The 266,913-nt window shown below is 43.4% G+C and overlaps 9 protein-coding genes and 1 non-coding gene across 25 annotated transcripts in view; 6 read left to right on the forward strand and 4 right to left on the reverse strand.

Annotated features, from left to right (window-relative positions):
* Positions 1-695: 695 nt before the first annotated feature.
* LOC138199646 (CD109 antigen-like) lies at positions 696-11,738 on the reverse strand. The gene is made up of 32 exons (XM_069151784.1): positions 11,662-11,738; positions 11,403-11,557; positions 11,285-11,313; positions 10,933-11,166; positions 10,701-10,823; positions 10,546-10,585; positions 9,830-9,911; positions 9,638-9,743; positions 9,426-9,552; positions 9,225-9,334; positions 8,933-9,124; positions 8,595-8,699; positions 8,416-8,478; positions 8,126-8,296; positions 7,868-8,020; positions 7,057-7,126; positions 6,843-6,921; positions 6,613-6,730; positions 6,324-6,437; positions 5,887-6,105; positions 5,583-5,724; positions 4,741-4,917; positions 4,474-4,555; positions 4,145-4,376; positions 3,798-3,969; positions 3,273-3,463; positions 2,836-2,991; positions 2,599-2,664; positions 2,140-2,306; positions 1,860-2,016; positions 1,293-1,395; positions 696-1,125 (listed from the first exon to the last, which is right to left on the reverse strand). The coding sequence occupies exons 1-32, from the start codon at positions 11,736-11,738 to the stop codon at positions 923-925; spliced, it is 4,215 nt and encodes a 1,404-aa protein (XP_069007885.1). The 3' UTR covers positions 696-922.
* A 1,112-nt stretch (positions 11,739-12,850) lies between these two features.
* On the reverse strand, positions 12,851-25,147 carry LOC138199745 (cytospin-A). 3 transcript variants are annotated; one of them, XM_069151911.1, is made up of 12 exons: positions 24,780-25,147; positions 24,096-24,219; positions 21,827-22,426; positions 21,511-21,563; positions 16,051-16,586; positions 15,575-15,671; positions 15,387-15,453; positions 15,135-15,195; positions 14,745-14,841; positions 14,436-14,552; positions 14,291-14,350; positions 12,851-14,193 (listed from the first exon to the last, which is right to left on the reverse strand). In XM_069151911.1, the coding sequence occupies exons 2-12, from the start codon at positions 24,133-24,135 to the stop codon at positions 14,104-14,106; spliced, it is 1,818 nt and encodes a 605-aa protein (XP_069008012.1). In that variant the 5' UTR covers positions 24,136-24,219; positions 24,780-25,147; the 3' UTR covers positions 12,851-14,103. The 3 variants fall into 3 exon arrangements, with proteins under 3 accessions (XP_069008012.1, XP_069008014.1, XP_069008013.1); XM_069151913.1 differs by having other exon boundaries at positions 12,851-14,215; XM_069151912.1 differs by having other exon boundaries at positions 24,712-25,147.
* Positions 25,148-26,028: 881 nt separating this feature from the next.
* Positions 26,029-30,008, reverse strand: LOC138199647 (uncharacterized). Its single transcript, XM_069151785.1, has 2 exons — positions 29,751-30,008; positions 26,029-28,787 (listed from the first exon to the last, which is right to left on the reverse strand). The coding sequence occupies exons 1-2, from the start codon at positions 29,799-29,801 to the stop codon at positions 28,497-28,499; spliced, it is 342 nt and encodes a 113-aa protein (XP_069007886.1). The 5' UTR covers positions 29,802-30,008; the 3' UTR covers positions 26,029-28,496.
* Positions 30,009-30,836: 828 nt separating this feature from the next.
* On the reverse strand, positions 30,837-39,718 carry erich1 (glutamate rich 1). Its single transcript, XM_069151921.1, has 6 exons — positions 39,429-39,718; positions 38,002-38,142; positions 37,765-37,911; positions 35,194-35,547; positions 34,004-34,195; positions 30,837-32,655 (listed from the first exon to the last, which is right to left on the reverse strand). Exons 1-6 carry the CDS (start codon positions 39,445-39,447, stop codon positions 32,561-32,563), a joined length of 948 nt encoding a protein of 315 aa, XP_069008022.1. The 5' UTR covers positions 39,448-39,718; the 3' UTR covers positions 30,837-32,560.
* A 340-nt stretch (positions 39,719-40,058) lies between these two features.
* dlgap2a (discs, large (Drosophila) homolog-associated protein 2a) lies at positions 40,059-177,105 on the forward strand. Of its 6 annotated transcripts, XM_069151914.1 has the most exons (16): positions 40,059-40,382; positions 48,801-48,855; positions 49,251-49,298; positions 104,694-104,726; positions 126,676-127,820; positions 137,126-137,340; positions 146,155-146,223; positions 147,371-147,530; positions 148,406-148,622; positions 156,666-156,725; positions 161,232-161,617; positions 167,530-167,618; positions 167,768-168,207; positions 168,337-168,428; positions 171,538-171,690; positions 171,855-177,105. In XM_069151914.1, the coding sequence occupies exons 1-16, from the start codon at positions 40,365-40,367 to the stop codon at positions 172,059-172,061; spliced, it is 3,387 nt and encodes a 1,128-aa protein (XP_069008015.1). In that variant the 5' UTR covers positions 40,059-40,364; the 3' UTR covers positions 172,062-177,105. The 6 variants fall into 6 exon arrangements, with proteins under 6 accessions (XP_069008015.1, XP_069008016.1, XP_069008017.1 ...); XM_069151915.1 differs by lacking the exon at positions 156,666-156,725; XM_069151916.1 differs by lacking the exon at positions 146,155-146,223.
* Positions 177,106-178,540: 1,435 nt separating this feature from the next.
* Positions 178,541-182,480, forward strand: cln8 (CLN8 transmembrane ER and ERGIC protein). Of its 3 annotated transcripts, none has more exons than XM_069151924.1 (3): positions 178,541-178,621; positions 179,061-179,738; positions 180,042-182,480. In XM_069151924.1, the coding sequence occupies exons 2-3, from the start codon at positions 179,199-179,201 to the stop codon at positions 180,366-180,368; spliced, it is 867 nt and encodes a 288-aa protein (XP_069008025.1). In that variant the 5' UTR covers positions 178,541-178,621; positions 179,061-179,198; the 3' UTR covers positions 180,369-182,480. The 3 variants fall into 3 exon arrangements, with proteins under 3 accessions (XP_069008025.1, XP_069008024.1, XP_069008023.1); XM_069151923.1 differs by having other exon boundaries at positions 179,064-179,738; XM_069151922.1 differs by having other exon boundaries at positions 178,544-178,621; positions 179,082-179,738.
* Positions 182,481-183,225: 745 nt separating this feature from the next.
* arhgef10 (Rho guanine nucleotide exchange factor (GEF) 10) lies at positions 183,226-226,474 on the forward strand. Of its 4 annotated transcripts, none has more exons than XM_069151925.1 (30): positions 183,226-183,379; positions 189,193-189,302; positions 192,573-192,980; positions 194,101-194,418; positions 195,396-195,432; positions 195,663-195,751; positions 196,057-196,113; positions 196,403-196,590; positions 197,154-197,270; positions 197,999-198,110; positions 198,329-198,441; positions 198,547-198,624; positions 198,703-198,882; positions 200,086-200,202; positions 200,330-200,422; positions 200,993-201,163; positions 201,727-201,872; positions 202,416-202,600; positions 206,532-206,647; positions 208,032-208,159; positions 209,256-209,359; positions 209,685-209,806; positions 210,987-211,073; positions 212,153-212,379; positions 212,863-213,020; positions 216,030-216,172; positions 217,925-218,099; positions 224,279-224,401; positions 224,944-225,472; positions 225,570-226,474. In XM_069151925.1, exons 2-29 carry the CDS (start codon positions 189,266-189,268, stop codon positions 225,450-225,452), a joined length of 4,338 nt encoding a protein of 1,445 aa, XP_069008026.1. In that variant the 5' UTR covers positions 183,226-183,379; positions 189,193-189,265; the 3' UTR covers positions 225,453-225,472; positions 225,570-226,474. The 4 variants fall into 4 exon arrangements, with proteins under 4 accessions (XP_069008026.1, XP_069008027.1, XP_069008028.1 ...); XM_069151926.1 differs by having other exon boundaries at positions 209,259-209,359; XM_069151927.1 differs by lacking the exon at positions 197,154-197,270.
* Positions 210,546-210,619, forward strand: trnai-aau (transfer RNA isoleucine (anticodon AAU)). The gene has a single exon. It is a non-coding gene; the product is annotated as a tRNA-Ile (tRNA).
* Positions 226,475-227,876: 1,402 nt separating the features above from the next.
* LOC138199752 (kelch repeat and BTB domain-containing protein 11) lies at positions 227,877-233,398 on the forward strand. Its single transcript, XM_069151929.1, has 2 exons — positions 227,877-228,421; positions 229,028-233,398. Exon 2 carries the CDS (start codon positions 229,110-229,112, stop codon positions 231,024-231,026), a length of 1,917 nt encoding a protein of 638 aa, XP_069008030.1. The 5' UTR covers positions 227,877-228,421; positions 229,028-229,109; the 3' UTR covers positions 231,027-233,398.
* A 27,875-nt stretch (positions 233,399-261,273) lies between these two features.
* Positions 261,274-266,913, forward strand: part of LOC138199753 (AT-rich interactive domain-containing protein 1B-like) — a 156,160-nt gene continuing 150,520 nt past the window's right edge. For all 4 annotated transcript variants that reach the window (XM_069151930.1, XM_069151932.1, XM_069151934.1 and 1 more), the window contains exon 1: positions 261,274-263,210. In XM_069151930.1, coding sequence (XP_069008031.1) covers positions 261,975-263,210 — 1,236 coding nt within the window. In that variant the 5' untranslated portion in view covers positions 261,274-261,974. The remainder of the gene's footprint in view (positions 263,211-266,913) is intronic.

Consider the following 266,913-nt stretch of genomic DNA (forward strand, 5'->3'; position numbering starts at 1 on the left):
TGGTTCAAAGGGAAATTCTGCCTGTATGAAATTATTGATTAGTGGAAGAAACAAAATGGAATAACGTTCTGGTGAACATGATGTAAAACACTTACGTTGTACTCCAATAAATTCGCCACACAATGAGCAAAGTCTTGTACAATAACATTCATATTTCATGAGAACCTCTGTGATGTCAAACATTATTCCTCTCTGGGGAGGACTTTCATGTGTGCGTATTCTGCATACTTCTGCAGGTCAGTCTGCATTCCTCTGACGGGGCAACGCAGGCTTGATCTCACTCCAAACTATCTGCAAGGGCCGATTCCCCCTTCATGTTATATTACCACAATAACTCTGGTTCACTCATGCAGGATTATTGTATATCAACAGGAGTGAAAACATATCAAACGCAAGTCATTTTTCACAAAGTGCAGAACTGGATTAATCCTTTATTTAGCCTTTATATAACTATAGGCAACTTCACAGGCAACTGTTTGTGTTTTCTGCCAAAATTCTCACGTGGAACTGACTATATTTCTCTCTGGAGTTCTTTATTTCATACTTTATCCTGGTCAACACATGGAGTCTTATGAACAATGGCAGCTTTAAAGAATTAAGAGGAAATATATATTTATTTGTTTTATAATGAATCAAACCAAAGAAAATAGGCCGGTTGCATGAATGAAATTTAACAGAAACAATATTTGCAAAGAAGACAGTCATTTTAGACTCTTGTCAAAAACAATACAAAACTAAATTTGAAACAGTAGATGGCAAAAGTGTACAGCATGAAAACAGTCCACTAAATATTTCAATCATTTCTCAAGAAATATTGACCTGTGAAAAAAATGAAACATGTGTCCAGTGCACATTAATGTGTGTTTATAGTTACTAAAACAATGTCTCTCAATATATATGCATTGCTTTAAATTCCATCTAATCACAGTATAATAAGAAGAGCAGCGACTCCAAGAAATAGGCAACTTAAGCTGCAGGTGGCGCTGCTAATGGAGTGAGATCTGAAAGGGGAGGGCATTGTGATGGTGATTCCTGGCCAACAGTCATCACAGTCGACACCACAGAAGAAGCACGAGTCCAAGTTGTGAAGAACATCCGAGTTGTATGTGCTCGTTGCTTTTCTCGCTGAAAATGATCAAATGAAATTATGACCACTGGTTTCTGTCACTCTGTGTTTATCACTGTGAAATTAGCAGCATCACAGCCGTAACAGCAAACTGCAGGTTCAGGTTTTTAACCAGATGCAGACGTTACAATGAAGCTACAGCAAAATTGTTTGCAATTGTACTCACTCGGTTCATAGTAGTCGTAAACCTGCACCACAGCATCCTGTACATGGGCCACTCTGTAAACTCTCATCAGGGGAAGTGTGATGCAAACCTCTGACTTCGTAAGCTGCAAAGAATCCCAGAAAAATAGTAAGTGATGAAAAACTGCTGTTTGTGTACACAACATACAGTTTAACAGTTATCTATTGTTTAGTATATGGTGAGCATGGTGTATATGAATCTATTGAAGTCACTGTTACTGTTAACTTAAGGCCTTCAAATGTAGACTGAAGATGTAGTACCTGTAGAAGATGAGTGAAGGTCAATAACATGACATGTTTTTGAACCTGGACTGTGAATTATACTCGAGGTTTGCAGCTTGCAGGTGGTTTGGTTGTTCTTTTTTTTTTTTTTTTTTTTTAAACTATCATAGTGAACACACATATTTAGTCCATAGGGTTTCTGTGGGATTCCAATGACCTGACTACTGTTAAAATTACACACAAACTACACATTGTGGGTTTAGGGAGCTGATGCCGACCATTTTCAAACGGCTGTAACTGTTTTACAACCTGACCAGGAAACACTCACTGCATCCAGGTACAGGATGATTTTCTCGGGCGTTGTGTCCATCTTCCTGATGAAGTCTGGTGGAGCAGCAGCTCCGAGGGAGAGAGAGAAACCGCTGAGCATGCCCACATCCACTATGACCATACCTGTTTGAGGTATCACCTGATTGTCCTTTAATCTTAAGCGGAAAAAGGAACAGGTCAAAGGATTTCACAGCATAACCTAAAAAATATATATATTTCTTTTTATATAAATACTTAAAATGATATTAACTTCACATGCACTTGGTTTCAGTACTTACCTGGTGCATATCGACAACATCATGTGATTGTGGTCGTCCTCATCAGTCGTCTTGACATTCAATGAGAAGGCCTCCTCCTCCTCCTCCTCCTCCTCCTCCTCCTCCTCCTCATCCAACTGGAGGTTCGGTGGAAACGTTTTGCTCTCCAGGTTGTAAAACACATTCAACTGGATGATTCATGGAAGTGGTCAAAAATTTAAAAAACCTTACGTTTTAGAGATAAAAGGCATTTTCTTCAGGCTTGAGAAATCTCTCTATTCCATCAAGCCAAAAACAAACTCAATATTTGCATTTATTTATTTGTCACATAAGATAATCAAATTACACAAATGAAAACATTCCTGCTGAGTCAGGTGTAGTTATGGTTTTGCAAATCCCACGCAAGTAATTGATGCAATGTCATATAATCACAGAAATACAGATTAAACACAGCAAAGAAGGGACTTCGTTAAACTGTACCTGAAATGTGGCGAATCCTTTTCCTTCTATGTATATATTTAGATGTAGATCTTTGTTAGCATTAATCTGAGAAACAAGAATGTAAAAGTAGGAAATAAAGACATTTCAGCTTTGCAGGTTTTAACTTTGTGGGCAAGGTCATACAGTAAGTACAACACCTATAATTGGTCTAATTTAATCATTAATAAATGCATTACAACAAGTGTGAGATTGCAGCTAAGTTTATCCTCATACTACCTCTTGGCTTTGATACATCTGATAGTTGGTGGAGTTGATTTGAAACTGTGACTCAAACGAGGACGTTGGGGAAGATATATTCATTCGGAGGTTGATGGCTTTGGCACCGCTGAATGCAGAAAAGAAAGACAGAACCTGGAGGGCGAGTATTGTGTCCTGAGGAAGAAATATGTCAAATATGTGCATTTGGATGATATCTCCATATTCAGTGTTCAGGATTTGGATTAGAACTACAGCATCTTTTTGCATGAAGGTACCACAGCTGGTTTGAGGTAAGATAGTTAGCTAATTTACAGTGAATTAACATCCTTCTCACATTTTTTCAGTGTCTTTAGGACTGAACCAAACAGTTGTAACTTTATTTCTAGCTGCATAGTTACGAATCAGTTTCTCAAGTAACAAAATGTAAAAAAAAAAAGAAGGTATTTTAGCGTCACCTGTGTCGTCCCATAGCCCCCCAGATGGTTCCTCTGCATGCTTAACCACTTCATAAGCTCAAAGGCATTAATGAAGTCGCCACGCCTGATTAGAACCAGCAGCACATAAGAGGCCATCTCGATCTGTGCTGAGTGTGGCTGCCGGTCATGTGACCTCAGGCCAGCAGAGGATCTCCACATCATGACTCCATCTTAGGAAACAAATGACAATGTGAACAATCAGTAAGCATGTGCAGATATTGCTGGTTCAGCAGCATTATGATGCACTGAAACAACTCGACACCGAACGGGCCTCGGAGTAACTGAGATTTGACAAAAGGATATTAATTTGAAGCATGACATGTGACCATCAAACCTCAGCATATTGAATATCTATTAAATTATAAAATAATAATCCAATTCTTATGGCTATAACAACATAATAATTTCAAAAAATCCACCCAAACTTGCTCAGGATGTTACCACAATTGCAGTTACATGTCTCCTTTGTTTAAAAACCCCCCAGCATAAAGCCTTTGAAATCACCTCTGTAGTCAGCTCTCCTCCTGAGCTCAGCGAGGGCTGTGCCGGCCACGGGACTGTTGGCCAGAGTCAAAGCATAAGCCACCAGACACAGGCTGTAGTTACTGATCACACTGCTGGACACTCTGTTCTCCAGGTACGTCTGGGCCAGAGACACATTGTCTGGGTACATTCCCTTCACACAAGAACAGGACAAAAGATCATTACTGTTTTATAGGACAGCGATTAAGATATAATGTTCTGAAAAGCTAAAGGTTCATTTTCAGTGTTGACACAACCACTAAATGGTATTTAGGTCTGTTGTAAAAAATAATCAAAGCTTCTGAAATACATACGTTCCACCAATTCACCGCAAGGTCCCTGTCCTCCAGGAGTGCCACCAGTACGTAAGCAGTGAGTGCCACCGGGCCGTCATCCAGCCCCCCCTGCATCTCTGTGTGGATCACCCTGCCCACCTCAGGGAACTCCCCACGGGGCCCCTGCTGCTTCAAGAGCCAAGTCATGGCTCTGACCAGGACGCTGCGGTCTATCTGCATGAAGGTCCGAGCCTGGAGGAAGGAACGCAGCACAAAGGCTGTCAGCCTAAAGATCACAGAGAGAGAGAGAAAGGGAGAGTGGCCGTCAGAGAAATTCAATTCACACTGAAGATTTATGGACGTGTGTCACATTGGTGACCTACCATGTGCTACCAGAGTGGTCGCTGTCTCCAAACGCACTGAAGGAACCATCCTCTCGTTGGTAGGACAGCTGTTTATGATATCCTTACAGCAGAAAATACATCACAAAGCCACAATAACAATGCAGCAACACAGAATTTATATCGATCCACACATTCCTAAATAGGATGGGTGTTTTTTTTTTTACAAAAACTTACATACAAAATAGCACTCAGAATAATCCTGATATAATGAACATGTGACTCGGGGGTGTTGTAAAGGCAGCTTACCTTCCATCATGTAGCCCAGAGCCCTGCTACTGATCTCTTTGTTGTCCTGGTCTGAGATTTCCAGGTACTGGAGAACATAAACACTTGGAACAAAGTGGATCATGTTCTGCTCCCCACATCCAAGAGGCAACTGAACCAGTGAATCCAAGTTGTTGATGGACAAAGCCAAGCTGTCACCTGCGTAAAACAATACATGAGGGAAGCAGGAAAGATTTAAGTGTTGCGCAACATAATTACATAATAAAGCCCTCAAATGTATGCTTCATCAAACAGCAGTTCAATTGTGGAAACTTTTGACCTTTACATGAAAGAGAAGAACCTTTTTCACAATGGCCACTTGCGAAAACTAGCGGTTTAAATTACAAGGAATGGAAGAATGCTGAAGAAACTATAAACAAACACAAAGCTACAGCACTGCAGACACAAAGCCTTTATCCTGCAATATTTCCTTAATGTTTAATAAAGCTGACTATCACAACAAGCACAGAAACCACAATCTTGGCTCCAACCGAGGACAATCTTCAAGCTTGCCTCTCTAGCATGACCATCGCCAAACATCCTTCAACCTGAATGGAGCAAAGCCAAACAGCTTGACAGCTGTTCAAAATCTGCTCGCCATAAACATTCCTGTTTGATGTCCATCCTTTTCATTTCACAACTTTTTGTACCTTAAATGCTTTCAAGAGTTTGATACGCATATATCTGAGCTCACAAAGGAAAAACACAAAGGAAAATGAATGCAAAGGCATATTAACACATGCCTAATTGACTAAAAGTAAACAAAAACTCCATGAAGATGGAACTGCCAATGGCACAACAGGGAAGATGAATAGTAGACGTACCAACCAATGCCACCTGGGCCCTCTGGCTGCCTGGTACCACATCTGGTGGGAAGGAGAAGGACACGGATCTGGAATAGTTGTACATCTCTGGTTCCAGCTCCAGGAACAGAGTCTGTGAGGAGGACTGTTCAACTCCCTCGGGCTTCATGAACATGGAGGTAATTCACTGTTATGGGATTAACTGTACACCACGAAGCAAGCTGTATTTTGTTTATTGCATCCTTATGTATAAATGCACATTAAGATCTTCCTAACAAGCCTGCTAAGTCCAACAAGTTAGAGTTCATATTCTGTCGTTCCTTACCTTCACCATTATGCTCCGAACAAGGTTATCTGAGGCGTCTGCAGACACGGCGTCCACAGCTATTTCCATCTCACCCAGAGTCAGAGGCCTTATAGGAAACAGGGCTGAAGCAGACGCATGACTCCCTAAAAAGAGTTTTTGGCCGTTTAGAACCAACGCATCCCTTCGACCGGTCAAAACAAACTCAAAGGCCTCACTCTGTGCTAGCAGCACGATGACCTTCAGAGAGAAACACGTTGGAAAGAAGAACAATCCTTTAAAACAATGAATGTAACATATTCTGTGACAGATGTTTATTATTGGAGGACATCAGTGAATCATCTGTCAGACCTCTGAGATCTGAATCTAAAGAGGGAAGGTAAGACTTCTCCAACAGGTCAGTTTATTTAAAGGACCCATTTTAGGAAAAGTACACCACAAAACTGTGTCCCACATACGTCTACGTCCTGCCCTAAATGGCTGACGATGTTCACTTCCAGCACGATCTCCTCCCCTCTGATGAGATACGGTGGGACGGCCAGAGACAAGGAGAAACCTTTGGATACAGTCAGCTGTCAATGAGAGGACGTGGATATTAGGGAAGAGAACTTATCGGTGTCTACTTTTCATGACTGTAAAACAAGCACAACATCCTCTTTGCAAAAGGAAGACAACAACATTTTTGGGAAATATCTGAAATTTAAGAAACATCGCTGGCTTACAGAGGAACATCAAGTGTTTTGTTACCTCGCTCGGTACAGGCGTGAAGCCCAAACCCGAGTTCTCTGACATCACCACCGCTAAGGCGCCCAAAGAAGTGACACCATTAGGCACTGTTATTTTCCCGCTGGTCCACGTCATATTACTGACAGAAAAGGAAGAAAAAAACCAAAAAAAGCAGGTTTTGCATTAAATATTCAGTGAACTGATATTGATATTTGAATCTCCAATCCACTCCCAGTACGTTTCGCCCTCACCTGACGTTGGCATCGAGCCACAGTAAGGGTTCAGAGGTATCCATCCAGTGGCTCCAGTACTTCTGCACAGGTAGGATATCTTCTTCTGGAAGATTTCCCAAAAGAGAAGAGATCAGATTGTTGATCTGAAGAATGTATTAGTACTGAAATTGGGAGATCAAGTCAATATGTTAATGGCCATAAGATGGACTCTCGATTAGAGAACCAGTTTTACCATTTTTAGGTCCACCAAGCTTCTTTTTCTCATATGATCCCACATTTGTCAGCATCCTCAGATTACATTCCTGTAGTATGAAAGAAACAAAAAACCAGAATAATGGTGAATCTCTTATTGTAGCAGTACATGAGGCCCATTATCAGATGATGTGTTGTTAGAGGGATCGGTGATTAAATAGAGGTCAGGTCTATCGCTGGTGACGCAAGGTGGAAAACAGTCTCAGCTCTGCCGATGCCTTAGGTGATCTCCGATTTTAAATGATCTGCTCTACCACACACACAATACAATAAAGGCTTCCAGAGCGTCGGAGGAGACAAAAGGTGGTGAAGCTTTGTTTCCTCCATCTTATGGTGCCGGTCCGACACCAAACACACGGGAGTTACCAGAAAAAGGAGACACCTCCTAACAAAACAGACAGATATGTTACATCCAGACGAGCCGGTTTACTGGTCGCACTGTGAATCCATGTACGGTATCTAACTGGGAAATAGTGCTAACAGATACTTTACAGCAGATTGAGATGACCTCTTTGTACTGAAACTGTGAAATGGACAATGGGGAAATGAAGCAAATCTGACCGTGTATGAACAGGTGACTTTCCGATAAAGGTTCACAGAAGTTTAAATTTCACGGATTCATTTCTGCTCTTTTGTCCTCACTCAATATTTACTCAAGGCCTTGAAGAGTAGTGTAGCTTCTGGGTGCAGCTTAAATCCGAAATCCCAATTACAGCACTTCAGCTAATGACAGTGTTTTAAACTAAAAAGAAAGCGTTGACCTTTCGGATTTTGTTAATCAGTCATCATACCCGCTCCACTTTAAATTCTGGCTCAGCCTGCGGAGCATCATCATGTATCCCAAAAACCACGATCCCAACCGGGTAGCTGGATTCAGCAGAAACCACAGTGAGCGATACCTGCTCACCTGGTGGTGCCCTGGTACTGCTCCAGTTCAGAAGTACCTGAAGAGAGCAAGCACACAGACTATCACAGTCATGGCCGGGAGGATTACTGTACGTTAGAATAATCTGATCAAATATGTAGAATAAAACAACAAATTAAAGCACTTGGTTGTATTGATGGATGCGTATGTGTGCTGTGTCGCTGGTGACTTCTCCGTCAGAGAGGATGCAGTAGACAGTGATGCAGGCTTCAGGGTACCAGGACGGCGCTGGGGTCAGAGAGAAAGAGGAGGAGCTTCTGGTCCCAGCTGCCACCACCTGACCGTTAGAACTCACCTGCAAGCAAAAAAAACATAGAAAGAAGCTTTAGTTATTTGCATTTAACCACAAACCTCCCTGTATATGTTGTTTAAAAAAGTTTGCATGCATTACTTGAAATATTTAACCAAACGTACCACGAAGTGAAGTTGTGTTGGTTGGAAGGTGCTCTCCACATTTAGTTGAAGAGGCCATCTAACCTGAAAGTTCAAATATATCATGTAAATTATGTCCAGGCTGCATAATTAACAACATAATTGAGGTATGTTTCCTGTGTACTTCTGATTTTAGTGGTATAAAATATATGTTTGGTTACCCGTGCAGGTAAAGTGCTGACTGGGAGGATCTGAATATACGAGCCACTAGGAGAGGAGTAGTTGGTGTAAACCACCAGAGTCTCCTCACTGGATCTGAATCGGGCCTGAACGTAAACACAAGTTGAAGAAATTGGTGAATCTGTGATAGCAGTCATGTGCAGATATCCTCAGTCTTTGTGTTCTTTCCAAAGATGTTTTGTTACACTTCAGTTTCCAGAACATGTGACTGACTGGTTAAATTCTCTGGGGCCATTTTTCACAACAGTAAATGGATGTATTTTTATTGCACTGAAACTACTCCTCCAACTTCCCAGGTACCGAGAATCAAAATACTCACCCGGATAAAAAGCATCTCTACTTGATCCTGTAATTTAAACTGAATGTGGACGTTCCCGTCCTCGGGCACAGAAAGCGCCAGAGTTGTAGGTTCTTCATTCATCACAGACGTTCTCTGAGTGACTTCCACCACAGCAGGGTGCATTAGATCCAACATGCTGAGTCGCTTTCTGTCATTTTGAGAGATAGTGAGCTGTGGAACACAAGCAGAGGAGTTCGTTCTCTCAGGGAAATAATAGTCTAAAATAGCCATGAAAGAAAAATAATAATAATAATAATAATAATTCACTCACGTTTGTAGAGAAGTGTAACGATGGCTTTAATGTGGGTGGAAAATGGTGGAATGTAATCTGGAATTTGTTCTGCATGAGGTGGACTTCCACAGTTTTGTTCACTTTAAGTCCTCAAAAAACAAAATAATATTTTGCGGTTTGATGTTGAAAAATTCTACATATTTTAGACATGAACCAAAAAAGGTTTAAAACATTTCGTACCTGTGGAACTGTCATTTACACAGACAGCAACGTGTACGACGACGTGGTCACCGCTGCTGTTTGCTGACAAAGTGTGTAAGGCCTGAAGTTGGTCCGCGCTGAAGAAAAACTGTGTTGACCCATAAGTCTGGAAGAGGAGGTTAAGATGAGGTTAAAAACAGCATTTCTGCTTCAGTTTATGTCTAAAAGTGAAGAGATGAGTAAAACCTCACCTGGTTAGTTTGCGTTAGCAGCAATGGAGAGGGTGGATTGTTTATAGCATGCTGCAGAACGACTGAAACAGTCAGTGTCCCGTGTACAGGTTGTCCACTGAGGTAACTGGAGGGAGAAACATACGAATGTGTACATGCTTAACATATAATTAGTTATGATGTCGTTGATTTAAATGACTTTAACGAACTCACAGTGCCCTCACTGATCCTGAGATATCGTCTCCAATGAGGACCTGCGATGGCGTCTTGACCAGCACTTCAAAATAAGGATGCTCTGCAACAACAGTCATTAAAATTATAGCAAGATACTTTTACCATGTTCGCTATATTAATTTAATGTGGTAGCGTTTACCTTTGTGAATTAGTAGTAAACACAAAGCGTTAAAAATAGCAGACAAATTAGTTTGACCTGATGGTAGGGTTAGATGAAATGTCAGGAGATTCCCAAAGTTCCTACAGTTCATTGGGACTATGAATGTTTGTACCTAATTTGTTAGACATCCATCTGAATTAATGACAACCAAAAATAATAACCAGCGGTGGTAAGGAAAGAGTCTGTCCTCTGGTAACCGTGTGTCTGTACAACATTTTATGCCACAATGGATCCAGTTGTGTTAAATTATCAAGAAGGATCAGCAGAGTATTTAAAATCTATCATCTGGAGACCTTGAAAGTCTTGGTACAAAATTAAATGGCAATCCATCAAGTGGTTTTCAAGATATTTCACTCTGAACCACTGATATCAGTCTCATGGTGGTGGGATAGAATATTTATAGCGACTCCAAAATCAGCAGGATTCATCCTCTGGGTACCACGAACGTCTGTCGAAAATGTCATCCATCCAAAGAGGTGGCCTGACTGAGCGACAATGGCTCCCCTAAAGCCATGTGTAACACATAATATATTACCATAATGCTCCACAATGAAGGCTTTCTCATCAGTCACACCCTGTATGGAGAGGATGGGAGATTAAATGGGAAGATGTTTCTTGTTCCATGTGAATAGCATTCTTTGAATCAGCATGTTAAACAAAGGTAAATATGTTTAGGTTTTTCAAGCCTACATTCACTGTGGTTGCGACCGTCCACCGTCCAAGAGGAGGCTTCTGGGATAAACTGAATTCTTGCAACACAATCCCCGGATTCCCGGTGGACTCCCACCTGTCAACGACGTTCCCACTGGGATCCTGCACGTGACAAAGAAACGTCAATCAAACTTCCAACCAGACAATGCCGGACTAAAAATCTGTTGAGCTCCTCTGGCTTTGTTCTTTCACACAGAAAACAGAAACCTACCCGAACAGAGATTTCCACTCTTCCTGTGTATGGATAGTTGTCCAGCTGAACAGACACGACTCTGATTTTGACGGTGTCCTCCGGTTTGTAGCGTGATCTGCCGGTTTGGATGAAGGAGGAGACGTTCCTGAGGTTGAACTTGAGGGTGGTGGTGTTGGTGAAAATGAGACTGTCCCCCCTGTAGCCGCTCACCGTCAAGTTAAAGAGGGAATTGTGGAGTATGGAGCCAGAAATCTGGAGCAAAAATGGGATCAGAAACATACAGTGCAGAGGTGGTGTTAGACTTACATTTCATTATTCTCTCTATTTCAGCAAGCGTCTGAACGGGGAAAGAAAAGGAAAGTTCACTCACAGGAGGAAGTGTGAGGACACTGGTCAAACCTTAAAAAAACAGAATGATGTTTTAGTGCAAAGTCAAAATGTCATTCAACAAATGAAGCCTAAATCTCTTGTTTAATTCGCAGTCTCACCTCCTTGAAAGTTCTCTGTTTGGGATACTTTGGTTTCACCATGTGCCACTTCAGCCATCAGCCTGCCAGGGAAGTCAGAGAAGACGGTGACGGCCAGCGGAGTCGGTGTGCCGGCACGCAGCTCCTCTGGACCCGAGATCAGAAACAAGGTCGTACTGGTATGGAGGGAAGAAAAGGGTGTTATTGATTAGTACATAAATCAATTCTGGTGTTCTTTGTAGTCTAAAAAAATTGTTGACTGCGGTCACGACAAACTTACTGGGATGGATCCTGCGTCAAACCAGAAACGGCGAAACACACAACTTCCAAACACACGAGGGTCCAGATCCTGTTCATGTTCTCGGCGGTCGGGTTCAGATCCCAACCTGACAGCACCTGCTGCAGGTAACGAGACTGATCTGGACCTGCATGTGACAAAACTCTACACCCCACCCCCCCCAACCCCCACACACACACCCATTCCCAACGGGCCACACTCACCTGCTCATACACACACTGATACACACATCAGTATGCATACCCATATTATGACACATGGCATCTTTGTCACACACAATGGATAAAGTGGAGGAGGGGGTGTTCACACTCTTAACGCCTTTGCCCAGAGGGACACAGCTCCTCTGTCTTTTCAAAGTCAGACAGTTCCCAGTTGTGTCCAAAGCCCAGAGAGAGAAACTGCTGTTATCGAATCCACACGGAGAAGAAAACACAACGCAGCATCTGTGACACGAGGTCACGTGGGAGCTTCATTCTGGGAATGTTATCTGAAAATAAAGGCTGCTATTCAAACCATTTCCTATATTATAAGACTCTCCTCAGACTACTACCTGAATACAAGATCCATATTAGCACAAATCAGTAAAGCAGTAAACAGACTTGACATTTTCATTATCCAGAGACAACACAGGGTGACAGGCCAGCTGTGGGAGTTGTGTCTCAGGAACATATTATGGGATTGATCAGGCACCAAAATGCAGTCGTCCAAAAACACTCTCTATCCTAAAACAGCTTCTGCTGCTGAACTCGAGTGATTTTAAACTGAACGAGAGATGGCTTGTTTGAATTGTTTTGCACCGTATGTCAATGTGAAACCGAGGAGGTGCCACGAGGAGGTGGAAGCAAAAATAGCAGCGTGGAGGATATGAGGCGACATCATGTGAGGAACACCGACAATGCTTTGACCACTAAGAAATAATTACAATTTCCAGTGATGAGACAGGCACAATGACAGCATGTATGACCTCTTTCTTACCAGCAGGTGGCAGTAGAGTCATAGCTAACCCAGCACTTCAAATCTAAGCTCCTCCCCCTTCAACAAACTAGAGATGAGAAGACTTTACTTGGTAAAAGCCCATAAATGGATGTTCATGTCCATGATTTCACTCAGCAGCTGTTAAATGTAAGAGCTCCTCCTCCTTACACAATAGTCACACAGCATTATTTGATCCATATTAACAGTTTATTGCTTTGGCATAATTTTTTCACACTAGTTACATATAAACATATTTTACAATGTAATATGTATTTATCCAATATTTGGCCTGTGCAACTTTGGCAACAATCTCAGGTATAAACATGTCCTAACAACACCGGTTGTGCATCAGTGAGGATGCAGCTGTGAGGTGCGATAATGTTGAAACTGGATGTCCAAGCTTGTGTAGGCTTGTATTGGCTTTTTCTTGTCACAAAGCACATCCCTGAGCACCAACTCAGGCACACGATAACATGGAGGCACTTTTATCATTTGATCAGGACACACAGGCGCTGTTATGCAAAAACAGAAACATGATCTTGGACAAATCACCAGACATTTCAGACTGGACTGCAGCCTTGTTATTGAATGACTACCGAGCCCTTACTAGACTATAGCAGTTCTGTAACTTCTGCACTGAACACTATCACATTCTAACAAAGTGCTGACCAAAGTTCATATTTACAGAGTGCTATAAGGTCCACAAAAATGTAGAATCTTTGCATGTAATAGCAAAAGGCAAAACATATTGGCAGATAAAACAGTTTGCAGTTTAAGGACTGCTCCCAGATTTCATAAAGGACATGATGTAATACTTTCTGCCTGTGAAGTACCAGTGTGGAGACATTTCCAGCAACTCTCCTTGCACATACACTTTCCCCAAAAGGATGCAAAAAAAAAAAGATCCAGGTATTCTGAATTTCTAAAAGGTAGTCAATGATAATCCTCATTTTGAAAGCTACCAAATGTAACTTTTTGTATGTAAGGAATGTTAGTCCCGCCCCCCTCTCTTCCTCTTCCTCTTCCTCCTCGACAGTTTGTCACATTCTCAACCTGCACTACCCACGACTAGTTAATCAGTTAATACTCCAAATATGTGCAGTGCACTAATACCATTTAATTGCATGAGCCAGCATCCCTAATTTCACAATAAAAAAAAAATCAGAGATACCAGAGTATGCACAGCTGATCTTCCTCTGTGCTCAGATCTTTTGTTTGGTCAGGCTTTTTGCCATTGCTATTGTTATTTGTAAGAGATCCTGCACTTAAACGTCAAGCAAAAGATTATTATAATGTCAAAAATGTTACAAACTATGGCTTTGAATGTCATTTCTTTCCAGACACTCATCAAAGGCAGCATTCAGGGATGCATCAATATAAACATTTGTGGTTTCCTTGGAGGAGTCCTTAAGTGTCCTCTGAGGGATCGCTGGTCTGTACCTCCATCAGTCACATCTCAAAATGGCGGTACATGCTCTCCACGTAGCTCAGGACCCTTTGCCAGTCAGGACCGCCTGCTCTCAGCATCTCCTCGATGGTCTGTTGAACAAAGATTTACAAGCTTAACGCAAACAAAAGGTACTTTGTGAGTGTTAAAGGGAAGTGAGCTGATATGTTTAAAGACACCAAGTCTTACCAGAGATTGCGCAACCCCAACAGCCTTTCCTGTTTTGAATGCCAGACTTAGATTGTCCCTCTAACCAAGACAAAAGTGAATGGAGAAGTTGAGCATCATAAATCACTTGGTCCTGTGCATTAGAGTCGCCGGGCACAGCTCCTACCTTGTTCTCTAGACTGAGGGTGCTGTAAGGGATGTGCGAGGGGAGGTAGGTGTGGTAGACAGCACAGAACGCCAGGCCATCGGCCCAGCTGCTGCTGAAGTTGGTAATGTCAATATTCTGCATGAAAATAAAAGACGTGCAAATATAGTGAGTTCCAATCTCATGATGGACTCGTGCTGTTGTTTTGGAAAAGAACTGGTCTATTACAGTTATTACTCGTGTGTTTAAGTCCTCTGTAAACTGTACTAGCTGTAGGTGACATGCAGTTGAGCTTTAAGAGAGACACGTGTTAATTACAACCAGGACCACCTTGTAGCCTTGTGTTCGGCTCTGACACCAGCGGAGCAGCGAGTTTCTCTTGGAGCCTCCATGGCGACGCAGCAGCAGGTTGAAACCATCCTGGGACCTGACAGCAAGATGCAAACACAGCAAGACGTGAAGTCAGTTATGAATCAAGCTTTTGTAAAGAGAGATTTAAAAAAAACTCTGGTCACAGTTGATTCAGCTACTGAACAGAAAACTTAATTTACACATCGACTGAAGTAAAAGAGGTGTTTTGGCTCCAATAGTGAGCTTTATAATTTCACAAGACAAATGTGCTTTTGTCAAAACAAGTAATTAGATTTAAAACGGATGCTTCAATTAGGTTGGTCTTAATGATAGAGTGGTATGTCAGTGTGTGAGTGTGTGTGGACTCACTTTGTGGGTGGTAACTCAGTGAGGGCTGAGTTGTACTTGTTTAGAGACTCTTCACGTTTTCCTGCAAACAAAAGCAACAATACTGCATAATCTCAGTGAGCTGTCATTACGACCTCTCAGAGCGGTAGAGTTGTGAAAGTGAACCTATAGTACAGTGAAATGGACGACTCTAAAACCAAAACAATGAGACGATGATAGTTTATATTTAAAACAACCGAGTAGGTGAAGCTTTAAAGGTACACACACACTCACCGGTGTCATTGCTCGACCTGCCGTCTTGCCAATCGAGACTTCTTCGATCTCTTTGGTTCCCCAAGTTCTTGAAAACAAAATTCATTCAAATTAGGTTGGACAGCAAACCGTACTAATAAAACACATAAACATTTCCAGATCAACAGTCAAATTCTAATAACAGTCTTCTGTAAGATCCAGTATCTCACCTTGTTTGTAGGTGCCGCTGTGGTGGCGGTGTTGGACTGGGAGACACCATTCTGCATGGTAGGGGACTCTGAGGACGCCGGTAATCTGGACAGGCTTCTGCAGAACAGTAATAAGAACAGACCTGATAAACCAGACCAACTGTTGTTGATGGCATCGTGTCTACCACAGCTGTTTCATGAGTTCCAGCGGTACATTGAACTGTTCAAAATGTCCTTGAGTGTCCCAGTGATGCTCTGCGGATTGAGTGTCACACATTCAGAAGAAACCACAACCACAGTCCAGACCGAAGTTGGTGACTGCTGTTTGTTTTTGCAGGCTATGCCAGAGACAAGAATGTGGAAGACAGAGAGGCTTTGTTTTGAAATATCTATCTGAACCCACTCAAGTGCCACGTACACAAAAAAAAGCTTTATTAGTGTGCTGCAGAAATACTATTTGTTTTTTTTGTATTTCGAGATCAACTTGTTTATCTCACCTTGACCTCTCAGTAGTCAGCGCCCTCCGTGTCTCACTGGATCGTACCTCCTCGCCACTCATGGCCTCATTGGTCACATTTCTCAGGTAACGCTGAGTCACTGCTTTACAGTCTTTCCTCACCTCCCCGCTGACAACGTTCTTCATCACTTCATTCTGACTCCTACTTTCCACCCCTTCTCGTCCCAGCCTGAACACCCCGCTCTCCCTGCCCCTCTGGGCTCCTTCTTTGCTTTCAGAGTTGCTGGGTTCACTGTTGGGCCTCTCTGGTTCCGGACATGGAGCCCGGGTTTTGTCTTGAGGCTGGCTGAGAGTCGCCAGTCTCTGCCTGCTCTCCCTCAACTCTCCTCTCAGGGTGATCAATTGCATATCAGCCTCCTTCTGCCTCTGCTGGGCAGCAGCCAGCTCCCTTCCAACATCTTTGTGGGCCGTCCGGAGAGCCGTCAGCTCTTCTTCGGCCTCAGCTCTTAGGCGGTCTGCCACCGCCACTGCCACCTGGAGGTCAGCCTGGAACTGCAGCCATTCCCCACGCTCTGTCTGGAACGGGAAAAAAAAAATGGTGTTTTTATTCAAAGAACGGTGATAGCCCATCTAGTTGAGGACACTTTGCAGTTTATATTACCAGTCATCTTAGACATGTCAGATTATTACTGTTAAACATCATTCATTTCAAAGTATTTGTACGTTTGGTAAATTATTTATAATTTGACTTAAGTGCTATGAGGCTGCACATCACAGCTGAGCTCTCAGCTATACAACTGTCAGCATTCAAGCATGCTCCCATCAGAAATGATAACATACAGCAAGTATATTGTTCACAAACTTAGTTAGCAACAGACTTTGAAGGAAATGTCATTAGTTTTGCAGATAATTCGGCATAAAATAAAGCACAAATTTAGCTGCGATAACTCTTTTTGAAGAATCAAGATCATTTTTACTTCCACAAGATTAAAACTGGCATATTCAAACCCAAACTGGATCTGATTGCCAAAAGCAGATATAGCTGAAAGCTTTGCAAACAATGACTATAATCAAATGAACAATCAAACATCCATTTGGTCCTCATTAGTACACAACAAGTTGAACTGAGCTGAGCGGCAAGACTCAGCAAGCCGAGAGAATCAGAGCTGGCAAGACAAATTCTAATGAGGCATAAATGAATCACAAGCCAAAAATGTTTTAATGAAGTTTTTAAAGAAAACATAACTCTAACAAGTTTGGACACAGAAAAAAAAAACATTTTGGGAGCCAGATTGCATTGTGAAACTGTCCTTAGTGTCACAATCACTGTGTGTGCAACCCTTTAGAAAAAAGCAGCGTCGTTAAATATTAAATAAACCAATTCAGTTTCATATCTGTGAGGGTGAGTGATGTAGAAAAAGTTTTCAGTTTTCATTGTCGTCTCAGACGTGCACAAACACAAGTCCAGACATTAAAAGAGGCACTTAAACCAATGAAGCCAAGAGGTAAATGATACCAGACTATTAAAAAATGTTAAGCAACCATCATCATAAAAAGAGAGGCGGAGGGGGTGTTTAAAAAAAAAAAAGGAAAAAGAAGTAAGGAAGGACAATAAAAGAGGTTGAAATCGCACACAGACTGTGAAGCAATGCGAGCCAGAGAACTGTGATAGAGTGCTGAAAGCAAAGAGGTTGAGAAGGTTGGTAATTAGATGAAGAATGGATGGAGATGTGGAGGAGGAGGCGAAGTTGGAGCCAAGTCGCTCCCTCATCTGACCAGTGACTCAAGACCACAGCTGGACCCCATTACACACACACACACACACACACACACACACACACACACACACACACACATATCTCCCTTATTCTTTTACCTCAACACTAAACCACATCGCCAAGTTTTCACACACACGTCGTCCACATATTCAGGAGAAGCTGAAGCACACCGGCAACATGAGGAGCAGGATAGTGATTCCGGTTTGGAGTTCAAGAACTTCTATATTAAGTAATACCAAAACACCCACTGGGACGTGGAGGATCTCACCTTCAGAGTCTTTGTTATCTGGATGTGGACACTCCAACTGGAGCATGTCTGTTTAAAGAAACAGGAAGGGGCTCTGCTCCGTTCACGCTGAGATAAGGGTGTGGGTTGTCAGACTTTGAACGCACACACTGCCTCGGCCCCTCCAGACCTGACCTAGTGCCCCACTGCGTGACCAGATGTGCTATCCAGACTTCACACACACACACACACACACACACACACACACACACACACACACACACACACACACACACACACACACACACACACACACACACTTGTCTATACTCTTGATGCACATCTGATTTCCTGTTCATTCCTGGAAGAGGGCCGGGACACTTGGAGATTGTACACTAGTGCATGTGTGTGCTCTGTCCCAAGTTCACCTCCACGCCCAGTATTTACAGCACATCCTTGGAGAATCATCTCATATCTGTAACGGCTTCTCTCTCCAGCTTTCCACAGCATGTGGTGTGTATCCAAAAAGTGGTTTAACACACTTTTACAGGACAGTCAGCGCAGTCACACACATCTACAGAATAAAAATGTCAAAAATCCCCACAAATCACACACATAAAAAATAAGAGTCTCATAATTACATATCTAAAACTATGAAAACAAAAAGTCACTGCCGTTCACTTTGCATTACAAATTCAACAGAGCCAACACAGTAGACGCCCTCCTCCGATCCGCCCTCTAAACCTCCACATTCAGGCTCTTTTATATCCTGGTTTGCTGAAGCAACCTAGCGAGGAGAAAGAACCTGGAGATCATTCCAGGAAATCTCCGGCAGCGTTCACCTGGAATTGATTCTACAGCAGGGCTTTGAGATCAACTAAATCTCCTGAAGGGGAACACAAACTGGACCAACCACCCACACACACACACACTACATAACCATGAATGGAGTGTTTTCAATTTTGATGGTTAAGACAAATGAAGACTGGTCGTACACATAAGCACAGACAGATGGTACATTGGATAACATCCTTAGTAGTTCGTTGCACATTGTGTCGTCATGTGTCTTTTTAGAATTCAGTTAAACAGCACATAGGAAATAGATTACGGCTGCTGGACAGACAGATAAAGACCGAGTGATGAGGACAGATGAAGGAGAGGCTTAGCGTTCAAAATAATACTCTAAGAAAAGTGGCTCCTTAAATACTTACAGAATTGGGTGGGATCAAATAAAAAAAAAAAAAAGGGCTTAAGCCAGCTGGGGTCAGATGAAAAGATGTATGGAAGTGAAGGACGGAGTCGGACGGGACGAAGCGAGATAGCAGAGAGGTGAGGAGAAGACGTGAAGGAAGGGAGGGATGAGATAGAGGAGAGGTGAGGAGAAGAGATGAAGGAAGGGAGGGATGAGATAGAGGAGAGGTGAGGAGAAGACGTGAAGGAAGGGAGGGATGAGATAGAGGAGAGGTGAGGAGAAGAGATGAAGGAAGGGAGGGATGAGATAGAGGAGAGGTGAGGAGAAGACGTGAAGGAAGGGAGGGATGAGATAGAGGAGAGGTGAGGAGAAGACGTGAAGGAAGGGAGGGATGAGATAGAGGAGAGGTGAGGAGAAGACGTGAAGGAAGGGAGGGATGAGATAGAGGAGAGGTGAGGAGAAGAGATGAAGGAAGGGAGGGATGAGATAGAGGAGAGGTGAGGAGAAGACGTGAAGGAAGGGAGGGATGAGGTAGAGGAGAGGTGAGGAGAAGACGTGAAGGAAGGGAGGGATGAGAAAAAGACCACCAGTGCAGTAGAAGTTTGAATTGTTTGAGTTGTAGAGCTCAGGGTGGAGCGGTCAGCTGTCTGATGGAGAAAGAAAAGGCAAAGAGGCACAGTGAGGGAGGGGTGGGGGGGTGAGGGTGGGGGCGTCCTCTGAAGCTAAAACCTGCTGCACTCGCCAAGACTTTCAAAGCACCCGTACGTGTTTGTGAGTCTTCTGTCTCACGTGCAGCGCACACACAAAAACACATGGCCGCCGGCCGGCCAGCCACTTCACTGCACCCCCCACCGCCCCCCCCCCCCGCCCCCCACCGCCCAGCACAAAACAAAACAAGTTCTGTCTTCTGAACAGCCGATTGTGAACCCCCTCCTCCGCACTCCACAAAAAGGATCCCAGGACGGCAGCGCAGACGGTGAGGGTTCATAAAGTCGGGCTTTGCGAGCTTATATCACCCGTAAACACGGGGTTGGATTGCTCCATTTCCATAACACGGCTACTTCTCAGTGCTATACCACAGTCTCTCTGAGGTTTAGCTGGCCTGTGTGAGGTTTATATTTCTATGTCCATGATAGGGATGTGGGAAAGTCAAAGAAAGAGGAGGGAGGGACTGCTGAGATTGGATATCAAGTAGAAAAGAGTTGACATCACCGGTACTGTCATGTGATTCAGATTTACACTTGCAAATATAATGCAATTAAAACAAGTCTAATACATGCAAAAAAATAAATTCAAAAGAATAATAGAAGTGAGTACAGCAGTGACACAAAGGGAAGAAGAGAAGAGGAAAAGCGTCCGGGACGAGGGAGGCACACCGTGGGTCGTATTCCAGCTGCTGTAATCTGTGGCAGATCTGGAGGAAGCCGAGAGCCTCTGGCTACAATCCTCATAAGGGAGGGTCAGGAACTGGAACGAACGACTAACAGGAAATTACCAAAGAATATCACCATCCTCATAAGAGCAGGGAACGCCTGAGCAGATGGTCTGAACAATCCTTGCAGAATTTTATTTTATTCTCATCAGACTTGGGTTATTCAACTTTGGAGTTAGGACCTATTAATGGGTCAATCCAAAATAGCTGCTGGACAGCCGCTTTCTGCCGAAGCTCCAAGGGAGACATTCAAGCTTCCTTCTTCCTTCTTTCTTATAACAATGAAAGCAACAGGTGTCCTGCTGACATACAGGATTCATGATGCCCCTTTAGAAGGAGCCACAATCATACTGTGGGCATCCGTCTTTGATCCACTCTATCTTCTCGGACAGCAGATGATCGCAATGATTTTCCTCTTTTGGGCCTCTCAGGAGAATCGGAGGACAGGAAGATCTTCATTAGAGGAGCTGCAGCTCCCAACGGGCCGAGTGGGGCCGAAGCCAAGGCCTATTGTGATGGGGGGAGGGCATGTGGATGGGGGTGTTATCTCCCGGCTGAAAGGTCACTACACTACACTGACTTGTGCTCAACTTCCTGTTTACATACGTATTTATCACGCTTAACTGTTGCAACAAAAAGTCGGGTTTTTTTTTGCTCATGTATGAAAAATAGGACTAATGAGAGGAAATGTGTTCATTTGATGAGAAAAACGAAACACAAAAACTATAATCTTTGGACGACGCATGTGTTTTATGTTAGTGTGGTCCCACATTAAGTGTTCACTAAACTCGGGGAGGATTCGGTGACCCGTCACTTATTATAATAAGTGCACGGCTAAAAATTGGAAGAGTAAACTTTCAAACACCTCTCACCTGCAAAGTACTCTTCAGACTCTTTACTTCTGTCAGCAGATGCTTCAGTATCTCTGGGGGACGGAGACATAAATGTCAGAAGACATCACACGCATAACAAACACAAAAATGACAAGGAAATAGAGTTGCCCTTCTTAAAACAGGGAAATGTGAGGCACACAATCAAATGAAAAGTTGTAGTACTCTAATAAAAACTTTGTATGACTGAAAATTATTATTATTATTATTATTATTATTATTATTATTATTATCACTTGCGGGGAAATATATTAAAAACTGTAATGCTATCGCTGCGACAGATTCATTTCCGTCTTGCCTGTTGTGTTCAGGGTCCCGTGCTGACCGTCAGGAAGACCCAGCGTCGTCCTGCACTCCTCCAGCAGCTTCTCCACTTCCTCGTCCTGGATGTCCTTCGCTTCGTGACCCGGCAGCAGAGACTGACTCAAACCACTGTCCCGTTCCCTCCAGCTCTGGCCCATTGAGCCCGCGACCACAGGGGAGGAACTACACTTAGAGGAGGGAATCTTTATGGGGCTGACAGCGACACTCTTCCCTTGGGAGACTGGAGTCCTCGGGGTGGAGGTAGGAGGACCCCCATTCCTCCCCACAGCAGCTTGCCTTCGGGGTGCCACGGTACTTCCTGGTTTGCTGTGCACCGGGCTAACTGCAGGAATTGTGGAGCTGTTTGAGCTGACCGGTGGATGAGGCCTCCAATCAGGAGGAGGGACGGGAGCGCCGGTACTTGTCGGGGTGCTGGGCTGCGATTTCTTCCCACTGGATGTGAAGATCGCTAGCGGAGGTGGAGATGAAACTGGGGCCGCAGGGGAAAGTTGAAATTGGGCGACGCCGGGCATGAAAGCAGCCTCATCGCTCTGTGGAGTAGTAGGTGGTGTGTGGAAACTGTCCACATGGGGTCCTAGAAACAAAATAAGAATCATTTCAGATTGATTAGAAAGAAAAATATATATTTCAATAAACAAGTGAGTTTATTTATATTGGACATTCATACCCAATTTAGTTTGAGCAAAGAATTAAGACACAGAATGAACATAAATCACATCGACTTCCTAAGGAAGCAATAAGTAAATAAATAAGTAAAAGAGCTTTTGGATTGCAGGGGAACTTGAAAGAGACACAACAAAAACACTTTAAAAAAAGGCAGAATGAAGCCAGCGGTCTGGCATCTTGACACTGAAAACATCATTCAGTGATGAGAGCAGAACAACACTGGCCTCAGTGAGCAGCTGAACACCCGGCCGGGCCCCTGAAGATGAATGCTGTAATACACATTCCGCTCGGACTGCTCATCCACAACGTTGGTGAGACGCTCATTCTCCGAATTCAGGAACACACACGTACACAGAGGGACAAACGTTCCCCTTGTGGAGACGGATTCACGGCAGTGGGCCACCAGCACATTTCCACACTTGACACAATAACATTTCCACTTTTTGGGCTCAGCATTCCTCGTCCATCCCAGCATGCCACCAACAACAACCAATGGGCAAAGTGTCTCCTGCTTTTCTTTCCTCTCTGTCCTTGTTTGGACAAAATCCTCACTGCTTTTTCTCAAGTGATGTAAGAGCAGAAGTTGAACATTTGAACATTTGAAAGTTATGCACCACCTGCTGCAAGGCCAAATCACCGAGGAAGAATGACAGAGTTGTCTAATAACGCTCTCATGCCACTCCTGCTTTTTATTTCTTCATTCCAGACCTTAATGTGCTCGTCCAACCATGGGCATGGGTGGCAGGTTGACTGAATGAGAGAGAGAGAGAGTGTGTGTGTGTGTGTGTGTGTGTGTGTGTGTGTGTGTGTGTGTGTCAGATAGCATTAGGCTTCCTATGATTAATCCGCTGCCCTTGTGCTGAGCTGGGGAATTCTGCCGATTCATCACAGCTGGCCCGGCGGGGCCAGAACGAATCACAGGGGGACGCGAGGAGAATGACCACTCACTGAGCAACACACAGGAGGGCTGCCAAAATTCCTGCTGCTGCGCACACACACACACACACACACACACACACACACACACACACACACACACACACACACACACACACACACTTCCCGCGTGTTTCTCCTTTTGTTGCTTTCAGTTTCCTGATTACTCCTCATCCACGCTGCTTTTTGGGGATTCTAGTGTGCTGCTCTTCCTGCATCTCCTTCTCCCATCACATCCTCCTCCTCCTCCTCCTCCCTCTCCTCCGACTACATGAACCAAAGCTTTGAGATGTGTTGCCATTATTCTCAAAAAGCCTTACAATGTGAGACCTGTACGTACGCACACACACACACACACACACACACACACACACACACACACACACACCACGTTATCAGCCACCTGTGCAAAGTGCCAAATGTTTGAAATCCATTTTCGAATACAGAGACACAGCAAAGAAGGTTCAAAGGGGCGATTTGAACAGTCGAAAAGGAATGTATGTGCGTGTGTGTGTGTGTGTGTGTGTGCGTGTGTGTGTGTGCGTGTGTGTGTGTGTGTGTGCGTGTGTGTGTGTGTGTGTGTGTGTGTGTGTGTGTGTGTGTGTGTGTGTGTGTGCGTGTGTGTGTTAGTGGTGACCTACCTGTGGGTCCATGGCCGTCCTTGCTGGAAAAGTTCCCCATACTGCAGTAACAGTGTTTGGGCCGGTGATGCAGCCCTGCAGCTTGTTGCTCTCTCACTCAGATCAGTGGCACTGTGGAGGTGACCTACACACACACACACACACACACACACACACACACACACACACAGTAAGACGTCATGCACTTGTGCACTGTTAACCAACAAAAATAATTCAGTGACAACAGGACTGGACACAACCGACATTGATTTCTGGTAAACTGCTGGTGGATTGAGAGTTTACAAGATCTCAAGCTGCTCGTTTCAGTGGAAAGAAAAGCAGCGTCTTCATACAGGAGACTAAATCACCAGGACACAGTACGAAGAGTCCAACAAAGCTGTTGGCATGTCGGGTTTAAATGCATCATGAATGAGTATCAAGAGCAATGCTCCAAAATCAACCGAGAAGCAGCAAATCCGCGCCAGAGAACTTCTAAATAAACCAAACTGGTAATAAAACAGATGGATTTGATCAAACGGAACATCGTTGTTCTGGACACGAAGAGACGAAGCAACAAAAACATTCAGCCACAAGTCCGAGTAAAGTCGAAGTGAACAGAGAAGTAACAACTACTAACCTTTCGTCCACCACGTGAACACGCAGCCTATAAATTTGTTTCAAAAAGTCAGAAAAGTGGATACAAACCGCGGGAAGAGGATGAATAAATCCGAAATCTTTCTGCGTTTGGTGAACTCTTCTTCTTCTTCTTCTTCTTCTTCTTCTTCTTCTTCTTCTTCTCCTCCTCCTCCTCCTCCACGCTGTTGTTTCTCCAGCAGCTGCTCAACCGAGCGCACCGCCGCGCTGCGTCTTGGCCGAGGAGAGGCGACGGCACAGAGAAATGCAAATGCAGCTCCTACAGAGCAACATTTAATCCAAGCAACATTTTGCTCTCGATAAAAAGACAAAACCAGCTTTTAATCCGCACAACAAAGCAAAGACAGAAACCAAGTCCGGCCATGGATGACGGATGGCACCGATATCCGCTGGATGTGTCCACTGGAGGGCACAGTTAGTCTGTGTTCGGATAACCTGTTGCCTCTGGGATGTACTGGCCATCTCCATTTATTTCCGGATTTATTGTGAGGCAGGTGACCCACTGACCCACTGTAGACGGCTCCGGGCTGAACAATTCCACATTTGTACATTTGTATAGTTTAAATTCGTTCAAACTTTCCCATTTGTTTGGATTCACCAGTGAATGTTTGAGAAGAGTACTGTTAGAGGCAGATCAATTATATTCCTTTTTTTGTACACATATTTGATCGTTTTTAATTGTTATGTAATGTTATGTAATCTAACAAGACGTTGGAAGTTCAGTGATATTTTTGGGTCTAGTAAACTGCTGAGAAATCTTCTGATGCTTTTTTGGTTTAATTTATTCGGCCCCTGATGGTGCCAAAGCCCTATTGTTCTTCAAGGAATTATTATTCCGCGTTATTATTATTCTCCGTAAACAACTGCATTTTTGGAGGCTTTATCATGTTCAAAACAAATGAAAGTTGGTACACTAGCGCCCCCTAAACAGACGCACCGGCGGCCACATTCACCTACATGCACGAAATCCGGTGGACACGTGTATCACACCGAGATGTAAAAAAAAAAGTGACCCAAACTTCACTTTTGATAGTATAATTTGGACAAAATGCTACAGTAGGATTTTTTTTTTTTTGGAAAGTGATGACAAAGGGTGGAACCGAACCCTTGACCTCCTGACTGAGAGGCAGCAGTGCGACCAAAATTGCCACAGACATTCTTTGGATAGTAGATATAGGTGTTTTCAAAGGGGTCTGCAGTCATATATAAGGGTAAGTCACAAGTGTTCGAGTTTCACACTAATACCAAACCAAAGGTCAACAACAATACTAAACTTTAAATCATGTTTTAATAATTAAGTTTGAATTTATTTTACTTCAGTCACAATTACAATTGTGCTTTTCTTTAATCCTTGTTACGTCAAAACAACATGAATTACAATTTAACTAAAAACATTTATTTCTTGGTACAAAAAGAAACAATCTGAGCAGCAGCTGTGACTAAAGTGCAACAGAGCAGAGTGTTTGCCAAATGCTTTTATTTCATAAATGTACTCCAACATCTTTTCATTAAATAATAATGATCCTACTAACAAAGTGAATCTCTCCCTCAATGGGCTCAACTCAAGTTTGGAGACCTTCACCAACTGTAATGGAGGAGCACTGATGCGTGACACATGCAGCTCGCTGACAGATGAACACTTTGCTTTCAAACATTTCCCTGCATTTTGTTTTATTCCAAACAGCAAATATGTTTTCAGATACTCCTTTTCTTCAGCGAGCTGTCCCCATCATAAACTGTACAACGCTGGCTGAAACACTGAGGAGGAGACAAGCTCTCCTTCCCTCACTTTCTGATTGAGATCAATAGGTTTCCACAGTGCTCTGTCCTCACTGTGCACCGCTGCAGTAAAAAGAGAATCCATCAAAACCAGCCAGGTGCATACGCAGCCTCCAGCCCATACCCACATCGATTTCACAACTCCTGGGAGCGCAGCTCGAACACAACTGGAGAAGGAAGTTTGTTGCAGGCGTGATAGATTCTTTCAGGTTCGGACTATAGACCCGGTAAAGACCATCCGTGTTGACTACGTATGTGAATGTCGTATATTTCGTCCTGTTCGACGTACCATTTTCCCCTGCATGTATCTGTTGTTCTGAGTCCATTACTGCCCCATTAGTAAATTGTTTATAGGTGCCAGTCTGTGTCCAGAACAAGGTGAACAATTGCTCAGCGTCTGATGCCAGTTGGAGCCATTATCTCCCCTCTGCTGAGCGGATTACGACCACTTTGTTGGTGACCTGCTGCGCTGGCGTTCTGGAGAGACCGCTATCAGGGCTGTAAAAACTCCCAATACGACATAACTATCCGCATGTCCAATTTGGCAGACAGACAGAGATGGCTCTTCAGCTATATGAAAAAAATGGATGACAGGGTCTGACTGACCTCTAACTGATAAAACACTCCACCTTTCTCACCATCCTCCCTTTTCACAACTTTGCAGAATTCTGTAAACGTCCTCCACCGTATGTCCACTGCTCGCGGAGACATAAAACTCTCCCCTTAATGACTTATGTGGCAACATCCAACATAAGAGATGGTAAATAAAGACAGCGTAATCCTGTGCAACCCATAAGGCACAGCACGCATTCTCAACCACACTCAGTGTCTCGCCAAAGTCCTCGTTCGCTGCAACATTTTTGGGTGTAGACACAAATGAAAACACCGACTCTATAATCTCTAAATTCACGTGTGACAGCGGGACAAAAGGTGGACACCGCAGGGGGAATGCGACAACGGTGGGATGCACACGACCTGCTTGCCTCTCACGTTTGCCTGTTTGTCTCTTTAATACCAGATTAGGTTAATGAGTGCGTGCCAGGAGTGATTTTCCTCCAGGGATAATCCCCGCTGAGGACACAGGGTTGACCCGGAGGAATCACCAGTGTAGCCTGTCCACCTGCCTCCTGCAGTGGATCAACAATGCGAATTAGAAATCCAACGCGGTGTATTTGTGTTTACATGACTCATGTTTTGGTATCATATGTACTTAACTGTGTTTCTAAACCACAAAAGTGCCTTTCTGTTCTTCACCACTTTGACCAGATCCTCGGAGAATTCAACTTCCTGCGAACAGGAGGCACCCGCCACTGATTCAGCCACAAAGCTAACCCGTGTCTTCCACCGCTGTCTCTTGATTGACAGCCAACGTAGACCGCGCCAGAAAACGCCACGGCTTGCTGATGGAGAGCACCTGCTCCTCCTCAGAGGAAATCAGTAGAAGCTATGGGCGAGGATGGGCTGCTCAAGCACTTCCACGTGGCTCTCTGCCTGGGAAATGATGGACGGAGATGGTCACAGAGACGGGGTTGCCAACCATCTGTGTACAGAGCGGCGATGCCAAGCGTCGGTCTCTTTTCACGCCAGGACTCAAAAAAAAGACACACAATGTCTCCAAATTAAACATGTTAGCTCGTTCGAGCCGCATTCAGCGAGTCTCTGGGAAGTTCCAGCATCAGTTACGTACTCATCCAACCATACTCACTGCTTCGTGCCCTCTTTATGCATTAAACACTCTAACGTTCGTGAATAAGTGATACAATCCAGTACAATGTAGACTACATGTATTGCAGTTGTTACATAATCCAATTTACTACAAGATATAATTTAGAATTTCCTGCCAACACACAGGTTCAGTCAGATATCCACACTCGCATGTCTTCAGAGAGCACATGGGCCGCGTCGTGCGCAACGGGCCGGCATAGCTACGATCTGAAGTGTGTAAGTGTAGTCACCGGAACTCAACCTGCGATGCTGACCGGTCTCCGTCTAATCTATCATCACGGGAACTTTCTGGCCCACAAATGACAGAGGTGGAATGTCCTGGTAGGCGCCGGCCCGGCGAGTCACATCCAGGACCGGGGTCCTATGTGCCACCGCGCTGGCGTCCGTGTGCGTGCCGACCCACTGCAGCACGCGGCCGGAGGGCCGGTGGTACAGAGCCAACTGCCTGGAGCTGTAGCCGCACATCCCGATGCCCACGGCCCCCAGCAGCACAGCCACACCAGGCATGGTCTTCTCAGCCGCAGGCGCCACAGGCATATTATGGTAGGCCTGGGTCTGAAAGGAGAGAAAAGTGTCCGTGATGAGTGAGGCACAATATACTCACCTCCACCCCCGCCCCATCCCACCCTCCAACCACTGCCGGGGAGATTAAAAACCCATCTTTTCTCATTTACTAAATTGTGGTGTGTCTCTTTAGACAAACAAAAAGCTCATCTATTTTGCGACATGGACAATTTCCCCTGTGGACCCTTGACAATTATAAAGCGCATAGAGTGGCAAATAATAGAAACTTCATAGTTTCTAATGAAGCTGTGTCACAGGCAGTTAAGAAGCCATTTATGTAGCTCACTCACCCGGTTCCCATTTCCACTTACAATGCAATGGACTGTCACGAGCTTGGATTTCTCCTTTGTTTGTGATAAACACGACCACTACTGAGCTAAAGTATAAACTATCCAACAATTATTGGAACAGTAGCCTGGAAATGTCTCCAAATTGTGGTTAGTGTGTATATAATAAGATAGCACTGTCTTTCATCATCTTGTCAAAACTGAATCTGTTGAGACAATAGGACTGAACAAAAATGGCAGCATGAGGCTTAGTGAGACAAATGTGCTGTATGAGCCGTCTCTGTCAATAAAACTCTGTGTGCCCATAAAACCGATGCCCTGCAAACACATTATAAAATATATAACATGTTTGGCTCTCAGAACTGCCAAACTTCTGCCACTTATTTGTCTTCTTAAGATGCAATAGAGACAAACTACACATCAAATTCCAGACACTTTGTGCCTTTTGTTTTTTTCATCCTGAAGGTATTAAATTAAAGACGAGTTTCCTGGTGCAGAGACAATGCAATAAAGGGCAAGCCACTGCAGGCAACTTCGAATGACTCAGCACTTTCGACCCCCACTACTCAGTAGTGCAGGCAGTGTTGGTGTCACTGTGCACCTGACGGGAAAAATCAGCTCGATTTGACAAAATAACTGAACTCCTCAGAGGAAGGCTCACACTCACCTGCAGCAGCCTGATGTAGCTGGGAGTCAGTCTCGGGAGTCTGGAAAACATTTTGGAGCCTTCCACGACGCTCTTCAGTGGTCTTATTCTCCTTCTCGCTCGGTCAAGCTCCCCCCTGGACGGGAAACCCACGGTCTGAATGTGAACTCTTCAACCTGTGCTCGGCTGTCTGATGCAGGGCAGTCTGCTTAGCGCTTATAACGTCTCTGTCTTGTCTTTGCATAATTGGAAGGCTGCGGGTGGTGAGACTAAGGGGATTACAGGAGCTGGCAAACAGGGAGACTGAAGTCCGTCTGAACAGAGGGCAGGCTGGACGTACAGGGGTTGGTGAGCCTTTGAGGTCAAAGACCTTTTAGTGGATTCATATTGAAATGACATATGCCGTTTTATAAAATTCAGTACATTAAGTAAACGGTAAATAAAACTAATAAAATCATCATGATGGTTTTTGGATTTATTGTATGCAGAATTCTACGGGATGTACAACAACACAGTTTGTTGTATTTTCTTGCATACGTTTGGCACATTGTGCCTCCTGCAGCACAATAATCTCTTCAGTCATCACACGTTGGGAGCCGGTGACGGTGTGTCTACATGATTTCAGGACATCTTTTCTGTCTGTTTGAAGGCACTTTGATGCCAAAACAAAGTGAAAAATGATGAATGGGAACTTGATTACTAATTCAGTTGCAGTACTTTAGCATCAAGTGTATGTGATGTCTGACCTCAGCAGCTCTTCCAATAGTCTCACACAGAAGAGACGAAGTCGTTTGAAGTCGGAAGCACCAAAGTCCATTTGAATCTGACAAGTTAGTTGATTTGGAGGTTTTTTTTGTCTGTTGATGTAGAGAATAGCCTCTCCTGCCATGTCAGCAAATTTCTTTAAGCTTTAATATCCCTCCTGGCCTCGGGGTCCTCGGCTCACAGTGAGGTCTTATAATGAGGTGGCTGTGCTGATAAGGTCTCTCTCGCTGGACGGGAGGAATTCTCTCCAGCGAGAGCAGCCAACAATGACCTTCTTCTCATCTCCGGTAATAGGACCCAATTCTGCCTCCCGACTCGTGCACCCATGTATAATTCTGGCAATAATGCTGCAAAGAGTTTTATGCATTTGGAGAAAATCATATGACAAATTATTGCAATACTTTAAAACATAAAAAAGGCAAATTAAATTCATTACATATTTATAGCTGAGCACGATTGATATATTGGCTGATATTAAGGTATCGCAGATACACTGGTTTTGGCAAACATAGAACTTTTTTTTTAACAGAACATCACGCAGAAAAAGTTACTTGGGGTAAATAAGAATCAAATATTATCAAAAATGTTTCATAACCATATTTGAGGGATACTTTCCCTACATACTTTCAACAAACATGCGCTTCACGATGGGGTCACATGAATATTTAGATGAATGGTCTGGGAACAGAGAACGTTTGTGACAAAGTCTGAGCTCATCCATTTAGAAAAAGTTGAGACATTTCACTGGATATGTGAAAATGTAATCAGCTTTTAACACTTCTGAAAATGCCAGGGGATCAGAAATTTGTCGAGATTCATGCCGTGGCATCTTGGATCTAAATTTCATCCATCTTACAGTTACTGAGATATTTCAGTCTGGACCAAAGACCAAAACCCTTTTGTTAAGTGCATTAATCCATGAATGACCACTTTTATATGATCTTATATAAGCATGTCAGACAATATGTGCCCTTATTCTCTCCTCTGGTTAATGTCTGCATAATGAACCCATGAGCCTCCGTCAGACAGCACCTGGTGCGTCCATCCGTGAACGGAGGCCACAGATGGCAGCACTCTTGCTAATTCTTCAATACTACACCCGCACACACAGTCAGAGGTGCGTGTTACAGCATATAGTATGAGCTGCTGGTATCTACCGGTGCAGCCCAGTTTTGGAACAATAGTTCCTCTGAAGCTGGTATGTGGCCGATCGCTCACTCAGGTCATGAAAATGTGCCCGTCAAGCTGAGATAATTCGGTGCCCTTTTCCTGAACTCATCCTTTGGCATTGAACTACGGGTAAATGTACTAAAATAGATCACCTGAGCTGTAGACAGGTATGGTGATGGGGAAGGTTAAGCTACTGACTCCCCAGGTGGTACTGGTTTAAAAAGGTCCATCAACAACAGACGGTGGATTAAGTGTGCAGTTAAATAAAGATGATGTAAAGGGAATAATTAATGTTCCTTATCATTCAGCCACATAATGAATATGTGCAGAGACACCCTCCCTGAAGACTTTCAATCCAGTGCAGTTAGTTGAAACAGCAAATACAGTAAGAAAAGGAGGAGGGGGGGTATAATGTAGATAATTGAGGAGCAATTAGGTTAACCAGCCCAGTTTAAATGTCAGAACATCTGATAACAAGACTGGAGCTCGAGATGGAGCTGACATTTGCTTTTCTGGCAACTAGAAGGTGAGATGAGGAGAATGAGTCTGATGCTACAACCAATTAAATGTTTGATTCATGTGAACTACGTAAAATACAACTATGAAACGGGAGGGTGAGTAACAGCTTGGTCGATAATGACAACTTCAAGCATAGTAATGGTGGGTGGAAAGATTTGCCAATCTCCTTTGTTCTCTTTTCATAAAGGAGTGGAAAAGTTGTAAAAAAATGATTAGACATAGATCAAAATCTAAAAGATTTAAAAGTAAAAAAAAAAAAAAGACATATTAACATTTAAAGTCAAACATTTTAAAATGCAGTATATGACAGGAACATTTCCAGAAGAAGTGGTAGAAATTCTCCTTCAACAGTGTCTCTGTTTGTGTGACTGACGGTCTCATGGGGGAGTTGCAGTCGTCTTCTCGTCTCCCTGCATGGGAAGAATATCTGTGATCCAGTATTGGAACAGCGAAACAACTGCAGTGGTTTCCTCTAAAACACAAAGACACAGAGCGAAACATTTCAGTTACAGATGACAACACAATACCACAGGAACACTCAGTGTTTTCACCAAAGACACATACTTTGCTGTTGTACTTTCAGCATGAAATATCCAAAAATCTCCAGCGGGTGTTCAAATCTACTTCCTCCCCGTCTCCGTGTACACATTCATCCAAACACGTCTTTCTCCCACCCGAGATGGAAGATTTATTTTTATTTTTTCTTGAAAGTTAGAATTCAATTTAGTCTGAGCAGAAGGTAAAATGGACAATATAAAGGGGAGCAGTGAAGCCGATGTCATCCTTGAGAGGAACTCCAGGGTGCAGTAAAATGTGCTTAAAGGAAATCTGCTTCAGACCTGCAGTCAATTGATTGCCAATGTGCGGGTAGACAGAGTGGAGAGCTTTAGTGATTTCATTTGAGGGGTTTTAAAGCACACACACACACGGATTAGCTCCTGCATGGCAGTGAATATGAGTTACATTAAAATACAAAATGCTGCTTGAACAAGGTGGATGTTATAATCGGAAATATCAAATAATTAAACTTTTTTTTTTATACTGCAGCGATTCAAAAATGTGAAGTCAGACGCTTCAAAGCCTTCGCCTGAACTGCCAACATAGCAAAGACGAGTTAAGTGGAATAAAGCTTTACAAACCGCAGAGATTCATTCACAATTACTTCTGCTGTTCAGCTGAAGTTGGACGGATTCTCTTCTGCTCCTATTTAATCTGATGACACACTTCCATTAAAGAAGAGCAGCATTTTAAAACAGTGGGAGGGTGGTTGGGGTGTGTGTGTGTGTGGGGGGGGGGGGGGGGGGTACAACCAAGGCTGCCTCTGTTGTTGTTCCTGCTCATGACATAACAAACCAGTGTTTACACGGTGTCGTCTTGGTGACAGCGAGATGCTGATTCGGTCCTGCTCTGAATCCCCTGCTGCTTTCTCTTAACTCTCACACGCACGTATTTGTGCAGCAAAGTCTCTGCTGATCTTATTACGCAACCAGATAACCAAAAAATGCACAAACACACACTCGATAGGTGAGAAAGCGTCTGGCGACCCGAGGCGTGTTTCGGCCGAGTTAAGACGAGATGAACAAGTTGAAACATGTTAGTTAACTTATGATGGGGGTCACCTGGGCGTGAGGTGGACAAGACCAGCTCTAGTATGTACAGGTAAAGGCCGATGAAGGAAAGTAAGGGCAGGTATACTCGGGGAAGAATCCAGCAGGACGAGGCGAGGAAAAAAAAAACAACCTCTCCTGCATTTCTCCTTCTATAACAAACTCAGAACTAACTTAGAAAATAGGATTTTAACTGTCGATGTTTTGACTGACCTGCAGACATGGAGGTATTGTCGTTGAGTTCCTTCAGTGCCTTTTCTAATTTCTGTGTGTCCTTGTGTTGAACAAAGGCTTTGAGGCTGTGCAGCTGCTTCAGGACAGAGTTTGGCTTGGATCCGCTGGCTATGCTGCCCAGAAGGTCATCCACTGCAGCAGACAGGCGAGGGACCTTCACATGCACTGAGGCTGGAGGAGCACAGGAAGTGAGAGGTGTTGGACAAATAAAGGCATCGACATCAAATTTCATATTTTGTACCATATTAAAAAAGACTGTAAAATGCTTATTTAAAATCATTACTTGAATAAGTTTTGCCAACAATACACTTCATTTTCCTCACTCAACCTCACAGACCTGCTCCAGCACCCCCACCACTCAGAACCAAGCCCCGGACCCAGAGGGGGGGGGGGGGGGGGGGGGGCAGAGCAGTCTGCGGAGCTGCCCGCTGCCTCTGGAACTCTCCACCCAAACACATCCGAGACGGCACGAATCCGTCCACATTCAAATCTCCACCGAAAACTATGACTACCGAATTAAATGTCTTACTATTGTTATTAAACAATTTGAAAACTGTGACCCGTCTCTACACCAGAGACTTCCAGTTGAAACCTGTCCTAACTTAAATAGTGATCAAATAATTCAATCGTTCTTCGAGATTTTCCAAATGTTATTAAACCGAATGGATTAAATTCTGATTGTCAAACAAGTCAATTCATGATGTTGTTTAAAAAAAAAAGATATCCACTGTTTTACAGCTGCAACGGTGTCGGCTACAGAAAACCTGATGACGAGCACATGTCAACACCGTGTTACTCTCACCGGTAACCAGGGGAAACCAAAACTCTGCAATGCAGGTTTTGGTCTTTTTATCTGTTACTGTTTCACTGATGCTGTTTTCTTCTACTTCTGTTCAGTTAACGCTTCCACTGACTCATCGTATCTCAAAAACAGCACAGATGTTCTGTGGCATAATAAATTCAGGTTTTCAGTTTTTATGAACACACTATCAGCGTTTGGCAGAATTTAATGATGTGCTTGTAAACTTCATCTGTAAAACAGATAAGAAAATGAATAAATATCAAAACATGTTTACGGCAGGGTTGCTGAATTTCAAAACACAACAGTGAGCATTAATAATAACTACAGTGCAGTGTTTGTCCAGAAAGATCGAAGGGTTCATACTTACAATCTGACATATAGATTTCCATTGTTGTCTTCAAGAAGTCGGACACTTGAGCAGCTCCTTCCTCCTCCTCCTCCTCCTCCTCCTCTTTTCGGTAGGTGAACTCCAGCGCGGCGGCCCGTGTGATCAGTCCCATGGAGAGCAGCTTCTCTTTGTGTCGTTTCTTCTTCAGCTTCCTCTTCTTGTTCTTGCTAATGCGTTCCCCTCCCTCATCCACAGGAGTCCGGCTCTGACCTGCGCCGGGCTCCCCATCTTTCTCAGAGACTTGATGAAGGGCTGGCTTCCTCTTCCTCCTCCTCCTCCTCCTCTTTTGTTCTTCCGCCTCTTCGTCTTGATCCGGTTCCTCACTGCTTTCCTCTACGAACAACAACAGGGGAAACATTTGATTAGTTTGCAGACATTGTTAAACTTAATAAAAAATACTTTGCAACACCTTGTTTTACATCGATATGACGACACCCGCCGAGGCTCCGTAGGAGGAAACTGATGAGAGGACGTCCGTGTTGGAGGTGTAAGACGGAGGTGGGAACGTTCCCGTATTTGGGAATGTGCGTTAGCGTCATCGTTCTGGATTCAAGTTGTCGACGACTGGATCTTTTACTTCCACTGTTTCTACACTTCCTCTCTGAGTCCTTCAGGCAGGCTGCAACCGTAGGAGGTTTGAAACCCGGTAGTGTCCAACATTGTGATCACTGCAATCACTGCACTGGCTGATTCTCCAAATTAGATCCTCCCTCTTTTCTGCTGATTGCATGCTCATCAGCCGAATCAGCTGGTGTGGTCTGATTGAAACGAGACAATAAAATCTGAGACGTCCGTGCTGCTGGTTACAGTTTCCCTCATTTTGAATCCAGCAGTGTGGATGACTAAAGATGAAGTCAAAGATCGAAGAGAAGTCGTTGCTAATTTTGATCACAACCAACGAGGTGATGGTTTTGGTGCAGTTTGTTTGTTTGTTAGCAGAATTACAGAAAAACTACCGTCCCGATTTTCATGAAACTTGGTAGACGGGTGTAGGACGGGCCGAGGAAGAGCCCGCTAACGTTTGGAGTGAATCTGAATCAGCAGGCACATCCACACATTATCTAACACCGTTATTAACATTGCGAGCATTTGGTCAACTATATGCATTACATCTTAAAATCCAGTCAATGCCACTGCAGTTCAACAGTGAAAACAAATTCTAGAAATACGATGACTCGATATCACAACCCACCTTCACAGGTGTACTGGGAAAAAGAAAAAAAGAAAATCATCCCCGGACTTGTCCGCTCGGACTCACGCTCCCATGCACACACAGAGAAGACGAATACAACTGGATGGATTTGATGATAATCAACGGGATCTATTCCAGTATTCCCAATGGTCCCACTGTGGAATACTCGGGGACAGTGGTTTCATATGGGAACTGTATTTATTCATAACTGCAGCATCGGCACACTTATATAGACATATATCGTGGATGTGATTGTAAATTGGCATATTATAGATGTGTGGACTGTTGGCTTTGCAAGTATTTTAACATGTTGTTGACAGTCTTGCTCAAATCTCGGTAGTCCTGTGAGAGCAAGGAGATCTTTCCAAGAACACGTACAAATACGCAATATTTACACAAATTTTCATGCTCTCTTGGAGTACATTAAAATGAACCGGAGTACTTCGCATCAATATGTTGCTCCTTGAAGAAAGGTGAAATTTCTCAAGCTTAAATGCACTTCTTAACTAGCCACATCTTCCACACAGTAGATATCAAGTTATTGATAAAACAATGAATAAATATCACACCTCAGTCTGCTAACTTTAGAGACTGTAGTTGCTGTCGTGCTTCCATAATATCATATTGACAGCTTTATTAACCGATATGAAACCCGAATCCAAGCTGACCTTAAACGGCACTCTGGATTGCAATTCCCTTGAAGGCTCACTACCCATTAAATCAAAATGTGTTCAATTAGGAACTGTTACACTGACGGATACCATTAATCAAACTTAACCTTGTCATCCCTTCCAGCAGCTACCCTCAAAAGAAAAGCCAACAAATCTCTTTCACTTCACTTAGGGAAAGCAGAAGTTTGTCAGGTGGAGGAAGGTCTGCATTTAGGAAGCTGATGAGTGCAGAGGCATGTGTAATGAGCTGGGGCTTTTATTACAGCCTGATGGCAAAATAAACAGTCTTTAAACGATGCATATCAACTGCAAGGCGTGCGACTTAACCCTGAATTACACTGCCTGACATCTCGATTGGTCAGGAGGTCACGACCATTTTTAACTCCCAACTTGCAGCAATAAGAGGTCATTATCTCCGAGAGAAGTTACACAAGTTTATCCTGAGAAACACATTCAATAGACAGATCTGTGTGGAAACAGAGTCACTCATCTGCACTGTGTTTAAGTCCTCCTCAGTTAGAAGACAATTGATTTTCACTGCCTGTTTCTCATAACTAGAGAGGTGGAGGCACAAAGAGTCACTTCTCCACTAAAGAGAGCCGAGCTGGTGAAACTTCATTCATAAATCTCCCCTCGCTTTATGGTGCACAGCGCGAGCCCGTAAATGCCAGATTATGGTTGTCTTACCAGCTGGGTCCTCGGCACTATTTATGCTTTCTAGCTGGGGGGGCCCGACAGATTCCTCTGGATGTATTCTGTAGTCTGCGGGAGGAGGAAGAGCCGTGTACATCCGCCGGCCCGGGTTGGCCGCACTCTCCGTCTTCCCTGCGTCTCCTAAAACAAACATGGAAGGAAATGAAATCCAAATAAAGAGCACGAGTGTGGCAACGACTGCGCGTGTTTGCCGTGTGAACGTGATCTTACCGAACGCTGTGTCCTCTCCAGGAGATTCTCTTTTCACACCTGTTTTTGTGGCTCGGGCCTCCACCATGCGCGCTGGGCCGTCTTCTGTCACCAATGTGGGAGCAGCAGGGTAAAGTTTCTGGAGTACTTTTGATTGAAACACTAAATAAAAGAAAAAAAAACAACAATGACATCATCATCTATTAATCTTATACAATAGACTCTATTGCAGGTTAATATCTGTCAATTTAAAGCAAATCAACAGTAGACTTTATGGATGTGAGCCACTCCAAATGTATTTCTGACATATTCTGTATACGAGTGGCAAAATGTCCTCGAAATTTGAGTTAATTTTGTGATATAAATTCAGAGAAGGAGGATCTAGTTTGGAAGAAGAACCTATTTCACTGTAAACAGCAATTTAAGTGGAAATAAAAGTGCCAGTTCTCCTCTCATTCACATGTTGGTGTGTTTATCAGCTGCTACAGAAAATCACTGAATTAAGTGTTATATTCTAAAAAAAAAAGGTATGCACACAATAAGACAAAATTACAAAGTATGCATACAAAACAAAATAAGATAGATAAAAAAAATGTTTTTGAAAATGTATAAAAAAAAAGACCAATGAATAAATAAACACACCAATTATATACACATAAATAAATAAATAAATGCGAAGTGTTGTCCACGATCGATGTCCAACATTATTGTGCAGTTAACTTTAATGAAGAATTCCCCTGGCTTAATCAATAATATCAATCAATCAATCAATCAATCAATCAATCAATCAATCAATCAATCGAATAGAGAAAAGCAGCAGGAACCAGGTGAGCCTCCCGAAGTGCACCCTGGGTAATGCAGGTGAGAGTACCGGTGAGTGAGTACAGGTGAGAGTACCGGTGAGAGTACCGGTGAGTGAGTACAGGTGAGAGTACCGGTGAGTGAGTACCGGTGAGAGTACCGGTGAGAGTACGGGTGAGAGTACCGGTGAGAGTACGGGTGAGAGTACAGGTGAGAGTACCGGTGAGTGAGTACCGGTGAGAGTACGGGTGAGAGTACAGGTGAGAGTAGCGGTGAGAGTAGCGGTGAGAGTACCGGTGAGAGTACCGGTGAGTGAGTACAGGTGAGAGTACAGGTGAGTGAGTACCGGTGAGTGAGTACCGGTGAGTGAGTAGCGGTGAGAGTACCGGTGAGAGTACCGGGCCGGCCTCCTCCTCGCATTGGATGTACACATCATCCCGCCTTAAACAGTCCAACATCTGTCTGAAGACTAAACGATGAAAACTTGAACGTCCCCGTGTTGCGCACGTGCGTTTGTTTACGTCGCCAGAAAACTACTTAACGCGAGACTTGGTCGGCTCGCGAGCTAACGAGCTAACGAGTCGCACGCAGCACGTGTCTTGGTGCGAGAGATCAAATGTTCGCGGACGAGACTTGGTGGAGCTCACCTGCTTTCCTCTGCGTCATGTCGACACATCCAGCTGAGCCGAAGCGAGGAGGACACAAGCTTCAATGCTGCAGACGGCTAGGCATTATTAAGCTATCAAGCTAGCCGAGTTAAGTAGCTGTTGAAAGTGAGGTCGCGTCTTCACGTCGATCACCGGAGATTTAACACACTAGTAGTGACTTAAAGGACGTTTAACTGCGCCTGACAGACCAGAATAACCCTCGGACCTCCAGCTGCACTCTCCAACCGCTACGACCGAAACACATTATGGTTCCGCCTCTGGCCAACGGAGAGCCAGACCTCGCTTCCGCTGCCAAAGTCCATTCAAACTCGCGCCAAATTAAATTGGACTTGCTTTTCAAAAGCGATAAGTGCCCCACAAATCGCATATCAATATATTCCCTGGATCAGGCAAATCCACTTTTTTAATTCGGCATATGTATCACCCTTGTTTAATACAATATTAAGAATATAACAGGCCGCAATCTTTGACACCGACTACAGTGTGTATCGATGGGATGGACTGAGGGAATAATAAGTGCAGATTTGCATCACAGACAGTTTTATAAAGGTTGGACGAATTAAACTATGACTGCGGCTTCTTATTAAAATGCCCCCAGGTCACCTGAGCCGGACAGTCTCACCGCCAAACAATCAAAGTTCATGTAATTTGAAGCTCGATTTCAGTTACTAACTTTCTGAAGTGTGATGCATCGAGCTGCAGCGCCCCGTGTGGTTGGATCCGGTAATAACAGCTGTTTCGGGCGTGCGCACACCGTGCCAGCTGTAGGACGGGGTGGAGGCGAGATGAGAATACTGAGCAGGCACCTCATGGCTCAGCATCAGCACCGGGCTGAGTTAACATTTGCGCACCCATCAAACTTGGCTTGGGACCTCAGCATGTGAACGGGCTTTGCAGGAGGAGGATCCACCTAGAATGTCAGCTCTGAAGAAGGTAATTCCTCCTCTTTCTTTTCTTAATCTTTCAGCACACCTTAAACTCCTAAAATATGACATGCAGGAAATATATATGTATGTGTATATATATATATATTTATATATTTATATAGTGAATGAGAAGATGCATGCAGTAATGAGATATGGGTGTGTGTTTAAGCAGTTTGGTTGCAGGATGTTCTTAGTTATGTAAGTGAATCAGACTTTTAGGCTATTGGCTTTTTCAGTGTAAAATCTTCCATCATTATTAAAACTATATTAAGTGAACAAATTTATTTTGTCACGATCAGCAATCACAATTTCTTCATCACTTTTGGATAACATTTATTCACCATTTATCTGCTGTAGCTCATGCATGTCATCCCACTTACGTTTATCCCCACGGAGGAGGTTAAAATAAGGAGCATTTCAGGCAGAACAAAGCCCTCTTGGCTTCGTCTAACTTCTCAGATGCATGTTATGTCAGGTTTGATCTCCCCCAGACTCCTCCTTTTGTGCACTGTCACGTAATACTGTATGTGCCATGCGGACTGGAGTCTCTGTGGGTGGATGAGCTTCACTGACTGTGTCTGACAAAAGCCCAAGCCCAGCGCTGGCAACCCTGAATGAGACTGGAGCTCCATACAGCTTAACAAAAGAAGGCATTGGAGGAGTTGTAGGTTTTGTAGGAATCAAGAAAACTACACAGATTTGTATAAACATGTTACATAATACCTTGCAGTGAACAAGGCGTTGAGCAGCGTTTGCACAATTCTCACAATCCCTCAGATTAATCAAAGACTGGGACATGTACTCCTGTGAATGATGCAGAAATCAGCCTCTTTTGCTGTTGGGGAAATTGCAAGATAAGAACGAGTCACCTGCCTCTTTGTGTAGAAACCTTGTCATCACTGTTAGTTGTACACGGACAAATTGTGTTGTTTGGGATTCAGTGCGGTTGCAAGTATTGATGTCTCAGCGCCAATAGATTCCCACGATTGAGCGACACAAATAAGAAAGGAAGTTGTAAAGAAAGCCTGCTTCACCAAATCCACAGCAAAGTATGCGGTACTCAGCACATACTGTGAGTGACAAAGTGCTGGCTGCCAGCTCCCATAGTCAGACATCATAATCACAGAGGTGCTAAAAATAGGGGAATATATTCATTGACATGCTTTAGAAGCTCTACGGAGTTATTACTGTTCAACCCTGTGGTTAGAAGTTTTACCAAGATGCTCCTCTGCTGTACTTGTACCGTGTTCAATAATACAAAAACCCTTTATTTTTAGACAGTAGTGGTCAGCCAGCCTTACGTCAATGACACAGCTGTTTGGGTGAGATCTGGATGTATAAAATATGGACTTGAAAGGTTGTGCATTGCATAGTTGTCCATATATAGAAAATGCATCTCTGAATGTTTTATTTGGGGTTTTAGAAAAGTGTCCCATGTTCAATATGCATATGTAGCCTGTCTATACCCAGAAGAAGGACAACCAGTGGGTGGACAGGTGGCAGGTGGCAGGTGAGAAATGCATGTCACCGCTATAAGTCCTTATGTGACTGGAAAATAAATGACCTGTCACTTACCAGCTTCAGGGGGCCCCACCTTTTACCTCATCTGCATCACCACCTCTGTGTAACCAGGCGACTGCACACTCTTTCAATGAAAGCCTGATGATTCAGAGGAGATGGAGAAATCTTTACTCGTACTACCAGGCAATTTCTGTGCTTAAAAAGAAGAGAGCTTAATTCAAAGCTACCGCATGCGTTAAACGAATAAAGGACAAGAAAAGAAATAATTGGAAAAGTGACATTATTTTCCCTTAGAAGCACTTGAAGAAATTGAATAGCTTTTTTCAGGAGATTTCTAAGGCTGCCGTCAAACTGCTCGCAGGGAGAAGCACACGCCCACGCAGACTGAAGAGTCGTCAACGGGAGGCATGTGTGGACTTTGGCTTCTCGGCAGTGACACAATCGGGCTCTCGTAATCGATTTGAAGATGCACAGCAAACCCGAAACACTGCATTTATGTGAGCGGTGATGTCATCCCGATGCAGAGGAGCAGCGGTGAATGTAGACAGCCTGACTAAAAGTAAATGTTGAAACCTTCAGCCGGCTCTTTTCTTATTCATGTAGTCACCGGTACAGATGTGTTTCTGCCTTCTCCCTCCATGTCCTGTTCTTCTTGTCCTTCATCTCTCTCACTTTAATACTTTCTCCTGCTGCCATACTCTCTCTCCTTCTGTTTGTGTCTTCCTCTCTTTTTAGGCCTCTATTCATTCTGCTATAAATGTCCCCCTGCATCCGTAACTGTTTGGCTTCGGTGGTGGGATGCAGGCGAAGTCGGGGGTGGAGGGGGGGATAGGACACTACTTTCTGAATCTAATAATGCATGAGATCCAAGTGTATGTGTGTGTGTGAGTGGTTATCGGTGCAACTTGTGTACAAAGCAGTTTATCATGTTTGCGCTGTGGAGGGAACAGATGTGGCGGGTTGGTGTCGCTGCATCCTGCTGGTGTTGCTGTAATGCAATAGCTGCAGGCTGCATTAGGAAGGCATCTGGAACCTTTCTCTCTTATACAGACACTTTCATACCACCCTGTAATATCAATAGTGATGATGAGTTTACCAAGTGACCTGTGTCGGCCAGATCGGTTCATCTTCCTCCGTTTGCTGTCCTTGTGTCACGTCAGCTGCATGTCTTTAAAACCCTTTGACGAGGCACAAAAGGAAATCATCTCGTGGTCTAAGTGGGATCATACATTTGTTCCTGAAGGCTGTGCACTTTAATGCTCTATCAAAATGTCAAATCTGATCTTCATGCAAGTGGAAGAGCCCGTACAATTTGAAGTGTGCTTGACCTTGAAGAACCGTCGTCCTAATATCAATAATGTCGGCGAAAGGCCTTTTTATAACTTTAAATTGAGCCATGAACTTGCATTTATCCGCTAAATAAAACAGCCCAAATTAATGAAGGACCATGAAGGGAGGATTTGTGACTGGAGTAAGTGTGAGAGATTTGATTAAGCTCCAGAGAATAGTTAAGAGCTTTTATTGCCCTAATGTCTTCAGGCTGTTTAATGTACATCTTTACCACACCACATGATTTTGCAGTAAAAGCCTGAAATCAGAGGCCTTTGATGCAGTATGCTGCTCCTGCCATGTTTTCACCTTTGGAGAGTTAGAGTCCAAGAGCTCAGTGGTGAAATTATAAATGAAGCATGAGAAAGCTTCCCTCATCCCTGCTGTGAGAAGGACATTTCTGATATTGATGATGAAATTTGGAGCTACAGGAGGGAATTGTATGAGCAAACATCGCAGATTCAAGGAAACCGAGTACACCCGGGAGAGTTGAGAAATTTGAGGTGAATTAAAATAAGCAGAAGTAAATCTTTCTTTTCTAAGCGCTTTCATGATAATCTTCAGGAGCGGCACATTGTTTGCTCTGATCTGTTCATTGTAGAATATTATTTCTGCTGGTCTTTCTGACATCTTACTGGCTGACTCACTCACCCTGTTTTTTCCTGAAATCCCAGATCTTTGGTGTGTTCATTACCAGACTGCTCCTGCAGACTGATCTCTACGTGCTCTCGCCCTGTATTTCATGTAAAGGTGTCAAAACATCCATATCAGGCTTTGACCTTCATCCAACCCTGCAAACACATCGCTGCACTTTGCACCCGTTGTCTTTGCACGAGTGTCTGGAGGGCGTTTCAGCTTCATTTACATGCCTTGCCATTTCCCTGCTGGTGCGTATTCAAAAGAGGTGAAGGTCACATGAACTTTGCTGTACTGTGTCCTCCATCAATGTTAATTTATTAACTGAAAAAAATAAGACTTTCTTGAGGGATATCTGTCAGCTTGAGATTGTAGGAAAATTATTTTGCATGTTTTTCATTTGACAGTGAAAGTTGCTCATAAAGCTTCTAAAGTAGTAAAATTATGGAAAATGTACTGTTGAATTTTAGTTTTGTTCATTTGGAAGTTACAAAGTGGATAAGTGAATCAAAATAAATGTCTTAAAATGTAAACGATTTGTGATGATATCACAGAGCCCCGATCTCATTCTATTCATTTATGTTATTATTATCATGATTATTTGTTACTAAAGCTTGACAAAAGCAAAATGAGATGTAAATTGAACTGCCTATTTATATTGAAAAATTAGGGATCCTACAATTATACAAATGATCAATAGAACAAAGTGCCGTTCATCACAGTCTCATATTAAATACTGTCATTGTGAAACCAATTATTTGTTCCTGACATTGTGGAGTTATTTCAACTCGTCTCTATAGCCGGCCTTCGTTTGTTGTGTAGTTCACGTCAACTTCATTACATTGGAAGGCGTTTCGAATAATTTGTCTGTTCGCGTGTCATAGCTGCTGTAACTTTACACCACAGCGTTTCATGGCTCGACTGGAAGGCAGCAGACAGAACTCAGGCGGACTAGAGGAGCTTTGAAATGCACTGAAGTCGCTCCGCTTCCTGTCCGTCCGCTCAGATCTCCATCAGCCCACCAAGAGTTCCACTCTACCCTCCGCAGCAGGCACCAAGATATCCTATTATACACTGCCACTTCTGATAATTGCTTGTACCCAGCAGCAGCAGCAGTAGTGTGTGGAGAGAGTGTGTGTGTGTGTGTGTGTGTGTGTGTGTCTCTGCTGTGGTGAAACCGGGCCGTGCCGCTCCGAGACTCAGATCACGTGCAGAACCGTTAAATGAACCCGGCACACCGGAGCTTCACTTGTTTGGAGACATTTGCTCCAAAGTGGCGGACGGATAGGTCGACGGGGTTTGTGCCCCTCGTAGAAGTTCAACAACGACTCTGACTTGTGTCGTTGACCTTTTTGAATTTTTGCTTTTATGAGCATCAGTTTATGCACGAGTTCAATTATGAAGTCTGTCTCTCATCATCATTCTCCTCGGTCTCATGAGGCAGGCTCCATCAAACAGTAGACAAAACGATCTCCCAGACAAATGGATTTCCAGGGTAAAAGTAATCAGTGCTTTCATGTCGGGGGTCATTTTCAGAGAGCTGATATCAGAGAGGAAAGTTTCTTCCCGGACTCAAATGGTGTGTGACTCACCTGAGTTGGCCTGTCTGATTGTGCATCTCCGTTAATGAGCATGCATTTGGTTGTTTCTTTCCTCTGCTGCAAATGCCTCAACAGCCTTTGTGTGTCTCTGTGAAAGCAGATTTGTAGCTCCTGCTTTGTCAGAGACGTGAAACTATATTTAATCCAACGACCATAAAAACTGCAAAAAGCCTTTTTTTTTCTGAGCACACCAAAACCTTCTGAAAATCCTAAATTAATGCCGTAGTGAGCTTCTAAGTGCTTCTTGCTATTTTAGCCTAAAAGCTCAACAATCCCATGTTTATTATTTGAGTGCTACTGTACGAGTTTCTACTATAAGGTAATGTCATATAACACACGCTTATCATGTGTCTTCAGTGTTCTCCTCACATTCCTCTCTGAAGTACACAAAACAAAAGATTCCTCAATCAGCACTTTTCTACCTAACCTGCTTTACAATCAGATATCTGGACTGTGTTTCACCCCATCCTGCATGTCGTGTGAAATATCGATGTAGCCTGGTGATAAATGTTCAGAGTTGACAATTGTTGGAAACATCTCCTGCTTTTGAAGTCTTTAATGGTCTCCACTGCATATTTATTCTTGCAGCCTCAGACCACATGAGAAAGGCAAGTCGTCCTATTGGACGAGCACGACAGCCGATGGAGCTTCTTATTAACTCGCTGCCTCGGTGGGGTTTGAAGACTCATTCACAAGATTAGACTCTGCTTGTCTTTGAAGATGTGTTTTTCTTTTCATGCTTCTCCAATGACTGCAACAGAAACCTAAATTTGTTTTTCAAATTAAATGACTGATTTACTGGGTTATTATAGTTAATTAGGCTTTGATAGGATGGAGGTTACTTATTTCGTGTGTGGCAGGTTTTAGTGTGAAATCAGACTATTTGATGGAAACCAGCTATTCAAATCTGAGTAATCTTCGACGACCAGTCTGTAAAAATACCCGAAACATCAAACCGGATTCTGCTCTGTTTTTGTATCTCCAGTTGTCCCAGCTATATGTGTCCATGGGATTGTCCTGGTGTGTTGTAAGTCTGTCTTGTTGAAACATGGTGACATAAATCCTCCCTTGTGCTCATCCCAACACGAGCTTAAAAAGACAAAACGGCTGCCTAACGCATTTTCGTATGCAGAATTAGACACCTTGCTTTCAGACTCCAATCCTTTTAAAGCGTAAATGAGAGGCGGCGACGAGAGCGTCGCCGACAGCTCGTTTTCCAGACGCCTCCAGCACACGTCTCTGCCAGCCAGCAGCAGCCGTTATATCTGTACATCATGCAGCTGTTTGAGTTATTACAAACCAATTATTGTGTCATCAACTCTGAAGAGCTATCAGTCGGTGTCTACCACATAACTTTCATATCCACTTGTTTACCGAGTAGGAGTCTGCAGAACCTTGATTACACCGCATGCACCGCAGTAATATAATGTAAAACAGTTGAAATGAGAAGAGCCTGAATCGCACATGAAAATCACTACAGCAACAAATGCAGTTTCTCAGTCCTGTAATCAGGATCTGCAGTGTAGTTTTCACACAGAAAATAACAGGTTTATTCTCTACAATAACTTTTCAAGAAACATCTAAATAAGTTTAATCAAAATGCTTTTTTTTGGTACTTGATATTAACTTTAATGTTTGGTGAACTTTTAGCATTTCAGCAGCTCTGTTTAAAACCTTTTTGTTGCCAATCTACGTGCCTGTATTTTCTTTAACCTTTGTAACAATGCAATTTCAATGCAAATTCAAAATCACAAGTAGAGATACACACAAATGGAAATCCATAGTTTACACTTATATGAACTATACTCTACTTAACCAGAAGCTACTCTACAAACTACAGACCATTGTTTGGCATCAAGTTCTGTCGGGTCCAGAAAGTTACTGAGTGTTTCTCATTTAACTGTTTTTTAGGGTCACGTAACAAAACTTTTAAAAAGAAAAATCTGCAATTCATTAACACCTGCCTGCATGGATTTTATTTTAATTCTAGGATTACCTTTCATCTTCTGGTAAAGTAGAAAATGAGTCTGGATGACGAGTGTATGTGCGTGAGGGCCTCTTCTCGTACTGTATGAATGATGTAGAGGCTTGATAGCTCATTGAATGTCCCCCAGATACGAGCCATTAGTGTTCATCTCTATTTCATGTTTGCCCTTCTCTCTCTCTTCAAGAGGTACCTTTATATATGCTCCACACTTTAATTAGTCCTCTTTAAACGGGACACTTATGCGATCTCTCTTGTTCAGTCCCAGAGAGTGAAATCACTGACAGACAGGAGCCCACGATAACCAGCAAGTGCAAAAGTAGAACAATGTTAACGCTATCAGAAGACAAAAATGGAGAATAAAGAGGAGGTCTGTCTGTTATTAAAGTCATTTTGGACCACAATGAGCCTGTCACTCAAATGTAAGGACACGGAGGCAGTGATAGCACCTACTGAACCACCTCCACATCTCCGTCTTTGTCTTCTTCTCTGGGAGAAATCTGACATATTTCTTACTTATTGATATTCGGTGCCAAAGAAAAGCTTAAGAAACCTTTTGTCATATAAAGAAATTAAAACAGTACACTCTGTTTTGATTTTCAGGTCTTCAATAATTCTGCAGTGTTTCCCCAAGAATAAGACCAAACGCTTTACTGAGGCTCAGATATTACTTTGGATCAATTAATGATTTAGTGAACTCCTCACAGAATACTCGAGAATAATAGCGACTGTAAGCATGCATTATTGATGAGTGACGACCACCTGAGGCTTGTGAGTAGTGTAATAATTGACTTGTCTTCCCCGCTACAACTTTCTGGCACCGCAAAGCTGCTTATGAAGAAGAGACAGTTTCTAAAACTGGCCTGTTGACATGAAAACCAAATTTACTCACAACGCTTCCCTCCGAGTGAATTCAACGATATTTGAACTCCCCGTCCCGGCGGATTGCCAGCGGACCATATTTGTCTTCACACGCAATTTAACTCACCTTTCAGTGTTTGTAGATAGAATCAGAGATACACAGTTTAAAATGAACCTCTCACACACACACATACACACCGCCACCATTATGTAGTGCTCCGCTGCTCACATCACCGTGCAGAAGAAAGGTCTGAGATAAATGTGGGAGCAGCTCTGATGCAAATGTTGAGAAGCGGGTATCTGTGGTTACTCTGTAATTGTGGGTCTCAGCATGGCTCGGTGCGTTTCCCCTGAGCTCCAGCTTGTTTATCTGCTTTGAGCTGCTGTGATATTAACGTCTTTCCCTTCCTCTGCCCCCCCCCCCCCTCTCTCTCTCTGCCCCCCCCACCACCACCACCACCATCACCTCTTCCTTGTTGTTATTTCCTGGAAGGTGTTGCCAGGCATACTGCAGAAGCATTGCTGTATCTTACCAGGCAGGAACACAGGTAAGGACCAAACAGATGTCGCCCCTCTCCACTGAACACACCCACAGTAGAGCCGGTCAGGGAGAGGAGGAGGAGGAGGAGGGGGGGTGCTCCCCTTTCAGTGGGCGGGTCACATTTGTCTGTCTACCTGTTTTTGTCTGCGCTCTGTACTTCGTCCGCTGCCTGATGTTTTCTCACAGCTTTGATCCGTTCTGACTTACAGATGATCGTTTTATCATTTGCCATTCTTACTGTAGAGTTGTTCATGTTTTATCGGTGAATCAATGCCACCGCTAACATTTTTCTAAATTGACATGGGGTTCTCTGTGCATTTATTAAATGCCACATGGAGGGAAACATTTGGGGGCCGTTGTTGCGAACTTGTGATGATGACGGGCTTCTTCACATCGTTGCAGGTGTGAAGAGGTTGCTGATGAAATTGAAGAGCAGGGAGATATACTCAGGTACCTGGCCGCAGTCCGTACAATAATTACTTCTTTTTTGTTTTGTTCCTACCTCTCTCTGTGCGTTTTATTTTGGCGACTCAACCTCTCGACTGCACTGAGACTGCATGCACATGGGCCCCCCCCCCACCCCCACCCCCATCCCACTAACTAAACCTCACTAATGCTGCTCTGATGCAAATCTATCATTCTCATAACTTTTTTAAATTTTTTTATTGTGATGACAACTCCTGCTGTGAACGTCGTCCTTGATGCACTTTGTTCTGTCTCAGACACATGGATAGAAAGCTAACTGCTCACCCAGGTGTGATGCACATGCTGAAGAGTCGAGGAAGGACGGCGCAACCTTGTGGTTAAAAAAAAAAAAGAAGAAATTTATGAGTTTGAGGTGTTGGTTTTGGAATTACGAGTAAAACTGATAACTGTGAGGCATCTCGCAGCGTGAAATTAATATTTGATGGGGCATATAGGTGAGATTATCAGCCCTGAAGCAGATGAGGAACTTGATGAACCTGTGAATCATCAGTTTTACTGTTATTCTGAGCATAGACGCTCTCGTCCAATCCGCTCTCTTCGTCTCAGAGGATACAGGATGGGCGGGGCTTGATGCGACGGAGCAGTCCTCTCTTTTATGCCAGGCAAGTTCAGTCAATCGTAGAAAAGTGTGAAGAGATTTACAAATATTATAATATTTTACAGGACTTAACTTTCCCAGCTGGATGAGATGCTGTGTGTTTAGTTGAAGTGGCTGGCAATCACTGCATGAATATGGAGGACCCCAGGGGCGCACCACTCCACTGGTCTTAGAACAAGGTGTTCTGACAGACTGAACACATTAAAATAACCTTATAATAACCTTATGAATATGGATGTCCGAATCTCTGAAACTTTTCCACAGAGATTTTGGCAGATGCTGGTCTGGGATGGAGAGTTAGCCCTGGTTTTCCTTCGTGATGTCTGTGCCTGTGTAGGCAGGTTACAAAGTATGCATGAAAGTTAACATGGCAGCAACATTAGTTTGACTGCACTTGCGTAAAAATTCCATTTTACTTTGTAAAAACGTTGCTCCTCTCTGAAAATGTTTTCTTTCTGATCGATTTTACTGTCGTGTCCTGAACACTCAATGGTGGTGCAACAAACCTCTTATTTTGTCAAAAGCTTTCACGACTCTTCACCGATCAGCAGTCAGCCATAAATTTCATCTCAAACACAGCAAGTCAGGTCTTTTGGCATCCTGTTTCCACGGCAACACAGATTGTGGGGCCTGCAGATGCTGTGATTGACTGTTTTTGTCCATATATCATAAGCTGCGTTCCGATTGGATGACGTTGTGCCGTCGTATTTGCATATGCTAAACTGATGGCATAAATATCCTTGGACAGCGGGAGAGGATGCTCGTTAGTGGGTACAGTAGAGCTGAGTGAGGTCCGGGTGGGACTGAGGAGAGACGGGACATCAAACGTTGGTGTCGAGCTTGAAGAAGGAGAGATTACAGCGAGAAGGGGGAATGATTGGAGGAGAATTAGAAAGTAATGGCCTCGAAAAGATTTGTATCTTCTGGTTATTTATGATTAAGACACAGCTTTGTATGGTGTATATGTGTGTGTTCATGTCTCTGCTGTACATTGAGTGAAGAGCGCCCCCTTCTGGCCTGTTTCCCAGTTCTCACAAATCTATCTCCTCCTCAGAACCACTTTTCTAATCTGTCCCCTTCTTCTGCTCTGTGATTCGAAAGCCGGAGCACAGAAACCGAAGGGAGGTTTATCGTCGTCGTGCACTCCAGCTGTTATCAGTTTGTCCCTCTGCTCTTATTGTCCTCCACAAGTACAACCCCTCCTGCTGATGAGCACTCAGCATTTCTATGACACAGATATTTTCTATTTATAGATATTAATTAGCGTGTGAATATTTTACCATTCAGTTGCCATTTTTCATGTCCATGTTCTCCCACATGTTATTATCATCTCTTCCTTTACCTGCCTCAAATCCAACTCCAAAATATTGAACGAGTAATTTCCACATACTGTATATGATGTGCTGGAACCCCATATTTGACTTCAGCTATGACACCGAGTACATGTTCACAATCACATCACGGTGGTTTTGTTTCAGGGAGAAAGTCCATTTAGATTTGCTGTGTCTTCCACTGCCTGTTTTAGAATCAGTGTAAGGACACTGTAAGAAGACATGCTCACTGTTGCATTCTGGGAAGGCCTTCTGTCATCCTTTGCAGTATTTGGACACTTCTGTTTTGCATTCAAGACCTCATATCCTCATTGATTTTAATTTCCCCAGAGTCTCACAAGCTCCTTTCCATTACCCATTCCCTCCATTTCCAATTCCCATAAAAACAAACATAAACAAATATGTTTGAATAACGACGTAAAAGAAAACACATCTTAATAAGGAGCTTGAATGTTTAATCCACTTATTTAAACAGAGCTGAATAGGTGGGACAAAAATTAGAACAGTTATTGTTCTTCAGCTTGAAATTTGGTTCTTGACCTTCAAAATTGTAGTTTGACATTTGCAATTTGACAGGTACATTTATTTATATATATGTATAAATATATATATCTATATAATTAAATGAATGTAATAATGTGGACATCGTGAAACTGTGGAATGTAAAAATGGAGAACTTTTAATATTGAGACTTCTGAGAATATAGTGTTAGCATTATATATTTGTGACGTTTGGATAACATAAAGTCCAACAGTAAATATTGTGTTTGCTAAATGTGTTCAAACAGATAAACAGTGAAATCCATCGTTCTGAGTCTCCGTCATCAACATGTAGCTTTTTAACTCAAACACTAATTCAGTAGATGTTCGGTTACACTCTTGAAAATTAACTTTAATTAGTAAACGTACCACTCCCACTGTGTATTCTGTGTCAACTTTAAGCGGAGGGGTTGGCCTGAGGACACGTTGCCATAGAAACAAGTTGGCGAGGACAACTCGTGGGGATATGGAGTTGATGCTAGTTAGAGGGCAAGAGAAGTTTCTAAAAAAATATATAAATTATAGCGAAATATGAGGGAATTGTGCTTTAAGGTCCTCGTAGGAACCTCATAGCATTTCAAGTCAGAGACCTTTTACAGACTAAAAAGTTTCTGATGTGTCCTCGTCCACTGACAGCTAAAGTCCCTGAACTACATCGGTGTAATGGCTCTTGTCCTCGCCTTATGTAGCCTCTGTCTGGAGTCACAGCGTGTCCGTCTTAATGCTTCGCGTGTCCTGGCCGAGCCTCCCCGTCCCGCTGTGAGTCTCTCCGACACCGGAGTGAATCAGCAGCTGCTCCATTAGCTTGCGTAATTAACAGGCGGGCTGTCGCTTTCCCTCCGAGTGTGTCCGGCCTGCTTTTGTAAATGCAGACACGCACGTTGTACGCAGGCCGTGCACAGCGGCGTCCTCCAGCACACTTGATATCAACACGTAGCGAAGACGACCACGGAGAGACGGTGTCCTCCTGATGTCCCTCGGACGCCTGGATGGAAACTCTGCTCACTCTTCATACCGTCTCATCAGAAGAGAGACGCAGGGAGGAAGAATAAATACCACGAAAAAAACCAAGACAGAGGGATGAGTGAGAGCACAGGTGTGTGTGTGTGTGTGTGTGTGTGTGTGTGTGTGTGTGTGTTTGCTGGAGGCCCTCTTGTCTGCTAAACCCTCAACTGCTGTAGATGATAATGAGTCCTGCACTATCTCCTCTCCTCAGCCTTCCCTACTTTCTACTGCTATACTGTGCTGCCCCCCCCCCCCCCCCACTCCCCCCCACTCCCCTCCAGCCATCCAAGGCACTGAACTGTTACCGGAGTCAGTAGCTCTGAAACATGGCCTCTTCCTCCAGGCTTCTGTCTCCATGCATCCGTGCTGCTGCAGCATCAAATTGATTGTGAACCACTATGACACAGAAGAATAATGTAAACTCAGCGATACCTTTTGAACGTGATCTCTAAAGTAGGACACGCTGGTCAAGGTGCAGATAAGCTGAATATTAAAGATGTGCCTGTGGACATTTTGAGGTGAAAGTGAACAGTTGAACGTGTCAGTATGAAAGTTAAATTCAAAATTGATTTGGAGTATTCAAGTAGATTTAGGTTTTTATCGAAGATTTGAACATAGGCCTTCTAAAAGTGTGTGAATACATGTAGGTCAGTAGAACAAACTGAAGCACTAACCCAGTGTTTAAACACACAATAGTGTATTAATAACATGTATACAAGTTCATAAAAGTGCATTACGCAACTGCCCAAACAATTGCATAAAATAGTGCATAAACAACTTTAGTGACACGAAATAATAAAAAACAATAATAAAAAACAACACATACAGTCAGTCCCAAAACAACATTCGATATTTGGTACATTAATAACAAAATCAATATTTCTGTAAATCTCCACATCTATGTATAATCACAATAATAACCCCATAATACTGTCGCGTTACACAGCAAAAATAAACACTACATACCACTCTTACACATTAAGTGTTTTGAAGCATAAATAATGACAAAAAAACATTTCTATAACATCAGTTTGATGCTTTTAGAAAGTAACTTCACAGGTTACATGAACAGAATCTGTAGACATCAGATCAACTCACCACGAGCAGTAAACAACACGCTTTGTTCTTTTGCACAACCATGTCAATATTCAATTTTTGTTTTATATTTTTGTACAGAAATAACTATATACGCATATTTTGAAACGAGCAAATGCCACCGTGGTGCCGAGATGAAACCTGGATGTTGTTTGATTGTCTCATGAAGCAGAAGTCTGGTGAGGAAAGACACAACTAAAGAAGAGCGATGCGTCATCACGTCACATCAAATCAACCTGAAAAATAAGAGGCATCAACTTTAGTAGTCTACAGCTTTTATTTCACGTGTCACATATCAATCTTTCACTCACGATGAGTATTGGATCGGACCTGGAAATACCTCATTAAAGATCACGTCGAGTCTTGATCAGAGCCACAAAACAGAACTTGATGGAGACTTTGCTAATTGAAACCATTTGTTTTGGAGGGCCGTGATCCTGCTCACTCATCTGAGAGTTGTCCTGTAGCCGGGGGTTTGTGAGTGTGCCGCCCAATTACCTGGACACACCGAGTGTGTGTTTAATCTCTCTGTAGGGACTCCTGTCATTGAACTACACAGCGTCTGACTGGAGGACAGCTGGTCTCTGTGGACTGTCTGTCTCAGCTTGTCCCTGACATAATGAGCAAACTGGGGGTAAGCTTTGATTTAACGCCGAGTCATTTTGTTCCAGCTTGCTCATTAATGGATGAATGACGGTGGCAGGAAGTGAAAGAAATGGGAGGTTCTCCTGTTTCTGTTGTTGTGCTGACAAACCTTTAATTCCTTTTAATTCTCTCATCCTCTACTTACTTCATCAGCGGTCACACACACACACAAACATAATCACCCTTTAAGACGGTGCACTCATCAGCAGACAATCAGTTCACAGCCTTTACGTCTCTACTAAAGGCAGACGTCGATGGTCCATTTTGCTCTCTCGCTGAAGAGCTATGGACGCCATCCAGACACTCAGAGCTGTAGCTTCACTCCTGCATGACGACTGATTGCTGTGTAGCAGCGAGTATCTCCGTCTCGTGCTGCAACAGAAAGACAGTGAAGGAACGCGAGACAATGACGGAGCATAAAATAGATCATAATTGGGATCTTGAAAAGACATCGTCTTGGTTGGTTACCATCATGTTTATCAGTATTTATTGATGCTACATTGGTATCCTATTTAGCACATTTAATGTTGAATTTAATGTATGTAAGTGACTGCATGCTCACTGCAGGAGACGTGACAGAAAGAGGCAGAGGCATTTTTTCTTTGAGGAAATTGAGGGAAGAGCTGCAGCCTTATAGCTGCATGTTAATACTCGTTGCCTCCATGGAGTAGCTGGATAAAATTGGGGTTGCAAGGTGATAGAGAGGGGTGATTGTAAAAGCTCATCGGAAATCTGTAGAGTGGCCGAGCAGCCAGATCAGACAGTCCAGACGAAGTCTGGGTGAGGTGAGAGTGAGAAAGAGTGAGATGTCTGAGAGGCTCAAGTTTCAGAAACTCTGTTCAAACCCGCAGCAGACTTTGCTTCAGTTTGTGAAATCTAAAACTATTGTGCCGGTCCGTTATGGATTCTGTCAACGTGAAGAAGTTGGAGTCTTTGCTTTTGATTAAAATAAAATGGCCTGTCATTGATTCCTGAAGCTTTGGTTGTTAACGTGCCTCAGTAAACACATGTCGACTGCACCTGGAAACGTGGGCTAGATTTTGTTTTTCTCTTTATATACGTGTGTGTGTGTGTTTGTGTGTGACTGAAAGCATACTTCACATTATTAAGGTCAGATAATGAGAATAGATAATGCATCATACCCTTTTCTTTCTAATTACACCACTCTGTCTGTGTATCATGAAAGCACTTTATCTTGTTACGCTCTCAGTGGAGGTCTGTTGTCGCTGTGTATTGATTTCCCATAGTTTGGCATATTGGAATTTTAAAGCACTGAGTGCATTAACTGCTCACTCTTCCTGTCTGTCTGGAACAATTTCCACTTTGGATGAGTTTAAAGGTTCAGTGTTGACAGTGGAAAAGGTCATTTATCAACATAAATTACTTAAATATTCAGTTAGTGCATTATAATGCAGACATTTCTTTAACTTTCCTTACTTGCATTGCCATGGAAGCATTTAATCTGAATGTATTATTTACTACATGATAACCAGTAGATTTGCTGCCTGTCCTCCACCTCTCCCTGTCCTCCCTCTGGATCCCCTGTTGCCCATCTTGTTGTTGTGCCCAATGTTCTGAACACGTTTCTCCCACTGCTGCAATTATACTAAAGCAACACCATTCATTTCAGTCCTCATTATCAGCACAGCAGCGATGCTGAATAGATGGCAGTCCTTCGGCAGCCTGGAGCTCCCGGACACCTGACGAGGAGACTCTCACCGAGCTCCACCTGTTTGTCTGAACAAGCTGCAGGCCAAAAGTTGTATTTCACTCTTTAATTCACAGTTCTTTTTATGAGTCTTCTCTCCCCACATTTATCATTGTATGTCGCTCTCCAGTGACTTGTACTCACGCTGTATAAGAACAAGTTGATTATAAATCCTGCGGAGGTCAATGCAAACATTTTTCTTACTGTTTACATTGTACTCTTTATTTTTTTTTTTTTGAAAGAAACATTTTCTCCACCTGTCAGCCAGCATTGTTGTCTTTGTGGTATTTACCACAGTTCAATTTGAGTGTTTGTGTTTTTGTTGGCTTTGACAAATAACAGTGACCGTGTCTGGTTGAAACATCCGTTTGTTTTCGGAGGAAGGAGCATTATCTGTGGAGCAGCTGTAGCCGGCGGCCAGTAAACGGCTGTCTGGAGAAGCTAGCTGTGATTTGATTATCCAGAATCAAAGCCACAACAAATACAAGACAGGAAGTCAAATACCAACAACTTGTTTTGCTCTGACTTTGAATCTTTGATGTTTATTGAAGAAAGCTTCAGTGTTCAATTTATCATGAGGGAAACATCAACAATAATTGCTCCTCGGTTTATAACTCTAACTTAGTTCTGAACTGTAACTAACCATCATACAGCAGTTCGTAAAGACTTGATAAATGATTCTGAATCCTCAAATATTCTGCGGGAATGTTAAGAAGTTATAGAAGAGGCAAAAAACAGAATATAGTTGGACCATGTATGAAAAGTTGGACGGCTTTTAGTTAAAAAAAACAGGCCTTCAATTTGATATGAATGCAGGAATTTGCATCATTCGATCTCAATAATGTGACTTCATCTGTCAGACAAAGTACATTAAGAATTTGAGCCTTCTCGTAGCAAAAAACAAGCACTTAGTAGACGTGCACTGAAGTATTTTGCAGCTAATGGCTGAACCGCTCGCTCAACACCAGACTTTCATTTAGACCGAGACAACGGCACCCTCAACACTTAATGCAAATCAAACAATCAGACTGCTTCAATAATCTTTCCACCAACGTTCAGATCAAGTTCCAGCCTCCATGTTGTACAGAAGGAGGCGCTCATTGACTGAAGCATGTGTCCGGCTCCTTTCACCAGTTTTGTGAAGAAATAGTTGATCGCAGAAGTGAAATTTGGTTTTGAGTTTGGCGTCACTGCTTCAATTTAAGTTCAGTTTGCTTGGGAAGACTTGTGTGAGTTTAGATTGGCAGAAAGATGTCCGCTTTTGATTCATTGAAAGGGTAAAATCATTGCAGTGTTTGTCACTAATAATGCCAGACGGAAAGCTTTGCTGTCATACTTCAGACTTCTTCTTTTATGCAGGTCAAACCTTTCCCGGCTCCTCTCGTATCCGTCGGTGACCTTTCAGAGCGGTGAAAACCATATTCTCCTTTTGAAGCTGCCATCTGTAGTTGCCGCTCTCCATCGCTTCCTTTGTCTGTCTGATCTCTCTGACCATAAGGATTTCTTTGGGTTTGTGCATCAGGGCACCTTTTTGCAGCATGCAGCCAAACCACATGGCCTTCTAAGTCCTCCATCCAGCCAAACACCATTTGTCAAATATAATTGAATGTGTTTATGCCCAGAGGGACTGGCAGATCAAGGCCATTCCTTCACTGCTCACCCTTTAAAAGGAAAATCAGAAAAACAGCATGGAAATCATCCCTCACACTGTTCACATTCCTTTGGCTGATGGTGAGAGCTCTCTAATAAGAAACATGCAGAGCCTCCTTCTTTTCAAGGACACAGACAGTGAGACATCAGCTGAAGCCCCTTTTGAAGTTCTGACTGACTCAGGTTTTTATTGGACTGAAGGTATTTCAAAGAATTCCTCACATTTTTCTTCATGTGTCATCACTTGCTCTTCTTTGTCAGGGGGAATTGTTATTTCTGCTTTCTCTCTTCTTTTTTTTCTTCTTCTCATTTCCACACACAAACAGGTATTCTAGCCTCTTTTGTGAAATCCTCTGCAAATCCCCCTCTTCAAGGTTGCAGGGAAAGTGGTGTGTCGATGGCTCTGTTTATTTGAGATTAGAAATGAAATGATGAAAAATGAAATGCTCAGACGCACCAGAATGCTGACTCTTAGTGATGGACATTAAACAGGAGAGGGGAAGACGAGCGTGACGCGTCTGAGATTGTGTGTGACATTGTGAACCATTTCTATCCTAAAAAAAGACTTCGGATTTATTCTGTCTCAATCGACTAATCGTTTCATCTCTGAAGCAGAGCAGTGTAGGGAATAACTGGCCAGTATCCCCCTCAGTGCTTCTGTAATGATGTCCTGTCTGGCTGAATGCACCTCTTACGGCCAGAGTCAGACCTCCAACTGGGCAGATGATAAAAGACGACCAGTGTCAAGCTCATTCCACAGCTCATCAGGATGATTCACTGCTCGAGGTTAAAGCGTGTGTGTGTGTGTGTGTGTGTGTGTGTGTGTGTGTGTGTGTGTGTGTGTGTGTGTGTGTGTGTGTGTGTGAGAGAGAGGGAGAGAGAAGTGACAAGAGCAGCAAGTAGAGAGGCATGTGAAGCTAAAAGATTCAAAGAGTGCAAACAACTAAATCTATGTTTTGTGGGATTGTCTTAAAAGCTTGGACGTGCTTATTTAGTCATGCAAATTATAAAGAGCTTTAGTTTATGTCAAACGGCAGCATTATCCTGAAGCTAAGGAAGTAATCTTGACATTTTCCATTCACAGTGATAATCTTTTCCACGATGAAAGAACTAAATTTGACTTTGAGGAGGTAGAATAAATCTAAATGTTTTGAAGCCAGATAAATCTGAAGGTAGCGCAAAGGGCCTTATTTACTAATATCTCAAATAAAGGGTACTAAATTGCATGTTTATTCCAAAAGTTTGCACATTTATTTTGCGGGTGATTTACTGAGTAATTGCTTCTTTGATATCAGGTGCAAATCGCTGTATTTAAATGAGGTGTTTGCGTGTGTTAAAGTGATTCCAGCCGTTCAAACAGAACGACTGCAAAAACAAAAGGAAATCTGATCCCACTGAAATTAATAAATATGAATATAACAAGAACAAAACGCCATACGGGAGATGATCAGCGAGGAAATGAATGCCGTGGGAATTACAAAAAGATCAATAGATGAAATTATGAGAAGATGTCAAGATATTAAGCAGGAAAAAAAACAAACAGCTTATTAAAATGTGGTCAAATAAAAGAGGAGTGACGGTGGATGAGATCCTCTAACTGACGCTGAGCAGCAGGTCCAGATCTTTGTGTGATGAGCAGGTGAATTAGTTCCATTCAGGACCTTGCACAGCACACCTGAATAACAGGACCGGGTGGGAAACAGTTTATAATCTTTAATTTAGAATACCAGAGTAAACATTAAAACTGGACGGCCTAAATGTCACAATTATGACTGAGCTCCTTTTAATAGGTCCGTTGAGGACAGACATGACTGTCAGTAGTTGCTCTGAGTCGTTCAAAGGCCACATTGAACTTTATCACGTTGCAGTAGATAGTAAATCTGCTTGAGTGCTGGCTTGATGGTTTATTCGTGCACTCGGAGACGTTACTGGGAGAAACTCAGTTCCTTTACTGCTGTTATATGACAGATGTTTAAAAACGGGTTTTCATTCTCTCCATTCAAAGTTGACTCGCCGTGACGGACCACCGCTGAGACAAAAACATTTTTGAAATCATGACTGAGTGTGAAACAGACAGTAAGAAGAGGAGCCTTTTTAGTTCGCATTACGTAAAATTGGATGTTCAGAATAATTCATGACAAGAATAATACCAGGAAGTGAAGGACAAGGAGGGAGATTGTGATTACTTTGAAGGTTATGTGGACGAGATAATGTTAAAACTTCCAGTCACTCAAACACACTCAGTGAAAATACTAAGACAATGCTTAATGCTTAATGATTAATTTCTCAATTGAATAATTCTCAAACAACAAGCTGTTGTCGATGGATTAATACACTTATTAATTAATACACTTATTAATTAATACACGGATGTGAGATTCAGCCCGTCAATCCAAATGATCCTTTTAGTGTCAATACGTCCCCTTTTTCTGTTTCAACTTTCATCCAATCATTGAAAATGACCTTGACTCTACTCAGTTTTATTGCTTCGAGGTCAACGGCGCGGAAACAGAAGAACAACATAAATGAAAGAAAGCCTGATGTTTTCATTTAATCTGGATGGAAAATTTCAGGGCTGTTAGCGACAAATTAATTCTGGGAAGTGAAAGTATATTAAGTTCAGCTCTTCGTAGTTTCAAAAATAATTGAATTACAGCCTGTTGAGTCATTTCATTACAAAATGTCGGGGTGTCAGCGGTGTTAACAATGAAGACGTGTCTTCCTCCAGATTCATCAACACACCAACAAGCAGCTTTGTAACACCGTTTCAAACGGCCTGTTTCAGAGCTGTTAGCCAGCTGCAAGAAGAAAACTGGAACAAATCCGTTACGTAGCAACAAAAACTATTTGGAAACCAATATGAGAAGTGATTAGTTAGAACTTTGTTATTGATCCTCTTTTTTTTTTTTCTTTTTTTTTTTTAATTTGACTGACAGGAACCAATAGACCAATGAGCTTCTGCTCAGGTGTTTCAGGTGAAACACATGTGAGGCCTGAATCTGGATCCTTCAGCTGCCTGCAGATCTGTTGTGCTTTAATTTACTTTGAAATTTACAAAAGATGCCAGACCAAATCAAAGACATGATATATATCACGTCTGTGCGTCAGTGTCGTACCTGGTTCTTCATTATTGCAGATTCCTTTTCTGAATCGTGGCTTTCATCAAGATAAACACGTTATGTGTACCTTGGCAGACTCCGAAACGTAAAGCCACCCTGTTACAGATCCGGCAGCCTCAGATGCAAACACAAATATTGTTTTTTCCTGGCCGAGCAGAGGAAGAGCTTGTAGCAGCACTTCTCCTAAAGCAATAAAGGCCAGACGGCCATGAAGACAGATGGAGGTTATCTCGCCCATCTAAGGCGTCCGACGGCGGGGGCCCAGATAAGGTCCTGCTGGGACCACCGTGGGGACACGCACACACGGGGCTCTCATTAGGACGGCTGTAATGGTGTTTCACCAGCACACACCTGCCTCAGCAAAATGTACTGTGGATTAAAGAGGCAGAGACGTTTTCCATTAACGTTGATCCACAGCTTTTGTTTGCCTGCTGCGCTGCATCACAGCTAATCAGTGTGTCTCACTCATCGGCTCTATACGCTGCCGTATGTTCCAGATTATCACCAGATGAAGCTCATACGTCACTGTGTCACTTTTTGCATAAAGAATGCAAATAATACTTCCCAGGTATTGGTCGCAGGTAAATGGCTCATGCATCATACTGTATGGGAAGACAGACTGTATTTACAGCCGACAGGTATCTCATCCATTTCAGGGGATTGATGGCTCTCTGTTTGGACTGCGGAGGGAGCAGCCAGCCTGGCAGATGCTTGTCATCATAATCAAAAGTTTAGGTGTGAGAGAGGACAACGGGGAGTTTGGGGAGAAATGTAGATGAGTATTACATGCTGAGCACGTCACAAAATGATCACCTACTGCTAGTGTAGTGCAGCTTTATAATTACACTTTGTTTTTGTTTTACTTGACATAAATATTCCATTCCTGCAGCCCATGCATTACCCTCCACTCCAGAAGCTGCATCAACATATATTTAATTTTCTGCACCACCAACCCACACATTATTACGCTATTATAAATTTAACTCGAGCCTGCTTTCATCAGAAGGTGACATCTTATCTCCGCCTCTATTTCCAGCCTGCATCAGGCAGATTATGTAATTCCACAGCCTGCCACATCCTCGGCTCGGAGACGGTTTCAACGCGCTGCTGTTAAAGGACTTTGCTGCCTCACTTTAAGCAGGAGTGAAAAAGGTGAATAATTCAGCCAGTTGTGTGTCTTCGCTGCATGTACCTGGCAGCTGTCTCACGCCGGTGCACGGTCAGCTTTGATAGTGCTTCAAAGTGTTTAGGATGGTAGTGGAATATATAACAGTATGTTAAATATTGATGGGCTTGTTTGAAGATGTTGCCCGGTTCCAGTGTTGGAATCGATATGTGAAATCCTGCTCAGCTGTTCTACAATTCAGATGAAAAAGGTGCACAGGGAGCAACGGCACCCCGAGTGCAGCTGAATTAACCAGTAACACAGGATGCCTCTGGAGGTGCACATGTATAGTTTAGGACATGTCACCTCTTGACTTTGTTCTGGAAAGAACCAACTTTTACTGGATTTTGTTCTTCTCACTCTGGAGTTCTTGGCAGGAAAGTAAAGTTCGAGCCATTTTTGTGTTGGATTTATGTTTTACAGTCGCAGATCATGCTGGGAAACATTTTTTTTGTAAATGTATAAATAGATCCTGTCTCCACAAGTGATTTTGCTTCACTCCTCGATGATTGGAGATGAATTTCTGAGTCAGACCATGAGATGGTGCTGTGTGTCTGAACTGGGCTCTTTGGAAAACAAAACTCAAAATACAATGTGCACATAATGTCACTGATCTCCAGCTCATGTTAAGTAATGCTGATTGATGTTGTGACTTTTAAAAAAAATTTTTTTTAATGAATTTTGTTCATGTTTTTAGTTCATGTGATGGAGCTAGAGAGGCTCACTGCAGGTGAAGGACTCTGCAAGGACATAAGGAACCGCAGCCCTGAAAAAAAACCTCCTCTTTTTCCCACTTCTTCCCTCTTCAGGACCATAATAAGATTCACTCGTACTACTTTGCATTCACCTGCCGTGCACTGTGAGTCAGCTTATCTTTAGTCGGCACAACTGAGAGGGTGAATCTCCGGCTGCAGCGAACAGGCCTTTGCAACAGATTTACATCACTTTCTCACGGCACGGAGCGCCGGGGAGGAACCGGCGCCGGGCTTCGGGCTAGCGGAGCGGACCGGGGTCCAGTGAAGCTTTCTATCTGCGTGCCATCGCGACGCATCAGCTCCGTACCTCGGCCCGACTACCAGCTGCACACACAGGCAACTGTTTGAAGAGGTTTTAGCAGCCTGCCTAAACACTGCAAGGTCAACATTATCTGAATGTAAACACGCTGCCCGGTCAGGTGGAGGGTTTTGGAGGAATGACCGACACAAAGCAGGAAAGGTGGGCAGGTTTGTTTTTGCTGGATTTTGGATGTCACAGGATCCTTTAGCAGGTTGTAATCTTTTCCCCGATGTCCTGTGATGATCAGTAATCTTATATAATATTATTATTCATGGTGGTTTGACCACACATTAGAATTTTCACTGGTGGTGTAGATGTACCACTTGCAAAATTGAGGCCATTAATCATTGTGGGGACACCCTTTATTACCACCACGCTGTGCCAAGAAGTGACCTGAGTCAGCATATATCGATGGAAGGCCATTTAAATACTTTAATTATTAATAAGCTGTTTTACGGCTGAGGGGCAAAGGTGGGGATTTCCTCATGAAAGAGAAAAAAAAGGCCAGAGTGTAACCGTGTAGGAGCTCCAGGTAATCACAGGATGGCGACTTAGAAACACCTTTTAGCATCCTCGGTGACTGCAGCCGTTGCAGATTTCTTTCCTCAGATTTACCCGAAGCAGAAAAATAATATTTTGTTTTTCTCACCGATAAGAGAAAACACGGATGCTCTCCGCTTTAATCCCGGAGGCTCATCTCGCTATAGCAATCAGGTGTTGTGTTGTCTGCCCCCGGTGTAGGAATTTGGGAAATTGCTGAGGTGTGGAGAGTTATTCTAGGAAGAGTAGTTTGCAGACACACACTCACACATCATCTCCAGCCAGTTTTTGTAATGGAACAAGCCTGCATGCAGTGGGAACATGAGGATGCTAGAGACTTCTGTAGCTGCCATTCATCCATGCTGGCCAAAGGCCCGGAGAGAAGGGGGGGACAAGGGAGGAAAAATGCTGGCTTGGCTGCGCAGCTGTTTTTTCGGGGGTTTTGTGAGGGAAAAGAATAGGAACTGTCTGGTTTGGTGCTATAGATCTGTTTCTTCTAGGTGAAATGATAAAAAAAGAAAAACACTTTCACAGTGTGCTACACCTCAGTTATGTGCCAGGACCACGGCCCATTTTCAAAGTTATTTCTTTTTTTTCTGAGACCACTCCTGCTCTTCATCTTATCTACCACTTCCTCTGCCTCACTCATTCGAGTCTTTTCCTTCCCTGAATGGTTTGAACACCGGCTCCCACTCAACTGTCCCTTTTCCTCATTTAGATGGTTCTGCTGTGTTTCGATAGTCACACTGAAAGGGCCCCTGAGATGGATCCCAAATTTGAGCACACTTTTGACAGTGTTTGTAAAATTCATCCGTAACACATGAGCAGGCTTCCAGATGTGTGATCTTCCTTCTTTCTCTCTCTAAACTTTCTTTTACTTTCATGTCGTTTTATGGCAACTTCTTTTCTCGTGGGGGAGTTGTGATCTCTTAGTCAGAATAAAGCTGCTAAATTCGTACCTTACAGTGTGCCACACACACACTCACTCACATATATTACATTTGACCCCTGAAGGAAAATCCTAATTGCAGGAGAGTGATCTTTTGACCGGCTGTCTTTGTTTTTTTGACAGTGCCAGCAGTGTGTGGCAGATAGAGCGGCCCCGTTATCACACCCAGCTAAAATCTGAAATTGAAGGATTATATTAAGTCCTGCAGAATGGTTGTCCTCTCCACTGCTGTTTTAAGGTTTTTTCAGCGTCCCTCTGACTTTGGCCGGGCTGAGAGAAATGTGCCTTTTTGGGGATAGAAATTGCTGGTATTGTAAATTTTGTGTGAACAAACAGTCCACCCGTATTTGTACAGCAGGTCTGGTTTAGGTTTGTATTCCTCCCACGAGATTACAGCTTTACCATTTGCCCTCAGCGCTGAAGACCTTCTGAAACATTAATCCTTCGCTTAAAATAAGACTCAGCCAGAAGTCTGATGAAAATGGCCCGTTGTGTCGTAATATTGTTGGAGTTATGCAGTCTGGTTTGCCTGTTGCCATTTGGTCTGTGAGATGAACAGGCCGGTGGGCATGAGAGAACAGGATGGGGGAGAGACTGGAAGAAGGAGAGAACAAGCCAGGCTGTGTGGAGGAAGGCAGGTCTGCTGGGCAGCGTGTTGGACGGGAGCTGAACGAGCAGCAGTTAAGGGACACACTTGATATTGTACGTAAGAACCTGTGTGAACGCAGATTATCCCAAATAGTAGGAGAGTGAAGCCAACCATACTGGGAAACGGTGATATTGATCATATATGTGAGCATTTAACTTAACATATTTAACTTATTCCAAAAAGAAACACGTGCATTGCTGCAGTTTGAAGATTTGAGCCAGTTGCTCGACCTCGTTGGCTCTCTGGAACACTTAATGAATCTGAGGCATTGATAAATAAAGTTTTTTTTTTTTTCCCCTGCGCTCAAAATGTCTAGATGTCTGCAGTGAAAAAGGCCTGTAGACATCCACAATAATACAGACTTAATAGTTTCCTCCAGTGAACTCAGCTGAGTCTTTTGAGTCGGTCAGGAATAAAATTACATAAAATCTTCATGTCTATAAAAACCAAACTCATTGAACTGTAAGCGATTGTTACAGGATAAAGTAGTGTACATTCACGGAGAATATTTTAAGGGACTAAATAATGATTAGACTGGTTTAGGATCAGTTGGGCTGATGATCACATACACTTCGCCTTCATAGGAGAGCTGCTGCCTTTATTCTTAATTTAAATTATTGCTTATAAAAAGTTATTTTATCTTTTCTTAACTTCAAAAGTTCAAGTGCCCAAAAGGTCACAGTGGGTGCATTTTCTTCTGCATTACTTTGGCATTGCCTCGCAGTCAGTGCTGTATTCCTTTTGATCCATGGAGAGTGTGTTGGTCCAGTCCAATTATAATACACTGACAGTTAAAGGAAACACTCTGCAGCTACTACGGAAAGGAGAGATTATTGTCCTCTGAATGTGTTGCTGGTTTTGCTTTCTTCACAAGGTCGATATCTGACCATGTCCAGCTGCAGCTGCTCTCTGAGGCTGTGAAGGTGAAGCTGTGGAGCGACACACAGTTATTGCTCAGACTTTGGCTGCTGCTGTGGTTGAACATGTCCGCCTGTTACTGTAAACCTGCGGTGCTTCTATGGCCGATATGAGTTCAGGAATGCAGTCGCTTCAGCACAAAGCTCAGCCAGCCCGCTGCACACACAAGGACCACAGCATGCAGTCTGTGTTAACAGCCAGTAAAAAAAACTAATTGTCACAGCCATAATCGTAACAACCAAAGCACAGCCATGGCTGCAGCAGAGTGACGGCGATGTCATCCTCAGGCTGCAGCCATAATCTGAGCTGCGGTCCGTCTCGGTGAGGTCTGATGATGCAACAGTACAGACGTGTGCCTGACAGCTGAAGCTGAGGGCCACTGACTCTCACTGTAGTCAGGACTACATGATGCAGCGGACTGTATCATACACAGCTCAACTCTGTGGCTCAGCGGATATTAAAACGTTACTGTGAGACGATGCTAATTTATTGCAGAAGTAGTCCACAAACAAAATCCAACTGTGACCTTTCAGGGGCTCCTCCCCCAATGTCCATTTATTGTTTCTAATATTTCAGTTAATTATGTCAGTGTATCATCACTGCTCTAAGTTTTAATTCACTTACTAAATTGTTGAGACAAAGATGCATTAGATATACAGTGGTACATTTTATAGTTAAAAATATACTAATAGAAAACGAGCAAAAAAAAAAGAATTTTGAAAAGAGAGATCAAAGAAATTAAATTGACATATCTGTTGAAATGAATCAGTCAGTTCTCCTGTGGAGGCAGAATATTCAGCGTGACCTCTGCCTCCACTCAGATGTTTGTAATTTACTGCATGTTCCTTTTGGAAAATGCACAAGATGATTTCCTGTTTGAGTCAGAAAGCAGTGGAACTATTTCTTGAATTAGAACGTATTCCTCCTCCTGATCAAAGTGAAGATACGAGCTGAGGGAACATTCATGACAGCCTGCATTCTTCTTCTCCATCTCACAAAACTCTGTTATTGATAAAAGTTATTTCAAAGGATTTCCCCTTTCCCAAAGCCGACTGTTCTCACTGCTCGCTGGGAAAATGATCAACTCGAGGCAACGCGTGATATCTGGAGGATATCAGGAAGCAGGTTTACAACCGCGGAGCAGAAAGATATAATAAATAAAAATAATGTCGTAGACAGATTTACTTTCCTGTCTTGTGGTGTAGAAGATGGATATTAAAGGTAATTTATCTACAGTGGAGAGTTATGATGTGTATATAGACCATTTTTATCTTTGTCTGCAAAATATATCTGTATCGAAGAACTTATTTCAATTATTCACATTCAGAAAAATTCACACATTACCTGCCCTGCTTCTCTCTTCCTCTGTCCACGTAACATTCAGTCTTTCTCTGTCCTCCTTCCAACAGATATGAGAGAACAGTCTTTTCTTGCATAAAGTCTGCCCATATTTGAGTTATTAAAAAAAATAAATAAATATATATATATATATATATATATATTTTTTTTTTTTAATTCCTCAAATATGGGCAGACTTTATATATATATATATCTATAGAGAGAGAGAGAGAGAGAGAGAGAGAGAGATATCATGTGAGCTTGGAAATCAATCACAAACAGACTCTGTCTTAGAAAGTCTGGGATGTTTGCTGTGGGAAATTAAATGTCAATTCCAACCAGCAGGTCCATTTGTACGAGTCTGGTTGCAGCGAGGACATTCCTGTTCATACACACCCCATCAACACACTAACACCTTCACCGTCATATCGGCTTAAAACAAAACATTTCTGTTCTGGTCTTGTTTGCTTCTCTGCACACTCTCCTCAGTCTTCCTGTCTTCCTCACATACGAAGAAAGCAGAGCCGGGTTTGAAACGCTGTTTACGTTCCTCTCACTTTTGGAAATTTCCTTACAAAATGTATGATTCAGTAGAGGTGCACTAGTCCATCACTGTCACAGACATAATCATAGTAAATAGTGAAAACCATGTTATTGCTCCTTTTCAGCGGTTACGCACTACTTAGCTTGCTCCAATAAAGTACACAGCATCTCATCTCTATCTCAGTCTGAGCTCTGGCACTGAGTGACATCACACGTCCAGCTGTTTCCTGGTGACCAGTCAGATCCTCGTTTGTGTTGTGCTGCTGGTAATAACCAGTAAGCTGTATGTTGATAGTGGGAGGGATGTTTTTGCATGTTATAGCACATGATTATGTTGCTCAGTCAAGAAATATTCGAGGGATATTCAGCTTGCTCGGGATGTGGTTCCCAGCAGTGACTTCAGCTGATAGTGGAGATCCTCGTTTCTTCTAAAATATGCTGCTATCAGCAGGGAGGGAGGTGATATTTTGTATTTGAAGAGATAAATGGATCAGTGTTATACTTCCCACTCAGCAGAATTAATTCCCCTTGTCACAAGCTGAAAAGAAGCTTAATTCTATGAGCAACACAAACACAGAGATACACATCATATTAACGGAAACCCAGCTCATGGGAGAACACGCGTGTTTGTGTATTCCTGTGCTGCTGTCGAGCCAGCTGCTGCGTTTCTGCTGTTTTTTGTTTTTGTCTTTCGAACCGCTCTGAGTGCCGCTGACTGTAGAGAAGCCACATGTGCTCGGTCCTGCCGCACCAGGTCGAGCTAATTCATTACCAGCGCACTTTGTTTTAATTTTTCTCAGCACACATCAGTAGATGAACCCTAATCTATCTTTCCTCTGCGGCACCAGATGCATGTGGAGGGGGAGGGGGGGGGGGCACGTGGAGGCAGAATTTTCTGCAAGAGGGCCTGTGAAATGAGTCGCATGCTAATTAGTATAAGTTAATTGATGCTTTGAAAGAGGTGAGAACAAATCCTAATAGGTTTCCATTTGTTCAGTGTGAATCATGAAGGTTTGATCAGTTGTTTTTGGGCTCTAATTTTTCTTGTTACCATATGCAGATTTTGAATATAGATCTGTATGCTCTTGTAGCTGATGATGATTTTGAAACATACTTCCATTTGTCACGATCACTTTCAGCTGCCTCAAGATAACGAGGCAGTAAAAATGCACCGGACCACAACTCATTTTAAGACCAACTAAGGGCACTGAGATATGTGATTTAATATTTAAACAACATGGGACCTTGGTGGGAAAATGACAGACACAGACAACTGCATTTATGCATGATTTAAAATAAGCTCGTTATTAGTTGGACCACAGCTTTTTTCTCATGTATGAAATATAGATTTCTGCTGCTTACATTGATAAATCCGTTCCTTCTGGTTTTCCTCTTCGTGTTTTGCCTTTGAAAAAGGAAAAAGTCTAACCACCATCCAAACATCCACTTTTGTACACTTGACCAACATTAGCTGAGACATCACAAGTTTGTCTACCGGATCTGGTCAGGACTCTCGGCTGCAGTAGGACAGTCTCCATTCGAGGGGACGGTTCCTCAAATGGTCAGTTCCTGAGTTTTGTTATTTATTTGATGAACATTAGAGCCGATCACTTTCTGACTTTCACTCAGTTCATTTGATCTCATGTTATAGACTCAGATCAGTGTGGGAATTATTAGAACCTGTAATAGCAGGACGCCGGTTGTATAATCATCCTGATCTGGTCTGTATGGAGCTCCGTCGTCCTCTTTCCATCTGAATGAGATAATTCACACTCCTTACAATCTATGCAGAAAAACACACAAAGCTTGTGAACACAAAGCTCTATTGAAATTCAGTGCAAGCACTATTCTTCTCCAACCTTTGGCTTCTTCTCATTAAGTCCAACATTAGTTCCACAAAAGCTACCCCATCCTGGCAGTGCAGTAACCATCTTTGCACACTCTCCACTGCATCTCATTTCCCTTTTGTCTTTCTACTTTGTGCCATGTGGAATTATTTGTCTCTGTCATCCTTTTCCAGGAACAGAACAACATCCTCCTGACAGAATTTTTGTCACCATTACGGCCGTCCTTTCCCAAGGTTTGTGTCAGATTAGTGAGAAGTAATCGGTGACGCCGTGTCATTGAGGACACACACTTTCAACTTCCGAACGCACGGATGACAAAGTGGCCTTTTGAGAGTTTGGAGGAGCTTTGAATGGAGCTGGCAGGTCTGTATGTGTGTTTCACACCATTGTGTCATGGCGCAGATGCCTTTTGCCCTGTCACATACACATTGTACATTTTGGGAGTGCACAGAAACAGGAAGTGGGCGAGAGCATGTGAGGAAGGTCTCCAATCGGACTCGGCAGCTCTTTAGATCACATTGTTTGTAATGTTCTCTTTTGGATTGTTTGGCATTCACCAAATATTTCAGAATTTCTTTTTACAGTATTTTAGAGAAGGAAAACGTCTTTCTCTTTATCTGGTAATGAAAAAACATCACGTCGATGAAATTGAATGCATTTTTAACAGACTGCCCATTTTTGTTCCAGAACCCAAATAGCAAATGTGTGTTTCAAAATCAATGAAACATTGACGATAGTTTGAGATACATGACATGACATCGTTATCTCACCCTGCAGCCTACGGGGCAAGAGGGGTTGTTCCTCAGACTGGGCATAATGTTTGTTGTGCAGAAAACTGTTGTCCATTGAAATTTGAGAAAGAGGAAACGCAGCTAATGAAACTATAGCTGTGCATCAGTAATGGGAAAACAAAAAAAAAACAAGGCCTTGCAGGCCACGTTATTTCATTTTCTGTCATCATTTACACACAGAAGATGAAAGGGTGTGACCTCGGTGTTAAAATGGCTGTCGAATGAGAAACTTTTCCTGAAAGTGCTGACCGTTCATCATATTCTTGATGATGCCACATCGGAGGAGCCGGCACCACCTCTGATTTACACCTCTGATGTCTCCTGGCCGTAAACATTCACCCTCCACCACAGTGTTTTAAAGAACTAATGATTTAGATGAATCAGAGACAAACTGCTGAAGTTCTCCTTTCTACTGGGCCACTGCCACATCGTGACCTGCTGAGTCAGCACTCTGAATAGGCAAACACATCATTTACGGAGCTCATCGCAAACTGCACGAGACGCAGGCCTTGAGATGGATGTCCGGCTCTGATCAAGCAGTCCGGTGTGAGATGGACATCGTGTTGTTCATCATTCACGTTTAGCACAAACTGACCTCACAGAAAGAACACGTGAATTTCACATGTGGAAAAACTCATTTTTTTTCATTGTGCACATGTGAAACGTGGATTCCCATGTGGAAACTTGTCCACATATTTTCCCAATGTTTTCTTGTATTGAAACATGTGGTAAACGTGTCTTGTATGTGATCACGTGTCCCGTGTGAAAAAAAACTGGGGAAACTCGTGTTTTTTTCTGTGAGGGTGTATTTGGAAGAATCCTTCAGAAAAGTATAACCACAGCAACAAAATGAGGTTTTCTTCTGCTTCTGTTTAGTTTTCCTCAAACGAAGTAGAATTGCAGCTTCAAGAAATCAAAAGCGACGTTTACCAGGTGAGAAAAATGTCAAACATTTCTGTTTTTTTACAATACAAAACCAAACAGGGCCAACTGTAATTTATCAGAAGTGGGGAAAAAACACATTGTGGACACAATCTGAAAAGATTAAAAGGAAAACTTTGCCATTGCAGTAATCACACTGTGAACAGTTACGGAGAGAGCAGCGTCTGAAAGGCTCAAACAGCATAAAGGAAACATGAAAACAGTTTGATCAAACTGCTCAGACGTTGTAGTTTCCACCACACGTTTCTCCACTACATCAACTGTCTACATCTGTGTTTGCACGTGTGTTTTACTTCTTTATTATGCGCTTGCAGTCGGAGGACTTTTGCTCAAGCATTTGTCTTAGTTGGGTGTGTTATTAACTTCGGGGAAATCCATCTCACGGCTTAATTCGGCCGAGTAATCACCCGCTCAGAGTCATTCCTCATTCTTTCCGCAAACAGAACAACTCGGCATATTCAGCACGTTGTTTTTCTTCGAGCCGAACCGGGCTTCATTCATCAAGCCCTGCGTTGACCCAGTCTGTGTGCAGGTGGCTGCGGATATGAATTAGGGAGTGACATGAACAATACATGAGCTTCATGCCACTCTTTTTCATTCACTCTTCTCCCAACTGGAGGATGGTGTGAATGTGACAGACCCCTCCAGGAAGCATCAGCCCCCTGGACCTTTTACAGCGGCTGTAAATGAGTCAAACCCTGCGTAGCTGCTTTATTCCCCGGTGTGGTTCAACTCGCTGCGATGCGGATCGATGCGCCGCACTCTAATGTAGACGTATTAGCGGTTTGTGAGGTTTGTCTTTGTGACAAACCCTTTTGAACAGTGTGGGCGAAATCACCTTGAAAAAGTACAGCAGTGTTTAGCGATGGGCACTATTGTTGTGTAACCAACACACACACACACACACACACACACACACACACCATTTACACAAACCACAAACAAAACACAACAGCAAATGAGATCTGAGAAAGCAGATAGACGAGGAGAGACATTATTCCAGCTGCAAGCAGAGCCAGATATTCCAGGAATACAGACACAATATTAAATTAACTCTGGATTTGATTTGTCTGATAGATTTTGATACTTCCTCTTGGATATATTTAATGTCACAGTAGTTGACATTGTGCAGGTAACACACACTCTGCCGCTGACACAGTGCAGTGTGTCTGTGAGGACTTTGTTAATTATGGATGTTGGACATCACTGCAAACAATATCTACTGTTTTTTTTGTGCCAGCTTGCAGGTAAACGGGTCATTGTTAAGATCTGAAGACGAGACGCACTCGGTGGAGGAACAATTAAAAAGATGTGGTTTTGAGAAAAATTACGAGTTAAAAAAAAAAGAGGATCCAGAGTTTTCAGATTTTGCTGCGTCCCTCCATGCTTAATTCTCCCAACAGTCTTCGTGGGGTTTGTAAAGTGTTATCGCTGAACATTGGCAAACTACCAGGAGCACATCAGTCCAGTACAACGAGACAGGTGAGACGCGTCTCCTTTGCACGTCATTTAGCCAAAGTCATTCGTGAGCAATGATAAGGCCGGCTGGTGAATGACTGCAATGAATAGTTAGCTGTGGCTGCAACCTCATTACAAGGACAAACCGCGTACAGCAGGAGGCTGATATCTCTGGCACAGCCCTACTTCGCCGTTTCCAATTTGAATAGAGAAGGGAATAATGCTTAATGCCTTTCCCTGTGTGGATATTGGCTTGTATGGGACAGCCACCCGTGAAATGAATATTTTTGTGAGATGAGATTTGTTATAAAGAGGACGGCCTGCTTTTCCAGCCGACCGAGAAACACCCGACCCGGGAGAGTAGAGGTATTGTACTTTCAGGATGTGCAGAAAAAGGAAGAAGAGAAAAGAGATAAAGAAGAAGGAAAGGATGAGGAAGAAGATGAAGAGAAGAAAGGAAAAGTAAAAGGGAGAAAATAAGAAGAATGAATAAAATGAGTACTCATGAGAAACAACAAGATAACTGAGACTTATAGAAGATTACATAGAAAATCTGTCTTTTGAAGTGATGGAACATGTTAGACTGCATTGAGCAGCTGCGCTATGATTCAAGTGTCCATCAAGTGTCAGGGAGTTTCTTGGGTCGTTTTCTTTTGCAAGCAATTTGTTATTAATATGATGACGCTTGAATATCTAAGGATTTCACTTTGATGTCTTCCTTTAAATATTTTGTGGATTAAATATTTTCTCAAAGTTCAGATCTTTTTCCAAAATGGCCACCACATTCAATCCTCATAAAGTTTACTAAACATTGCTGAATATTTTTTTATTTAGGCTCACTGGTTTACATGTTTTCAGTAAAGACACTTCCCGATGAATCACATAGAACAGATGGAAATTTCCTGAAAACATTTAACAACTTATTTAATTCACTTTGGGTGTGATACTTAGAAAATATATATATTATATATTCTCACAGACCAGTGTTGTGTTTTGGATGTGGCATGTTTCACTGACTGTTTCCTAAACCCTGCGTCCTGTAGCTAGTTGTACTGTAACTACTTTCTATTCCAGCTTGCCATGTATTAAGTTTTTACACCTGCAAAACCTGCGATTTTAGTTCTTAAATTCTGCTCTCATTCTAAGTGGTAGTATACAGTAGTATACTGAGTATACTGTATACACTCAGTAGTAGTATACAATAGTATACTGTATACACACAGTAGTATACAGTAGTATACAATCAGAAGGAGGTTTCTAATTTTCTAGCTGGCAATCATGGATTTTTTTTTTGCAAACAGATTCTTTCAGCTTTAGATTGCAAGTGGAAGTTAATTCTAAGACTTTGTGAGCTGGTTTGAAAACTCTTCTCCAGCTGATTTTTTTGATGCTTGAAAAGGTTTTAAATATGGACGTTATGGTCATAGCGTCCATCCATCCATTTCCTTTTGCATCAGGTCGAGCAACTTCCTTCTCCTCGGCAACATGCCAGCTCATCCTGGGGGATCCCACGGTGTTCTCAGGCTAGATGAGATAGATAATCCCTCCAGCGTCTTCTGGGTCTTTCCTGGGGTCTCCTCCCATTCGGTCGTGTCTGGAAAGCTTCCAGTGGGAGGCGGCCAGGAGGCATCCTGGACAGACTCCTGAGCCACTTCAATGGCCTCAGGCTTGGAGGTGCTAACCTTCATCCCCACTGCTTCACAGTTGGCTGCAAACCGCCCCAGAGCTTGTTGAAGGTGACGGTCTGATGAGGCCAAACGTAACATATCATCTGCAAACAGCAGAGAAGCCGTCCTGAGACCCCTAAACCTGACATGCTCCTCCCCCTGGCTGCACCTGGAAATCCTGTCCGTGAAGGTCACGAAAAGGATCACTGACGAAGGACAGTCCTGGTGGAGGCCAACACCAACGGTGAATAGGAATACAACTCTTACTGTGGTTGTTTAGAGACCGAATGCCCCGTTGCGATGGCCCCGGAAACCCGGTACTCCTGCAGCACCCCTCTCAAAATCACCCAAAAGACCCGGTCAATGGCCTTCTCCAAGTCCACAAAGCACCTGTAGACTGGATGGGCAAACTCCCATGACACCTCGATTAACCTTGCGAGGGTAAAGAGTCGGTCCACTGTTCTGCAGCCAGGACAGAATCCGCAGCGCTAATCCTGAATCTGAGGATCTACAATCGGTCGGAGCCTCTTTTCCTGAACCCTGGAAGGCTGAGTCGGGTTTTACCCCGATAGTTGGAGCACACTCTCCAGTCCCCCTTTTTGAAATTGGGAACCGCTGTCCCGCTTTGCCAGTCCACGGGCAATGATCCCGACCTTCATGCAACATTGAAGAGGCATGCAAGCCAAGACAGCCCAGCAATGTCCAGAGCTTTCAGCCTCAGTGTGAGCGAGGAGTCGAGGAGCTGATCGACTGCCTCGGAGATCTCCGCCAGAAATATGAATGAGACCCCTCCAAGTCTTCAGGCTCTGCCTTCTTCCCAGGTTATATGTTGGTCGGGTTCAGGAGTTCCTCAAGGTGCTCTTTGCACCGCACAACGTTATCTAAGTCAGCAGTTCTCCTCTTCTGAGAATCAGCCTGAGGAAAGGTTAATGTTAAGGTGTTGATTCTTGGAGGGTCCTACATAGTGTCCATAATGTCCATGTCCTTACCAGCTTCCAATCCCCTATATATGAAATTAATAAGCAGCGTTCTTTATGTATTGAGCAGAGTGGAGCTAGTTTACCAAGTCAAGTAATGTAATGCTGTCTAACAAAACTCTGAGGTTTTGACAGATGGAGAAATCTAAAGCTTGATAGTCATGACGGTGGTTGCTCTGATTACTTAATTTCAGTTCCAGTGCAAAGTTTAGCAAAAATAATATTGATGCCTAAAACAATTTGTGTGGAGCATCTAAAAGTACCAACTCTAAGCATGATATAGACGAGATGAAATATAGACAAAGTAGGATAAGATTGGATGGAAATGATTTCATAAAAACTGTAGGTGCTTCATATTTTGACAAGTGATTTACAACGGAAAATAAAAATACTGCAATGAAAATGTTAATCCAACAGATATCAACCTATCTGATTTCAAATCTGAGCTACAGCCTCATTATAAACCCAGACAGCCCATTCCCTCCTTTGCCCTGTCCCCGGTTCTCTTTAATTTTGTCACCTGATTGAGACGGGACGATATCAGCGTTATGCATGCGTCCACCTTTCCGGTGAAGGGGGAATGAATTTTTTCAATGGCTTCATAAATCCGGCGCTCTACCTGGCTGAGCACTGTTGAGAATGCGTGGTTGGCTGACCGTCTCTCTTGGCCGAGACTATAGATCTGGATTGACAGCTGCTCCATCCTGTCTGCCACTGTTAATCATTGAAGGATTTGGGCTGCCGGCAAGCAGCTCTGCCAAGCGACCTTGAGCCCTGCTGGGGCCGAAGGACTCCAACTAAAAGCCTGTTCCCCTGTTATAGCAAGCAAGAGACACTTCAGCCAGGCGGCCCGGTGGCTCCATAAGAGAGATTGATAGATGGATAAATGTGCCACATTGTTGGGAGAGGATTCCCTTTAAATTTAGAAAGCTTTCAATATACATATCCACTCACTCCGAGCATTCACACTCCTCGTGCTTTATTTGACCACTTGTTTAACTCCAGTGACCCATAATTTCCTTCCCATCTTCCATCTTACTGCACTGTTACATGTTGTTGGTGACTGAGCTCAAGAAAGAGTGACAGAGGAAACAGAAGAATAATCATTGGTGATGATGATGACATCACAGCGGTGGCAAGCTGTTCAGAAGGAGTTCTTGATATGATGTCAGTGTAATAGTGAATCCACAACAACACTGTAGAAGCTGGCAAATGATGACGAGCGTGCGGTGACGGGGAGGAAGGGACTTTTTTGTTTTAGACGTCATATGCGAGAGAGAAATGACTGAGAGTTAAAGAGTGTTTGGTGTCATGAAAAGAAGAAAGCCTCTTTCCATCTCCCGCTCTGTTCCTCTCCTCCGTCTTTCCCCCATTCTCTCCGTAACTCTCCATCTATTTGGGTAAGAGACCAGGATCCAGACTCCAGTCCCAGGTTTTTGCTCTAGCCATGCTGTTGGAACCAGCAGCAGTAAACGCCTGCTCTGCCTGCCTCTCTCCTCTCTCCCCTCTCCCCTCTCCTCTCTCCCATCTCCCCTCTCCTCTCCCTCTCCCTGTTTTGCTGTGCGCTACTCTGCTCTGCTGCAGTGGATGGTCCTCGCGTTGCGCTCGCAACTCGTCTCAGCGAAGGAGACCTGAGCATCTCGCTGTCATTTTCCCACCCTTCTTTTCCTTTCAGCCATCGGTCTTCCGCCACCCTTACCCACACCTATCGTCAGAGGCTCTGGATAAGTGTGAGGGAAAAGTCATAGGATAGATGAGAGAGAAGGGAAGAGCTCAGGAAGTCTTTTAGCCAAACATCTCTTCCACGTATGACTGGATGATCTGCTGTCTCCGGATGACAGAGAAGCTTGTGCTCTTAGATGCTTCCTGCTTTTAGACTCTCTGCCAGGTAAGTTCTCTCTTCGGCTTCATGTTTTCATTCTGCGTTTGATGTAGTGGATGACAGACGAGTGCCTTTTTGCATATTTCTCCCTGAAGGGGGTTGACATGTTCGAGTGAAGAGATGATATTTTGGCAGAAGTTGTGTGCAAACAAGTCCAACATGGGCTATTGGTAACATATGGCATGTAATAACGTGTGTGTGTGTGTGTGTCTGTCTGCAATTGTGTGCTTTGTAATAGAGCACATGAGCTTCCATCATATTTGCTCCGCAATAAATCCTCTCCTACTGCAGCAACTTGAAATTGTTTGCTCGTTTTAAATATTGAAGCAGCTGTGTTTATCCTGCAACACGGTTTGTATGATTAGTGATGCCATTTGAATTTAGGTGTCCAGGAGTGACGGCGGCTCTTTCGTTGTGTATTTTGACCCTCCATGTGTGTTTTTGGGGAGAGGGGCAGGGAAATAAAAAAATTTAAAAAAAGAAGTGTGCAGCATTATAAACCCTGTTGAGGTACTGTATACATGCAGGGTAGTGCAGCAGAGATGATAACTGAGATTCTGTGACATCACTGTGGAGAGAGAGGACACTACGCTGCGTGTGTGAGTGTTTGAGTGTGTGTGTGTGAGTGCTTGAGTGTGTGTGTGAGTGCTTGAGTGTGTGTTTGAGTGTGTACATGCTGGTGTGTGGCGGCTGGATGCGTCTAATGTAAAGCGTTGAGCTCTGCGTGGGCGGCTCGTGGGTTGTTTTGTGAATGAAGTGCTTTTAGCACTGTGTTCACAGAGAAAGAGTTCATGCATGTTTGTGGTGTCGTGTGTGTGTGTGTGTGTGTGTGTGTGTGTGTGTGTGTGTGTGTGTGTGTGTGTGTGTGTGTGTGTGTGTGTTTCCCTTTCAGCACTATCAACTGTCGCTCGTCCGTTACTGTGGCTGAGAGCTCACACGTCAGCAGCACACACCCTCTTCTGGGAAACACTGGTCTTCGGCACGGTGCCGTCTCTTCATCAGGTATTGGGTGGCGTTTCACTGTGGGTGGCGACTTGGTGACGATTTACAACCTGGGTTCCCAGGTTCTCACCTCCTGGTGTAAATCAGCCTGCTTGGTGAAGCACTGAGCCACTGCAGCCAGTCGGAGGAGTTGCTTTGGATGTTCATGGTCACTGCTGCACTGCAGACAGACTCTCTCCCTCCAAAGCTGCAAACAGACAGAGTGTTACTCGGCCACAGACGGCGTAGGTTTGGTTCGAGAGGCTCTCCATCTATCAGTTCACCGTGTTTGAACAGATGCTTGTAATACAAAGTCGCTCCCAGCAGGTTGTGTTGTGTTTTAGCAGATGCAGGTGGACCTCTGTATTATCTTGGAATTATCACCATGAATGGCAATATTATTGTCATGCATGCAACACCTGTGTGACTAATGTAAATATTCTGAGGAATCAGGGCTCTCTTGGTATTAACTGAACAACTGATCTCCAGTTTTCAGCAACAGATTATTTGGACGTCCTGTTATTGAACCCTGAGCAGTTCCTGTGGTTTGTGTTCCTCCCAAGTGGTGTTCACTAATTAGAAGGGTCGATTCAATGGGGTTTCCCCCTACATGCTTCCCACATCATGTACCACACTGTGTGTAATACCGCAGGCTGGAAGTCAGCGAAAGAGAAGCCGTGATCCATGTTTCAGTGACCACAAATGTCTGACCTGCTGAAGTGTCATTGAGCAAAAACAGTGAATAACCACAACCTCAAAGGATTCTTTCTCACAGACTGTATCTGTCTGCATCTCCACTTAATTCAAGTGGAGTTTTCTTTCAGCCTTCATGTTCACATGCAGTTGAAAATCATACATATTGCATTACTGAAAAACAATCCAGGTGCCTCCATGGACCACTCTAAGTGGCACAGCTTTAAGTGTGCTGAATTTCGATCCATGTTTCACACTCGGGAAGCAGAATCTGGATATGATTCAATTTGTACGTGGATCTGTCGAGCTGCATGAGCAGGCTTGTAACTTTTGAACCACTGGGCCAAGATGCTACGAGATTTTAAAGCTGCTCTGAATTTCTTTTAGCCTGAACAATTTTCTTTCAGTAAAACATTTGGACTTAATGGGTTCCGTCTACTACATTTATTATTATAAAATAAGATGCAACAGCAGACATTTAAATGCATTTTATGATATAATTAATATGCAAATTACACTGCCATTAATAACTAAAACTATAAATGTATTTTTATTTTTCCATTATACTGTTAGTGAATCATATGAATGTGACCACATAGGTGGCATTTGAATACAATAAAATAACTTAACAACAAAAATCTTCTGCAGCTGACTAGATATTATTACTTTGTGGTATTATTTTAAACCAGGTTTATACAGAAATTCAACTTCTCTAAAGCAGAACTGTACTTTCAAGGCTGCCATCATTTCACATAAAACCTCGAGGAACACAATTAAGGCTTTGATTTTTAAACATACCAAAAACCATTTAAGCTTCTTAGAGGACACGATCTGCACTTTCCTCTCACTTAGTGGAGCCATTTTCTTAATGTGCTTCTGTGATTGTCACATCTGTTTAAAAGGTATTAAACAAGCAGTGCAACAGAGATTCATCACAACACTTGTCAAGCTCTACTCAACCTCACAAACTGTTTTGCACACATATATGTTGTGGTTACTGTTTGATGCTGACAAACAGCTTCTTGAATTAGCCGAGTGTTTTCCCAGAAGTAGCCAACGAAGACTGAGAAATAGACAAATGGGTATTAACGTACACAGAAAAGGATCAGCGCTTTAAATAATACACAGATGGAGGAGTCATTCTGAGCTCACAACGGATATCTGGGACAACGGAATCACAGCCGCTCTCGACAACAGTCACGGACGCTGAAACACTGAAGCTCACAAACAACCAAAAACAGCCGTCAGCCATAAACAAATCAGAGGGAGCGAAAAAACCAGCAGTGAAGTAATCCTGCAGCCTCTCATCTCTCTGTCTTGACATGGAGCTGAATCTGAGACCACAGATGGAACATTGCCGTCAGCACTGTCATACAAACCTGGATCCCACATATCAACCATGTATGTGGACTGGAACAATCCTAAATAATGGCTTGCAGTTCCACATCTTAAATTAAGTAATGGACAGAAAGAGGTTCCTAAAATGGTTGTGCAGCTGCGAAGGTTTGCAGATATGTTTCTTTTTTTTTTTGAAAACGTTGATTCAGGTCTGTTTGCATCGCTGCAGTCACATATCATGTTTGCAGCGCTCAGATTTCACAGTTTGCGGGCCGCTCGTGTTGACTCGCACAGCTCAAGGAAACATATTGTCAGTCCAATGGTGAGCAGCTGCTGGAACCACAGAGAAGGAGAGAAGTGCCTCTGAGAAGCGGTTACATAAAGAGGCACATCTTTATTCCAGATCTGAAGCAGCGCAGCCTCAGGAACTTCGCTGCAAAGGAATGTGTTCGACCGAAGATTTAATTCGTCACGGATCGTCATCTCGGCAGCGGACACGGAGGAAGGCGTCGTTTCTGGAGAGTGGACGTGAGGATAATGTTCCACAGCTCTGGATGAACACATGAACCTTCCTCGCACTCAGCCGGTGGCCTGGCTCGTTAATTTAAGCCACGAGTCGATGTGATGCTCCACCGTGGGCTGAGCCGTGGACGATCAGCCGCCGGTGGCAGATGAGTCCGTTTTGTACTGCGTGCTTGTGTTTCTGTTGGATGTGAAGGCGTGAGCGACTGTCAGTACAGTCTGTCAGCCGGGGTAAAGGTTTAGACTCCAATCAGGGTCGGACTGACTCCGTCAACCTCCTCTCTTTTCGGGCAGCTAACACACACACACACACACACACACACACACACACACACACACACACACACACACACACACACACACACAAGCAAACACGCGGGACGTCGTTGAGGTTCTGAGCAGCTGCCTCTTCAGAGGAGGCTGCTCTCCTGACGGGGAATCTTGAACTGAACCCAAAAGTAAAAAAGCAAGAGAAGAAAGCCTTCCTTTCTTCTCTTGCCTCGGTGTGCCCCTCCCCTCCCCCCCCCCCTCTCTGTGTGTCTGTCACTCATCAGCACTCCCCCCCCCCCCCGTGTGTCCCTGGGCAGTCAATAGGTTGCACCGCACCCTGAACCGGTGCCAGAGCTCAGCCTCTGAGCCACAGGTAAAGCATTAAAGCCAAATGACGCATGCACTGAAACAGAACAACCTCTTTGCTACTTGAAAGCACTGCTTGGACCCGCTTCTTAAAAGTTACACCCGAATAAGCTGCTCCGACTGCGATGCTTTTCCCCCTTTACCTCCGCCAGCAGTTTGCTGACACACCTTTTGCCTCCGGTAGACACAAAGGATGATAAAATGTTGGGTGCTCTGGCACATTGCCTTCCCCACCTCTAGTGTCCCTGCACACTTCACACAGCAGGAAGAGAACATGTAGGAGGTGGAGGTTGTTTTTAAGGGATTAGAAAACAAACAAAAGGAATGTCAATATTGTTTTTACTATTAACTATAGTTTTGACTGTTTACAAGAACAACACAACAGACATTCAAAAACGGTTAACAATATTTAAAAATTCGTTGTTTTTAAATGCGCTAGATAAATAAATTGACCTTACTGATCTGGGCTGTATTATTTCTTTATGGGAATTACCATACAATAGAGTCAGAACAGGAAGGGTTGATATATAGAGAATCCAGGCCAATCATTAGAATACGCCATCACCGTTTCACAATTATAGCTTTTCTCTGATCTCACACCGTTAACGGTTGGTTAGATTGAGACGCGCTGGTTATAATGAGAGAAAGATCTGTATTTGGATTAGAGTAACTAGGTTAGGTTAGAAAAACATGTTGAGTTTCATAGCATTTACTATTTTTTTTCAGGTTAGGGGAGCTTCATCGTCTGGGCTACAGAGATAACCGCTGGGTTTGACTGCAGGTATAGAGGACAACAACAATTTAGGAAAATCAACAACAAGCTGAGCTTTTGTTGACTCATCCGTCCACCTGGACGTTCTGCCTGCACAGACCGAGTGTCTTTCTTTGCTCCGGTCAGATCCGTCACTATCCCTTCAGGTGAATGTAAAAACATGTTGTTTGAAGTCATTTCTCCTCTTGTTCATGTTCAAGTAGTCGTGAGATTTCAATAAGTCAGTTCAGCTTCGGCCTCTTGAACCCCACCGGTGTATCGCTGACTGCAAAAACCTTCAAACTTGACTTTTAAAAGGGGAGTGGCCAAAGTTTCCGTAAAACACATCAACTATGTCAGACCGATATTTGGGAAATTTGTATTGTGGCGTGCAGAAAACATGAAACCATACAGCCAGAATAATCCTCGAGTTAGAATATACATATGAAATCCTCTCTGGTAGAGTTGGAAAAGCTGCTTTTAGCAACGTCATAGCTACTTAAGGATTAATCACAAGAGGAAAACTGCATGTAAATCAGTGAAGGATTAAGTATTACTGTATTTAGCACAAGCTGCATTCTCCATCCTAAACTTGTGCATTGATGAGTATGCAATATCCAGTACCAGAAGTCTGATGAACACAGTGACGATGCACGACCACAACATGCAGCTCATTCCTCTTCTGTGGTTTAAAATCCTGTGTTTGTTTGACACCGCGTCACAGGGCCTTGCTCCCTTAGTTGCCATGGAGACACCATTAGACGGTGGTGCCGCAACGATTTTTGTATTTCTTTGCATAACCCCACGCCAAGCCGTGCAGCTTTTTGGGGACTCGCCCGTGCCGACGGCGTGCGTGGGTGGAGAGATGGGTGCATGTGCATGTTATTGTGACTGAGAGCGAGTGGGAGAGAAAAGAAGAAAGAGATCAAGACCGGGTGGGAGGGATCGAGAAAGAGGAGCAGAGAAGGAGGGAAACAAGTGACTAGGAGAGGAATGAATGGTGGAGACACCGAGTGGGAAACACACACATTTAAAGGCCGAACGGAGACGTATTAACTGTACACACACGTCCTCCGGCAGAGATGAGCAGGCTGAGTGTGTGGGTGGAGGGATGCCGCAGCAGTGCAGCTTACTTTGCCTTCAATTTGATCCCTGCAACCCTCTCAGGGGCTTTTCGCTGCATTACTTCAAGACAATTCACAGCATGATGCCAAATCCAAACCGACTCTCATTATTGCCACACATGATCCTCTGATAATGACTCTGATAATGATGAGATCCCTGTAAAGTGTATTGACTGGTTTTCTGAGAGCAACAGACATATATTGATGTATAACATAGTGCAGCTTAATTAAGATGGGGCTAATTTAATGACTCGGCAATAGAGAGTGTACTTCTTTACACCAACCTGAACTAGTCACTGTAATTCATTTTGAACTGACCCTATTTATGTTAATCTACATTATCTTTTCATCACTGCAAAAATGATCAATTTCCCGAAAGTCTGATTTCCTTCAGCATGAGGTGAAGAGTGACTGGAGATGTACGAATACATATAACGCTCCATTTGAAATGATTATAAAAGGGTAACTAACTCTAATTCACCACAATGAAAAGCTCTGTGTTTCTCATTGGTTGCATGCTTTGTTGCTTTTGGTCAGCAGATGTCACAGTTGGACAGATTCAATGAAAATACTGTACATGATTTAACGGTGAGTTGGATCTGAGGCGAGGAAGAGAAAGTGTTGAGTGAGAAGTTCTGTAAATCAAGTGAATATTCAACGAAAGTGATGCTTTCATCCTCTGTACACTTCTCTGTTTGTGTTTCAGTCAGCGATGGACATTTTTAGATGACATTAAAAACAACTGGCAAAGATGTGGATGTAGATTTTCTTAGTTCGTTTCTTTTGTAGAGCTCTTAAAAATCATCGTATTTTGGGCTCCGGAGTCCTTATTGAAACTTATTGAACCCTGCGCTGCTTCTGCCGCAGACTGAAAAGAGATGCTCAGATCTGTGACATGATCGTATGAACTGGGACACACACGATGCTCTCTGGAGACAGGCAGCCAGAGGAGATGGGTCAAAGGTCACGGGGAGAAATAGAGTCATCGCTGCTCGGATTTGAGAATTAAAGAGACAGAGACAATGGGAGAGCAGAGCGGGCCGGTGAATGACTGAGTGTCGGTGGAGATAACCGAGGACCTGGTCAGCCTGATGCGGTTAACGTTTCCCATGAACACATTTTGGATAAATAAGAGCGAAGTGGCAGCGATAGCAGGAAAAACAGAGCAGAGCAGTTTTACAATAATACAAAATGAGAAACCAAAATCAAGCAGCTAGTTCAGGTCCTTCATCTTTCATCATGCACTACAACTAGGTTAAATTTGCAAAGTAATCAGGCAAGAATCTGTAGCTATCCAAAATACCGGGTACGTATGAATCCACTGATCTGGACTGAAGCTCGTCCTGCAGAACACTCGTTGTCTTTCTCCATCGGGCTCATCCACCCACGCCCACGAAGGTATGCACACATTCTCTCCTTTGAGTCCTGAGTCTCTCTTTCTCTTGTTCACTCGGTGTGTTTTTCTGCAGTCTAAGCACAAGCAAAGTTTAATATTGCTCTGGACATCTTGAAGGAATCCAGTGTGGATTTACTGCTGTAAATTCTCTCCGAACGTCTCTGTGCAGACACGAGTCCATGTACAGCAAGTGTGCAGTTTTGACAGCACCAGAAACTAAAATCACATAAACAAACCATCCAGATCCCTTCAAAGGTTTTAATATATTCTCTTACAAGTGTTGCTGGGGCCTCTCGCTACCCGTGCCTTCACAAACACTACATTAAAAACAGAACAAATATGCAGGCGGATTCGACGGCTCTTTACAATAGATTGCGTGCGCAGGCCGGTGCAGCAGAAAGTACCGTTGTATTCCCAAAACCAGCAGGAGCAGGCGGATGTGATCTTACGAGACGCAGCACGAGCTTACGTCCCCGGGACTGTCAAGTGTGTCTCCGAGAAAGTTGTTTGAGATCCAATAAGCAAGAGATTGATGTTGAATATTGCGTCTCTAAAGTGACCGGAGGCCGTTCCATGAGCTACAGTGTCCTGAAGTATGACTCACTTTTCTGCCATCTACTTTTGTTGCTTACAACATTACGCAGTCAGTCATCACGAGAATATAATTACACCCCCCCCCACACACACACAGCTTCTATTAATAGCCTCAGATAAATCATCAATATGACATGTCCATGACACTGTGCCAAATTTTAATCAAGTGACGATGGCGTGAGCGTGACTCCAGACGAGACGTGTCGACCAATTCAAACTGGGACTAACTCACCAACAACTAAAGATAATCCCAAACGAAGCTGTTAGTTAGAAACGTTCGGAGCGCCGAGCCGTCCAACACACGATTCTCACATTTACACCTTCTGCGTGTGGGCTGGCGAGTAATGTGACACCTCTGAGATGATGTGATGGCGATCTAACGCCTTTGTTTCCAGGTCTTTGTGTGCTGTGGCAAAACACAATCCATAACCTCCCCCCCTTCCTCCTCCTCCTCCTCCTCACAGCTGATCTGCTGCAGGTCGAGCCAGAGACCTGCTGACTAGTAAGAGGCAGGGTCATTAGGCCAGGTGGTGCCGCTGTGATGCCCACTGTGCAGCACATGTCTGGCATTAACACCTACAGACACGAGTATAGATTAACACACTCGGATCATTAATCATTGTTCCAGTAAAGTGTAATCACGACTGTTCACAGTATCCCTACACTTAGATACGGAGATGGTCTCTAGTCGGAGGCCACTGTTGGCCAAAAGCTTGGAGACACACTGATTTTTAGTTTGCGTCTCACTCTTTGTTGCTGTGGCATTGAAGAAAAAACACTTGTCCCAGACAGCCTGCTCAGTAGGAACCAGCTGAGCAGTTCTTCGGTGTGAAGATCCAACACCGTTGTTAGAAAGTGAAGCAGGTTAGTGGTGTCGAGCCCCCAACGTATGTTTCTCCCGTTTAAGTCCCGAATGAAAACCCAGAAGTTGGTTCAAAACCCAGAAGATCATTTTAGCAACACGTACTGCTGTTTACAGGATGTTTCTACATTTCTCAAACACTCTTTTAACCATCTGGAGGAAAAATATTTTGAATTTGGCGCACATTAAAAATATATTTATCAAGTTGACGCTGCAGTAGTCATTCATGAGTATAAACTGGGATTAGACCCAATGACAGTTAACTCATTTCATTCAGTCAGATTTAATTTATTAAAGACATACGTTATTGTTTGAAACAATGACTGCTAGAGTGACGCTGTAGAAACAGTCTGAGCGTGACGCAGACCATTCCTGAGATCACAAACCCCCAGCAGAGATGGAAATTCACAACTTCTCAATGAATGGACACAATATAAAGAGAGCGGAAAAGAAAGCAGCTGATGATTTGGACGCCAAAGAGCAAACCAGCTCTGTGAATAACAATGGGGATCTCGGTGTCAGCTTCCTGAACTGCCTGTGAGTGATTTCAGGGAACAGATGCACTGTACAGATGGACATTGGACTTTCTTTTCATTCGCAGGCATATGAACAAACTCCATGTGTCCACCGGGCCTTCAGGAAGCTTTCATTTATAACTCCATTCAGGCTGGCAACTACAACACTTATGGCCTGTCTCACCTCCTCTTTAATACGCAGGCTTTGTTTTGGAACCTATTTTGAATCATTTCAATTGATAATGTTCACTGCTGCTTACCAGAAATTGTCCATGGAGACGTGGAGAGTTCAGGTGCCTATAATAACGTACCTATAATCATAATAAATAATAAAACATCTATTTATCTATCTACAGGTGAATCTTTCACTGACTCCGGTTCTGATTTTCTTAATGAATCGAAGGGAAACAAGATTGAATTTCATTACGCTCTGCTAATCTGAATAATTTGGGTATCTGTGAGGTTATGATCTCATCAGCAGGAAGTCCTTTTATGTCATTGAACTGTTCCTCAGCTGTGCTGGTTATGGCCAGAGGGTATTAAAGTGCATTCTTTATCCTTGCAGTTGTTCTGCAGTGTCTTGTGTGACGCTGTGACTAATTTCAGTGTGAACCTCACAGATCTTACACATCAGTGTCTCAACAGATCTTGAGGAGGTGATTCATGCGTGAAAAAGTTCATAAAGCATTTTTTTTTTTTTTTAAATCTCCAGCAGGAGATCCATGAAATGTGATCAAATGCAGAGGCATCGTCTCAAGACTGGAAGATGAAAGAAATGTAGGGGCGTACATTTAGAAAGAAGTGAGTTTACGGGACATTTGCTGTCGATCTCAGTTTGAGGGAAGTGACTTAAAGTTAGAAAAACCCACTGTGGTCGAGTTGCATTGTGGGTAATGCAGTGTCCAGGTTCTGATAACATATATCTGGTTTGGCTGCTTTGTTTTGGACCCTTTTCTTTAGATTCTTTAATCTGGCAGTCGTGAATTGAGGAATAATCTTTTAAAAGCAGGCCAAAATGCAAGCACCCCCCCTACCTCCACCCCTCCCTCCTGCTCTATGGATTCCAATCTATTATTTACACTTACAACGAAGGCGTTTTTATTATTAATGTGTGAGCCGTCTCATTCAACGCATTAGCAAACAGCATTCAATTCATGTGATTGAAACACCCTTGATCAGATTACAGGGTTGGTTTAGATTATTTCCCGTCACTACACACACACACACACACACACACACACACACACACACACCATAACACACACAACTTGTTCCATCATTCCTGCCTTTCTGTTGTGTCCCCCGCCGGGCTGATTAGGTCCACGGCCTGTAGGCCATTACAGCATTGATTGGAATCATATTTTGTTGCAGTGGTGGCAGATGCTGATCGACAAGCAAACTCCCAGGCATGTTCCACATATGGGGGTTGATGTGCCTGCAATTAATGAAATCACTGTGGGCCAAAGACTGCCGGTGGATGATGGCTTTTATTTAAGGAGCGTAAATCAGCAGCATTGTGGGGAAAATGAAAATGACATCTGAGCGTAGTGCTCTTGTCCCGAAGTGTTCTCTGATCGGATGGGGTTCCTCTGTACAGCTCTGTCACTATAATTTAGACTTGATAGGGCCACAGAACAACATGTACATATCTGTACCTCCTGACTCAGACGACGGTCTAATCCCATCTATATTAGGTTTTAGGACTCAAACACCTCGTTTCACGTAATTAAACTCCATTACACGAATATCTGCCTTTGCGGTTATCCTGAAGTTAATATTCTATTCCAGATCATATACTCACGTATCACTGCATTGTTTTTGGGCCTTAACCCACCAAGTCGTGACTCCACTTCTATCCTTGGGAATTGAAGGCTGGTCCTGACACAGACAGACCGCTCCCATAAGTTCCAGCTGTTTATTCTCGCCGGGCCATCAATCTCTTTCTGCTGTCTGCAAAGAGACAAATGACTAATGGAGATGAGACTCAACATTTTTTTTATGTCTTTCTCTGTGAAATTGATGCGTGAGCCACTAAACATGAACCCAAAAGGAAACCATCTGTGAGACGCTGATGCAAATCCTTTTTTTTTTTTTTTTTTTACCCCAGATTTGTTATTAAGGGTCCTAAATCATGAGAGAAGCTGTGTATGTAGGTCTGCTGGTGCATCTTATCTAAGATCCTGTCCTGTTTCACTTTCATCCGTTTCTATCTTTATTGTGCAAATGTTTTCTATCTTCAATAATCTCCGTCAATACTTCCAAGTCCATTGTGCTATTTTTAGATTTTCTGACATTTTAAAGATTGGTATATATTTTGGCACGTATTTTTGGGGTTCATATGATTATTTCCATTCTCAAACAGTCAATTGTTTTGATCATTAATTGTTTAATACATTAAAATTGTAAGAAAACGTGACAAATGGTTATCACAGTTTCTCAGTGACCAAAGTGACATCTTCAATTTGCAGTTCTGTCTCACTAAAAGTATAAAATGTAACTTAGTCGTTTGCTAATTTACAATAACGTCAGGCAGAGAAATGCATCATATTCTTACATGAGTAACTTAAAGCAGCCGATTTGTTTTTTCTTGATAAAACATGCCTTTTTTAACGAAACAGTCAATAGTCCAAATTATTGGAGATTATTTCTGATATTTGACTGAGCACAAGTTGAGTGATTGACTGACTGACAGGTTAGTGAGTCCCGTCCTGGTCGAACCCATCAGTCGTACTGTGAAACCCGGAGTCCACTTTGCTTCAGTTAAGTCACTCACTTAGAGCTCAGATGCCGTTTCAAAGGTTTACATTTGCTGTAATTTAGGAAGTGCTCTAAAAACAAAGCACAACTCCTTGTTTTATAAACCAGCTTTTCTCCGATCACCCGGCCGCATCTCACTGTCGAAAACACGGCCGTGGTATTTTCAAATAAAGCAGAACAGTGTGAACACTCCCTCAGGTGGTCGCAGCTGCCAACCTGTCCACCTACAGAAGCTGGAAGAGCCCAGCTGGTGATGCCACACTGACTGCAGCCAATTTGGATTAACTAAATACAAGTACAGCATGGCAGCTGACTGTTAGTCGTTGCGTGGCAGGAACACCAAAACTCAACACAACTTGAGCAAATCTGTGTGCTACATACTTCATCTCAAATAGCAGGGTATCACACTTTATTTAAATACAATCATTCACTGTTTCCAACTCATGGAAATCACACCATCAATAACTAAGATTTTGACATGCCTGTGCGTTTGAGAGCTTTATTCACTGAGTTGTCGGCAGTTCTCCGTCGAGTAGAAAATGCAAAGTCCTCCTAAAACCTGAGTTGGGTCCCGTTCAGAGCCAGCTACCACTTAGTCATGGCTACTTAAAGACAGCTCTGATGGACTCCCGTGCTGTCGGTCTGCTAGTCAGAGCTTGTTAACCCAGGCACTTTGAATACAAGGTCAGGGTTAATATACCCCACAAGTCATTTCAGAGTGCTATCAGCTTATTAAGGAGCAGAGCTGAAACAATAGATTGTCACTATTCAAATGTATGCGTTAAATAAGTGTCTGTGTGGAGGGTATCAGGCATGTGTGGGATAAAGATCCTGAATGATTACATGATTGGACATAGTAGCATGTGGATGGACACCATTTTATATATGTGTGTGTGTGTGTGTGTGTGTGTGTGTGTGTGTGTGTGTGTGTGTGTGTGTGTGTTAGTGTGGATGGGGGTCATCTGGGACTCCATGCCTGGCTGCACACTACTACCCATTCATCCACAGGGCCTACTGATCAATGCTCAGAGGCAACAGTGGGAATTTATATAGAGCAGACTGCACATCAGCAGGCTCTTCCCACATTCATCACTCCCCCTACCGCTCCTCCGGATGAGCTCACACTTTGTTCAAATCAAAGAGATTAAACCAAATAAATGGCTGCATGAATAAGTGAATGATTTAATCTCTGCGGTTCTCTCGCCATCAGACTATGAATGAAATAACACGCTGTGATAGATGGCCGGGGCTGTGAAGTCGTAAAGCGGACATAAAAGAGGCCATCGATGTAACATTTATCGCATTTGCAAATACAGTTCTGTTACAACTCCATGACTTATAACCATATCTATTTAGGATGACCTCGCATCATGTAGTATTCATCTTTCTGTCAGAGATAAACCGGGCCTCACGCTTAAACCCCTGACTTCAAGCATAATGAGCAGATCCTCGAGAGGGCCACGGGTTGAGCACCGAGTGCAGAGCCTCCTCCCTCCGTGGGCATCTTCCTCTCTGGAGTGGAAGTGGGCCACATTAAATCAGTCTTGGTGGACATGGCGGATTATCTTTATGCATCTGTGAGGCACAGAGTGAGGAAAACACTTTGCACACAGGAAGGAGACTCCGCAAACACCTCGCCTCCTCTGCTTCCTCCTTGCCCATTGCTATGGAAACGGGATGTCTTCACGGGAAGGTTAGGGTGCGCGTGTGTCTCCTTATTCATGCAAAACTGCATCGACTTTCTTTGTGTTTGATAAAAGCCCGTTTGAGAGAACGTTTTTCATAGATTTGTGTTTCGAGACTTTTTATTCCTCTTTTGTCTGACTTTCTGTTACATGTATGAAACATACATGTTGTTTGTTTTCCTCTTCTCACATGTCGTTGCTCAGCGTGCTGCCGTTTCCTTCTGCCTCCTCATCCCAGGAGGTGTGCTAGCGTTGCCTTCCCTCACACACAACACTGCAGAGCAGAAGAGAGCTGTGCTGTTGGTTGCTAGGCTACAGAAGGAGGCTCTCTGAAGAATTTCCTCTTTTATGAATTGTCACACCGGATGGCCTTTAGCATTAAGGCGCCTTTTCAAGTCATCATATTGTGATGCACATCGAGAAAAAAAATCCCTCCTCTGCTGCAGGCTGTGCTGCGGTTGCCAGGTATTCCCCGATACGCCTCCGATTTCACGGCGGATGCAGATGAGCGGGGCCGAGCCTGTGTCAGCTTTCTTGTAGCCCTTTGGCTTTTGCATTGTAAGCATTTGTCCCCGTGAGCCAGCCCCTTCAGCAAGCCATGCGTATATCTGTTGGAAAAACAGGAGTTTTATTGTCTGTCCATCAAGCTGACACATTCAAACTCGACTGACAGCGGAGGGACATAAAGAGGGAGGTGGTTACAAGCAGTGTAACAATAACAGATCAGTGAAGACGGCCGCGTGCTTCAGGGAAATCCCAGCGAACAGCGCGACGTGGTTTACATTCATTCTCCAGGCGTAAATGAGTGGAAACACATCGTATGCATTCAATATGGTCGAAGCAAACACCTCTCTGGACCACCAAGCATGAAGTATGTGTGGGTGTAAGGCTTCCTGATACTTCCTTATTCCCTCTTCAACACCTGTCTGAGTCCATCAGCGAGTTGATATTGATCTTATGCACCTTGGTACACCCCGACTAGATAGACACTTTATTTTATTTAATGTTAAGGCCCATTTATCATCTTTAAGTTCACAGTATTGTACTTTGAATTACTTTACTTGAGAGCCTTTGTTATCATCTGAATGGCACTTCTCTCAGAAATTGCTTTGACCACAGGGTCAAGTGAAGTTGTTATATTTGTGTTGATAATGGATCAAGTTACGAGTGTACCACAGTTCCCCTCAGCTCTACGGAGAGACTCAGCATTCGTCAAATCTCTATTTTGGTTTTGTGGCCCAAACCTGAACTGTTCAGATTCACCCTCTCCACTCTTAACAATGTTGTTTCCAGCAGCAGGAAGTTGACAAAAAAAACAACCGTAAACAGCTGAAACACAGTGGAGTCAGAAATACCGCTCAAGGGTTGGTGGAAAACAGCTGAGCTCCATCAAATGGACAGAGGAGGAAAATAAACAACAACAAACAGTGTATAACATATTGAAATGTTATGTTGAGCACGTCTTATACTACGCAAACGAACAGGTTTTATATCTTAAAAGGGAACTTACACATCATCAGTCTAAGTTGTATTGTCTTCTATGCCTCCAGAGAGAGATGTGCAAACCCTGATAAACAGCCTGAAGGGATGCGACTTGCGTCGTCACCATTTATGTCTGAATACTGAGTCTGAAAATGAAAAAAATAAAAAACTGTGGCTGCAGAGTTGAAAAGAAGTAAGTTTATCAGACCTCTGCTGCTCATCCCTGCGTCAGCCACTCAGGGCTAAAGCAGCTGATACTAGCATAGGACACCAGAATCTCTGAGCTGTCGGCAGTTGAGTTGCATTGTGGGTAATGGTCATACCGCTCAATGATAGTTTTTAAGACAATTATAAGTGATTATCACCTAATCTTTTCATACACCTGGTTGTCTTACACACCTGTTTGCTTGTCTGCATGCACTTGTTTTGGATAATTTGCTAAGCAAACACACACACACACACACACACACACACACACACACACACACACACACACACACACACCTATTTCCCAAAATGCATTTGCTGTTTAACAAAGAGACAGAAGGACCCGGCACGACTCCAACATGGCCACCCAGTGACATGGCTGACCAGGTGTTAGACACATCCCACGCTGCCTCTGGGCTTGCTTCGTCTGCTTTCTCCTCATGGCCCATTAGGTCCATTCCAGGAGATGGAGCATAATGCAATACCCTGGACAGTACTTGTAAAGCGCACACACACACACACACACACACACACACACACACACACACTGCTACATCTTTACCGTGTACATTTCCTGGCGGAGCCAACGGCAGCAGGTGTGCAGCTGCTGAAGTCTGATGTGTGGAGATGGCGAGTGCCAATCCGTCATCGTTACATGGACACCCAATCACATGGAACAACGCTGTGACATTATGGTGACATGGAGGGGGGTTGGGGGGGGATAGATGAGGATGAAGATGAAGATGAGGAAGCTGTTTCTCAGCCGTGCCAAGTTATCGGTCACATCTGCATCCAACAAATGGAGAGTTTGTCTGTTTGAAGTTTCTATTGATTAGATTTTTTTGAGGGAGATTTAGTGTTCATTAGTGAGTGAACAGATGATGAGCGCCGTTTTTCTTTTGGTTGTTGTTTCCCAAACGGGATGAACTCGTAATTTAACCGCGCTGGTGGTGACATCTGTTGGTTGCGTGTGAGGAAGACAGAAACACATCCAGTGGTTCATCTTTACCTCACGTCTCCAATTCGTGACACAAAGTAAAATTATGTTCCTGTTTGTGGTGACAGCTACGACGTCTAAGGAGGAACACACACACACACACACACACACACACACACACACACACACACACACACGCTTTGATATCGGATGCTGCTGAGAGTGCTGATAGCCAGAAGAGTTTTCTTTAAAGAGTGAATAGTCAGGCGGTGTGATTTATTAGTAAATGCTCTCAGTCAGTCCCACTCGCTCCATCTCTCCATCTCCACCCCCCTCCCCCTTCCCCCTCTCTTACTCCACACCCTCCACCCCCCCCCCCCCTGCCCCTGTGTCCCTCAGTGTAAAATATGAGCACAGCAGCCCCATAAATCTGGACGGGAGATAATGAGAGTTGGTCCCGTCGGTCCGGTGGGCCACCAGCCAGGCTCGCTGCCAGTGACGTCATCCTCAGGGAGAGCGAGTGGATTGATGAGTGTGGTGACACTGTGCCGTTGCTGCTGAGGCGGAGCGACACTCATTCATACATGTGCACAGAGTTCAGCCCCGTCATACACCGCTTTTGTTAACTGACGTTTGGAAGACTCTCGTCTGGGATCTTGTCAGTCGTATCTTGTAATTTGGGAGCCAAAAGTGATAATATTTGGGCGAGCTAGGTACAACCGAGGTTTAGCTCTGACTGAGAACCAGAGGACACTCTGCCCACCCACCGATACTGGAAACCTTACCGCACTGCAGGCACGTCAGTCACACCGAGCAAAGGCATAAGCACACCTCTGTTGGAGGCCTGTATGGCCTATTATTCTATAATCTGTAATCTATTATGTTCAGAAGGACACTGATCAGAAGGAGTGAACTTACATGACACCGTGATGACTTGTGGAAAAAATGGATTGACTTTTGATTTCATGAGAGAAGTTTTTGTAATAAGAGTCTATTGGAACCAGAGGGTTTTTTTGGAGTCAGCACTTAGTGGTCCTCAGTGGTACTGTACTTTAAGGCACTTTTGCATTGACTATATCCATTATTACATCCAGTTCGGGGCCTAAAAGAAACCCTGTGGGTCATATTTGATGGTAGGAAAAGACACTATAAAACCTTTATGGTTGTATATTTTGGAGGACTGGTTGCTGATTGCAGAATTTGATTATCCAGTCCAAATATGGTCTGAAAAAAACATGCATTTTAATGAGTTAACTTTGCGTCGTGTTTGGTCTCAGTTTTCTAAAAAACAATTGTCAAATACTGCCTGTGCTAAGAATTTCCATTTCAAACCAAATTACTTACTTCAATCAAGACTCACTTTCTGGATGCAAATGGAGCGATTTGTTTGACTGTCTGGTTCCATAATTGAACATCGCTGAAATAAGGAAAACAAAGAGATGCATTTTTCACTATTTTCAAGGGGCATAAAAAAAATGCCTGCATATAAGTCCATGAACACCACACACTGTACTTCCCTGCCCCCCCCCCTCCGTCCCACCCGTACTTTGTCCTTTCTGTGTCTTGTTTACTTTGAATCTGAAATGTCTGAATGAATAAGAATAATAGACAGTAGCCCCAGTACAACTGTCACTGACCTTGCTGATTGCTTTCATGCTTGACAGAGTCTCTTTTCTGCTTCTTCGTCTCGTGCACACAATGCTGTAAACATGTTTGGGGCATTCGGCTGGATCAGAGCTTGACAATAATTCTATTTATTGATTCATAGCAGGAACAGTTATGATACATCTGCCACTGATTTTCCATTCATAGCATTTGTGGTTGAAAGTAGTTCTTAATGCTGTGGAAGGAGGATTTGTAGAAAAATGCCTGTCATGTTTGGAGGGATTTTAAAATGATGAGTCACTGAATCACATAAACAAACACTAATGCCGTTTACTTTTGGCATCAATTCAGTCTCATTTCACTCAATTGAGGAAGGTGATCTTCTTGAGTATTTACATTTCCAGTCTTTATTCTGTTGAGTTGTTGATTGATCATTATAGTTGTCTGTTAAAATGCCTTTTTTAACTTTAGAAATTATTGTTTTTTCTTCACTTCTACTATTATTGTAAAACTCTGAAAGGTTTATCTCTGCTGCTGCTCCATATTTTGTGTCATAAAGTGACATGAGTCTTGTAAAAGATGTTCCTGGTTGTAATGTTTTATGCGCTGAAAAATAGCCGCAGGTGCCCGACACGTTCTCTGAGATTGATGTCGAGATGCCACACATGCTGAAGTTTTTTGGGGGTAAAATTGAATGTGAATTGAGCGACTCCCATTTGTCAAGACTGTCATACAACATATTACGTAGACATGCAAGTTCTGATCTGGACGTGATTTAAGAGCAGAGAGGGAAGACGACGAGTGAGATTGGAGGATGAAGTGAGCGAAGACAACGGGCCGGTGGAGGGAAAGGAGAAGTGAGGGACGTGTCGTTGATGGCGACACCCCTCTCCATCAGCAGGTGCCAATACGGTCATCTGCGAGGCCGAGCGCTGCTGATAGATGCCCCGGTGAGACAGAGGGCTGCTGGGGCGTGAAGGAGGCCATCAATATCCTCTCTGCACAACTCTCCCTGTCTGCTTCTGTCTGTCCTCCTCTCTCTCTTTCTCTTTGGTGCTTCATCATGTTCTGTCTGTCCAACCTCACTTGTCCTTCTCTTTTACACAGATCCACCTCATCATATACACTTCAACACAGTTTAGTAACAGCAAATCACTCAAATTCATTCTCACCCTTATACTTACATCCTCTCCTCCACCCTAAAATATGTATCTCCCTCTTCCTTTTGACTCCCGTCGCCTCCTGGGAGTCGAGAGAAACCACTTATGGATCTGACTCGGGGCTCTTGGGGTTGATTGAAAAACGATGGGATGTTTTTCCTGCTGCTCTTTTTGCTACCCTGCTCTTGGCTTCACCCGCCAAATCCACCCCCCACCCCCACCCCCACCCCCAGCCAACCCCATGTCTGCTTTTTGCCTCTTATCACCACAGTCAGGCTGCTACTGTATAAGAGGCTCAGAGACTAACATGGGGAACAAACTGCTGAATGAAATGTTACTTCACATGTGCAAACACCCACAGTGTGAACACAGCGTGTCACAGCACACAGCCTGCATGCTCACACATACCTGCAGGCACCATCACTAGAGGCCTGCATACTGACAAATACTCCACAGTACATAGAATTATAGCAGATAAATTGCAGCACATGTACAGTAATGATGTAACACACTGCATAACAGCTCAAGATGGTAATGATGCTCACAGAGAGCTAAATCAGTGGTGCTGAACATGGGGGTCTGCTGAGATCATCTTTAGGCATCTTCAGATTTTTATGTAGAAAACTAGGTCAAAATCTAGTTTAAGGCTGGACTGTGTATACAACGCTATGAGGCTTTTAATTTGAAACAGCGTGCATGAATTTGCTGGTGCTACAGTACAGTTTAACCAAGCGGCTGTAGCCAGTTTTGCATCTGCGTAGTTCAAACATTGACCGAATCACCACACAGGTAATGTAATCCTGAGTGACAGTCAGCAGCTCAAACTGCTGGAAACAAGCCCAGCAAGTCTAAGAGTGAAGTCAAACTGTAGGTCTGTTAAAAACACTTAAAAGGCATTAAAAACCAGCGTTCATCTCCAATAGTCAGCGAGGAAACTTCTTAACAATCTGATTGAAGTGTTTCGGGATATCAAAAAGAGACGATACGCACGACATCACCATGAAGTCCAAATGATGTCACCATTTCTGTCTAATCCCGCCATCGTTGTGTGACCGCCGACTTTACCATGAACTCATGACTCAAGAGGTCAACTCCTGCAATGGTTGTCAATGGGGCTCACTTGTAAGTCGTTTGTAACAAATATATTAATTTGATTAAAAACTAACCTCAGTCAAGAAATCCTCCAAAACTGCAATAATCCAAAGAGTATTGTGATGAAACTTTCATTGCAATAAGACGCTTTCCTTTCAGGATCAGCGGCCTGCCAGCTGCACATGTACCCACACAAAGAGACAGCATGTTGACATTTGATGGCTTTTTATTCTCCACAGAATGACAGCGTTTGTAACTGAAGGTCGAGCTTAGATCGCTGCTCTCGCGTCACACCGAACCGCCCACTGCTTCTCTGCTTCTCCAGCGCACCGCAGCCGACGAAGAGGCTTTCTTTTTGTTTTTTGTCCAGTTGTTCTGGCGCACCTTGAATTGGAACTCGCGCACCAGTAAAGCTGTTTGTAGTGTTGTCACAGCGTCTTCATCCACAAACACTGACGGCTGGCCTGATTTCAAGCTCCTGCTGTTTGATGTCAGACACCTGCTGTTTCCCTTCTAAGGAGGGAATATTAAGAATGTTTTCGACAATGAGCTCCTCATTATTGCACTGTATTGAGGCTCTGATTCCCTCTGTACTCTGATGAAGTGATATTTGTAGATTCATACTTTGCTCTTGACATACATTTGACTGATTTTATTTTGCTTTTATTACAATGATTAAAAGTTTTGCTTCTGTGTATGAAGGTGAGTTTTACCGTGTGATAAACTGAAGCTTGACTGAAAAAACAATCATCAACAGTCAAATTACCATTTCGGTTCATGTTATTTGACATAATGCAATAAATGTAGTAACTCTATCACTGACTACCTGACAGGCAGACCACAGTTTGTCCGTCTGGGCAGTGTGCTGTCTGATACGGTGGTCAGTGGTACTGGAGCTCCACAGGGAACTGTTCTGTCCCCCTTCCTGTTCACCTTCTACACCACTGACTTCCAGTACAACTCAGAGTCAAGACATCTGCAGAAGTTCTCTGATGACTCTGCAGTGGTAGGATGTATAAGGGATGGACGGGAGGATGAGTACAGGGCAGTAGTGGAGGACTTTGTGGAGTGGGCTGGTAGAAATCACCTCCTCCTGAACGTGGCCAAGACCAGAGAGATGGTGGTCGACTTCAGGAGGAAGACGACGGCTCCACAACCGCTGAGAGTTCTGGGAGAGGAGGTGGACATGGTTGAGGAGTACAAGTACCTGGGTGTCTCCATGACAACAGACTGAACTGGAAGACCAACATCAACGTTGTCTACAAGAAGGTGATGAGTCGACTCTTTTTCTTGAGGAAACTTCGATCCTTCAATGTGTGCAGCGAGATGTTGGAGATGTTCTACCATCTGTTGTGGCCAGTGAACTGTACTTCGCTGTGGTCTGCTGGGGGAGCAACATTGGAGCCAGTGACACCAACAGACTTAACAAACTGGTTAAGAAGGCCGGCTCCATCATCGGCTACAAACTGGATAGTCTGAAAAAGGTGGTGGAGAGGAGGACGCTGAACAAACTATTATCCATATTGGATAATCCTGACCACCCTCTCCACCTGCTGCAGGGACAGAGGAGGACGTTCTCCTAAAGATTCCTCCAGCTCCGCTGTCACAAGGACAGAGACAGGAGATCATTCCTGATACAGGAGATCATTCCAGATACAGCAGATCATTCCAGATACAGCAGATCATTCCTGATACGGGAGATCATTCCTGACACAGGAGATCATTCCTGATACGGGAGATCATTCCAGATACAGGAGATCATTCCTGATACGGGAGATCATTCCAGATACGGGAGATCATTCCTGATACAGGAGATCATTCCTGATACGGGAGATCATTCCAGATACAGGAGATCATTCCTGATACGGGAGATCATTCCAGATACAGGAGATCATTCCTGATACGGGAGATCATTCCTGATACGGGAGATCATTCCTGATACAGGAGATCATTCCAGATACAGGAGATCATTCCAAATACAGGAGATCATTCCAGATACAGGAGATCATTCCTGATACAGGAGATCATTCCTGATACAGGAGATCATTCCTGATACGGGAGATCATTCCTGATACAGGAGATCATTCCAGATACAGCAGATCATTCCAGATACAGGAGATCATTCCTGATACGGGAGATCATTCCTGATACGGGAGATCATTCCTGATACGGGAGATCATTCCTGATACGGGAGATCATTCCTGATACAGGAGATCATTCCAGATACGGCAGATCATTCCAGATACGGGAGATCATTCCTGATACGGGAGATCATTCCTGATACAGGAGATCATTCCTGATACAGGAGATCATTCCTGATACAGGAGATCATTCCAGATACGGGAGATCATTCCTGATACGGGAGATCATTCCTGATACGGGAGATCATTCCTGATACGGGAGATCATTCCTGATACGGGAGATCATTCCTGATACGGGAGATCATTCCTGATACAGGAGATCATTCCTGATACAGGAGATCATTCCTGATACAGGAGATCATTCCTGCTAACCGCAATTAGACTGTACAATAACTCACCTCTGGCAAAATCCACCACATAACAATAACACTGTTGACTGTGTTTCTTGGTTGTTTGTATAGAATATATATAGATATATACTGTACTGTATATACTGTGCATTTTATATTTATATTTTTTATTGCTATTTTTACTGCTATTTTATTGCTTTTCTATTATTCTATTATTATCTTATTGCTTCTGTATGCTGCTGTAGCGAAAAAAAAATTCCCCTCGGGGATTAATAAAGTAATGACCTAACCTAACCTAACCTAACCCAACCCAACCTAACCTAACCTAACCTAACACGAGAGCTGGTCACATGTCGTTCATAATCTGAATATGCTCATTTTCAGCTTGATATCATGGTGTCACGGATAAACTTCACAAAGCAGCTGGTGACATCACGGCCGGCTGCTCAGGATCCTCGTGATTCAGAAACATTGACCCCGTAAAGTGTTATCAGTGTTGTGTACATTACAACCGGGCCGGTTAATGTACAGTGCGTAATTTGTGTTTCTGCAGCATAGCGTGTGAACATGTGTGACAGTGCGCTGTAATTAGCCCGTGAAGAGGCAGGCGGAGCTGATACTGTGAGGCTGATGAGTTCTCCTCCAGCCACAGCGCCTCCTCTGAGAAAGTGCTTGCTCAGCTCCGGGGGGAGGCCGGCTGGACGCAGCGGGCGCAGCTGAAGATGGATTGTGCCAGTCAAGGGGAAGGTAAACTGAAATCGGTGACCGTCCACATAGATAAGTTGAGGGCGAGTGTGATGTTCTTGTGGTATAAACGTGTGAGTCGGTTGATCTTTTGCGTGTGCGGTCACGAGCGCACAGCGGTGTCGGTTTATCCGTGTCACATCTGTATGAGCTGTACGTTACTGTGTACTTCCCTTTATTGACTACCTATTGACCCTGCTCCAATAAACAAGCCTTTATTTGGCTTGTGTCTCGCAATCTGTGAGCAGCTCAACTCAGAGCAAACAAACAGAGCTTCTAGTCTGTTCCTTCCAGTGAATCCCAAGTCGTCTAAAAAACACACCAACTCCTTGAACAAAGTTCGTCTGCCCCTCACACCTGTGGTATCACGCTGCACAGTGTTCATGCCCCATCTCACCTCGCTTTATATAACCTCGCGTGTTTTCTCGGAGACGCGACATTCTCGTGGAAAAAAACCTGAACAGTCTTAGCACTAGCTAATTAGCACCTTTATCTCTCACAAATCATGTGACTGGAAGAAAGGGAGTGAGACAGAAAGAGTGAGAGTAAAAGAGAGATCAGCCGCTGGGGAAGGTGTGAGCAAGCTGCGCCGATATGGAAATGGAGGCTTTAATTATGGATGAATACATTATTGGATCACAGCTGAGGATTTGCTGTCTCTGTATATTGTGTTTGGAGCTTGGCTGATACCAGGGGACACCACAGACCCCCGCAAATATCTGTGTTCGTTTACTGACACCCGACAACGGGGCGGCATCCACTTTGGACTTGTCTTTTAATCAGAATGCATAGATAGGTTTTGGACTACATATGCAGTTATCTCATTTTAAATGTGATGAAAGCTGCACTGAAACGACTATTCACAAAAACACAGCACTTCCATCATGTGTACGTTTCTTCCTCCCAAAGTCTCTTTGTTTTCCAACCTGTTTTTTGTTGTTGTCATTGTGTCTATGTTATTTACTATTGTGTTGTTATATCTGGATTGTTGTTGCCCTTTTTTCTGAGCACATCAGTGATGCTGGCTGTGGTCAGAAGTGAAACCGTGTTGAAAGTGGAGAGGGTTGGAAACACGAGTCTGGCTCCGCCCACTTATTGTTCACATCTTTGGTGTGATTATAGTCTGGAAAACCGGTTTGCAGGAAGGTTCACCCTGAAGGTCAGACCAATCAGGAAGCCATCGCTGGCTAAGGAGTCACTTTCTAAATACTCCAGCTAACAGAAGTTTCTCTCTGACACCATAAGCAGACAACACGATGAACATGAAACATGTCTAAACTTCAGACTCATATATTGTCAAGTTCTGATTTGTAAGTGAAGATATGTGGAATCAGCTTTTTCCAATAAAGCTCCAACCAGCCAGCCTTGTCAGATCGGAGAAACAGATTTAAAGATACCAAAACTCGTCCGTACTAACCTAAATTAGCTTTAAATTTCTCTTTCTTTACCTCAAAAGCAGAAGAGTAATAGGTTAATGGCTGGCAGCCACTTTACACCTCCAATTGGAAAGCAAATGAGTATTATCCAAGAACAGTTCCCGTACTGTCAAACCTGCCTGACCAGGATCGATATGGACTCCACACAGGGAAATTCAAGAGCGCTTTAAATTTAAACAGGCAGGACAAACTAATAGAGCCAATTGCTTTTACACTGTAGGGAGTAAAAAAAAACAGTAAATTCTCTGAAGGCCTCTGCTGTCGGTCCTGTACTGAGTGTGATTGGTTCAAGCCCGCGGACCTGAACCACTACCGGAACAAAAAGGTCTTGACAATGCAATGACTTTTGTAAGGTAAGAAAAAACAGCTAAATTTCGGTATCACCGCTGTCTGTCTGTCTGTCTGTCTGTCTGTCTGTGGTGTGAGCGTGCAGCACAGTCTGAAAGCAAAAGAAACTGAATGATGGCGCTTGTTTTTTTTTTATCTACACTCGTGCATTTAAGTTTATATAGAAAGAGGCCTTCTGAAGGAGCAATGACATTTTTAGCTGGGAAACTTTCAAGCTAAATGCAGCAAAGATGCCCGGGCAAAAATCAGCAGGCAGTGCTTGTAATGAGATTGTGGCGGCGTTGTGGCACTTTACAACCTGCCCAGACTGACGGTAACAACAAACCTTTTCTAAAAGTGCACTTTCATTCATTCACTAGTCTGCACAGGCTGACTCGACCCACTGGCAAGGTCATACGGGGAGAGGGAGGTGGAAGTGGCAGCACTGTAGTGCATTTAAGGACATGTTTCGTGGTGCCTGAATCACTATGAATGTAGGAATTTGAACCATGATGCCTCATTGTTTTCACCAACATAAGTCAAGCCATGAATCTCTGGTCGCTGCTGGTCTAATTAAACCCCTAATTAGTGGTGATTAGATGAAGGAGAGCCTCGACACGAGAAGCAACATGGCCTCTTTGGGCCACTGCTATGTCGGGGAACGGAGACGAACGCTGACACACCACAGCTGTTTTGGGGCCATCTGCAGAAATTCAAGGCCTGAAGACATAATGCTTATTTTCATCTTCATTCTTGCTCATTATGCCCCTTTTCCGTCTCTGCAAAACAAACCCTTTTAATAATCGTGTTTAAAATCATCTTGGCACACTTCTTGGAGGCAGCCTACACTTCTTGGCTCTTGGGAAAGACTGAAACCTAATTAACTGTGTTGCCCATTTATTGATTTTGAGTTTCAGAGGTTTACAGTACAGTGTGTGTGCGGTTCTATTTACATGGGAATAGTATGGCTGATTATCAAAAGGAAAAAAAGCCATTTAAAGTATCATTCATGTTTAGCTTATGCATGATGCATGTAAATCCTGGTGTGGCCTTAAATTTAAGGACCATTCCCAAAGCAAATAATAGAAATGATGGATAGTTTACCGTCATAAATACATTTTTGGCTTTAATTCAAATTTTGAATGTCAGTGAGGTTTGTGTGCTCATAGTTTTTGCCGCTATGCATCTATGACACATGACAGTGATGAATTAAAGCAATACAAATTCTCATTCCTTTTATTTCTCCCCTTTGATGGCTGTCTCTGCATCACGTTGTCTTTTTATGCAGCCGTATGTGGCTGATGGTCGTATTATGCATGGTGGCTGAGTTTCTATTATGTTGCACATGGGTACGGCGCCGCCAGGACATTAGTAGCACCAGAAAAATAGTTTTCTGGTCTCTGTTGTTTGTTCAGTTTTATAGTTTTTATTTGTTTTTCACAGAGAAGGAGAGAGCGAGAGATGCTGAATCTTGAATAACAGTTGTAAATGTTTTAACATAAAGGGCGGTGACGCTGAATGTTTGTCCGCACACACACATGCTGAAACACACACGCTCCATACGTGTTGCCTCTATTAATCTCCTGTTGTCTCTCCTTTGGTCCTTGTTTAGAATCACAGTGCACACTGTGTGGTGAACCAGAAGGTGAGTGGGCCTCGCCATTCTCTTGTCATCGTCATCTCCTGGCTGGTTGTTTGCTGTTGGGGGGAGGAAGGGGGAGGAGGGGAGGGGGGGGTGTAGCGGGGGCGACGTTTTGCTGCTGATTCACTGTTCTTCAGTCTTCATCTCCAGCAAAGCAACGGTGCTGGATTCAGATTCCATGTCAAACAAACCAAATCAAATACACTGCACATGGCAGGTCCTCCTGGTTTTGGTTTCATTTATTGTAACATTTCAAAAGATCACGTGTCGGACGGAGCAGGTAAACAATTCCAGGAGGCAGCCATCTTTGTGCATGTACTCTGACTGACATGATTGATTGACAGCATGAAGGCTGAAGGCACATCTTCAGACCGCTGACTGATCACAAGCGCTTCTGCTTCGCATCTCATTGAATGTCAGGATGTCTGCACACATTCTCGTGCGCTCGTATATTTGTGTGCACGTGTGTGTGCAACATGCTCATGATGTACTTGAACGGCTGAAAGCTGCTTAGCTCTTGAGCCCGCCGCTAGATGAAGAGCTCCTCTCATGCTTCTGGCACCTCCTCATTCTCCATCTCCAACGGTATGTCTCTGTCCATGTCCCTCCAACGCCAGAGTCCTTCCCTCTGCATGGATTACATTTTGAGGGGTGCTCGTCCCTCCGCTGAGCTGTTTCATGTGTTTTGTGTTCTCAGGTTTCATCTGATAGCCGGCTGTCGCTCAATCTTTCAAAACAAAAGGGAGCAGAAATGACCTGTGAATACAGCAGCTTTGTTTGCACTTTTATAGCGAGAGTAAATCTAGAACCTACAAAACCATGAACATGTGATGGGCTCAGTGACAGATATGATATTTCCCATCTGGACTTAACCTTGTCCAGGAATCAGCCTCTAAGTCCAATAAGCATCATCCTGTGTCTCAAAAATCAATGGTGCTCTCTCTGTTTTCCTTCATTGGATTAAGACGTAATCAAATCGAGCATGATAACTGTGTTCTTGTGACCTTCCCACTGAGATGGGCAGAGAGAGGAGGCGGGGCCAGAGGGAAGGACGTGTGTGTGTGTGTGTGTGTGTGTGTGTGTGTGTGTGTGTGTGTGTGTGTGTCTGTGTGTGTGTGTGTGTGTGTGTCTGTGTGTGTGTGTGTGTGTGTGTGTGTGTGTGTGTGTGTGTGTGTGTGTCTGTGTGTGTGTGTGTGTGTGTGTGTGTGTGTGTGTGGTGCTTTACGAGTGAAAACCTGTGTGGCAGACGGGAGCTCTGAGGCTCCGCCGGGCCGTTGCTCCATGTTTCACAGGCCATCAGGCCAACCTGAACCTCCGGGGGGAGACCGCCTGGAGCCCTCCGTGGCTGGTTGTGTTGAGAGAGACAAACAGAAAGATAGATTATAAGATGAACGTGTGCAAATCAAACCTCAGTTCCTCTTAAATACTGACTTGAATACAAAAACGTCCTTTTCTGAGACACTAACCATTCTGTAAACTTTAGTGCTCTGTATGTCCCCGATGTTGTCAAATGACATATAATGGCTGCATTGTTTTGTCATCGAGTACAAAATCTGCATAAGAGCTTTAAATACTGAGTTCATAGCTGTTGAGTGAACATCGTGGAAAACTTAAAATATTTGAGTTTTGATCATCATGTAGTAAAACCAAGGTGTTGTTCTCTTTGTTCTGCACCAATTACAGCGTTTCCTTGGGTTGTTGGGTGAAATGGACCAATCACGTAAATAGAGGAAGACGTAGCTCCAAACAGTGGATAGAAAAGGCAACCAAATGAGAAAGTGCTCTGACATAAATAACGTGCAGAAAAAAAAACGAGAGGACTCATGAGAGCACTCTGTGTCTCTGAACTATTCTTGCTGCACATGTGAAAATCTGATGTCTGAATAATAGCTATTATAGATTAAGGACAGAGAGGATACTTTCATAGACAGGTTGGCCTTAGACATAAACATTATTGAAAAGCCTGGACTCACCTTGACAGGCACTCCATGACTCCAAACTCCAAAACTGGAATTACTAGGAGGAGTCTGACCCAGAGAATAGCTCTAATGACAATTCAAATAAGTCTAGTCAAGGTCTGACATACGGTGTCCGTCTCATTTTCACGGTGGTTTCTGAGTCTAAATTAGAGTCCTGTCCTTCAGCCGATGCACTGCTGATGCATGACAGTTTACTCACTGACAGCCGTGTGAGAGGGAGCATCTCGTCATCAACCGGACCGTCACGGAGACCCTGAACTTTGCAGTAAGAGAGAGAAAGAAAGAAATGGTTGAGTTACAATAAAAAGGGCCAGAGGGAGGTGAAGGGTGTGAGATTCATCAGTGGAAGAAACAGGAAAAAGTCAAGGGCAAGTTTGTTCCGTAGAAATTTTGTTCAATCGCTGCTAATTTGTTGAGTTGTTTTGAATATAATTACCGGCTGGATTATGTTTACTGGCAACGTCTTTAAAGGATATGAATTCTTGTATGGAGGCGGTCGGGTAAATGTGGTACCTCACAGAACTAGTCAGCATTTTGTGACCTGCATTGCATGTTGTTTGGCTCAGAAATCCAGGCGGCATTACATTTCTACCAAAATGTATTTTCTGCTTCAGATTCTAAGTAAACGTAATTTCCAACAGTGATAGGATATGAAAAAAAAAAAAAAAAAAAAACAGGTCAGATGCTCAAAAAAAAAGAAAGCAAAGAGGTGTGTGAACTGAAAAGGCAGGAAGAGAAACCGTGGACACGGATGATCAGGAATACAGCTGAACACTGAACATGTGCCGAGCTCACGTCTTCAAACACTGTGAGTTTGAGTGGCGTTATATTATTGTTGGTGCCTCTTGTCTAACGTTACTGAATTCATGAGTTTCTACACATTGCATAAGTCACTGCACCAAGCTCTCTGTTATTTCATAATTATAACAACAAACTGCACTTTGTCAACACTGTGAATGTCTTTCAGTAATGTGGTGTCGTAGAGCTGCTCCATATTTAAGCGTGGATGCTCTGGTTTCCTCAGGAGAGGGCGGAGTTAAAGGTGATGTCATTAGGCTCTAATGCATATTCCCCCTGCACCCAGAAACTCTGTCCTGTATTGATTTGGGCAGCATGGATTTTAAATTTTCAGAAAACCATTTACATTGTATGTTCAGCTAGACGAATAGGATGTGTCATGTGCAGACCGCTGGCCAAGGTCAGTGTCCAATATAGAAGAGGCTTGTTGGTAGGTGTGAGGTGAGTACTGATGCTGTGCATTACACAACACAGAAGCTCAGGAGCCATCTCTTCTCTGTAAGCACTGTGTTTCTGGTTATCTGATTCAAAAAGAAAAGGGAACTAAGTCCAATTAAATTAATCTTTTGCTCGGAAATGACATGTTTTTCTAAAAATAATTATGTAAGCGATAGACTTGTGCAGCAAGGCGAGAACATCGGGACACCTCATAGAAGACGTTTTTTTTTTCTGGCAGATGTGCGACTGAGCAGCTGTTATTTAAATGAATGAAGCTCCATCTTGTTATCCAATGTTCTGCTTTATGCATTGTGTTGGACACTATTTCTCTCAACAGGGCTAAATATAATTTTATTGTCTTAAGGCAATTGCCATATCATGTAATATCTATACTCTGAAGAAAAAGTGAAGAAATTCAAATTATTCAAACAGTCAATTTGTCAGTTCCAGTGCTGTAAAAAGAAGCTGAAGGAGTTTTAATAAGCTCGAGCCCTTGAGTCATGTTAGGACTATTAAAACCAGAAAAATCAGCATTTTCTGTTTTAAATGTTGGAACTGCAATATTCAGAGACCTTTGGCCTTCAGCTTGACAAGTCATGTCTCCCATCTTAAATCTTGGACTGCAGCTTCACTGGCCTCTGCCAGCAGATCTGGCTGTGCTCCATGCACCAATACTGTACACAGTCAGGAAGCCAAGCAGTCCGACGGCCAGCACGTTTGATTGCAGCTCCGTTCCCAAGCCCGAGAGGCCGGCACAACGTTTTAGCAGCTTAGTGTTTGAGAAGATGGCAAATCTTTACGTCGCCGACATCCATCTGAGCAGCGAGCCGGGAGAGCGAGAGTGAAATACTGTATAACAACGGAAGATTGCCTGCAGCTGACCAGCGAAGTGGGATTTAGAAAACATGCTATTTAAACTGCAGGCAATTCTTTTTTCCTTCACCAGGCACCAAAGAAAAGTGCAGCAGGCAGTCAATCCTCTGAGCTTATCACAGGGAACCAAAGTTGCTCTCTCTGCTTTCTCCCCCACTTTTGAGTCCCAGACACACAGACGACTACTAATCCACCACTTTATGTCTCAGCACACCTTTCTGACGCTGTCCTCCCCTGCTTTGATATTCTTACACACAATATTACCCTTCGATACCTTTTAAAGGAATTCTTAATGGCGCCTTCCATTTGGGTACGTGACATAAAATCTTATCAGGCGAACATAATGAAGGAGGCCGCGAGGAGAAAGTCGTGGCAGATTGCTGGCTCTGCCTCAGATGTTACATGCCATGTAATCAAGCTTCAGTTTGAGCACAGGCATGACAAATGTCTGGGGGATGTATCTATTCTGGAGATTGAAATGGAAACCCTCTTTCTCTCACACACTGCGCTGCCATCGATCCGTCTGCCTCTTAGTCACGACCGATGCCAAAATCAGTGGCTGGAATAATGAGAAGGCAAAAATACAGACGCCTCGCCGGAGAGCGAGAGGCCTTCAGCGGCGCTCGCACGGGTTGAAATCAGAGGTGCTTTCTGTCTTCCTCCCTCCACTACTATCAGTGTTGTGTTTCTGCAATCAGGCTGGCTGCAGGAGAGAATAAGAGCCTCGAGTGTGTGTGTGTGTGTGTGTGTGTGTGTGTGTGTGTGTGTGTGTGTGTGTGTGTGTGTGTGAGCAGCTGTTCAGGTATTGGCTGCAGGGGAGTAGCTTTGCTCAGACAATCCTGAGATAGCGAGGCGAAAGCTTGACATCACTCCAGGCGAGAGACTGATGAGCAGCAGAGACATCGGGGAGAGTTTGAACCAACTCGGAGGGGAACGTGTGAGATGAGCTTTTTGTGAGCGCTTCCAAATTTATGACTCATTTAAAAAACACAGCGAGAGCTTGTTGGCAAAAATTCACTCGCTTTTTTCAGTGAGATGACTCACAAATGAAGATGTAACCAAATATTTGTATCGTTATCACCCATAAGCATCATGTGCTGATGCAGAGTACAGTCGATAAAGTGAGAGTGAAACTCGTCTCACTGTCGCTCACGTGTTTTTGTTCTGGAGGCGATAACAAGAGAAACTGACCGTCAGCAAAACGAGGAAAAGCTCCCCGGAGCTGTGGTTTAAACTCAGAGAAGTGTCATCACGCTGCTGCCGCACACCTCCGCTCACAGCGCCAGCTTTCGTATGATTGGTCGAAGAGCCGACCGACCGGCGACGAGTGTCGGTCGGTTTCGGCGTGAGCTGATTGTTTGAGATGAACTGGAGGTCCACGCCCAGAATGATGGACGGACCCGCGGCGGAGCAGTGAACTCGGTGCTGCTTCTGGTTCACGACGTTATTCAGCTCCACGTTTCAACTCAGTTGATGAGTGCCGACCTTCACTGGACGTCTTCAAATGTTAACGAATGTTTCCTAGCATAGCAAACAAATGCTGCACGCTCAGCAGTTCTTCTCCCTCCCCTCTGTCCTCAGAGACCAGGCCATGTTTACCAAGTCTTGACCTCTTGAAAATTAACAACCAATCAAAAATGACAATCAATAACCTGTGACAATAACAATAGTTACCTCACAAATCAGTAATGAGATACTACAAGCGCTTATGTTGTTGGGTATGTTCAGTCTGTTATCTCAATAGCAGCAGATGAAGGATTCACACGTTGAAAGGACGATGACTCTGATTCAGGTATTATGATCCATATGAAAACATTTAGTCCAAACACAGTAAACGTGGAGCACAAGTTCAAACATTTAGATTCAGGAAGGAAACTGATCTTTAATGAGACGCTGTGAGCCGTCTGACTCCTTCTCTCCTTCCTCTCGTTTGTCTTCCTGTCTTACTTCTCTCACAGTTCGCTGACTTTAACGCTGCATTATTTAACCACAGATAGCAATTTATGACTGTTTGAGTTGAACGTAAATATCAAAACCAAGAAAACACGCCACCTCTTCTTCGCTCTGTTTCGCTTTCATCTGTCCTGCCTTTGTCCTCTTCTTCATACGAGCGTGTCCACCGCTTCACGCTGCCGTGGTCATCAGCGCTGAGGTCTTCTCCCTCCGGGCGCTGCCTTTTTCTTCACAGCTCCTTATTAAAAACCCAAACCCGGCCTCTGGGAGCTTCGCTATCTTTCTCCTTCACCACCTCTTTCTCCCTGTTCCCCTTCGTCTTTAAACACACTCACACCGGGGCAAAGGTGGCAATTTCTCTCCGGTTTGTTCCGCCCATTCAGGCATGACCTCGTCACACTTTTTCAGCAACAAGAACCAATTACTGTAATAAGACTCGTAAAATTCCCTCGCTGAACCGCAATGTCATCATTGCACATCATTTCTCTGCTGGCGTTTTCTGTTTAGTCATCCGCGGCCTTCGTGAACGTTCGGGCGCCTCGTGTGTGCGGCGCCCCGAAGACATTCATCATCGCTCTCTGAAATGATGGTACCTTAGAGATGCTGGTGATTACAGAACACCGCAAACTCACCGTATTTAAGCCCCACATGGGTATTATTTTTTTGGGATTATAATCAAAGTTTATTGCCGCACTTTTATTCATGAAGTCTCCGCAGATGCACCGCTTGGCTAGCCAAGCGTCAGACAGGGCCAGAGATATCGGATGATGCACTGGGCTGCTACTGAATTGCAAGCACCCTGTTGCTATGTATAGTCTCAGAGTCCTCTGAAGAATGGATTGGGGAGAGTAAAAGACTGATGGCTACTGTCAGGCAGCAGCATGGGTGAATCATGAACACTCCTATTTCCACCATCTGAATTTCCACATAACGTTTCCCCTCTTGAACATTTCCCACCGGAGCAGTTGTCTACTTTTCACCAGTGTTTTATTTCCGTGTCATTTTGCCAGGTGAAGAATGAAGGCTTGAGTTTTTTTTAGTTTTTTCTTTCATTGTAACCGAATTGACGTCATTGACATTTGACATTGTGCTGCCGGAGCAGCTCATAAAACAAGGAGGGCTGCGGCTCCACGACGTCGCGCTCATCAGCTTATTGTTGGTGCATTGTTTACAACTCGATAAGCTCAAACAGCTTGAGGTCACAGAGAAGCACAATCTCTTTACGTAACAGTGAGACTCACTCCTCTGTGCCCTATGACAGACAGTAAGTCTCTCGCTGACACTGAATCACTGCGACGTGGGAGATGATAAATACAACACACATCCGACAGTGGAACATTGAGGCTATTTTTTACTCAAATCCAAGATGTGCTTGTTTCGTGGCCGAACATAACCTCTAACTTTGTGTTGTTCCTGTCTAGTTCATGCACCAAAATCACATTAAGATGCTCTGCAGTTCTTCCTTTCACCAGATACCTGGCTCAGCAGTGCTGCGAAAGGACATTGGACTCTTGAAAACATGTCACTCAGCAGGAAATAGGCCGTCTTTCTCTATCTGGTCTTCTCTTTTCTTCCCTAATGACAGAGGGCATGTTTTTAATAATGATTGTGTTTGGGTACATCCGCCGGGGTATAGTACTTCAGTGACCACTCTATCTGCAGCTATATTAGCTATTAACCTCAGTGCAACTCGGGTGAACTCCAAATGAGTTGAGCAAGTCGGACAGATTTCCCACCTGCCCAAAACTCATTGCCGCCAGTCGGGCTGAGAGTCGGTAGCAACACAACACACGTGCTCACAGGGCCCAAAGTTTGGCTCGGAAAATCACACTTATCTGGATCTTGCATTATTAAACCTTACATAATAATTCAGGCCAATAACCGACTGCAGTCTCTAATGAACTCCTTATTATTTCACTCTGAGTCTGATGAACTTTCCTCTCAAGAAACTTGTAACAAGCAGTATTTTCCTTTTTGCGTCGTTAAAGACGGACGCTCATTTAAACTCACGGAGCACGTTAAAACAAAAACCTTTCATGCTGCCTGTCGTTCCATGACAGGCATGTCTCTGTGCCTCGAGGTGCCGTCCTGGAGCCGGAGACACACTTTCTCATTGCTAAAAATAGACTTATCTCATGCTCCCCCATCCTGGTTTTCAAGAAGGAACACACGCGGAGGAGGACTGTCATTGTTTTTAACAACAATTATGACAAAAACTGCACTTCTAGGAGTTTGAGCTGTTCCCATACGCTGCTCCTCGTTCACCCCCCCGTCAGGGAACTTTAAGATCATCCATTAGTGAGGCTGATTGCTCACAAATGATTTCTCCTCCCACACAAGGATTGTAATGTGGAAATCAAAATGTAGAAATGATTTATTGACGGTGCAGTGGTCACAGCGAGACGGTTCCGGGTTCAACCCTTCCTGTGCCTGCGTCTCTCCTGGTACTTCGGCTTCCTCCCACCATCCAAACATTTGCATCTCAGGTTAATTGTTGATTCTACAAATTGCCCTCAGGATCAAGCGGGTATAGATGATGGATGGATGGATAATACAGTTTAGAAATCCTGCGTTGTAACTGCGGTTTTAGGACTGAATATATCAGAGATGTGAGTCATGTAAAAAAAAGTGTTGTTGCTGTGTGATTGACTCAAATTTGGTTTCTTTGTCCAGGAAATGTACCCGGTGCTACGATTGCATCTTTTTGTTGTCGCTGACTGTGTTCAATCACAGTACCTCCTGTGGCAAACTCACCTCGGGACACAATAGCCGACCCCGTTCACTCAGGCCTGTGTGTGATAACTAGCATCAGTCTGACGTGGCAATAATCCAAGATGGGGGGGTTAATAGTGTGTACCGTGCCCTCACCCTAAAGGACCCTGGAGAGTCTTTATAACAGCTCCATGCCTGGATCCAATGTGGACCTCAGGAAACATTAATTCCTCACTCAGTCTCAGAAGAGGTCACTCTGGGTTAATGTTCATGGCAGGAGGCTGGGCTGATGATGGATGGATGCCACGGCTCATGGCCCTCCATCAGATGTGTTCAACTGAAATATAATACCCCGTTTCTTTTCTTACGCATGTGACTGAGAGGTCTGAATCATGTGGTGAAGGAATTTAGGCTGTTTTTATAATTTAAAATATTCCAGTCAGCAGCTACATTCTTTTATTGTGCAGCTGAGTCTCTCCTGTTGAGCTGGAGTGCTTTAAAGGAGCATTTAAAATACTTCATAGCAGTTCTCAACCTTTTCAAGTCCCCACTAGAATAATCAAAGTTAGTTTTTGCAGTAATGGAACCACTGGGGCCTTGTACTGTATTTCTCTGTTGATAGTACTGCTGTCGAGCTTTCAGGTGATCCACCTGGAGACACCTTCGAGAAGCCTTCGCTCCATCTTTATTCCATGCGGTTGCGAGCATGCTGCTACCTGCTTGGTTACTGAAGCACAAACTAATGCTGTTTCAAATTAAAAGCCTTTATTTCTATTTTTTTTTTTTAAACCCTCTCGTGTTTCATACACAGTCCAGCTTTAAGCTAGATTTTTGAGCTATTTTTCTCAATAACTGTGTGGTGACCCCGAAGGGATGTCGTGACCCCCAGGTCGGGAACCACCTCTCTAAAATACCGAGCACTCTGACAGCCGGCCCCACTTAACGTTCATTTTAAAAACCAAACAATCCATCACTGTCGGTCTGCACCGACACTTCTGTTCAGATGATACAACCTGTGGTATTTCCTCCCGGCACCCAGACGACCTCCAGAACTGTTAAAATCTCGCTCACATGACCAGTTATCTGCCCGGCGTCTGAGGGCAGCAGCTGAACACCAGCCGACGGCTGAGCTCTTCTAACGAACACGCTGACGGCTAAACAAGACCTTCTGTCGGGGCACTTTCTCCATCTGCCCTTCTGGTTGCTGTCTATTTAAGGATTAATGTTTGTTAGGTGTGTGATGAAACAAGCTGTGAGGCTGCAGTGACATCGGCTCACTGATTTCAAAAAAATATCTCCCACACTAAGAAAAACAGCTCCACTCTTTGATGTAATACTTATTCAAAATGTCATTGTGTGAATTGGAGGAAAAGAAAGCAGCAGACGTTGAGGTCAAGACACTCTGACCTTTACGGCTGACTTATCTGGTGACAATTGATTTATCTGGTGACCTTAAAATGATTCTCCAATCTTATGGGAAAACTAATAAACACTTGAATTAGTCCCAATACCATTTAACTTTATATCTTCATACAGTGCAGCTCGGTGCGACTTCTCTTCGCTTGTGTAAATGCAGCAGAGTCACAGTTTCCAAATCCATGCCCTCATCTCTTTTAATCCGTTTGTGATACAGTTCTGCACTAAGCAGCCCAATGGAAGTTAGTGAGTGATGCTCTGCTGTCTTTGAGAGTACATAACATTAATAACTCAAGGTAATGAGTCATTATCTGTTGTCTTTATCAAATTGACAAAACCCATGGCATTAGCAGAACTCTGAAGAGCGTACCAGCGTCAATTAAATCACCACCTCTCATTGTTCATATTCAGATGGCATTAAGGTACGACAAGTGAAACATAATTGGGTATTAAATTGTATTAAATTGACCATTGAGTGAAACAGATTCGCAGCATGTTTCATATATCCCCCATTAATTCATGCAAAACAGCATTAATCCATCATTAGCATGGATGGCTGCATGCTTCGCCTTGTCTCACCTTGTCCTGCGTTAATTTATCCTCGTCTTTTGCTCCCTTTTCTCTTTGCCTGTCGACCACGTCTGCCTCCACCAACACAAAATGGTGTGAGACAGTACGGCACTTGTTCTCATTCGCAGTGGGATCACATACTCACGCGCAGACTTCACTGAGCGCAGCAGTTTGTTGATTCTGAATCACACCTGCAAATATTGAGCACTCGGTAATTTATGTTTTCCCAGACGCGTGTAATCTCTGACAAAGAACAGGAGGCAGAAAAAAACGCCAACAAAGATGAACCAGCTATGTTACTGAACTGTTTTGTTCCTCTTTGGATTGCGATCCTCGGTGCTCGTGGAGTAATTGTTGTGGGTTTATTCATGCGGCGTGCGTACACATAACATACTGGAGTTTTTCAAAGCTCAGGCCTCAAGGACGAGCGTTAGACGCCAATCAGGAAGCGGCGGCATGCAACGGTGCGGCCGCTCCTCTCTGGGGCTTTCCTTGTTGAGTGTAGAGATGACAGTGGGCGTAACATCACAGCGCTTTAATTGATTTTAGTCGAGGAACAAACCGCATTGTGCAGCTTCACAATTTTAAACAGTCGGCACGTCTCAAAGGATTTATGGTTTACAAAGGATTTGCCCAAATTTGGGCAAAAGGAAAGAGTGCAGAAGAGGCTGTGAAATGTGGCTAGATTTCACGTCAGCTTATTATCGTGTATTTTGTGAGAGTGCAGACTTCTGAGTAAGCCGCTAAAGTGGGAGACAGCTCGTGGCTGCTGTGGCTGTCACATCTCCCCATGAACTGTAAAAGGCCCCAGGCAGAGGCTACCGCTCTGGTCCTGGCTGGGATGTGCTTTGTTTCTAAGCAACCTCCAGGAGAAAAGGAACGAGGAGAGTTGCTGCTAGGGTCTTGATTGGGTGTGGATGAGTGGATGAAATGGGTGTTTGTTGTGTTTGTCGTTCTACATAAAGGCTTTGCTGTAGAAGCGGTTCGTAAGGCGCGTTTCCAAGATACACAGGACCGATCAAAAAGTACAGAGTCGGTTCTTGTAGCACGTAATTGGATAATTGTTAGACAGGTTGGTTTTTTTTTACCATGGGTATGTGTGCATTTGTGATTTCGCCATGAGCTTGAGCAGAGAACGTACATCAAATTTTGAGATCATGGGGTCAGGAGTGCAACCAGATGGCTTTTTAAATGACGTGTACGGGCTTGTTCACCGTGAGTCCGTCACACCGCCGACACCGAGTTCTGCTGTGACCTCTGATGTGTCTGAGAGAAAACATTCGCTGCAAATGACCTGAACTGAGGTGCGATGGCGACTGGGTCCTCTCACATGACAACACACCCACTCAGGCTGAGGTTTCTCCCCCACAGCAACTCAGTCGTAGCTCCCCACCTCTCCTGGCCTCTGGATTTGACTCCCTGCACCTTCAACACAGGTGTTGATGTGATGTAATGTAACTTGAAATACTTTCCCACAAACGATATCGCTTGCCTCTGCTCCATGAACATCACAGTCTCTGAATTGTTTGATTGCACCTCGTATTGTACCTCGAAGTCAAATTATATTGGCGCCACCATTTATTTAAAGAGTGAGTGTTCCTGGCAAAACATGACTGCTGGAACTGCACGGTGACCTGTCCCTCACCCGCTGTCTTTCGCCTACGCTTGACACTCTTCTTCACACACTCTTGATCCGACAGCACACAGGTTCCCACACTCAAATACATGTTTAAAGCAGTTTGACATCATGAATCGCTCCTGCTCGCCTCACGGAGAAACAAAAAGGGCTCGGCGACGACATTCAGTGGGAGAAGCTGCGGCAAAACTCTGGGGGATGAAAATTAAAAAAATTGTGGAACAAATTGTGTTCGCGGGGATATCAACTTAAAATAGGCAACAAGTTTGGCCTGTCAACAATCAGTCTCAACACTGCCGATGTGTTTTCTCTGTCCCTGCATGTATTTCTCAGTCTTCTACACTTCAGCGTCAAACAACAGGTGACAGCTGCCTTCCCTTAATCCGATCCAGTCTGGCCGCTCCAGAAGCCCGTGTTTTTCATATCTCCTTTTATCCCATTACAGCTACTTGTGTTGGAGCTGGAGGGGAGGACTCAATCAGCCTGCTCACTCCATTGAATTATTGCTAGAATCATGCAGTTTCAGTGACTGCCTGGGGAAGCGAATGAAAGCCTGGCTGGCTCCATAAGAAGGCTTTTTCACGGATGTTGACTATTAAGGCGGCGTGAGTGTACGTATCTGATATACATTCAGCTTTAAAACCGGATGTGTTACAGCATCACATTACATGTCCCGAAAAGGTGAAGAGCATCAACTCTGCTGATTCAACACTTTAACCTGAAAAAGGGGAAATGAACAGAAGTCAAATCATGTTTGTTTGTACACTCTTTGCCTTTAAAACAAGGTACACTTGCACATTGTTTGCACACAGCAGGTAGTCTGTTCCCAGCATCTTAGAGGACCACATTTTACTGTGGATGGAGGCTGTCTTCTGTCTCCTGATTTAATCGTACCCTGACCCCATGGAGTTCAGATCAGGGCTGTGTGGTGGTCACACCATGCCGTACCATATCGCCCCTGTTCCCACGCTGGTATGTTTTTTGGGGTTCTCCGTTGGGCAAAGGTTGTGAATACAAAAACACCGTCGTCCCCGGTAGGTCTGACAGAGTCGGCACAATTACTGTGTCACTGCATGTGCAGCAGAGGACATCCTGCACGCCGCCGGTGTTAAATAGTTCAACTTTGATAGCAGCCAACTTGTACTTTGAGGAACCTTCAGTGAAACCTGCCAGACAGGATCCATCAAGGCAAATGCACAGGGACGCAATTCATTTTACAAAATTCTCATCATTCATGTGCATCAATGTCTTCATACAGTTTTTACAAGTTCCATAAGTACTTGCAAAATACAACTCTAATGGATTTAAATTACTTGAGAAACGTATTCGATTTTAGTAGATTGAGAGAAATGTGATGTGCAACAGATGATGAAGAGACATGTAGACTAAACACTGGTACATAAATCACTGCAAGACTATCTTAATTTATTAACATGAAGCACTATCAATACGACTGAGGTAAATTATGCAACAGCAATAACAACACTGTACAGTCAATCAGTGATAATGGTGGCAGATGTTTGCAGCACATCACTAACCAAGGTTATTAGTACAGCACGGAGTGGCTGTATCTGTTGTTTGGCTGCTCCACCATTTGCTGGTAAATAGTTTTGGTATAATGCGTTTAGAGTGCACCCAGGGCGTCGTCAAGAGCTCTTCTTTCATTTCGCTGCTGTGAAATTAGGCCAGTAAAACACTGGGACGGGCACTTACACTAATTACATTTTACTGTCAGATGTGTCCAGGTTCACCTTCAGTCCCCTGAGCGACACGCCGTGCTCCGAATCAACACGAAGGCGTTCAGTGTCTGTGAGTGAATTGAATTTCTTTAACTGACATACAGTTCGTCCGTGTGGTAATTAATTACTCTCACGGTTGCCCCCTTTAAACGTTGTCAGTATAGCTCATTTTCATTAATCTGATTTGGTCCAGATTAAGATCACAGCAAATGATTCAACACGTTGATTGAGTTTGTGCCTCTAATGTTCCGGTTGACTTTGGAGAGAAAAGGCGACTCAGAGATAAAGGATCTGAACTGGACTGCCGGTATCACTTCCATCTTCAAAAAGTCATTATGGCCGGCCTCCACCTCCACTCACTGGTCCGCTGTGGTCTGCAGAGAGGAATATTACATTAAAGGGGAAAGGATTTCAAGTGTCGTTGTCAGGTTGAGGGGTGCGGTTGCCTGCAGTGCCCAGGAGACCTGGAGTGTTTTTAAAATCACTTCCATTACAGGCTTGTCTCCAAGGACTCACCGCCTGTTTGGACATTCTCGTCTGTCGGTAAAGTTGACACAGTGATGAACTGGCTGCCGACTTGAGCATTAAAACCATTTAATAGTTTTGGATTTTAAATTGGCTGCCCTCGATGTGTTTTTTTCACGTCATATTTGCAAATAAACAATGTGACAATATCAAATTATCTCTGTTTTTCTCCTGAACTCCTCAGTGGCTGCAAAGACAGCAAAGGATGGGAGCTTCGGAGCGTGTTGCTACAGCAACGGCGGTTCTGAGGCTTCCTCTAACACGTTGCCTGGGAATGCAGTCCTGGCTGTTACATAAGATGTGACTTACTCTCCCTCTCGTTCTCCCTCTCACACACTCGCAGGGCTTTTCCTGTGGCAGAATTTCACATTCAGCATGATTTATTCATAGCTGGATAGCTGCGCTGGATTTATGATTCCACCATGTAAATGCAAACTCATGCAATCAACCACACTTGGCGAGAGTTTGCGTGGGGGCATTGTTGGACTCCAAATCCATTTCTGCGGCTGTTATACATGAAAATGGGGTCTTTGAAGAGGAGATCATTGCAAGACAATATGGCACTTTTGCCGCCGTTGTGGCAGCAAAATATGAGGTGCACTTTACATTTGCAACGTAAGCGTTAATTGTGTTGAATTCCAAACACACCAAAAAAAACTAAAAAAAAAAGCACCTCAAATATTTTCATTCTGGAGGAAACAAAGAACGCTGATCTGACACTTTGTTAAATTTCTTTCTGTCACCTATCGAACCGTCTCCACTTTGACTGGCAGAGAGAAAGGAGAGCCGAGGAGGAGCGCTGAGCGCAGCACAGATAACACACTTCATCATTAGCGGGCTCATGATAAGTATTCAGAAATTCAGCAGCTTCTCCTTATCTGGCCGCCATAATCTCTGTGCAGCTAAATACTATGGCTGCATTCAGCTCGCCACTCCGTAGGTGAAATTGGATGTTAGAGAAGAGAAATTGCCATTTTACGTTTGTTGGGACAGCCTGCCAATGGCCTAATCATTTTTTGAAGAGATTAGTGCCGAGGCTGATGGACTTGTACGCCGAGCTCTTTTGGGAGGTTACAGGAATATGCATATCTGCTGTTAGAGCTCCTGTTCACTCTCAGGATCATTTTACAGCCTGCTGTACCTGTTATCTCCCCCGACTCTCCCAAAACACGTAACAACACGCAAACTGTCTTCTCTTAATCGTTACTGTTGTTTATGGAGGCTCAGTAGACTACAACCACTCACCTCCACTAGCTTCTCTTTGCTCTAATCTATCCCTCAGGCAAACCTCCACCCTGCTGGGAGAAAGATAGTGATAGTGGGGTGTGGGCTTTCAAGGCTATGGAGGGGTGTGTGTGTGGGAGGTGGGAGGGGGGGGTTTAAGCGTAACCACCGTTATGAAGTCTCAAGTTCGGATATTGGCCGGCACCAGAAGTGACCATATTTGGATGAGTTGGGGGAGGAGCGGTCGATCTGACTCGATCTGATTGGAAACCCAACGGTACTACGTCCCGCCCACCGATAGCCGCAACCTCACTGCACCAACCTGTCAATCAAACAGAAACACCCCCAAAACCACAACTTTTTGAGGCTTAGTTTTTAATTAACGACGGATTATTTCCAGATGGACCGCCAGAAAACTGTTTAGCTGTCAAAATTTAAATAACTCAAAGAAAGAATTTATTGACTTTGAATTTGATATATGTGCTGCATGCTCCCACACTGGCTTGAAATGTAGTTGTTAAATCGCTGTGTTGTTACTTCGTACTGTTTCTACTTTGTGCTCCACCGGTTCAATCGTGCTCCATGGGATACTCTGATTTGAGGATGGAGGCTTCCCATTTCTTACATTTATGTGTTTCACCATTACCTTAAAAAACAATTTTGTAACACAGGTTTTACAGCTTTAAAATTAATTGGAAGATTATTATTTCAAGGTTGGACAGTTCTGTGGTTTTATTAATGGCATTTGGAGAAGAGCTCTTTATTTCAGTGAGATGGTTCTGTGGAAATATGCAGGTGCCACACAGAAGCAGAAGCAGCCTACTAATCCGTGATTCCTGCAGGAGGTTCTCTCAGGAAATGGTTGTGGATTTTAGCCAAAGTTGCCAGAAAATAATTGGTTCTCAGTTCCTTGTATGCGACTGCAGTGTGTGTTCTTAGAGGCTGAGTCCTCCCTCACTGTGGGAATTTGTGAGCAGCCGTACGAGCCGACGGCACATTTCCAGGTGACGCATGCAGCGCTGAGTCAATCAGCACACAATAATACAACAGACTTTGAGTTTGATCTCCTGTCTCGGCATCAGGTATCAGTCACAGCAGCAGTCATGTAAGGAACAGTTTCTTTCTGGCATTTTGGTCGTCACGCTCGGCCAGAGACAGATGGATGATGAGGAAAAATATCAGTGACAAGTGATTGGCTCCAAATTGCTGTGTCAGTTTAAAGCGGCTCCGTTAGCTGATAGTTGCATTAGTAACTACTGTGTTTATTTCAGCTCACACGCCACACTTGAAATGCATGTCTGAATTGTCGGGCACGGTCACTTGACAAGTGAGCAGCCGAAGACGTAATCCAGGACCTCATTTTGATCGGAGCTGTTATGGCAGATATAATTGCCACTGTCCTCGTCGTCCATTGGTTCCTTCTCAAATCTAATAGCTCACGCCGCTGCTGATTTGTCCCGAGGGTTGAGCACACAATTCTCCTTCCTTTGCTTTTCTAACGAAAGGCCAGAATTCTTGGGAGACTGCATTTAACCTTTGGGAGACGGATAAGAAAGCCACTCCATCGATTTGGTTTGCTCAGTAAATAAGGGGCGTGACTCTCCTCGGCCCACTTTGATAGGATTTGGCTGGACAAACAACTTTTTATTACTGTGAATGAAATGCAATGCAAAAGGTTTTTTCCTCTTTGACATTTGTTGTTCATGAGTGAATTTTTATTTCTAAATGTGAAAGCATGTACGATTGAAATGAGCTTGGGAGATGTTTTGAAGTTGTTTGTCTCTCATACTGTTTCAAAGTTGGTGTAAAAGATTCTGTACAAGTAAAAATACAATATTCAAATGACTTTTTAATCCACTATATCTCTGAGAAAGTCTCCATCCTTAGTGAAATCATCTTCTTTCTTGTGGCGCTGATCCGTTTTTAATGATAAACCAGCGAGAACTAAAGCAGTTTTGATGCAGGACAACTTAGAAATGACAGATTCTTCCGCTGATGCAAAACATTAAAGACCATCTCTGATGTGTTGCCTCAACATCGGGACTCTTCTTCACAGTTCCCTTTATCCTAATCCTCTGTTAAAAAGCATCGTGGCTAACCACAATGCTAACCACTGCCAAGTCTGAAGGTCGCATGCCTTTGAACCCTCGGTCTAGTGCAGCGCTTTATTATCTTTTAACTTTGTTTTCAACTCCAGTTAGTGTCTGAGCTGGTGGAAGAGTGGGAGCTGTCAGTGATACTCAGGGCAGATATAATACTATTTAAATGCTAATGTGTTAAGAGGAGCAAAACGACCTTTACTCACAGTGTGCACACGGGCGGAGCGGCAGCACAAAACAGAAGCTTTAATAAATGAGCCTCTTCCTCTGACTCAGTCTCTCAGTCCTGCACACCTTGTGTCAGGTAGGAGGTGTGTTGACTGCACGGAGCTTTGACAGCATTATAGAGCAGGCTGTTGGTTCAAGTGTTAAGTCAAAGATGTTGGGATGACTGCAGATTGTGTAGAGTTGAATGTGATTGGTTTATTCTTTTTCTGGACGAGTATCTGTTTATCAGGGGGAAGAAGTCATGTGCTGTGTTCCAGATGACATATTTCCCTTAGTACGCTGACAAATAGCGCTCTTACATGTTAGGACAGGGAAGTGTTGTTTCAAATCGCACACTGCTGTTCTGCACTTACGGGAAATAACCGAAGCATGTGAACACATCACTTGCCAAAATATCTGCAGCTGTAATTATTTTACCCAGAAATGAACGGTGTTTTTTTTTTTACCTTTTTTTTTTTAACAAACTCAATAAACACACTGATGGCTTCTGTCCAGCAGCAGCAGTGAACAAGAAACACTTTTGTTTGGGCTTCAGGAACAGCTGCAGCTTCCTCAGACGCCTCAATTTGAAAAATCTTTACGTCGATGGCCCCGCCCCTTCCTCTACAGAGCCAAGATGGCGACCGTTTAGGGTGGAAAGCGTCCAGCGTTTCACTCTTCTTTTTGGAGCGTTTTGAGAGCATCATCCTGGTACTTGTAGCGCGCTGCATGTTTCTGTATTTTAGTGCGTGTACACACTGATGCACTCAAAATAGTGAGTGTCAGAAAACGAGTCCGTCATTTGGATCACAACACCGCTGTGTTGAATCGGATTGATCTTTAATCTAAAGGGGAAAAAAATTAAGATCCCCGTCTTTTCTTGACTTAATTTTCTCGTCCATCTTTATCTGCACAATCCTTATTTTCATCACCACATCTACATGTAAGAGCGGGATAGTCTGACATTCAGAGAAGATTCGGTATGTTGTACTATTACGTTTCTAAATTCACCTTCCACCACCGCAGTCCTTCTAAGCAGTTGGCACCCTTGCCAGGAAGCCGATAATGTGATGGCAGGTGCTGGTATCAGTGTAAGAACAACAAGCCCTCTCGCTGTCCACAGATGTCACTGATACTCATCTCCCTGTTTTCAGAGTACTTGCCAGAAGGATGCACTCACTGAGAGCTGCTTTTGCCCTCAATCCACCTCGTGTAAATATGAATTAACCTTCAAAATGTTTTGTCTGACTTAAATATGATCTTACTTTTTTTTTTTTTCTTTTCTTTCCTGTGCTTCATGTTAAATTCTGTATCAGCGGTGAAAAAGAAGAAAAAGAGAAATGATGGATGAGTCTGTCATGTGTCGTATAATCCCTGGAAGTGCCGTAACTGTGCGGGTAGATACTTTATTCAGTGCAGCTCCCTGAGGTACCTCAAGGAATAGTCAGCCGTCAAAGAAAGGCCTTGGATTAAGACAGCGACATAACTTCAGACAGAAATGTAGCATCACATCAATCAATAACGCACCGTCATCTTTCTTGCTGCAATTATTAGCCAGCGGTGAACTGGACTGACTCCGACCAACCAAGTTCACCGGATTTGGTCTGTGAAAATAAATTCTGTTGTAGTATTTTGATCAGCTTAGTTATGCGCAGCCTTTCAAAAACAGCTCCCCCTGAGGGAAATGTCTTATCTTTTTCCGCTCATGCACGCTTAGGGTAGCCTGGATTAATTTTACATCAAGCTGCCAAGAAGGCATCCTCACGTAAGACCGGTAAACAACGAGAATTTGTTTTCATCTTGACAGATGGAGGACGACAGCAACAGAAGAGCACGGCTGCACCTCAGGGGTTGAGATCTTAGACCTCATTAAAAATTAATATGAAAGGAATAAATTTTATCCAATTTGAAAGATGAAAAGGAACATCCACCGTTAGTCACTATTCACTAACCGGACTGCAAGTCTTTCTCGTGAACTTACATAGCTTCTTTTTTTTTTTTTTATCTGTTAAAATTAGACTTTTTCAGAGCTATTGATATAATAATCAAGAGGAAAATCCTCCGTATACCCGGAGTCTACCTCTGGATGTAGTCAGAGTGCTTACGGTGCCAGGTTGTTTCCTCACTAACGGTTTCACGCTGGAGGTCAAAACTCCAGCAACTTTACTGTCGGATGAAAATGTCTCGGCTCATGACTTTTAATCAGGGTCGTCATAAAACATTACAAAAAACTTTTCAATAAAATGGGTACAAATGAGTTGTCCTTTACCTGCCGTAGGTGCAGTCTCTGAACTTTTTTCGATCCACTCTCGTCAGCAGCAAAAAGACATGAACTCGTATTGATATGAGCCAAACAGCTATATTTCACCTGCATGGACAACAGCAGCACTTATATGACAGATATGTCTCTGATTCAACATCATTGTAGTGTAAAAAACACAGTTTACAAAAAAGTAATTGCTCAACAGGTCGATCCTTGTTCATAGTTTTTGGATTGTCGTTTCAGACTGGGAGCAGTTGTGTTATGGGACAGAGAGTAACAGCAGCAATACCTACATGAGATCATCAAATGTCATTTAGTCAGCTAGAGTTGGCCACAAGGAAGTGATCTCCTGCTGCTCTTTTTACTGACACTGACAGCTTTGGTCATTGCAGTGCCTGAATAATAATGGTTAAGGTGGTTAGGGTCCTTCTTATTTATAATATTCATATCAAGGTGTCAGAATCAGGTTTATGATAATATAGAGAATTCATTGACTTGTTAAAACACTGATATACTTCAAAAGTGCTATAGTTGTGTGTCAAACCCCGTCCTTCTCCTCTCACCTCCCACAAAAGCGCATTAAAACTAAAAAATAATGCATGTGATGTTTTTTGTGAAGATTTTACACATTTAAAAAATATTTACCTTGACTTGATAAGCATTCATTAGTTGAAACCTCTTAAAGTAAAAACGATATGGAGCTCTTCATATTGCCTTCAAGATCTATTCCAATTTTTGATTGTTTCCTGGATAAAGTCACAGAAATATTGATGACGTCATCCATAATATACCACTAACGTGTCATTTTAACCTATGTCGCCCGGGCATAATACAAAAGAAGGACATTGTAATAACATTGGGAGGAGACAGCGGTGAGGCATAAAGATAAAGTAAACCTTTCCTCTGATTAAGTTAAATACATCAAACTGGAACGTTTGCCCTTGGTGACCGATCACACAGAATTGGTTTTTAATCTAAAACAACCTGGCCAACAGAAAGAGAGAGGGAGGGTGCGTTTGGTGATGGCCTCCCAAGGACTCCCACCCGGCCGTACGCCTCTCAGCGCACTCCTCCGGGCTTTGACGGATGACACCAGCACCGCGGAGTGATAGGCTATTATTTCACTTTGCATTGGATAAATGGCAATGCGGACCTCCGCCTGTCGCCTTCCCTTCTCTTTCTTTGGTTCTCTTGTTTTTTTCCTCACCTCCACAGACGCATACCATCACAGACTTTAATAGAAGGGGAGAAATAGGAGAGGTGAGATTTTGTCTGTTGATTTTCCTTTCACATTTCAGACGTGCTAGTTTTTGAGGTTTCTTCTTACCTGTGGTTGAGGTGGATGAAGGGAGTGACAGTATGTCTGGATAAGGACTGACCTGTATGTGATTTGGTGTTAGGCTTTTTTTTTCTTTTTTCCTTCCCCATCATTAAGTGTGAATGCATAACTTTTTGGGGAAAATGTATTTTTAGCTTGAGTTTGATGTTATATTGTCTTTCTCTTTGTTTCTTGCTTTCAGACCAACAGTATTCATGGTCTCCCTCGCAGTACTTCGATGAGGACAGCTACTCCCCTCCACCCAGGAACATGAAGGGTCTCTCCGGTGGCCGCCCTGCCCATCTCCAGCTCACCTCCCCCTCAGCCCACACCTGCGGCCTGGTTGACTGTGACCATTCCCTGGACCACCACCACCTCCACCATGGTGACTCACGGTCCCCCTCCTACCTCCTCAGCCCCACCGAGAGCTGCCCCCTTGAGGGTCACCACCGCTGCTCCCCACGGAGCTCCATCCACTCTGAGTGCATGGTGATGCCGGTGTCCATGTCAGCCCCCGACCACTCCATCTCCAGTAGCACTTTCCCCCGTATGCACTACGGTAGCGCTTCGCGGGACACCGGTGGAAACACGTCAGGCAGGGAATCCCGAGACGACGGTGGCTCATCGTCGCACGGTGGCAGCGGCAAAATGAACCGAATCCCCGCAAACCTCCTGGACCAATTTGAAAAACAGATGCCGCTTCACCGGGATGGCTTCCACACATTGCAGTACCAACGCACCTCCACCACAACCACAACTACAGAGCAGCGCCATGAAAGCCCGGGGCGAATACGCCACTTAGTCCACTCGGTACAGAAGCTCTTCACAAAGTCGCACTCCCTGGAAGGTTCCTCCAAGATGAACGGTACTAAAGGTGACTCGCACAGGGACAACTCACATCACCACCACCACCACCACCAAGGCCACCACAAACACAGCAAACGCAGCAAGAGCAAAGAACGTAAGTCTGACGGCAGCGGCAAGCAGCGCTCGGGAGGCTGGTGGAGTTCAGATGACAACCTCGACAGCGACAGCACCTACAGAACGCCGAGCGTCATGTCACGACATCCGGTAGACCACATCAGCCACTGTTACCCCGACTCCATGCACGGCCATCTGGCGGGAGACCTGTCGCTGAAGACCTCCAAGAGCAACAACGACGTCAAGTGTTCGGCCTGTGAGAGCATGAGCATGGCACCGGAGGGCAAGTTCATGAAGAGGAGCTCTTGGTCAACGCTAACGGTCAGCCAAGCCAAAGAGGCCTACAGGAAGTCCTCCCTCAACCTGGAGAAGCCCATGACGCCCACCGACCTCAAGCCCAACATCAGGCCCTGTCACTATCTACAGGTACGTTGGCCTTATTTCACTGTGAGTCGGCTTGTTCCTCTCAAGCAGCAGGAGAAGAAGTAGTATAAAAAGAAACAATATGGATGCTGCTTTAAAAAAAACAACTGCATGCTCGACATTTGATGAGCAAGTCAGTGATACAATAATTTAGTTTATTTTAATACTACTGATCTGTGGATCGGTTGATGAATATTGGATGGATGGATGGATGATGATGATGAAGGGAGGGAGGGAGGGAGGGAGGGAGGGCGGGATGGATGGATGGATGATGATGATGGATGGATGGATGGATGGATGGATGAATGATGATGGATGGATGGCTGGATGGATGGATGAATGATGATGGATGGATGGCTGGATGGATGGCTGGATGGACGGACGGATGGAGGATGGATAGATGATGGATGGATGATGATGGATGGATGATGGATGATGGATGATGATGGATGGATGGCTGGATGGATGGCTGGATGGATGGACGGACGGATGGACGGATGGAGGATGGATAGATGATGGATGGATGGATGGATGGATGGATGGATGATGGATGGATGATGATGGATGGATGGATGGATGATGATGGATGGATGGATGGATGGATGGATGGATGGATGGATGGATGGATGATGAGGGAGGGAGGGAGGGAGGGATGATGATGGATGGATGATGATGGATGGATGGATGGATGGACGGATGGATGGAGGATGGATGGATGATGATGGACAGTGATCTGGCATTCATTCCCAATAATATCAAATTCAGAAGAACCACAATCTCTGAAGCACAAAGACAAACTTCAGTCCCAAAACGTGCTCCGTAAAAGACAAAATATTCTTTTTTGAGAAATATTGTTTGTCAATCAAAAAGGAAGAAAAGCTGCTCATCTCAGTTGGATTCCTGACTGATGTAGAAGACTGTTTTGTTCGTCACTGCTCTGAATGTTACAATGCGAGCCTGTCCTATGGCTCAGCATGTGGCTGGCACTAAAAAAGACGAGCACAGCAGGACAAATCAATTAACTCTGTAAATGATCTGCGCCGGAGGGGAAAGGATGGCAGCATGAGAATAATGTTTGCTCTGCTTTCGCATAGGTTTCAGTTTGGAAAAAAGGTTAGCATTTAGCTCAGGCCCGTGATCGGCTCTGCGGGAGACCCCATAGCACCGTGGGCATCAATTTAGAGTGAGTCAGCACTTTTCACAGGCGTGTTTCACGGGTTTTATATGCATGCTGAAGGGTGGATGAAATAGGAAAGCACATTTCTAAAATCCCAAATTGCAAATCCAAGCAGGGGAATATAGATATCTATAACAATGTCATATCTGATAGCACCATGTCAGTAAAGCCTGCAGCCAAAATAAAGTCAGGACTTCAGCGCACTGGGAAAGAGGACTTGTAGACTCACCGCTCTCGGCAAAGAGTGTGTCGTGTGGATTACAGACTCTTTTAAATGGAAAGCCAGTACATCACTCAAATCAGCCAACGGTGCCAAAGAAATCACTCAGTGTAACTTTACATCAACAGAAAGTTTCTAATTTGGACAGGCATATTTCTAAACATAACTGATCCTCTTTTTTAATAGGCCCTGATCCACTCCATTATTTATTTATTTATTTTACAATCCCAGTAAGTGCAGTAATCTCTCAATGAGAGAGTCGCAGTGTTTCGTGCCCCCCCCCCCCTCCCTTCTTCTGTTTGGTCATTCAGCTGAGGTAGTGTCCGAGTCAAAGCACTATAAACACATCTAAAAATATCCTCCTCTCCTCCTTCCTGCCGCAGGGCTATTTTTAGACCAACGTTATCAATCCAATCCGTACGGGGTGTGACACATCATCCCTCCCCGAAGGAGAATCAATGCCCTCTCGGAGAAGATGCATCGAGGTAGAGGGGGAGAGAAAGCTCGAGATGCATCCTGGTCAGGGGAAGAAACAAAGCAAAGGACACGGCTGTTTTTTCTCCCCGTGGCTGCTGCTCGTCACAGCGAGATAGACCCGACAGTCAGGAGTGATACTCTGCTCACACACCGAGGGGTCACATTGACAAGTATTCACTTCCCACAACTGTCTGCGCTGTAATGACATAAACTGCGTCCAGGGGGAGTGAATGTCTGTCCATGTGAGAGTGAGAGTGGATGTGGGGAGGTGTTTGTTTTTTTCTGTTTATTGCACACCAGATGGTTTGATGATGTGCTAGTCACCTTGTTTGTGTCCTTGGTTGATGACAGAGGGAACGAAAAACTTTGGAAGTCCTACAAAACCACGAGGCTACAAACAGAAAGACTTGTCTGCATTTTCAGTGTGTGTGAAACGCAGCGTGGGAGTGTGTGTGTGTGTGTGTGTGTGTAAGTGAGTGAGTGAGTGATCAATGAACTGGGCGATGGGGGAGACAGTTAGATTAATATTGGCTGGTCTTTCTTTGAAATGACAGATATTGGAGAATCAGACCTGTTGTTTTTACAAATTATCCCCAATTACCCCCCCCCCCCCAAAAAAAAAAAAAAAAAAAAAAAAAGACGTGCACACACGAGTTGTCATTGTTTCATAAGTATGACTGTGAGCTTTGATTAATGTGATTCTGGTGTTGTTCCACTGATGGCGACAGACTCACCTGATGTGCATCGACCGTAGGCTGCTCTCTCAGAGGCCTCTCGCCTGCAGGAAGCTGTGATCTTTGCATCCTCCGGCTTCCAAGCGCCAACTTTAAAACACAATAACTTTGTCTTACTGACATCTCTCAGCCCTGATTAAGTCAGCTGCTGTAGACAACGCAAGTCTGTTCTCTCTCTGCATACAGTAGTCGTACAATGGGAGGATTAGTCTTTGATAGTTTTGCTGATAGGGCATTGCAGAGGGATTTAATAAGCCAATTAATTGGCATGTTGGCTTGCCAAAGGTGGAGCTTGAGAGGCAGAAAGGATGCTGATTAAAATCCAAAAGGGAAGTGCAAAGAAGCAGGAACAAAACTGGCACTGTCATGGAAAGCTACAGTAACACACACACACACACACACACACACACACACACACACACACACACACACACACACACACACACACACACACACACAGGGGTTCCCTAACATTTCCATTAAGGAGATCCCAGATAGTAATCAGGCCATGAACTCCTACTTAGTAAGATTTGGTCCCAGGAACTGGAGGATCCGACAGCCGTTTGCAGCTAAACGCTCCTCATCTCTGTTGCCTGAGGCGACGATGTGGCTTTGTGGTTTCCACCGTGTCAGGAAGCATCTGCTCGTGTTTGTGTTTTATTCCCTCAAATGTCGAGTTTCCTTTGGTTCAACAGCGAGGTTAAGTCAGGATATAACCATTTCATTGTCAATTGCTAAGCACATTATACAACTTCCTTTGTGTCTTGTGTGCAACTGCTCTTCCAAGCCAAATCAAAAATAATGGCCACCTATGATAGCGTCCTAATTCTTGACGGCTTTAAAAGGAATATTTGCTGCTTTAATAGAATTTTATTGCCAATAATTCTTCAGTGATTTAGTGTCTTTTAACATAATAGTTCAAGCCATTTTGTGTGACACAGATCAGGAATTAACAATTTAAACGTGGAGAGTCTCACAAGCTGAGTTTGGAGAACGTGGAGGTTTTAAATAGAGTAATCACAGGTATTCATTGTGTTTGGTTTGATTTGCTATATCTTCTATTGGAATTGGTTCTAGCTGTGCTCCATCTATTATATTTGTTTTAACAGCTCTTGTTGGTCAGATCTTTCCAGAAAAGAATCTCTGATAAACCCCTTGTATGGTTTTGTTTCAGGAACACATGGCATACTGGCAAAGCAGATCAATAAAGGACCAAATTAGCAAGCTAAGAAGCTAGATATTTTTTCAGGAGTTGGCAGAGACCAGAACAGAGAAAGGAAGAGCCAATACACACACACACACACACACACACACACACACACACACACACACACACACACACACACACAGACAAATAATGGGGTTTTTAAACCACCAATAATGTTCTCTGTCTGTTGGATGTGAAAGTAGTTAATTGTTTGCTATCATATTATCCGTGTTACACGGTGGTGGTCGTGTTTGTGTGTAGGAGTAATGCAGATGAGGATCCGAGGCCGATTGGCCAATTAGTCCTCCGTTAACACCACACATTTTGGGTCTAGCAGCTGATGTGGATTGTCACAAACAGAAGGGAGTTTGCATAAGAGATTTACTTCAAATAATTATCATTTATCAACACTAAGATTAACAAACAAACACAATGCGGCAGCGATCATCAACAGTAAGAGCTAACCATGAACGTGAGACGATGTGTTGTGGAGGTCTTAAAGATGCAAAATAAAATAATGCAGGGCTGAGTGGAGAGGTGGAGCTGGCTGCTGAAATAAAGAGCAGAAAACCCTCCATTTCTTGCAGACATGGACAATAATAGTTCTTGATGGCTTCAACTTTAACTTGTGGGCCAATACTAAGATCTTCTTAAAGTCTGGAGCCTCTCGCTGTTTCCCAAACAGAGGAACTTTATCTTCACTACTGAAGTGTTTAAAAAAAAAGTTGTTTTGAAGTAGACATTAAGATATATATTTGGCAGTGAATTGAGTGCTTTACATTAAATCTGAGTTCTCTCTGGAGCCACTATGGCGACATGTGTTATTGCCATTTCACTGGAGTTAAACGAATGCATTTCAGATGCGGGTGTTTCCACCTCGGAGCCAAAGCTGCCCACAACAGTGGAGGCTGCTTCGAGACATCTGAAAAGTCAAACATTGAGTTGTGTAAGTAGGACAGAGGATAAAGTATTCATAATATTTGAATGGTTAACAATGCGGTTTTGTGAGTTTTGACGCAGCAAGTCAAGGAAAATATGGCCTTTTGTGTTCAGCACTTTCCTTTATGGTTTCTTCCTTTTTTTCCTCCAGAAGTTTTTCCTCCCGTCGGCCCTTCGAGACAGCTCTCTGCCACGTACGACGGTGAAGGCTTTGATGAGATTTGACTGCATTTTTTTCTCTTGTCCCGTCCTTTTAGTATTATGTGAAAATGTTAGACAGTTTAAATAATGTTATTCAAATCAAGTTGACATCACAAAAAGTCCCTCAGAGAAAATCAACATTTTGAACCGTGGTCGTAGCAGAGATCGAGGGATGGTAATACAGGTGAACCACTCTGATCCGTGCTGAGGAATGTACACAGGGATGGGTCAAAACTTTCCATTTTCATATGAAACATCTCAGTTTCTACCCGATGGATTGGTGCCCAGTTGTTCATGCTGCAAAGAAGATGAACTCTAAAGATCCCTGGACTTTCCATCCCGTCATCTTCAGCTACGCTTTATTAGGTGTGAAATTATATCACGCTTAAAAGCTGAACTAAGATGGCAAACACGCTAAACAATATATCTGCTAAATATCAGCATGTCAACGTCTTCATTTGAAGCATGTCAATATGCTAAAATGAGCATTCAGCCCCAGCAGTGCTGTCAGGGCAGACTCTAGCATGGTCCTATTAAAAGCTGTTAGAGAACTAGTATTAATATTGAGGAAGACGAGAGAGGAAGAGTTGTGGGTGATGTGCGGCTGGTGCTCAGACAGAGGAAGAAAAGGAAAAATCCTGTTCCAACATACTCGGTGTGTTCGTGCAATGTTGTGAGAGGAAATGATGGTCTGGGGTCTGGGAGGTGGGATTACCGATGATTGAGCCTTTTAGAGCTCTTTAACTCTCTCTGCCTTCCTTTCTGTCTGTCTCAACATTTCCTCCCTCCTTCTACACTGTGTCCCTCCCGTACCGACTCCCTCTCTCTCTCCCTCTCCCTGTCTATCTCACTCTATTGCTTTACTTAATAGCAGTGACTTATGTTTCTTAGTGGGTGTATAGATAGATCCACAGAGTTAATCAATGAAATGCACTGCTGCACTGCAGAAGCACTTGCTGAGGCCTGCCTAGCCCCACCACACACACACACACACACACACACACACACACACACACACACACACACACACACACACACAGTGCATTCCCTCTGGCCTCCTATAGAGCCACAGATCAAAGCACCTAAAGTAAAGGTGGAAACACAAAGCTACAGTAATATGCCAACGTCTGCAAAATTCCACTATAAGATGCTGGTGAACCATTTCACCAGTTATTTATGGGCAAAGTACCAAAACAACACACACCAAAGGTTGCGGTCACACCCTGGTGGGCATCAAGAAAACTCTCATCATAGCATGCGAGAAAATCATTTTTCCAAAGACACGTCTCTTATTTGTTGAGCAAAATCCAGTCAATTTAAGGCGGTAAAAGTTCTGTCGTTGTGAAAATGTAACTTTACTGTGAATTTCCGTGTCATCACCACTAAATGCGACGCTGAACAGATGACGCCGTGTCTCGTGCTTATTTAGGAACAACAGAACCATCAAAGCTTTCCTTGACAGTTGAGGCTTCTCACCTGTGAATCCTGCTTCTTCTCTCAGGTCAAAGTGCGCAGCAGAGACAATGTGTTGACATGCGTCCACGTTTGAGTTGCACTAACGATGCTTAGACGTCGTATGTGTTTTCACAGCATCGGTAAAGCGGACTGCTTCCCGCTGGTTTTTCTGGGTTTTTTTTCAGTGGGAGACTCCCCACAATCTATCCAGTTTATCAGCGAATTCAAATTAAACAAATCTCACCACAGCTTGCGTCCGTCCTCTGGCGCTCCGTTCATTAATTAGACGTCTAAAAATATCAAACCCCTCCAAGACTTAATTAACCCATCGACTCCGTGTGGAAGATGGCGTGCGCCTGTCTTTGGAGGGGAGATGAATGACTTTTAGCAGTGTGTGTTTGAGGCTACGTGCCTGTCCGTGTTGAGCTTGTGTTTTCAGATAGAAGGCATCACAGTGAGTTCAGGTATTCCTAAAATCATCTTTTACAGCTTTGTCCTTTTGTTCATGAGTATATCTTCGTGTTTGACTTCTGTAGTGGAAGTTTGTCATTTTGTGTTGCCAAATTTCATGTAACACCGCAGCCTTGCCGTGAAATATGTTAAAAAGAAGAGCAACAGAATCCATCATGCTCCTCATCAATCACGCCTCCCTCCATGTTAACTTCACAACATTAATGTAACATAAAAGTCAAAGGCTGCTTTGATTCAGCATTCTCTCTGATTGAGATTGGGTCACGATGAAGCCATAACTCATTAATTATTTAGACAGTTTGATTTGATTTGGCACTTGATGCTGATGAATTTGTGTCATGAGGAAATCTTTTTATATATATATAAACTGTCCTCAGATATCTTTAGTGTCATTAATGGATTTTATGTCTCAAAAATAGTTTGATGTTAAAACAATTTTCTGTTGAGGAAGAAACGAGGTTGTTTTATTTTTAACAGTATGTTTTGTAAACGAGAATTTCTTTTTTTTATTTCCTTTTGAAGAATAATCACATTTCAGTTTTCCAATAGATGACATTTGCATTAGAAACTCAATGGTCTGACACATTAGTGACATTTGGACAGCCTATCTCCTCCTGACATTTGCCACAGACAGTCAGCTGCCACCCAGTTCATTATGGATCTGTGAATAGTGAGTTAGTCACTGATTCAATTCAATTCAGTTTTATTAATATAGCGTCAAATCACAGCACAGATTATTTCAGGTCACTTAATATAGTCGAGTCCTGAACTGTACAACATTTTAAAAAGAAACCGGCAATTCCCACAATTTTGAGTATAACAACACATTTATCCAACTTTCTTTTTTTTTTTTTATCATAATAGTGGTTTCGGGGCAATTTGAAAACCATTCTTGACTTCAACTCTGCTCCGGAGTGACTGTAAATTCAAAAAGATATGACCATGAGTCAAATATGACTTAATCAAGTCTAGACAGTGGTGGATTTCTGCTGTTGTGCGGCTGATCTGACTGCCAGCATGTTAAAGTGACAGACGTAGCATCAGAGAAGTCTTCAATTCCTCAGAGAATTTAATCATTTCTGATAATATAATATTTTCTGAGTGTATGAGCCGAGCTTCTGGCTGTCGCAGACACTCAGCAGCTTTGAGCAGGTGAAACTAAAAATCTAAAAAGAAAACACGCAAAATGAAGCAAGGTGAAGTGCTTTCATATTTTACTGTCACGCCTTTGGTGTGAGAACAATCACCATTGGTTCAATACCACAGTGGTTGACGTTTGCCCAGCTGATTTTAATAAGCTGCACCACCATCTTTAAAACAGAGATCTATTCGAGACGAATAAGAAATAACCTTTTGTAATGACATAATGACATGTACCATAATGGAGTCCCATTTTTTCTTGCAGTATGAGCATGATTCAGGAAATAATTGTGCTCCTCATGATCTCCATTCATATTACAGTTATATGTGCTTTGCTTGAAATTAATTAGCATAACAGAATTGGCAATAATATGCATTAACATCCACTTTGTACTGTGCTGCAAGATGTTTGACTGCTTGCTCCACATTCAACATTTAAGACCGCCCAGATGTTGCAGTAAAGACGGGCAGCGAGTGCAAGTGAGATAATGATGATGCTGACGTTTGGATTCTTAATTATCTGGTGTAACGAGTTGAAGAACATGTACGCCGCATGGATTGTTCTGATGGCAGCTTGTCACACTTGTCAATGCAAGTGTCCATCAAACGGCATATCGCTTCACCTCTGGAAAATATCATAACACTGTTTTTCGTGGGTTTAATGTTTTAATATCGCGTCATTTGGATTTACACGGTCCTCTAAGAGTTAAGAGAAAGTCTAAACTGCTCGGTCGCAGTGCTGCAGCGGTGGGAACATAACGTGCTTTGTTGCAGATATACTGTCGTAGCCTTTTACTCATGCTTATTTGTTGATTGGAAGACACAGACACCCTGCTGCATAAATGAAAAGAATAAATGCTTCACATCACAAACTTTTACAGGACTAAAATATCTCGGGAGATGCTAGAATTCTCCATCAAATATTTAAAAAGGCATCTCTTAGCTACCAGCTTTTCCATAAAAGTTGCTCATATATCGATGTGGCGTTTACAGCATGTTGCTCGGCTCCCATAACCTGACGTGACAGATGGTTCGTTACAAAGAACCATCTGAGAAGGTATCCTTGAAAACCGTTTGGAAAATGTCATCACACACCAAGCACATAGCTGCCAGGAGCTGTGCCCGAGGAAATCAGTTATTACAGTTTTAATTTAGTGTTGAATGTGTGAGCATTATATCTCATGGATGCGTTCCCTGTCAGGATAAGTGCACTGTCACAACTGCTACATGTTTACCTCTATAAAACCAACCAGTATGTGTGTCGTCGTCCCTCCATCCACCAACCAGGTGCCCCAGGATGAGTGGGCGGGTTATCCGGGCGGTGGGAAGGATGACGAGATCCCTTGTCGCCGGATGCGGAGCAGCAGTTACGTTAAAGCCATGGGGGACGAGGAGAGCGGAGAGTCCGACTCCAGCCCCAAGACATCGCCTCAGAAGTTGGTGCGGCCGGACACCCTGGTCAAGGCCATCATCAGACCCAGGGACCTGCTGGACTCCCAGAGGTATGACTCTTTCTCAAAACAGCTTTCAGAAGTTCATGGTGATTTGCTTTTTATTGTTTACTTGTTTTTTTGGGGGTTTTTTTTGTGCATGTCCTTGTTTGTGTATTTGGTTTGGCTCTGGTTTTGGCGCAGAGCGAGCAGTGTCCATCTTAAAAACGCTCATGCTCACCTCATGTATTGAAAGTAAGCATGCATAGCATATTAATGTGATTATATCATTTTTCAGTTGTAAAAAGAAATATAACAATCCCATTAAAAAATCTATGTACTGTTTTAAGCTGATTCCTCTCTGACCCCACAGGGATTCCCCTGGGATCCCACATAGGGACACTGACACTTTTTGATCCGACCACTAGGGGGCTTTCAGTATTTAATTATACTTTTATTTAGTTTAAGGTATCGTTAAAATCTATGTCAGTCATTTCTCAAACCCCTAAAAATGAAGTAATTTCTGTGGTAAAACTTGTGTTTTTTTTGTATCATTTTCATGATGTACTTATACGAGGGTGGAAATGAAAAAGCTCCGAGACTGCTCCTGTTGCAGGGGAGCGGCTTGCAGCACCTTCACATGCATGGAGAGAAGCTTTAACCTTTGTGAATAAATGTTTCAAGTTACGCACATTTTTGTATTTTTAACAGTGCGTTCCATCTCAGCTCGCGATGTGAACAACATCATACTTGTTATTTTTTCATGCGCGTTCTCTTTAGCAGCGTTGGATAGTTTCCATGTTTTTATGTACAACTGCACCACTATGTCAGCGTCAAGCCCTTCGTAGCTGAACTCTGCATTCTGTGGTACTCGTGTCAGCAGGAAGAAACTGTTCAGCACGTTCTTCTGGGATTTGTCCCATCAAACAGGGAGGAAATCGAGGGCTTTTGTTTTGGTGGCGCAATAAAACACTCATAAGAGGATTACATGATGAGACGAGCTGAGGAATGTAATAGGACAAACGAGCACAAGCAACTGTTGTGGAGATATACAAGAAGAGTTACTATGATTTTGGATTCATAAATCCATTCGACAAGAATAAAGTTAGATAATAGAGAAGTCAGATCAACAAAATAAGGAGTGAAATAGCCTTTAGCCAATGTTTTTCACATGAAGGTGCATTTCTTGGGCTGTTATCAGTAACGTGAATATTGAAATGATCTACCTTTCTTAATATTTATGTGTGCAAGGCCAATTATATTAAAATTAGATACACCGATGACAGTGCAGAGATTACTCCAAAGCTGTTTAGAGTCAGAAGCAGATTTCCTTGCAGCTGCTTTGTGTGTTGTTTGTCATGATATTTATAATTTTTAGCACTTTTTGCACTTGTTTCACCTTTTGTGGTAACTCGCATCTTTATCTCATTCATTTCCTCCCCACGTAAACATTGTCCTGGGAAAACACCAGCCACAGATACAAAAGATATTCATCACATGTCCTACACATTGTTAAAATGATTATTTTGTCCATTGTTTGCAACAGTTTTTCGATGCTCACTTTTTAGTTTGGAATCCATAAATAAAACTATTTCAATGTTGTTTATTATCTTACTATACCAGCTATTGGGATTTTAAATCGGATTCTTATAGTACTTCAAATACCAAATCATTACATTGTCTGGCAGCTTTGCATTTTCCAGGGTAATTTTCTAAAGGTAACAATCCGACAAAGCAAATTCACTTTCGTTCTCTCTTCGAGGGACCCGTTCCTCTTTGTTCACAGCTGAAAGTGAAAATAGTAATTACAGCCAAGATTCAAAAGTCTATTTTAATAATATGACAATTTAAGAGATATCCTAGACCTGCTCTTTCAAAACACAAGTTATTTTTTATCTGCTTCTCTTCTTGTAAATTGAGTGCATTTGTGAGCAAAGCTTGGAGCTGATTGGTTGGGGGGGTCTCCATTAAAGGCCTGGAGCCTCAACTTAAATAGCTGTAAGCCTGATTGAATGTTCTTTTTTTTTGGACAGTCAAATGTTGTCCTTCCTTTAATCTGAGTTGTACGGAAAAAAGTAGAGTCAAGATAAAAGAAAAAGGCTTCTTGGTAATTCTGTGACTTGCAGAGGTTTTGTGTCACATTCATTAAAATCCGTGTGCCACAGACACTCGTATGCTTTGGTGAAAAAAGAAAGCGAGACAGAAACATGCCATGCAACATGCCTTGCATGCAGATGGGCAGCAATTTTCTTTTTGGAGAGAAGTAGCTTTCTGCTTGTAACCCTGCTGTTCACTCATGGACATTAACATTAGCCAATGCGCGAGAGGACTTTAGTTGCTGAGAAGTTGCCGTGGGTTCGTGACCTTTGCTGGTTGACCACTTCTGAAAAGCATAACAATGGTTTTCATTTTCATCCATTTGCACACAATCTGTCTGTCTTTGATTGAATGGAGTCCCAGCTCTTTCTTTTTCAGATATCTCCTCTGTTTGAGAACTTACTCAAACATCAGACTTTGATAGATCCCCGTTCTTTAGGTAAAACAGGGCGTCATCTCACTCCTGATTATCATCTATTGATTTAAAACACCTGACTCTAATGCCACCTTCAAATTACTTGCTAATCCTAGAGGTTCACATACTTTTGCCTTTCACATGTAATATTGGATCACTTTCCTGAGTATAATTATTTTATGTAATTTGTTTAATTGAGTGTGAAAATTATGATAAATGATGTTTTCAGTCACATTTATGCTTAATAAATTTCTAGCACCACCGTAAACTACTTCAAGCAGATGGTGCTGAAAGCAAGTAAGGTTTGAACAACCTTGCCCGACCCCAATTACATTGGTATTAAATGGATCCACGTAGTGGTGCAAATATTGAACAACTTTAAGTTTATGATAAATTCATGGGAAAGCTGATCTCATGAGGTCTCATGATAGAAAAGGAATTGTGGCTTTACAAATCAAGAAGTCCTGACACGACATGCTTTGGACAACTGACATGACTTGGTTAAGCTTAAAGTGGCTAAAAATAGAAAGAAGCATTACTCCATCCGCATCGGATACTGAATTATAGATAGATAGATACTTTATTAATCCCCAAGGGGAAATTTTTTTTGCTACCGCAGCATTATAGATACAGGAAAGCAATAAAACAACAGTAAAAAGTATTACATTTAAAAATGCACAGTATATACAATAAATAGAATAAAATAAAATAAAATAGAATAATTAAATTAAATTAAAACTAACTAAACAATAGTGCAAAGTTGTTTTTTTTTAACATTTAAACAAACAAGAAAATCAGACAACAGTGTTATTGTTGTGTGATGGATTTTGCCAGAGGTGAGTTATTGTACAGTCTTATTGCAATTATATTGTCTCAATTAAAAGAGATTAAATGTCAAATAAATATTTGTGCTTCAGTTGACAAAGGGAAAGACAGATGAATGACTTTTAAATATATAGTATTGCAAAAATAAACACTATAATAACAAAGGAGATAGTACAGTTACGGAGGAGTATGACTAAAGCTTAGGTCTGTTGTTGCTTTTGCTGTTGAAGCATGTGAATATATCTTATTTTGTTTCTCCTCCCTGCAGCATCTTTTACTCCTCACAGGGATATCGCAACTTCTGCATGAATCTCTGTCTGCTCAGCCTCTGGTCCGCACAAGCCCAAAGACAAATAACGTGACATAAATTGCAGACATTATGCAAAGACGACCTTGTGTCTGACCTCACTGTGGCGTGTGGCCTGTGACAGACGCATCGCTGCTGTATGTAATGTCAGACAGCCACAGTAAGAGACCAGATGAACATAGTGACTGACACTGATGGGTGTCTCGCTCTCATTGTCATCGCGTCTCACTTCTCAGGCTGCTGACCTCACGCTCATTTACATTCAGCAGAGGTTTTTAAATTCCTGCTGTCACACAGAATGCCATCTTTTCGTGAAAGCATGGAAATCAGAGTGGGAACACCCGCAGAATCCACAAATACTCATTGCCACTGTTAACCCGACCCTCCCAAAACATGAACACGCATGCACACAAACAGGACTAATGGCGAGCGCTGCTGTTGTTCCCGTTAAGCCTTTGTGACGTCTCTGCAGGATGACGGGAGAAGGAAGCAGAGCAGTAGAGATCCAGAAACCAGCTTTTACTGTCAAGTTGTTTCCTGTTTATGCCTTGATAATAAGCCCAGTGGATATATAATGATAAATCGAATGTTATGGATTGTGATCAGGGAGGATCATAATGATATCTGTCATAGCTCTTTCAGATTATGATGTAACGTATGAGGCAGCCACAGTGAAGTACGGTGCTTTTTTCACATCTTGCAAAGCTTCCCTTCTCCGATCCATTCTGAATAGCTGTAAACAGTGAATGATTTATGAGCATGCAATAGCAGGAAGGGCTATCAGTTGCAGTTATTGTCCTCCGAGGCCCCTCTGAATAATGGTTGTCTCAGTGGTTAGACCCAGAGTCTGCTGGGCTCTGCTCAAAGATATTGACCAGCATGGATCAGGCTGTGGGGCCTGCATCCGAGTCCATTGACAGCAACGGCAGCGTTATCGAGTCTGCAGGAGAAGGTTTGTTGGTGCAATCATTTCAAACGCCAGGAGTGTCCCCAAGGGTGTCATTACTGAGGAGCCACGATACTTCCCTGAACCCACTCTAATAATGACATAATGTGGTATCCTCTGAAATTGTTCTGATGGCAACAATTTGAGATTGATTTGGTGCAGCGTTCGACCGTGAAATCGTCCGGGTATCATATCATCCGATATCAAACGCATACAGGATATTGGTATTCAAACCGCCGTACAGAAACAATGAAGATGTGTGAGGTACTTTACAAACAGAGTCTCCATTACATATCATGTCCAAAAGAGAAAATATCCCTCTCAGCACATTTGCTCTTTACTTTATTTTTTTCTTTATAAAAAAACAAAAAATAAAAAACAACCGAGTCAGATCAGACCTGCACAATGTTCAAGAGAAATTTCGCACCATTTTTATTTACAGAATTGCTTCAGTCCAGCGATATTATTGAACGTCTGGTGGGAGCAGCTCTCCTGAGGTCGCTGCACTGCATCTTCAACTGGACCGCCGCAGTTTCTTTGAAGTCATTCTGCACAGAATTCACAAGCACTCTGTCAGAAGAGCTCTTAATTTAGTCTAAAAAGTTCAAGCAAGGACTCTCTGGAGTGATTTAAGAGCAACTCTGAGCAAGAAAAGGACAGAACTTAGTGAGGAGGAGTGGTCGACCACGTTGCATCCTTTTAAAAGATGTGACTAGCTGATCACAAATTGCCCTCTTTGTGATAATGTGCACAGAATGGACAGTGACATCCAGAGGAAATGAAATTAACGGCGTCCCAATATGAAGCTGTGAGAGTGCAGCTTTTGTTTGTGTGATTACTGCTGACGGCTGCAGTCCTCACTGCTCATTAGATCATTATTGCGTTGAGCGGGTGATGTGAGCTTGACTCGAATGAGATCGAACCACAAACATCATCCCTGCATGATATTATAATCATGATAATAATATGTAGCATTCTATTAACATGCTCTCAAGCGTTTAAAGAACGTTTTTCATACTTTGTTGTGCAACGTACTTCTGCAATTTTCTCTTCTGCTTACGGAAGTTGTAACGCTCTTAAAGGTCCTCCTCTCTGCTCCTAACAATGTTTCTCCTGAGGAACTCTCTTTTTGTAAATAACTTTTATATTTACAAGGATCTTCTCTTAACTTTAAGGTGAAATTCTCAGAAAGCATCAGAATTCTAAGAATCTTCTTTTTTTTAGCGGTAGGAATGTCTCTGATTATGGTCCCAGACTGAGTTTCAGCTGATCGACATTATCCTGTAAGATTTCTTGATAATGGCCAGCCTCCCCGGTCCAGAGTCATGATACTGCCTTCACCGTTGGGACGATGGCTTTTGTTGGCGTCCTGTTTCGGCTATATGTGGTGCTGCGTGTTCTTCTCAGACTTTTCAACCTTCATTTTTCAGCCCTCAGCTTTAAACAAATGATCTCTTTTTCACGAGGTATTCTTCACATCAGATATTTCTTGTGAATAGCCAACTCAAAATGTTTGAGTGTTTTTTCTTTTAAGTCAAAGTAAGTCTTAATCATACCTGCGGTCCTGTTTTTTTATGATTGGACAACAAGTTTGATAACTACAAACATGTTTTTGTTAACCGGCAATCAGCTGTGTCTGTAGGTTTGTTCCATGACATCAACATAATATTTCAAACCTTCATACATTGTGAATACTTCAATGATTTATTACTCCAGAAGGATATAGTGAATATTATGTCATTAATTAAAACAGATTGTGTTTGCTCATCCAGGTATTTGTAACTGAGATCACTTTTCTCACCTATTTAAGTAGAGAATTAGAAAATACTCCAAAACCTCTGGCTGTAGTTCAGTGTTTCAGTAGACGGAGCTTTATTAGGAAACAGCTGAAAACATGAGCAGTTTCACACCAGCTTATATAAAAAGGGCACACTTCTGTTTCCCAACCCGAGTGGTCTGTGATTGTTTTACACCAAAGAGCACTAAAAAGACAAAAAAACCTTATTGATCAGACTTTCTCTGACAAAGCATGCTGTAGTGACAATAACTGTTTTTAACTCAGACATTTCAAATCATTTGAAAATGACAGTTTACATAAATAACTGTTAGTTTCAATGTGTGTTATCACTTGATTGTCTTCGATGAACCTGAACATATGATTTGCTCACAACAGTGGTTATTTTCAACTTTTATTCTGAGCACCACAGTGCTGTGGTCCATATCTGTTACTGTTTTCAGCCCACACAAAAGAGGCATCAGAGGTACAAGTGCCACCTGACATGAGAGCTCTGATGTTACTACGGTTCATTGGGCTTGTTGGGACGGGATTAAATTGCATTCGAGACAGAAACGGTGTAGGTTGGATTTCTTCGGCACTTGTAGCAATTTGATGTCCCTCCGGGGCGTTCAGATGGGCCGAACACAAATTTGACAGCAGCGGCTCCCTGAAGCAAATCATGTTAAAGTGAGAACAGACTGTCAAGTTGTGTCACCTCGCTCCATCTTTCCCTCTTTCAAGCTTTCTGTCTGTTTTGTGGTTGACGGCGTCGCCTCTTTGTTCATCTCAACAATAAAGAATACATCACAGTCAAAGTGCACTGAGCTGCAACAGGCCTGAGCACTCGAAGTAAAGATAGATGTCATTGATTGATTTAATAAATAATCCTTTATCCAGCCTCACCCCACACCCAGGGTCCTTTAAGCTGCTGAGCCAACAGCTATGATAAACTGAATACGAATCAGCTGTTTGTGTCACGATTGGCGCTGCCAAAGATGTTTAAAGAATGCATTAATGATGATAAACTGAATGACATGTGGCACATTTCACCATTAGTCATTAGCAAAATGAGTCAATCAGTAACGATATGTCACAACTGATAATTGACACACATGCACAGAAGAACACCATCAATTGACGTTGATCTCCGACAGTTTCCCTTTAAATGACTGTGACCCGGCGTCTGATCCCACCAGCCAATAAATCTGACCCATTTTTGGCAGTTTCCAAAATAATTATTTGTCCCCACCATCCATGATTAGCTTCTTCAGTTGCCATAATTAATCAAAGTTAACACTGGCAAAGCATTCAATATTCCTGATTTAACATAATGTAATTACTCATTTAGATCGCAGCGTGTACGAGCGTTTCTCCCTCAGATCTCAAGGTCAGAGCAGAATTTCGATCCATTGATTTGTGACTGCGGCAGACGTGTCATGAATATTAGGCTGCTTCTCTGCAGGGATTTTTCTCAACAGTTTTTCTGCCGTTATTTTGAATGTAGCACAAAACACAACATCTAAATGTTTCATTTTCATCTTCCACTAGTGAGAGTCTCGTTCCAGAAGATTGCAACCCTCTTGATGTTTCGGTGCAGAGCTTGAACAGAATATACGATGCTGTGGATTCACTTCACTGCAAAGGATGGTTTCATTATCAGAATTCACTTTCCCTCGTATTATTATTATTATTATTATTATTATTATTATTATTCATTTTCCACCTTTATGCTCAGGATTTAGGACACAACAGCTTCTGTTGAAACTGCACCTTTGTCTGGAAGAGTTATTTCACTGGCAGCATGAAAGACAGGAAGTGTGAGATTCCCATCATCCCTTGCCTTGATATTGGCCGACAATGGAAGTACATTAGTACCAATCAGAAACATTAGAGGAAATTTTCTGTGGCATGATTTGATAAAGGGCCAACGCATTCTCAAAACAGCCTCTCCTGATGATTACAGACGTCTCTGCAGGCAGGAACGGGTGCAGGAAGACACATTTTAAGCCTCAGCCAGTGTGCTGCTCTGTGATCTTGTCAGCTAAAAGCTTTACTAAGTTTCATTGCTCAGGGAATGGCAGAAGTTTTGGCTCAATTAACTAAATCTAATTTGCCACACAGGGAAAGAGTGTGTGGCTTAGGATGTTATTTTGTTGTAATTTCTCCAGTTGTGGAGGATATTATATGCACCGACTCTGTGACACAACTCATAACACACTCCTCATTTGTCCTTTCTAAATGTTTCATTTAGAGGACATTGCCTCAACCAGGCAATTCTTCTGCCAACTAAATGAGATTGTACCATTCTCCCACTTGTATCATCACACAAGGGTCATGTTGGTCATATTCTTTCACCCTAATGTTTGCAGCACTTTGGTGAAGAGTCCCAAGCAAACATTCAGCAGCGTACCACAAATTCCATACAGAGCTCGTGCCATTGGACTTGTTCCCCGTGACGTCACATCCATCCGAATCCCACTTGTGGGACCCAGTAACTCTGTTTTCTTCTCTACCCACAGTTCTTACCGCCTGGATAAAATCAACAGTGACATGCGTAACTACATCACCAATTTTGCTGCAGACTTAAGGTGAATACAGGCTCCGCGTGTCTCCTTACCGCTCTCACGCTGCCATGTTGCAGTGGTCAGATGTCGGAGCCAGCTGGCTCGCTGCCCTGCTGACATACTCAATATGGACGCCTCGCAGAGCAAACACTCAAGACCAGTCAAAGAGAGGTCACCTGGGGCAATCTGCTCATACTGCCAAAGCATAAGTCAATGTTAAACACAATGTAGATATGATGTGATTCACTACTATACATCTATCAGCGTGATGGGACGTTATTTTCTTATACAGTGCTAAAAATAAAGTATCTTCTTCTTCCCCTGAACAGCTTCTTCACTTTTATAACTTCATTCACACTTAATCTATGGGTGTTTCTGCTGTGCGATGCCTTTGAATGTTTAGAAGGTTGATATTACTTTGCAAATACACCCGGCCTTGCTACAGCATCACAAGATGGATTGGGGAGACTTTTAATCACACTGGCATTTTCTCGCTGCCAAACAGCAGCGTTTATCTCTATAAAAAGCCCAGAAACTGCTTACTCATCCCTGCCTGCCATTACAAATAGATCTGGCGGAGGAAACCTAACCTCACTCTGGTATCGCTAAAGTGACTCACATAGTATTCTTTAGTTTACTTAAAGCACATTTCTTCCACTGCATCTTTCTGTTCATTTTCTCTCCAGCAGATTCCTTACCCAACATGGTTTTCTGAGCTTCTCGCTCGCCCTGCTGGGATAGCACATTTAATTGACCTGGCTGACACCGGGGGGCTCTTCGAACTGCTTGCTCACTAACTAGCTCCTGATTTGCATTTCATTCATTTCCAAGCATCGATTGGATGTTTCAGCACAACAGAAATCGAACTGCCTTTTTTTTCTTAAGGACAGCGATGATCACATCACTGTAGTGGAGGGAGAGACACAGAGAGAGCGAGCCTCCCCTCTTGAGAGACACAATGTCATAACAAGTCTCTCTCTCAAGTTCAGGTTGCCCAGATGAAACAAGCTGCCCTTAATGGCACTTAATTGTTTTTGTTATCATGTTATACCTGGAGCTACCAGTCAACTGGCTTTTTTATCAAGTTATATTTAATTGACTTGCTTCAGACAACATGTCCCTTTCTGTAATCCCATTTCCTGTCTGCTTCTTTCGTTCTCTCTGTGTTCAGTCAGAGCTACCACTTGCAAGCCACCAGGGACATGCATCCAAGCATTGCCCTGGATCCCTCTGCCAACTACAACTCGCCCAAGTTTCGCTCCAGGAACCAGAGCTATATGCGGGCCGTCAGCACCCTCAGTCAGGCTAGCTGTGTTAGCCAAGTGAGCCAGGTGAGTCTGCACCGTTCAGTTTGGAAAGATTTTTCCAATCTTACCTCGTACCCGGACAGAGTTTCTTACACTGGGGACTGCTGAGGAACCTGGAGGAGTTTCCAGCTTTCACCACCGAGTTCTTATTTTAAAACACCATTTAAAGAGCCTGTCCTAACTCATTTTACTGTCAATGCCGTTCTTTTCTTTTAATATTGTCTTTAAAACCCAGGCATCCTTTTTTCTGACTTAATTTTAGTCACACTTATTTTATAAGGCAGTTGACTGCACATTGTTTATCGGGATAAATAAAAGGACTTCAACAGCGGTTGTTGAGATATTCATCTCCTTCTTGAAAGCGAGGTGTATTGATTTGTTGGGAGTCTTAAAAGCTCAACTAAACTGACTAATTCCAAATCCCAGTGGAACAAGATGTTTATCTCTGATTCTTGATATTGCCGAATGGGAGTGGAAATAAAACTGTCAAACAATTTTTACTCAGTAAACAACGATTGGGAACAAGTCAGTATCAAAGACTTTAAAAGATATGACTTACAACTGAATAGCTCTTGTCAACAACAACAAATATGTTCCACAACACTCTCTGATACAGTATGGCCTCGAGATCATGAAAATGTACATCGTGCTGTTTGGTCCTGCAGTAAAAGGAACCAACCCACAGGTTATCATCTGGTGGGGAAATAGCTAGCAGGCAATATTCAAACACAAAAATATTTATCTTGTTGATTTCAGCAACAAGATTTGTTTTTATTCGTAGTGAAAATGACAAACACACTGTCAGCTTTTATAACCAACCAGTTAATTTTCCAGTAAAAAATATATCTCCACTGGCTTGACAATGTGCAAAGTCTACTGATGGCATTTGTTTCTGGCAGATGAGTGAAACGGAAATAAATGGCCAGTTTGAGTCTGTGTGCGAGTCGGTGTTCAGCGAGGTGGAGTCTCAGGCCATGGAGGCTCTGGACCTGCCCGGCTGCTTCAGAACCCGGAGCCACAGCTACCTGCGAGCCATCCAGGCCGGCTACTCCCAAGACGATGACTGCATCCCCCCCTTGGCCTCCACAGTCACCTCCACCATCAGGGCTACCACAGGTAAGGACGATCAGACTTCAAATTAAGTTGCATAATACAATACGTGACATCCTGGATGTTGGTATTATTGTTTGTTTAAGTTGTGACAAATTGTCACCAAAAGGTCACATGTGATGTTGATATGTGGTAATGGATGAATATGGTGAATCAACTGGTTGTACTGTCAGACAGCTACGTATCTTTGCATGAATCACCCTTGTTTGTTTCCATTTTTTATGGAGGAATGAGTACCGTAGTTAACACTTGTGAGCTGCGCCAGTTCATCCTACTGTATTTTGTATACAGTGCTTCATCTGCTCATCCCCTGGATGCATCAGAGAGTAAAGCAATGAACCCTATTGAAAATCACAAATGTCTGAAATAAAAAAATCAGGTCAGAATAAGGACATGACTGCTTTTTCCACAACATTTTGGAAACCTAACTTTCTTTATGGTGCCACATGGTGACAGTGAGTGTACAGCTCTGTTGGGGAAAGAAATGGTACGTTTACCATATGCAGACTATACATTCTCTAAGCCCAGTTTACGCTGTGCTGCAAACACTTAAAAGTCTTTGCTCAAACACACAAGTTATTTTCTCCTGTTTTCCATGCGAGGAGATGCTATTACAGAGACTGGATAATGAATAATGTAAAGCTGACAATGACTATACTGGTAACTGAACTGTCACACTGGTCAGTCATATATAACCCATATGTGAGCTTGTTATATAAATCTAAACCTTCTCCGCTGACACGTGCATTTATTACTGATACTTGAGCCTTGATTATAAATTGTAAGCTGCTGGTTTCAACAATTCCCGTGATTGCTGGATTCACAGAGGAAGGGATGCGTCCTTGTACAGATGAAGAATGTGGCAAGAAAAGAAGAAAGAGTGGCTGGACAAGAAGTCTGAGTGGATTCCACTTCCTCCCACAGTAGATTCATGTGTTAGCATCAGTTGGACTACAATAGAGAGAATTAGAGGTGTGGACATCTGGAGATGTGCTCATGATCAATTATTCATACCCATAAATGTTTGCTTACACTGCTTTCTCAGTAGACTTAAATATCTTAGCATTTTTAGGATGCAGAGTTTGGTGTGTGATGGATTTTGCCACTATTATGGAGCTATTAGTGCTTCGATTCAATTGGTCAAACTGGACCTCACATTTTCAATAGGGTTCATACTGTACTTCCTGACTGATGGGAAAAGGTTTGAAAGCTGTGCTCATCTTTGCCTCTTTTCACTGCACAAAGTTCACATTTCTTTACCTCAACTGAGAGCAGGAGAGCATGCAAGATTTATTCTAACCTCATTTATTAGAAGTATTGTCCATTCTCTGTGATGTGTGCCGGGAGCTAGAAGTTTCAGCTTTGTGCATTGAAAAGATGTGAAGAATGCATGCTACAAATTGAGGTTGAGAAGGCAGTGTAAACCATTAACGGAAATGAGTCAAAATGGGAGTGCTTTATCAATATCAGAGAGGTCTTCTCTGCTGTATTGTAAAATGATACTACATAGTTTTAAAATCTAGTATAAACAGTATTATACATCTGCGGTATACAGATGAACAAATTGGTGCAGTAATCATTAAGGTTAGCACCTTTCAGATATTATCTTATTTTGACTCATGGCATTCAGTGCATGACTTGATGTGAATGCTTTGTGGCAATAAAAAGCACATTTTCTCCAGCTGCTCACACCTGTGGCCGTATTACAGAAACATATTTACATTTGTCTTCCAGACAGAAATTATGTGCAGGAAGATACTTGTTTACCTGACCAGGCCAGTATACATGAGGAGTTGGCAGACACAGCCCCTTTGACTCATGATGATCTAGGCTGCCCCATCAGAAGAGACATGTTTTACCATGAAGATAACATGGGGGCTACAGCCAAACCTCTGTCTGGACCACCTGTTTCGCCAAGCCTCTTCAGATCTCCCAGATCTAGTGCCCCAGAACGGCCATCACCAAAAGCCATCCAGGCCAGCATCAAAGAGTCGGCTACCTTGGCTGCAGCTATCAGCATGCAGTGGAAGGAAGAGGTCACGGCCATGCGTCGAGAGTTAGCCGAACTCAGGAGGGACCTCTGTACGGAGCTACGTGCTTTCAACAGTAATTTCAACACGTTCACGCAGCATTACAACACTTGGTCTCCCCAGGGAGGCAGCACAGCGGCTGGAGCGGGGGCAGGTTTCGGCGGAGGGGTTGGGGCTGGGACAGGAACGAGGGCAGGGGCAGGGGCAGGGCTGGGGGCAGGACGGCCTGGAACCTCTACGACAGATAGAGGCACTGGAGGAGTCAGAGAGAAGAAACCCCAGGTGTCTAAAGTGTCTGTGGGCACCCAGGCCAGAAGCAAAGTCCTGGTCAGGCAAAGCACAGCCGATGCAGCTGTCAACTGTCCAGAAGAGAAGGACGAAAAGAAAGGGTCCCGCCGAAGTCTACCAAAACAGCTCTCAATGGACCCCAGCATTCTCGCCTGTCCACAGTCAATGTATGTGGAAAGTGCCATACCACTTACTTTGGATCCAATACTTCCTGCGTCTGTTAGAGCAGTTCAACCTGAGCTGTTCGACTTGACTGCTGTGCCCTCCACAGCTCAACCAGAACCAGAAATGCCAGACCATGCAATTGTGAGTTCATCTGAAATGGTCACGAATGAGCCAGTCAGCACTCATGGTGCAACGCCAATGTCACCAGAAACAGCTCTCGAAAGACCTCAGGATTCATTTACAGTAGAACAAGTAATGCCAGTCACTTCACAGCTCGTAAATATCAGCCCAGCTGATGAATCCCTTTCACATACTGAACCTTCTCACCCTGATAACATGAAATCCTCAAATTCAGAACCCATTGAAAGAGATAAGATACAGCTACCATATCCAGTCCCCGTCGTTACTGTGTCTCCACCAGAGGAACATGATTATGACATCATGTCAGATTCAGAGTTTCCAGATCCTGATACTGTAGACAAGCCAGATCCAGTCTGTCAAGGCTCTACTACAGTGTCTTCACCCTATTCGGGATTAGAAGATGCAGGTTCATCAGACCCAACAGAAGTACAAGAAAAAGCATCAAACTTACCCACAGTGTCTTCATCTACGCCTGTTAATCAAGGCCCACTCCCAGTCTGGGATTCTTCCACATTTGAGCCTGATACTGTTACACCATGTATGTTAGAGACTGACATCATATATCCATCTATTGTGGTGTCAGAATACCTTGACACGGACTCCTCTGCCAGCCCAACGGACAGCGACAGTCCCGAGCCCATTATCACTCTTCCTGATTGTCCCTGTGACTTTCCACCAGAGCAAATGACATCAGTCTCGACCTTTGCTTCCAGTTTAGAAGACATTTTACCAAACATTGATCCAGAGTCCCAAGACTCAGAGTGGCCACCCCTTCCAGAACCAGTGGATACCACCCCTATATATCATGCAGATCTGGTCCACTTTGACTTAGTCATGCTGACTTCCCTAGATCAAGATGACCTTGATTCAGTGTTTATGGACCCTGAACCAGAACCTTTAGATCTGAGTGTTGACTCTTCATCTAATGCTGAGGATCTAGAACCACCCATGTATGAATCAGATTGTCAAAGTTCACCCCTACCATCTGTTGACCCAGCCACAACATGCTCCCCAGATGCTTCACAATCAGAGTTAACCTGTTTGGATCCAGCTATGGAGTATCACTTAGCTCACATGCCTCAGGATGTAGCCCGATTACATGAAGTCCCTCTACCACAGGTAACCGTCACGATATCCCCCCCGAGTTCAATATCACCTGATACATCTCTGGAAATGGACTTTGGACCAACAAGTCCAGCCGCAGATCTTCCTCCACCTGTGACAGCTCCATCACTACCAGATCTCCAAGACTCACCCTCAGTGGACCTGGCACTCCCGGAGTCAGATGATATTCGAGCAGAGACCCTGGAGTCAGATGATGTTCAAGTAGAGACCCTGGAGTCAGATGATGTTCAAGTAGAAACCCTGGAGTCAGATGATATTCGAGCAGAGACCCTGGAGTCAGATGATGTTCAAGTAGAAACCCTGGAGTCAGATGATATTCGAGCAGAGACCCTGGAGTCAGATGATGTTCAAGTAGAGACCCTGGAGTCAGATGATGTTCAAGTAGAGACCCTGGAGTCAGATGATGTTCAAGTAGAAACCCTGGAGTCAGATGATGTTCAAGAAGAAACCCTGGAGTCAGATGATGTTCAAGTAGAGACCCTGGAGTCAGATGATGTTCAAGTAGAAACCCTGGAGTATAATGCTGTATGTCAGGAGACTGTGGGACTTGTGGAGGAGGAGGTCCCAGGTAGTTTGGAGAGATCCACAAGCGAGCAGGCCTTTTTGTGGTACAGGTGGCAGAAAAGAGGCCAAGGACGAGACTCCATGCACCGGAGTGCCAGTGTGGAACTATGGAGCGGTAGATACGAGTACAATAGTGCAGAAATCACGTACGTGTCTCTCACTCTGTGAGCTCATACCTCATTCTCAGCAGACAAAATGTAGCTCAAAGTATATTTATAGCTTATGGTTGGTAGCTGCCAGTGCAATGCAGAGCCACGTGCCGATCTAAATGTCATGTGATCATTGGTATTCCAGCAAGGACTTCCTTTGACGCAAACCTGCAGTGATATACCACGAAGAAAGACTGCATTGGTAGCAGCACAAGCATATTTCATGGATCGCAACATACTGCAAGAATGTAATAAACCCTCTGTGGTGACAAATGTACTGAACTTCAAAAACATTCACTGGAAGCAGTATGAACTTGTCTGAAGCAGCTGTCACCACTGATGTGAATTATCATCCAGTGTACCGGTTTCACTCATTGGATACACAAGTCATGACTGTCATTACATCAAAAATGTTGTACACATCTATTTTAAGAGACTCCTTTAAGAGCTCTGGTGTAGACTATGGACAAGATGGCCTCATAAGAGGCCTCGACAATCCTTGCAGTGATGACAGAAACTTCCCTTTTCTTGACTTATTTTAAGCTCTTTGTGTGTCACTCTAAAGTGGAGTGAAGTAAAACCTAGCAGTTATCATATAACTATAAAGACATATTGTTTACTATGTGAGCTGTTGGATGGACTCTGTTATAAAAAAAAAAGACTTGATACTGTGGAATAATGTTTGCACAATCATAGATGAAGCAGGAATACTGTACTGCCACTGCTGTATGCAAAAGTTATGGCAAATTATATATTTTATTGGTAAGTGAAAAGAAGTAAATAGAACCCCTTCAGCAAACACATAAAAAATAAAAAATAAAGTTGTAAATTTGGGAAGTGCTAAAGTTTGGACGCCCTTTGACTTGTAAGCTTTTCGAACATTATTAAGTATGTTTCATGCGCACTAGTATCCTGGTTATGATTAGAGTTTTGGAGTAACGTTTGCCTACGTAAGGTTATGGCAATATAAGCAGTGCAGCTTTTGCCCTTTAGTTAATGATTAGAAAGTAAATTAGGCACACTCAAAGGCACCGATGCATTTCATTTATTAACACCATAATATCAGTGATGTTTGGAGCACATTGCCCTTCATCAGTTTTCTTAATAAATAAATTGTATTTGGGGTTGTAAGTGTGCTGAATTTACTTGTGCTCACTCCTCAACATTGTTCCAGTACCTGATTTCACTATATTGGATGAGTGTTCTTTGTTCATTTTGACATTTAATTAATGCCCGTGTTTTTGTTTGGCCCTTCGTCTTATATCATCGAACCGCTTCCAACCCGGGGCAGCTGTTCTCGAAATCCTAGGGGAAGAGATATTTATAATATTAATTACCTCTTCCCAAACCAATTTAACATCATGAGCTCATGGAGGCCAACTCGTAGTACCACGAATTCAGTGATTACGAGGCTGAACCTTTTAGACGAGCGGGTCAGTTTCCTCCTGTGTAAAGTTTAGATGGCCACAGCACTTTTAAAAGGAATGAGAGTGGCTGATTTGATTGGCCATGATTAAAGTCGACCTGCGCTTGCATTGCACCTAGATTCATGAAAATACAGCCCCGAGGGACAAGTATGGCAGGTCAAGAACTGTCATCAGGGAAAGTATGGAACAGGGGTGTCCAAACTTTTGCATATAAATGTAATTTGTTGAAAAATAACTGTCATCATTTACACTCTAAAATATAATTACAAACCAGTACAGTTACAGTATGTAGCCTTTTTATTGACACAATCTCATCTTACCTACATGCACATGGACTTTGCTGTCAAACACACAGCAAATATCTCTGTGTATATCGACTGTAATTTATTAAAAAAAACAACACTATAAAACATTCAATTTGTCTGATAATCTGATTATAGAAATAATAGGCTTTGTTGAGAGATAGCTATTTTTTAATATATGTGACACTGAATGATGTGAAAATAATGTTGTAATGATGCATGACAGATGGCCTCCATGTTTTGTGCATTTCATATACTGTGCCTCACTGTAAATAGTTAGTTCTACTCATAGTTTCATTTTGATATTCAGTGCCGTGAAAGGAGCCCACGTACCACCGAAGATGCAGAATACTGTTACCAGCAGCTAAAAAGCCAGAAAAATCACAAGATGTATCTGCGCTATCTGTCCAATTAATGGGCTCTATATGGAATCGCCCACTGTGGAAGTCTGTGCTCTAATAAAGTGCACTGGAACAAAAAGAATCTTTCAGCAGAGCATCAGTGAGCTGGCACAAAATGATTTTCCTGAGTGTTGTTTTGAATTGAATATGCACTTTATGAAAGTTTGCTAAATTGGCTGAATCCGAGAGGTTTTCAAAGAGGTGGGAAGTTAATTAGGTTCTATTGTTGTATTCAGATTTTCCCATTTCGCTGACATAAAACGCTGCACAGTTTTTTTTCTCTCTGGGCGTCTCACATGGTCAACTCTTCCTTTGCAAAAATGGGATCCTAAAATAGTACACAATTTAAGCTGCACTGCAGTGACTTTATGTTTATTCGTTATGTGTTATCTGAAAATAAAGTGCTTCGGGATTCAGTAATGAAATGAAAGATAATGGCATGAAATAACAGGCCTTTTTTGGACTATAAGCTGTGGAGCAGAGGCAGGTCTGAGTTATGCGCTGGGAGGGAGCACATGTAGGTGTGGCCAACTTGTTGGGTAATTTGGTGAAAACTAACACAGCTGAAGGAGGAAGCAAAAAGTTATGCACTGCAGATGTTGGTGTTTTTTATTAGTTAAGAAAACTGACAAACTATAGAGGGAAATAGTGTCCTTCTAAATAAATTATTAAATGATTAAACATTAGAAAATGAATCAGTTGATGTACACAGTTTTCGCCGGGTTAAAAAGTGCCAAAGAATTTTACTTTTAATATCCCTAAACTCAAACACGTATTCAGTATGACAGAAAAATGAGCATGTACTCAGTCACCATTCAGACTATATTATTATTATATTATTATTATATATTACTCATATATATATACTCATTGGTGAATAGTTAGTTCACACACTATTGCAGATGCAGATCAACTGCAACTATTTTAATGAGGAGCAGTTCCAGGTCAATATTAAAACCATGGTGGGACCAGGTTATGAGCATGTCAGATGATTCATGATGGCCACTTGACATAAACTTGGTTGCACAAAAAGAACCACTGAAGATGCTTGATTGTACTAACATGAAAACATGAAAAAAAGCAAAATTGCAGCAGGAAATGAACAGTATTGTACAAATGTTGGTTGTTCCTGTGTTGTATGATCTCTGCACCAAAACTGACTTCATCCCTCTCTGATCGAGGTGCTCTGCTGAATCACAGGATTTTTTATTTTAGACCCACATGGCGATGTTCCAATCAAGTGAAGGTATTTTTTTTTATGGCCATGGTGTTTTGTTTTGTTTTTGTTATTTTGCCCAAAAAGTACACAGATTCCACTGTGCAAGCTGATCCTTGTAGCCTGCAGTCTCTCCCTGGATCCAATCTGAGTATGTCTTTTGTAATGTTATTAGATTGTACTGTGTGTTTGGGCAAATATGCAGAGTCTTCTGAATATACCCCGACTCCCTTGTTTTCAGGTATCCAGTTCTGCCTCCCCTCCACCTGCAGCATTGATTGGACTCCTCAGCAAACCCCAGGTAAACCTCCTACCTGGGGCCTTCGCTGTTGCTCCATTTCAAAGTGCCAGATATTATTTCAACAAAACATGATCTGTCCTGTGGCCAGTTTCTGTTTGTGGATCAAGTAGAGCGAAACGTGTTTTTTTTTTATCTGAAAATCCTCTCTGAATAACGTTAAGATTCACATTCACAGCCAAAGAAAGCAAACTTGAACTTTATTAAAGCCAACTGTAGGAATAATGAAGTATTAATTACCATGGAGTAAACAGGCTATTTTATATTATATAAAATAGAAAGTGATTCATTCACACTTAAAGACTAATCTCTTGGTGATGATACAACGTGACCATTTGTCAGCGTCTTATTTGAGTTATTCGAGTTCACCTGCATTTTATTCATTGATGTACTGAAGCACTTGTTCCTGTTATTGCTAGATTGACTAGAAGATGCATTTGCTCTCCAACACTCTGCACCAGCCTGCTTTTGTGATTGAGAGCGACGGTAGTCCTGACAGACCTAATTGTTGAGAGTGCTTTCTCCGCTGACATATTTACGATTGCGTCACTTTCTGAAAACCTGCTTTCCAACATATTGTTAGCTTCCATTGGGTATTTTAGTGAGAAGCCAATTTGTTTTCATGAAAGGTGACGTTAAAAACAGTGACATGCATCTAACTGGTTGACGTGGTGTCTACATTACCGACTGCAGCAGCCATTATTTAAATACAAACTTGACCGTGTGACTTTCATAAGCAGTAGAGCAACATCAGAGACGTGGTAGACAAGTGGAAAGAATGCCTTGATGCTCCTATCGAGAGGAGACCGTGAGAGGACTTTATTTGGAGGAGTTTTATTTCTTGCAAACAGCGTTTTTGTCCTCAGTGATCCATCACAGTGCTCTGAACACTCAAACGTTCACAAACCATCCAGGGATGGTTAAGTATAACTTTGAGTGATGACTCACCCAGTCTACTTTTTGGTATCTGTTGTTGGCTATTTTTATATAGATTTCTTTATTGTTTCTGTCTGCGACTGTGATAGCGCCAATAATGGAGCCCACCATCCATCTTGCTCCCCCTCCTTCCTCTCCCTCCCTCTAGATCATTTGCATATCCTTAAAAGCCTGCTGCAAAACAAACTGCTGCGTTTCCTTTGCAGTGATACATCCAATCGAGGAGAAAGACTCTTAATGATGTGTCACTCAACCCCCCCACCCTACCCCCACCCCCCACCATCCACCCCCTCCCTCCAAAGCCCCACGCCCATGTTAGCATACAAGCCAGGTCTGATAGATAGAGAGGTCCTAACAGAGATGGAGTGGTTGAATCACTGCCTTTGTGTCTCACGTTAATCAGCCGGCTCCCACAGTGCTAGTTGTGTGTGTGTGTGTGTGTGTGTGTGTGTGTGTGTGCGTGTGTGTGTGTGTGTGTGTGTGTGTGTGTGTGTGTGCGTGTGCGTGTGCGTGTGCATTTAAGAGAGAGAGAAAGAGATTAAATGCTATTGACACTGAATATATTTCGCTGTCTCTGAAGCTACTTTCATCGATGACATGCTTCTTTTAAATTGTGCTCCTGTTGAAACATCCTCCATTCAAGGACATCTTTTACTTCATCTTGCCGTCATGTTCAGCACATTGACATCTATATAGATGCCGAATGGCTTTATATCCAAATGATTATTCTCGTTATGTTCTCGGATGCTACAGGATATGCTGTTCTGTTGTTTGCTTGTATCACACAAAGACCCAGAAACCAGAAACTCCTGCATGTTGAATTACTGCCCCGTCCTAGTAGTAGTTTGTACAGTTGTATATATACCGCATCCATGTTTTTACTCTCTGTCATGTGTGCTCTGCTTGGAGAGTTTTAAAACTTGATTTTAACATAACACAAGATTCGGTTTTAATGCAGGATCCATTTTGATTTCATACTGAACTGTAGTGGTATGAATATGTAACTAGATTAATTACATTAGATAGAAGCATTGTTAGCCTGTGGCCTCTGGGGCTCTTGGAGTTTTGGGTCCAGGGTGGTGATCCAGCCTCAGTTGGTTATCTCACTGGTTTGCTAATTGTCCATAAAGGTCTGTTAAACACGAGGACGGTGTAAAAAAATGCATGTAATATAAGTGATGAAGTTCATTCATGGCCCGCCCACTTGTCCTGGTTATGAGTTCAGTCCGAGGCTTGAACACGCTGCGTTGTGAGGGAGTGAGCAAGTGAGGGAGTGAGGGAGTGAGCGAGTGAGGGAGTGAGGGAGTGAGGGAGTGAGTGGACTTGCTGCGTTCACTTCATCTAAATGCTGAGTAATACTGCCGCTGCCAAGATGGGAGCAAGAATTATGACTCCCCTCTCTACGACTGGCTGGCTGATAATGGCTCTATTTTGGTCCTCCTGCTGAATCATGCCCCGTTGAATGGGTCATCTCTTCTCTCCCTCGATCTCACTACACTCCCTGATTTATCTCTCTCTCTCTCTCTCTCTCTCTCTCTCTCTCTCTCTCTCTCTCTCTCTCTCTCTCTCTCTCTCTCTCAGACACACACACACACACACACACACACACACACTCACTCTCTCTTTCACCCTGTCTGTCTGCAGAGATTCACTCTCGCTCCTGTTTCCTCTCTTACGTCTACATTTCTGTTTTCTCTCTCCCCATCTTTCTCCTTCCTCTGACATGCATGTCTTCATGGGCGAGTAGTTCATTTTGTGAATGGACAGCTGTGTGAATCATTAAGTCCTCAGAGCAGAAGGCTCTTCATAGAGCTGACATCTCTTTCTATTTATGAACACAGACAAAATATGGGTGAAAAAGAGGCCAAAAGGTGTTGCGGGTTTGAGGTTAAGCACGGGGTTATTATTTTTATTTGTCATAAATTAAGCTCTTTCTAGAAAAAAAAAATATATATATATTTCTCTTGTTTCACACAAGAATGTGTTTGTTCTGTAATTGTGTTGTTCATGCTGCGGTGTAATTAGGGTGAGATGCTATTAATTCTACGCCACAGTTTTTGTTGGTCTGCGTGAAGGGTGCAGCTCATTAGAACCCAAAATAGATCCGATTTTGTTCTCACAAGGACTCCTTTAATTGCTTTGTGTGATATAAGTGTTTGTAAGACAGACAAAGAAACACAGAGTTCAGCAGACTTCGCCTCTTCGTCAAGGAAAACGATGACCCATAACTTAACCTGCTGCATGACTCAGTCTTCTTCCTCTTTGCCTTCTTTCTCTGTTCTCGTCTTGGCTCTGAGGTACCTGGCACTCTGAAGCTTTGATCAGAACATATGAAACATGGCTCGGGCTCCACAATCAGAGAGCTTTTCTCTCAAAGCCTCGTTCATGACCCATTCCTCAGTCCATCTCCCTCTCTGGATTAAATCCATATTCTCATTTGCACTTGAAAGAAAGTAATCCCCGTTCTTTCTGTCATGAAATGGACAGAATAAGAAGATGAGAGTTGTCAGCCTTCCTGGAGCAGGATCCTCCACACATGAGTACTGTTGAATAAATGTCTGGTTTTCTACTATCATCCACGAGCGCCTCACGTCACCAAGGCTTTGATGTTTTCTCTTACTCGCTCAACGTACTTAAAAACATACATTCACAAGCTTTGAGTGTTGCCCACAGTCCCAACCATCCCCCTCCCTATCGGATCATAAGAGGTTTCTGCACTCAGAGAGGTGAAACACTTCTTTAACTCAAAGTAGGTCCTCAGCCACGAGCTTTTAATCAATAAGATGATCGGCAACAACAGAAAAGTACAAATATAGAACTGACCTCAAAAGGTTTGCTGTAAGTTATGTTTACGCTGTTGTGAGACAAATGGTGCAGCTGCCTAAATGTCCCATAATAATCTACATGATATATTAGCTCAACATGCGCAAACGAGGTCCTTAAGTAATAAAAGTAAGTTAATTAGGCAATAATATTAATTGCTAATATATCATCTCTTCGTAGTCATTTTGTCATGTAAAAAATGTGTAGAAATTTATGATGTGCATGATGTCTCCATACAGGCACCGTGTAAATCCCAGCAGCTTTATCAGCTGATTGAATGTTAGCTGGGTAGTTAGTTCGTAACTGAACAATGAAAAAACTATTACGAGGAAAATAGTCTTCAGTAATCTGCTGGTTCAGATAGAAGTTTCAAGGATGGTTCTCGTGATGGCCCATATTTTTCTTATTGTCAATGTTTCTCTGTGTTGCTTAAATCCTGTATAGATTATTCCTTCAGTTTATTATTGCAATCATTTTAAAGGAGATATTGTGGCTTTGTTAACAAGGTTGGGAATTGAATGAAGATTTACTTTTCATCTTTTACAGGATGTAGTCTGGTTTTTGGTGAATAAATAAATAAATAAATAAATAGGTGATTCATTGTTGACCATTCCTATTGGCTGAACTCAGAACTTACAGAGGAAAAACTATGTGAACACCGGCAGTGACATTAAGACAATAATACAACTGTAACATGTCAATATTTTGAAAAGTACTTTTTAAATGATAACATCTTTCCACCTTTTCCAGCCATCACCTACACACCGAACTATAAGAAAACCCCTCCTCCCGTCCCGCCCCGCACCACCTCCAAACCGCTCATCTCCATCACGGCCCAGAGCAGCACCGAGTCCACCCAGGACGCCTACCACGAGGGACGGCACCCTCACGGTGGGATGTGGGCGCCTGATGGCCTGAGCCTGGGGCTGAGCCCAGGCAGGGTCCTCTATAACTCCACCGACAGCCTGGACAGCACCAAGGCTGTGACTATAGCGATGGAGGCGGCCGGAGTCATGGCTGGAAAAAGACACCCGTCCACAGACTCCCACAGCTCGGTGCTCACCTGCGACAAGGCCGTCCTGGTGTCTAAGGCTGAGGAGTACTTGAAAACGCCTCGGTCGTCCATTGGGATACAGGTTAGTCTTCAGATGACTGTGATGAACAGATCTCTCATAGAATCTAAACAGTACTGAAATTCTTACAACTCACACCCATGTGTTGTTATAAGCCTACGATTGAACTGAGAAACAGTGCTTTCTTTTCTGCAGCTAAAAATAGCAAAAGTGAGTCATCTTACTGCAATCCATTAATTAAGATTCAACTCATGCTGGAGCAGGTTTTAGTGAATGGTAGTTCACGCCATGGTTCATTCACTCCATTTCCGCTCACTACCTTTCTTTCTTCCTTTCCAATCCCACTGACTCTCCCTCCCTCTCCCTCCAGTTTCATTCTCCCTCTCCCTCTGTTTTTTTTGTCTCTCTCCACTGCCCGCTCCGTGTGATCTTACTTCACCTCATTTTCTGATTCTAGCTGAGGTTCTGGTGTTGTATTAGAACGGGTGTCGGTCTGTTGCAGATCAAAGGGTGGGGAATGTGTGGCAGCTCACACCGTCACCTCAGGGCCATTCATAGCATTTAATCAAAGCAGAATATACAGTTTGGGTAGAGTAGAAATTGTATTCTCTTCTTTATTTTCTCAACCGCTCTTTATCATCATTATTCACTCTTGTCCACATTCCTCTGTGTTTTGTGTATTTAAAAAATGTGTATTCTCTTTCTTGCACATAAATGTACCCCGTTGCATGCTCAGTCTGTCTGCTGACTATTCAAATTGCTTAAACAGATGTCAAATTCAACATCTTTTAAATATTTGAAAGAAAAAACCTGAACATTTCATTAATCTCATTATGAATGTGCTTGAATTATCATCGGGTCCGATTCAAGTTTCTTGCTAAATAAATAAAGCACACCTTAAAGGATATTTTTTACTCAGATGATATTAAGAAATACATTAGTTTAACACACCAATTGGCATTAAAACCAGTAAATCCTTTGGGGACTCAGCACCTAAAAATAGTTTTCTTCAAAGTCAACGGGTTCTGCTCCGTCTACTGTGTCGTATCACATCCAAACTGAGAGTAAATCCAGCAGAACGGCATGCCCAGAAATGTTTTTATCTGTAATGTCCAACCAGCCTTCCTCATGTACTTGGACCCCATTTAAATGAAATAGTGATAATGATTGTTTAAGCTTGAACTCAAGTGATTATATTTATAACAGGGTTATTTCACACATGTACTTTCATTTTGCCTGAACAATGCTGTGAAATAAAATGAGACATAATAACATGTTACTGCACGACAAGGACACTCAAATCCATACCGAGATTGTTCAACTTTTACTGGCATCTACTAATGTGAAAGTTTTACATTTTCCACGTCAGGCAGCATAAAAGGCGTAACTGGACCTGGAAAGTTTTTTATATTATTTTTTATTTTCAATCATTGGGCAAACAAGGTTACATTAGTCTTCAGCTCAGAGAAAGTACCCCACACACTAAACAGGATTTAAATCCACAGTTTTGGAGTATGGCACTTAATATTGCAATAATGGAACAAGCTAGACAGGCTGGAAGCACGACTTCACATTTCTAAATATACTACAGAAGTATTTCTATTGGCTGACAGTACACATGTGAACGAAGGGGACCTCTGTCTGCTGGTGTGGGCCGGTATAGTTCACACTGAAAATGCTGGAATTTGTCATTCTGACTTCAACTAAAGTAAATGGGAGGCAGAGTAATTAGATGCAGGACTGGAGTGTAATTTGTAAACCTGTAGTGAGGTTTTAATGGACCTTCCTGTGCATCATTATCGCACTAAAACCTTGATTTGTGACATAAACTATGACTCTTTGTGTTTGCTTATTTTGCCATCATATTTCCTTTTCCAGAGAGGCTTTGATTAGCTGCGCTCACACTTAGCCATTCCCAAAATCATTATTCAAATGAAATAAAAAAAGAAATCAAAAAAGAATCCAATGTCTAATGTAAATTGACAGTTAAACACCACTAAATATGTTTAAATAAGCTGGAAGTCTCAGCTAAGCAGCAGGCTGTGCAAAAATGCAGATATTTCTCAAATCAAAGCTTGTGTCAGTAATTTCCATCTGAACCATCTGCGGTGAGCTCTGATGCGTGTAAGATGCCAGCCTCGTATCAGAAATATCGTTGGGTTCAGGAGAGAAATCAGTAGAATTTAAATGAAGGTTTCACAGTAACCAATCTAGATTTATTACCTGGTTCAAAAAACTGAACCTGGTTTTGTATTCATTCATCTGCTCGCTCTGTAAGTGACTGATTTACCCAATTATCTACTTAAACGTAAGACATCCTCGTTCTCACTCGTTTCTTCTTACCTCCTTCTCTGTGAGGGCAGAGCGCTTTCTCTCTCTCTAGTAACTCCACACCGCATACAGTTTCTGTTTCCTGTTCGTCGGAGTCAGTCAACCGGGGGATGATCAGACCACCTAACCACACTGACGAGTGCTAGTTTTAAAAAGCGGAACTGCAACATCAAATCCTCATCGTCATGCTTCACCAAACTTCACACACGTGTCACTGATGCAACTCACTCATTACCAGCTCAGGTGTTGAAGGATCGAATGCAGTCCAGTCTGTCTGAGTGGGTGAGAGGAAGTAAGCGTGACTTTAATGAAGGTATAGAAAAAGAGTCCTTATTTGTGTTTGTGTCTACACTTTGTTTGTGTGAGAAGAATAGATGAATATATTGGATTTGAATTCGGCTTCAGCGATGTGTGTAAAGACTTCAGATTACCAATGCAGGTGTTGTAAAAGGCTGCAGAAACATCTGGGAGCGACGATAATGCGGGGAAGGCAGCTTTTGCTTGGCAACGAGGTTTCTTTAAAAAGTGTCTGAGGGAGTTCTTCAAGATGCAAACTAACCCCTCAACTTTAGTCCACTTTGAAATATTTCTGAAATTGTCTGAACATCACAGACTGAACGAGGTGCTGCCGGCTGTCGCTGAAATGATGACAACAGTAGAGCTGTAGATGTGGTGGAAGCCATTCATTTATTATTCTCCACCAGGATGTTTTCCGCTGCTCTGATGGAGCAGCGTGGGGGTTTAGTGGCATCTAGCAGTGATGCACATTTCAACCAAATGAAACCTCCATCATCCTCATCTTCCATGCGTGGAAGAGAATCTCGGATGACTTCATTTCTGCCTTTAGATCCCCTTAAATCCTAAACACTGAACCCTTACAAGTGAATGGAGACCTTCATTTTGGACAATAAAACATGAATGCTATATTTGACACAACCATCATTTCCTACAGTACATCACCTGATTAGAGGTTTTAACTGAGACCTCAGAACGGGAGGTGTGATGCTCTTTGCTTTCCATTCATAGGACGCTCCACGCTATATAACTACATTGATTTATTGATGTTTATTTTTTAAAAGCTACCATTTGATTAGCGACTGTAGATGCGATGACTATAATCTGTTGCAGCAGGCAACTCTCTGTACTTTGCAAATATTGATTTATCATTGAGAGATTCAGTTGAACCCGTCTTCCTATCATATGGACGATCATTCTTCTTCACCCGCTGCCAGGAGTAGAATTAACCTGCATTAGCCTTCGGCTGTATTGATTTGGCATTTTTTGACCCTTCGATCTTCGAAGAGGTCAACATAGGTTGTTCTAAATGTTCGATCTCTGACCTTGTGAACTTGGTCGTTCTGTTGTCGCTCCCATTGGGACCACTTTACAGCTGTATTTGCTGCTACTCTTGTTTTCCAGCTGATACATGCTGCACGCTGATTGATTCATTCCCAACAACAGTTTTAATTGGAGCTGTAACAAGGTTGTAAGAAAAGAAAAGTCAAAGCTTTTAACCTTAAATACAGTCATTGGCTGGGAAAAGTCACCAGGTGGTGTTTGTGTGATTCAGATGAAAGCCAAAGTGGCTCTGTTCAACTTTTTGCTGACGCTTACAGTTTCCACATCTGTGCTGACGCTCCGGTCGTGATTACTGATGCAGTGTGTGTTATGTATATATTATTATATATTATGTGTGTGTATGCTTGCCTGCGTATTTCTGCGTACATAGAGAGACGCGTCTTCAGGGTAGGTAAGCCTGGTGGACGTAAATCGCTCCGCCTCCTGGAGGTTTTGTCTTCCTTCAGTCCTCATCCATCACAGACGTGAAACTCATTCTCTTTTCATGAGGTGGACTTTGGTCTGCTTCTAACACAAAGTAATGGAGGTCACCTCGGCAAGCTGCTCCACACACATTTCCTCGCTGCTAACAGCCTCCCAAACACGCTGACAGCATACAAAATGGATCTCCACAAACGTCCTCCCCGAACCGAAGGGCTGACATCTCCCCACCACAGAAGCACACCCTGTTTTGAACCAGCGACTTTGACTCACTGTCATAATCTTAGTCATAGTCAAAGTCTTTCTGTAACAGCACAATGAGTTTATTTATTGAATGTCAGATGCTTTAAAGGCCTCATATTTTGGATGCTTTTGCAGCTCTCTGAATCTTTTCCTCCAAAAAGTGCTTCTTTGAGCTCAGTGCTAACATCGGCACACTGACATCAGGTTAACGGTGATGTCATTAGTCGTGCAGGCATTTAGTCAGAAATGAAATACTACTATACTAAACTATTTGACCTGTTAATAGCACATACTAAAACAGTTAAGGGATTGTTTGGGAGTCACGAATGTAATGTGCCAATGTACATTCAGCTTTTCACACTATTAGCAATATCTTCACCACTTCATGAGCGCTTCACCGGGAAGGATGTTTCACTGAACAGTTGAGACTCGTCAAAAGTTATAAGGAATTTACTGCTTTCTACTTGAGACCATCAGTTGTGTTGTGCTGAGGTCGTGTTGGTCTGCAGCTAAAGGTTCTATTCAACCACTGTAGAAATCCAGATGATGACCAGATCGGCTCAACTAAATAAAGAGGAACAACATTTCATTATTACTTGAAGACATGAAACTTAGTCCATCCGGAACATTTCAAGGGTGTCTTCATGTGTCTTCAACTTCCGTTGCAAAACCTTGAAACGCCGTGATGACGCTGGTTCTTACCTCAGGAAAGGATGAGCAAGAGTTCCCTCTGCTGCCGAGGAGACGGTTACGAAACATACCAGCTTCAGGAAGCAACAATTAAGGTGGAAAACACATCTCCACATCAACTGATGGGAAGATACGGTGTGAATCTGGCCTTCAAGTCCCAACCGTCATGTCTTCGTCAGAGACAGGAAGTGAACAGATGGTTCCTACACGGATGGTTCCCACCATGAAGCAGGGAGGAGCAGCGCGATGGTGTGGAGGAGGCCGTCGATGACGACCCGGAGCAACACGTCCGGGCTCCGTGAGTGAGAGTTATGAAGCGCTGCATTAGATAACCGGTGAACTCACCTGAGACGGTTTCAGGTTGAGCGCTGAGCTTCTGCAGGACTGAAGGAAAAACTCCAGGTGACAACTTCAAGAAGCCGGAATGAAGAAAATAAGTGTGCGAAGGTGTTATCAAAGCTGAAGTCGTTACATTGAAGAATCAACACTTTAATTTTTGTTGTGCTTTCTATGTTTCCGTTTGTGTTTTTTTTGTTTCTTCAGGATTTGTCTACACAGAATGAGGAAGTGTTTTCACATGTTCTGACTGGTACAAAGAAAAATCAGAAAACCATGAAATGTCCTACATGTTATATTTCAGTTTTAGTATTTTGTTGAACTAATGCAATATTACATAGCACTCTCCATTCAGTCCTCCACAACGCCCTGCTTCATTCTTTGTACTAATTTCCACACAAAGCTGAAATCTTCTGCAGGAAACCTTTTCAGTCCCGTTACCTTTACAGCCTCCATAAATCATACAGGGTTTACTTTCTTATTTGCCGTGTACAGTTAAGTTGCTCTGTCCGGTCCCAACCCAATAAACCTGGAAGCGCTGAGGAATGGCGGCTCACATAATGAGAAGCACTGTTTGTATCATTTCATCACATTAGGTGGAAGCAGCCACTGACTCTGAATCTGAAAGCAAAGGCTTGCGGGAGTACCATTCTGTTGGGATCCAAGTCGAGGACAACAAGAAAGGGTGAGCTAATGGCTTACGGATTCTAACCTCATTACTCAAATTCAATGTTTCATCTCACTATTATGAACAATAGGCTCATTGTCACTGCTATTATTTGTCATTTTGGCACGTGTGCACTCATCCGTGCCTTTTGTTTCTCGGCCCCTCAGACAGGGGAGGTTCAAACGCTCCAACAGCGTCACTGCCGCTGTGCAGGCTGACTTGGAGCTGGAGGGCTTCCCCACCATGGAGGACAAGGGCCTGCAGTTCGGCGGGGGCTTCCAGCGACACTCGGAGCCCAGCACGCCCACCCAGTATGGGGCAGTTCGGACCGTACGCACCCAGGGCCTCTTTAGCTACCGCGAGGATTACCGTACCCCTGCTGAGCCCCCCAGCCCGAGGGAGACCACCAGCGAAGCCACATGGCAGCTAGAACCGCCCTCCCCACGGGAGAGCGCAGCCTCGACGGGGGAGTCGGGGAGGATGTCGCCCTCCCTGCGGAGGGATGGGAGCTGGTTCATGCAACTGCTCCACAACGAGACCAAGAGGATGGAGGGCTGGTGTAAGGAGATGGAGGCGGAGGCTGAAGAGAATGACCTTTCAGAGGACAGTGAGTGTTCTGCTGGACGTCTCATGAATGTCTGATCTGAGTCTGCTTTGTGCGGGCAGAAATAAAAGTAGGGTTTTTAATGTACTGGATACTGCGTGTGTTGTACTTGATATGCTGTGTGTGTTTCAGTTCTCGGTAAAATCCGAAGTGCAGTGGGAAGCGCTCAGCTGCTCATGTCTCAGAAATTCCAGCAATTCTACTGGCTGTGTCAGCAAAACCTGGTAAGTGATGATTATGAATTAAGGACGCTGAGTGTTTTTTCTCAGCTCTTTGTACATTCTGTGTGTTTCCCCATGACTGGTAAAGCATAAAACAAAAAAAACAAAAAAATAGTTGGAAAGCAGTTTAAGGGGAATACACGAGGGGCAGATATATCATCCATTTTGTCCCTCTTGCAATGTAAATACTTGTAATTTCTCAGGAGAAAAACAGGATTGTTTTTATTTCCATGGCGACATTTGAAGCCTCTATTTGTTATAGCCAGATCAAATTTTATACAATGTGACTCTTCACATCTGTACTTTAAGTGCTGAAAGAGAAACTGGTGCGACCCAGCTGCAGCTGCAGCGAACGAAGCGGTACATTAACTCGGCTGTGAGCTAAACTTTTGTCATTAAAAGCAATTCCACGCTCCTCCATGTGTTCTCACAACCTCTGTTCTCCAACCTTCAAGACACATTTAATTGCTTTATCTGGCACTAACAAACTGAATCAGAACTCTGTGAATACGTCATTGATTGTGGAAAGGTGCAACATTGAGAATCAATGGCTGTCCAGCACATTTATATGAAACCTGAACATTTTTAAATGGACAATGAGCGAGTGTGGAGAGATGTGTTTTCATTGATGCAGCTGGTGAAGAGAAGAAGGGGAAGGCTGAACAACACTTGGAATTGAATAGCGCTGAATATCCAGATACAGCCGCTCTCACTGCTCAGTGCAGGAACTCACACGGGGTCAAGGATCTGAGCCACCTGGTTTTTATTCTTGCACTGTTCACAACTCGTTTTATTGATCCGAGCCAACTGCTCAATATTTCAGATGAAGCCGGTGTGGGGTTATGAGAGATAGTCTTGCTGTTTTTACGATGTGCTGCAGAAACTGCTCATTCATGGGGAGTGGCAAATGCACACGGATTAGATAGAGTCAAAAGTACTTCTTCCCTCGGAAGGAGACAGTAAGTTTACTTTTTCATTATATAAAAATGCAGCCCTGACAGCATTATGGGACAATAGTCGCTTCATATTGTTTTTAGCTTTTTTTTGAAAATATACACAATTATCAGCCTGATTCTCTTCAACTTGTGCATGAACTTTCAGAAAGGCTGTCTTAAAATGCTCCAAAGAGAGACAAACTGTGTGCATGCAGCGCTTCTCTGGGAGGAGCTCTGTGGATTTAAAGCACATACTGACACAGCCGGAGCTTAAAACTCAGACTTCTGCTAAATCTGCCTCTTCTGGATATCTGAAGCCTTAAGACTCTCGAGACAGTTTGCAGAACATCACAAGTTCAGGGGTCGGAATAAAGCTGATGAAGAGCTGGTAATTAGAGATAACTGGAGTGAATTCTGTTCCCGGCATACCTGACATGATGGACACTGATATTTTGAATTTTCTGTAATTTTGAGGAATTTCTTGGCTGTACAAAAGAGAATTGTACTAATCTCATAAGACTGTACAAATATCAAAGCAAAAAATAGACTCTCTGTAGGAGTATTGTGAACATTCAGACTATTTGAGTCATGCAATATGAGATTAGTCAAATTAGGTTTACTGTAAACTTGAATCTCAAACTTTAATGTCAATATCTAAACCATTAATTTGCAATATTTTGCTGAGCTGAATAAAAATTGTCTGCTTTTCATTCAAACAACAAAAGTTATGTAACAACTCCTCCACGACTGAAGAATAGAAAATGCCAAGCAATGCTATCATACTGTAAATCTGTTGGACCATCAGACAGCAGAAACCTTCACCGGCCACAAAGTCTAAATGTCACGAGGTTTAGAGCATCTCTGGGGTAACGGAGCTGACGTGGCCCATCACAGATGTTTTGAGGAAGTGGGTGCGCACTTTATAAAGTCAGGGATCTGACGAAGTAAAGATTCTGCTGACTTGGTACCGACAGGAGGAAATCAGAGCCGAAATGATTTATTACTAACACCATGTTCTGAACAGGAATAAATTGTATAGTACATTGCTTCAAACATGAAGAGACCTTTGTTGAGATGTTCTCTATCACGCCAGTAGTTATACCATCAAGTGCCGGGGGGGCCAAGAAGTTCAGGGAACCCCTTTCTCTTTGAAGTTTTGCACTGAATTTTTTATAAATAAAATTTCTATCAAAAATTTAAATCTGGTGAATGAACAAAGATAAACAATATGTACAAATTTGGTTCAAGACAATTTCCCCAAATCAGCAGTATTTTATCATACTGCTGCCACACACATTAAAAAGAAAGCAGAGATTACACAGTTTGAATATTTAATGTTGAGATATTAATGGGTGTTGCGCTTTTGTCTCAGAACAAAACTTAAATCACAGACCTTGTTTTCTGCATGAATCTAGAATCCCTTGGTAAAAATGCATTAACAATGTGGCGTGGGAGTCACAGATCCGATGCAAATGTTCACTCCATATTAGAGTTTTCTCAACATTGAAACCCTGAAACAGTCCTTTTAAAGCATAACGCTTTCTGCCTGTTCAGATTATAGTGTCAAAACAGCTCTCTCATTTTTTTACCCAGCATTTCTGTTCATATGCACACAAATCAGATGGTCCTCAGTATTGTTTTCATGACTATAGGTACACATGAACATAATAAGGGGCCGACGTAACGGAAGAAAATCTCCAACACAAAGTGGGGAATTTACACATCAGATAGGATCTCATGGCTATAAAAACCTGCAGCAACAGTTTCTGAGACTGGAAGACGCCTCTCAGTCTGATGTTCCTTTCATTTCAGGAATCGAGTGATGAATAGGACTGAACAGGCAAAGGCCGTTTATTATTTCAGACCTCATTATGAAAGTATGACAGGGTTGGTCTCCATCACAAGTTGTTCTCCATCATCTCAACCAAAAGCCCTGAACTGGTGTTGATGCCTGGTTTAATGAGTCTGATAAGGACATCTAGTGGATCGAGGCTGAACTGCAATAACCAGTGTTGTCTGCATGCTCATACAGAGCACACGCATATTGTATGTTTCCTTGTGCGTATCACACGTGTTTGTCTTTATTATCCAACTGTCTGGATCACTAGTTAAACTCACGATAGTGATCAAGTCGATATGTTCTTTGTTGTGATTGCTTTCGGCTGTCCGTCCCGTAGGACCCCAGTGCCATGCCACGACCCACCTCTCAGGACCTGGCTGGGTTCTGGGACCTGCTGCAGCTCTCCATCGACGACGTCACCGTAAAGTTTGACCAACTGCAGCACATCAAGAACAACAACTGGCGGCCCGTTGATAGCCCAGAGAAAAAGGTGAGGAGACCTCTGAGTACTCTCAGAGAGCCTCAAGATGTTTTCTATCAGAAAACCTGAAATACCGAAACTGTTTAAGTGCTTGAAACGGGCAAAAAAAAAAAAAAAAAGCTTCCCTGAAGGACTGTACTCTCTCTCTTAATGAATCTCTCTTCTTCCTGAAGCCACCAGCTCCCGTACCAAAGAAGACAGTTCGACAGAGGAGTGCAGTGACGAGGGAGAAATCCCTGGACCTCCCGGACCGGCACCGTCTGGAGGCCCGTCGACGGCTCATGGCAGCCAAGCGAGCAGCCTCCTTCCGGCAGAACTCAGCCTCAGAGCGAGCGGACAGCATCGAGATCTATATTCCAGAGGCTCAGACGAGACTTTGAGAAGATCGGGTCAGGGGCCGACACGTCTCCCTGCTCCAGCGTTCAAACTTTAAAACTAGCCTTTTTTCTAGACTGCTACTCTCTACTCTTCCTTTATCCATCTGTTGTCTGATCTCGATAGCCATCCTCAGTGCGCATCGCCAACACCATTGGACTGCAGGATGTGCCTAGGCTCTTCTCCCATTGCCAGATTAAGTGTTAGCAAAAGTGTGTCTGACATGGGTTGGTTGGGATTTTCCTTGGTTCGCTGGGGATCGTGGTACCTTCGTGGTACCTTCGTGGTACCTGGCCTACAAGCTCTCTCATCCAATGTCCTGGATGGGTACGTCTGTAGTTTTTCAGCATTTGCAAAGTGCCATTTAAAAAGTGCAGCTTTGAAAACCCACCAGCAACCAGGCCTTTGAGCTAAAAAAAAAAAAAAAAAAAAAAGAGTAAATGAGAGAAACTATATTTATTTCAAGTTGTTAAAAAATGGTTAAAGTTAGTAACCCTTCAGTATTTTTCAATAACTTAAGATTGCATTAATGAATATGTTTGTTTCTGTGTTCATTTTGGGGTAAATGTTAATTACAAGTTAAATAACACTAAATTGTTGTAAGTTCAAAACTCTGAAAAGTGCCGATGCTTGAAATACCTCAACTATGTGCATGTGGCACTGGTCACCCATTCAAGGTTATTCAGGCAGCCCTTGATAAGCTCTGGACTGGTCAGTGTTGAAAATGCAGCTTTCTACCCAATCTGGTTGTAGTCAAACATTCTTCACGGCCTGGATTGGTGGAAGAATGACATCCGTCAGCTCATCAACATGCACATGTCCAACAACTTTCTTCATATATCTCATGTTCCTGTTGCCAACTTTTAGATATTGACATTTACTTGAAGCTGAAAACATGCAAGTCTTGTGCCAACATTTCCATCACGTCAATGCAGTAGAAAAAAAAACTATGAAGGTTTGTGTAACTCCTTAGATCAAAATGTGTAGACAAATGCACTTATGCACTTATTACAATTCTCTCTATTTCCAAGGGAAATGTACATCCCCAAGTTCACAATAGTACTGTTGTATTTTTGAATTGTGAGTGGGAAGAATATTCACCATGTTTTGTTTTTTTCCTTCTTATCAGCTGCCCTCTGTAGCTTTTGACAGATTTGGATTTGTTGTATACATGCAGTGACTTCACCACACACACACACACACACACACACACACACACACACACACACACACACACACACACACACACACACACACACACACAAAACCACGCTGCTGTGTTTTCATCTAAAATACTTCTCTCAGGCTCTTTCAAGTTGCGCCCTCAGCCACAGTTAATGAGGAGTGATGGAAAATGTAAACAAAATATCTGCATACTAGTTTCTTTAATCTGAGAAATGCTTTGTAATTTTCATATTTCTTGAAAAGTTCTGTGTCGTTGAAAGTCTCCCTAAGCAATATGATAACTAACTCCCTCGAGGAAATGATGGGAAATAATGAAACGAAATTAGGGCAGAGAGCTGCAAGCAGCAAGTCTCAAATAAGCAAAAAACGTTGCAAGTATTCCTGCTGCAAGGACGAGGAATAGGATGTTAACTGCCTGTGGCTGTGCACACCCTTGTGTGTTATGTTTGTGAGAACCTGACATAGTTATACTAAATACTGTATTTCACAGTGCTGAGATACACTTAGTGTTCAGCAACTCCATGTAAACTTCAAAACTTATCTTAGTTATAACTTCTGATTAAAAATAACCAACAACATGCAGGTTCAGTGACTGCAAGTTAGGTTACCATAATCAGACATTTCCAACTCTTTCTAAACTGCATAAATACTAAAAACTCTAAAGCACATGTTTTATTTTTGCTGAATTACAAAATCAGAATTTAAATCAGGAAGATCTGGTGCAACACAATCCTGGTCTACAATTTGAAAACTTAGATAAGAGCCTCTGGTGGAAATATAATTTGTGTCCGTGTGGGATAACTGAACAGTCAAGGTTAATTCACTGAGAGCAACAGCTAAAAGTCTCCTGCTCTTTATTATGAAACTTTGGTGCCGGTAACTTGGATGTTAGTTTCCAACATTACATTCAAATCATTGACTTAAAGACTGCAGTCTATTCCTAAAACCTTTGGATTATCAACCAACTAAATGGTGCTGCTTTTTCTTAAATCAGTACAGTTCAGGACAAATAATCAACTCCACACAACTCATCGTCCATCATCAGCACATCACTGACAAATCTATTTTTCTGACTTTTAAATGTTTGAGTGAGTAATTGTGCCAGAGTGCCTGGCTTCATGAAGGGCAGGACCAGGGAGATCAACTCTATATAGTAGCAGTGAAAACAAAGTACACTTCTCTGGATTTGAATATCTTGTGTGTGTCCTTATTTGATATATTTGTTTTTGTAGCGCAGTGCTGACGTCGTCAGAAAAGAGGGTAAATCTGGGGTCGGTCTGCATCTGACTGGGCTTGATTTCATTATTACCATCCAACTGTGGCCTGACCTGCATCTCTCCGTCACACACACCAGCTCTGTGTTGGAGCTTATTTAAGACACCGTGCCATAAAATATGATTTACTTTTCGGTTTCTTTATTGAGTACAGTTCAGTTTTTTTGAACCATTTGCGTCTCAGTTGTATTCACATGCACGAAGACGTAAAGCACAGACTGAATCCATCATGACTCCAAGTACAGACATGTTTTGCTCTGATTTGTTTTCAGCCTACTTTGCGTGACACGTTGTTTAGTTGCCAAAATTATTGTAGCAGACCTCAGACAATTAATTTCAAAGAGCTCAAATGTATTATTAGTCTGACAAATCACCAGGTAACCAAAGTCTGCTGTGACGTGTCTCAAACTCACAAAGCCATTCCTCAATTTCAGTCTGATCTTTTAAAAGCCCACGGCTACAAATTAAAAAAAATTAAAAACACACACACACACACACACACACATCGATCATTTTGCTGGCTTTTTATTGCAGATGCAGCGACCTTTAACAGTATGACAGGAGTTTGTGAAAAGCGTCAGGGTGTGTGATGCCAGGCCGTTGGCAGAGCTGAGACGTTCCCCTGCTGCTGCCTCAGTGGCAGAGACGGACTCAGCCTGACATGTGTTGGCTTCGAGGAGACGAGAGCCCCGAACTGCTGGTGTTGTGTGCTGTTGTGTAGCTGGAAGGCAGTTCTGAGAGGATCGCTGGACACTCGACTGGGTCATTTTCAGCCTGCCTTTGACTAAGCAAAGTAGCTTATGTAAGATTTTGGGTCCTTGGTGAGATCAAACAAACAGCCTCCAAGACCCCTTCAAAGCTTGTGTTGATAAATGTATTGCTGAATAGTGGCCTACACTGTAGAGCACAAGCATCAGCACTACGTGCATTTGCCTCTGTCAGTCTCCGCCGAGCTAATTTCTCTGAAGGCTGTCGCTGAAACGTCAGAGAACTTTCTCTCTTTTGCACACTGAGCAGGGCTGTGAGAAAATGTGGTGCATCCACCACCTGGGATCAGTTTAAAGCATATCTCTCGCTCCGAGAAGCATTCACATTACTGCAATGAGAATGTGTTTTTTTCTAGTCACAGCAGGAACACATCATTTCCATTAACAAAGTGAGATGGGTGCCAGAAGTCATCTGAGATGGTGGAAAATCTTCAGAATGATTCCTGCAAAAGAGACACAAGTGTGAGTAGATTTACGGCTACGGTTGGAGTAAGAACCGCGTTTGCAGACATCACCATTACCCTCCTGGGGAACAAAAAAAAATACCTTGGTACTCCTGAGAGTCTCTCAGCCACTGAGCGGATCCTCACTGCTGTAAAAGCTCGGTCCAGTTTGTCTCTCAGTGAAAATCGTTTCCCATTTAGGACATTTTTTCCCCCACTTTTTCACTCGTTTTTGTCCAAAAGGTTATGAAAAACAATTTCTTTAAAAGCGCCCAAGTTTTCCTCTTACAAACTGATCCTGTATTTCCTCACAGCTTGTTTTAGTTTCTATTCTTTCCTGGATTGCTTTGGTTGGTGTGGTGTGCATGTGATGCTGTGAGCGTTGGAGGACTCTTCACTGGAGAATGCATCCTTAGTGATTTTTGTTTTTTTAGGTGACTCACCAAGACCTTGTGAAAACCCCAGGGATGGAAAATTGTTTCATATTTATTGTCATGAGGGCAGCAATTAACTACAAGTGCCATGTTTTTGACTTATCCAGCATACTGTAAAATTATGACTGCACAGCCACATATCTTCCGTCTATTTTATGTAATCAAACCATTTCTTTCATGGCTAATCTTTTCCCATTTCCAGTCATTTCAGCTTGTATCTAAACATTCTGTGGCCTCACTTCTGGTACGACTGTCTAATCGCTTTTAACTCTAGAACCCACGATGTGAAATATTTCAAGGGACTTTTTCGTCATCATGCCGTGGAAAGAGCATCAGACTCACTGAGATATCGACTGGTACAACACTTCCTTGAACTTGGAATGTGAAACAACTCTATAATTACTAGTTCAAATTAAAAAAAAGTAGTTGTTTAGCTAAAACTATTTTCATCTCTTGTATATCATATCTATAGTGAGGATGAATATAATGCCAAATATTCATTATTTGTAAAGAAATATATATATAGATATATAAATATATAATATATGCCTCATTGAAACAACTATTTTCAGCTCTTGCCCATGTTTTGTTGTCATTTTTACTTTGTTATGGTTGTTTTATAAGCTGATATGATGGCATGCGAAACACAGATTCTGAATGTAGGCTTATTTATTATTTTTTTGTTCAGAATTATGACCCTGTCACACACATGTACATGTGTTATGTTTTTTTTTTTTTTAAAGTTGATCACTTTCTCAATGTGCGTTATTTCAGTGGGAGTTTCTGTATCACTGAGTTATTTTTGTGTTATTTGAGTAGTTTGCAACAACATATGCATTTCCCTTCATTCTTTCAGAGCTATTGAAAGATTTTGCCTCTTTGAGTAGTTTGATCATTGCTTAAGTCATCTGATGTAAATAATTCTGCAATTAAATTTTTGGAGAAAAAGTTTGGACAAGTTTGTCTGTCTGGCTGTTTACTTTGAAAAGTCTGAATGTAAAGTTAATAACATACTCTCTGCTACTGTGCTAATAATAGTAAGCATATTCATAGTAGGAATGTCATACTGTCAGACATTAAACTATATTATATCTACCAAAAAAACAACAGCTTGTCGTGACAGCAGCAGTATTTCCGGTGGTTGAAAGGAAGCTCGATGAATTTATCAAAATGTTCTTGACATTTCCTGCATCTTATATCTGTATGCAGTCCAAAATAGAAGTGAGATAAAGATGAAGTGTCGCTCTGAGTCCTCCGTCAAAGAAATCGCTGCATTTATTTTTCACTGTTCTTGGTAAAGTGTGTCTGGAAGGTCACCAATGACTTCTCATTTATATCATATGATGATGATAGAATATTTCAGATATAGAAACCAAAAGGAATCAGTGCATGTCATCTAATCCTTGAATACTATTCCTTTAAACAGACGGAAATAATGACTTTATAAATCACTTATCATATAATATCCAGCTTTTAGGATGACAGCACAACAGTATGATCCGCATCTTAACATTATGTTTGTCCAAGAGGAAGTCTAAGAACAGACGCAGAGCAGAAAACATGAGCTGAATAGCACCATCGCTGCAGGTGAAGACGTGTTGCATGAAGTTGGATGTGAGCATATGCATCACAGCAATGACAAAACAACAGCTGGTTTCATGCACTTTAAGCTGGTTCTGTTGGCAGCATTACCAACACTTCCACTTCTGCAGGTTGTGATGGTGTTTGCAAAATATACTAATTGCTACAATACATTAGGACGCTTTCAAAAGTCAGATTATCAAATAACAAATGATTAAAAATCTTGAAGTTAGGTTGAAGACAAATAAAAAAAGTTCACAAGTCAACTTAAACGTCTTGTTGTCACTTACAATCTGAAATATACAGTGCACGGTCGCCCCCTGCTGGACGCAGACAGAAATGCATGGGTTGTTCAACTGATAAATTAGTTGGATTTCTCAGTGCACAGAAAACCTTCACAATACACAAGCCAGATTATTTCATGATGTTTTGGGAGGTGACTCAGGAAATCCTTTTACAGAAAGAAACTGTTCACACAAACATTCAGGTAGGCTGCTTGAAAAACATCTGAGTCTGACCCGCAGCTCAAATTAAAAACACATTCATTTGTATGCAAATGTATTTTTAGATTTTAGTTTTCATGGGTTTGCAGAGTTTTGTGTATTGTGTGTTTGTTCTGCAGCATTATTCATTGTTTTCAGACGGAGTCCGCTGCAGCTAAACGAGGACATTTTTACACAGAAAGAAAACCAATAGGATTGTGTCTCCGAGCGCGTTGACCAATGGGATGTCCGGAAGTTAGAAGAAGGCGTGACTTCCTGTTTGGATGTCACATGACCAAAATTGAAGTCGTGTGACGTGAGCTGTGAAAACAGAAAACGGTGGTGAACATTTGAGACCGGAGGTTTTTATTCAGAAGATGTGAAGTTATCGAGTTTAAGGTGAGTCAAGTGTTTCAGACTGGACGTTTTATGAGCTGCTGTTTGTGTTGTGGAGGTTAAAACTGTCATCGTAGTCCAGATAGATAGGTAGGGAGATAGATAATACATATATAATAGATAGATAGGTAGATATATATATATATATATATATAGATATATAGGTAGATAGATAGATATATAATAGATATATAATAGATAGATAGGTAGGTGGGTAGATAGGTACTTTATTAATCCTGTAAGAGGATGTTTTGATGATAAGAGTTTTGCTTGGAGGGTGAAACTGTAACTACAGTTCATGTTGGGCTCAGTTACAGCCACCAGTTTTTATAAGACTCGCTGGTTCCTGTTAAATAACTTTTACTGATTCAAGTTCAACATGGACAGAATTAGACCTGTTGTTTCGGGGTTCCTGTCACCTTACTGTCTGTCTTTTCTTCAGCAGATTTAACTTGTTTTGCAGGTGACCCGTAACAGTATGCAAGTACCAGCTGCAGCGCGTAGCCCCCCCCTCAGGTGAGCCCCCCCCTCAGGTGAGCCCCCCCCTCAGGTGAGCCCCACCCCACCCCACCCCAGCACCATGACCTCCGAGCAGCAGAGCAGTCCTCCACTGCAGCCCAGTGCCGACTACTTCTCGTGGGACTATCGCCTCCAGATTATCGGCCTGGGATTTGCCTTCTACGCGGCGATCTTCGTCCTATCCCACCTCCTGTCTGCGGCTCTGTGCGCCACCTACAGGTCCCTGCCAGGTAAGGAGAAGGTGTTCTGGAACCTGGCAGCCACGCGAGGAGCGTTCGGCATCCAGAGCACCGCAGCTGGCCTCCGAGCCCTGACCGAGGACTCCGCATTGAGCAGGGACCGAGTGAGGGGCCAAGAAGACTGGTCGTGGTTCAACGTCCTCACCGCCACGGGGTTTTTTGTGCTCGAGAACGTCGCCCTCCACTCCTCCAGTGTGGCGTTCGGGTCGTTCGACCTCCCGCTGGCGACGCACCATTTCTTCGCCCTGTCGGGGTATGCGGGGGCGGTGGTGTGGGACTCTGCGGGCCACTTCCTGCCCATGGTCACGCTCATGCTGGAGATGAGCACGCCCTTCACCTGTATATCCTGGATGCTGCTGAAGGTAGGAACCTCTCAGTGTCTGAGATCAGTCATCACATCGCTCCGTACATGTGCTCCAGATGGGCCGAACCTTTCCTTCGGTTCCAGTCATCTTAGTAGCTCCACATGTTGTTGTCGTCTCGATCACTGGAAGTGTTGTCAAGTTTCACTTCCTCTCAGGTTAATCTTTTGTCAACAGATCAAATTGAGTGTTCTTAGAAAGAGGAAGTTCTAAATAAAGAAAAGAACTGAGACACACAAACTCTCTGTTCCTCCTACAGATTGGTGACATGAATGTGACTCCATCTTTCTCCTTTCTCGACAGGCTGGCTGGTCTCGCACTTTCTTCTGGAGAGCCAACCAGTGGGTGATGATCCACATGTTCCACTGTCGCATGGTGCTCACCTACTACATGTGGTGGGTGACCGTGAGCCACTGGGGGGAGCTCAGCGCCCACGTAGCGCTGCCCCAACGCCTGCTCTTCTTCACCGGCCTGGCGCTGCTCACGCTGCTCATCAACCCCGTCTGGACGCACAAGAAGACCATGCAGCTGCTGACTCCGGTGGACTGGAACTTCAGTGACAAGGCGGCACCGCCGAACGGTCCCTCGAGGGGTCCGTCGGAAGTTCCCGGAAAACCTCACGCAAGCTAAGGAGAATCAAAGAAGTTGTTTCTCATTTCAATTATTCCCTTTTTTTTAGTTTTTATGTGTTGGAGTGACTTTTAGTTTCATGACGGTAAGATGGGTTTTTACGCTTTTGTTTTCTTCCACTGACACTTTTTTTTACACCATAAGTCTCTTGAGCTTTAAGAGGATTTTACTTCTATCAAAAAAGTTCATAATGCTCATCTTGTACTATTACAATATAATTTGCAGCATAGTATTCCATAAGTCTTGACTTTCAGGCAGTATTTATATTGATTTTCTTCTTCAACACTTGTGCAAGAATCACTTCACAAGTCAGATGGTGTTTCATTTCCTCACAAGTGGAAAAAAATATATATGACAGACGTTCAAACAACAAAATGCAACATCTTAAGGAGCGTGTCTCTTTGTCTGCCCTGTTTCTGGTCCGTTGCCATGGATACAGGTTCATTTGTGCTGTAAAATAATTTTCTGTGGGATCAATTCAATTCAACTTTATTTATATAGCGCTAAATCACAACACAGCAAAAACAACTTAAGAGGCTTTTCATCTCTTTACATTAGATTGAGTTTCTCATAGTTCTAGGGAGGAATACATAGAATAACTTTTACAGAAATTGCTACCTAAAATATACAAGCACAGACACAAACATGAGGAGTAAAGCCAACAAAATGATTCATCATAAAACATAAAACAGAGCAGTGTAATCAATATAAGAATCATGGTACTTAACACATTAAAGTCCTTACAGCAAGACGTTACAATATTATACAGAGAAACCAACAATTCAACAATTCCCACATAAGCTCAGATCAGAAATGAGGCAGACAGGAGAGATTGTTTCCCTTCTGAGTGGTCATTAAAGGATTAGACTCGCATGAAGACTGCAGCTCTTTGTCACTCAGCTCCACTCGGGCGTTTCTGAAAGACGTCGTTGTTCAGAGCTGATTGAGACGAGTGAAAAGTAAAAATAAGATCAAGTTGACAGAATGAGCTCCGGCAGGTTCGTCATTGGATCTGTTGGACTCCGAGTGGACCGTTAGATCAGTTCGTGAGTCTCTGGGATGTTTCTGGACTGTGAATCCTCTTTCACCGGAGAGGAAACATTTCCTCGGGGACGGTCCTCTTCACGAAGGCGTTATCGTCCCACAAGGAGATGAAACGTGATCAAACTGAAGCGATGCAGAACAACAGTTATATTTTAACTGTGATGCATTTTATGATCAGTTGAGTTTTACCGAAGTAGATGTTTTATTGGTGTGTTTGTTGCACCCAGAATTCACAAAGGGTTTTGTTTATTGTTTTCAGACACAACCGCCTCATTGTACCGAAAAACTCGGCCTGCTGTGTTGGGTTTGTGTATTATCATATATCTGGTCAAAGAACTATTTTATGTTTCTACTGTAAAAACTAAAAATAACATCGAGAACTGCACCATTCAATTATTTTATTATCCACAAATATTGGTTAATCTGTGGGTCATTTTCTCAGTTGACTGATCAGCAGGTTGGTCGTTAAAGAGCCTGAATGGTGTTCTGGAAATAATCACATTTAAGAAACTGAAAACTGACACTTTTAACATTTTTTTTCATTAAAAAGTGACTAAAAACAGCAAATCAATGATCAAATTAGACAATAGATGATCATCTAATCAATTTATCTGCTAATTGTTGAAGGTCTATTTCTGTCTGTGTTTCCTTTAACAGAATTGTACCTCTCTCTCATGAATTTGTAATAATGTCTAACAAAAAAAAAAAAAAAAAAAAAAACTACTTGATTTTATTTTTACCATGTGTATTAATCTATGAACTAATTTTGCATCTTGAAGATTTTGAGTTATCAGCATATCTTTGTTGAAGCGACTCTTTGTCTAATCAAGTAGATTGTTTTTTAATTTGATGATCTAAATAAGGAAATCTAGTATTAACAGTATTAAACATATAGATATAATTATATGTTTGTCATCTAAGAGAACATTTGATATCACCATAATATTTACTATCGAATATCTTATAGTGGATTCATACTTTTTGATGGGATTTAATGTCATGAACCAAACGATTAAGTATTTTGGGAAATGTATTAATTTGTGAACAAAATAAAATGTTTTCTCACTATTGTGTCCATCGGTTTTGTTCATATTTAGAAATCGTGGCATTGCAATATAGCATCTGCCTATAGGTGGCAGAAGAGGGTAAATATCTCAGTGTTTTCCGAGTTTGTGTCCATGATCATACACATTTTTCTCTTTAAGGTTGATTTTTCTTTCCCCCAAACAGCTCTTTTGATGGGCTGATTTTACAAATACATATAGTTCCCAAAGGCAGCTTCATTTGGACGACTATTATATATATATATTATATATATATATATTATATATATTATGATGACTTTGGTAAGTCCTTACATTTAACCCTGTAATTTATCCTTAATCTAAAAGAGTTAAATAAATGATACACGTCTGTTTGTTGTAGTGTGCCCTCTTTTTTCTTCTCAAAAACAAACAAATGGAAGCCAAAGTTTGTTGTTTAACGTGTTCATTAACACCATTTAAACATGTGTTGTCAGACAATTTACACATTTCCCCAAATCAAAGTTATCCGGAGTTTTATATATTGAAGTTTTAAGGGATAAAACACTTGATGTAACTTCTGTCCAACATCAGCTCGGGACAGCTGTTCCAAAGAGAGCCGCCTCACACGTCACGTGGGCCGCCGGAGCTCGTCTGTCCGATCTGTCCTACTGGAGAAGAGGCAGGAATCTTAATTGACGTTCGATACAACCAATCACAGCTCGCCCCAGTCCAGCCGTCGGCCAATCAACACCCGAGGAGAGGTGAAGGGTTTTACATGTATGGAGTCAGCTTGCATTGAAGAGTGGAGTTAAAGAAGGGCGAAAAGTGGATATTTGTTGATGTGTTTTAAGCAGTCGGAGTCTGAAATGTTTCAGGTTTAACACTTACACGGTTTTATTGCGAAGACATAAAGTAAATAATCTGGGAAAAAGTCATAAAATGGTGAGTTGAGGACATTTTTCTAAAGTTTTTAACAAAGTTTTGAAATATCTTTTCACGTATCTATTTTGCAAACTGTTCGTTGAGGTGAGACGGAATACTTGATAGAAATACATGTTTGATATTTGATGTGTGTTTAAAAGGGACTTAGTGTTGATCTGCTGGAGGCAGATGGCTCTAACGTGGCGCCTTGGACCACATTCACCAACCGTGTCAGATACCTGCTGGACAGTCTCCGGGCTTCTGCACATTTACCTTCATGGAAGCGTCTTAATGTGGAAACGAGGCGATGTGAGAAGGTCTGATGTCTCAACTGAACCTTCCCTGCGTTGCTCAGTTTAACATACTGACTGGAAAGATGTACAGACATATTTCACCGGAACTCGTCTGCTTCTGTTTGTCGTGAAACGCTTTGATTTGTGTTGAGCGCCTCATCATTTTCAAACATCGCTTTATTTTCTGTTTCAGAACTGATTAAACTTGATGAAACAAACACGTACATAGAAAATGTTTGAATTCCTGCAGACTTGACAGTTGCGTGAAGCCCTGAGTGGAAGTCTTCCCGAGCAGCAGCAGCAGGCAACTCCAAATCCAAGTAGTCATGCGTAGCATTCCTCAGTGAAAGCAGTGCACAGCTTCAGTCAGCTGGAAGGTCGCTCTGAACAGGTATTAAAAACCATCATTGAATGAAACGGTTTCCATCAGTAGGGCAAAAAGCCCTGAAGGAAACTGGAGCTTTGCTGAGATGGTTTCGGTACAAAGAGACTTTCATCTCCTTGTTGTCCAGTTTCCTGAATGTCAGCTTCACTCAGCCGTGAACATTCAGGGGTCACACTCACATGCATGTACACAAAGGTCTCCACTGCTAATTTGTTTAGCAAATAACCAGGGTGGCCTGGCAGCACATGTTAATGCTGGACACCCCCCCCCCCCCCACACACACACACACACACTCATTATTCCAGCAGCTTTATGTGTGACGCTGCTGTTTGCTGCATGTTTTGTTGATGTCCATGTGATTGAGATGTGTTCGTGTTTTAACATCCTATCAACATGTAAACGTGATGTTTTGCCAAACTTCAGTTTCCTCTTCTGACATCGTTCTAGTCTGTGAACACAGATGTTGTTCCGCCGGAGAAATATCAGGGTTTGCTCATTTCTAAAGTAATTGTGACGAGGCGGTTACTCTCCATGGAAATGCCTGTTTACCGTGACTGAGCTCGGGGTGCCAGAGTACACAGTGGTTGGAGCAGGGGAGCATACCGTGCATTTTTAGAAAGGCAGTAATGGAGTCGCTGTCCACCCACCACCCGGCCAACGATCCGCGGAGATAAGATGTGGATTAGCAACATAGTTCAGCAGCAGCTGTGACAGAAACGGCCTCCTGCAGGTGGATGTGAGGAATCAGGCAGCTGGGAACACCAGTACATTTAGAGCAGGAAATAACCCAAGAACATCCCAGTTACTTGATGGACTGGAGGCTCAATAGTTCACACATTCACGAGAGGCCCGAGCCCTTCATTGAGAGGCCTGTGTGTTGGCGCCGTGCTCTCTGAAGTGAGCCATTGATGACTCTGTCAACCACATTCTTAGCTGACGGAGGATGAGTAAAGCTCGGAGTCACCGTCTCCACCCTGTCGACGTCAGGGTGAAGTACTGCGATGATGAAGAGTGTTGCAGTTTCCTGTGGTCATTTATTGTAATCTGATGGAGTTGCTCTATTCATATTAAAATTCCCTCGGAGCTTAAATGCAGCCAGTCGACAAAAGCTGTTTGGAGCAGCTGCGTAGATTCACTGCTCCGAACACTAAATAGTGTTCTTCTGGTGACATGTTGGGCTCTGAAAGCTTTGGTGTGGCTCACAGGGCGGGTGGAGATCAGGAAGGAGTGACAGCCAAAGACTGCGCTGCCTCTGTTTTCCAATGGACACCACGTCTGAAATGTTATGCAGCCCGAGTCTTTCATTTCGTCCGGTGATTCCAAAGCTTTGAAGGCCTTGTCAGAACGTTTTTTAATTCAAAAGAGAATCTGTAATGTGTTCAGCATCATAATGGTGACGGATGCTCGGCGTGGACCGCGTGTCCAATAGATCACACCTCCTGAAATCAGATCTAAATCCTGCAGCCTCGTGGGCCTGATTATTGAAGTCTGCTCCCTGCTATCAGCAGCCGTTGTGTATTTTATTGTAACCGGGAGCTGATGAGGAGAACCAGACTCGGCTGCAGCTCTTCTGGGTTATTGTTCAGGTTTTTGGGGGGATCAGGAAAACATGTAAACACTGAGACATGCATGAGGAGACTTTTGTTGCTACAGGAACAGCATGAGATGTAATTACGAGGACGACTGCTTGCTTCAGTGTGATTTCTCATGATATTTTCTGTCTGCATATGATTCCAATTTCTCTTTTGCCGATCTAATCTAAAGATTCAACTTGCAGGAGCTAAAACTCTGACATGTCAAAGTTGTCTATCCGGCGCCTGCTTGTAAGTTTCCCCGCCCTGTTTGAGGTGGTGGGTGGTGGAGGGTGGAGGGTGGTGTGAGGTGTGAGGTGTGTTGTCAAGGTGGGTTGGCCCACATTCTGTATACTGTTCAAGCTGCAAGGCTGAACTTGTATGAGCCCCAATGCCTTTGAGCTGAGATTGAGGCATCAGGCATATAACAAATGGATTCACATCACTTTGTCATCATGTTGTTTGCACAACAAGGAAGAGAAGTTTGTTAGCTCAGCAGCAAACAGTGTGACGCTCATGTCAAGGATGGAGATTCGATTTCTGGATCGTTTCTGACCTTTTTTTAACTGATGAACGAGAATCGGCACAAATAACAGTAAAGATATAATAGTGAAACAGTCTTCACTTAAACAACGTTAGCATTGTTATTACTTGACTTGTGATTGTGTATCGGCTCGAGAGGGGTTCCTCTTTTCCTTTTTAGTATGCTGCAGGCCGTTGTCCTGTCCTCCCCCGAACCCCCCCACAAATACATTACAGTGCTTTGTTGAGCCTGTTCATCCACTCTTTGTTGGCCCGGGATCTTCTGTTTTCAGCTGAGGCTTGATTACTGTAATCCGGGCAGGAGGACGTACTGCCCAACAAAAGATCCACTCAGAGAGCCGCAAAGCCAAAGAAAGACCCTCCGAGCCGAGAGGAGTCTCTCCTCGCTCTCCTCGCTCTCCTCCAGCCTTTTGTTTACGACGTTCAGCTCGTGTGTGGAATTCCACTCGTCAGCAAGAGTGCTCCAGAAAACGATCAAACCCGCTGGTTTGATGTAGAATAGTTCTCCGGCGTCACGCAATTATTTCTTGACAGATCTCTGGTTGATGTAAACGGTTCGGGGTTTTTTTTTTTGGCAGATCAGGAACATTTATAAAAGGTTGTTGTTGGGTTTGAAACGAGGGAAATCACCAAAAAGATCTATGGTTTAAAAAAAAAAAAAAAATGCTTTTTTTTTTTTTTCTTTCCAATTGTCAAATGAAAATCTGTTCCGTCATCCTCGGTTCTTTTAGTATTTAGAGGATGTGTCATTCATCCATTAATGAATGAAGATATTCTTTCGGCCCATTTTAGAATTAAAAAGTCAACATAAAAATAAAAAAGTAAACCATCATAAGAAATCTGGAAAACATTTTAAGTACCATCCTTTCTGTCAACAGCAAGATGTGATTTTTTTTTTTTTTTCATGCCTGAATATAATTCACAGTTCCCAGAATTCCTCACTCTCGGACTTATGTGTGCTACATACCTGTTTGTTAAGGAGGTTGTTAGGGGAGCAAATTGTCTGCATTACATCAGCGAGCCAGATGAGATCCGACTTCATCCTTCCCAGCATGTAACGACACGCTGAGCCGAGTCTGTCATCAGCTGTGAGGATGATTTTACCTCCCTGGTGTCTTCCGCTCTGCTCGCAATCATTGCTCTCGGTAATAAAGTACCTTTCAATTACACACTGAGCAGATTAGCAGAGAGATTTTAAATTCATTATGGGGGAATATTTTTCCCCTCTTAATAAGGCCTGTAAGCTCCATAAAAGCTGCCTGCTTTTGTTGCTCCTTACAGTCATGTAGTATAGATGTAAGAAGTGCTTTGGTGAGTCTTCGTGGGGTGAGGCGGGTGTTTGTTTGGTGCACACCACATTGAAGTCACACCACCGGCGCTGCAATATGCAATTTGTGGAAAGGTGCGTTTAGTTTTCTTCCGACAGCAAGTAAGTTGACAAAAATCTTAGTAATTACAGGAGAGAAAAGGAATGAGAGGAATCTGTAGCTTGATCTCGAAGCATGCTGATTTAATGCATCTTACAAATCAGCAAGAACGTAAGAAAATGCGTCAGTCGAGAAAAGGGATGTTTTTACTGGTGTACTTTTCCTCTTCTGTGCCGCTGCGTCAAAAAGAGCACTCTTGAATGTTCTTCTCTTTCCATCTTCCTTTGTTCCATCCTTCGCTCCTTCCTTCCTTTTTCCTGCTGTCCTAAACCTCTAACAAAGCATTTGAAGGCCCTTTGAAGCTCCTGTCAGGGAACGCTGCTGGTTCTCACCCAGAAATCAGAAATGTGCCGGCCAATTTACAACCATGCGTTTCATCTAGATACCTGTTGCATACTCGTGTGTGTGTGTGTGTGTGTGTGTGTGTGTGTGTGTGTGTGTGTATATATACACACACACACACACACACACAGATGGCTTCATTGTTAGTTGTAATATATCATGCTGGAGCTGCTCCTGTCGGTCTGCTTGGATTCCTTTGTATTGTGAAGGCCAATATCTCCTCAGGCTACGTAAACTCTACCTGGCTGCGCTGGTGTTATCTGTCGGTGGCAGCAGACACTGTATGTCCACATCCTCCGTTCTGGCCTTGTGCCATGTGAATAGCACGGAGGACAAAGATGCAGAATATTTCACATTATTTGGAGACAAAACAAGCTTTGACACCCAGAATGAGTTATCTGGTTTGTTTGCTGCACAACTGTGGTGTAGATTTGCGAGTCAGAAGTAGACTGTTGTTTGAATAGAATATAGGACATGCATACCACAACAATGGCTGCTTTATGCTTCAGCATGATGTCATGACTCTGTCGTCTGCCCTTGTAGATATTAGCAAGCTGAGGAGGCCTGCAAAACGTTTTGTTTTTTTTAGAGCCATTTGACAGAAGCTGTCTCCTCTGGATGTGAATTGAACATCAGCAAACAACGCCTGTGTTGCGGAGGAATGTGATGTCTCTCGTGCTTGTGCAGGTCCGAAGGTCCGTCCTGCCTCGGCATGCTGACGGTGTTTCCCCGGGCTAAAATGTGTTCTTGCTGTTAGGACGAGATGTCACGCTGACCCGGTGGAGGTGCTTTAGCTGCGGCCAGTTGTCTCGTCTCTGTTGGATGTCGGATCCACACGTGTGAACGCGCTGCACATTCAGTTTATTGTGAGAAAGTAGTCGGTGTCTCTGCAGGGTGCAATCTGTCCATCTGTCCATCTGTCCATTACAATGGTAACCAAGCCTGTTTATAGCCGTGACATCACACACGCCCGCGATTAGCATACGCCCGCGTCGTGCGCTCTAAAACGCGTGCTCGTGTCAACAGTCCCGAGGAGCTTCTTTTTGTTTTCATTCATTCCTCCGTTTGTTTGAATTAGTTTTGGTTCAGATTCTGATGTTGACACAAAAGGTACCAGACTGGGATCACATTGATGAACACAGAATAACAAGTGTGTTTGTGGAGTGAACAGCTTTCACACGCTGAGCCAGAAACCACCAACACTTCCTCCCTAAATGAATCTGGAAATACTGCGTTTGCTTTTGTTTTTTTTACATTTGTCCTTTTCCTTCAGGAATGTGTGTTGGTGTAGTCGATCCCTTGGATGCTGCTGTCTGAAGAGCTTGTGCAGGAGAAGAGCAGCGAGCATGGACCTGGAAGACTTTCCTCCCCCGCCGCCTGAAAGTAAAGTCAACAAAACTCTGTCATTCATATCTGATGTGCACGTTTGCCTCGAACCGAGAGCGTGGTGTTAATAACGCCAAGGTCGCGGGTTCGATCCCCGTACGTGACTTTTAACAGGTTGCAGACAAAATACCAAATTGATGGTTCTCGTAATTGATCAGTGGATTTGGACTGTCAATGTTAGAGGTCAATTAAAGAAATGCTGATTACGTTGTTTCTGGATTATTGTAGAGCAAATAATTGATCAATTCATAGTTGGCGCATATATCGATATTAAAATGCAGCTCACCTGATGTTGAAACTTTATACAGTTCACAATTGACTTTTAAAGTCCCAACAGACTCGATAGGAGAATGTGAGACAGAAACTTCACTTAAACAAAATGAGGCAACGTCGCTTTAAATCCAGACAACTTTGTGTGACGTAACCGTTCTCTCACGCGTGTTAGGTTTTTGTTTTGGGAGATTTCAGCGTCATGTCGGTCGAATCACCTGCCAGCTTCTGCAGGTCATCTCATGTTCTGATCATTTCCCAGAAGGCGGCTGAAGCTTCGGCCGTACGAGTAAACAATACAGATTCCTTTCCTCCGCTGAGGAGTGTGTGTGGGTCGAGGAACGAGGGCGTGAGGAGGGTGAAATGTGCTGCGCTACTGTGACAGACAATGTGCCTCAGTATTATGCTGAATACTGCTGCACACACACACACACACACACACACAAACACACACACACACACACACACACAAACACACACACACACACACACACACACACACACACACACACACACACACACACACACACACACAGAGAGAGAGAGCCTCCGGGAAGAGACGACACAGGCCAGAGAAATGCTTCGTCTCCAGCTGGCCAGTCGCTTGCTTTGTTGCCACGGCGATGCAGGAGTGGATCGTAACCCAGTGACTCATGTGAGCTGGCCGGGTGGAGATAGGTCCTCAGAACAGAATCCATATTGTTATTATGAATTGACAATGGGTACCTCCGCTCGACTGCGTGTCACACTTGCATGTTGGAGTGTATTTCCGCACGATCGGGTTCTTCACATTCTTACAAAACTAAAAAGGCCGAGAGAAATCCTCCGAAGGGAAGATATCGGTTTAAGATTTGCGCGTACGAGCGGATGAGAAAAGGCTCGAGAGGCGACCGCATTGTCACATGAGTGTTTGTGTGTTTGTGTTGTTACACGTGTGGGTTTTCACTGGAAGGTCAACGACCAGCGCAGCCTGTAATTAAGCTGCAGGCACGCATGCTCATACATCAACTATCAATGACCTCCTCCAGCCATCGCTGCAGATGCACTATTGAATGGTCAGCTGTGACCGCTGGCTGTGTGGCTAAATCCAGTCAAAGCAAGTGATTCACATTGACACCACGGCGAGCGATCAGGGTTCATATCGGGGTACTTTCTAGCGAGTGAATATGCGTCCGACTGTCCTGATATTCCATGGATTATTAGCCAGCTGTGCATGCCTCATCACGCAGATGGAAAAACACAGATAGCATCTCTGTTTCCAGGTTTGCTCTTTGCGGCGCTCTTTTCTTGCAGCTTCAGACGGACGTGAGGTCACAGCGTTGACCTGGAACATTAGTCACGGACGGGTTCTCCCACTGACGAGGTTAAACGATTACCTGTCGAAGCCTGCGGGAATCTCAGCGGTGATTTAGAGCTGTGTGCGTTGCTGGGAGGCGCTTCAAAGTCAGCGAGGTCGCTTCAGGGGTTTCTTTGGGTTTAGATTTCCCTGGTCAGTACGAGTGGACCGCACACGCCTGCAGCTGTAACACATGTTCCAGCAGTGAATGTGGTTCATTTTATGGTAATTGCTTGAAAAGCTGAAGTTGAAATGACCAAAGAATGCCGGAGTTTAGGAAGTTGGGCAACAAGGATGTTGGAGATGAAGCATAATAGAAAAGTGACAAAAGGAGTTTACAGAGATTAAACACCGCGGGGGTCCGGGAGAGGTCAAAAAGCCCAAATCCAGGATGGAACCAGGCACCTTTAGATCTTCAGTCCAACGCTGAGGAACGAACATCAGTAAAAGAGGGGAAAGAAGGAGGCCAGAAGCCAGTTTCAAGTTGACGGCACGTGTTTATAGCTCGTTTCATGACATAAAATCCATTCGGGCAGATGGGACACCTGACTGGAAATGAAATTATGCAAACGTGGAATTTGCTGTTTTCTTTAGGAACACTGTTGTTCAGGAAATGAGAGAGATTAAGATAAAACTTCAGACTGGAAGTTAAAACTGTGAATACTGATGAAAGTGCTCAGGAAGAATCTGCAGTATTTGTGGACAACAACTGTGACAAAGACAGAATGTCTCTGAGAAGTTTAGGCTTCAGATAAAAGGTTGACTTTCTTTTTAAAGATCATCAAAACTCAGAAGACCTGAAAGCTTGAATGTCGTGAATAAGAGTTCAACTCAGGTTTTGTGAAACCTGTTTGAATTATTACGGAATATTTTCAACCAAATTTAATTCAGGTTGATATTTTTGAATATTTAAGTCTTTTTTTTTTTCTCTCAATGAATGAAACTCTAAATACTGATTTTACACATCTCAGGACCAAAACATTAAGACAGCAAAACAATTTTAGTCTCAGCATTCCTCATCCTTTTACTCACTCTTAATTTACTGACTCCAGCCGGCACCTGATTCATTAGATCAGATATAATGCAGAAACTCAGGCTGCACTACTCACTGAAGGGAGTAACAGCTCTCGTTCCTGCTGGCCTGATTTGTGGAAACTGGAAATATATTTGTTGTTCCCTTCCTGTCTGCTGCCAAGTGACTGCTCTGATGTGGATGTGAGGCCTTTGAACGCTGACTGTATCTTGCAGGTCTGCCCTAGTTAGTGTTTGCTATAAAGCGAAGCAGCTGATTTGCTGTTTAGGTGCCGATCCTCGATGTAAAAATGTCTTAAGAAAACGTGCTTCTGTCGTAGACCCCACCCTTAATTATAAGTCTGTATGAGGCTCAGTCCTTTTAGTTTTTACAGCCCGAGGACTGAAACTTCCACCCAGAGCGTCTCTGAAGTATTCTTTATTCTGGTCGGGGTGGAGTCTCTCACATTGTAGGAAAGGATATCAATGTATTTTCTGATAATGTACATAATTGGAAACCCAGTTGAGGTGCAGTTCATGGATGAAATAACTAAATTTGGTCCTAATATAATATAACCAGAACTCTCACCAGACCAGCCAAGTCTTCTTTCATATTCTGTGGATCGGTGATATAATCCTTTTTCCTCCAGTGTTGGCAGACGGCGTCCCTTTCGCAGATGAAGATGAGGGTGAAGCCTTTGACTTTGACAGCTGTGACGACATCCCCGAGGCCGATTACCCGTTACCTGCACCTCCAGCTGCTCTCGCCCCCATCGGCGAGGATCAAAGCCAGGACGCTGTAGCCAGTCACCCCGAGGGCCGTCTTCCCATCCCGGACCCCCCCGCACCTTCCTCCGCATCCAACACAGCTCCATCATCAGCAGACACAACAGTTGCTACGAGCAGATCCTCCTCAGCAGGTGGAGCAACGACAGAAGCTGACGGGACATCTGCTGCTCGGGGGACTGATGACAGGGAGGAAGATTTACAACCACCTCCGACTCCTCCTCCTCCTCCTCCTCCTGATGATGAAACAGAGATAGATCCTGGAACGACAGGTTGGCAACCCAAAACTGTTAACTCTTTATTGTCGGCTCCAGGCAAGTGAGAGTATTTGAGCCCATTTCAGCCTTTGTTTAAGGCAGAGAGTCCCTCACGCTGCGGTTCTGCTTCGTAACTGGCGAACTACAAATAATACTTTTTGTTTCTTGGCAGTGATAAAAAAATTCTCCCCATTCCCATGTCGTGTTCTGTCTTCATCATCTGGCTCTAATCCAGCTCCAGCAGCTCAGGCTGAAGTGAGGCCCTTAAGTGGGGCGGTCTGTCTCTCTCATGACACCTTGTATCTCGGGCTGCCTGGTTCCTGGCTTTTATCACGGAAAGTCATGACAGCTGCAGCAGGTTGGGTTCAGCTCTGCTTATACCCACTCCAGTTTATACTATTGTGGTGAAGACTCATCCATACTGCATTCGTCTTTAGCTTTTGACTTCATAAGGAATACATAATCATAACACTGTTATTGGGAGGATCATATATTGTCTTCTAACACTCAGGTTCCCTGATTTGCAGTCACATATTTTCTGCTGTCCTGTCGTCCTCGAAGCAGAAAGGCTCATTCAGCTTTGGAAGTGTCCCCACTCTGCTTATCTTCGTTACAACTGATATCATGTTTAGTTTCGACCTTCAAAGACAATTTTTTTTTTTTTATTGCCTTTCATAAGAGAGATTTTGGAGGCGGAATATAACTTCAGATTCGGTTGTAATACATGAAAACCTCTTTGTGGGCCAAGCGATGGGTGTGAGTACAAAATGACCTTCAATGTAACCTCGGAAAACACGTTTTAATTGATCAGTTAAGTTTATAACTGCTTCATTAATTGTTGGAAATGAAGTACGTACCATCAACTGAAGATTAACAAAATTCTTTAGAGAATAAGAACAAAGAAATTTAGATTTATAAAATAACTTTTGTAACATCGAGTCTCTCTGTGTCCACATCTGTAGTTGTCTCGTAAATTAGTATTTTTAATCAAATTTATAGACATGATCTTATGTTTTATAATGTGATTCAGTATCATTATGCCTGTTGTGGTGTTTTTCCACTGTTGTGATCTTTGTGCAGATTCTAAACGTATCTGGAGTTGTACAAGTTAACCGAGTCTCTGTTTCCTCACCAGGCCTCAATGATCCTCCACCGGCCGTCCCCAGGATCTCCTCCCAGGGCAAAGTCAACCCCTACTCCGTGATTGACATCTCTCCTTTCCAGCTGCAGCAGCATGAACAGCATCCCGGACCCTCCTCTTCCACTTCCTCACCGACGGAGCCCAAAGAACGGGAGGGAGAAGACCAGGAAGTCCACAACAGCCCTTTTGGCATCACGTCAGGATACTCGGTGCCGGTGCCATGTGGCTACGCGACCCCATCGGGTGTGCCGCTCATCAGGCCAACTTACACCACGCCCGTCATCATCCGACACCTCTCCATGGATGAAGATGGTAAATAAAGCCTGCACCATGGGGGGGAAAAACTCAAAAAAACCTACAAAAATAATTCATAAATTAAGAATGTAGTAATAATGAGGTAGATCTCGGTGGAGTTGTAGATGTTCACAACAACTGAAGGTTCTCTGGACATAAAAGCTCTGTTTATTTTTTCAGCAGAATTCTTTCCTGTTTCACTGCACTCACTGGAGCTACAAAGCTTCGACACGGACATGCCGTCTCAGCTGCTTCTGTCCTCTGCCCTTTCTTCTTTCTCTTGTTTTTCCTAAAGCCTTGCCACAAGGAAGTTGGGACTAAATTTAGCCCTCCCCAAAGATCTGTGTTGGCTGAGAGGATTTTCCGGTTTCCCTGAAATCTGTTCGTAGCTGAATCCAGACCTGTGGCCTGGCAGTCTGAGCTGCCTGATTGCTCTGTAATTATCTGAGCGGGGTCACACCAGATGGAAATATTCAGAGGTTTTAGTAAAAGACTTTAAAAAGTCACTGAGGTGTGTGTGAAGATGTGGAACATTATTAGTTTTGTTTTTTTTGGGTGTGATGCACATAGCAAGGACATTTGGTCACAGTTATCATTTTATTCATGACATGTTACAGAAGGAATTTGACATTGGACACACATGCCAAGTGATATTTATGGAAGCACATTTACAATGAAATATGTTCATTTAATCATATGTAGCTTATGGAAACATCAGTGACACCTGGTGGCACGTGAAGAAAGTTCCTAGATTTTGGACTTGGGAAGTCTTTTGGAGCTACGAGACATGCGGTGTGTTTATTTCTGATGAGTTTATTCAAAGACGCCTTTTACAACTGCAGAATTCATTCCACGCTCCTGATAATTGTGTGCAATATTATTCCATTTTACATTACGAGCTTTTGTGTTTACATCATGAAAACTGTGGGACCTAAAAGTATAACTGTGTAGCGTTCTAGGCTGTCTGTGTTTATGGTTTCTCTGTCATCCTTCAGTGACAGTTGTTGGGACCGGCAGCTCCTGTGTGGACAGGTGAGTCAGTAGTTCACAACCACTGCATGTCTACACCAGTTATTGAGTATACTTATTGTAATATCTTCTTCTCTACACTTAGTTACCGCATTTGACATATCAATATTATAAATGACTGCTCCACTCATGTCAGTGGTGATAAAAATCAATATAACTGTTAATATAGAAAAATACAGAACTATTTCTTGGTATATTTGGTTAAAATGTGTTTGTTTTCGTGTGTTTCTCAGTGTTTTCAGTGAAGAGTATCCACCAATTAGAGAAGAGGATGCTTTGGCTAAATGGGCATCAGATCCTGCCAACACCGCCTGGATGGAGAGTAAGGAAAGCTTTCCTCACCACAACACTGCTGTCGTTGCTCTTCTCGTCCCTCTGCCTGCTCGCTGCATGCCTTCAGGCTGCTATTATCTTTTTTTCTCTTTCTTTTTCTTCTTCTTTTTTTTTTTTTTTCTTTTGACATGAATTCCCAGACACTTCCTTCCCTGTTGTTTTGAGGAAGCGGAGCCTTGTGTGTGCCTTTCTTTGAGACACCCCCACTCCATTACATCCTGCTTGTTGTGTGCACAGCCGAGTTATGAGAGAAACCCTCCATTTGTTGTCGTGAATGTTTCTTATCTGCTGCAGATCCCGACGAGGTGATTTACGATGATGTTCCCAGAGAGAACTCTGACTCCAACACAGGTTTGTGAACTTTCTTTTTCGTCCTGTCATCTCACAAATTCAGTATTCATCTTCCCGCCTGTCAGCGGCGCTCACTTTCGCTTCTTGTCTTCTCAAATTTCTTTTTCAAAAACTTGTATTTGACCTATTTATTTAGACCCAAAACTTGTTTATTTCGATTTTCTATTGAACAAAATATGTTACTCAAGAATGTTTGCTTGTCATTAAGGGTGGGGCGATATGTCATTAATACAGTATCAGGATATTTCTTCAGTGACTAAATTCTGTTCTCGTCTTTCCATTAACGTAGATCCAGATGAGATGATCTATGACGACGTTGAGCTCGGTGAGGAGGGCGGCTGCAACAGCTCCCTCGACAACGGCTGGAGCTCTAGTGAGTTTGAAAGCTATGACGAGGCCAGTGACGGGGAAGGTCACCCTGAAAACGGCCTGCCCCACGCCTTCATGAGAGGAAAGCCACCCCAGACGAAGACCCATGTATGTATAACATTTACCTTCCCAGCCAATAGCTGTGAATATATTGTACGGTTCTCATATCTGCTTAATGTACATAAAGGAAGTTATTTTTTTAGTCTGTTTGAAGGGGTAGTTTGAATTTCTAGGTTGAAACAAATCCTCTGATTGGACTTAGTCTTGACCGGAGCATAAATTATATGTTGATCAAATTAACAGTGACATAAACTCCATTTTTGCATTTGATGTGACTCATTTCCTTTTTGAAGACCTGAAAGTGATTATTTGGGCTCATAGTCCGATTGCTGCACTCTGTAATGTTTTGGCTTGTGGTTTTAAGAATTCAAATTTAACTTACTTTTTGGAAAAACAGTCAGAAATGAATGATGCATTGGAAATAAGTGGGCGAAATGGTTCCAATCACACAATATTTAGAAAGCTGTTTATTTCGGTTTCATACGAAATAAAAGGACAGATTTGGAGGATACACAAGTCAAAAAAGTCAAATACCAGAAACATCCAAACTAAAGCAAGTTGGCTTGGACTCCAAAACCATAACCAGTAACGCTTGCTTTGCTTTTGTTTAGCTCTCTCAAGATCTGACACGCTTGAAAGAACACTATGAGAAAAAGATGAAAGATCTAATGGCAAATACAGTGGGAACGGTAGAGCTGCAGCAGCTAAAACAGAAACACGAGCAGAAGGTAAACTACCTGAGGCTCACCTCAGCTCACCTGTCTGTGCTAGATAAAGTAATCCCAACCTTTTACTCTCGGACCAGCTAACTCCACTCTGGGTGTCTTGTCACTGACTCGGTACCTTCATCCTGCTCTGATGTGAATGACTTGTGGTGGTGGTGCTGGTGATGGGTTTGCGAACGGTTCATTTACCTCCCTGTCTCATGCATCGACCCGTCTCATTAATTATTCCTGTTAATGCATCCGAGGTTGTAAAACTCTGACTGGTGTATTCTGACCTAGGATTTGTTTATTCTACAGTAAACTGAGACAACAGCAACAGAGTTCTTATTCGATGGTTTGTAAACTAGTTGAACGTGTGGCATACCGTCTATACTGCGCAGATATTTATCAAAAATAGAAAAATAAAGAAAATGTTTGTGAAATTTGATATTGATAAACAGGTTATTTTGAATGGAAGCACCATTTTACTTTTAGCTGATGTCCCAGTTACTGTTATTCTTTGGTCATCCCTGCTCTCCTGTCGTCCTGTATCACCTGTGATCTGCTGTTGACCTTCATCCCCTCTAACACTGCTTCTGTCCCGTGTAGAACAGTTCAGTCGCTTCTTAGCCATAGGTTTAGACAAAGTAAACTAAACTTCACCTTGGATTGAAATTAACGACTGAAAACAATTTATTTGTGTTGCTATTGAGACGTATGAGTAGATAACAGTATATTTCGTCTCATCAAAGATGCAAAAGCTGGTGAAGGCAGCTAAGGAGGGGACCAAAGATGGGCTGGAGAAAACCAAAGCTGCAGTGAAGAAGGGACGCTCCTTCATCAAAACAAAGTCATTCTATCACGGTATGTAATCCTTAACACAGCATGCCTTTCAGTTATTATCAATCTGTTCAGATGAACACACTCCACCTTCTTCAGTTTATGTTCAGTCCATGTTAATGGGAAAGTTTCACTATTTTAGTTAATGGCCGTGTAGTTTCGTCAGATACCATTTTTCTGTCCATTTGTTGAATCACAATCATTTTTACAGAGCGACTTGTTTTCTCTTCTTTATCTTTTAGAGAGAAAGTCAGCCTGTTACGAGGAAGAGGAGTCAGAACTCTTCATCGAGGTGGACTGTTTCAATGTTGAGCCAGTTCTGTGTCCAGCACCAGAGGCTCTTTCACAGCAACAGGTAATGAACTTTAATCCCAGTTGATGTTTAACTCTTTGAATTAACCGTTAAAGCAAATAATGCCAAATGCCTGAAGTCCTGTGGTTTGATATTTTCCCCCTCCAGCTTGTGAGAAGATGTATTTTGGGGTCTATATTGGAGAGTGAGAAGAACTATCTTGATGCACTCAAGAAGATATTAGAGGTATGCAAAAATGCAGCTGCAGCGATTGACAAATTGGTTTTGAAGTATTAATTCAGGTCATATCGTCTGCTTCACCAGCAATATGAGAAGCCGCTATCGCAGATTGAACCGAGGCTGCTGAGTGACAGGAAACTGAAGATGACCTTCTATCGTGTGCGAGAGATCCTGCAGTGCCACTTCCTGTTCCAGATCGCCCTGGCGAGCCGTGTGGCTGAGTGGGACGGCCTGGAGATGATCGGGGATGTCTTTGTGGCGTCGGTAAGCAGACGCTGTCGTTTTAAAGACTTTTCAGAACTGCACCAATATATTGAACATAACATGTTTTAGGTGTGGGAACCCTGAACTGCTCACATCCATTTGACACTTCATGCATTTATGATGATTGCAGGCAGCACGGTTGGATTTTTGTTCTTTTCTTTTTATCTTAGTTCATGTCAATGACACTTGCGCTCATTCAGATAGAAAGACCTGCTTACTGTCCTCTCACAGCATGTACTCATCCTCTTGTCTTTGGCTGCTTAGCAACTATTGGACAAGGATGTTCAAAACACAATACCTCACCTCCCACAATGCCACTCACTCATTCAGACTTAGAGAAGATGGCAGCTGGATTCACTCTCCTCAGCCACCCAGCTGTACAAGATAATACAAAAAAAAAACTTGATCAATATTAAAGAATAATCCGACACTCGGTCAGCTGGAGTCTTTTTTTCAAGTCAGTATCGATTCACTAAATTTAAAAAAAAAAAAGGCATTTTTCAACAGATACACTGAAAAACATGAACAGTGATAAACATAACTGGTCTGACTCGGAGACCAGTGATAACAGTACCAGTACTCCACCTGTGATGACTGAGCTCGCTCCGGCCTCCATGTGAAGAGGACTCGTGAGAAATCTATTTCAAACGCCCCGCAAAGCCTTCTCTGGAGTGAAGAAGTGGTTTCCATCTTTAAAAATCAAAAGAACTAATCTGCATTCACTATGAACATTACACTAGTATAGCAGTAGTAGATTGTTCATGGTGACTGGCCACATGTTCATTTATCAGTCAGTCTTATAAATGGAGCTCCATGTAGGGAGTCTCCGATAAGACACACCGAACCGGGCAGGAAGAAGACATGAGAACATGGAGGCCGAGGAAAAATACATTTTCTATTTACATCACGGGTAGTGTGCAGTAGGTCGTCATGGAAACAAAACCTGACTTAAGAAATGTGCAATATTAAATTTGGAGGTCGGTATATGTATAAATTAGTTGGTGTGTTGTAACGATGATATTAAATGTGACAAGAAAGTTTTAAAGCAGTTAAATGTATTTAATATCACTAAATATTTGATTATATTTGATTTCAATTACATAATAGATTATTTTTCTTGTGGCAAATTTTTACCAATCATTTGATGCATTACAGTAATTTCCTGCAAGTAGGTAATGAGTTGAAACGCGTGTTTCTCTACAGTTTTCAAAGTCCATGGTGCTGGACGCCTACAGTGAGTATGTGAACAACTTCAGCACGGCGATGGCGGTGGTGAGGAAGACGTGTGCCTCCAAACCCGGCTTCCTGGAATTCCTCAAGGTTTGAGACAAACACACTAATGCAAGATGTCAACCTAACACTGAGACTACAGTACAGCCACATAAAGTGTTTAGACCGCTGCATCTCCTCAGCGCAGTAACCCATCTTCACATCTTCACATCTGCAGCATCGGCAGGAGACCAGCGGTGATCGAATGACTCTGTATGGCCTGATGATGAAACCTATCCAGAGATTCCCACAGTTCATTTTGCTCCTTCAGGTATCATGAACTCTCATTTTACCTCCTTTACAGTGAAATGCAATATGCGTTTGTATATAAATTCACCAGCAGAGGGAGTGCCATACACATAAATGAGGGCACTTTGTTTTTCAAATTCACCAGCAGGGGAGGCGAGGGAAAGAATCTGAAGGGACATGGTTTCCTCATCTCTTTTAATCCTGCTTTCCTTTGCCTGGTCATGTTTACTTTCTCTCGGTCTCTTGCAGAAAGTCTCAGACAAAATGTGCGTGCGTATACATGTGCATACATGACCACAGTATAATGACTGTTAATGCCAATCAAAAGAGCTTTATACTTCACACCGGAAATTGTAATCTGAGCCTAAAATCTCATCAGTCATGAGGATGTTTGATGTATAGATAAAGAGCGGATGAGCAGCAGAGTGCCTGCTGCCATTAAATGCTGTTAGACAGAATTATGCAGATTTAGTGAGTTATACTGGTGCTGTTTTTTTTTTTTTAAATTTATCCTAATACTTGTTGAAAACATCAGGAGATTGAATAATCAACAAATGACTGACTGATGTCTGAATTGTGACGTCATGATCAGGACATGCTGAAGAACACACCGGTGGGCCATGCGGACCGGCTGCCGCTGCAGATGGCGCTGACCGAACTGGAGACTCTGGCTGAGAAGCTCAACGAAAAGAAGAGGGAGGCCGACCAGCGCTGCGAGATCCGTCACATCGCAAAGGCCATGAACGAACGTTACCTCAACAAGGTCCGTCTGTCGCTCCTGGTTGCCGTTGCCGTTCGTACTGTATTTACAGTTTGAATATAAAACTCTGTTCTCGATTTGTCCAGTTTTTAGGTTGCATTTTTTTGTACATGCTGGTTAAGAAGTGCTGTTAAAGTTGATGATGTGCTCATTGCTCAGTCAGTGTGCGAACTCTCTGCTGATATTTAATTCTGTCAGCATATGCGGTGGCATTTCTCTGTGTCCCAGTGTGGGCGGCCGTCGGGCACAATTCACAAACAACTATTCTCCTGACTGAATACCATATTTTTAGCGCATGGCTCAATGTGCACAACCTCAGCCTTCACCGAGGTATAATTATTTGTATATCTGCAGCCACCCACTCGGCCATCTATACAGAAGTGTGTCTACAGGGTACTCTACATGGGGCAAATAACTTTTGTTTCTCGTGGCCTTTAATTGCTCTGACTCTGTTGATGGTTTTCAGTTTCTGAGCAGGGTATTGATGGGTATTGATGGCGATAAACAAAAACTTTGTTCACATTTCCAAACGTTCAAGTCGTGTAACTCTGACTTATATCGCTTAGCTTCTGAGTAACGGGAGCCGCTACCTGATCCGCTCAGACGACATGGTGGAGACGGTCTACAACGAGCGCGGTGAAATCATCAAAACCAAGGAGCGACGCCTCTTTCTACTCAACGATGTGCTCATGTGTGCGACGCCCAATATCAGGTAACAGTGAGCGCAACCACAGCTTTTCTGGATCCTTCCTTCAATTTGCACTTTTTTTTCTTGCCTTTTGGTGCCGTATCCTGAAATCTCTCCAGGATTTTACAATTTCAGAAACTAATTGTCGGGTGTATCCGTTTGTTTGGATCTCGTTGGTGTAAATTATTTTCCTACTTTGAGGTGAAAATCTATCTTAAAGGGAACTAAAGTAAGATGAAAGTCTGAAGTCTTTGTAAACACTGAATGGAACCGGTGTCCTTGTGGCGACTTTTGACCGCAGTGAGTCTCTGGATTTGGACCATATGTACTTACTGTGGTTTACTATTCAACGAACAGTGATGCAGGACCTCATTCATCAGCTTCCGTCCTGTAATTGTGTCATGTTGGTCTCCACACACGGCCTCGAAGATAATCTGCACAAGAATGTGTTGTCCTAGATGAGCGACCTTCACCTCTTCTTCCCTTTTGAACATGACAGCAGCATCCATATGCTTCCAGAGCCACTTTGTCACATCACCTTCGTCCTCCTGTGTTTGCTCTGTCCAGATGTCAGGATGGCAGCGGCAGCGGCAGCGGAAATGCTCCTCTGGACCAGAAGTTCCTCCTGAAGTGGAGCGTGCCTTTGAGCTTCGTGGAGGTGCTGGAGTTCGGATCCAGCGAGGACATGGCCGACAGCAGCCGCTACTCGGCCCCTCATTCAGGGGAGAAGGTGGTGATCAACGCTAAACCAAGTAAGAAACTCAGTTTGTCTTTCTTTTAACTAAGAGCTCGGGTTGAAAATGTAAGCGTTGTCGTGTGCCGAGTTGATTTGACATCAGCGGTTCTTCAGGATTGATCCTGTGACTGAGACAGAAGCCAACAGCCGCTGGTCAGTTAGCTGCTCGTGTTTCGTGACTGATTCGTGAAGAGTGACGTTTCTTCTACCTGAACTGCTCTCTATAAAATCTGGAGTTTGGAGACTGTCAAGTGCTTTTAAAGTAAAGCTCTCTCGAGGGCTATGAATATTAATCATGTTTGCAACGTTGCAAAAACGGCCGTAACGAGAGTCATTTTATTAGACTGATTTGCAACTTTCCACCATTTGAAAATACAATAAAAAAAAAAAAAATCAAAACTATGTCTTTCCTACTTGATAAATACAAATATCTAATGAATGAAACGTGTCAGTGCTGCAAACACCATCCAGCCACTGAGTGTGTTTTTCCCTTCGTGCGCTGGCAGCCGAGTCCAGTGATTTCAGTCTTTCCACTGAGTTCTCCTGTCAGACAGCTGCTCGGCTTTAAAAGACCAGATTACACAAACAAGGCACAAGGACAGTGTATGATTTTGTGGTCACACGCAGCAGTTTTTGTTCTCGGATTGGTGTGTGTGTGTGTGTGTGTGTGTGTGTGTGTGTGTGTGTGTGTAGATAATGACAGTCTGCTGTATTGCTTAGCTGGTAAGAGCTTTGATTCTCTATTATCGCTGCTCTGTCAAATGTTAGAAGTATTCAAGTATAGGTCAGAGTCTCTCTCTCTCTCTCTCTCTCGCTCTCCCTCTCTCTCTCTCCCTCTCCCTCTCTCTCGCTCTCTCTCTCTCTCTCCCTCTCTCTCTCTCTCTCTCTCTCTCTCTCGCTCCCTCTCCCTCTCTCTCTCTCTCTCTCTCTCTCTCTCTCTCTCTCTCTCTGTGCTGCCAGTGGTCGTGGGTGGGAATTACTACCACTACATTACACAGCGCTCCATAGCTCACTCACTCTCTCATTCTCAAATGCTGCCTGTAACACTGTTGCGTAATATTCAGACTTAAGCTGTCGCTGTCATCTTTTTCTCTCTATAAAACAGGCAACGGTCAGCTCCCATACTTTCCCATCTTCCACTCCTCTAAAGTATTTGCTTCTTTCCTTGATGAGCTTTTCATCCCCTCTTCTTCTTTACCTCCATCTGCAGCCATTGGTTGAGTGTTCATTGACAGACCTGAGTAACATCTGGTCTGACTGCAGGCTTTTCTTCGGGCTGCAGCTGACGGACAGGTTCACGGCCTCATCTTAACCTGCTGTGATGATACAAGTGTTTATGCCTGAAGACCATATAGGTGTCAATGTCTTGCTTAGTTCTTCCAAACAGCAGCTAATTCAATTAGATGTAGTGGAAGTTGAGTTGAAATGATGTGTGTTGCCTCAAAAAAAAGAAAGAAAAAAAAAATAATTACTTTGACAGGACTGAATTGCTGTATTAGTCACTGATAATGTACTGACGTTCAGTTCCTTGCTCTGATGTAGTTATTTCCAGAGCAACTTGTGTGTGTTTGTGTTAAAAATGTGTGTATTGTCCAGGAAGTCTTAACAAATGGAAAGGATTGGTTTTTTTCAGTCCTCCATGTTCAGCCAAAAGCAGCTTTAGTGATCAGCCTGCTAGTGAGCAATGAAAAGACTCTCCACAGTATGATGTCATCTCTCTGCTTAGTTCGTCTCTTCTCTATGGTGCTCAGCGATTGGACCACGATGCAAACTGGTCATTTAGAGTTACGTTTTCCTGCCACTCTCACAGCCGGTATGTCATTTGTAGATATATTGTTTGTTTTTAGGAAGTGTGTAATTGCTGGGATGACCGACTTGCCTCTGAAGATGCTCCCTGGCCTGTTTTTGTTAGAAAACTCTTGGCACCCTCACAAAGAGCCATTCAGGAAGTTGGACCCAAGTTAAAATGGTTGACAGAGTGCCAGTCTACTCTGTGGGAATGGTTACTTCAGTGATAATAGTATTATACTCGTCCTTGGGACTTGTCATTTGTAATAAATGTAGATAATGTGAAGAAAAAGATGGTATAAAACCTTTTTTATAGATTTGTATGATGGCTTACAGCTTCCTTTTTATGCATATTTATTTAAGAAGAAGGGAGCAGGAAATATACCGTGTCACTAACAAAAAGAATTTAGATTGAACATACACTGTTTTGAACTCAAACCATGAACAGCGATATTGTAAAACAGCATTTTCAGTCAGATGAAGTGTTGTAGCAGCGTTTGCTCTTAATATGTCAAGCATGGAGGTTTATTCAGCATTTCTGTGTGTCAGCTGTTAGAGTGAAATTGCGTACAGCTCCCTTAGAGAAGGAAGTTACTTCAGATGAGCAGAAACGTGGAAACAAAAGTGAGAAACGCACTTCAGCAGTTAATTTGTCATTCGGGCTGATTAATGTTTTAAGGGAATGAACATAATGAATGTATTGTGGGGGGGACTTTTATTTGATTCAGTGGCACAAATACAACACAATAGGGGGTCATTGACCATGAAAACATCAATGACACCCGAGACCCATATAGAGGAGGTCCTGCAGTGGTGCTCATGTATGTGTAAAGACGACAAAGAAGTTCTCCGTGAGCAAACAAACTCAGAAGGAGACATTTTCGAGTAATTCTCTGAGACACCACCTACAAATGTGACATTTGGTGATGTACAAACAGCGGTGAGGTTTCCCCTGAATGCCCAGCCAGCGGGACCTTCAGTATGGGACGGGACTGAGTTGCCATGGAATCAGAGCACCGGTCAGACTCGGGGACTATTGTAGAACAAGATGAGGAGGAGGAGGAGGAGGAGGAAAGAAAGGAGGAGGAGGAAAGAAAGGAGAAGGAAGAATGGCAGCAGCAAATGGAGCTGAAGGCGTTCTGGTGCCAAAGATTCTCGATGCAATTTAACTCCTTGTTCACTGATAAACGCTCTCAACGGTCAACGGAGAGACGAGGATTCGTGCACCACGATGCCCGGCGCCACATTTTAATTTGAGGAAGTTCTGTTCTTGTTAAGTGAGCCATTAAAACAAATGACCTCAATCATTTGTCGGTTCGCCAACTGAAGGTCTCCCTGTGCTCTGTAGCGCCATTCTGCATGATTGTCTTCACGACTGTGTGCGAGAGGGAGACTGGAGGCCTGTCAGACCTTTTGTGCGTCCACAACAAACTGCTTCACAGGCTGTTGCTTTCTTTTGATGCCGAACTACAACGCAGGAACTCGTCATATCCCACAGGATCATTTCAATTCGATATCTTGAGGACGAGAGGGAAATACCTCGCGCCATACTTATGGCAGTAGACGTAGAGTAGGGACAAACGGGCAGCATGATATAGGCTAACGTACCAAAACAAACAGGGTGAGGTGTGTGTGGCCTCTGAAAGCTAACATTGGATAATGGTGTCCTTGTGGACAAGTGAGCACATTGATGAGAATCAATGGCAAGTTTGCAGAGCTGTCACCGCTCGCTGTGGGAAACTAACTGATTGCCCTTTATTGATCTTTGTCTTTGTTCGTCCCACTTTTAACTGCTTCTCTCATCAGACTGGCCTCCTTCACGGGTGATTGTGTCCGATAGTCTGCCAGGAGACTGGTGACAGCTGAGACTTCAGCTTTTAGCTCTTTTCCTGTCTGTCGGTTGTTCTTTGGTCTTGTTTTTCTGGGTAACATGAGGACTGTGCTTTTTATTTGGGATTGTAGTCACTGCTGTCTATCTGTGAGTTGGTTATTGGGCCACAATTCACCATAATGTTCATCAATTCAAGTTTTTGTGTTTGTGGAAAGTTCAAAATCCACTGTATTTGTTAAAACATAGTTTCACTGTCATTCAATTCATTTGGAGTTTAAAAGCTGTGAATTACTAAAACTAAACAAACTAAAAATGTGTTTCTGTGTAGACAAACTGTACATGGGACCCGGTCAGCTGTACCAAGACCTGCAGAACCTAATTCATGATCTCAGCCTGGTCAACCAGATCTCCAGCATGATCAGCAGCCTCAAAGGAAACTACCAGGTACTGTATGAGTGCACCTAACACACACCCTGCATTACTAGTCTTCACTTTCCCTTGAGAGAAGTTTAATCTACATTCATATTTACCCCAGGAAAATATTAGTTAATTAAGTCTGCAAGGGTATCGGCATAAAAAAAACGAGTGCGTGACTGAATATATGATCTTTTGGATCAATTCTATTGTCTATTGATAATGTTGGAAGCCTGCCAACAGTTGACACAGATATAAGTTCCTCCAGGCTACCTGAACTCTTTAAACGTTTCCCCTCAGATATTCAGAAGGACCGACCTGCTCTGTAGCCGGAGGAGCTTTTAGCTGTGGAATGTACCAGCGTGGGCAGTAGGAGTCTCTTCAAGTCTTGATTTGCACCGTTCGAGCCTGTCATATCATATGTACACACACACACACACACACACACACACACAGGGGAGAAGTTTTAGTTTGCAGAGTGCAGGGTGAGTGTGCGTGAGGCCGTGTTTGTGCTGTGCTGGTCGGTTCTGTCAGAAGCAGAGTGGGCGGCAGAGCAACAGAAGCTCTGAGAGACATGTGTCTGAGAGATGGAGGACGGGATGGAGATTGATGCAGAGGCAAAGGGAAAGGAAAGAAAAAGGCAAGACGGATATGAGTGAACTGTACACCGCCAAGAATTCCTCAACACAAGATTTTGCTTTCTAAACAGTGCTGACAGTATTCTAAGTATAAATGTATTCTATGTATAGTATATACGTATTATGTATTGAAAGGTCAAGATGTCATTGGTGGGTTAGTAATGACACTTTAAGGCCAGACTTCCTGTTTCCTCAATCTTGCACTGTTTGTGCAGATCCAGAGTACATAACGTGTTTTCCATCAAAACGGATCTTCTGTCAGTTAAGAAGGAAATTCGACTTGAACTCACGACTGGACTCGTTGTGTTAATTTGTGTTTTTGTTGATTATTAACATGTTATCGAACAAAATGTTTAATAACTGTCTACATACACCGAGGAGCAAATATATACGAGAAACTAAGAACGGTCCAATATAATCCAGACTAATACAACAGCAGCACAAGCCAAAGAAATAAAGTCCTCCCTGAACATGTGTCAACCAAAAGGAGAAATTGATTTGGTTTTATAGTTTACAAGACTGTTGTGTTCGATTGCCTTGCAGGGACATCTTTTTCTGTTTTTGTGTCTCTCGTTGACGGTATAAGCAGCAGATCCTCTTGGAAATGGTCCTCATTTTTACCAAACTAACATCCTGCCAATGACTCTAAATATATCCAGTTCTGATTTATTCATGGAGAAAATGCTCTGAACTACGTGTGTTCCCGTCCTCGTCCCATTGTCGTTCTCATTTCTTGTCCCCCTTTAATATCGTGGGTCTCTTCCTCCAACGTACAGAATGTGAACCCCACGGTGGCCCAGGACTGGGTGTCCGGACTCCAGAGGCTGATCCTGAAGAAGGAGGAGGAGATCAGGGCAGCTGACCGGTGTCGGATCCAACTCCAGCTGCCTGGAAAACAAGACAAGTCTGTTGTTGTTGTTTTTTTACACGCACATAAACTCACCTCTTTATGTTCAGTTGTTTTTTCATACTGACAGCAGCCTGCCGTCTCAGTCCTTACCCCCCAACGTGTCCTGGTTATCCTGGGTTTGGCTTTATCCCCTTTTACCCTGCTTTCTCTCCGTCTCCCAGCCTCCCTGCATGCTTTTGGCTTTGAGAGAAAGTATTAGAGCACATTTTGATTTTTTTTTTTTTGGATAAACAAGTTGGTCCAGTTCTAATCTGACGCACTAATCACAAGGAACAAAACGTGCTTCAAGTCTGTTCAGCTGCTGCTGGACACGAATGTTCACGTCACACATTTACACTATTATAGTCTGCACATGGTCCCCCGAGGGAGCACCTTGTTTTCACTTTTTCTGTTTTCCTTAACTGTCTTCTGCTTCTCTCTCTTTCACTTCCTGACTCCATCTCTCATCCTCATGGCATTTAGCGGCTGAGATTATCCGGCGGGTATGTTTGGAAACACAGCTGTGCTTCTCTCATTCCTTCCCTGATCCCTCAATCGCAAAAACAAAAAACCCAACACTTCTCACCATCAGCCAGTGACTGGAAGGATGCGTTTCAGTCCTCTGCACACACACAGCCCATAAACACACAACGTCTACATGAGCTGCTCGTAGAAGCGATAATTGGTATTGACTTCCATTGCATTTCCGTCACGTCTATCTCCTGAGTTACTATTGAATAGGCAGACTCGAACGCCCGCAGGACTGCAATTCAACCCAGAGAGCTCTTTTCACTTTGTGATTGTGGGTATTTAAGTGTAAAGGATGCAAGTCAATGGTTTGGTCAGTATGCGGGAATATTCAGATGTTAGCATGACTGCTGAGAGAAATGTAAATGTTTAATCCCACATTGGTGACACATCCTTCAGTGCAATCTGGTGTTTTGAACCATTTTGTCTTTAATGTATTGTGATCTGGTGCAGCAGATAGCACACAGTAGTTTACTGTCTGTCTGAATGAATAATTAAGAAATGCGTAGATTATATATTTGCGATCAACATAAAAGTAGCCAGGATGGGAATCTTAAACTGTTTTGTTGTTGTTCTCTGTCAGCAGGATGGGTAAACCCACGTACTTCAGTGCCGTGTTCAACACACTCAGCCCCGCCATCAAGCAGTCATGGATCAGTAATTTGCAGATGGCTAAGCTGGCTCTCGGTACGGTACACTTCCACCTGTTTCTGGTTCACTTATTGTTTTTCCATTTTGTTTGCATGCATTTGACTTTTTAGGTTAATCGATATATGTTTCTGTTCTCCAGTGTATATTATTCACCAGTTCACTGCTGTTCAACATTGTTGGCCAGTAGCTGATCAAATCCAATGAGAACATGAAAGCTGCACCAGAGTTCATTAGTTATAATTATGAATACATGAATTATTAGAGTTTCCTAATGTGACCCGTGGAGCCTTTCATTCCCAAAACAGATCACTTGCATGCTGTACATTATTGAAGAGTGCTATTTGTGTGTATTTTGTATCAGAGGAGGACAACCTGCAGGGTTGGTTCTTTGCAGAGGACGATGGAAATCAGATGAAAAAGCAGAAACACCCTCTCTTGCTTCGACAAATGCCCGTGGTAATGTCCAAACTGCAGGAGTTCAAGGTGAGACTGCAGGACAATACAAGGTCATCGGTTTGAACGCTGCTTTCAGCCAATGAGTTTTTAGAGACCGACTCGTCACCAATCAACTTGACTTGTAAATCCTTTTTCTTTTTTTTTTTTTTTTAAACCTTTTATTCCACATTAAGTTCAAACACACGGCACCAGACAGACCAAAAGTTAACTTCACAAAAAAATGGGTCAAAAAATGGTGCTTTGATTTGTGGGTGGGTCCGTTGGGCGTCATAGTGATGTTGGACAGTGATTGATTTGTGCTCTCGGCTGAAAATGTGGCAGTGAGCTGTTTCTAATTTACTGTCCACCAGAATTGACACGGTCACCCTTAAACAGCTCTTCTACACATCAGTGCTGAAAATGAACCCGACGCTGCAGACGTCTGTATTTTACGGTTTACTCATCATCTTCAGCTCCGTGGAGCTCCTGCTGACGTAACCGAGTTCCTGCTGTCGCTGCTTCACACTAAAAGCTTTCAAATGCCAAATTGGTGCGATCTGTTTATTGTGAAGTTAGAGGAAGTGTGTTTGTCCTGCTGGAGCGTCGTTAGTGGTTTAGATAAACTTCTTTACCTTTTTGTGCGGTGGAAAAACAGCTGTTGCAAACTTGTCACTGCTATTCATGACTAATCCCTTTACAGCACACTGATTTGTGGAATGGAGTCAGATTACATCCCCTGCATGTATGAGGTTGAACGATCAGCTGAGTGATGGCGTAGCACTCGTGAGGCCGGTTAGCTCAGTTGGTTAGAGCGTGGTGCTAATAACGCCAAGGTCGCGGGTTCGGTCCCCGTACTGGCCATCTCCTTTAGGATTTCTGAACGTGGTTTCTTCTGAGTGATCCTGTGTTTGACTTGTGCTGCGAATGGTTCGTGAAGTTTCTGCTTCACTGCCCACCAGAACTCACACTGTCACTCATCTTCAGCTCTTGTAACCTGCAAGGAAAAAAAATGCCAAGTTTCCTAAGAAATCACTGAAGCATGTGAGGACTTTTAGGCGGGAGCGCTCATCCTCTTAGAGACGTTAACGTTTTTGTTTTTTTAATCTTGACACTTAACACAGTCTGACACGAGAAACGTCTCTTTTATTTACATGATAAATTCTGGTGACTTTATGCATGCACCCGTCTGACCCGTTTCTGTCTCGTCTCTTTTCCTGTTCGGTGGCAGGTGGAATGTGCTGTTCACAATCCAGAGCCCCTCATCAACACCGAGAGCACCGCGGACACTCCCGTCGTGGGCCACGGATGTGTCTGGGTGAGACACTTTTCCTTCATGCCCCAGAAAAAAAGACGTCATGTGTTAGCTGACATTTAAATGATGAGACTTCATGCCGGGGTTTAGAGTGGCTCCCCGCCACAGCCAGGACTGAAATTGGAGTTTTATAGGAAGGCATTCATGGGGCTCGGCTCTGAAATCTGAGTCTTGTAGTAGAAGATTTAGTTAAGCGTGTTTGAGTGGCTTCAGCAAAGCATTTGTAGGTCTTCTTATTTTCAGCACTAGCACTATTTTAGCTCAACCATTTTTCTCTGACTCGTAGTGTTGGCAGAGATATTTTTCACAATCATGCATTAGCAGAGCAGATTGTATGTTTTTACGGTTTATTTATAAAATGTTCAGAAAGACAGTCCAGGTTGTAAAGTTATTCCTTCAGCACTTGAGATGATTTCCTTAAAATAAACAACGACTGTTATAACGTTAACCGTGATCACAGCTAATGTTGCGTTTCTGACGGAGAGGGAAAACTTTGGGTCTGTTAAAGATATAAACATCACTCTCACTGGTTATGTTCACGGTGAGGTCACTTATAAACTGTTGCTGACAGATGTGAAAGAAGAGAGTTTTAGATAGTTAGATTTTAGTTTTCTATCACAGCTGAATGTTTTAGGAGATAAGACGGAAGTTGGCTTATGGAGACATGATTGTAAGTGCACATCATTTATGTAATCAAACTCTGATCTGTGGAAAGTGTTTTCTTATGAATACCATCTGGAGACTTCAGCTGTATTTGTTCGGTATTGTTTCTTTCTTTTGTATATGCTCTGCTTTCCTTGGTGAGTATCTCTTTGCAGGATGAGCCGAGGCTGTTTCCATTTGGCTGTTTCAGTCCAGACATATGCGACTCAGAAGTACAGGTGGAAACACACTGAGGAAGCGTTGAGCTCTGATCTGTTCAGGCCTCCTCTGAATGCGACCTGAACAGATCCGAGGTCAGAGATCAGATCTGATAAGTCCGGATTGATGTATCCCAATAGAAACAGGGTTCATTTTGACTTATTAACATTACATGTTAAAACAAAACCTGAAATAATCTCGGTTTCTTTTTCTTTTTTCAGGTTGCCAGCTGCACCAACCAGATGGGCCAGATAGCCATAGTGGCCATGCAGAACTCCAGCCCGAAGGTGACTGAGTGTTTCAATGTGGAGTCTCGTATCCTCTGCATGGCCTACGTCCCAACCGAGCAGCTCCAGGAGAACGGCGAGAAGGTCACCGAGAACAACCATGTTCCCCAGGCAAAGGCCAGCGATACCCCGAGTGTCTGTCTGGGAATGGAGGAGGGCAGGTACAGAAAGAAACCCAGAAGATCACATATACACACACTAACATGTACTTAGTTTATTTTTTAGTAAGTATCAGTTTTATAATTGTAATCATAATTATACATCCATGAATAGAAAATCTTGAAAAAAGTTTATTTAGACAAAGCAGCTTCAGGAAAAGTGAGCATAGACAATAAACTTGATATATTCATCACAAAAAATATGTATCTCGAAAATGTTTATTTCCTGGTGATAATTCAACCATCACTCATTAGGTTTTACCTGCAGAGTACGTTTCATTGAATTGTGACATGGTTATAACGATATATTCTATATGCTTGTAAGTGATGCTTGCTGGTATGATTAAAAAAAAAAAAAATACAAAATCCCACAAACTAATCACTGAAGTAATCTGTTTAAACCATATCTACCACCAACATGTTTATTAATGTGTGCAGATTTAAATAGATTTGCTCTGGATTAATTTGATCTCTTTTCCTGTTCAGCATCATTGTGTATAAGAGCAGCCAGCGGTCCAAGAAAGTCCGTCTGCAGCATTTCTTCATGCCAGACAAGTCGACGGTCACCAGCCTGGTCTACAGGACGCGCTGCCTGTACGCCGGCCTGGTCAGCGGCTCCGTGGCCGTCTACTCCAGGTCACTAGGTGCGTGTCTCAGGAGGCGACGGCTGCGTCTCCATCTGTGTCTCTCCTGTTTTATTCTTAGAATTCAGTCTTGGTAATGTTTGTTGATACTTTTAAATAGCGTTAATTAGGGCGGTTATGAGGTTGAATCACCGTCATTGTGCAGAACAGAGATGCATCGGTGGAGGTAATTAGATCTGGTTTTAAATTGTGTAGACTGCCAGCGTTTACTGAAATATGGAGTTTGCACCAGCTCTTTTGTGACTTTAACCATCATAGACGACGTGTGTGAATAAGAGTGTCTGTCTGTTGTTAGATGGACCGACGCGTCACACGGTAACATACCCGATTGTGTTTTTCCAACTATAAGAAGAAAAATGAAAGATTTTGGTGCTAATTTTACACAGCGACGCGTTTAGCAACACGAAACCCAACGGTTGGCCGTCGGCGTGCAGGTCGGAGCCTCCGTTTGTAGCTGGGAGGGTCGCGGGTCTCCTCCGCTGGGTGTCGAGGTTCTGTTTGCGTTTGCTCGGTTGCCCGGGAGAAGCCGGTCTGTCAGCGGTGACCTATTTACCGTCTTCCCTCCCTGACGTGCACAGACGCTTCGCTCTCGCCTGAACTCTTCCCACAGTTTCTCACATTGTCGGTTTTGTTGCGTCTCTTATTGGCGTTCGTAGCGGTGCAAACAGACGGTGTCTGAGGCTCGCTCTGTTGCCGTTTCTCTCACATGATGCGAGACAACGATAAGTACATATTTTAGAAGATGAGGAAACAGAATCCTCGTGTTTCTCGGCTGTCTAATATAGATATGGCTCTCACTGTCCTGCGAGACATGTTTTATTAATCTCAGTTGAGACGTGGTCATTCCTCCCCACATATAACTCAAATTAGATTTCAGCTCCTGCTCTGTTGCTCTGTTTGGTTTGTTTGTGCGAGAAACCGAGATGGAGGCAGAAAGAATATGGATGATGGTCTGAGGACAGAAACATACGACCTCCATCGTTCTCACTCCTCCCTCTGAAGCTTCAGTCCACCTGGAAGAAACGCAAAGTGGGAAATTATTCAGGATTTTTTTCTTCTTTTGATGACTCATTACACCTCGTTGGATGCACATGACACTTCTTCTCCCCGTCACCGTCCTCCCGTTAGCTCCCGGACGATGCGGTGTGACTGAATGTTCCAACAGTTTAAGACGCTGCTTGTTATCATTCATCATCACCGCTGGGTCAAATGAATTCCCAGAAGGCCTGAGACACTCGGAGTTTGATATGCGTGATTTCCACCCATCAACAGTTCGGTCTCCGTCTCTGAAACATGAAGCTCGATTCTAAAACCACGAGTCGTCTCTCTTTGCATTGGTAGAAACACGGTTCCCTGCACCGTGTTGTAATGTGGCTCTGTGGCTCTGCCTGTACTCCATTAGCATTGAAAGCAGACCTACGGCTTACTTTCCAGAGAACAGCAGAACTATGAGAAGCTCATATTGTCTGATGTTATACTGCTGATCAAAGAGGAGCCTGGAAGTGAACAGCGACACGATATCTGAAACAACTGAACAGAGGAGGATGTGGCTTTAATGGCGTCACAGCGCTGAGTTACTGAAGCGGCATGAAAATGATACTCTGCCGTCGATGTGGTGTTTCTGAAGCGGGACGGTCGGCCGAGTTCTGCCATGCTGGCTGTTTGGTCTGTGACTGAGAGGGAGGCAGTGATTCGGTAAAGGGCAGACGAGCCGGTCGGCCGGGCACAACGTTGACTCTGTTCTCTGTTCAGCCGTCATGGAGGATTTACTTTTTACTGTTGAGAGTAACGTACATCATTTGTTGTCTGTTGTAGTGATGTCAGAATAAGACATTTTCATTTTCCGGTTATTGTTTGGGGGTTTGCACGCGTACAAACATTTCTACACTTTGTTGCAGCTGACATTGACATGAAGCAATGCTGCAGTTTAAGATGTGAAAGATGTGGGCAGACGCAGTTCAGCCGAGAGGACTTACATAAGCCTGCAAGTTGGCATCCTGTCTTTTTTCTCTTTTTCTTTTTTCCTCTAACGCTTCTTTCCTTTTTCCTTTTCCTTTTTTTTTCTTGAACATTCACCTACACAGCGTGATTATTACAATAATATACAGGCGGTGAGCTGGAATGCTAATCCCACCTCGCTCCTTCAGTGGGAGATTACTCTTCCTTCCTCCGTCATTACTGTACTTCTGAAAGTACACCTCTCCCTTTGTGCCTTCCATTAAACAAACATTTTTGCAGAGGCCTCATTCACTTCCTGGCGTAGATTAGCAAAGGGAATGTGGTACCTGGTTGAAATCTACTTTGTGTTCAACTTCTGAATTTAAGTGTTATATCAGGTTAATTCCTGTTATTTATATCAAACTCGACTTAACTCTTGATCTATTCTTATGTAATGGCTTTATTGCTGCAAAATACCTCATTTATCTAACTTTTTCTTTCCGACACACCGACACCTTCTCACCACTCTTTACAACTAACCGATAATTATTGCAGAAGTGTGACGTGTTGGTATTGGTGAGGATACTGCGGGGGGGTGTTTGACTGCAGCAGAGCGGGCGCTGTAGGTGCCCGGGCACATGCAGAACAGAGTGTGTAGGAGGTGCGAGTGGGATACAGCTCAGCTCTGACTAATGCTTCACAGCACATCTATATTCATAGTGAAGGCTGTGGAAACCATCAATGGCCACTCGTCCACCATTAGCAGAGTTATAAATGCAGATGACCTTCATGAAGGACATTTATGAAGACAGATTGACTGTTACTGTATTGTTTATGTCCCATTAAATTAAACATGGTTTTAAATTTATTTTGCAAAGGAAAATGCAACAATACCAATTAAGCTGGTGACAGCTTTGTTGTAGCTTCATGACGTTTCTTCTTGTTCATGCTTATTGTGTTTGCATGCAGCATAAACTGCACTTTGTTCAGAGGTTTTTTTGTGAAGTGCATTACATCATAAGTCCTTTGGAATCGAGTCCTGAACTTCCAGTTTGGTGTTTGTTCTCGCAGACGGTTTGTGGAACTGTGACAAGCCCAAGTTACTGAAGCTGGGAGTCCTCCCTGTGAAGGCCATGCTGGCTGTGGAGGAACACCTCTGGGTCTCATCGGGTGGACAAGTCTTCATCATCAGCACCCACACACACAGTGTAGAGGTATGGAAACTAAGGCTACTATCACATAACATCTATGGATCAAAAACAGGGAACCAGCAAACCAGCTGCAGTAAAAATCATAATCATCCTCGTATTTATCTGCCATATGCAGAAAACTAATAAGGAGAGAGTTTGTGAACACTTTTATTTATAAGTAAATAATAAGGATGTTCACATGAGTAAGAAAGACGGCATCCAGAGTATGTATGGTTCAGTAAACAGTTGGATTACCTTTTAATAGTTGACAAAAATGGGCAGTGGCACATCATTACAGTGGAATCTGGAGATAAAACAGTAGAGTGAGAACTGGACATGTGTAATTAGACCTCCTGGTGACGGCTGCCGGGGTCAGGAAGATTTCACAAGAAGGTATCAGCCAGGATAAACGCAGCCACTAAAAGTTAAACAAGCAGATTAAGATTATTTCCTTTTCCCAGTGTCTCTCTTTCCATATCCTGGAATATGGATGGTTTTCCATGTGTGCGTGTTCTGGGCTGGTTGAGGGAATGGGAGCACCTGACCCGCGTCCAGGAATAGTAACGTTCCTCAGACATACACTCACTCATAATCTCTTTAGCCCCATTAAGCTCATTATGTCGGACCACCTGCTCGTCTCGCTGTCTTTTCCTCACTAAGGACTTAGTTAGTCTGGAGTGGCGACTTCAAGTCAGACAGTGAGGAAGGCTGAGAGGTCAGCTGGATACAGGAGAAACTCAATATTTTAATAGGTACATGGTGGATAAAATACGATGGTCAAAATTCAGGAGACTTTCTCGTTTACATTTCTTGCTCCTTCGTCATCACATTTGATCAGAACTCTGCGCTGAAACCGTTGAGAACGGACTCTCCCCGGCCAAATATAACTCCACCTACATGTGTGTGGAAATAAGGGAATTCATGGTGATGGAAAGAGTTTAGTTTGTTGGTCTCCAACCATCTAGAATTTAAAATCATGCTTTCCAAATATTTAAAACTATTATTTTCCAAAATAATGAATGAAAGGACATTTTATTAATTTTTTTTATTTAATTTGACATTTAGCTACCAAATCCACCATGTGGGCTGCACACTATGTTCTCAAATATTCTCATATCACACCTTAAGAAACATCTTTCATGCATTTGGACAAAAAAAAAATGTATCATGCATTATGTTTTCTATTGTGAGTTTTAATTTTGGTCATAAAGCATAATTAGTGATCCCAGACATAGCAACCACTAACGATGCTTCAGCTGCTGCAGTCTAAACAGACCGAGACAGACTTTCTGTGGGTTGAGTGGTGTTTCTCTCTAGTTTGTAGTCGCACACAGCCATCATGTGAACATCGAACACGTGCTCTGCACACAGTAACAAGTTCAACCTGGTTTTAACACTGAATAATTAAACTAATATTTTGTGCTCAGTGTTCAAATTTTGCAAAAAAAAAATTCTAACCAGTTGCAAAGATGTAAGTTTAAGGTAAAGAAGCTGCTATATTTAAATTACACATCTAATCACACAGTTATGTAGATACAGATTAATGCATTGTTTAAATCATAAAGGTTCTGTCGAGGTCTCATGTTCGTTCTCCCATAATTATTTTTTTTTTTTGGTCTAATTAGCATTGAAAAGTATTAAAGTTATGATTTCCACTTGATATATACAATGCAAAGATATAATCCCTTCATCAGTTGATATCCCCCTCAGTTTTAATTTGTTTTAATTGAATTTAAATGTATTGGTAGTTTAATTAGTATGTATTCCCTCGCCCAGAGGCAGCTGGACGCCCACCAGGAGGAGGGCATGGTGGTGTCCCACATGGTGGTGGCCGGGGTGGGCATCTGGATCGCCTTCAGCTCTGGTTCCACGCTGCGCCTCTTCCACACCGAGACCTTGGAGCACCTGCAGGACATAAACATCGCTACACCTGTCCACAATATACTGCCTGGTAAGACATTATTTTCATTTTTAGACTGATGAAATATCAGACTTTTCTTAAATCCAGTGTATAAATAAAGGAAGTTTGAAAATGATGCAAGTTACTACAAAATTATTATGAATACATTATTATTCTATTATTTCTAGATATCTTGGAACTAAGCACAATGTCAGTGAGTCTGTATTTGGTATTTGGAGGAAAGGTCACATGTCCAGGATCGACTATCAGAAGGTTAGAGTTGAGGTCAGTAGGTCAGTAGGTCAGTTTATATTTCTCAACCTCTCCCTTTAACTGTTTAGCCTCTGCATTTCATCCCCAACATTTTATTTTCACATTTTTGATATATAAAATCTGGATGAGACCCTTTCAGACGACTTCCAAAGTTTAAAATATTAAAACAGAAGAAGTGTAGCACTGATTGCTTGCAGGTGGTGCGACTGTCTGAAGTTCCAGCATTTCTTACTGTCTTTGGCTGCAGGAGTCAACGTTGGCATTCCTGCATCTGCCTATTTAAACTGCAGCAGCGACACTTTTCTGGCACGTCGATGATTCAAAACAATCTTTTTGTACAATTTAATGTTTTTTTTCTTCACATTAACTTACAACATTTTGGTATTCGGAGCTATTTAGTATGCAGAGCTTCTGTCGCCCTGTGGATGCCCTTTCTCTGTCCACAGCTTTGTGTTTTAATATTAAGTCACGGAGAGTCCACAGGCTTGCCATCTTCACCAACCTCTTCCTCTTCGTTTCCGTCTTCTGCCCTTCGGTGTCGCTCAGTAATGCGATCTGTGCAGAGACTGAACCACTTAGAGTGTCGACCTCTCTGACAAAGAACAGTAAAGCAGAGCTGCTTTCTCTTTTTGATATCTGATCTTGTGACCATATAGTCAAATATACTTATTCAAATGCAGCTCTGCACTGATGGTCTGTGACACGGGTCCCATTACCTCACATTTTCAAAGTGCTGCCTCACTCGCTGCCGGTCTGTTATTAGCTGACATCGGTGTAGGTGCTCATCCACACAGCTTTTGTTATGGCAGGTTTGTCACGCTCTTGTCCTTTTTTTTAAAAGCTCCTTAGTCTAAACTCTGAACCAGGAACCTCTCATTTTGTCTCTTTTCATCGTGTTGAGTAAAAAAAACCTTCTGACCTCGTCAAGTCGATTTTTAAGGCAGCTTTATGTGCAGAAGGAGTTTTCTAAAAGGAAAATTCAGCTTAAATCTAAATACTCTAAAATAGATGGATCCATGGATCATTCATTTAATAATGAACAATAAATATGAAAAAAAAAAAAAAAAAAAAATTTAATTAAATCACATTGACATAAAGTACATGTTTGTAGCTGAGTTGCTGGTTGAGGTCGGGTTGTTCAGCGTATGATAGAATTTTAACAACCGTTGGAAGCATCTTCAGATAGTTTTGGATCTCAGTTATATGAACAAAAAAAAAATCAATCTCTTAAAAAGTAGAAATAACACTTTCTTCACTTACAACTTATCTAAATTAAACCATTTTATTCTGGCACAAAATATGAACTGTAATGATATAAACTATAAGTAGCTGCACCCAGAAAATATCAGGGTTGAGTGAACAAAGCTTTTGAATTTGGATAAACATAACATTAAATGCATTGAACAAAACACATTGAACATAATCACCAATCTAAGAGTATCTGATGGTGGATTTTTCCTTCAGCAGTGTAATAATGAACACAGCTTTACCAGTGAGTGCAGTAATTCTGATGAGAACAGTGATTTGTCGCTGCTTTGAAGAGGAAATGACTTCACTTGCATTATACCAGTATAATAGCTCACCTTTGGTCTCCTGATTGTGTAAAGCCCTGCAGATGTAAACCTGCTATTAACAGGTCGTGATGTCTGCAGTGCGCTGCCAGAGGCAAGACAAATGAGCCACGACTCAGGCACTTTCAATCCAGATGGCTTTTATTGTCGAGAGCAAATATTTGCTTTAGGGGCTTAAAAGAAAAATACAGAAGTCCAACTTCTTATGTGCCCAAAACTGTCGAGCTTGCATCACACAGCTTTGACTTCATGCATGTGTCCTTTAGCACCGAGGACAGTTTTGTTACTATGGCAATTGTTGTCATTACAGTAAATAATATTGTATTGAATATGTCACAGTTGGTTGTGTAATCACAGCCGTGTCCTGACGTCTATGTTTAAGCTGAGCAGCGTTGCTGAGGATGTTACGGTCAAATCCAACGACTGCTGAAGTGACCTGCTGCTTTGGATCTTGTAATCTGCTGCATTATATCAGCATGACCCAAAAACACGCAGCCTAAAAGGATGCTTGTGGTTGTTGTTGTTGTTGTGTGTGTGTAGGTGGGGGAGGGGGGGTTGCTTCTGTTGGTATGGAGTACGGATTTAAGCAGTCCAATCAGAGCTGCTTTCAGCTTTCTCCTCTTCCTTCATGCTGAGTGATGCAGACAGCCGTGGTTTGGCATTGTACTTTCTACAAACAGTCTTTGTAATGTAGCGCTGAGGTTTTATATAAATGTTCTTTGACACTCGACTCTTTTCCTTCCTCTTGAAACTGGATTTTACATTATTTTGATGCTTAAACAAGGTTTTGATTTGTTGTGTGATGACAGCTGCGGTTTAATCTGTATGTGTTGTGGTCTGCAGTTAACGACTTGCCTGATTTTGCTCCGTGTGGTTTCATCTTCAGCATCATTAGCAGCAGTCATTAGCTGCAGCTCTGTCTGACCGTGTGCACATTTAGTCTTCAGATGGATGTTTCTATTGTTGCCACGAGGTAGTAATAACATTCAGAAAAGCATCAGAAGTATTTAGCTGCAATATGACAAAACGGCTGCGTGGACGTTGTTAAATCTGCGACATCACGGCAGCTTTTTTTCCATCAGGCCTTTCTGCCGCTTCATTAATTAGCAGAATCATCAGATTTAATGTCGTGAGCTTTTGTGTGAATGTTTAAAATGTCATTTAGCTGCTGGAGCAGATATGAAGATAAGAGTCTGGTGCTGTGAAGGCTAAAAAAAACAAATAAAGAAGCCTCCTCGGGCAACGTTTCGTATCCATGGCGACAACTTATTCAGCGTGGAACAATGCTGGACTGTGTTTCTGCACCGTCATGCTTCCAGCTGCAGAGAAAACAGTTTTATGGAAACTGACAGCAGTAAATTTACAAATGCAAGTTTCCTTAAGGAAATCCCTAATTGTGAGTAAGAATGTAAAAGATGACCAACTGCTTGGATTCTGCACATTCTCTCATGCTGAGAGAAGCTCACTGATGTGCAGTGTTTACAGTTACAAGTGGAAGTCCTCTGTCGGACAGATGTGAATGATAATAGTAGTCTGCTTTGGGACCTCGCTACCCATATTAGCTAATAGAATCCATGCAACCGCAGAGGAAGCTGATTCTGGGACGAACCGCCACACATGAAAGCTTTCATCCTCTGGGCCTCGCCAACAAGAGCTCGCTTCCTCCGATGAAAGTATCGGGCCCCCGGACTGTCAGTCAGCACGGAAATCAAACGTTTACTATTCTGTCTGAAACATTAACGAGCTCGTGGAGTTGTGATGTGAATATTTTAATGAAGCGGCCGCGTGAAGTCCGCCCGGCTGCCTCTCTTTTTGTCATGCGTCGTCGTCCGTGTGTTTCCAGAGTGTTCCTCTGCAGCGTTTATCACCGCTGCTGCAAAAACACAACGAGACCAAAAAATGTGCTGTTTCTGCACAAGCTCGGGTGTAATTGGAACTGCCAGCCGAACTGTTTGGACAGGAGGGGGTGCCGGCAATCAATGTGTTGCAGGCAAAGAGCGATGGGTCTTTCATCTGCAGCTCTGTGCTCCATCACTGTTCATTTACTGAGACAGTAATAATATCAGCTGGTGGAGTCCTCCTTCTCATGTTCATGCATGTTGAAGCGTTAATGGGAACTCCCTTCTCTGCAGACAGGACTTCCTCCTCTGAGCACTAAGCTCATGTCCAACTAATGCGCCGTAATAGCAGTGATTTTCACCGTTCGTCAGAGCTGGTGTTTATTTAAGAAGTCGAGAGTAATATAAAGCTGTTGGTTGTTGATTGCGTAATAATTTCCATATTGATTCAAGCCGACTTCTTTCTGTCGACATTTCCAGTCAAGTTTAATCTGGACATTTTCCTCTGAAATGAACATTTATCTCCTGCTTATCCTGTACTATGGATTTATTGTATTAAACCTCTGTGGGGTAAAGTTGACGCCTCAAAAATATTGATTTTTAAAAAAAAAAAGTTCCTAATAAACACTTGAGAAGATGGACGTCCGCAGTCAAAGCAGACCGTACAGTGATGATCTCAGGATGGTGGCGGCCGCGGAGGGTCGAGTCTGCCTTTGTCTGCTGCTCTGTGACCTGAATAGGCAGCCATGCACGGCCTGATGGGAGACAAACATCAGGGGGGCAGTAAATAACACCTTCACTTCTTCTTTGTTTGTGCGCCACCATTGTTGCACACCTCCCCGCGTGGTTAGCACACTTATTAGAGAATAAACATCCCCTCCTGTGAGGACCGGGCAGACGGGAGAGGACTCGGTAACGGCTCCCGTTAAAACTCATCTTCATCTGGTGGCAAACTGACATTGAAATGAGGAAATGATTTCTGATGATCAGTGAGGTAACTGAAAGGTATGAGGCCCACTGCTACCATCTGAAATACATAATATATAACTCAGACCAGCGCTTCCGCCCAGAAGAAAATATCTGTTGAATGGATTGCCGTGAAATGTAGTACAGACATCATTGTTCCCCTCTGGATTTATTCAATTCATGATGCTGATCCTCTGACTTTTCATTTAGCGCCAGCATCAGGTTAAAATATCAATTTGTCCAGTCCTTTGGTTTGGGATTAAAGACACGGGTCCAGCTGACAGCCACGACGATGGACGCCACAATTACCCCCAATGTGCTGATCTGAGTTATTTCTGGACTGAATGTCTGTTGTAGTGTATTTTTGTGATATTGAGAGATTTACTCCTCGCTAGTGCTCGGTTGGTTGTCGGGACTAAGTGCAGATCAAAGAGATGCTCCGGTGCAGGATCAGCGCCAGAGACCGGCCGTGTTGACGCTCACTCGGGTTTATTTTAGTTCACCCTCTGGGTGGGGAACTCCAAATATTATGAAAGGAGGAAGTTGAGCAAGGCCCCCGACCGGCAGTCTGGGTGTTTCTGCTCACTCTGGGCCCTCATTAGAAGCACATGTGGGCAAGACGCAGGGCCTCCGACTGCACCGGCCTGCCTATCTGGCAGCACTCCTGGAAGTATGGCAGTACTGCATGCCTGTGCCCTGTGCAAGAGGTCAGCTCTAGTGAGGGGGGTCAGGTAGATAGACTGGCAGTAATTTTTCCTAAAGCCCAAGAGGATTACTTGGAGGGAGGAAATTCAAGTCGAGCTGTTACAGCAGTAATGACTCATGACAGTCTCGCCTCCCACATAGCAGGACGGCAAAGACTTCTTATTACAATCCTAAAAAAAATAGCATAAAAATGTCTGACTAGATACCATTTGTTGCACCGCTAATTCCTGACGAAGCTCCCGTGTGGGGAGGGTCTGAGATGAGTTGCAAATTCCACATAATAAGTCACATAACACGGACATGCCAGACTTTATTGCCGTCGTCGCTGAAAGGTGCTGCTAACGTAACAATCCCAGCTTTTACACTCCAAACTGGCTTCAGTGATTGTTGTGAACAGGAGGGAAAGAAAAAAGGTCACTTCAGATCATCCGGTTGTAATTGCCATAAGCTTTCTGAATAGAGGCACAGCTCCTTCCTTAATTACAGAATTACGCTTCACTCGTTCTGTTCCATAACACTTTTGTGTTTGTTTGTTTGACTCGAAGCGGACCACAATGGTGCGTTTTTCTGTGTTCAGACACTTGAAAAGAGCTGCTTTTATCCAGGCTCCTCTTTACGTTGCCCTGGAGACGAACAAGCGTTGGACATCACGGCGACAGAAGTGCTGCCACAAACCAAAAGCATGCAGCTCCCTCCCTCCTGCGCACTGCACTGTGTTCAAGCCCGTGAAGTGACCCGCTAACTGGGCACTTCTCTAATTTTCCAACAGACACTCGGTGGGGGGGCTCGTGTTTGCCAAGCTGTGTCTCTGTGCAAATATCAATGGATTTAATTACAAATATGGAAGACTAATGTGTTTGTTTCTGTTTTTCTGTAGGGAACCAGAGAGTGTCAGTGAGCAGTCTGCTGGTTTGTCATGGTCTGCTTCTGGTGGGAACTAACCTGGGCGTGACTGTGGCTCTCTCTGTGCCCAGACTGCAGGGCATCCCCAAAGTAACAGGTAACACACACATCCCTGTATCCCATGGTAACACGTACGTGTGCACAGGGATGCAACAATGGATTTTTTTTTTTTAGGTTGTAGTTTGGTTGTTCAATTATTTAGTCTGATAACGGAAGAAGAAAACCGAATTGCAGAATTTCTCAGTTTCCAAATGTGTGACCACGAATGTGTCCAAAACAAAAGATGTTCAATTGCAGTCATTAAAAAAAACACACAAAAAAACGGCTCAACAGAAGTATAAAATGAAATATTTGGCATTTTTGCTTCATAAATGACTTAAATGAAATATGTTCTATTTCAGTTGTTGTACATTACAAACACTGAAGCCAGATAATCACTGACCTGACGAGGGAATCCTGTGAACCAGGTTTTGTTCCTGTAGCTTGGAGCATTATGAAAGGGTGACATCATCTTTCTCCAGAGGAAGCCACCTACCCAGCTACTTCAACTCTAGCTTAAACTTGAATATATTGCATATCACCAGTGTACATATTAAAGTGTGCCAACTGTCCTGGATGAATGTTTGTATGTGTGCGTAGGTCGAGGTATGGTGTCGCTACACGCTCACAACGGACCCGTCAGGTTCCTCACCGTGGCGGCTGCAGTGTGCAACCGGCAGTCCGGCAGCCAGCCATCCTGCAGCCCTTCTTCATCACTCCAGCCCACAGAGTCCCAGGATACAGAGAGCTCCCAGCCTCCCTCAGAGTCAGCCCCGACTCCCCCTCACGGACGAGGCGTGTGGTTGGGTGAGGCGGGCTGCACCACCATGGCCCTCCAGGACTCCCTGTCCTCCTCGTCCTGCTGCTCCCTCGCTCCCTCCCAGGGTTCCTTGGAGCACGGCCCGGAGGACGGGGCCCTTTACGACGTGCTTCATGACCCGGCCCTTCACCAGAGGGGCCGCCGCTCAAGCAAGGTGGACGTCAGCTCTCTGCTGGTGGTGTCCGGAGGCGTCGGGCACCGCAGGGTCAACAAAAAAACCAAACAATCTCGCCACGAGGACACCACCTCCACCATCATGATCTGGCAGATCCCATTACTCAACATGTGACACCAGCAGCACATGTGAAGGTCAGCGACAAACATCTTTTGGATCATCAGCAGAAAATAAACGACATACTTACACAAACTTAACTTTTTTTATTTTGCCTTTTGTTTTTGTTTTTAGGTGAAACCGGATGTGCTGCGTACAGAGTCACAAGTCAGAAACACTTGATGGAATATTTTGGATCAATCAAAACAACTAAATGTCTTATTTAAACCAGAACTTCATCGACAAGATATACCCAGGATGTTCCTACCATTTAAAAAAAATATATAATAATAATAAATAAAAATAAAAAAAGACCAGTAAAACCACTCAGCCCCTGAAGAAGGAAAAACCAACATCTCCAGACCAGTTAAAGGACGTACTGATATACTCGTTTGTGATGTCACCCTCCGCATGATATTCTTCTGTAACTTGGCTAATTCCATTACTCTCCAGTGTTTGTGCCACACGAGTTGACGGTGAAGGACTGCAGTATTTAAATCGGTGTTGAAAGTCATGTAAGGTAACGATTAAAACTGTTACATAAAAGTTTCTCATAAGATTAGGGTGAAGGTTTTGGACAGACTTCAGATGGTCCGTGAAGGCCGGACTTCTAAAGGAGTTTTGAGGTCAGAGCGAGGGTCTGTGTTTGTACGGTGCTCTTTTATTTTATCAACAAAGAAAAGGGATAATACTGATGACTGAAGCAGTTAGAGAAGGCTTGATGAGAATCTCTGGCTGGCCAGGTTTCTATTCATAACGGCAGGAACGACTTATCACTGAGAGAGACTTTTTTTTTTTTTTTTTTTTCTGCCCTAATGCATCTTGGTTTCTCACATAAGAATATTTTTAAAAAAACGATAAAAAGATTTATACGTTTGTCACACTTTTTATGTACTTGTGTATATTAACAAATCCATAAACATTGTTTTATTGAGCAATCCCGTGTTCTTCATTGGAAATTAATATTCAAAGCATGCAGGCAGTTCTGTGAGCTTAATGTCCACATTTTTAACTTACTATCAATTAATAGTTTTAATAAATGGAAGACTCTTTTTTTTTCAGGGAAACACACTTTAAGCTCGTGGAAACTTTGACCAAACAAAATCATACAAAGAAGGTGATGTATTGGGAAAGCTGTCGTACAATATTCAAGACAACTAGCAATATGTGGACATGAAAGAAGGAGTAATGAGAGTCGGTGCGCCTCTTTCTCGACTCATTCTCACCGTGTGCTCCGCTGTGATTGTGTGCAGCCATCGGTACATGCCGGGACTAGCAATGTGCCCGAGGGGCCACAGGAACCGAGGCTGATACAGCTCTTCCGGGATTTCTCCTACTGCCGAACAGAGAGGGTCAAGACATTTTCTCTCTTGTAACGCCCACCTTCACTGTTGCACAACCATGTTTCACTATATTATCAGATCTAACAAAAATACACAAGATCCTTTCAGGTTGGAGCTGTTCCCATGCTACAATCCCAAATATTATCTGATCAGATTTTATTTGGTTGGTAATATCTAATACGTTTACTGAATCCTAAGATAATATTTGACTCTTGTAAATAAATACTGGCTTCTGTTTATTCACCAGAAGAAATCCTTCGCTGTCAATGTACCAAGCGAGCGACCCTGTTATCAGTTTGATTGCTCTGCAGCTGGAAATCCTTTGTTTTCCTTCTGACCCTGAGGTTTCCATAGAGACGCTCATTTGGTGTGCATGCATCAGTCCTCAACGTGTTTTTGTTCTCAGAATATCTGGCAGCCAAATGGCCTCTAATCTCAGCGCTGATAGTTGTGTGATGCCCTTATGGTAGCTCCCCTCTATTTTTACATCTGAAGGCCAGTTGTTAAGAGAGAGGTTACGGACGCTGCTGCTGCCGTGTGAGCTTCTGCCGTTTCACATGTTGAGTGTATGTGCTTTTTGCATCTCTGGAATACACACTATTACCGCTTGTATTGCACAATCATGCTTTATCTCTCACTGAGCTCAGATTGGACCGGTGTTGGAACAAAAGGAACAATGTGGCTCATATTTCCAGAGCGTTGTTGGACTGCTTTTGGCTTAATTCTGTTGAGTAAACAATTACACGGTTCTGCAGAGAGCAGTCAGTCCTGCAGATATTGTCATAAACTGCATCATGCACTGCAGAAACAGATGGAGTGTACCAATGGAACATTTATAGATTTTTAACTGGTGTCACTTTAATATTAAATCCCTTTGGGGGCTTCCAAAGTGTCTGGCATTTAATTCTATTTTAATATATATCAATGTAACATGCCAGAGTTATCTGACATGTTGGGTCACGTTTTTAAGGATCAGTCGTTTTTGCTGGGGTTTGGTTTACATGTGTGATAGCAGGGTTGGAGAATGAGGTTCCGGTCCCCGTGTCCCTGCACCCATCCCGGTACCCATGGCAAAGATGATGCGTGAAGGAATGTCGCATCTCTCGGACGCGTCCAGTGCGCGCACAACAGATGGAGCCTCGTGCTGCTAAGTGTCGGGTTAATACCGGGCGAAGAGGGCGTGGCTTAGATCAATAATAACCGCCTCACTCTTGTCAACTGTAAAAACAAAAAAAGGACAACAAAAAGCACAGTCCCAACAGGTCCAGCAGCTGGTGTCACTGCTGCGCCGGTTTCCTGGAGGAAAGACGCCGGATGCGCGCGGGAGCTCTCCCCACTTCCACCGGAGGAAATTACACGGCAACTGCTGATCTGGAGGAGGTGCGACCTGAAATGACTGTTGGATCGTTTCTCCGCCTCGCCTCCTCTACGGCACCCCGGTAGATTTCAGAGCCTGAGCGGATGAAAGGACAGTCGGGAGTGTCGGTAGATGAACGGTGACCGGAGAGGACGACGCGTCTGGGATTGTTGGAGAAGTAAAGTCAGGCTGGCTGCTTCTTCAGCAGGGCTGCGGACTGCCTTACGTAACTCGGCTTTGTGGAAGGACTGGCAGGGAAACCGCTGCTGAGCACAGCGAGGAGACAGGTAGGTCATATCCTACTGTTAATGGATATACTGCACACGTACATTCAGATGTGGTCGTAATCAGGATCAAATACTTCTGTTCCTTCGTTATTGGAATGAATGAGCGGTTTTTCTCACCGTCGGATCGACGCCATCCGGGAAGGCTTTGGGCAGGAGTTTGGATATAATTATAGATGCCCTTCTCCGTCATATTAGAGATTAATTCTTCCATAAGAGCAACACTACTTGCGCATGCGTTCTGAATGTCTCCAGATTACCACATAGAAAGGACAGGCTGGTGATTAATGCAGTAGGTCGGGCAGTTTACAGCCGCACGAAGACGCATGTGGGGATTGTTTCTGCTGCTAATCTGCAGATGTTGCACATGAAACGGTCGAGTCGCTGTAATGTGTCTGACTAAAATGATGACACGTTCATACAGGAGTGTATTACACAGCATAATGGCAGCGCAAAGTATTTTTTCCTTCAATTTTCAAGGTTTCCAAGTTGTTTGTTATTAGAGAAAGGGCGCCCCTTAGAGAAGGAAGAAGTCTTTGCAGCCTCGAGGATTTTTCTCTCCTCTATTGACTTGTGGTTAAATTGTCTCCTTGTCTTTCCTCCATGTAGGTGAAATCCAATCACAAGTTTGTCCATGGGCTCAGAATGATCAGTGAGGACACCGTCTGCTACTGTCAGTGAGTGCAGTGAGATGGACGAGGGCCAGAGGCAAAGAGGAGGCGCTGTCACTGTGGAGGCGGACGCCCTCCTCCAAGCAGTGAATCCTGACCTTGTCACGCTTGCTGACAAAAACAGGAACTTATGTCCAGGTTTTGTTCAGGGATTCCTGCAGGACGACCAGGACTTCAGCACTCCTCCGCTGTTTGAGAAGGAATTCCTGTTGGATGGAAGACTGATGGAGAACAACCATATCGATCATCAGAAAGGTAACGGCATCCCACGAGGTGATCAGCTTCACCTTTCTAGTGACAAGGGAAGTCCAGGCGTCCCTCCTCACACCGACTCTGCAGTGTCCAATCACATCGCTGGCACGCAGCAAAATTGTGCAAGCGGCAAAATCCACAATGGCGCCAGAGCGAAGGTGTCTTACAGTGCAGATTCCTCCTTATGCTCGTCTGGCCAAGATGAACAAGAAACTGATCGGTCGGGTCTGAACTCAAACCTGGAGCGCAGGAACAGCAGCCAGGAAGCTGAAAACACACAGCCTGAAAAAGAGGCCGACTTGGTCATCGAAGTAGGCGGGCAGACGATCAACGCTCACAAGTCTGTCCTGGCGGAGAAGAGCGACTACTTCAAAGCACGCCTGTCACGCAACATCCTCAAAGTGAAGGGCATGAGTTACAAGACTTTATCTACATTGATAGACTATGTTTACACCTCTCAGATGAATGTCAGCAAGGACAATGTCGTAGACGTCATTACGGGCGCTAAAATCCTGCAGATCCCGTGTGCTGTCCAGGCAGCCATGGACTCCATGTCTGAACAGATCACCGCAGGGAACTGCTACGAGATTCTGACCATCGCCAAGAAACAGCGACTGAGCGAACTGAAGGAGACCGCGTATGGATTCATGAGCGACAACTTCCTCCAGGTCCTCAAAGACCCCGCGGTCTACGGGCGTCTGACCGGATCGGAGAGGGATCTGATCCTGAGGAAGAGAACGGAGGGACGGACGACTCTGATGGTCGCAGAGATCAACGACGTGTTTGATCGAGTCGGAAGCCGACCGCCGAGTCGCTGTGGAAGCCGACCGCAGAGCCCCTCGTCGGTGGGGTCTTTGGAGGAGAACCGTATGATTTACTCCTTTAATGAAACGGCAAATGACTGGAGGTCGTTGACTGCGATGCCGGAGGACATAAACACTAAAGGGTGTGGGATCTGCACCATGTTTAACTACCTGTTTGTGGCAGGGGGGATAAAGGGCTACGGGGACAAGGGCAAGGTGTCCGACAAGGTCTTCTGTTTCAACCCCATAACCAACCGCTGGGCCGAGGTCAAGCCTCTGAACCAGGCACGTGCCCAGCTGAAGCTCGTCTCTATGGATGGCTTCCTGTACGCCATTGGAGGGGAATGTTTGTTTACAGTGGAGAAATATGACCCTCGAATGGACCGCTGGACAACAGTGGCCCCTTTGCCCAAGGGAGCCTTCGCGGTGGCCCACGAAGCCACGACCTGCAGCGGAGAGCTGTACGTTTCAGGAGGCTCGCTTTTCTACCGTCTCCTGAAGTACGACCCCAAGAGGGACGAGTGGCAGGAGTGTCCCTACAACAACAGCCGGAAGAAGTCCACCGACATGGTGGCGTTCAAAAGCTTCATCTACCGCTTCGACGTCAACCGCGAGCAAGGCATCAACGTCTTCAAGTACAACACCATCGTGAAAATGTGGCACGACTGCGCATCGCAGCGGCTCGGCAGTTACCTGCCCTTCAGGTGTGCCGTCATCGGGAACTGCATCTACTGCGTGAACAAAAGCCAGACTATCCAGTTCGTAGTGGAGGAGGAGAACGCCTACTTTGTTGAGGAGACGCTGAGGGCACCTCTGGAGGCCAAAGGCCTTCTTTTTCCTTTTGTTCTCACTTTGCCTGAAAAGCCTGTAAAAGTTACATAGCGTGTGTGTGTGTGTGTGTGTGTGTGTGTGTGTGTGTGTGTGTGTGTGTGTGAGATCTAGAACAACACTATACATGCGTCACTGCAAAACTGCAATAAGCAGAAGACCGTATATAAACTCTTTAATGTCAGCTTTCTATCTCAGTGTCTCATTGCCTGCTTGCAAAGGAATGTGTGTATTTGCATGGCAGTTTAATGCATCTACAGGGTTTAAGCCTTAAAAGGACAAAGTTTTTTTTATGTTGAATGAACGCTACAATATTTGTATCTGACTGTAGATAATGACATGATGAAAGTGATTATTTTGTGTGTTCAATTTTTGTTTGGTGCACTTTTGTAGTTAGAATAGATTTAGAACATATTAACTATCAGACTGATGACTTTGGTAAGAAAACTAAGTGTTGAAAACTGTATTTAAGAAACATGGAAGCAGTTATAGTGCGCTTTGTGAACAATGCAACACAGGTTCTATGCAAATGAGTCAGAATATACAGGTGTGCTTTTTGATAGTTACTATGAGTGGAACTCAACTGGGAAGTACGATATTTCTCACACGAAGACCTGCACTGCCTTTAATCAACCCTGAAAAACAAGGTCACATCATGATATGTACGAAAACAAAGCTACTGTATGTCTTTTAAATCACATGTATCCCCGCTGGGGATCTGCAAGGCAATTAAGGAGCGTGTTGTATCTGTCATACTTCAGGGGACCTTTTTAGTCGAGCTAAAGCTTTACGCTTTTGCATTACAAATCAGAACACATTATGATTAAAAAGTACATATATTACATATATTTTTGATTAAGAACATGCTATTTTGCTCGTGGTGCACGCTCACGGGTGTAACACTTCCTACATTCAGTGCATTTGCCAAAGATAACAAAGATCAAAACTGGCATCTTTTAGTTGATAAGTACTTTCTGAAAAGCATTTCCCTGATGTCACCACATTTACAACCGAGCAGCAGCCGTCGCCGAGAGAGGAAGAGGTTCGTGTTCTGGAAAGTTTAGGACAACGATGCTTCTCTGTATGCGTTTCATGCCGTTGGTCACTTTACCTGCTACCAGGTCACTTGTTTGGGCTTTCAGGTCAAAGGTCAATACTGGCGGGCTATAGCACAGTCAGAGAATTGCCCTCATTGGTTCCACAAAGATATATTCTGGCCTTGTGACACTAATAAGCCATGTTCTTCTTGCATTAGTGTGCATTAATACAAATGTTGCTCTAAATTTCCTTCTCTTAGACATTTTACAGTGTTTGTTTGCTGCTGCAAAACCAGTGGGAGTTTTGTAAGGAAGCTGATGCCGATATATTCTTGGAATCATTTGCTTTTGTACGAGTGTCTCCAAGCAGTCGCTGTGACTCAGACAAACTGGATGTGGTTTTGATATTTCGATGGCTGGTACCTGTATGTTTGTGAATTTTTGTATGGATTTTGGTAAATTTGGATCTGCTGCTGTGATGGACGGTAAAGTAACGCAATGCAAAGCAATGGCTTCCTGTTCATGGTATTTGGAGTGGGCTAACAAATAAACTGTTGGATAATGTGTATCAGTCAAAACAAAATGCTTCAAATAAAAAAAAAATTGTGTCTGAAAATGTGTTGTTTTTTTAACGTGTTTATTGTGGTGGGAAGTACTGCTTCCTTTTGGCTAATCTACCATGGAACAACTCTGCCATCTACTGGACACTGACCATAACAGCATCCAAAAACAATAGCTCCAGTATATAAGTTTATGCTGTCCAAAACATTTTAGAAGTTTATTTACTGCATTCTCCTGGATAATAAATGTATTGTAACTGCTGTAACAGTCATGATTAATTTAAAATCTGTCTGTGACATCAATGTGTTTACATTTAGGCCTATGTGAATATTTAATGTGAATTTCCAACACCTTAATTTTTCATCATGATTTAAGTGTTTCTTACGATCTAATCCAGACTTCATACCATGAGTTATCATTTATTTATGAATATTGTGTCATAATAATGATGTTGATCTCTTAGTTATGACAATACAGACACCATCTCATATTCTTAGTAGCATAAGTACAATGATCTCTCAGACTGTTCTCATCATTTTAATATTATTTCATGATAACAAAATAAATATAATGCCACAATCATCTGAAACTGTATCATGAATCATTAAATGTAGATATAGTTCTTTATATAGCTAATAGTTCCCATACCTGACAGAAAGTGGGCTTGTTTCAGTTCCTTCATCCTTTCACCTCAGGTGCTGTAAGTGTTGTGAAAAAACCTTGATGCAATTCAAATCCTTTATGATGGGATGTGTCATTTTATGCCGTATGAAAGATATCAGCTGCTGTATCCCTCCTTAAATTAAAAATAAAGATTGCAATACATTTAAGAAGTCCAATGTGTCAAGTTGTCTGTCTATCAGGTATATACTGACAAAAGGAGTGAAAAGTCACAGGTTGTTGTAAAACAACAAAAATGATCAAAGAACATTAAAATACAACAGCTGTATTATTATATCTACATTTACTATGTTGTATGTCTGCAGTCACAAATACAGAAATGAGCAGACACGTCAGCTGTTGAAGCTGTGCTGGTTTCCCAACACGAGCTTTTACTGTCAGAATAAGACTCATGCAACAACTGTATTCTTAAGTGCGACGTTAACTTTGGCTAAACAGCGACCACTGTGGCCACATGTGGTAAATGCACATAGTTCCCTTTCATTTCCCAAGATTCCCTTTGGTCAGTGGCGTCTAGGAAAGACACCTTCAGGAGATGAGCTGACAGTGAGCTGCAAACACACACGTCCTCATGGTGAGTCCACATCTCCTGTTACTTACGACAAAACGTGCTTTTCTGTGAACTGATGGGACCTCGTGTTGTAGTTTTATTGGAGCTGTAGAAACCACAGACTAAAAAAACGGGAGAATATTGAACAATGTTTGTTTTTCCTTATAATGTCAATTTATTGTTGGACTTCTTTCACGCGCACCAAATGTTGAACTGTCAGATTTCGTTGATGAACGAGTTGAAGTTTGTCCCTCCACGTCACAGGTGTGTCCCTCCACGTCACAGGTGTGTCCCGTCGAGACGCTGATTAAACTGCGCGTGCTCAGGTGTGTTCATTGGACTGGTCACAATAAGAGGCCTCTGACACGTGCAGGTTCATCACGAGTTGAGGGTTTTTTGGTTTTTTTTTAGCGGGAACGTGCGTCCACCACTTTGCAGCTCCGCGTGGAACCAGCTGCGGTGAGTTGGACGCGCGTGGCGTCGTGCAGGTGAAGTTTGCTGGGCTCCTTGATTGAGGTAAGCATGTGGAAGTCAAATGTTTGGTGCTTATCTCGTCTGCTGGTTTCCTTTGTGAGGCAGGTTTGATGGAGGAAGTGATTCGAGCCTTTGGGTTCCAGAGAATTAACACCTGCCACAAGCATCTGCACGGAGGGATGAGTTTAGTCAGCTGGTTTAACCTCCTCCTTCATTTAGGAGACTCCAGTTCTTTTGGCCACTTGCTTGATTTGACAGGTTCCTAACTTGGTTGTATGATGTCTAACATTGTGGAAGATTTCTTCCAGTCTCAATGTGTGTGTGAATGTTTGACTGCAGTGCAAAGAAACAGGAATTTAGTGCCTGCGACCAGTTTTTAGTGCTGTTGACTCATTTTCAGGCAAAATCCTTTGGTGCATGTGATGTTATTCATCAGGTTTCAGAACAAAACTACTTGATTGAAATGCCAAATAAAAGAAAGTGAACTAAAATCTGCTTAAACCTTTTAAAAAAGGTCCCCTTGTGGGATTAATACAGTATCTATCTATCTATCTGATTATTCATGTGGATTTCATCCCAATTTTGCTTCTGTTGTGGCCCCATTGACTCGGTGGTTGAACGCTGATTTTAATATGTTTGGTCTCCAACTTGACCAAGTAAAGAAGGTGTTGTCTTGAGCTCCTGACCTTCCATCTAACCTTCCATCCCAGCTGCAGGGGATGTTGGAGCTCGAGCAGCTTCGTTGCAGACGGATGAAGAAGGGTTCGTTGGGCCTGCAGCCTCATCGTTTGGACACGCACCATATTAAAGGTAAAGAAAGTGTAGTGGCAGACGCATTGTCACGTGCACCTTGGTCATTAAATGTATTCTGTTAGATTTGCCTATCGCTTCTCTATAGTGCTGCTTTTCCAGTTTTGATGTACTCTTAAAAGGGTTCCTCTGGATCCATCATCTGCATCATGAACTTCTTATGATGGATGAGAACATGTTGATGAATTGGATTTGACTGTATTTCATGTTTTTTGTTTCAGGACTTGGAGGGATTTAACCTTTTTATATAGGAGAGCAGTCAGTCTCTCTCCTCCGGCTCTCTGGTTTGACTCTGTTAGGTTTCATTTAGTTTCTTATCATCTGCACATCCTCATACATCCACACATTCCTGATGAACTGACTTCTCGTTTTCTTAAATCCATTCTTTTGGCTTTAAATGCTGCTGTGTGTCTCCACTCCGAGCCGGGTCGTGACAGTAGCCTGTGTATTTGTCCAACATCACATTGTCATCACATCCTGAAGTGTGACTGCAGGACAGCGGTGCAGATCTCTCCTGCTCTCATTCAGTGCTGCTTTTGTGTGTTAAGTAAATTGAAATTTCAAACATTTTTGGTATCTTGCCTGCATTTACATCCACATCACCACCACCTACCGTACCGAGAAAGCTTCATGAGTATCGTGATCTGTGTCCATCTGAATTTAGTTTAGCTTATTATTAAGCTGCACGCAGACTGAATATCTGCTTCCCAATAGCACTTTTTATTCCAGGGTTCTTCTCGTAAAATGGTTTACATTGCCTGGTTGTTGTGTCCACTTCCTGTAATTTCTTCTGTCTACACTGGATGGCAGTGTGAGCATAACAGAAAGAACGGATTTACTGCAGCTGCACCTTCTTCCATCCCTGCTTGTATTGGCATGTTGCATTTATTCTGCATTGTGTCATAGCTGGTCTACATGTTGTAGCCAGACAAGGTTGTTTTTCATGATAATGTCGTTTCACAGAAACTTTTGGTCCAAAAACAAATCCATCAAAGACACTTCACCAACAATGCACAGGTTTGACATGTTCTGGTATCAAAGTGGCATTGATTCAGTTTTGATCATATTTTTGTTAGATTGGCTAAACTTTTTTGATTGTTGTTTCATTAATAGTACAAATGTTGCGTTCTCTTTTGTTATGGATGTCCTCGGTTGAGTCTAGACACCAGGAGTGAGTATTTGTCTGCTTTAGTGCTGTACTGATGATCCTTCAGAGGCAGTATGTATTAAGAGAGGCGTTTCCTGTTTTTGGTGTGTGTGTGTGTGTGTGTGTGTGTGTGTTGGGAGGGAGGGTGGAGGGGGGGGGGTGTTTGTGATGATCATTGATCAGGTTAGGTGAAGAACTCGATGCACTAATTGCCGTTTTGTTGAACCAAATCTGTGAAACTGCAACAGGCAAAAAAGTTGGTGGGGTGTTTTGGAGCGAGAGAATCTGTAATTGATTTACTGTGATTCGGGCTAAATTGTCATCCTGTGAATAATTTTTGGTGATAACATTACCTGCTGTATTAAAGTTCACCTTTTGGAAGTCTTAATTTAGGCCAAACTCCCTTTAATTACTCATTACGACACAACCTTTATAATGTTTCACCTCACATTGTTTCTTGGTCTCACCTTAAAATACCCACAGGAGGTGTGAACCGTGAGGATCTGGTCTTCCAACTTCCTGAAGGTGATGAAGCTTGAAATTTAAGAGGGGGTCTGCGTGAACAACCGGTTTGGCCGACGCTGGGGAACCGTAACTGTACAGACGGATCCATCTGCCGTGATCTTCTCTGCAGCTTTCTTTGGAGGTAAGCGGTTTGCCCCATGCTGCAGCTGCCTTTAGTTTTCTTATGGAATACTAATTATGTTTGATAATTGGTTTTAGTCATTCAAATGGGGAGCTTGTTAAATCTTTTCCCCTGTTTTCACCTACAGCTAAATTTAGCTAACAAGGTCTGTCTGAATCTGAACTGCTTTGTTCAAAAAATGAGGCATTAGTGGTTCAGACTTCAGAGTACAGTGTCAATTGATCTTTATATCTTGAAAGAATGAAGATAAGATTTTAAATGACTTACAACTGCTTGTTTGATAAGCTGCGGGAATGTTTTTGTGCTTCACTGATGAATAGCTTTGAGCAGCCTCTTTTTCTGTCATGGCAAAGAGATGTAAAATATGTGACATTTTGTTTTTAAGTTCCAGTTGATTATCTGCGATTATGTGCTGAAACGGCAAGCTATACCCCTTTAGAGAGACGGAGTGAAAAAGTAAAAGGCTGAAAATTAGAATCACCAGAGAAAAGTACGGCCCGGGGAAAAGCATCATGTAATGTGCTTTTCCGTATCCACCCTGCACTCTCTCATTTTTGCCTTTTGAATATACACAGAATTATTTACACCTTCAAGACAACTTGACTGAACTGCACATCAGTCAATTAGTAAATCAGAAATTTTCTGTGATTCCAGTTTAGCGTGGAGTCCTTGGCTCCCTCTGGTCCCCCCCCCCCCCCTTTTTAGTCTCCCATCTTGACAGTGACAAATTACTCCTCTGCTTGGCGAGATTGAAAATTAAAAGCATTTAAAGTTGCTCATGCATTTATGCTAATGAGAAATTCAGATATGATTTGCATGCGAAAGAGGCTCGTCTGAGAACTCATCATTGCCCCCACCACCTCCAGCCCTGCATTTCTTTAGGCTCTTTTATTTTTATTTTTTTCTTTCTATGCAAAGAAGAAAATGTGGCGTATAAGCAGTCTGAAAAAAGATGCACTGCACACAGGAAATTGTATTGTTACCCAAGAGTGTCTTTGTACAGTATTTATGCTGCACCCCACTATTGGCACCCCCCCTATAGCCACTCAGGCAAATTGGGTCATTGTGTCTGGCGTTGTCACATCACACCGCAGGAAGAAACGCCACCAACATAATGGCATTGTGCAGTTACTGCTCACGCTGTCGGCGTTTGGATGTGGACGTACTCACTACTGCAGGACTGGCAAGGCAAAGTTTAGCTTATGAACATAATTCTGTGGGCCTAAGCTTCTCAAGTCCAATATTAAAATGTTTGTTCAGATGAAAAATGCTTTGTTTTGTGATAAACATGTGCAGAACACTTTGGAGCCAGAGGATTAAAACTCTGTGCTGATTTGTTTTTCCCAGTAAGCTCCATCCACGTCTTCCTCTCAGAATATCAAAAGCTCACGCTTCTTTGAATTTGTTTGTACTGCAGTTACTAAATGATTGTAACCTTGGAAACAAGAGGCATTAATGAAGGTGCAAAATGAAATGGGACTTTAATTTGTTTCAGTGTTCACAGCTAGGTGAAATGGATTAGCTTTGATTGAGGTGTGAGATGAAGAAGGAAAGCGCTGACATGACACTTGTATTTGTCACTGTGTCATTTCAAGGAGGATGCTGCAGCAATTATGAATATGGGTACACAGCAATTAAAAGCTGTAGTATTCATTAATAATTTTTATATTAATTTTTCAGTGCCCGCTGAAATGATTGCCACTGCACACAGGCTTTCCAATTATCCTGCTTAATTAGAAATGTCAATATTAAGAAATAATTAAACTTGGGAATACATTAAGGTTCTCAAAAAATACTTTAAAAAGTTACAACCATCACTCAGACGATGTCTCTAATATACTTTGCAATGATTTGTAAATTAGAGATGAGACGTTGATCAATGTGTACGGCAAACTGGATGGTAAGTAACATGATCACTTGATCACTGGTTTTTTTATTTCTTTTTTGAGTCACTGCTCTTCCAATCAACATCCCTGAAGAAAATGTCGTCTTCCTTTTCAGAGCAGTTCAACTGTAGAAGTAGTAGAAGAAGTACCGATCGTGGTTTGGTTCAAAATAAGGAACTTTACGTAGGTAACGTTACGTACGTCATGAAAATTAAAAAAAAAAAGGGGAGCGAGTTGAGCACTCCCTCCAGGTGATCGATGTCCTACTCCGTCACATGACCTCCTTCTTTAACCCCGGTGGTCACGGTGCTCATGCCAAAGGGCACCGTGTGCGTTTGTCTCCGACGCCAACGGCGGTATGAAGTCCTGGTAACGAGGTCGAGCCGGTTGTTCAATGCCTGCTGAGTTTTTCTGTTTGTCTCTCCATATTAAAAGAATCAAGACGGCCTTGACTCACTTGTTTTTATCCTGAGAGACAAACTGGTTTTGCGCTGCCTTTGATCACAGGAATACATTTTCATTCTAATATAGATCTCACAGGTAGCTGCGTATTGATACGAGTAGATTTAAGGCAGGTTGATAATCAAGTAGAGCCATCACCTGTTGACTGCAGCGGAAGCTCCCTGAAAGACAGACTTGAAAGCATTTGTACCTCAAAGCGATGGCAGCCTCTAATGATAGGATCGCTTTTGGCTCAGCACGTTGGCCACGTTTCCCTCAAAGCCGTGTGTGACAGCTCTTTAATTGGACTGCTCTGTTCCCCACAGTGCTGTAACATGTTACCAGGCAGTATTGCGGAGCTGTTATGGTGTAATTATCCCACAAGATACTGTAATAAAATCGAGCAAGACAAAGTTGATCTACACCTCTGAATGTGAATACAGGCAATTTCGTGTTCATCTGGACCTCGATATCGCTCTCTGAGACTTACCGAATCATTTCTCCCCCTAATCAAGTGCTAACTGAGCGCTCATGCATGTAAGAGAAGGAGCAACTCCGACTCCTCGGTGTCACAGTTAAAGCAATGCTTTTTGCCTCCATCAGAGGATAATTACTAAAACCATGTCCAATTACCTTTGTGTGCTGTTTGAAGTTCTTCAAGTCAATGGTGGAGAGGATCCTGCTGCGGTTCTGAGAAAATCATCATCATCATCATCCAACCAGTGGAAGTAATATCTGTACATCACAAATGGAGATCCATGAAGTTGTACACTCGACCTTGATACTGCTGACATCTCTCTGTTCCTGTTGCCCCCCTCCACCCCGCCCCCACCTCCCAGCCGAAAGGAAAGCGTAAAAACGACCCTTGTGCAGCAAAGCCTACATAAGAGAAAACAGTGTGTGTGTCTCCCGTAGCCTGCGGCTGCAGATTAGCCATGAGAGCCAGAGGATCGCCCCCGCTCTCTGACAAATGAGAAAAGCCACAGTGGCCCCGGCCAAAGTGACAGACCAAATGGAAGCAATTCCTCCCGAGGCGGGGGAGAGCAGCTGTGACCGGGGCCTGCCATGCCACTCTAGACGGGACCCTGTGTGTGTTTGTGTGTTTCCCTGCATCAGCTATAGAGACTTAACCTATGAGACAATTGGCATTTTTCTCCCAGCAGTCTCCATGAAGCGGTGTGTGTCACTGACCTGTGGGAAACCCCATCAGTCGCAGATGACCGTGCACCTTTACCTGAGGGGGCTTTTGCTGTGTTTGTTTTGTCCTGCCTCACTCTGCCCAGTGACTAAGATGTATTTGTGAGCATTGCTGGTCGTGGCTGCTTTTAAGGATGGCTGACTTTTTACATATTAATTTGTGCCAACTTAATGTGCCCCAGTCAGAGACTGTGCACATGGATGTGGGGTCGTTCCCTTTTAAAGACCAGCGCCAGGTTACGTGAACCCAAGCCTCACCTCACCTCAGAGCCCCGTGGATGTGCGAGTAATTAACAGAGCCCTGATGGATTAGATACGAGCCTGCTGAGATGACGCCGTCTGCCGCCGTTGGCATGGTGACCTCCGAGCAACAAGACACTTTCAGGGTCAGGGGTGGCGTGAGTGGCGTACAGAGTGAGATGAACAACAGGAATGGAGTTTATCAGTCCCAAACCATGTAAATAAATACAGCAGATGTGAAATGGGGGAATGAGAAGGTCTAAATGGGGATTAGAAGATGGAGAGTTCAGGGTTAGAGGCTATTCCCACCGCTGTGTTGTATTCTGCCTCCAGTTCAGTCCGGCTGTCGGTCAAGAGAGAAATCCAAACCTGCGTCGGCGTGCTGCGTTTCCTCCTCGTCTTCAAATCTCTCCGCTCGCTTTCTCTCCCATTACCCAGGGCCAAGCGGATCAGGCTTCACTTCAGCACGGCCATCATAATTACTCCGTGCCCAGAGAATCAATTACAGCTAAGCACCATTGTTTCCAGAATAGAACTAAACATTAAAGTTTAAAAATTCCAAATTATTAAAAAGTCCTGCTCTCAGGGACACATACAGAATATTTACTGTTAACAAATAACTTAATAACTTCACTCTGAATTATTAATTCATGGCTCACACTGGGCTCAGCGAAAAGACTTGTCTCATGGTTAATTTCTCCGCCTTTATACATTGTTAAATATGCATCACTTCATGACCGTCTGTATGAGCACTTGGCAAATCCGTCAGAGCTTTTGTGACTTTCTTAGAATATCTGAGCAGCAGTTTTGTCTCTTAGCACACTGGTTTGAATATTCTAGTTTGAACTAATGTATTGTTTATAGCTCGGGAAAGAGATGCACTTTCTTCTGTGCATTATGCTGATGTCGGCGAGCTGGCACAGCGTGATACAGTAGATCCCTTTGAGGAATGGCTGTCATTTAAGCCGAGTCCTCAAGTCAGTCTCATTTGACTCGTTTGAGCTAATGAGCTGGTTCTGATTGGAGCACCTATCAATCCAGCAATCATGGATCCTGTTTTGATGTGTGTTTTTTTCCTGTATCCGTCCCCTGCTAGGCACTAACTGTTGAATGTGAAATTACCACGAGACTAATCAGTCATGCCACTTGAATTTGAAGTAGAAAATTGTTGTCATAAAACAGTGTTGTAAAACCTTGCAAGAGCATCTTTGGGCGTTTTATCTCTGCTCGACTAGTTCTTTATTTATTTCAGTTTGCTTCCTTGCTCATCAGATCTGTGCAGCTGGTTCAGGCACTTCTGGATTTCTGTGTTTTTCCATCAAAGACGGTCTAAATGGACGCAGTCTCAAAGTACGACAAGTGAAGCCTTCCTGGTTTTAAAGTGCAAAACCACGACGGGCCACGAGGGGCGAGCGCCAAGAAAACTGTCTGGCTCCAATTGAGTCCCAATCAGAAAAGGTTACCTTCTCTCACGGAATACAAAGTCAATTAACTAATTACTCATTAAGATGTCATCCACTGAATTCACTCCTTCTGATCTGTGTTCTGGTGATCGTCCTGAAAATAATTCCAATCAGATATTAAGAGACATATGTTGGGGTTGGTTCCTGGTTCGATTGACATGTCGTCATGGAGGGTTACCACTTGTGATGCTGATTTATGGTGGCCGTAGGCTACAGCCATTGCTGTTTGGCATGTCTCATTCCTCAGGCAAAATATTGGAAATTTAGATTGATTTACTTATTATCATTTAATACTGAATTATTGGTCGGGTCCTGCGATACAGTGTACTTGTAGTCCATTGCAGAAAACATGTTCCAGTGTAGGTTACACATGGAGAAGTCCATGATATGCAAATACCACTCTACACACTGTATTCAGTACCGGAGCTATGAATGGAATTACATGGACCACAGGACGATTGAGAATTAGGAAAGTCTTGCTCTTTTAGCACCTTCCAGCTGAGTGAATCAGAACCAATGTGGCAGTACCTGAAATGGTTGGCAGCTTCAGAAAAAAAAAGTCCCCGGGGTTCATAAATTGGCTCAGAAGAGGGGGGGGGAACAATTGCCCTTTACCTCTGAGGTTGCATGTCATCTCTCTGAAACTCACTCCTGGGCCGATTAAGGTCAAGTAGACCATTCCCCCCCACCGCCTCCTTCTTTTCTCCCCTTCTCCTCTGACGGGAGCAGAGAGAGGGCGAATAAAATGATGACAAGGAGGGATTGAGAGAGAGAGAGAGAGGGAGAGGGTAGAAAGTGTGATTTTGAAGGTCTTTGAAAGAGGTTTTACACCCATCCCAGGTGGTTTTCCTCTCTCGCTCCAAGAACCGTGTTGATAATGGCTGCTTGTCAAGGAGGATGAGCCCACCTGCTCTTTGTAACTCAGTCCTGCTGGTTCAGCTCATAGCCTCGACATAAATATGAAAGGAAGCGAGTAGTGGCCCTGTGTCGTGGTTGTCAGTGACCCCTTAATGGAGCTGGAACGGTTACAGTATTCTACTAAAGCACACTGGAGGAATATATTTGCTCTGAGAGGACCTGAACTGCTTCCTCGCCCCCTAAATCGCCTGTTAACCAAACTGTCTCCTAAACCACGCCGACCCCATATTTAGGAGATAACATTGTCTTCAATGCTAACACCGTATTATGTCACTAGGTATTTGCTCGTCACGGATGATAAATCAATGAAACCGAAGTGGCAAGGCTGCCAATTGTAATTACAGAATCAATTGACACACAATTAAGTCTTTTGTTTCAGTGGATTGTCCTGTCAATCAGGAAAGAGCTCCTGCACGTACGGCGACGTGTGAGCGAATGGCACAACATTTTGCTTTTCCATGTCAAGGGCACAGTTATAAAGTCTGCCAGCAATTAAGAACTATAATGTGCTGAGTCGAGCGCGGCAACAAAATAGGCAGCAATTTCTTCTGCTCCTGTTGAAAATTATGCTTATCAGATATCTCGCCTCGGCAAAGGTGAAGGGTCGGCCCGAGCAGGCAGGCAGCATTTCTCCACATAATTGAGAGAAGTTTGGATTTAATTGTATAATTAATCTTGTCGAATTAAGTTACACAGAAGTCCGACCCCTAAATTAGGCAGTCTGGAATATTTTAAATTGCCTTAATGTGAAATCTGGCTCCAGAATGCACTTTGTTCTCTCCTGATGGTATGAGGCAAGTTTTTATCCACAATGAACGTGGCATGCTGTAATAACCTGTTAGCAGCTCTTATCACGCCGTTCCTTTTTATATGATTAATTTCCTCAGAAAGTAATTGCAATTTCAAAAAGAGGCTAATTTTATTGTAAAGCTTATTGTGGGCCAGTGAAGGGAAAATATAAAGACAGAATTCACGGTTAATGTTCATCAAGCTGAATGTGTGCTTAAGAGAAGCTACATTTCGAGTTTAATTGTATAAACTCATATTTCAGTCTTCATGTATTGTGAATTGATCGCTGGTCTGCATGTAAGAGAAGGAGCAACTCCGTGTAAACAAAAGGATCGGTGCAAATAATAGACTACTAGACAAGTAAGTGATTGATCCACAAAAACTGAATTTATAAAACATTTAGAAAATCCTTTGACTCGTTTATTTATAGATGGTAGAAATCATCATTTCTATACTTTGTAATGTTTACCTTTTGATTTTCTTCTTGTTGGTTTGAACATATTTACTGTAATGTTGCAGACTGAATTATTGAAATAACATCAAGTTTCTCTCTTTTGTATCAATATGAATTTAATGACTTCTGGCATTTTAAAATTAAAAGATGGGTCATTAAATCTGGTAAATTGACAGGTTAATTGGTATCTAAGGTGTAAATGATCAGAGTGGTTGTCTGTGGGATTCAAAGTCAATTTCCTTTTTTAAAAAATGTTTTTTTTGTTTGCCTTCATGAGGCAAAGATTCATTCTGGATGTTTGAATGCAGCTCGACACTGAATGACACCGCTGCCATCGGTCCGTAATAATACCTGCCAACTCCTGTTGATGGGCAGGAACTCTACAGTATCCGTGTTATGACATGAGGGTATAACCTGGTTGTAAATCCCAAAACTCAAACTCCATTTCTAAACAAATGAATGCACCTCATCGTATCTCGGCTAGATAATCTTGTTTGAAGTCGCGGCTCACAACAGAGTCTCTCCACAGACTTTCCACAGATTAGAAACACTTGAGAGGAGATTGGTTTGGGAAAAAAGCCAGTTGAAGGCGCATGGGAAGATAAAGATAAAAACTCGGGTAGTCAAGTATCAATGAACTGACAATAATCTGACATGTTTATTCCACAAATGTGAACATCACAAGTTTGATCATCATGAGGAAGGAGATTTGTTTCTTTTGAGAGTCGCACACTCGAAATATGAATTTATATACGAGAGCTAATCCGTGGCTAAATAAATCTGCCAGTGCTCTATTTGTCTCGCTGCAGATTTTGTGTGCATGTTTTCTTTGTATTATTTTGCATCTGTGTCGTAGACTCGACTCTAATGACAGCGTTTCTATTTACTGCAGCATGGAAATGAGAACGCACGTCCGATCGTCTGCTGCCTAGAAAGCGGGAGGCCCCTCGGGTATTTGCCAGCATAATTCTCATCTTAACACAGCGACCTCACTCTGCTGCTGTTGTCAGATTTAGTAACAGCAGATGCATGAGCAGAGCTGGTAGGAAAAAAAAGTCTCCTTCGGCTTGTTCGAATGCCAACTGTGCATACGAGTTTTCAAAGGGCCTTGTTTTTATGTCCGTGACGTACGACTGTTTCTGTGTAGACGGCATCTCGGCGAGAGCAGCGCTACGCCGGCACAACGCCGCTGTCACCCAGAATACAGATGGAGGATCTGCTCTTGTGCACTATGCCTGAAGTGCGTGCTTACATAGATGACTCTATTCAGCAGCGGTGTGTTTTGTGTGTAGTGTACTTTCTGCAGTGGAGGATTCTGGAGTGGGATTATTTTTAGTGTCTGAGTTTCTCTCGGTCCCGATCTTTCTCCGTTGCCAAGCATCTCTGCGATAAACCCGTTTCAGGCAGAATTTAAGACTTTAAAGATTTTTAGTTTTTGTGTTTGTCCAGAGGGGCGAACCTTTCTGTCCCTACAGGGAACACGAGGCCAGCATTAATGCTTGTATGGGAGAATAGTCTCAGCCTTTCACACTCAACATGTTTAACCTTTAATCTCACTTCTCCAGAGATATTTTGCAGCAGTCCTTTGTAGTATACGGTGATGAAATCAAACGGAGCTGCTTTTTTTTTTTTTTTTTTTTTTTTTTTGGACTCTTTGCTTTATGTGGCTTCTTCCTCTTTTCCCAAACCGTGTTTGATTGTTCAAGGAAATCATGTGAAATGCAAATGTGGCCAAACAGAATGTAATTGCTGCTGTGCGATGATTACGAGGGAGAAGTAATGATGTCCCAACACCGGGGTCAGGTAGGGTTTAATTAGAGGAGGCACAATCAGTGTCACTCCAGTGTTGTGCTCTCCTGTTGGCGCTGCCTGCCTGGTCCTTTGCCAGCATGCTCTCCAAGAGAATTTAAAGAAAATGGGCTGCTGATGTGAAAAGAGGGAAGAGGCTGAAATGAATGCGACTAAATTCTTTTGTTCAAAGCCAGGATGTTTTGGAAATGGAGCCCTATAAGAAGCATTGGCCCTGCAGATAAAGGTGGAAGTTAATGAATAGAGCAGGATGGAAGAGGTTTGCCGTCCGTGCGCCTCAAAGCGTCGGCTCCATTGTGATGCGTTTAACGAAACCCGTGCACGGTGGAGCTAACCTTGATGGCAAAATGAAACGTCTCCCATGCCTTTCACTGTGATCATAAATTATTGTTCAGCAGGAATATGTTGTGCAACAGAGCAAATTACTGTAACAAGGAGCCCAGATTGGGCAGATGAGTGAGACCAGCCAAGGAGCATAACTGTGGCCAACATTCCTGATTATCCAATCAGCGCTCCAAAAACATCAATTCCATCTCGTCAATAGATAATTAAGAGGGGTAATTGGCTGGCTGCTCTCTGGGCAGACATGTGCCCCTGGTAAAGTTCCATCCCTTACCTCAGCATTACACAAACACACACACACACACACACACACACCAGAGACATCTGTCTGCTGAAGGTCACCGTTATATCTGATGTAAAATGATATTTTAAGATTGCTGGTGGTGCTTATAGTCTAGTAGAGTGGAAATAGACTGAAGGTTTTATGTATTAAACCTTTTTAAGGATTTGAAGTGTCAGCTGTTAAAAAGTGTGTTAAGATGCAGCAATATTTTCTTTTGAGATCTTTTACACTATTAGTGGAGGGACCATCAGCTGCTCCATGGTCAGATCCTTTCCATGTGGCCTCTGTTGTTCTTAAACCACTTTTAAGGATTATCTAACTTGGCAACCAGAGGCCTGTTTCTACCAGCTCACCCCTTCCTGGACCAGAGGTTTTCTATTCCCAACCATCTTGCTCCGAGCTGTTCATCCCTTTTAGATCCATGAGTGTCTCTGAAGTAAAGGCCAGCAGATTTAACCGGACAGGACTAGAGATTTAAAACATTGACCTGCCCGGTCTCAACAGCTGTGTGCTAATCCATTCCATTGCTCCGACTGTCCTCCCCCCCCTTTTTTTTTTTGTAGCTGCTCTGGTGAATAGCAAGGTCCTTAATGTGTGAGATCAAGAGGAAAATAAGGCTCTCCAAATGGAATCAAATCACATGGAGGGGCTGCCCGGCTCGCTGCAAAAGGCCTCGGCAGCATTAGGGCCCGAATAAGACAGAGCAATTGGACTGTAATTCCTTTTCCAGCTATTAGCCCGTCACAGCTTGCCGTTCCCTCGTTCACTTCTCGCCCCCAACCCCACCACCACCCCTCCCCTCCCCTCCTCAACCAACCAACCAACCAACCGTTTTTTGATTAATTCATTAATTCACGAACAGAAGCTGAATCACATCTCAGCACTCGGTCGACTCAAATTGGATGCAGGGTAACAATCAGTCCCTCCTACTCCAGACTGGTCTGACAAATAAAAAATACAGCATTACTGAGTAAATAGATCTCTGTCCATTCGGCCTGATAATTTGTAGCATTTTCATGTTTTATTTATGCTCAGAGAAGCTGCCTGCTCTCGTATATCACAGACCCAACGAGGCAAGGCGGGTAGGGCTGTATTGATTTGGGTTGACTGTGCACCCCTCCGTGCAGCCCTATCCCTTCGGCCCCAGTTACGCCCCTCGCAGTTTGTATTCGTCTCAAGCTTTTAGCCCTCTAGCCCTTGTGCATTGGCTCTCATTCAATGGTCCCACTTCTTGGCTCACAGAAGGCCCAATCCCATTCCCATGCATTCAATATTCTCATTATAAGCTCATTAGTCTAGTCATTGTTTTGGGCTCATTAATAGGATATCCATCGTCTTAGACACCTCTGAATTACCATGTCACTGTGCGGCCCCTTTCCGGGTATCAACAGCGGTGGATTTGTGTGCCACGGCGACCTTGAGTTTGCTGACATGCCAGCCCCTCTAGAAACCTGCTGACACCCTTCATGTAGTTACACATGCATCCACACATACACACTCTAAAGCCTTCCCTCCACAACCTCAGTTCCCCGCCTACTCGCTCCCAAAGGTTTGTCCGTCAGTGATGCAGGAGACAGCGAAGAGCGGGGGTGGGGAGAGGGGGGGGTCTGGATCAGGGTTTTTAACATGCGAAGCAGGTCCTCCTGTGCGTTCGTATTGATCCTCGGAGGGCTCCCAGTCCCCCTTTTTCCTTTCTTTCTCTGGCAGTGGAGGCCATTCATCACCGAGGCCATGACTGGAGAGCTCAAACGGGCATCTGTCAGAACATGGGCTGTGCCGGGCCACACCGAACTGGCCTCGCTCATCAGGAGGGACGAGGTCTTGACACAATGGCTCATGGCGTGATCAGTTCTTCTTCCTCACAGGAGTCATCCATAGCTTGCTGGTTAATGCAGTCATGCCTCTATAAAGCCAAGCTTCCATTAACTGCTCTATTGGATAGCCATGTTGTCCTCTCACCTAACATGGTTTATTGATTTGTGGGGCATTTAAAAAAATTAATAAATAAATAAATAAAAAATTATATATATAATATATCTCTTTCTCTAAGACCATTTTTAATACTGCTTAGATAGGAAATGTGATTCTGAACAGCTAGGTCATGTTTACATGTGACAACTTTCCCCCGGCTGATGATTTATGCGCTTCTCCTGTAGTCTCCCTTCCTTCCTTCCTTCCTTCCTTCCTTCCTTCCTGCCACACCTAGGTCCTCCCCTGCACCCTCATGTTTGATTGATAGTGACTTTCAACGCCATGGGGAGACGTGCATCCCAGCTGAGCTGCCAAGGATGGAGCTCCAGCCTCTGCCTAAGTTTGGGCCGTGACAAGGACGAGCGGGGAGACGGAAAGATGGTGGGAGGGAGCAGAACGGAGCGTGGCCTCCGCGTCGGATGGGTTTTAAATAACTTTGACAGAGGAGTTCGAACCGTCTCTCTGGGCTGGAGCTAATCTGATGTGAGAGGATGCCACACTGAGGCTGATGGGACACAGATAGAGGAGGGGAGGAACAGGCAGAGAGAGAGAGAGAGAAAGGGTAATAGAGGTGCTCACTCAGCTGGTGGGAAATCTGCCCTCTTCATCTTTTCATCTCTCCAGCCTTTCTTTTTCTGGCGTTGCCCCTTCCTCCCTCACCCAGTTACATCCATTTAACCAGCAGCCCCTGACTCCCCTCCTCTCTCTTCTTTCCCTCTCACCTCCCTCCATCTCTCTCTCCCCGTCGTCCCCTTCCTCATCTCCCCCCCGCCTCCTCCGCTCCCTCCCCCTTGTCTTTCACAGACGATTTAGGAAGTCACAGCCTCTCCCTTCCATTTATGAAATTGCTCATGTTATTTCCTGCCCCTCACCCCTTCGTGCCCAGCTGTCCCTCGTAAGTCTGAGATGCATCCTCTCTGTGCAGCTAGTCCCCATACAGCCCAGTCCTCCATCCAGAGAGCACACAGCTCAGTGGTCAAACCTCTTAAAAAAAAAACTAAATTCATCCGGAGGGTAATATTCTCAGACAGCTCGACTGCTCCCTGACACTGTGACCCAGTCATAACATTGAGTGTCCCTTCTTAATCCCCACCTGCAGCCTCTTGTTTACCTCGTTGCCCTATGGCCACTGTGAAAAGGCACACGTCGGCCCATTTTTCCCATAGCTGTCTTTTTTTTTTTTTTTTTTTTTAAATGGCTTACTGCTCTGAGGCCATCGCGGTTAGGAGTGTTGTGCGAGTGCTGATATAGTCGGAGATTTACAGGGCCTCAACCAAATTTGTTTTCATGTCAGGGATGCGCTGCACATGTTTCAGGTCTTTGATTTAGTTGAAAACCTGCATTAAGTGATTTGTTTGGCCACTTGGAGGCAGCAGAGCTGGGTGTAGACACAAAGCTGACATAGTATTATCACATTATGGTTGCCTGTTTACACATGCCGAAGACATTAAGCAAGATTATAATTCATTTAAAGTCTAGTAGCAAATATAAAAGCTATAATCAAGGAAGTATTTGGCTCCTAAGCTGCTACATGCTCCACTGTGTCGACCTGCTAGCTGCTGACTTTGCCTCTGATATTTGAGGTGGTAAACGGTGCGTTTAGTTTTTGAACGAACTAAAGCAAAGTTTCAAAAGACTAAAACAGTCTGTCGACCGCGTTGCTTTGTCAAATTCATTGGTAATATAAATCTAATTCAAGTTTAGTCGGCCGTAGTAGTTATCCTACAATAAAACAGCACTTGTCGTCACCCTCCATCGTGCGTTCTGTTTAGAGTTGGTTTCCACGAGTCCTTTTGGACATTATAACAATAAATCTGCTAGCATCACAAGAAAAAAAGAAAAAAAAAACATGTAAAAATGAACTTGTGATAATTGTTGGAAGGTGATTGATTTACTGTTATTGAAGCCTGATTTCTATTCTTTGTGGTAAGATATACTTAACGTACCCTGGAGCAAAAACAATATATTGACTGCACAGGTGTCTCCGATATCTTTTTCTAAATCTTAGTAAGACTGCAAATACGAAAACCTCCTTTTAAAAACAATTTATGTGGTAATGCATGTAACCCTGAGCTGCTCCCTGATTCACAGTAATGAGGTGTATTGCAGTGTAGCATAGAGTACATTTAACCTTGCAGGATGGAAAGGGTCCATGTGAAAGGGAGTGCAAGGATGCTTGTGTGCCTAACCTGTGACCGTGTGCATGCAAGCACATACAAATGTAGTTTTCAAGTTAGAGTGTGATGTAGAGCAGAACAGAAGGAAGCGGGGAATGAGTGTCGAATGGTGAAAGAAAAAAAATGAGGGGAACCTTGATGGTGCTCAGTTCCTGTGTGGGGGAGGGAGGGGGGGGTAAGTGATGGCAGGGTAAGGGAAGGGGAGAGATTGAGTGAAGGGTGTATGTGTGGGGTCGGTGGTGGAGTGTGGCGGCCTGTCCTTGTGCCTCCTCCACTCCTCTCAGCCTTCTCCTCTCTCCTCTCAGCCTGTTTCTGGCTCATTACCCTCTCCGCCAGCAGCCTTTTCCCTCGGCGGCAGTGAAAAGAACTGTCCTCTCTCGCTCTCACCGACAGCCGCAGCCCGAGCACTGCCCTGCCCTCCTGATATTAATCAACACACACACACCGACAGTCTTTCAAGCTCGCACTCTCTCTCTCTCCCCAGCGAGCCGGTCTGACGGACAGGCTGCTGGGCAGCCGTCTCTTCTCCAGGCCCTCACTTGCAAATGAGACATCCAACCTCTCAGAGCAGGCGAGGGACGGGATATTAGGGAAGTTTTATTGGGAAGAAACTTTGTTTTCATGATACAGTCGTATGCGAGTGACTGGGAGGAGGCGCTAGATGTAGCTGGTGTTGCTTTGAAATTCATTCTCATAATAAACTCTTGATATACCACAAATACGGTACATTATGGAGTCTGCCGAGACCAACATGTTGACCATTTTTGACAACTAATGATATAAATGTTAAGAACAAAGTCAAACCACTACCACAAATAATCACTAAATTAAATTGATTGCTGTGTTCAAATCCAAGGATTAACAACAAATTTTGTTGTTAATGTTCTCGGTTTTGAGTGCATTTCCATTTCGTGTCCTTTTTTAACAAGCGGGTGCACTCGGATTGATTCTGATTTTTGTTTATTTGTGTTGCATGTGAACTATGTGCAGCACTGTGATAATAATAAGCATAACATAAATCAAACTGAATCATAAATTCTTTTAATTTGATTTTTAAAAGGATTATGACAAAGATATTTACCACGTAGGAAATGAGTTGAACAACAAACTTCGCAGTTCTCTCTCTAACAAACTACGGAGTTTGAATTACTGTAGACATGACTTCCTCTACATATATTGCTCCATATCTGCCAGTATTACTCATGATAATGTTTCAGAGGCTGATGGTGTCGCGTTAGATCTGCAGCTTCTGTCTGTGTATATCTGATCTAGTCCCTCACAGGCTTGTAGAGACAGCTGACCTGCTCTCCAAAGGCCTGTGGTGTGTTTATTACACGCTGTCGTCTCTTGCCTAAAGATATCCCGGAGCGCCTTCCCCTCCCTGACTTTACCCTCTTTGCCCTTTCTTAAAACCTGTGCCCGCTGACAGTGTGCCAGGTGTGCCCACACCCAGGAGACCTGCCCGGTGTCACCGAGCAAAGCGGGCTCACGTTGGCCGTGAAGAGAGGCGCGATGCCAGCTTGGCCACTGAATAACTTTGGAGGCGGGGTAGGGGTAGGGGTTGGGGGTGGGAGGGGGCGAGGTGCGAGGTGCGGATGAGAAGCTCCCCGACGCCGGTATGCGTGACATTAGCTGGCTGCCTTCCCTCTCCTCTCAGAAAACCCACAGCTCTGCCTTCACACACCGACTGGGTATGTGACCTGGTGTCCAAGTGACATATTCCCTGGCAGGTAGTCGGGATATGAAATGATCATATTATTCACGTCCTACCTTTGACATTGTCTGTTAGCTGTGCAGCAGGCAGCGCAGAGATACAGCTCCGATCTGGCAGTGCTGTGCACCTGAAGGGAGTGTGAACATGAAGCGAAGAAGACCCAGGAAATGGAGCAGCGGTCTGCACGTGTCTCCCGTGTTGTTTCACAGCATCGTTCAAAACGATGAGCGTCCGGTAGTCGTTTGCTGCCGTGCTAATAGCTTAGCTTCCTCTGTTGTGGCGCTGTCTTCTGGGTGTTCCTCCGGTCTTCCTGTTCTGATGAGAGCAGCTGGACACTGGGGAGCCTTCGTCTCCTTTCTCAGGCAGACTATGCAATTTAAACCTGCCCCGGGCATGTAGATATTACTCCCCGGTGGGAAGGCTGAAAATTAATGGAAATTGTTTTAGAGGAATGATTATTAACATTCTCCTTTGGATGCCCTTTTGTCAGCTCAGCTTTGTCGCCTTTCCGGTTTTATTCTCACGCTAACGTATGCGGCCGTTGACATTCCTGTCTGTGTGTAGATGTGCTGGGAAATGTGAATAATCAGACTAATAATTAGGAATTGCTCAGTCACTTCAGTGAGGATATAATTTGGTATTAGAAAAACCTTAATCATACAGTTGTGATCATATTTAGCTGTTAAGTTCATTATCATTGTTTCTGTACTTTAGCATGTAGGATTGTCTGTTTGGATCCTGCAGGCACTGCTAATTCACGAGGCAGCAGGTATTAGAGTTTGTCTCCTCAGTGAAGGAGACGTGGTTGTGTAGTATAACATAGTAGACGACTCATCTCTGGAACCAGGAAATCACATTCCTTCACACATACGACTCAATTTCACACCCCGAGCTGGATTAAGAGGACGCTTTGCTCCCAGCCTGCTCAGGAAAAAGGGTAAATATCATCCTTGTTCCTGGTGCCGGAAAATCCGCTATTTAAATGGGGAGTAATAGAAGTGACATTTTCCAGTTCATTATGCAGCCCCTGACCTTCACCACGTACGACTTGGATACTTCCCTAGCAGAAGGCGAGGCCTGGTTCTCCCTAATGGGAGATGTTTGACCTTGTCAGGAACTAAGGGGAGGTCAGGGATGAAGGAGCTGTAATGGCCCCGAGAGAGACGGGACACGGTGGAGGAACACTTCCAACAACGACACGGAAACACCCCAAACAATAGTTGAAGTGCTGCTGACACAGATCTGTAGTTACTAAAAACTTTAAACAGCTTCTTGACAGAAATGAGTAAATAATGAATTTGTGTGTTTGGGAAAGCGATGATGCCTTTAAAACATTATGTAAATTTGTGATCAGCGGGGATAATCTATAGCTGTCGAATGTGTATTACATCATCTGGTCTTCAGATTTGTGTGTATCTCCGTTTGTGGCCAAACTGCTGAATCCTATCACAGATGGATTCAACTAATCTTCAGTTGGCTCTTTGCCTTTATGTACAACTGTACTTTAAAGACTCCTCAGGATTGCAGATAAATCCATCACACTCAGTCACCAAACGTAATGGAAAGTAATCATATCGGGAGTCTTTCACGGATTAGACTGTTTTGAATGTGACTTATAATCTCTTCCATTTGTGTGAACTACAATGATGTGCACTGGGCGCCTGGCAGAGATAATCTTATTACCCAGTTGGCTTTTGTTTTCTGCTGCCTTGCTTTTATTCTTTATTAAAACATTTTGCTGCATTAAACATGCTAATTTGTGGCGGGGCATAATTGGGGTCTTGCTTTTAAAAACCTCTCCCCTGTTTGGTAGAAGATTAGGAATTTCATCTTCAGGATTTTGTATAGAGTACAGTGAAAGCCCACGAAATAGTCTCGCTTTCCATTATGTTTAAAGCCACTCAAGCTTATTAATAGGAAAGAAAATGTATTATTCACCACGTAACACCATTGTCATGTGACAAAGAGATGTCGGATGGCAGCTATTTTGATTGATGGTATTGGTCGGGCTGATTAGGTTTCATCCACTCGGTGTGCTTCCGGGATCAAATTCATCAAGCCAATCAGCTTTCAAACGGACAGAAAAATCCTCCTAATTCTAGTTCTGTGTTTTCAGGATTGTTAGAAAAAGCCCGACATTCGCTGTCAGATCTTCTGTATTACAATCATAAGAAAAGGAACGGCACCAAACCTGGACACCAGAAGGGAGAATTTAAGGCAGATAAAACCTCGCAACTCACGCAGGAATCCTCATTGATCATCGGTGGCTTTTCATGAGCCTCAGATGTGGAGATCAGAGCTTCAATCTTACTATGAAATGATATCTCACAATGTGAAATGATTCCCAGATCTGCTCCGAAATGTCAAAGAAAGCGCAAAGAGAATATTCAGGTGTCAGTATTTCTGCCTCGTTCACCTAAGGGTCTAATAAGTGATCACACAGAAAAAGGGGGAATCTCTCCCCCATAATAGTGCGCAACTTTTGATTTTGTGTCAAAACATATTTAAAATTTGAACAGTGCTGTCGTTCCTGCGGTGTGCCGCTCTCTCTCCGTGGGGCTTGTCACAGGAGGCGTCACGGCGTGCAGCTCCGATACACGAGGCTCCTTTCATTTTCCTGTCTGACATGTTAAGTGTGATGGTACAAAGAGGCTCCATTTTAATTGTTTGGACAGATCACTCAAGGGAGAGGGGCTTTGATTTTGGGTGTTGACAGAATAGGCACAGGCTCGCTGAGTTGCTTTGGTGTCTGTCTTGCCATCGCTGGCACGGCGCCGTATTGATCGAGCGGTTGTTTACCTCAGGCCGCACTTAAGCTAAAGGCCAAACTTCGCCCAACCTTCCTCCGCGGCTGTCGTTGGGGGAATCGGGTTACAAGGAAGCGTTCTGGTGCAGGAATGACTGCTTCTTTTTTTTTTTATTGCCCTCCTCTTACAGATTCATGCGCAAAATTGTATTCAATCACATCTCGACCGTCGATCGATATTTATCGGACAATCTTTCAGGTAGATGTAAGGAAAGCTGTGCCACTAGCTTGGTGACAAACACGGCACTGATCTATAAGCACGGGTGTACCGTATGTGTAATATCTGTATTAAATAAGACAAATGGGCACTTGAGCTGTGCCGTGCAGGCACTTTATGAAATAAGAGTATACTTCAATGAAGCCTAGCGAGCAGTGAGAAATCACCTGTTGATGGCCCATAATGTAATAGAACATTTCTTTTGAATGGGCGGGAACCATAATGTCACACAGTCCATTAATATTCTCCTGCTGTGCCCACGTCTTGGCTCTCTGCTCTGGGGGAATGATTAGGGTGACGGACGGCGGGGCGATGACACAAGAAAACAACTTCCCCACCTCTCATCCTCTCCTCGTCACCCCCCTCCCCACTCTTTTTTTTTTTCCGCCTCCCTCAACCCTTCAACACAACAGCCACAAATTACCCACTTTACTCTCAATATTATCAGGGCTGATCGTTGGTGTCCATAATTAGAGTCTTAGTGTCGTCTAGCCTCCATTAGGCTAACAATAGAGCCTTGGAACAAGGCCACTTTGGGCAAATAACATGTTGAGAACACTTGACTTTTGTGAAGAGATGGTGAAAAACATCTGAGGCCATTACTGATCCAAACAGCCGTGAATGATTCCACAGCATCTGTATCCGAGAACCACGGATGGGCTGACTGCTGAATTAATATCCATTGCAGACATGTATACGGGCACGCATGCGTAGGATGCAGAAACACAGACGCGCACATCTCTGCTCAAACAGTGACAGTGTTTTCCCTTTCTGTACCCATATTCCTTTGACAGAGACACAAATACAAATATCATCTCTGCATGCAGCAGACGAGTGGAGCTTGTATTTCAATCACAGAGCGTTAGATAGCTCGCTGCTGCGTTTCCTCCCAGGCGATGGGGGGAGAGAGAGAGCGCTCTGTATTCTTAGCCCCGGCCCCGTTTGATCTCCGTCATTGCCCCTCTAAGACATCATTGTGTAACACTGTAAAAGCGGACGGCTTCATGGAGTGTAGGAAATATCAAGGAAGTTATTCATAAATATTAGATAAGATCAAAACAGCCAGTTGCTCTCAGGCTTTGAGCCCCTGGGTCAAGCCATCCACTTCTTTGATTTTCCTCCTTCCACTCAGGCTGAGCCACCCCCACCCCCCCACCCACTCACACCCCCCCCCCCTTTTTTTTTTTACAGAGCTGGAAAACGGCAAAATATGAAAAAAAAAAAAATAACACATGTTGAGTCCAATCCTGTTACTAATAAAGCACTAATAAAACACAAATCTAGTGTTTTGTTTCATTTCTGATCAACACTTTTTATTATTCATAATTCCCTTGTTTTGATTACCATCCCTAACGCACAGTGCGCCGAACCTGGGGAGATTAATAGGCAGCGTTCTCCAAACTCTTCCTCCTCTCCTCCCGAGCTGACACAAATTGGTGAAATATCACTTTGATCATGGCTCCTGAACAACAAACAAAACACAAACCTAATTAGCCTAATTCAAAATCGTTCCAAATGCCTGTTTGTTATGAAAGCCTTCCTTCTCTCCACCGTTGTTAAAGATAAAACTAAGTTGGATGAGCGTCCGTGTTTTACTTCTGTATATTTGCGTGTTAGTGTTTGTGGGACAACAAAGCAAATGAGCCCCCAAATGTGTCATCTGACCTTTGACCTTTAACTTAACAGAGGGTGTGTGTGTGTGTGTGGGGGGGGGGTATTTACTGGTGGGATTCAATGCACCATAAATTTCCAACGCCAATAAACAATCTGCTAATGTACTTCCTTTAAGATCTTCAATTTTGCTCAACTTCTCAGGTTTTTAACTTTCGTCCTGACGACCACATCAGCACACGTCGGCGTTAACTCGCCCCATTTCATGGTGGACTTAGCATATCTTAAAGGGCTCGTCTTTTGCTTCCGGTGCCACTAATTTGCTGTAGAAGTTGACGCATCGCATCAGCGTCCGTTTGCCAACGGGGGATTTTTTTTTCCCCCCCTCTTAAGGGCAGCAATGCACCAAAGCTGTACATCATTTGAAGTGTTCACTTACTGCGAGCAGCGTGAAGTCTACCTTGGAATGCTAGCGGATTAGCTCACGTTGCCGCGCTAACATATGCAATGACTGCCGGCGAGCTCGTCCCCATTAAGTTGGCACATCAAAGGCGGCGGGAGAAGTTCTTCACAGGCAGTTAAAAGTGGGCTCAGTGTGGATCGTGTAAATACCGTCTTTGAGTCGGTGCCTCTCGGGGGACACTTCACACAGTCCTCCAGTCAGGAGACGGGAGGGAGAGAGGAGCGGTGACAGCATTAGAGGGGGGGGGGGGGGCTGGAGGTAGTGGGCTGGGGGGGTTCTGAGGGCCCGGTCCCCTGTCACCGTCAGGATAGGATCTGTGGATGAAGAAAATCACTCTCCTCTCCCCGGCTGCATCTTGCTCTCATCCTCTTCCTCCTCTTCGCACTTCACATGATAGTTGACAGTGAAAGTAGAGCATTGCTGTTTTCCGTTTTTCTTTTGAGTCATGTTTTTCATAGCACATAAATAGAGCATGCGGTGTCCTGGGAATTCTGTGATTCTGTGTTTCAGTGTACAGGCGGACACAATAGCATCCACTCTTCTGAAGTGTTGTTGAAAACATTTTATCCATCGTAGCCGTTTGTGGGGCTCTGGTGAGGCCCTCGACTCCGCAAGGAGCAGAAAGAAAGAAGAGATGTGTTTTATTAGCAACCGCACGAACGCTCTCTCTCTCTCTCTCGCTCACACACACACACACACTTCCCAAGCCCATCGTTGCCTGGTTTTGCAGAATGATCAATGCAAATGCTGTTATTTACCCAAGCCTGAAATGAAAAGACTATGGATCAATTTGATGCACTTCCATAGGCTGTGCTCACAATGGCTGGCTGGGTTTTTGTCTGTTACACCACCCCTCCCTCTTCCTCCTTAGTCATCTACCCCTCATCTGAAACAAGAAACTCCCCCCCTAAAAAAAAAAGGAAATATCACTAATGCAAAATACACTACGACGCCCTCTCTCATGCACATAAACAATCATCTGTACATTCTCTCTCCGTCTTCTCCTTTCAAACACACCCACAGTGACACTAGGGCTGCAGCTATGGTGTGTGTGTGTGTGTGTGTGTTTTGGGCTGACCCACTTTCTGTGCTTGGCCAGGCTTGTGCTGCTGTCGGTGGTGCTGTTCTGAGCTGCTGAGGGGGAGATCCCTGCAGACTCCTCTGGAACAGGCTCCAGCTCTCCTCCTGACAGACACTCACCGTGGCATGTTATCCCCCCGCGGATTGGAGACCTCTGCCTCTCTGTCAGCGTGCGTATGTGCGTTTCAGATACACCTCGATGCAGATGCACAAATGAACACTCGCAAAAATGCATGTGCACGGTGCACAGACATCAACGGCATCCTTACATGCACACAGACACGCGCGTATTCAAAGCACATACCATCCCAGATCTGTATATTTTTAATTTCCATCCATCCTCCTCCAGCTCCTCCTCCTCTCTTCCCTGTGTTTGTCTGGAGTTATTGTTTCAATCTTGCTGCATCAGGGGGCCCCTGAAGGTTATAAATTAAACATAAATGCAAATGCGCTGAGCCATTGCCCTCCTCCACCGCCCTCCTCACACACACACACACACACACCCATCCTCGCCATTCAAACAGATCAGTGTGTCTGCGAATTAATAGGAGAACAGTGGGCTTTTTTTAATGAGCGAGAGAGGGAAATTAGAGTTGCAAAGCCACAGAGCGGCACACCCAGAGCTGCCGCCGAGGCAACGGCTTGAAAAGCCGGGCGCCATCATAGAATATGCTAATGCCCCAGGTCCCCTCACTGTCAGCGTTAGTGTTGCTCTAGATGAGATCTGTGCTGAGGCTTTGATCTGGGACACTGATGGGAGCTCGAATCGTCATGTGTACAAAGTACAGAGAGCAGGAAAGATGTGCACGAGGCTTGTTCTAATCAGAAAAGGTGCACACAACCAGTGATGAATCCTTAGTTTGGCACTTAACCACTGCAAATTCCCACCATATTAAGAGATATAATATTGTCCACACACACACCAACAGCAGTCCCTCTCTGTCACCGACACACTTTCTCCCTCTTCTCTCTCATATGGACTCTGGATGTAAATGTAATGTCGTCCCGGTGTGCCCCCATTGATAAATAGCCATCTGGTCCTGTTGATGCTGTAGGCTGGGCCCGAGCATATACTGAATGGTAAACACCACGGAGACTTTGTAGTTGGACCATAACCGTGTTCTAGCTTTTATTCTCTGCCATATGGGCTCATAAAGACAAGCAGTAGGGAAAGGTTTCCAGGGATGTCACTCTCTTTTATTCGTCTCCAATGAGTGAGCTTCCATTTGGAAAAGTGGGATTAAGCCTCTTCCTGTCATGAGATATGAATTTGATTGTTTTTTGAATGCATGTGATATGAGGAAAAAAATCTGAAATTTATACTTTTACAATGATTTCTGTTTCAGCAATTGCCTGCTGAAAGACGAGGTGTGTTTTACTTGTATTTCTATACATTTATTTATTTTGGAACCTCCCAACTTGTACTAGCGCTGTATCTCCAGCAGGGGTCTTCCCATTGTCATGGACAGGGCTTCTGGTGAATTATCCTCACACTAAACACAAAGTATACTGCAAGACAGGAGGAATGGTGCCTGCTTGTTTTGAAGATGTGACCTGAAGCAACATTTACGCGTCGTGTAAAAATTGTGATCTCCACTTCACTTCTACTCGTCACATGTGTGTGGACGTCTTTACCTCCACCCCTGGCATCCACATCTTCCTCACATTTGTTCCCACCACCAGCAGCCGTCATCATCACTATCGTGGCCATCCTCAGCACAACCTCATCCCCAAATCCTTCCCTTCCCACCCCCCACCCCCACTCCATCCTTCTTTCATCCGCAGCTCCCTCTGTTGATCAAATGCATCTGATCTCATCAAAGCAGACCCTCTGCTCATTCAAGTCCCAACAGACATCCTGGCTTCTTTACTAAGCACTATTTTACATTCATGTTTGAATACCATTGATGCAGTAGCATATCTTGTAGGCTTTGGTTTTGTGTGGTCCTACACTGCAGCCTGGGGTTGATTTTCTTTTTTTAAATTATTTTCCTCCCTCTATATTTATGTCATTATAGTTTTAGACAAGTTTGTGTCTGACAAGGTAAATCAAATGAAGGAAAATTAAGAATGTATTTCTACTTGAAAAACATCCTAATGAGGAATAACTTTAATCTTCATCCATATTTCATTCCTCTGGACACTTAGTGAGTTTGAAGTCACCTAATCGCGCTGAATGCTGGTTTCTTTCTGCCATCACACTGAATAGATTAATAGTTTTTGTAGATTCCCATGGCTTCCTTCTTATTACAGGCTTGCTATGCTTCTTTGTTGAAGGGGAACATTAGTCCTTTTGAGGCTGAAAAGAAGTGATGAGCTGGTCGGAGATGAGAAGTGCCGTACAGATATACAGATATTGGAGCATTATAGCTGTTGTACAGTGTGATTACATTCTTATTCCGATGGCAGCATTCTTGCGCACCGCTTGTGGTTGCGTGTCCGACTGCTGTCAGAGCTGCAGAGAACTGGCTTGAGCCGAGGGACGGGGAGGGGGGGGGGGGGGGGATCAGAGCTGGATAATGGCGTCGAAAGTCGGTTAGGCAAACTTAACATGTGCTAGTGTGTTTATTTAAATGATCAGTGTGGAGTCTGGGAAGCAGACTATAGGTGCGTAATTTGGAAATGTCCGATCAGTCGCGGCTGTTTAAAAATGATCTGAATATGTACTTTGAATGAAAGGGAGCCATTTCTCCATCGTCATCGCTGATGTTAAAGAAATCTTGACGTAATAATGACAATCTGGGAATGTAAATCAAATCAAACTCTAGTACCACATCAGTGTATCTTGTTTGTTGTAAAATAAATCCGAACAGCAACGTGAAACCTGGAAAGAAAAGAATTCAGTGTCCGTAATGGCTCGCTACTCCAGTCCGGATTTTACATGAGACGCGCCGGAGCCCTGGAGGTGGATAAGCTGGTAGAGCCCGCTCTCTCTCATGCCATGCTGGGCCACAAGGGCTCCGGGAGACGCTGCTACATATTACTGAGAACCGGGATGGAGGAGAGGCGGAGGGGGGAAGAAAAAAGTTTCGTTTAAACCTGGCAGAGAAACTTTCACCATGAAGCCTCATTGACGCACCATTTCACCACCGTCACAGCTAGAACAAAGCTTGCTTTTCCACTCAACATATTTTTCAGCTCCCAGCTTGTCTTTTTCTTCCCCTCTTGTGTTATTTTCTGTGTGCAAGGCTGGTCGGGGCTTGCTGTCACTGCGCGCTGAGATGTTGGAGTGACCATGGCTGCGCAAGTGGCATCGGCTCCGACCAGAACTAATAACAAAAATAAGAAATTATCCGGCGGTTTGGGTCCGGAGCTCAATTCGGGGAAGTCCGGAGGAGGAGGGACCGTACAGCGAAGTGGACCGATGCTGGGAGCCGGAGATGGGACTCTGAATAATGTAGACCATCACCGCCGAAGCGAGCTCAGCATGGTCCATTCAACTTCCACGACTCACAACGCTCCGGACGGCCACGACAAGGCAGGGAATAACCTCACGGCCGCCTCGGCGTCGACTAATTCAACCACTTCCTCGATGGAAACGGGTTTGATCGCGAACCACAAGCTGAAATGTGTGGGGAGCGGAGATCCCCCACAGTCTCAACCGCCGCCGCCGCAGCAGCAGCAGCCGCAATTCGGCCAGTTTGCGCCACATCAGCAGCGACAGATCCAAAGTAACAACACCGCCAATAATAACGGCCAGGTGCCCCGTGGGGACAGAGGCATGGATCACCAACACCACGGTGGGAAAGAGAACCTGTTGGGGGGGCAAGAGGAGCCACAGCAGCAGCACATGCCGGGGAAAGGTGAGGGGGAGCTCACCTGTAAACCCTCGGAGAGGATGATGAGTACCAGGTATGAACACTCTAACTTGGGCCCACCGAGTAACAACTCCGAGTTTAATAACAACTATTACACTCCAAGGCCCTGCTATGAGCAACATGGCGGGCAGCAGCAACAAAGCAGTGGGATGGGGATAACGCACTCCTCGGCACATAACAGCATGGAGAACTCCCACGAAGCAGGGTACCACAACAGCCAGTACAACCAGTACCCTGCGTACCGGGCGGGCTACGGCGGCGGAGCCTACGGGATGATGGGTCCCTCTGGATGTCGGCAGCCTGGGAACATGATGATGGGCAGCAACTCCTCAGCAAGCCACGGCAAGTCTCCTCTGGGTGCTGCTTCGGGTGGCTTTCAGAGATTCCCGGGACAAAACCAGCAGCAGCATCCTTCGGGGGCCACTCCGACCCTCAACCAGCTGCTGACGTCCCCGAGCCCCATGATGCGGGGTTACGGTGGTGCCTATCAAGACTACAGCGGCCCCACGACTCAGCAGCAGGCCGGCATGGGCCTGGGGAAAGACGTTGGGCCCCAGTATGGAGCCAGCTCGACCCACTGGGGAGGGCAGCAGAGAAACCATCCTCATTCAATGAACCCAGGCAACGGAGGGCAAGGCCTCGGCAGGACGCAGGTGAGTTTTAGAAACTTCAGCCAGGTGCATTAGTGAACTGGATTTGATCAACGCTGCAATGTCACTCAATTATCAGATGTGTGTGGATCACTTAATACAGTGTGTGTTTGTGTGTGTGTGCGCGCGCACAGGGCCCACACGGAGGAGCGTGTTGGCGTGAATTATACCAAAGTTACATGTTTATTAAGGGGATTTTATGCAGAAGGAAAAAAACGCACTACACATGTAGGTCTGTAATTCTGACTTTTATTTAATAACACCTACCCTGTTGCTTTAAAGTGGAAGAAAAAAACACTTTAATTATAAAAAAAAAAAACAACAACCCGGCTTTATGCCTATTTTAATTAGCATAATTAATATGCTGCATCAGATACGGTTTCATTTGTAAATGTAAAAAGACTGTCCTGTTGGGTAGGTTCACCTCTCTGCCGACGTGGTGTCAGACACGTTGCGAAACGCCCTGTTCTGAGGACGTGTTGTGTTCGAGGCGCTCGTCGAACAAAGTCAAATATCCATATAAACAATTTCAACAAACACTGCTCGAGCTGCAACATTTCCCATCTTTCCTTTTTGGCTGATTAGAAATATCAAGCGGACACTGCGGCCGCGGAACGACCGTGTGTCCTTCTCCGTGCGCTCCCGCGTCGGGCTGGAGCGCCTCTGCGCGCCTCGGTCGTCGCCGTGCAGCTCCGTTCGGAATTTGAATAGTGGAGGTAAACTGGCCAAAGCTCTGCGTTCTCCTGGCTCACAGTTGACACCCAGTCTGCCATCTGATTGGCTCCCTGTGGCCCCGCGGGGCAGAATGCACTCAGGAAAAAAAGGAGGACTCGTGCAGGGATCTTTGACCGTGGGCGGTGTAGTGATGCTGCATTCACGTCTTGTGGGAATAATGCAGACTTGGAGGCCACCCAACGCAATAATTGAAGTTGCATGAAGGTTAGCTTGCTCCTGATAAGCATTCTCTTTTCTGAACAGAAATACAAAATATCTGCAATGTCAGCTTCAAAAGAGCGAGGAGGGAGATAATGAGTGCAGGCTGAATTAATTGTTATGGTAAATTGTTCATATTAGTTTGCTCCGTTTGATACAACGGAGTGGAATTATGATAAATTGCCCAACGCGTTTATTCTTTAACATTTGATGTTATTGTGGTATTGAGAAAGCCTCGCTATTCTCCAGAAGCAACTCTTACTCACAATCACAGTTGTACACAATAAACCCCGAAGCTGACTTCCACTGTCGGGCACTGCCACAGCTGGGCTCCCATGCCTTCCTCCAGGGCACATTTTGGCTGCAGTGAAAGAGAGGAAGCACTAATTATTGTGGTGTTCCTCTTCCTGTTTGCGGGATCCTGAGATGCCCTCAAACCTTGTGCTGCAACATTTTTGCCGTCAACCACCTGCAGCCAGGACGAAGGAGCCGGAGCCAGATCACAACTCTGAATCTAAACGTCACCGTGTCTCTCCTGAAGAGAGATTATTCTGTGGCTGTTTTTGATGCGCGAAATTATGCGCACTGCTGGATGGCACATCTGGACGACTGGAGGGCAAAGGTGGTTGAGCAGAGCTTATATTGTCTGCACCTCGCAAAACAAAAGCAGTTCATTAGCCTACATTGTTTCAATCAAAAGCAATTTGTGTTGGCTGCTGTGGAAATGAAGTGAATGTTTTAGCGTGGAGGATTCGCTGTAGTATTGATTGTAGAAAATTATGCGCCGAGAAGATGGTGACCCAGAACCACGTAGTAATCTCACTCCTCAATACTATAATTAGTGTGTATTGGTTATGAAATATTAAAGAATAAAAGACACTCAAATGAATCTCTGGTAGCTTTATCAGTCCGAAAATAAAGTGAAATATATATCTATATGATTCGTATTCAGTTTTTTGGTGCAGATAATTCCAACAAACCAGCCCACTGATTCAACATTTTATGCTGCACTTTCTTTCCTCTTTGCAGTTTTCCACTTTTGGAGTAAGTGCATGTGCTAGTCTGTTTTTCTCGACTCTACCAACATTTCAGCAGCAGTATATTCATGCTACAAAAGCCCTATGTTTAATTCATATTTGGAGCGGCAGCGCAGCTCTCCTGTGCACTGACAGGCTGTGAAGAACGCGAGCGGTGTAGTGCATAATACTGCCTCCAAATTGGCCCCGTGATATGACTGCGCTTCACTTCAGAGTGCGTTTGGTCGAAGCACGCCTCCGTCACCTGTTGGCACAGTTTCCCCTCTTTCAAATTCAATTTCCCTCCCCACTGCCTCTCTTTCAGGAGCAAGCTGCGAACGAAACGAGTGCACCTCATTTACACCGGCGTGCCCTCCCCCCACCCCCCCTCCCGACACTCACTTCTCTGGCCACTCATCAAAATGAAGACTGTGTGTGTGTGTGTGTGTGTGTGTGTGTGTGTGTTGGACCTGCTCACCGATGCTCTCACATTGTCCCAGTTTGCTTCTTTGATTGAAGGAGAACCGAGTTCAGTTTGTGACCTTCTGTCTGCTGCTTTGAATCCGTTTTTTTGTCTCAAAATCTTCGTCCTCATCGTACAACGGTCGTAACTCAGCATATGTGCGGTCCTTATAATTTATTTACGTTTACATCATAAATGAAACATTTTCCGTCTCATCCTACATGTAACAAGCATAAGTCTGTTATCCATTAATCAGAACGTACACGGAGCAATGTGAGCCATTAGTAGATAATGATGAGGGCCTTGTGAGATGGAAATAGTATGTTTGCTTGAATAATGAGCTACAGCAGCGGCTCTTAAAATCCGACCTAATAAAACAAAAATGAATATCTATAGTCACTAATTTATCGCTAATATGCTCATTGTGTTGCTTTTCATTATTAGTATTTTTTCCATAATCAAAGCTCGGTAGCTCTTCGTATCAAAGCCCAGACCCAAACCCATCCTTGGTAATGTGCTTACCTTGAAATGATCCCTGCTTGCTCGTGCTCTCCAGTGCATACTGTTTACATTTCTCTCTTATGAATTATTAGTGCGATATGAACAAAGACTTTATAATGGGAGCGATGCATCAATGTCACTTTGTGTTATGCGGCTATCTCAGGGAGCCTTGTGCATAGTGATGGCCTGACTGTGGCTGCTGCAATTGAATTTGTGGAACATGTTCTGCATCAGACAGACAGCCCATGGGGTCTGGACAGGAAGTGGGCAGGTGTGTGTTTGGGTGCACTGTTTTAGATATTTTGTGTGTGTGTGTGCGTGTGTCCTTGAGTGTGTGTGTGTGTGTTGGCTAAAGTCCCCTCCGTCAGCAGTCCGAGCAGCCCCGCCCCGCCCCTCTCCCGACGTGCCGCTCTGCCTCTCCATCGCCTCCTCTCTGCCCCCCCCTCTCTCCCCCGTCACTCATTTGTTTATGTTGTTTTGTTTACATCTCTGTCTTGGCCGGCCAGCGCGGTGCTGATGAGCAACACTAGAGTGAAATTTTAATTTGCTCTGTTGCGTCCGATAACGGCCCGCGCTGCGTTTTTCATCTTCCTCGGATGAAACGCGGAGGCTGCGGAGGTAATTGGCAGGCCGGGGTTATCCCTGGTCTGCATGCGGTTTCCATAAAAACGCCAATTAATTCAGATTTTTGAAATATAATAAAAAAAATAAAATAAAAAAAAACAACTGTCCAGTTACATCACTGGACATAAGCTTGTGTGTTATTAGCCGACTAATCAAATAAAAGTATTTG

Source organism: Embiotoca jacksoni, unplaced genomic scaffold (assembly GCF_022577435.1).
Source record: "Embiotoca jacksoni isolate LCO1_2020_lvr unplaced genomic scaffold, fEmbJac1.0.p SCAF_18, whole genome shotgun sequence".
NCBI lineage: Eukaryota > Metazoa > Chordata > Actinopteri > Embiotocidae > Embiotoca > Embiotoca jacksoni.

Bases quoted from the DNA above. Each gene is read 5' to 3' on its own strand.
- LOC138199745 (XM_069151911.1), bottom strand. From the start codon at position 24,135: ATGGGGAACTTTTCCAGCAAGGACGGCCATGGACCCACAG. The intron at 22,427-24,095 runs GTAGGTCACCAC...TTTTGTTTCTAG, and splicing joins GGACGGCCATGGACCCACAG to GACCCCATGTGGACAGTTTC. The intron at 15,196-15,386 runs GTGAGTGTGTGT...TTTTGTTTGCAG, and splicing joins CAGGTCGAGCAATGACACCG to GAAAACGTGAAGAGTCTCTA.
- LOC138199646 (XM_069151784.1), bottom strand. From the start codon at position 11,738: ATGAACAGGATCTGGACCCTCGTGTGTTTGGAAGTTGTGTGTTTCGCC. The intron at 9,335-9,425 runs GTACGAAATGTT...TTGTTTTTTGAG, and splicing joins TGTAAATGACAGTTCCACAG to GACTTAAAGTGAACAAAACT. The intron at 3,464-3,797 runs GTGATTTCAAAG...TTGTTTCCTAAG, and splicing joins GAGGAGAGCTGACTACAGAG to ATGGAGTCATGATGTGGAGA.
- dlgap2a (XM_069151914.1), top strand. The intron at 146,224-147,370 runs GTGAATACAGGC...CTCTGTGTTCAG, and splicing joins AATTTTGCTGCAGACTTAAG to TCAGAGCTACCACTTGCAAG. The intron at 167,619-167,767 runs GTGAGCTAATGG...TCGGCCCCTCAG, and splicing joins GTCGAGGACAACAAGAAAGG to ACAGGGGAGGTTCAAACGCT.
- cln8 (XM_069151924.1), top strand. From the start codon at position 179,199: ATGACCTCCGAGCAGCAGAGCAGTCCTCCACTGCAGCCCAGTGCCGAC. The intron at 179,739-180,041 runs GTAGGAACCTCT...CTTTCTCGACAG, and splicing joins TATCCTGGATGCTGCTGAAG to GCTGGCTGGTCTCGCACTTT.
- erich1 (XM_069151921.1), bottom strand. The intron at 35,548-37,764 runs GTAAGACAACCA...TGTTGTTCGTAG, and splicing joins TAGTGCCGAGGACCCAGCTG to AGGAAAGCAGTGAGGAACCG. The intron at 32,656-34,003 runs GTCAGTCAAAAC...TTTGTGTTTTAG, and splicing joins CAATACCTCCATGTCTGCAG to AGGAAACCACTGCAGTTGTT.
- LOC138199647 (XM_069151785.1), bottom strand. From the start codon at position 29,801: ATGTTTTCCAGACTCCCGAGACTGACTCCCAGCTACATCAGGCTGCTG. The intron at 28,788-29,750 runs GTGAGTGTGAGC...CTCTCCTTTCAG, and splicing joins GCTACATCAGGCTGCTGCAG to ACCCAGGCCTACCATAATAT.
- arhgef10 (XM_069151925.1), top strand. From the start codon at position 189,266: ATGGACCTGGAAGACTTTCCTCCCCCGCCGCCTGAAA. The intron at 195,752-196,056 runs GTAAGGAAAGCT...TATCTGCTGCAG, and splicing joins CAACACCGCCTGGATGGAGA to ATCCCGACGAGGTGATTTAC. The intron at 196,591-197,153 runs GTATGTATAACA...GCTTTTGTTTAG, and splicing joins CACCCCAGACGAAGACCCAT to CTCTCTCAAGATCTGACACG.
- LOC138199752 (XM_069151929.1), top strand. From the start codon at position 229,110: ATGGACGAGGGCCAGAGGCAAAGAGGAGGCGCTGTCACTGTGGAGGCG.